General features: G+C 34.5%; 2 protein-coding genes across 12 annotated transcripts; one reads left to right on the top strand and one right to left on the bottom strand.

The window, feature by feature from the left end:
• The first annotated feature begins 132,161 nt into the window (after window positions 1–132,161).
• Window positions 132,162–230,933, top strand: Paqr3 (progestin and adipoQ receptor family member 3). Of its 10 annotated transcripts, XR_013092178.2 has the most exons (8): window positions 132,162–132,532; window positions 136,232–136,394; window positions 140,878–141,033; window positions 143,914–144,111; window positions 148,952–149,042; window positions 151,976–152,127; window positions 155,049–155,169; window positions 160,792–164,575. XR_013092178.2 is itself a non-coding variant. In XM_076864886.2 (7 exons), exons 1-6 carry the CDS (start codon window positions 132,348–132,350, stop codon window positions 152,116–152,118), a joined length of 936 nt encoding a protein of 311 aa, XP_076721001.1. In that variant the 5' UTR covers window positions 132,162–132,347; the 3' UTR covers window positions 152,119–152,127; window positions 160,792–164,575. The 10 variants fall into 10 exon arrangements, 9 of the variants coding, with proteins under 9 accessions (XP_076721001.1, XP_076721002.1, XP_076721000.1 ...); XM_076864886.2 differs by lacking the exon at window positions 155,049–155,169; XM_076864887.1 differs by lacking the exons at window positions 155,049–155,169; window positions 160,792–164,575 and adding an exon at window positions 152,677–153,250.
• Bmp2k (BMP2 inducible kinase) lies at window positions 156,473–287,911 on the bottom strand. 2 transcript variants are annotated; one of them, XM_076864882.1, is made up of 16 exons: window positions 287,550–287,911; window positions 251,724–251,842; window positions 247,400–247,505; window positions 238,451–238,593; window positions 235,977–236,098; window positions 233,594–233,675; window positions 227,533–227,665; window positions 218,675–218,778; window positions 216,980–217,059; window positions 212,770–212,930; window positions 201,337–201,533; window positions 200,216–200,314; window positions 199,379–199,560; window positions 195,609–195,766; window positions 188,561–188,671; window positions 156,473–162,254 (listed from the first exon to the last, which is right to left on the bottom strand). In XM_076864882.1, exons 1-16 carry the CDS (start codon window positions 287,713–287,715, stop codon window positions 160,822–160,824), a joined length of 3,396 nt encoding a protein of 1,131 aa, XP_076720997.1. In that variant the 5' UTR covers window positions 287,716–287,911; the 3' UTR covers window positions 156,473–160,821. The 2 variants fall into 2 exon arrangements, with proteins under 2 accessions (XP_076720997.1, XP_076720998.1); XM_076864883.1 differs by lacking the exon at window positions 188,561–188,671.
• Window positions 287,912–288,358: the final 447 nt, after the last annotated feature.

Raw genomic sequence — 288,358 nt, 5'->3', positions numbered from 1 at the left:
CAGTCAAAGCCAACAGTATTCAGAATTGGATAATTGTACTTCCTTGAACCTAAAAATGATAATACCAAAGTATATTCTGGAAAAATGCATTTTCTTTAAAATTTTTAGTATTTTTCTTTATGAGGCATAAAGATATAAAGAAAAATTTTAAAGTATATTGTATTTACATTTCTTGTTGCTTTGAAAAGCCATCGTAAAATGTCTCTAGTCAATATGATATGGTGCTGGATTATAAAATAATAAATAAGTGTATAAATGAATAAATAATGAATACTTGTGACTTACTATGTGAGAGCACACTCAATCATCAGATTATAAATTTTTATTATTAACCAAATTTTACAGATGAATAAACTGAGTCACAGAAACATTAAATAACCTTCCCTATAATATATAGCTGGTAAATAAAGCTGTTTGAATTCAAACCCAGGCTGTTTTGTTCCAAAATCCATGTTCTTAAAATAAAGGTTACAAAATAAAGATGAAGGGAGGGTGGAAGGGAAGAAGGTAGATAGGAAGGCAGACAGGAAAGCAGTTGGTTTTGAAAATTGAGATAAGGAAGGAACAAAGGAGAAACTAAATGGAGGGGAAGAAAATGAGATAAGCATCACTTTTATAACACAATGGGGAAATTTGAAAAATGCTCTTGAGGAATGAATTCAAGTCTTTTTCACAACTGGAACCAGCTTTTTAAATTTTATTTATTTTTTTGGAGGGAGAGAGGAAAAAAAGGGGTTTGAAGCCAACTGAACCCCACTATAAGCTTAGTGGTGGAAAAAGGATTGCAGATTCAGCCTGCCTGTGCCAGCTCTCAAGGCCTCCTTTCCAGGAATACATCCATCTGTCCCAGCAACTCAGATATTTCAAACACTGCTTTTCCCTGCTCTGGCTTAAGAAGATGTCAAGGAAGAAGACATCCGGAAACTTAAAATACAAGCATGGTGATGCATGGTCACTTGGCTATGGTAAAGTGCACTCAGTTTCATGCCAGGAAGTAGAGCCTGCCTTCTTGCCAGTAGCCCAGCCATTCAGCAAACAGACCACCACACAACAGAAGCAGCAGGCACAAAAACAGAAAGAATTTGTTCAGCAGAAGAGAAACTTTCTGCAAAAAGATTACACTAGACTAACACTGAGGATAGCATCAAGGTGTTTGTAATGAGAGATTGCAGATCATATTATCTGGAAACAAATATCATGTAATTCCATATAAGCACAAAGGAGAAGTCCAGAAATACAAGCATCGATATCAGTCACTGTTTTCTGGACAGAGTAGGAAAATAAGCTATCAGAAATTTTAGCATAGATGGCTGAGTGCTGTAGGTGCCAGGTTTATTCCATTTTCTTTTTATATTAGACTCCTTGGGATATGCAGCTTTGGTGCTTTAAAAAGTAGAAATAAACACTTGTGGGCCTTGAGGCCCTATGTAGAATCTTTTATATTTATCTTAGTACAGATGTTTAAAATAAAACTTTTCAATAAATTCTGACCTTCAACTTCTAGATGGGAGTGGTGTTGTTTTTATTGTGGTAAATTGATAAGAATATTGAACATAATATTAAGAATTAATGTGGTTATTATTAAGTGAATCCTCAGTATATATCTTTCAGATGTGGTACTTGTGCTTTATGTACATTAAAATGTACTTTTTTAAATATTATTTTCATTTTACTTTGAAATTTCCAAAAAATGTACATTTTTAAAATGTGAAGTTTTTCCATATTTTTTCACATTTCAATGAATATGAATATAAAATATACAACAATTTACTATTTAGATCTTCTTTACTTCTTTCAGCAGTATTTTCTACTTTTCAGTATAAATGTTTGCTTGGGCCTTTTTTTAAATTTTAATTTTTTAATTTGTTCTAATGATAGTAGAATGCATTTTGAACCATTGTATGTGCATTAGTATTAATAACAATCCTCAGGAAAGTGCCATGACACCCATTTTACAGAACAGAATGCTGAGATTTAGAGAGGTTACAGAACCAGGTAAAGGCAAAGCCAGGTTGTCTCCAGGTTCCACAGCCCTTGTTCATGAAAGATACCACCTTAAGAAATGTCATCAGATATTTGTTTTTTTGGAATTGGCTTACTTCATCACTTAGCATCATATTCTCCAACTCCATCTATTTCCCTGCAAATGCCATTAATTTGCTGATTTATAATGGAGATGTGGGGGGAACATGGGAGGAATAGATAAACTTTAGATAGGATAAAGGGGAGGGAGAGGAAGGGAGGGATTTTAGGGGTAGGAAAGATGGTGGAATGAGATGGACATCATTACCCTAATAAGTACATGTAAGAAGACACGAATGGTGTGACTCTACTTTGTGTACAACCAGAGACATGAAAAATTGTGCTCCACACGTATAATATGGATTGAATCACATTCTGCTGTCATATATAACAAATTAGAATAAATAAAAAATATATAAAAAATTAAAAATAACAGCAACAACAAAAAAGAAATGTCATCAGGCACACACCAATAATCCCAGCAGTTCAGAAGGCTGAGACAGGAGGTTCACAAATTCAAAGCCAGCCTCAGCAAAAGCAAGGTGCTAAGCAACTCAGTGAGATCCTATCTCTAAATAAAATACAAAATAGGGCTTGGGATATGGCTCAGTGGTTGAGTACTCCTGAATTCAATCCCCGGTACCCCCCCACAAAAAAAAACAAAACGTCATCAGGACAAATTATATTGTTATGTTGTATGTGTATACTAATACATAACATCAAATCCCACCATAACTATAATTCACCAATGAAAAATGAAAACAAGAAATGTCATCAGAAATATTAAAATAGCTATGCTGTGGCAGTCCTGAGGTTTACCCTGAGTACAGGCTTGATGAACCAGCACTCATTGAACCTTCAACCCCTGGAACTATTAGGAGTATGAACACAGTGTAACAATAAGAGTAGTACAAAGAGCCCTGGATAAGACTGATGAGGAGTTGGGTCTGGAGCCTATTTATTAATTCCTTTGTGCATATTCTCATACTCTCTGAATCTCAGTTTCTAATTCTCAATAGAATGGTGATAAAGAGACCTGCCTAGTTAGCCTCACCATTGAATAATTAAGCAAAATATATGAACCACTTCAGAAGTGAATTTTTTAGAATCTTTCCACATGATTGTCTCAGATTGTAACTCTGTTTTGTGCAGACTCAACAACCAAAACAAAGGTCACTGTCTTCCTTTCTCATGGATTTCACCCAAACAATACCCATAAGAAATATCTCCAAATACTAGAAATTGTCCAAAATGACCATAAGTTAGGTATAAGCCCATTCCTGGGGCAAAGACAGAAAAGGAGTTCATGATTCTTGAAATGCTTGTGCTGTGTTACTTACAAAAGCCAGAAAGGAATGACTATTAATCTAATTTCTGAATGCATGATATTGGGATTAGCAGGTGGTAAAGCAGGAATACTAAATTCTGTAGCCTTTTGACTATATTACTGTATAGAATAGAAATATCAGAAGTATCTATGAGGCATTAAAAATGCCTAGGCCTATCAAAATTCCATTTTGCCTCTTATTTCAAAATTATGCTCTTTCTTCCTAGAAAGCTGCAAAGTCAGGACCCTTACTGGATCTTTTTTTTGTATTTTTTTTTTTATTGGTTGTTCAAAATATTACAAAGCTCTTGACATATCATACTTCATACATTAGATTCAAGTGGATTATGAAATCCCATTTTTACCCTGTATACAGATTGCAGAATCACATCGGTTACACATCCACATTTTTACATAATGCCCTATTAGTAACTGTTGTATTCTGCTACCTTTCCTATCCTCTACTATCCTCCCTCCCCTCCCCTCCCCTTCCATCTTCTCTCTCTACCCCATCTACTGTAATTCATTTCCCTCCTTGTTTATTTTCCCCTTCCCCTCACAACCTCTTATTTGTAATTTTGTATAACATTGAGGGTCTCCCCCCATTTCCATGCAATTTTCCTTTTCTCTCCCTTTCCCTCCCACCTCATGTCTCTGTTTAATGTTAATCATTTCTTCCTGCTCTTTCTCCCTGCTCTGTTCTTAGTTGCTCTCATTATATCAAAGAAGACATTTGGTATTTGTTTTTTAGGGATTGGCTAGCTTCACTAAGCATAATCTGCTCCAGTGCCATCCATTTCCCTGCAAATTCCATGATTTTGTCATTTTTTAGTGCTGCGTAATACTCCATGGTGTATAAATGCCACATTTTTTTTTATCCATTCATCTATTGAAGGGTATCTGGATTGGTTCCACAGTCTAGCAATTGTGAATTGTGCTGCTATGAACATCGATGTGGCAGTATCTCTGTAGTACGCTCTTTTAAGGTCTTCAGGGAATAGTCCAAGAAGGGCAATGGCTGGGTCAAATGGTGGTTCCATTCCCAGCTTTCCCAGGAATCTCCATACTGCTTTCCAAATTGGCAGCACCAGTTTGCAGTCCCACCAGCAATGTACGAGAGTACCCTTTTCCCCACATCCTCGCCAGCACTTGTTGTTATTTGACTTCAGAATGGCTGCCAATCTTACTGGAGTGAGATGGTATCTTAGGGTGGTTTTGATTTGCATTTCTCTGACTGCTAGAGATGGTGAGCATTTTTTCATGTACTTGTTGATTGATTGTATGTCCTCCTCTGAGAAGTGTCTGTTCAGGTCCTTGGCCCATTTGTTGATTGAGTTATTTGTTATCTTATTGTCTAATTTTTTGAGTTCTTTATATATTCTGGATATTAGGGCTCTATCTGAAGTGTGAGGAGTAAATATTTGTTCCCATGATGTAGGCTCCCTATTTACCTCTCTTATTGTTTCTCTTGCTGAGAAAAAACTTTTCAGTTTAAGTAAGTCCCATTTGTTGATTCTTATTATTAACTCTTGTGCTATGGGTGTCCTATTAAGGAATTTGGAGCCTGACCCCACAATATTTAGATGGGAGCCAACTTTTTCTTCTATCAGACGCAGAGTCTCTGATTTGATATCTAGCTCCTTGATCCACTTTGAGTTAACTTTTGTGCATGGCGAGAGGAGGGGATTCAGTTTCATTTTGGTGCATATGGATTTCCAGTTTTCCCAACACCATTTGTTGAAGATGCTATCCTTCCTCCATTGCATGCTTTTAGCTCCTTTATTAAATATAAGATAGTTGTAGCTTTGTGGATTAGTCTCTGTGTCCTCTATTCTGTACCATTGGTCCACCCTCCTGTTTTGGTACCAGTACCATGCTGTTTTTGTTACTATTGCTCTGTAATATAGTTTGAAATCTGGTATCGCTATACCACCTGATTCACATTTCCTGCTTAGAATTGCTTTTGCTATTCTGGGTCTTTTATTTTTCCATATGAATTTCTTATTATTTTTATATCCTTTGCAACTATTTTAAAAGCAGTGCTAAAATTCTCAGATCTCTATCAATATGATTTGAATTTTCAAGGATTTAACTTTTTGAATTAAAGCTTCTTCTGAAAATCTGATAAAAGTCATGAACCCTGTCCCCAGACAAAGCCCCTCACCCCCATTATACGCTCAAGTCTATAACAGAGGTTTCAGATCTAAATCCAATCCATGAGCCCCTTAAGGGTTTACAGACCCCAAGAAAAGAACTCCCATGTGCTTGTATAGGTTAAAATATTGCAATGTCATGCTAGGCCAAAGAGTAATGTGGGAATTTAAATCCATTTCCCATACTACTCACCACTCCATGTAGTATTCTCCCAGAGGCCTGTTGTTTTCTAACTTATGCAAAGGTGCCAAATCGCCAACATTGGGTATGTTGGGTTCAGCTCACATGAGTTCTCAGCCTGAGTCCATTGTGTGCATCTTATTTCAATTCTATGTTCAAAGCCAGCCTTAGCAAAAGCAAGGTGCTAACCAACTCAGTGAGACCCTGTAAATAAAATACAAAATAGGGCTGGGGATGTGGCTAAAAAAATAAATAAAATGTAAAATAGGGCTGAGGATGTGGCTCAGTGGTTGAGTACTCCTGAATTCAATCCCAGGTACCCCGGTGACAAACAATATGGTAGCTTGAAATCAACCATGGTAGGGCTATTTACACTACAGAAATTCACAAATGGGTCACCCGCATCAAAAGAACCAATCACTACAGATTTACCAGTATACTACTACATGTGGATTAGTAGAGACTCTGAAAACTACTATCCTACCTAATGATAAATTTTAAATAAAAGGGAGAAAACAATTTTTAAACCAACACCCCAATTTCCTTTCAGCTTGTCCTAATTGCCTTTAGATCAAGGACACATGAGCCCTGGCTTGTTTTGAGCACAGATTTAACAGTTAACAGATGCTACAGAAGGTATGCAGAGGGGCTGCTAGAAAAATTGGTTCTCATTCAATCCCAGACGGGTTTTAAGATAGCATTCAGAGCTATATAAACCTATGTTTTAAAGCAGCTGCGGCGCTGATAGCAGCAACTGCCACATGAACCATTAAGAAAACAAAACAAATGATGGTTGCATATAATTTTTAAGATAGGGATTAAGAGGAAGAACTATGGAGGGCAATAAATCTAAAGACCCATCACTCCTTAAGATGGCAAGGAAGAAAAATCCTGCCCATAGAGATATAAATCGTTGTGGGCTGATGTCAGGTGTCTTCGAAGGTTTTTTGAAGAACTGCACTTTACAACTGAACTCTGTCTGGAGCTAAGACATTCTCTTAGCAAGGTGGGGAAAAGTCAAGTCAAACGATTGATTCCATTTTTGAATTACAGAGGGCTATTGATTTTTCATTAAGGTTCCTGTGTTACTCTCAAAAGCAGGTACAGAAGGGGGAAAGTAATTCATTGATCAGAGCGGAGGGCCATGTTCATTTATTGGCTTTCTGCCACATCCCATTATTTCTGGTTCTAAATGTATATTGAAGTTAGTTTATTTTCATCATTGTCTCCTGTCATCAGAAATGTCTCCCAGCAACTATTAGTTTAAACACCCTTTTCTCACAATGGTAATGAGTGATAATATCCACTATAATCCTGGATTTATGGTATTATTCATTGAATTACACTATGGCCCCTCACAAGGCTCTGGTTAAATGTCTGTCAAACTTCCATAATCTAAAAGACACTTAATGGTTTGAGGATTTTTTAAAAAAATATATTTTAACTAAAATAGGACAATAGTGATTTTTACTATAGTTTTATTTGTTAAAAAATAAAATAAAACTTTCCTGAAGGGTTCATGTTTTTGTTCTGTCAATACTAATAACTTCAAGGAGTACAGGAAAGCCACCCAAACCAGGCATCATATATCTACACCAATCCACTGGATACCAACCTAGAAAACCATTAAACACATCCAGAATAAATCATTTCCACTGAGCATCCTGATTTCATTTGCAGAAACAATCTTCAATTAGCCTATGTCTTTTGAAATATTTCCTTAGTTATAGATGAACACAATACCTTTTTATTTTTATTTTTTATGTGGTGCTGAGGATCGAACCTAGGGCCTTACACATGCAGGGCAGGCACTCTACCACTGAGCTATAACCTCAGTCCCAGCCTATGTCTTGATTCACAATCAAATCTTTGTTTTAGCAAACTGAGATCCTGAAAAACTGAATGGTTCAGGACAAAGGGAAACAGTGGAGACCAGGACCCAGTTCCTGGGGTTCCCAGTCACTCTTTGTCCCCCAATTCCACAGACTAATAATCTACCATATCATTATTATGATATTTATAATATATAAAATACATTATTGACTTTCATATCAAGTCCTGAAAATTCTGCTACAGATTCCATCTCCAGATAAGAACTTATTTCCCACTAAATTCTGCTTCATGGCTAGGTAGCCTAATCAGTTGCCCACATTACATAATACAAGTACCTATTTGCCTCCTAAGAGTTCCCAGTCCAATCATGAGCCCGATGGACCCCATGAACATCAACTCTTCCAAAATAATTTTTCCAACATCCCATGAGAGTTGGGATGAATTCTCCCATTGTATAGATGATTCAGCCAATACTACACAGTAAATAATTTGCAGAGCCTGGTCTCAGATTCAGACCTTCTCACAGAGAAGGGCTCTTTTTACTACACTACAGCTCCCTCTGGTGATGAAATTAACAGTGGGAACCATCAAAAACAACTATGGGTAAAGAAAAAAAAAGAAAAGAACTATGTGAAAGTTGCATACCAGTAAATTGAGCTAGCAAATATGATAGAAAAAAAAAATATCATTAAGAATGGTAACCAAAAATATGAAATGTCTAGATGAGGTTGAAAAAATGCGTTTAATTTATCTAAATAAAAATAAACAACCTTAGTGAAAAATGTAGAATAAGATTTAATTAAATGAAGAACAAAATATGCTTTCAATGTATGAATTGTTTCCAGTGGGATAATTTGGAAAAAGGATGATTATTATATAATTCCCCCATATGAGAAGACAACACAAACAAACACAAACATATTTTGAAAAAAAAATAATGATGGGTCACTCACTCTATCAAATATCAAATGGAATTTAAAACTTTAGTATTTAAAACAAGTTGAGAACCTGTGCAAAAATCAATAGACTGATCAATGGAACTAGTCAGATGGCCATAAAACACAATGTAACATGTATATTAAAGAAAATGTAAACTAATTGAAGGGGAAATTATTATATATTTGAAAGTATCAAATTCATCCAATTTCATTTGAATACTCAGTTTATAAAGTACATTAAAATTCATTTCAGATGAATTCAAGAGATAAATATTTGGATTCCTTTAATGCTAGAACACAGGAATAAAAATAGAGATAAATATTTAAATTAAAGAACAATTTTATCAATATAAAACCAGTGATAAATCAGCATGGAAGAAAGATTTTGCTACACCAAAATGTAAAATTTCTATTCAAAAACATCACAAACTACAATAATTGGAGCTGCAAATATCACATACTTGCAAAATAAAGTTCTACATCATTAGCATTAAAAATATCAACTAAAATAGCATCAGGATGACATTTTTATCTACTGATTGATAAAATTATTTTAGATGTAAAAATTAAGGTTCCAGTGAGATGGATGCTATTACAATAGTGATGGGGGAATAAACTAGTAAACTCTCTGAAAAGAAATATACCATTGTGTTTCTAAAGCCTTTTATATATTGAGAAATTATATTTCAAAAATTTTGCCTATGGAATTGACCAGAAGTACTTTCAAATAAGAATTTGTACAGAATTATTATTTTTTTGCTTTGTCACTATTTTTTATATTAAGCAAAAATGGAAGTATCCTAAACAAAAATAGAAAATATTTTAATTGGGTACAACCATATGATAAACTAACCCAGAGACAAAAACATCATGTTTTTAAGGAAATTTAAATAAGGTAGAGAAATGCTTGTGTATAAAAAGAGAAAAATAATGTGGGTCCTAACTTGTAACAATAGAAATGGCAATGGCAATGAGGAAACAGATGAAGGCGGAAACAATTTAAGATTTTTAAAGGTATAAATTAAATTGTTATGGTTTAAATATGTCTCCCAAAGCTCATATGTGAGACAATGAAAGAAGGTTCAGAGATGAAACAATTAGATGAGAGAGCTATAACCCAAACAGTGGATTAATCTACTGATATAGATTAACTGGGTAGTAACTGAAGACAAGCAGGGTATGGCTGGAGGAGGTATGTTACTGGGGAGCATGTCTTTGGAGTTTACATTTCGTCCATGGTGAGTGGCACAATTTGTCTCTCAGCTTCCTGTTGCCCTATCTTGAACTGCTTTCCTCTGCCACACCCTTCCACCATGATGTTTTGCCTCCCTTTGGGCCCAGAGCTATGGAGTAAGCCGACCATGGATTGAACCTCTGAAACCATGAGCCAAAATAAATTCTTTTTTCTCCTCGGTATTGCTCAACAGGTCTTTGATCACAGCAATGCAAAAGCTAACTAAAACAAATTTAAAAGCTTTTGCACAGCAAAGGAAACAATCAACAGAGTGAATTAATGGCCTTCAAAATGGGAGAAAATCTCTGTCAGAGAATTATGGGACAGAAGATTAATATCCAGAGTGAATAAAGAACTCAAAAAAATTAACACCAAAAAAGCAAGTAATCCAATCAATAAATGGGCAAATAAACTAAATAAATACTTCTCAAAAAAAGTTCAACATCTTTAGCCATCAGGGAAATGTAAATAAAAACTACACTGAGTTCATCTCACAACAAGCAGAATAGCCATTATCAAGAAAACAAAAAATATCAAATGCTGGAAAGAATATGGGGAAAAGGAACTCTTACACACTATAAATGAAAATGTAAATTGGCATACCCATCATGGAAATCAATATGGATTACCTCAAAAAAAACATTAAAAATATAACTTCTATCTGATCTAGTTATATGACTCCTTGAGTATATATCTGAAGGAATCCAAGTTGCATACAATAGAAATATCTTCATGCCCATGTTTATTGCAGCATTATTCACAAGAGCCAAGTATGGAATCAGTCTAGATGTCCATCAGTGGATGAATCGATAGAGAAAATGTGGCATATATGAACAATAGAGTATTTTATTCAGCTATAAAGAAAAATGAAATCATGTCATTCTCAGGAAAATGGATGGAACTCTATCATGTTCAGTGAAATAAGCCAGACTCAAAAAGACAAATATTACAAGTTTTCTCTCATATGTTGTATCTAGATGGGGAAAGGTGACATAAAAGCAGAAGGGAGACTAATAGGGAAGAAGAGGACTGTGGTGGTAAGAGGGATGTAGAAGAGTGTAACAGGGAGAATGAGTGTGATCAGAGAACATTATATGTATATATGAAAATATCACAAAGAAACCTATTTGTTATGATTTGGATGTAAAGTGTCCCCCAAACGCTCACATGTAGACAATGCATGAAGGTTCAGAGGAGAAATGATTGGGTTTTAAGAGTCTTAACCCAATCAGTGAATTAATAACCTGATAGGGATTAACTGAGTGGTAATTCAAGTTGTAGTGTGTGGCTAAAGGAGACAGAAATTAGGGCATGGCTTTGGTGTATATACTTGTATCTGACAAGTGGAGACTCTCGCTCTCTGCTTCCCGATCATCTGAGTTGGTTCCCTCTGCCACATTTCCAGCCATGATGTTCTGCCTCACCCCAAGCCCGGAGGAATAGAGCTGGCCTATGGACTGAGACCTCTGAAACCATGAGTCCCTGAATAAACCTTTTCTCCTCTGTAATTGTGCTGGTCAGATCCTTCAGTCCCAGCAGAAAAAAAAAACTGACTAGAATACTATTATTTTGTACAATTAATGTTCAGTAAAAAATTTCAAAAAATTCTAAAAGATTTAAAGTATAATAAACCCAATCACCAAAAATATATATAGCAAAAGAATGATTCAAGGATTATTCCTAGGATACTGTTCAGGTGTCTTGAGAAGTGGGGGAAAACATGAAATTCATGTGAAAAGTTTAAAGACTGACCTGTCTCAAATTTAAACATTAGTATTCTGCTTTATGCCCAGTTTTAAAAGTTCCATTGAGTTTTTGCCCTCATATACTTTAGATATGGGAAAATCTCACTGTCTTGCCTCTTTCAGACATCACAGATCATGTAGTCTATTCATAGTTAAATTATGCTCAATGTCAGATTGCACTACATAGACACTTGATGGCAGGAAGATATCAAACTTTAGGAAGCATGAAGAATACACAAAAGATAGTTAACCCTCTATTGTACAGAAGCACTCAACGGAATAGTAGGAGATATAACTATGTGAGAGACTATGTCATCAGCTCTTGCCACCACAGGTTTTGAGAGTATGAGAAATAGCCTCAGAAGAAATAACTCTTTTTATATTCTCCATAAAATAATTAAGCAAAACAGCTATTAGCATTAATAAGAATTAAAAGTAAAATTTATCAGGGCTAATACTCAGATTGTATAATCCATGTGCGTTTAATGAAAACTGACTCTAGAGAGTGTGTGACAGTTGTATACAATATTCATGTTCATAAAATTCTTACAAAGTGCTTCTAAGTTATAATTAGCTTCAACTTAACCATACTGCATAAATTTTACACTTATTACCCAGCAATAATATTAGTCTTCCTTTACCAGAAGAACATTTGTAGGACAGATCATTGTTTCTTTCCACAAACTACATGATATTTGGTTCCCTTAATTAAGGTTTAAACAAATTCCATGAAAAATCAGTTCTTTGGTATTCACATAGTGTTCCTTAAGAAAGTAGAATGGCTCTAATTTTAAGGCAGCAAAACTTTGTGACATGAATTACAGCATGAATTTTTATTTCCTTGAGATTTAGGACACCTTTAAATGCCCAATCTATTTTCATGAACAAGACATTTAATTTATCTGAGATTCAGTTCCATATCTATAATTTTGGAGAAAAATAACTTACAAGGGTTACTGTAAGGCCTAGAGATATTGATTGTAAAATATCATCACTAAGATAAAATTCTACTATTCTGTGTATTTTCTATTATCTCATTTAACCCTCGAAACAATCCTGTTCTTTCTATTTTAAAAATTAGGCAACTAAGGCACAAAGAAGTTAACTTGGCCAAGTTCACTTGGCAACAGAACTGGAATTCAAAATGAGAATTCTGACCAGGTCGTTAGTCATCACACCAATCTACTTCATATGAGCATACCTGTAGTGGAAACTATTAGAAATAGTAACAATTTCCAAGTGTAGTGGAGCACATTCATAATTTCAGGAATTCAAGGAGCTAAGGCTGGAGGATCTCAAGTTCAAGGCCAGTCTTAGCAATTCAGTATTACTCTAAGCAACCTAGTAAGACCTTATCTCAAAATAAAACTAAAAAGAGATGGAGAAGTAAAGAGCCCCTGGACTTAAGCCCCAGTAACAAAAATAAATAAATAAATAAATAAATGAAACAATTCTTATCTTTGTAGTTGTTATGACTCGCATCAAAAATACTGTTTAATAAAACTCTGCACCAGTTCATGTTTTTACAAGTCACACTGTTTTGTATTTATTTCAACACAGATAAAACTAAAATATCATAAGAATGTACAAATGTTAAAAAAAAATAACTCCCTGAATGTTTAAAAGTCTTAAAAATATAAATCCAGAAGCTATTGCACCTTACAGTTCAAGGTAAAAAAGAATGGCTGATGTAAATTGTGTCAGTACACCATCAACATAAACCATCAGGGCATCATATATTACTGAGCAACCTCCACTCTGAACATATATCTTGGTACAAGCAATACTTTTGACACCAATCACTTCCCGAGATAAAATATAGTTTGCAGGAGAATAATTTCTACACCACATAAAATGGCACCCTCCCACAAAAGAAACAATCATTTTTGTACCAAAAAAAAAATATGTTCACAGTATAGAGTAATATAGTCACCAAACACAAAATAAATGCAATTCTGTACTTCCCCTCAAATTGCTATATTTAGTTTCATTTTCCAACATAAATATTAGTTTCTTATTCCCATCAGAAAGTGAATAATGAGAATCGGTCAGTTCTCAAACCTTGGTAACTATATATTTCCCCTGTGCTTTTTTTTCCTTGAGATTTAGTGAAATTTTTTTTTGGTCAACCATTCTAAACAATAAAATGATTCTGCTTATCAGCAACAAATAAATTATTTCAATATAGAGTACCTCTCCCTTTTTTCCCATTGTTCTTATCTAAACACCTGGCATAAACAGTGGGTATCTACTATTTGCTATTCTATCTAAAAAGTTTTTTCATTACCAGTGCATTTAACCCATTGTATGACCAACATCAAAGCTGACATGTTTTCATCTGGTACTGCATAACACTTAGCCTGTGGCACATTTCAGACTTCTAAGAACACCTCAAACCATAAAGGCACATATTATTATCATCCAACTATAATCAAGAAAAAATATGTGATGGTAAAGAATTAGACCTGGTTTTAAGAAATAGGAAATTCTGGTTCTAGGGCTATAGATTAGTGGTAGATCACTTGCCTGGAATGCAAGACCTGGGTTTGATCCCCAGCACCAGTTTTTTTTTTTTAAAGGAATGCTTATTGCATATTTTAAAATATTGATATGGTTCCTGTCAGATCAGTCGGGGCAGGCAATGGCCAAAGGAGGCAGATTTAAAAGGGCCGCTGAACAGGCTTTATTGAGATATCACTCCTGGGCGGAACTTGATCAGACCCACAGAGGGGTCAGGGGAAGGGTCTGAGGAGAAACCGTGTGGAAGCTCGACTGGACTGGACTTTTATGGGGCTTACAGCAGGAAGGGAAGAGCTTGGGACAGGAAAAGGTGTTTTTAGAGTCCCTTGCCCCCTTGGAGTTGGTCAGGGGAGTTGGCTGAACTCCAGAATTGGCCAGGGGGTCCTGCTGATTGACAGGCGTTAGTCAGGAGATCTGGCTGATAGACAGGCATTTCCGCTGGCATCTGATTGATGTTCTTTTCCTGTGCGGGCTGCTTTGTTCTAAGCTGCCACTAAGTCGCCATCAAGTCACCACCGACCTAACAGTTCCTTCAAAGTTAAAAAATTCCATGAGAATTATGGCTTTTAGTGTTCTCTTTTTTAAATTTCCCTAAAATTGGGAGAATAGTAACTCATCCTGAAGCAGTACAACTTCAGTGAAATGAATCAAGTCTGGCCTCCTTTGGCCATTGCCTGCCCCGACTGATCTGACAGGAACCACATCAATATTTTAAAATATGCAATAAGCATTCCTTTTTAAAAAAAAAAAAAAAACTGGTGCTGGGGATCAAACCCAGGTCTTGCATTCCAGGCAAGTGATCTACCACTAATCTATAGCCCTAGAACCAAATTTGTCATAGATTTTTTTAACTTTATAGTAATTTAGAGGATATAGGCTCTAATTTTAGAAGCCAAACTACAAGTAACCATTTGGTTTCATCAGTCTTTTCCTCCACTGAACTTTAAAATGAAAACATGAGTTTTATTATTTCCATAGCTCTCTCATCCTAAGAACATATGGATAGATGAAGCCAAATTTATTCAGCACTAAACATAAACTCTGACCACTCTGACCAGATCAGTTACTATGATTTTTGTTAGCAATCACAACTATTATTTGATGTCAATGAATTTTAAGAGAAGTATGCAGTCAGAAAAAAAATGAGATACTTTTTAAAATCTTCATCAAAATTAGAAATTGTTCTTAGCCTCAATCCTTTAGGCTTTGTCTAGAAAGAACTCACATTGAGTCACAATTTTCTCAGAAAAAGAGAGTTTAAAACATTAAAGCACTAAATTATTTCACAATCCAGACAGAGGAAAAGAATGAATTGGAAAAAAGGCTGATTATATACATTCAGATATTCTAGAAGAAAACAATGGCAAAGTCTGGCTTTATGACTAATTTATGATGTATACATATTTGAAATAACTACTCTCTCAAATAACTTTTAAGCTAAGCCCTTGGATCACAACACTTATATAATAATTTGACTGGTCTTTGTCCTTGTTTCTGGAATTGAGACTATAAATCCTTGGAATTTCCCAAAAGAAGTGTCTTTTTATTCATGAGCCCCTAGGATCACACCTGAGTTTAAGCTAATGAAGTTATTCATGGTAGACCCCTATATAGCTTCAAGATGTGGGCTGATGATGTAATTAGAAAGCTGAGGCTTTGACCCATCTGACATCAGCCCAACCTCCTCACCTCCCTCAGGAGGGAAAGAAGACTGGAGATTCTGTTAAATTCTGTGGGTCATTATTCAGTCCTGGCTATATAATGAAACTTCCATAAAAACTCTGTTCATCAAAGCTTGAAGAAACTTCTTGGATGTCAATACATCAATCTTCCAGCCATTGGATGCACAATAATCCCATGGGGAAAAGGCAAGGAAGTTCTGACTTTGGGACCCTCCCAGACTTTGTCCTTTATGTCTCTTCATTTGGCTAGCCCTGATTTGTATCCTTGAAAATGGAAGACTAACTATAATTATTGTGAGTTCTTGAGTTCTACAAATTATAGTGAATTATTGAACCCAAGAGAGAGTTGTAGGAACCCTTTATATTTGTAGCCATTTGTCAAGAGTGTAGGTGACCTAGAATCCTCAAATTTTAAACTGATGTTTCAAATGAGTGCATTCTTGTTGGAAACCATGTCCTTAAACCTGTGGAGTCAGATGCTAACTTTGGTGGTTAGCACTAGAATTGTATTACAATACACCATCACTGGGAGAGTCTCTACATTTTTCATCTGTTTGTATTTTTCACCTTCAACTATTTTAAGAAACATTCAAGGACAGTTTGTTGACTGTCATAGCTACATAATTGAATTATGTCAGAAGGAGAATGAAAATCTATTCTCCAAGGTTCTTCTCCTACCCTTACCACATATGATAAGATTGTCCATGTTTCTGTCTAGATCCAGTTTACTTTTAATGCAAAAACATATATTGGTAATACTCCATTATAACCTTTCAAGACATCAAGTTTGATACTTGCCTTTAAAGAAAATTGTATCAATGCCCCCAAAGAAATCTGGGAAAAACAGAGTTTCCAGCTTTACATTTCATAAATACTGACAAGGATGTCTGCTTACTAGCTTAAAAAAAATCTCGTCTTTTGTATTACCTAGAATTCCTTGACTATTCCCACTTGACCTCAGATTTGTAGACATTTTTGCTTCTTTATTTCATTTTTAACTCTGTAATATTACCCTGAAATTTTATATTTGTATCAATAGATGAATTCTAAATTTAAGTTGAATTTATAAACTACAGTCCTTTATACTTTATGTAATGGCTTTATACAGGAGATCCATAATACAAACAAGAATGTAAGCAAGAAGAATGCTTTCATAACTTATCCAGTTTTGTTTTGATTTATCTTATGATTTTCCAATTATTTGTATTTTTAAAAGCAAAAGTGTACTTAAGGCTAAGATTATGGCGCAATAATTGTTACACTGAATTATTACACAAAATTATCTACTTTATCCCCAAATATGGTAAATTCTGAACTTTTTTTTTTCCATTAGAAATTACTCTAAGGTGAGGGGAAGATGGCGGCAAACGGAGTGCAGCACCACCGTGTACTGCGTCACTGAGCAGGAAAAAGTCAAGGTAGAATGGCTAAAAGCTAGCTTGTTAGGAATTTCCAGCAAAATTGGGGTGCTCCGAAACCTAGAGGAAGGATTTCCATCGCATAAGGACCAGCTACTGGGGCTCAAACGCGAGAGATTTGTCCGCACGGAGGGTCATGCTGCGTATGCAGCAAATCGCCCCGCAGCCAGAGTCTGCAGCGCTCACTGGGAAATGACGATAACAACGAAAAGATACAGCGCTACAGATTCTGCAGGCTCCCGCCACCTGTGCAAATACTGTACTCAGAGCTGAATTCTGGGCTTGAGACGGGGAAGGAAGCCATCCAATTCGGTTCTCCACATCGGTCAGACCACAGAGGAAGCCAGCGGCCACCATCTTGGAGAGCTGACGTCATCATCTCTGTTTCTTGACTGATCGCAGCTCTTTCAGCTATAGAACAGTGGGGAAAACTTAAGGGCCCCTCCCAGCTCTCCTGTGAGCGCCATAGCCAGACCAAGGGAATCAGGAGTGGCGTGGGAGCCGCGGTGGTGGCGCGGGAGCCGCGGGACCTCGGCGGCGCGGGACTCCCAGCTACCACTCCCACCAGTGCTGACAACTGAGGTCTCTTGCACCAGATATGGGGGCGTGGCTACCAGAAGGGAGGCAAATTCGCTGGGAGTTCTCAGCCCCAAGCTCTACAAACTTAGGGTCTGAGGGAGGCAAACACGGAGAGTGTGCCCAGGCACTAATGAAAACAGGGCTCCCAGGAGCAGCAGACCTGGCGTGTAGCCAGTATTGTGGTGAGAGTCACAGGTGAGCAGGGCCTGGCTGGAGGAAACACAAGAGAAGGCCCTAGACACTCAGGATTGGAGACCCGCCCAGTCTGGGAGGAAGAGCTGCTGCACAGTGACTGGTTCCCACCTATTGAGAGGAGAAGCTTGACCCAGTGGGCACAGCTCCACCTACTAGAAGAGAAGTAAATCGAACTCTATGACTGCATTTATTATTACTATTATTATTATTGTTGTTGTTGTTGTTTTAATTTGGGTTTTTTTTTCTCTTTTCTTTCATTTTCATTTTGTTTTTTGTGGTTGCTGTTCTTTAATTTTTTTTTATGTTATGTTTTTAATTTTTTTTAACCCTTTTAAATTTTTATGATTATTATTATTTTTTTAAATTTTAACTTTCATTTTTTTATTATCATTATTATCTTTTAAAAAAAAACTTCTTTCTTCCCCTATCTTCTATTTTTTTTGTCTTTTCATCTCTTTACAATTTTCTTATTCCCCCTTTCTTGAGTTCTACCCGCCTACCCTCATTCTCTTTAGTGACCACTTCCCTTCCCTTCTAATATCTTTCCTCCCAAGCATCAAATAAACTTATAAGAGTCAACAGTAACTCAGCAATCAAACAGAACAAGAAGTAACATGAGCAGCATAAAAAAGCAAGGAAGAAAGGGAGTACAAACAATGAAGGACAGCCTAAATATTCAGGAGGACCTAGAGTCACCAGAAAAATGGTCATATAAAGAACTCAAGGAACACCTTAGACAGATGGAATGGAACCTTAAAGAGGATACGAGACAGCAAATTCAAACAGTGAAAGAACACATTGAAAATGAATTACAAAAACAGATAAGAGAAGAAGTAAAGCATCTTTATCAGGAGATAGAGGTTATTAAAAAAAATAAAACAATAATTCTAGAAATGAAGGAAATGATAAACCAAATTAGAAACTCAATTGAGAGTATTACTAACAGAGTGGAGCAAGTAGAAGGCAGAAGGTCAGATAATGAAGACAAAATATATCCTCTTGAAAAGAGTCTAGCCAACTCAGAAAGGCTAATAGAAAATCACGAGAAAAACATCCAAGAGATATGGGATAACATTAAAAAACCAAACATACGAGTCATCGGGATAGAGGAAGGTACAGAGAATCGAACCAAGGGAATGAATAACCTTCTGAATGAAATAATAACAGAAAACTTTCCAGAAATAAAAAAGGAAACGGATATACAAATTGTAGATGCATACAGAACACCGAGCACACAAAATCACAGTAGACCAACGCCAAGACACATTGTTATGAAGATAGCCAATATACAGAACAAAGAGAAAATATTAAAAGCTACAAGAGAAAGGAGGCAGATTACATTCAGGGGAAAACCAATAAGGTTAACAACAGATTTTTCATCACAGACGCTGAAAGCGAGAAGATCCTGGAATAACATATTTCAAACACTGAAAGACAATGGATGCCAACCAAGAATTCTGTATCCAGCAAAATTAAGCTTCAGGTACGATAACGAAATAAAAATCTTTCATGATAAACAAAAGCTAAAAGAATTTGCAGCCAGAAAACCAGCATTGCAAAGTGTCTTGAGCAAAACACGACACGAGGAAGAAATGAAAAACAACAACCAAAACCATCAGTGGGAAGAGCCTCGGTAACGACAGAGGACAGCGGGGAAAGCTAATCATGGAGAAACAATCTAAATTTAAAAAAAAAAAGATAAATAATTAAACATGGCTGGCAGTACAAACCATATATCAATAGTAACTCTAAACGTTAATGGCTTAAACTCACCAATAAAGCGACATAGGCTGGTAACATGGATTAAAAAAACAAATCCAACAATATGTTCCCTCCAGGAGACACATATGATTGGAAAAGACATACACAGGCTGAAGGTGAAAGGGTGGGAAAAAATATACCACGCACACGGTCCTCGGAAGCAAGCAGGGGTGGCCATCCTCATATCAAATAAAATTGACTTCAAGACTAAGTTAATCAAAAGGGATAAGGAAGGACATTATATACTGTCAAAAGGAACCATTCACCAACAAGACATAACAATTATCAATATTCATGCACCAAATAATGGTGCTGCAACGTTCATAAAACAAATTCTTCTCAAGTTCAAGAATCAAATAGACCACCACATAATAATTATGGGTGACTTCAACACACCTCTCTCACCATTGGACAAATCCTCCAAACAAAAGTTGAATAAAGAGACTATAGAGCTCAATATCACAATCAATGACCTAGACTTAAGTGACATATATAGAATATATCAACCATCATCAAGTGGATATACTTTTTTCTCAGCAGCACATGGATCCTTCTCAAAAATAGACCATATATTATGCCATAGGGCAACACTCAGTAAATATAAAGGGCTGGAGATAATACCATGTATTTTATCTGATCATAATGGAATGAAACTGGAAATCAATGATAAAAGAAGGAAGGAAAAATCCAACATCACATGGAAAATGAACAATATGTTACTGAATGATCAATGGGTTACAGAAGACATAAAGGAGGAAATCAAAAAATTCTTAGAGATAAATGAAAATACAGATACAACATATAGGAATCTATGGGACAAAATGAAAGCCGTTTTAAGAGGGAAATTCATCGCCTGGAGGTCATTCCTCAAAAAAAGGAAAAACCAACAAATAAATGAGCTCACACTTCATCTCAAAGCCCTAGAAAAGGAAGAACAAAACAACAGCAAATGTAGCAGAAGGCAAGAAATAATTAAAATCAGAGCGGAAATCAACGAAATTGAAACAAAAGAAACTATTGAAAAAATTGACAAAACTAAAAGTTGGTTCTTCGAAAAAATAAATAAGATCGACAGACCCTTATCCATGCTAACGAAGAGAAGAAGAGAGAGAACTCAAATTACTAACATACGGGATGAAAAAGGCAAGATCACAAGAGATGCTACAGAAATACAGAAGACAATTAGAAATTATTTTGAAAACCTATATTCCAGTAAAATAGAAGAGTGAAGACATCGATAAATTTTTTAAATCCTATGATTTGCCCAGACTGAGTCAGGAGGATACACACAATTTAAACAGACCAATATCAATGGATGAGATTGAAGAAGCAATCAAAAGACTACCAACCAAGAAAAGCCCAGGACCGGATGGGTATACAGCGGAGTTTTACAAAACCTTTAAAGAAGAATTAATACCAATACTTTTCAAATTATTTCAGCAAGTGGAAAAAGAGGGAGCTTTGCCAAATTCATTCTATGAGGCCAACATCACCCTGATTCCGAAACCAGACAAAGACACCTCAAAGAAAGAAAACTACAACCAATATCTCTGATGAATCTAGATGCAAAAATCCTCAATAAAATTCTGGCGAATCGGATACAAAGGCACATCAAAAAAATTGTGCACCATGATCAAGTAGGATTCATCCCTGGGATGCAAGGATGGTTCAATATACAGAAATCAATAAATGTTATTCACCACATAAATAGACTTAAAGATAGGAATCATATGATCATCTCGATAGACGCAGAAAAAGCATTCGACAAAGTACAGCATCCCGTTATGTTCAAAACATTAGAAAAACTAGGGATAACAGGAACTTTCCTCGACATTGTGAAAGCTATCTATGCTAAGCCTCAGGCTAGCATCATTCTGAATGGAGAAAAATTGAAGACATTCCCTCTAAAATCAGGAACAAGACAGGGATGCCCTCTATCACCACTTCTATTCAATATAGTTCACGAAACACTGGCCAGAACAATTAGACAGATGAAAGAAATTAAAGGCATAAAAATAGGAAAAGAAGAACTTAAATTATCACTGTTTGCGGATGACATTATTCTATACCTAGAAGACCCAAATGGGTCTACAAAAAAACTACTAGAACTAATAAATGAATTCAGCAAAGTGGCAGGATATAAAATCAACACGCATAAATCAAAGGCATTTCTGTATATCAGCGACAAAACTTCTGAATCGGAAATGAGGAAAAATACTCCATTCACAATATCCTCAAAAAAAATAAAATACTTGGGAATCAACCTAACAAAAGAGGTGAAAGACTTATACAATGAAAACTACAGAACCCTAAAGAGAGAGATAGAAGAAGATCTTAGAAGATGGAAAAATATACCCTGTTCATGGATAGGCAGAACTAACATCATCAAAATGGCGATATTACCAAAAGTTCTCTATAGATTTAATGCAATGCCAATCAAAATCCCAACGGCATTTCTTGTAGAAATAGAGAAAGCAATCAGGAAATTCATATGGAAAAATAAAAGACCCAGAATAGCAAAAGCAATTCTAAGCAGGAAGTGTGAATCAGGCGGTATATCGATACCAGATTTCAAACTATATTACAGAGCAATTGTAACAAAAACAGCGTGGTACTGGTACCAAAACAGGAGGGTGGACCACTGGTACAGAATACAGGACACAGAAACCAATCCACAAAGCTACAACTATCTTATATTTGATAAAGGAGCTAAAAGCATGCAATGGAGGAAGGATAGCATCTTCAACAAATGGTGTTGGGAAAACTGGAAATCCATATGCACCAAAATGAAACTGAATCCCCTCCTCTCGCCATGCACAAAAGTTAACTCAAAGTGGATCAAGGAATTAGATATCAAATCAGAGACTCTGCGTCTGATAGAAGAAAAAGTTGGCTCCAATCTACATATTGTGGGGTCGGGCTCCAAATTCCTTAATAGGACACCCATAGCACAAGAGTTAATAACAAGAATCAACAAATGGGACTTACTTTAACTAAAAAGTTTTTTCTCAGCAAGAGAAACAATAAGAGAGGTAAATAGGGAGCCTACATCATGGGAACAAATTTTTACTCCTCACACTTCAGATAAAACTCTAATATCCAGAGTATACAAAGAACTCAAAAAATTAGACAATAATATAACAAATAACCCAATCAACAAATGGGCCAAGGACCTGAACAGACACTTCTCAGAGAAGGACATACAATCAATCAACAAGTACATGAAAAAATGCTCACCATCTTTAGCAGTCAGAGAAATGCAAATCAAAACCACCCTAAGATACCATCTCACTCCAGTAAGATTGGCAGCCATTCTGAAGTCAAACAACAACAAGTGCTGGCGAGGATGTGGGGAAAAGGGTTCACTTGTACATTGTTGGTGGGACTGCAAACTGGTGCAGCCAATTTGGAAAGCAGTATGGAGATTCCTGGGAAAGCTGGGAATGGAACCACCATTTGACCCAGCCATTGCCCTTCTTGGACTATTCCCTGAAGACCTTAAAAGAGCATACTACAGAGATACTGCCACATCGATGTTCATAGCAGCACAATTCATAATTGTTAGACTGTGGAACCAACCCAGATGCCCTTCAATAGATGAGTGGATAAAAAAAATGTGGCATTTATACACCATGGAGTATTACGCAGCACTAAAAAATAACAAAATCATGGAATTTGCAGGAAAATGGATGGCATTAGAGCAGATTATGCCTAGTGAAGCTAGCCAATCCCTAAAAAACAAATACCAAATGTCTTCTTTGATATAATGAGAGCAACTAAGAACAGAGCAGGGAGGAAGAGCAGGAAGAAAAGATCAACATTAATCAGAGACATGAGGTGGGAGGGAAAGGGAGAGAAAAGGGAAATTGCATGGAAATGGAGGGAGACCCTCAATGTTATACAAAATTACATATAAGAAGTTGTGAGGGGAAGGGGAAAATAAACAAGGAGGGAAATGAATTACAGTAGATGGGGTAGAGAGAGAAGATGGGAGGGGAGGGGAGGGGAGGGGGGATAGTAGAGGATAGGAAAGGTAGCAGAATACAACAGATACTAATAGGGCATTATGTAAAAATGTGGATGTGTAACCGACGTGATTCTGCAATCTGTATTTGGCGTAAAAATGGGAGTTCATAATCCACTTGAATCTAATATATGTAATACGAGATGTCAAGAGCTTTGTAATATTTTGAACAACCAATAAAAAAAAGAAATTACTCTAATTTATTGCCATGTGTTACTTTTAATTAAAAGTTTTCTGCATTTCTGTTTTTGACTATTTGTGATGTGCTTATTTTCAGGTAAAAAAGGCATACATAAATGTCCTTTATTTGGTAAGAGAATCAGAATTGTAAAAATGAAAGAAATTCAGAAACAAACAAAAGGAAATGAAGTTATTTACTCAAAGTCACATCATTAGTGAGGCTAGAAGGACTAGAATCTAGAATTTTTGTTACATAACATGGAGCCAGTTCTGTTCCATCAATGCTGCTTCCATCATTGGCTACTGTAGTTAATGATTCCAAGGTATGTTTAGAAGAAAAAAGCTACAGGAAACAAATATCTTAGGGACATAGTAAGCAATGAAATCTTGCCTTATGAAATATTTTGTTTTGACCATTTCAAATAACCATGATGTGGAAACAAATGTCAAGTATAACTTAATGATAAGACTTGCCACATCTTTATATCATAACATTTAAAAAATGTATAAAGACTCCCACCAAGTTATCAATAATGAAAGGTTATATTAGGGAATAGAAAACAACTTGGATGTTTTTCTTGTGTATCTTGTATGGTTTGAATTTTTCATAATGCCTATCTTAACTTTATAATTATATTAATTTTGAAACTCAAACAATAGACTTCTATTGATATTTTAAAACTTTTATAAAATTAGCAGGGCATGATGGTGCATACCTACAATCCCAGCAACTCTGGAAGCTGAGGCAGAAGGACCAAACGTTCAAAGCCAACAACTGAGCAAGGCACTAAGCAACTTAATGAGAACTTGTATCTTAAAAAATGGGCTAGGGATGTGGCTCAGTGGCCCTGAGTTCAACCCTGGGTACTAAAAACTTTTTAAAATTGTTTTTTATGGAGAAATTTCTAATATCTGGCTGGATTTAATTTTGTGCAATAATAAAGAACAATTAACTTTTTAAAAAACTCTCTTCTTCAGGCATAGTGTGTTTATTTCTGGGACACAGTTAACACCCCCAAAATGGACACCTCAGGGGTCAAAGGCATAAGCATATTGCCTTCTGTAACCAAAAGCACTGAAAACATACCACTAAAAGCTATAAAACCATAAAGCAACATATAGGTGATTGATTCAGAGTGAAGTTCACTAAAAACAACAGGAAGGGGCTTCGAAATTAAATAAGACAATCTTCAACATAGCTCAACAACCTAATCTATATTTCTAAAGATGTTTCCAAAAAACATGAGAATATAAACACAATAGTGTAGATTAGTTTACAGATAAATCTGTAATAGTATACAAGAGAACCTAAACACAATTTAAAAGGCCACTCATAGTTCCAAACAATCTGTGCCACATTTTTTGAAGATTTAACTACTTTTTCAAAAGGAAAAAAGTATCAAAACAGAATAATTGTAGCATATATGTAAAATGCATACTTTTAAAAAATTAACATGTCTAGCAGAATAACAAATGAGATACAATTTCACAAGATAATAACAGTGATTTAAAGACACAATGTAAATTTTAAGGTCTGGTAATGATATAAAAGGCTAAGGTTTTGTGATGAACACCCATCAATACTGCCAGCATCTCTCTACAAATGTAAATAAACTGATCTTGAAAAGTTTAAATTGCAGTCATTCGTGAATGTGAGGTCTGAGTTCAAAGTGTCCCACCCTACTGTGATTGGTTTGGGGCTAAATTTACCTTTTCAAAGTTACAATGAAACCCTACAGCAAATTCCTTTTGGTGTCCCTGCCAGAGAGAGAATCACCACCTTTAGATTAACTGGGTGAATCAGAAATATTTTAATATCTCTGCTCTCAGATAAACAGAGTTAATATGTCTTTCTAGCAACAAAAATGCTTGAGGACCATACAGTAATACTTGAAATTTAATCTCCATTTCATAAGTCTATTCTTTCTGGTCTAAAAATTGATTAATTTTAATATTCAAATACCCAGGACAATCATTCTGACACAATGGTATCAGAATCAAATAATTTCAGCCATCGTGAACCCTGTCAAAGATGAAAGAGATTCAACCTAGATTATTTAGGTAAAAGAGTGACTAAATATACAGATACAAAGAAGGAAGAAGGAAGAAAAAGAGTGAGAAGGAGATACCAAAACAGTGATTAGTGTACTTGAGTGATACAGGTTATCAAACTGAATAATTCATGCCTAAATCCATAGATCCTCCATAGCAGGAGGCTTCAAAAACCCACATTGGATATGGGCGGTGTGATTTGGTAGAGAATGTGATTGATTTAATGTCAGAATATCTATGTCTAAGTAGCTGTGTGACCTAAAATGAGTCACTTAACCTTGACCTCAGTTTCATTTTTAAAATAAAGACTTATTATCTTCATATTTCCTTCAAAATCTAATATAGTGTGACTTTATTTCTCTCTTTGCTGTATAATCAAATCAATGGACAGAAAAGACCTCACTGATCATCAAATTAATAAGGATAAAATGAAATTGAAGGCTTAAAAGCTCCTTAAAATGTATTACATGTTGTATAAATGTTACTATTATTATCTCCATTATTAATATGAAATATTCAGTCTAAAACTTTTAAAATAAAAAGAGCTACAGACAAAGTTTTCAAAATGTCTGATATCAAGGCCATGTATCTATTTAAGCAAGTATCAAATTTGAAATACATCTTTTGCAAATCTCTACTTAGGGTTATTTTGAAGTCCATAAAAGATAATAGATCATTTATGCTCATGCTTATCTTTTCAATTTGATTGCAAGGATCTTGAAAATAGAGATCTCATGCACCTATGTATTCATAAAACAACTAGCATGTAAGAAATTATGGATGATGATTACTTATTATTTTAGTCAGCTTTTGCATTTCTGTGACCAAAATCCCTGACAAGAACAACTTAGAGGAGGGAAAGTTTATCTGAGGCTCATGGTTTCAAAGGTCTCAGTCTATAGATGGCTGACTCCATTTTTCTGGATCTAAGGGGAAGCAGAACATCACGGGTGAAAGGCCCACCAGCTCATAGTGCAGTCAGGAAATGGAGTGAGGAGATGAACCCTTCCAGGGCATGCCCCAGTGACCTACCTCCTGTAGCTACACCCCACCTGCCTATAGTTACCACCCAGTTCATTCAAGTAGGATGGACTGATAAGGTTACAACTCTTATAATCTAATCATTTCACCTCTGAATATTCCTGCATTAATAGGAACTTTTGGGAGACACATCATATTCAAACCATAACACTTATAAGCCATAAAGAAATATGTAACTCTATATTCTTTGCAAACTTTAAGGGGCTATACACACTACCTTGTAAACTATAATAAGCAAGAAGGGAAGGAATAGGTAGATATTCAATAGTGTTGGTTGAGTTTAAACTGTTGGAACAAAAAAACTGGGTAAGAAAGTTGTGCAGAACTAAGGTGCCATCTGTACAACAATAAGCCTACTAAGGAGCCCCTCTGAGAGTACAATGCATATTAATTTACCAAAGGGATCTAGAGGGGATAATCCTGATCTTAATAATAATTTAAAGATAATTCTGCAAGAAAAAAATATGTTTGTGAAAATGGAAAAAGTAAGAGATATATTGTACAAGATGGCTAAACAATAGTGGTTCTCTAGTTCTAAGAGATGCCTACAAGTAAAACAACCTAAAAATAATTCATCTATTGTAAGGGTCCGGTGAACGATGGAGGAAGAGACCACCAAGAGACCATCTCATCCAATAGCAAAAGGGGTTTATTGAAGATCCAGCTAGCTGGGGCTCCGTGCTCACTCAACAAGGGAGAGCGGCCAAGAGCCCCGAGCAGGGGTTAAGCAGTGCTTAAGTACACTTTTTGGGGAGGGCGGGGACTTTACATACATCACAGTCCCCTTTAACAAATCACCATATACCGCGGGAAAATCAAACAACAATTCTCAATCATGATTAGTACATTCATTGGCGGGAACAGGTCGGGCGGGGGTGATAGGTCAGTCATAAAGTGGGGTGCACATTCAAACTGATTGGTTTAGGCCCTGAGATGCCTACGTGCTAAGCTGCACAGGGTCCCAGGTTGTTAAACAACTAGGTGGTCAGGGGAGATTATCTAATGGGCAGTCCCGGAAATTGTCCTAACAGCTATAGGAATTTCAGGCTTTGGGTGTAGCATAGGAACTTAACAATACCTGGTCCTTTACATTTTAGCTCAGGCTTTGCAGCTTAGAAACTTTACCCTTTCACTATGAGCTTTAACATTACACAATCTTGCTTTTTATAAGTATTACAATGATGTAAGTCTAAATTCTTTGGCTCACTATCAAAATAAAATTCAAACAAAAGCTAAAATGACAACAAAATTAAGCGTTCTAAAAGTTAAACAAAATTTTTTGAGTTACACAGTCTCTAATATACTCCTTTCAACAATCTCTCATTAGATAATTTAGTTATCAATCTCCATCCACAACATTTTATTCACTACAAATTTAAATTTCCTCCTACAATATTCATGTAAATTCTTATGAGTCTTTTAATTGACAGCAGTCATCGTTTGTTTTTTTTTCTTCCTATAATTTTTAATTCTTAGTCTTGCTACTATTTTGAAAGAGAAAAAGAAAATACAAAAGTAAGTTACTCTAACATACTACTGAAAATAATTCAGTATCAAAATTCAATCCACTTGATACTTTAACAATAATTCTAATATTTTCCTACTTGCTTTACTGTTGTTCAAAGCAACTTGCTAACAAAATGTCTGTTACAGTTAGACACAGTAAGTTAGCCTGTCATTAGGAGGTATAGGACCTTACTAGGCTTAATTGGGAATGCCTGCCTTTGATCTGTTTCCTAGATGGGAGACAGCAATGTGCATTAGGGGAGAAGTTGAAAATGTCAACTGGTAGAATGCACACAAGGCCTGTGTAATGGCAATCAATTCATCATCAACCACTTTTCCATGATGACTTCGTCAACTGTTTGTTCATTAGTTTCTCATGCACAAACACTGCAGACAGATACCAAATCATAATAAATGTCAGCTACTACAGGATAGGAGGAACAATGCAAATAAGACAATCCAAATAAAAAAAAAGAAATTTTAAAAAATGTAAAAATTTTAAAATCTCAACTTCTGTTTGGGATTAAGACTTAGATTCCACATGCCTCGAATATAATTTCAAAAATTTATTAACAATTTTCTGCAGTAATTTATTACTACTAATACTACTCAGCTGGTGCACCATGTATTAATGCTATTTATCCCTATCTCTCCATCATCACATTTACAGATACTCCACTGAAAGAAACTCAAAACAAATGGAAATAGTATTTCTAAAACCATTGGATTTAGAAAGTGTACACCTTAAAATTATGACAGTTATAAACTGGTTTGAAGGGATTATTTTTATTGGGAAAACTCCCCAAAATGGATTTAGCATAGGGTCTAACTTGAAATGCATTTTAAATTTCAATTTTTTGAAAACATATTTACTACTACTATTAAGACCTATATTGCTAAAATTCATAAATTAGTTAAATTATTTGCATGTTTAATCTCACCATTGTTCTAGCCCAGGTCCTACCCACTATATCAGAGCAACACAGTCCACTAGATGAAGTATGAAACATGTAACCTTAGAAGTTTTAAGGAGCTTTGTTTATGCAGTAAATCTAAAGGAGAAAGGGATATTGTTACTGTGCACTTATGCTCACAAATGTTAACTGACACACATGTAATGTATATTTTTAAACTTGCCAAAATCAAGAATTCTCAGGTCTCTCCTCTAGGAGGAAAGAGAAAATTATGTATTGTTTTAATATACAAATTATCCTAAACTTCATTTAATCATGGAATGTTATTTTTACCATCCCCTATTAGCACCCACCAACAACAAACTAACCCAGATATTACTCTTTCTGTGGTGAATAATCAGAAATAAAAGTGATATATCCTAAATTCCAGAACAGAAATTAAAAAGAAGCCCAAAGGACATGAATTGTACAAAAATCCTAAATGTCTTACTGGTGGCCACACTTAACTAAGCTCTGAAAATCACAGGTATATTTCATTCCCATACATCTGGGGTGAGGGAACTGAAGAAACAGGGTATATATTTCCTCAAGGAGAAAAAAAAGAATTATATTATTATCTAAGACTGAGAGAAAAGGTACTCATCTCATCCATGATAGTGTTGTTTCTATGATTTAAAATTACAACTGTCACCTTTTGCAGCAACTGATCTACCAAACTCAAAACATAATTCATCTTCCTACTTTTTTAGCAAGTTTCCTCCTTCTAATGATGAAACCTAAAATATATATTTCTCAGAGTCATTTCAACATACATATTCCATCTCCCATATATTGTAGGTGACTACATAAATCAAGTAACCTAAAGCAAAAGCTGAATCTCAACTCGACTGAACAGTCATTAAATACAGTAGGTTCAAAGCACAAATTGGAGGATAAAAGACCTTAGTTCCAAGTATGCCTCAGCCTTTCACTGTGTGAACTTAGACAAATTACTTAACTACTTTGAGACTCAGTTTTTTTATATATAATCATTGGAATAAAAAAATTATGTATGAAAGTCTTTAGCATTTGACTTTCCAGAAGAAAGTATTCCTGTCCACTATAGAAGTCTTTGCATCAGTTTGATTTGTCATAATTCTGTTATTTTTCTTATATTTATACTTACATATGGAAATTCATATTTAATTCTACTTTTTCTTCTCCCTTTCACTCATCTACTTCTTTTTCTTCTCTTCTTTGGTATTTCTCCCACCCACTTCCAAATCTTTCTTTCCCAGGTGAAAGTATACAAAACAATATAGTGACAATGAGGGAAGTTGGTAGAAAAATATTCAGAATTTTTAAAAAGAGGCCAACTAATTCTCCATTATACTTCCTCTCACCTACCACACCTATTCATGCACATTGACACTTATTTAGCACTTGACCTTACATCATTCAAAGGATTCTGAATGGCATAAGACTGCTAATAGCAACACTGGCCTATATACAAAATGACCAAATCTAAGTCACTAATTTTACATCTCTAGCCATCCTCAGTCTTAAAACATTGACTCTACTACTGAAAAAGGCTAAAGTTTAGGGCCCCTCTAAATTTAAAAGCAACTTCCTTATGCTGAGAGTAAAGGTTGACAAGGTAGCAACTCACTGGCCAAGAAAGCTGAGTGTGAAGACTATACACTCCCCAGGACAGTCTAGCATGGATTAACAAATATGCATATGTTTATTTCCCTGCTTTTTGTCTCATTTTGCCACCTTTTCTCTTTTAAAAGCCTTCCTGCCCCACTACCTTCTGAAGATGCAATGTTTTGAACAAAAAGTTTCTTCTATCTTTATTCAAGGCTGGCTTTGAATGAAATCTATTTTCTGGAGCAAGGAACTGTGTAACCTAGCCACCTCACACACCCTCCTTGACCAGCAACATTGCTGTCTGCTGACACCAACTTTTAGCAATAAAACCTTCTCAAAATGATACAACTCAATGAGAAAAATTACTTTTCCGCTACTATGTGAGCTAAATCATTTCTGATTACACAAAGTATTAACATAAATATTCAAGAAATTATGTCCCTGGACCTCTATACATTTCACATCAAAACACAGTACATGAAAGACAGTGAAAGTTTGACTGTGGTTTCTCACAATGTGGGAGAAGAATCATTTCAACATACATATTCCATAATATATAGTCACATAAACACATAAATAAAATTATTTCAGTATTTCATTCTGAAATAATTTCTACTTTGGTGTATAAAACATATGTGTTTGCATGCATGCATCTTCTAAAATATTTAGGATAAAATAAAATTTTTTATTTGAATATTATAATCAGAATTTTATCATGAACATATTCTGTCTAATAATAAGAAAATAATTTACTTCCTAAAATTCATCTGAACTAATTTTTATTAATTTAGAGAAATATTCTTCAAAAACATAGAGATATAAGTAATCTGATCAATTTAATCTGTTGATATAAATTTCTAATACACAAAAATTTTTCTAAGTGTAAACCACTGAAACAGGGAGAATGGGGATAATTGTTTTGATCACCTCTTCACTTTGCCTGTCAGAAGCACAGCTGATATCTTAAAATAACCATAGAAAACTTCATCTACTATGTTCTAGATAATACTAGCAGATTACTATTTTTTTCTTGAAAGGCACATGAAAGATACATAGAAGTATCTATAATAAAATCTATGATAAAAAACTAATAAATTTGATATTACATTTCTGTCCATAGAGTACATTCAACAACAACAATGATAACATCACACTGTGAGGACAAATTGAAGACTTTATTTAACACTTATGGTGCCCTTTATTCTCTTTCCTATTTGGTAGACACAATATGACTCTATTTCCAACTCCATTTGCTATATTGAGCAACTCTCTTTAGCTCTTCCACCTCTCTGATTTGTAATGGATAAAATAACATCTCCACATATATCTCAAAATTTCATTCGCAATTCACTTTGAAAAAAATATACTAACTAAAGGGGCATAAGAGTTTTAACTGTCTTGATTACTCAACAAGAACATATTGTGAGAGCATATATCTAGTAAAAACCAAATATAAAATCGGCAAACTCACGTTTCCTTAGACAAAGAAACACATTTTATTTCCTGTAGTAATTTTACAATGTTACTCTCTTCTTTAATTTCTTTTGCATTTTGATAAACACTCAATCACCATCAGAATAGATAATAGAAAATGTATGTATAAGGCATACTGCTTCTGTTCTTCTTAATCTTTCTTATACCTTTGTTTCTTCTACCAAATAATAAATTACATTTTGTATGCAATATACTTTTTTAGACACTCACATGGTACGTGAAATATAAGAAGGGCTCAACAAAAGTTTTGCTTATTCATTCATCAAATATTTATTGAGCAACTATTATGCAGCATCCCCTGAGCAAGGCACCAGGAATATAGCAGCCAAAGGTATAGACTAGGTCTTTTTTCTTTTAGAATTAACAGTCTAAAAGAGGAGACTTAAAGCAAATATTTGACATTCACTTATCAAATATTCATTGAACTCCTATAATTCTAAAACAAATAATTACCTAAGTATTTTTGTATTTACAATTGTAATCATTGTTCTGAATAAAGTAAACAAGGTATCATAAATTCACATGTGTATTACCTTTAATTATCACAGCAGGTCTTTATGAATCCAATCAAGAAATATTTACTGAACTTTTACAAATCTAAGAGGTTTCATAGAAATCCTAACTGATTCTCTGCCTAAGATACCCCTTTTCCTCCACGTGTGTATGTTCTTTACCACCTTCCTAGTCTCCATGACTGCTGCTTCTATGGCCCATTTTTTGGTAATGAAATTGATTCCACAATAATAAAAACAAATTCAGATATACAAGTCAGGTAACAAAACCTTGTTTTTTAAGACTACTACTAAATTTTTGGCTAATTATCAGGGGTGTATATGACAGAAAGTATTTTAATGCCTGCTATATTTCCTATTGGAACCTCTTCTAAACCAAAGGGCAAAGCGAGAAATTGTCTTCAACATAAGAGAGGGAAATGAGAAAAATAAAATTATCTCCAGTATTTATTTTAACAGACTGCTTGGGATGCTAACACACCCGGCTTTGAGATATATCTAGTTTAATGAGGGAGAGGGTGGACCAAGGGCAGGGCCCTACAGATATAAAATATGATTCCAAAGAGAGCTGAACTGCTTCTAATAAAGCCTTTCTATTAATAACCCTTTCCGGATTTGATGGATCACATCAGTAGGACAAATAAAAAGATGTTCTTGTGAATAGAGGGTGGTGGTTCTTCTTTCCCAAGATTCAAAACCAAGGGAACTGGCCTACCTTACTGCCTCTCCCAACCCATTTACAAGTGGGAAAGGAGCCTCAGGGCCTCGGAAGCAATTAAAGCTGGTCTGCTGTCTCAGGAGGGGAGGTCTGCATGTAAAAGCCTGCAGCTATGGCAAATCCCTTCCACCAGCCAAATACTGGCAATAGGGCTGAGCTAGGACTTTCCCTGCTAGAGGACAAAATCACAAATGCAAAGTGTAGAAAAATTTGAGCCCTGCCCTCTTGGTTCACACAGCCTAGCCTCCAGGCTCCATTTCAAACCCTCACTCCCCCAAAAGTATTAAACAGGAAGAATCAAGCATTGAGATAAGCCCACCATTGAGTGTGCATCAAGATGGGATAGAAGGGTATGTCGTTTCTTTGAGCTCATCTCACATGCAGCCAGCTGAATATAAATTTCCCTCTATCTCATCAAGCTCTCACTGTTTGGCCTCCTCTGACTGATATTGGCTCATCATACTTAATCTAGGGTGAAATTTCCTCGTCTGAGCTAAATTACTCGCAGCCATCAAGGGAAGCGATATTTATTTTTCGTGGGGCTAATGACCTGTCCCCCAGACCCACCCACTGATGGTTATTTACTGGGGCCCAGATGCTTGAGCTCAAAATGAGTGCTAATGTCAGCAGGTGCCATCCCTCATTCAGCTCAGTGATTGAATTGGAGCGATCCCATTGACATTGACTCTGTGACTTTTAAGGCCATTACCCTCAGCCAGAGATGAACCTCTCATCATGGCGATGACAGTGACAGCTGATTAGCGACAAATTACAAGCAGGAAGGTGCAGAGGCTTTATTGGGCAGGGCAGGACCAGTAGGAAGGGTGAGATATGTTGGGAGAAAGAGCAGGAGGAAGAGATAGAGACCTGGGAAAGAAGGGAGGAAACAGAGGGAAAGCATCACACATTCCATCTCCTTTCAGTGTTTTATCAATTCTTAAATATGACCCCTGTAGGTGTTTATGTTTTATATCTATTTATTATATTTAAGCACTCAGAGATTCATGTATCTAAAGGCACTCATAGCTCAACACATAAACTTTGAATAGGCAGAACTCATATATAGTAAATTTAGGCTGTAAAAGCAACATAACATTTTAGAAAATAATAATCCATAGACTTTTAAGGCACAGATCTTTGATTAAACAAAGCAAATAATTTCTGTCTTTTGTATCTGAAATTTCACTGACCAAAAAGTATTACAAAACTTATTTTTGAAATGTTGTATAGCCAGTTTGTTTAAGTATAGTGTCATGTGCATTGGTGCCTAAAGAACATGAATGCAAAGTTCTAAATATTATCTTCAACCAAAGCTTATTTGTAGAAAGCAATTCAATTCCTCAAACTGTCTATTCAGTAGACTTTAAATCAAAGCATTTTTGAATTTTTAGCTTAAACATAAGAATCATTTTTCTTATTATCATTAAATTATTTCCTGATACTTTTAAATTGGGAGTTTTCTTTGTTCTCTGCTGTGGGGTGTGGATTGGCTTGGGGTGACTTTCAGTTGTTCTCATAATTAAAAATCCTAATATGCAGTGTCAAAATTTAACTAAGAATTATAGGAAACTTGAGATTTGGGAAAACTTGAAAACTCTACAAACAACACTGACACTGATTTTTGAGGCCTGGACACTTGTTACTAAGTAGCAGTTAGACAAATATTCCACTATAAAGAACACACAGAATGAAACTTCACAGCAGCAGCAGCAGCACTTACACAGCATGAGAACCTGGCCCTCTGCCTTGTTCCCAGACATGTGGCAGTTGACCAAACAGTGACAAAGGCAATGGACAGTCTGTAGAGAAATCCACCAGCACCCACTCACCAGTGCAATACAAAATATTATGAAAAAAATCAAGGAAAAAATTAGACCACCCTGCCCATGCATCTATCTTTATAATAAATCTTCCTCTTTCAACTCTCCTTTTCTCCACAACTCTTATACTCCTTGATTTAATACTTTCTTAGAAATAATAATTCCCTCGTTTGCTTGCTTGCTTGCTTTCTTCCTTCCTTCCTTTCTTTCACTGAGCCACATCCTAAGCCCTTTAAAATTTTGTATTTTGAGACAGGGTCTCACTAAATTGCTTAGGACCTCACTAAGTTGTTAGGACTAGCCTTGAACTTGTGATCCTCCTGCTTCAGCTTCCAAATTGCTGGGATTACAGGTGTACACCACTGCGCCTGGAAATTACTTAGAAGTACCTTCCAGTAGCTGGGGACCACTCGAAACTTATCTGGTAGCAAATATGACAAAAAAATTGTCAAAATGCAACAAAATATTACACATCTTACTACATACTATCATGCATGGTTGAAGTTAAGTAAGCCATTTACACAACTGTGAAAAGGGTATGGGTATGCTGGAGATGGCCCCTTCCAGCAGCAGGAAGTGGTTATGCACATCTTTTCCCAGCTCTGTTATCAATTAGGTCAGACTAGAAGCTTGAAATAGGCCAACAAAGGGTTTTTGTTTTGTTTTGTTTCTTCCCAGCCAGCCTATTGTTTAACATTTAGCAGGACACAACTGCATATAATGCTGTCTGTTTAGAAACACAATTGAATGTGGGACAAAGGCAGCCTTTGGAGGATTGAGGAGGGGAAGTAGAGAGAAATATAGCCTTGCTCTCTGCTTTTTTATCTTCTTCCTGATAAATCTTCATTGTGAATTTCCATGGCAGATGTGCTTTTATTATGACTGATATTGTAAAAGAAGCATACTTTATGACTAAGAAATATTATATAATCAACCATGTTGGAATTAATAATAAATACTTAATAATCATTATCTTATAATGAAATATAAAATTCATTTTCAGCATTTTTAGTTTGTGTCGTATTTGAAAGAGGCCTTTCCTACTGAAATGGGAATGTTTGATGTATTCAACCTCAGCTATCACTAGGTTATAAAAGAAACTTAGAGCCACTGACCTTTTTGGGGTTTTTTTTGTTTTTTTTTTTTTAATTAATTTTTATTGTAGGTTGTTCAAAACATTACATAGTTCTTGATATATCATATTTCACACTTTGATTCAAGTGGGATATGAGCTCCCATTTTTACCCCATATACAGATTGCAGAATCACATCAGTTGCACAACCATTGATTTACATATTGCCATTCGCCACTGACCTTTTTGAAACTAAATGAATTAAAATTGGAAATCTTTTGTTCCTAGTAAACCACAGAAAACATTTAAGCTACAGAAATGGATAATAACTTTTCATTATTAAAGACTCAAAATGATCTTGTCCCTCCATATACATGTGTTCTCTATCTTAACCATGCTCATGATTTCAACTGCCAAATGCATGTTGAAGACTACATAAACCCCTTTCTAGCCATGCCCACATGCTTACCGGACAAGTCTATTTGCTTAAACCATAGGCATCTCCCACTCAGAATGAACCAATCTAAACTCATAGTTATCAGAATCCCCTAGATGTTTGATTCTCCTCTCATCATCTCTCTCTCTCAGCAAATGGCCAGACCACCCACCCTATGCTCAAGCACTATCCAAAAAGTCATTGCTAATGACTTTTTAACCTTCATCCTCTACTTCCACATACAATGAACAATGGAATCTTGCTGATCTTTCCTTCTAAATGTTCCTTTAGCCCCCCATTTCCAAATTCAAGAGCTACTACCCTAATTCAAAGCCTATCATGTTTCAACCTGATTATTCTACAACCTGCCACTCTTTGCTAGCCTATGAACTCCTAGTTTAGTACTCTACTAAGCAGCCATGACAATGTCAACAGAAAAAAAACCTGATGAGGTCACTCTCACTTAAAATCTTTCAGTGGCTTCCAAAACTCTTAACATGAGATGTAAACTCTAGAGGATCTGATGCCTGCTTTCTTCTCCACATTCAACTCCCAACATTCTTCATCTCATGCTATGATCCAATCATATTGGAAATCCTTCATAATTTCATATGCCTTGATTTCCCTTGCTGTTGTGTTTTCAAGTATGTTACTGGGAATATTCTTACTCCTCTCCCAAAACTTTGCTGATTCTTACTCATGTAGCAAATCCAAGATTAGCTATCACCATGGAGGCTTCCCTTGACTTCTCAAGAGTAACTAATTGGATGTCCCTTCTTGATATTTCTGTTAGGTCCATTCTCTTCTCCAAAACAGAGTGGGATCAGAGGCGGATATTAGAACCAGGGAAAGACTAAAAGTACTGCCCCCACTATATTCTGATTACTAATCTCCCTTCTTTTCTCATTGGCATACAAATCTTTTTTCATTATTATATCCTCTATTCTTCACAAGTACTGTGAATATAATAATAAATATTCATCAATTGCCTAGTTAGCAAAATGGACTAAAATTAATAGTAAGTCCTTATACCTAGGAGACGGTTATTAGATCCCACATTGAAAGGGCTGTGTCTTCAAAGATAGAGTAGGTCCCAGATTTTAAAAGCCTTCTTGTGCCCTTTTCCTCCCCAAATCTTCCTCTTTGTGTATTCCTGCTGTCTTTTAACTTCATGTGATCTTTTCCCTTACATTTATTGATGTATATTTGCATTTATTCTCTGTCAGACTCGCCAAAAGAGTCTAACCTGCTTACACCCAAACACATTCTCCCTGATTCGAATCCAGATATCTCTGCCTTACCTTGACTACTTCTGCTTATGCATGACATCAACACATAAGCATCTACTGGGCATTTTTCTCCAAAAGACTTTTTTTTATAAATCAAATACCAAAAGACCATTTGAGAGTAATTCTTTCCTGAACACAGAATCACATAGATATCTTGAACATTTAATATATAAGAGTTTACTGCCTAAATACTCTTCCCTTAATCCCTCTGAATTATATTTCTCTCCTAGGAAGACACACGCAAAGAGACTAAGTTCTGAGGAACCAAAATCACCAGTTCACGCTTATAACCAAGGTAACTTGAAGCATAAATCCAAGAATATGAGTAAGGTAAAATACTTCATAGGAAAGCCAAAGTGTGAAGAAAGAAAAGTAGAAATCAGAGGATCACCAAATCAGAGAAGAATCAGAGGTGATTATAAAACCAGGGAAAGATAAAAGCAAGTAAAAAGAATCAGGAGGAAGGCAAAGGCAGCTTTAAAGCAGTGCACTAGAGTGTGTATTTGCATAAGTCACCAGGAAACACTGCAAGTGAGTTAGTCTAGCCCAAAGAGACAGATGTAGAGATCAAGTGCATGAGAAATTGTGTGACATTAATGAATACTCATTAGCAAGCAATGTGACCCTAGGCAAGCTACTCTTTCTCTCTAAACCTCATTCTCTTCACCTAAAAAATGGAACCAATGAACTCAAACCCAATAGATTGTGTAAGAGCTGAAAGAACATACCTAAAATACTTATGTCATCACCAGTATATATTAGGTGTTTGATTGATAACAGTGATTATATTACTGATTATATTACTATTATTATTTAGTTTGAAATTCACTAAGAAACTGGCCCAGGTTATACATATATAGTGTATCTCTCCATGTTCTAACATAGCATTAACTACTTATTTATCACAAGAATCTCTAGGTCTGTATACCCTTGGGCTTGATATATCAGTAATATAATCACCATGTCCTCCTTTCTTAGCTCAAAATTAATAAAGAAATACAAAATTCAGACAGATGGAGATCAAAATGTCAATTGTATTACTGGTAAAGTTGGGCTGGAGATATGGGTGAAGTTTGCAGCCATGAAATTGACTGACACTCCCTCCCCTGAATCAGACCCATGCACCTGGGCACCAGCATCTGGACAAACTCAGAGCCGTGCTGCCAAGTTCATGACTGTGAAGAAGGGTGAGCTAGATTACACTCCCTGTGCAGGCCTGGGAGAGACCTTCAGGCTAGGCTCTCCTGCTTCATCAATGGGAGACAGAGGCTTGTATTATTCCTCTGATCAAGTTCCTTCCTAGGGACAAAAAGGAGTGGGAAGAAATGTCTCACTCAAGATGGCTGTAGTCACTATGTCCTCAAAATGCTTGGTTCAGATCCTACCTCAGAATATACATTTTTTTTCAGTCTACAAAAGTCCATGGGTTTATGAACTTCATTAACCCAAATTTGCTTTCTTGAAAGGAAGCACTATTAAGTTGTTTACTTGTATACCTTAATGTGAAACACAAAAGACAGTGACATTTCCCCCATGTCTTTGCATACCCTTTTCTCCTCAAAGTGCTCCTCTCTACTCTTCTTGCACATGAGCTTAGCCCCTAACAGTTGCTATCTAGCCCTCTTAATAAGATTCAAATTTCCTAACAATGGCTGTTCATCCTAGAACAATTTCTACATCCTCTTTTAATGATCTTCAATCAAGTATTCCAGAAACTGGCTGAACTTCTGCCAGTCCCCTGACACTACAGTATTATACATTCCATATCTTCCTCTAAGTTAAAATGCTCCTTTAGTACCTTCAATCTCAGTATTCTCAAATAAAGGCTTGGCATAATGGTGTCTGGTTATTTTTCTACCTCATTGGTATTCTCTGTGGGATCATTTTACCAAATTCATAGGCTCAAACTGACCCATGTTGCAATATCATAGTAATGCAGCTTAAACAACTATAATATGTTAATCTATTAAACCAATGCATCTTAGAAAGCAAAAAATACTAGCACTGAAAGGGGCTACTGCCTTACAAGTAAACTGAGTCTCCTTAAATGGTCCTCATGATCTGAAGCACTTCACTATCTATTCAATTACTATCTTCTCAGCAAATTCAGTTTAATCTACCAAACACAATATGATTTTAAGCTTGACATGGCAAAATTATGTATGTTAGAAGATGCAAAAAATACAAAACTCAGGACTGACAAATAAAACTATCAGCTTACTTCATCAAATTAACATTGTTCATTTACCCATAATACTTGTCCCTTTAAGTTAGTCACAACATTACTTGATAACAACCCAGTAAAAATCAAATGGTAGAAATTAACAGTGGTGTTGTGATGTTTCAGATGATCACATAGCCAACCTGTCCCTGAGTCTGAGTCCAGCCTGCTGAAAGTTAAAGCAGTAGTATTATCAGAGAATGAGGAAAGAGAATGAGTCTATGACCCCATGAGGAGCCCATTCACCATGGTAGGTTAGTGAGACTGAATACCTGAACAACATAGTATTCTCCTCACCATTCTGACTGGTCAATTTGGATGACATATTTTGGGCATTTCTGCTGATTCCATGACTGCAATTTGTACACCGTCCACAAATCCCCATCTGCAGCTACAGATGGTCCACAATTTTTTTCCAGTGTTTATAACAGCTCTTGAGGTGGGGGTGGGAAGAATGAAGGTTTTTCAGCCAAGCTGCCCTAGTCAGGTGAGTGTTCAGTTCCGTTGAACTACAGCACATCCAAACAAATTTACAGAGCAATGCTTACTCAAAGCTGGCAAACCATGTCTCAAGAACTATGCTGCAGATAAACATAAACACTACTTAGCAGAAAATTATCTTTGGTTCACTGCATATTACTAATCTTTAAAAATTGTTAAATGAGAAGATGTTTTTTCTTTTAGAATAACTTACATTTTCAGTTATGACTTGGGCCCCAAACCGCTGTGCTGTCAAATCAGTAGCCACTAGCTACTGTAACTAACATTATAATATCGGAAATTCAGTTCCTCCATCACTCCAGAGACACATAAAATGCTCAGGAGCCACATGTGGCTAGTAGCTACCATATTGGATGACAAAAATAGGATAGTTGTACTATCACAGAAATTATCCTCAAGGAAAATTGCCAACAGTGGATATTTTGCCACAATTTTTGTTGTCTCTTAATACCTTTTAAATTGCACAATTCTTTTATTTCTTCCCTATCCTATAAACATCCTAAATTATGACTTGTTTTAACAAAAGAATCAATGGTTCCTTTTCAGTAGGCACCACAGTGACCCTCAAAATGTACAAATCTATAGCAACCTATTACCTCTGAAAAATTAAGCAAATAAATACCAAATTTAATTTCTTATTTCCTCTGCATAATTGAGATAAAATACAAACTTAGGACCAATGAATTTGCTCCATTCATGTTCTCTACTGTCTGACCAATTCATACTTGTTCCAGCTAATAGGGAAAGATTTCTTGATCTACTTTACTTAATGAATAGAAAATTCAGCAGAATGCTAAGCAGTCCCTGTTCTAACCCTCACAACAGCTCTAGAAGAGGTGTATTGTTTTAATCATATCCACATCTTCATTTTACTCATGAGAAAATTAATGCTTAGAGAGATTAATCAATTAACTTGTCAATTAACAGGTCTCTCTGACAACATTTTTTTTTTTTTTTACTGTAACCACTACACTGGACCTCCTCTTGCTGAGTTAGGTGCCTTATGAAAGCTCTTGAGAACTTGCCCAAAGAACCAGCAAGTATACCTGTACTAGAATCCTTAACTCTTCTATGTGTTTATGATACAAGTAATAAACATGCTCTAATAGCTACAGCAAACACTGGCTCCAAAACCTTATACTTTTAACTATACCTGGAATCATGAGTAAGAAACAGAAGCATCCTGTTAATCCAGGGAAATCTTTAGTTTCTCATGTGCAAATGACAATAGTTCACATTCATAGACACAAACAAAAAAGTTTAGCAAACAATGTTTATAGCTTTTTTCTTTGGTTGATGGTTGTTTCCTGTACTCTTATTATTAAATATTGAAATGTTAAGAAGGACTAACTCCTTTTAAAAAATGACCAAAAGTAAAGTTTTCCATTCCTATATCAAAATTTAATTGTGTGGTTTTTCATGAGAAACCTGACTCCCATTGCTATCTTTAACCTAATATCCTTTTTGAAAAAAATGTTATGTTTCCTGTTATATGCCAGTTGGCTACTATCTTCTATAGCTGAGGCAGTTGCATTTTAGCAGTCAAAGAGGCATAAAGAGATTGGAAAACACACTGTATTTCTTAAAATGAAAGGAGTTGTGGTCTCTGTGCATTCAAGAAAAAGGTACATAAGTAAACCTTCTCTTGAAAAGATGTAGGGAAAAGACAGTACAATGAATTGTACATAACTTTTCATGTTCCTATATGAATATATGACTAGTGTAACTCCACATCATGGACAACCACTCAATGGGATCTTAATTAGAATGTTATACTCAATGTATGTACATATGTCAAAAAACACTCTACTGTCATGTATATATAAAAAGAACAAATAAATAAATAATTTTAAAAGAAAAGATATAGGGATGATATCACACACACACACAAAAAGAGTTGGTATAGGCTAGTGGAAATCTTCAAATAAGAAAATCTATGAACCTAATTCTAGTGATTAGGCTTGAACTAATCTTCACATAAAAATGATACTTTCATTATTGCTTATGTCATTACCCCCACTTCAAAACTATTTTAAACACTAATACACAGGGCAGCCTTGTATGATTGTATGTGTCGTATACTGCCAGATCTATTCAAATGACCAAACTCATATATTTTTATTTTACTTGAATAATAATTTGACCTTTAAAATGCCAGAATATGATAACTTTTCATCAAATTATAATAAAAATTTTGAAGAAAGTGTACCTTTTAAAATGTATTCGAAGTTGCCAGAGAAGCTAGTTGGTGATTGTTTTTCAATAACCCTATATGAAGAAGAACTTTAAAAATAAAAAGATGCATCTGTCAACATTAAAATTGAATGTTTCTTCAACTTTTAACTGAAAAAAAAGCCATATTTAATGACACATCTTTGCGAGTCAAGCTATAAAAACTATAAACTATGAAAGTGTTCATATGTTCATTCACTTGTTCACCCAACAGTTATTGGTTAGAAGTCTGTTTTGTGCCTGGCAGCATGCTTGCTAGGTAATAATGATTTAATAAAAATTAAAAATTTAGGTGGACTTAAGTTAACTCACAAATGTAAAACAGTGCCCAATAAAAATTTCAGCAATATTTTTTTTTGTGGAATGAAACAAGTTTATACAAAAATTGATATTTTTTAAAAAATAAAATAATAAACATACAAGAATAACTACAAAACCAATGATAGAGGAAGTATTAGAGGGAGAAGATATAGAATGCTAAACATACTATAAAATAATCAATAAGTTTCTGGCATATGAATAATTAGACAACAAAAATAAACCAGTCCAAAAATTGACTTAAATATATGAGAACATTAACTATCTCATCATCTTGAGTCATAAGAGTAAAATATTTTTTAAAATTATTATTTGGTACTATCAGATATCTGTTTGAGAAAAATAAAAGATTTTAAAAATCTCTATCTCAAACAATACAAAAAAATAGACTTAAATGAACTAGAGATCTAAACACAAAAATATGAAACTCACACAGATACTAGAAGAAAGCATGTGGGAAAATGTCTTATAACTATAGCTTGAAGTACAGATTCAGTAAAATAAAATATTAATAAATTTAATTACACACAATTTTAAGAACATACCATAAGTAAAATCAAAATACAAACAATAAAAGTTTACTGTGAACATTATTTCAACTTATTTGGAAACTTTTACAAATGAGAAAATTTTCAAAAATATGACTCCCTAAGACATGAAAGAAATTAAATTTGTGGCTAAAAAATTATCATCTCCCTATTCCAGCCTACACACTTAAAACAATATTCTCAGGTTTTACAGGGAAATAAATGTACACCAAAAGAACAAGAATTATTTAATCCAAATGTTTAAAATCTCTAGAAAAGAACAGAAAAATAAGAAATGTTCATTAATTACTTTATGAAGCTAATATAATCTAGAAAGTCTTACAAGGGACTATGTAAGAAAGAAAAATTGAGGGCTAATTTCACTTATATTGTGAGGTCATCATGTGTATGGAGAAACGTAAATATCCTAGCTAAATATTAGCAAACATTAATTAATGTGTATGAATTTTAAAAAATATTTATGTTATTTACCACACTAATAAATTAATGGAGAAAACTGATGTCAATGGATACATGAAAACATTTACTTTAAAGTTTGAAATATTTCTACATTTAATTAATTTGTCCCTGTGTTAGATTAAATATTATGAAAACGTTAATTCTCTACAAACTAATTCATAATCAATATAATTTTTTGTTAAAATCTTTTTTCTGTTTCTTCATAGATTTATTGAGATATAACTGATATATAACAGGCCACGTTAATATATATAATTTGATGATTTTGAATATCCACATACACCCATGATATACATCCTCACCATAATTAAGTTCATACATATATCAACCACCTCCAAAAATTTGTTTCCCTTTACAAGTTTTTTTGTGGTAAGAGCATTTATCATGAGATCTACCTTCTTAGCAAATACTTGAGTTCACCATACAATATTATTAACTACGAGCCCTATGTTATACAGCATTTCTTTATAATTTATTCATCATGCACATCCGTAACTTTATACCTATTGAACAACTCTCCAAAAATGCAATACCCTGAAAAAGTGAGATATAAGTATTTTATAAATGATATAATGAATGAATGAAGTAAAATTGAGAATCATTTATTCAATGTGAGCAAGATTAATGGAGTGAGTACCTACTAAATAAAATTCTTGGTATGAAAGAAAAACTACTTTTGAATTCCAGTTTCACCATGTGCTGTATGAATTTGAACTAGTTAATCATTCTGTTAAAATTTTGAAAGGGCTGGGGTTGGGGCTCAGTGGTAGAGTGCTTGCTTTGCATGCATGAGGCACGGGTTGGATCCTCAGTACCACATAAAATAAATAAGTAAAGGTATTGTGTTAATCTACAACTAAAAAACAAAACAAAAAAATTGAAAGGTTTTTTAAATTTTATTTGTTCTGTTTAGATATAAATGACAGTAGAGTGTATTCTGACATGTTTTACACAGATGGAATATAACATAGGATCCCATTCTTGTGGTTATATGTGATATGGAGTTTCACTGGTTGTGTATTCATGTGTGAACATAGGAAAAGTATGTCCAATTCATCTTACTGTCTTTCCTATTCCTATTACCCCTCTCTTCCCTTCATTCCCCTTTGTCTAAACCACTAAACTTCTATTTTTACCTCTACCACCCTTATTATGTGCTATCATCCGCATATCAGAGAGAACATCAGCCTTTAGTTTGGGGGGATTAGTTTATTTCACTTAGCATAATAGTCTTCAGTTCCATCTATCTACCAGAAAATGCAATAATTTCATTCTAATTTATGGCTGAGTAATATTCCACTGGGTATATATACCACATTTGCTTTATCCATTCATTTGTTGAAGGGCACCCAGGTTGGTTCCATAGCTTAGCTATTTTGATTTAAGCTGCTATGAACATTGATGTAGTTGCATCACTGTAGTATACTGATTTTAAGTCTTTGGGGTATATGCCAAGAAGTGGGATAACTGAGTAAAATGGTGGTTCTATTCCAAGTTTTCTGAGGAATCTCCAGACTGCTTTTCAGAATGGTTGCACCCATTTGCAGTTCCACCAGCAATGAGTGCACCCTTCTTCCCACATCCTTGCCAACATTTATTGTTACTTGTTTTCTTGATAATTGCCATTCTGACTAGTGAGATGAAATATCAGTGTAGACTTAATTTGCATTTCTCTAATTGCTAGAGAAGTTGAACATTTTTTCATACATTCTTGACCAATTGTATTTGTTCTTCTTTAAAGTTCAGTTCCTTTGCCCATTTATTGGTTGGATTATTGTTTTGTTTTTTGCTTTTTTTGGTGCTATTTCTTGACTTCTTTGTAAAATCTAGAGATTAATGCTCTATCTCTCTAAGGTGCAGGTGACAAAGATTTTTCTCCCATTCTGTAGTCTCTCTTTATGGTCTTGATTGTTTGCTGTGAAGAAGCTTTTTAGTTTGATACAATCCCATTTATTAATTCTTGATTTTATTTCTTGTGTTTTAGGAGTCTTATTGAAAAAGTCGGTTCCTAAGCCAACATGATGGAGAGTTGAGCTTAATTTTTCTTCTAGTTCAAGGTCTCTGGTCTAATGCCTAGGTCGTTGATCCACATTGAATTGAGTTTTGTGCAGGGTAAGAGATAGCTACACATGGATTTCCAGTTTACCCAGCACTATTTGTTGAAGAGGCTATCTCTTCTCCAATGTATGTTTATGGCACCTTTGTCTAGTATGAGATAACTGGATTTATGTGGGTTTGTTTCTATGTTTTCTATTTTGTTCCATTAGTCTTCATATCTGTTTTGGTGCCAATATGTGATTGACATAGTTCTATAATTAGAAGACTCAAAAAATTCCACCAGAAAACTTCTAAAACTCATGAACAAATTTAGTAAATTAGCAGGATATAAAATTAACACCCATAAATCTATTGTGTTCTTATACACCAATGATGGATCAGCTAAAAGAGAAATTAGAAATACTATCCCATTCACAATATCCCCCCGACCTCACCCCACCCCAAAAAAACTTGGGAATCAGTCTAACAAAAGAGGTGAAAGACCTCTACAATGAAAACTGCAGAACACTAAAGAAGGAAATTGAAGAAGAACTTAGAAGATGGAAAAAAAATCTCCTATGTTCATGGTTAGGTAGGATTAATGTTGTCAAAATGATCATACTACCCAAAGCACTATACAGATGTAACACAATTCCTATAAAAATTCCAATGATGTACTTCATAGAAATAGAAAAAGCAGTCATGAAATTCATTTGGAAAAATAATGGGCACAGAATAGCCAAACCAATTCTTAGTGAGAAAAGTGAAACAGGGAGCATCAGAATACCAGACCTTAAATTCTACTACATAGCTATAGTAAAAAAGAAAAAATGGCATGGTATTGACAAGGTATTTTAACAAGCTTTATAAACTGGTCAAAAAGCAAATGGTAGAGCAATGGGCAGGGAGGTGCTTTTACATTCAATGATGATTAATACCTAGTCTTTTTTTAATTAACTGAATAAATTAGAAAAAATAGACAAAATATAATTTTGTTCTACTTGAAAGCATTGGAGAACTGACAGAAGAGAGAAGAATTATTTGGCTCATAATTGGGAATGGATATGCCAGAAAACAACAGCTCAAGAGGTTGTTTTTTTCCCTAGAAGCATTTGCCATACACATAGGGAATAATTGAGAGGCTGAATAGAGTTGAACAGACTTCTGGGACTAAGAAATGACACTGTAATCTAAAGACAACCAAGAGGAGATAACCTATGAAAATTCTCTTATTTGAGTAACCTAAAGATACACAAAGCATCACTGCATATTTGATTATGAATTGTATTCAAGTACTCAAGACTGAGAATATCCTATGTGCCTAAGAAAAGCAAACAAATTCCTCTGTAAGTGTATTTACCTAGAAATGTTCACAGTTGAAATGAGTTCTAGAATTTGCTTCAAAATGATGGAGATTCCTCAGAAAACTTGGAATGGAACCACCATTTCACCCATTTATCCCACTCCTTGGTCTATACACAAAGGACTTAAAATCAGCATATAATAGTCACAGGCACATCAATGTTTATAGCAGCTCAAATCACAATAGCTAAACTATGGAACCAACCTAGATGCCCTTCAACAGATGAATTGATAAAGAAAACGTGATATACACACACACACACACACACACACACACACACACACACACACACAATGCAATATTGTTCAATCTTAAAGATTAATGAAATTATGGAATTTACCAATAAATGGATGGATGGAACTGGAGAATATCATGCTATGTGAAATAAGTCAATCGCCCAAAACCAAAGTCCAAATGTTCTCTCTGATATGCAGATGCTGATCCATAGTGGGGGGAGGGGGAGAATGAAGTAACTTCAGATTGTGCAGAGGGACATGAGGGAGTAGTGGGGCTGTGGAGATGGAAAGGACGGTAAAATGAGACAGATATTATTACCCTACATATATGTATGATTACACTATTGGTGTGTCTCTGTACCATTCACAGCCAGATGAATAAAAATTTGTGCTCCATTTGGGTATAATGGGTAAAAAAAAAAACATTCTATTGTCATGTATAACCAATTAGAATAAATTTAAAAAAAACAGAAGGGAGACCAAGAGAATAGAAGGAGATCAGAGGAGGGTGGGGAGGGTAAGGGGAGATACTGGAGAATGGAATTGATCAAATTATACTGTTTTATTGTGTACACATATGAATATATTATAACAAATCCCACTGTTATGTATAATTATAATGCACCAATAGAAAGGGGAAAAAGTGTGAATACATAAAAAAGTAAAAGTTAAAGTTAAAAAAAAAAGTAAAAGTATGACAAACTGCATTGGAATAATAAACTCAAATTCAGGACAGTAGTTACCTTTGGGATTAAGAGAAAATTCTAAAGAGGAGAATCATTCAGGTATTTGCAGTACTGCTTTAAAATAGATGATAGTTACAAGCATATTTATTAAATCATTATTTTGATATAAGTTGAACAATTCATCATTGATTTTATTTAAGAGGGGGAGGCCAGACCATGAATAATTTGAGGCTTAGAGGTGTCACATTTACACCATGATTTAGGAAGATTCAGGGACAGCAAAAAGTGGAATACATCAGAGAGAAAGGAAAAAGCTATAATTTGAAACATCTAGAACTCAGATGACAAGGGCCTTCCCTAGGACTTGGGGAGTGACAAAAAGTCAAAAGACATTTAGTGGTGTCTGAACTTTTACCTGGTATCCCTGTGCCCTCTTACATGTAAAAGAACATTTAAAGGAAAACTTAGCCAAGGAGACATTGGATAAACTCTGTGTGCCAAAATCCAACATCACATGTCTCATATCACTTAAGAAAGTTCTTTAAAGGAACACTTACAAATATAAATCTTCTCTCATCCTTCTAACCCTGAAAACTTCAAGTTTTAGACTATGCCCTTTTTATTTAAGGTGACAAATATGTTGAGTTTTAATACTGCAATGCATGACTTTTTATTCTATCGTGCCCATAATATTTATTTATTTTAGATACAACCAGTTGGCAGTGACTTCTGTTCTCAGCATGGCTGACAAAAATTAAGAGTTCATGCAGTGTATGTCTCTCCCACCCAGACTAGTCTCCAGCATTCCTGCTGTTACTTTTGAATTTTGATCTATCAAGAAAATTGTCTGGGTCTTTGTTTTCTCCATATCTAGAGAGTACAGATGCATAAATAGTTACAATTACTTTTGTCAACCAGTCTCTGTTGACAATGAAAAATAGGCTAAATTTTATGAGATTTTTACAGTTTGCTTTTGGAATAAAAAAACATGCTTTTAGTTATGTGAAATAAAAGATTTTGTTATTTATTTTTTAACCTATTTTGTTTTAAAAACTGAAATAAGTGATAGCAGAGTCAAGAGTTCACCTCTATACTTTCCATTATACCAAACTGCTTGTAGCATACCTGGATTTCAACAAAGCAACTGACAAAATATCTCATTATATGTTTATGGCAAAAAAAAAAAATCTGTGCATTTGATTAGCCAGTTCAGGTAAGAAGATTACTAAAATGCTGAGTAAGATTGGCAACTAGTGAAAGGATAGTACCTTGAAAGGCAGATTGATCTCTAATGACTGCATTAATCCACACCTAACTGTTACAGCCCTGCATTATACAATGTATAGCCTCTGGTGCCTCAAATCAGGACATCAATGGTGTGCTGGATCTAGTGAGTATAAGAAATTAGAATGAATTGCTTCACAGATGAGAGAATCAGAATCCAGCATACTCTCTACTGCCTGCAGTGATTGCCAGGAATAAAAACAAACACATTTAACTATAAAACATGCACCATGCCCTCTGTGCTCAATGTTGAGGAAAACCTTGACCTTGTAGCTGGGATTTCCTTACCAATAGCAAATGCATTCATTAGTGTATTTTGGAAGGAGAAACTAAACATGAGTTTAGTTTGAACCTCCCCTTCAGACCAATGTGAGACTCTGAAGTTGCAGTTAGGGAAAAGGAAACAGACTCGCATCCTGCAAGATAAGTGCCTCTTCACCAGCATCTACTCAGCGAGGGCTCACAACTCTCATAAATCTATATTTTGTTTCAAGAGAAAGTGAAGATTAGTAATGTGCCCAAAACCACTTATAACCACCAATAACAAGCAGTGAAGTCAAATTCACCCAGGTCTATCTGCTGCAGAAACTCTTACCATCTTCTACCTCATTACCTCACACAAAAAGTATAACGTCCCAGCTTTTCCAGTTTAGCCAGAAAGTCCAGTCCTACTCTTAGGTCCTCAAACAATTCCTACTTCCTACAACAATTCTGATTTTTAAATAAGTCTTCTAACTGCCAGACATTTCTGGAATGTTCCCAGGAAGCATTTTGTCATCATATTTCTTCATAGTAACTAATATAAATATCTAGTACTAACTTCAAAATATATACTGGAATAATTTTAAATGTATTAGGGAAGAGGGCTTGCTAGGTAAAGGAAATATTGTGTAAAGCAAATAATTCTTCAGTGACTTTATAAAATTAAACACTTAAATGATGAATTTCCCTTCATTAGAACATATCAATTTTGTAACTATTTTCTATCACAGAACCACTTTTTAACATTGATTTGAAAAGCTGAAGAGTGGTTACACTTTTTAATATTTCAAATAAAATACAAGGTTGGACATGAACTAGATGCTTGAAAGGTCACAGCCAGCAAAAAAATCTATTTATTAATTGCTTAATTTTGCAAGCAGTTGACAGTTGTCAAAACATTTTAGCATTCATTCTCTCGTTGAATCCTGACAACAGCCCTCACTGGTTTGAGGGCAGCTATTATCTCTCTGTTCTTGATAAGGAAACATTCTTCTATAATGTGAACTGTTCTACAATATGGCTTAAGAGGCAGAGTTGAGTAGCCTAGAGTGCACGTGTTGAAATGTGTCTCCTGAAATCCAGGTCTACACTATGACAGTCCTCCCTGTAGCAGTTGTGAAACTGTGGTTTTACCAGCATGTAGTGCTTATACTCGACTTACATACTAAGATTAGAAAGTCAATAATCAATATTGCTAGGAATTTTCTCTAGATCAAAATTAAAAATAATAATGGGTGTAAGGTAGTGATCCTCAGCAAGAATAATATGCCACCAACAGGATTTGTATAAACATGCAGCACTGCCAAGGACAAAATAATTTGTATCACCTGCACATGCCATGGCACCAAGCCTCCACCCCACTCATAAAAACACACCTATAGTTGGTTCTATAGGCAAGGCTCAGTATGTATCTTCATCAAAATGCAGTTTCAGGCCATTCCATACAGAGACAGGAAGAAGTAAAGAGCAATAGACACCTGGGGCATGACAAAAGAAAGTAAGAAACATTTGAGAAATCCACTGCTCTGAGTAATACAGAGAGTGACTTGGGCGTCAGCACATACAGAAAATTCAATATTGTCTTCTTCTATGACCCTAAAAGCTACTGAGTAGATGATAAAATGAACAATCAGGGTTCAGGGAATTTTCCAGTTAGGACAAAATATATAGAGGCCTGGATTGTGATTATGACCCTGTTTATGGATCTCATTGTATGAAGAAAGCTATTTTTTCTTAAACAATCCTTCAACTTGAATGTAGTTTATTATAAATAGGTAGAAAATAAACTTATTGGACTTTGAGAATGGTAATGAACCAAATAGTAAATGAAAAATAAGAAGTCAGGTTAAAGGTATATGGAAGATAACACTGTTATTGTGATTCATATTCAAACAGCTACCTATTTTTGCAATGGCTTATATCTAAAATTCAAATGCACATTATCATTTTTAAGAAAAATTTTGTTAGTTATCAATGGGCCTTTATTCATTTATTTGTTTATATGTAGTGCTGAGAATCAAACCCAGTGCCTCACACATGCTAGGCAAGCGCGCTACCACTGAGCCACAACCTCAGCCCCACATTATCATTTTTAAGTGTTTTAAACACATTCCCCAGCAATCCTGTGAAATAGCAGGCATTTGAGGAACTTTTTAAATTGAATACTATATATATAATAAATTGAATTATGCATCCAGAAAAGTGCTAAGATCATAAGAGTACATACAGCTTGAGAATTGTCACATAGTGAACACACCTGTGTAAATTGTGCCAGATCAAGAAAGAAAATATGGTCAACAGCTCACAACACCCCACTGACACCTCTTTCATGCCTTCTTCCCTAACAATAATTATAATTCTGACTTATCCCAGGACAACTTTGCTTAGGCACAGATTTTCAATTTTCATCCTGAGGATTAAGAAATTAGGGTGCAGAAAGCTGCTATGATCTCTCCATAGTTAAACAATTCTCCAGTCTTTCAGACCCAGTTCTCCTCGTTCTCAGCCCTATGCCCTATATTCTCCAACACACTTACATTTTCCTTTTCCTTTTCTTGGATAACGAAGAGAATTTTTTATCTTATTTGCTGTTCATGTCCATTTAATATTAAAGGCAGCTAAATGATCAACCTGAATATTAATGCCCAAATATGACTCTTTACAAGGATATTCTATTCCTATTGTTGCCTGTCTACCCTTTGTGATACTGCAAAAATCAAAGGTGTTAACAATTTTCAGTCCTCATGTCACACAGCTAAATAATTATATCCAATTCATCTTTGAAATGCAACATATTGCTATTTTTTTGAATTCCAGTGAAATAGCTGCAATGTTATTTAAATGAAAGAAACTTCCATACAAATACCTACAGTGTAATTCTGATAACTAATGATAATGAAGTTAGTAGTCTCTATAAAGAAATTGTAAGGGCTGGGGATGTATCTCAGTGGTATAACACTTCCATAGCATGTGTAAGGCTCTGTATTCAATTTCCAGCCCCACCCCCCCCCCAAAAAAAAAAAGAAAAGATGAAGAAATACAGAGAAAAAAGAAGTTGTGTGTTTCTTCAAAAAAGTTAATGCAAATGAATTTTCCACCTCTCTTCAATTTTCTCTAATTAGTTGACATTTAAGTAAGTTTATGTTATTCTCCACTTTCTCTTTAACTTTGGGAAAAAACAGTTTGTCATTAACTACTGAATTTTCAAAGTTATCACCTTACAATTCCAGATATCACCTATAGAATAAGTGTAGTTGAAAAAATTGCTATGAAAAACAAACAAAAAATAATGTAGAGCAATTCCAATTCTGACTTTGGTATTTTTGCCCAAAGATAAGAATTTAAGTAAGGAATGATTTTTAAAAAAGAAAAAAGAAATGGTGACTTTTCTGCCAACACATTTCACACAGCTGCAGATAACTAGCCTACAATAGTTTAAGACTATCAAGATATGCAGAAAAAAATCTTATTCTTAAAAGTGGGGAAGCAAAAGATTCAATATCTTTGTTAATGTCAGCATTTGAAAGCAACTAGAAAATAAAAAAGTAAAACAACTTCTAAATGAGGTAATGTAGAAATACCATTCTTACTATTGCACTGAATTATTCAAAAATATAATGAAATTCCAGGAAACATCAGATGCTGCAGGTACATGAAGATAATTTTGTTTTTATAACCAATTTCAGGCAGATAAATACTAGAATCCTTTCCAATTTCTCCCCTATGAAACTGAAGTGTCACTAAGATTTACAGCCCCCTCAAGTTCCCTTTTCAGAGGAACATTCATTTACATAAACAGATAATCCTAGATAAAAATTTCCATTAGACAAAGGTGAAATGGATCAATTTTCTCTGCCAAGACAAATCTTAAATCTTGAACAGATAGGGTCATTATTACACCAGCCCCATTTCAGAAATAATGTATTTTTTAAAAATCAGCCGATAGCAGCCATTTCCAGCTTTCCAATTATCTTTAAGAAAAGCTTATTCTGTGGACAATAAAGCACATTACTGCACAATATGATACAGTCCATAAAGATCACAATGTTTTATGAAAGGTTAAAGAAAGCTCAGCACATTTAGGGGAATGTCATAACCTGCAAAGTCTTTCAAGACTTAGCTGAAGCCGAGGGCATGCTGTGCAAAATAGTATGTGAAGCAATTCAGTCTTCCTCTTTCAGTATCAAAACAGTAAAGGAGAAAGCATATGCCAGGATGATTCTATTGTGAATCCTGGGATTCCTGCAGATAAGATGTGAGAAGAAATCAAATCAAAAGAAACACCTCCCCTCCTTTTGAAACCAACCAAATTCATTCATATGAGAGTTCCATGTTGACAACAAGGCAACTCTATTTTCTTGGTATCCAGTAGCCCACTTTCTTGTTTTCTCTTCAAGCAACTTTTCCATGCTGTTTCATCAATATTAAAAAACTATAGAGAATTAAGAAAAAAGGTCTCAGTTCACCCCCCACTCCCAGTTCTTTGTAAAATATTCTAGTAGTTTTAAATGAGCAAGGGATGTGGGCAGTGATACTCACTGTTATAATTAAGTAAAGGAAGTCAAAAACTCTTGAATGCCTGATGTAAAGTAGTTTCAATATAAAATTATGGAGACTTAAAGAGCACCCCATATCTTCTGTACCAGCCAATAACTGCATGAAATATTTTTAGAGGCTATAGCTCCCTGATCAAATTAAAACAGGCATAATTCACTCTGCATGATTCCATAATCGCCTGGAAAATAGTTGAAGTTAAAAAAAAAAAAACTTTGAAGAAGCTTAAGCTAGGCACTGATACTATTTCACTGATAGTTACCCAGGAATGGAGAAAATACCTCTGAATCATCCAAAGAAGAGAAATGTTACACACAAAAAAAAGAAAAAAAAAACTTGGTTTTTAAATAAAATTCAGTTTCTTTATATCAAGCACAGTCTTCTAGATCATGTAACTAGATTGTTTGGGAAATAAATTACCCTTGACATAATCATAATCTAATCAGATACTTATGCTGTATTTGAATATTTTATTTAGAGGAAACTCAGGAAAGGCTGAATCAAATACACTCAGCTTACTCTTCTAATAGAATAGATCACTTAAGAGAAGTGAGAAGTGAAGAGAAGAGGAGCAATTACTCTATTACATATTTCTGAAAGGCCAAAGTTCCTATGTGATGGGCCAAAATACCAATGGAGAAAGATTGTGGTCTCTCAGTTGTCATTTGGATTATAGAGATTTACAGGTCAAAAAAAAAAAAAAAACAGATGAGATTGGATTGCATGGTTCTAAGGCTATGCCAGTTAGATTAGATATGGAGACGGAAATCTCTGCTGCTTATTAAACATTCTCATACAGCACTATAAAAAAGGAAACGAAAACACCAGTATTTCCCCTTTTAAACAGTTGTACATCCTGAGCTGTTTGCTAATGTTATTCCTTCCTTGTTTCCTTTCACCTGCCCAAAAGAAAGGAGCATCAGGAGAAAGTTTAAGAGAAATTTTCCTTCAACATTCATTTAACTGGTGTATGCAGGTGAGCAAAATACTTGGTAGGAACAGAATAAAAGTTTTCAGTCATATAATCAGCGGGGAACACCTAGATAAGTACTTGGCAATGGAAGATAAGATTCAGGGGGCCAGGCTGTGCTCTGATGAGGAGAAAAATGTGTTCTGTGTACTGAGGGAAAAATAGTCAGGGGAAGAGGGAACTGGTAAAGCCAGGGAATGGCAGAAGGCTGTAAGGTATGTAACATGACTATCCAGAGCCTTCCAAATTTTTAACTAAAATTCACAACAAATTCACCAAATGTCTGACATGAATGAATTTCACATAGAAACAAGTAAAGTCCCAAAACAATAAATTGAAATGCGAACAGTGAAGTCACTTGGCAAAGGTAAGAACAGAACATAAGTCAATGAAATCAGAATTCTTCAGGAAACTTAGAACTCTAAAGAGCAGTAGGATTCAAGATTGGAAGTAATACTACTTTGCTGTCAAGGTTAGGGAGGTCCCAGGTTTCAGTCTGGAACAAGTTTTCTAACCCATTTTTTGTTTTGCAAGAAATTTTTATACAAGTCAGTAAAGGGAACATGAATAAGGAACTTGTAGTATTGCTTTAACAAGCACACTTTTCTGAGTGTAAGTACACCTTAAATGTCATTTTAACTTTTTTATGTGCATGTAAATAGCTATTATTTCAGTTGCTGGAATATTAGTCATAACATCTAATGATGTGGAGATTGTTGCCTTATAAAACTCACAGCTGGGTAGCTACATGGCTCAAGGCAAAAACCTATTTTAAAATCCATTGCTTTAGGAGGAGAATGTTTATTAAAACATATATCTATTAAAAATATATGATGCATCATTGGGCATTCTCTGTGTTGCAGTGCCCAACACAGTTTTTCCAACAAAGCTTTTTTGAGTTGATACCTGAAAACCTGGCAAGGTCCACAGCCTTATAATTTACCAGTCCATCAAAAAAATAAATAAATTCCAATAACCAGAAAGTAAATCACCAAAGGTGCCTGCACAGCAGCCCATAAACTCATGTTTACACAGGCTCCAGGGGGTAGATGTTGCTGTCAGTCAAATATTTCTAAGCTTGTAGGGAAGAGAATGTTCAAAAAGGAATAAATGCTTGATCTTCTTGTAACAGAAGCTAAATGAATAAATAATAAAGATACAGTAGGTGGGGCTGATAATTGTAAAATATAGAATTAAGACTGGAAAAAAGGAAAGACTAGCAACTGGAATTACAAGGGCTGAATAAACATGTAGAAAGACTGTGAATTTCACATTATTAAGCTAGAATTTAACTTTAGTACCTCTCATATTATTTAAAGGATAGAAGGAGAAGGATAAAAATTGATTACTTAATATTTGGTCTTGACCTAGTAGAAGATCCATAAACATGTTCCACTGAATCCAGGTCCTTTAATTGTGTTTATTTTTCTTTTTGACAACCAACTTTGCACGATCATTTTGCCTTAGTAGTCTTTCAATCAGGGTAAGCAAAGGCACAGATGAAAAAAATTAAAGAGGATGAATAAAACAAGGCAGTAAGGACATACTTTTCAACAAGAATAAAATATGAGGTTTAAAATAGGCTTATCTTTGACTTTCAACTATTCCGATTCTCTGTTCACCACCATAATTGGAATATAGATGAAAAAAAAAAAAAGGTCAATGCTGGAGACTGACATAATTAAGCAAATAACTTTTGTTAAACCAATGGCACAGAACCTCTTAATCTCTCTTTCTGAAATCCATCTGGGAGCTCTGTTTGATGCTGATCTCACATGGCCATTCCTCTTTCTACACTTTTCAGTGGCCTTTAGCGATTAAAAAAAAACATGAGTGTACCTCCTAGCTCTCTGCTTCAGGACTGAGGCACTCTTTTCTCCAGCTGCCCAGGTGTGCTAACTGCCACTTGTTCACAGCTGAATTCCTCCTGGGGAATTACCCTCAACAGAAAGCAGCTGACTCACTCCATATTAAGCAACTCCTCTGAGGCAGCCCCCTATCTAGTACCTGGGTCCATGCTGAAATACAAAGGTTCAGTTCCTTTGCCTCAATTCAGCATATCTCTGAAGGGCTTTTTAAGCTTCAGAAAACTTCATGTGGGATCAGCCTGACTGCATCACATTTCAACTTCTCCTTCTGCCCAATCCTGCTTTCCAAACAGGTGTTTTTCTGGAAAACTCCAATAAATTTCCTGCATGGAAATATCTAGCTCAGAGTTCACCCCTAAGAATAAGACCTACAAGAACAAAACTAGACTGAAACCTAAGAGGAAAAGCCTCATTGAGAACCAACCATGGACAGTTTTTGTGCATGGCCCCTACCTATTGTTCCATCTAGGAGACACCCAGTTGCTTACAGTCACCTATCTTTATCAAGAATTAGAAATTAAATTGATACTTATAGAAAACTAAGAATGGAGAAAGGAAAAATGGAATAATTCAGTGAAACAGCAAATGGTTCAACACTATCTCATTCAATACTCAATGGCTTTCCTGAGGCAATCTTGGCCATATTCTTGGAGCCAAAAAAAGGTAATAGAGCTGAAATTGCATAATTCATATGTATTCCCAACAGGAAATAGACCAATTCTAACAAATTTCCACCTCCATAAGTCAGTAACCCCCTTGAATGAACCTATCTTCTGTGTCCCACCTGGAACCTCTCAGTGACTGGAAATTCCAAAGCTTTCTTATTTCAAAGTATTGCACAGTCCAGATTACCATGACACTCACCATGTGTCTTTTCTCCAGCTACCAGGTTGTAATAGCTAAAGCTTTTCTCCCATCCTTAGTGTTCACTCAGATTTGTTTGTTTGGGAGAAGAATAAATGTTCAAAATGTAGAGTTTCTATTTGGTAGCCATGGTATTAATTTCCTATTAGTGCTATACCAAATTATTACATAGTGACTTAAGAATATGTAAACTTAAGATCTTAAAATGTTGTGGTTCAAAAATCTGAAATGTGCCTTACAGGCTAAAATCAAGATGTTGTCAGGACTGTGTACTTTCTAGAGGGTCTAGGGAAGATTCCATTTCCATACTTTCCTAGATTCTAGAGACTTTCCACATTCACTGGCTCATGACTCCACCTTCCCTCATTAAATCCAGCAGTGTGATCTTCAAACATCTCTTACCTGTCACGATTTTCTTACTCTGACTTTTCTGTCTTCCTTCTGTAAGAATTTGTGAGTATAGTAGAACCACTGCATACTCCAGGATAATCTCCCCATCTAAAATCCCTTAATGTAATCACAGCAGCAAGATTCCCTTTGTCATGTAAATTAATTCATAGTTTCCAAGCATTAAACATGGACGTGTTTGAGATGACCATTTTCAACCTACCTTACATAGCTATTCATTTTTTCTAAGGAAATGAAAAATAATTATCTAAATTCTCCAGGAGAATTAGTTCTAAAGTTCAGGTCACACAGTCCCACATCATAAATACTGGTTCAGGCTCTTCCCCCCAGTGCTACAGCTGCATAATCAAACATCATTGTGCTAACAGAAACTCATCCATTCAGTGGCCTGGATTCTGCTAACTCAGCTGGGAGCCAACCCATTTAGTGAAGCTGTATTTGTGGAAATCCTTTTCCAGGTTTGCAGGGTTAGAGAGTTAAGATTACAGTATGCTTTTGAACATGGGGGAAAAAACAACTTTGTGGCTAAAAGTACAGTAAAATAATCTTCATGCAAATTTCAAAAATCAAGGCAAATAAAGTTGTAAAATTTGATCATTTACAGGGCTCTTAAGGAACCTATTTGATGAATTCTTTCTCAGTGAAAAAAACTAAGGAGCAGTAAGATTGTCAAGCTCACCAGTCCTTACTTTCTGTTGCAGGGCTTATAAGAAGAAAAGGCATTAAGAAAGAAAGAAAAGAACAAAGGGATGAAGGGAAGAAAAAAATTAAAATGATTTGGTCATCCATCTTATACTAGATTTACATAAGTCACTTTGCTGCATATTATATTTTATATCATCCTTAAAAATACTATACCCTTGAGTGATATGGAGATATTAGCCTAATTTTTTTTAACACCAAGAAAACAAAGTTCAAAGAGGCCTGGTATATAAGTTCAGACCCCTGATAGAGTCAGCTCTTGATTAACAAGGATAAAGGTAAAAAGGGCTAAAAATCATGTATAATCAAAAACCCTGATTAAAATAAAACTAATGTAAAACTTAGTGCCAAATAAATTTATATAAACACATTTTCTTGTAATTTTATCTAATATTTAGGAACACATTTACCACTCTACAGATGTCCAAAAGTGTAAAAATAACCCTAGTGCAACTCATTAGGAACATTAAACACCACATGTGTCACTTGATGAGAAACTGTTAAAAGCTTGCTAATAAATAGTCTCATTTCTATTTGCTCCCTAGTTAATCTCTTATTTTTAAATGTTAGAACAGAACTAAGTTAGGCAGAGTAGTTGTCTCAGTGTTTCAGTCTTCCTTTTCTCTTTCTCACGTAGTTCAACCTATAGTTATAGTTCTTGAATCCACAACCCTCCTAATTCCTCTTTGAAGGCTTAGGGATGGATCCCAGAACTAATCTGATTGTCAAGGTAGAGTGGTCGGATGGGTACTGGTCAGCTATGATCAATGAAAGCCTTCAGATATCTGGATGTTTGCATTTATTTAAGATGATTTTTATATTTTTTGCACTCAAAATGCACATTCAATTAATTCATAAAACAGAAAATATAAGCCCAACTAACTGGGCAATAACCATACCTAAAAAGCTAGGATGTGACTTTAGCTTTCCAGGATTCCCATGACTCTTACGTTTATTGTTCACACAGGACAGACAGAAATGTGTGTTCAAAAGCTGGCTTAAAGCCATATGCAGACCTAGCATTGCTTTGAAATATACTATAAAATAGGACCCTGAAAGTTGTACCTGAAGTGAATTTTCATTAAAATAATCACAACTTGACATTAATTTGAAAACAGTTACACAGATGTGTTCCACAAGTCCCCAAAATAAATCTTCTCCAGCCTATCATATAGGTGTGCTATTAGCGCGCGCGCGCACACACACACACACACACACACACACACACACATCTAGCTGGCTTTTTTCATCACTTCATCAGGCAAATCTATACAAACCCTCTAAATGGCTGGTGCGATGGCACATACTTGTAATCCCAGTGGCTTGGGAGGCTGAGGCAGGAGGATCTCAAGTTCAAAGCCAACCTCAGTGAAAGCAATGCACTAAGCAACTCAGTGAGACCCTGTCTTTAAATAAAATACAAAATAGGGCTGGGGATGTGGCTCAGTGGTTGAGTGCCCCTGAGTTCAATCCCCAGTATCACCGCACCCCCCCAAAAAAAAACCTTCCAAATTAGGCTTAATCTTCTTTATCCTCTCATCTCTGCAGTTCTTACCACTGTTGTAAACTGAATAATCGTTTATTAACAGCATAAAATAATGTTTATTCGGGTTTTGTATTCTGGAGCCAATCTTCCTAAGTTCAATTATCAGCTGTGTCATTAGTTGTGATATTTTAAGCAAGTTTATTGACCATTGGTGAAATAATATATGTAAAGCATTTGAGAAAATGTTTGGCATGTGAAAAGTTGTATACAAATATTTTCTATTACAGTAGTCACCCCCTTTTTGTTTTGTTTGTTTGGAGGGAGGGAGGGAGGGGGTACTGGAGACTAAACTCAGTACATCCCCAGCCCTATTTTTGTATTTTTTTTATTTAGAGACAGGGTCTCACTGAGTTGCTTAGTAGTTCACTTTTACTAAAGCTGGCTTTGAACTCACAATCCTCCTGCCTAAGTCTCCAGAGCTGCTGGAATTATAGGCACACGCCACCTTATCCACCTCACCCTTTTCTGTTTCAGTTACCTGCAGTCAACTGCAATCTAAAAATACTAGTTAGAAAGTTCCACAAATAAACAATTCATAACTTTTGAATTGAATGACATTCTGAACAATGTGATAAAATTTTGTGGCATCCTACCTGGGGCAGAACAGAATTACACTCTTGTCCAGCATATCCACAATGTATATGCTACTGGTCCATTAGCCACTTAGTAGTAATCTTAGTTATGAGATTGTCATAGTATCACAGAGCCTCTACTAAAATAACATATGAAAGTATTCTTAAAATATTTGAATTCATGATAGTTAAGGCCCAAACTGTGTTCAAGTAATCTCTATTTCACCTAAGTACCCTAAAACACAAGAGAAGTGATGCAAAGGAGATACCAGAGCATAAAATATGAAAATACAGATTAACTATGGTACTATGTTACAACACTTCAGGGTATACAGGAAAAAAACATAATCTATACATATAGGTTTCATTACTTTTCACAGTTTCAGGCAACTATTGGAGGTCACAATAAGGAGAAACTACCATATTTCAATCTTTACACTTCTGAAAAAAACTCAACAAACTTTAAAAATTATAGCTTATCAAAATTTATAAAATCAGATCCAATTTTTTCTCTAAAATATCTTTCATTGGCTCAACAACTATTTATTTAATCCCTGGTAGGTATTAGTAGATGATTTACTAGGCAATGAGGATAAAATAATAATCAAATGTAAGATGTGAATTTTGCACACATAAAGCTAAAAGTACACTTTATAAAGTGGACAAAGCAGGTTGAAAGAAGTAGTTTATACAAGGCTACAAACACAGCAAAAATAAAACTTTGATTAATATCTTCTCTTCTGACTTTAGTACAATATTTGCTTTCAAAATTTTATATTGAAATTTAGAAATGGAGATGACTGTTTACACCTAATACAAAGGGGAAAGCCAGATAATCAACAAAATCATAGCTTTTTTAACCCTTCAAGAGAGTTGAAAGTATAAATAAAATGAAACTGACCTCAAATCTACATAGGTATGATCTTGCTCTAGGAGAGAGGAGACCAATGCACACATCTTGCTGGTCAAGTGGTAAAAAATAGAACATACCAGAGAAGGGAAAAGAAGAAACTTCTTGAATCTTAAAGCATGATTTGTACCTGTGTGCAGACTGACTTGACATTTTGGAGTTCCAAGGAAACTGATCCACATAGTGAGGTTATATCCAAATGTCAACCCATCACTATAGGCCTTCACCACACTGAAGATTAAGGGCAAGTAAGGAAGTCTGAGAGCGATATCCCTGAAGCATGTGAGGACACCCCTAAGTGCAAGGCAACATCCCAATGAAGACTGGAATCAGAGCAGAAAAGATGAATGAAATCTGTCTGTAAAAGTCTGGTCCTTTATCTAGGGCATTAATTGCAACTGAAGCCTGAAGTAGGACAGGAAGACAGAGAGGAATTCCTCAAGGCACTGTAAACTTTCGTTAAATGCAAGGCATTGTATACCAAAAGCTGAAAGCAGAGCATTAGCAAGAAGACAGACCTCAGTAGAAAAGGTAGACAACATGCAGGAATAGTCAAAGGATTTCAGAAGAAAAGAAGACTATAAAAAGGAACTTGAGTGAACTGTCAAAAATGAAAAATACAGTATAAGCAATGAAGGATGCATGTTATGAGTGTAAGAGAATACTATTAGAAACAGAAAAAATAAGTAGCAAACTTGAAGCCACATCAGTTATCCAAACTGGAACTAAAAGGAAAAAGAAAAGTGGAAAATTGGAACATAGTTCATGGACTGTTGAACAATATTAAACAGTTTGAAACACATTTTTTATAATTGATTTTATTTTTTTTAATACACGACAGCGGAATGCATTATAAATCTTATTACACATATAGAGTTTAATTTTTCATATCTTTGTATATAAAGTATGTTCATGCCAATTCATGCCTTTACACATGTACTTTGTGGGGGTTTTTGCATTGCAATTCTTATTACACATATATACCACAATTTTTCATATCTCTGTTTGTATATAAAGTATGTTGACACCCAATTCAAACCTTCATACATGTACTTTGGATAATGATGTCCATCACATTCCACCATCCTTGCTAATCCGCTGCCCCCTCTTTTTCCCTCCCACCCCTCTTCACTATCTAGAATTTATCTAATCCTCCCATGCTCCTCCTCCCTATCCCACTATGAGTCAGCCTCATTATATCAGAGAAAACATTCCGCATTTGTTTTTGGGGGGATTGGCTAATTTTACTTAGCATTATCTTCTCCAACACCATCCATTTACCTGTAAATGCCATGATTTTATTCTCTTTTAATGCTGAGTAAAATTCCATTGTGTATATATGCCACATTTTTTTAATCCATTCATCCACTGCAGGGCATCTAGGTTGGCTCCACAGTTTAGCTATTGTGAATTGTGCTGCTATAAACATTGATGTGGCTGTGTCCCTGTAGTATGCTGTTTTTAACTCCTTTGGGTATAGTCCAAGGAGAGAGAGAGATAGCTGGGTCAAATGGTGGTTCCATTCCCAGATTTCCAAGGAATCTCCATACTGTTTTCCATACCGACTACACCAATTTTCAGTCCCACCAGCAATGTATGAGTGTACCTTTTTCCCCACATCCTCGCCAACACTTACTGTTATTTGTCTTCATAATAGCTGCCATTTTGACTGGAGCCAGATGATATAGTTTTGATTTGCATTTCTCTGATTGCTAGAGATGATGAACATTTTTTCATATATTTGTTTATTGATTGTATATCCTCTTCTGAGAAGTGTCTGTTCAGGTCCTTGGCCTATTTATTGCTTGGGTTATTTGTTTTTTTCAGTGCTTAGCTTTTTGAGTTCTTTATATTCCCCAAAGATTAGTGCTCTATCTGATTTGTGAGGGGTAAAAATTTGCTCCCAGGATATAGGCATTCTGTTTACCTCACAGATTGTTTCTCTTGCTGAGAAGAAACTTTTTAGTTTGATTCCATCCCATTTATTGATTCTTGGTTTTAATTCTTACACTATAGGAGTCTTATTAAGGAAGTTGGGGCCTAATCCCACATAATGAAGATTAGGACCTACTTTTTCTTCTATTAGATGCAGAGTCTCTGGTTTAATCCCTGGGTCCTTGATCCATTTTGAGTTAAGTTTTGTGCATGGTGAGAGATAGGGGTTTAATTTCATTTTGTTGCATATGGATTTCCAGTTTTCCCAGCACCATTTGTTGAAGATACTATCTTTTCTCCGGTGCATGTTTTTGGCACCTTTGTCTAATATAAGATAATTGTAATTTTGTTGGTTAGTCTTTGTATCCTCTATTCTGTACCAAAATTGGTCTACCAATCTGTTTTGGTGCCGATACCATGGTGTTTTTGTTACTATTGCTATGTTGTATAGTTTAAGGTCTGGTATAGCGATGCCATCTGCTTCACTCTTCCTGCTAAGGATTGCTTTAGCTATTCTGGGTCTCTTATTTTTCCAGATAATTGCCTCCTTGATAAATAGAAAGTGGATCAGAAGAAATATAAAAAGATATGATGGTCAAGAGTTTCAAAACTTGTTCAAAAAAAAAAAAAAGAAACTTCAACCCTCAGAATCAGGAATTGTAATAACCCCAAATGAAAATAAACACACACACACACACACACACACACACACACATAAAATAAAAAGAAAAAAAGAAAGAAAGAAACTAAAAAAATAGCAATATACACCTTAGTCAAACTTCTGAGAGCCAAAGATGGCACAAAAATATTAAAAGCAGTCAGAGAAAGCAGAAACATTATGTGTAAGGAAACAATGATGCTATGGTTTGGATATAAGGTGTCCCCTAAAAGCTCCTGTGTTAAGGGAACATTCAGAAATAAAATGATTGGTTTGTGAGAGCTGTAACCATCCAGACTGACTGCATGGTAACTGTAGGAAGGTGGGGCATGGCTGGAGAGATGGATCACTGGGATTGTTCCCTAAAAGGGTTCATCTTCCCTCTGGCCCCTTCCCCCTCTTTCTCTGCATCCTGGCAGCTGTGAGGGGAGCAGCTTTCCTCTCCCATTATTTCCTGCCATGAAATTCTGACTCACCTTGGGCCCATGGACCCAGCCCAGAATGAATGGAACCTCTGAAACTTTCCCTCTTGTAAGTTGTTCTTGTTGGATATTTTGGTCATAGCAACAAAAGCTGACACAAACAATAAGAAATATGTCTGATTTCACATGAGAGACAATGAAAGCTAGCCAAAAATGGAATGACATCTTTAAAGAGCTAAAAGAAACAACATGTTCCTCTACAATTTATACAAAATTAAAGATAGATTCTAAATAGAATTGTAGGGATTCAACATGAAGGTGGATGTTGGTAAGCTTGAACTGATGTTCCAGAAAGCTGACTCTGATCTGGATTACATTGTGTATAGGCTGGAATATAAAATCAAGACCAATCATCCTGATTCCTCAAGCCAGAAAATATCAGTTACAGTCTTAAAGAAATTGTCAGCATTAAAGTCTCACTATCAAACTTTATATGCATGTTTTAAGCCAGTTGGTTTGGGCAGAAAAAGATTACAAGCCACATTTATGCTACTTTGAATGAGACTGTGACCATAATAAGAAGACTACAAAGGTAAACAGATCTGGATCTGTCACCACTCATTGAAAACTATGACAAAGAAAGTAAAATCTCACATGCTAGACTTACCAAGAAATGGAGTAGCAAAAGGGAACTTTAATGAAGAAATCAGGGTTGCAGTTGATCTAGAGGTGGTAAAGAAGAAGGAGGTTGGGCTTAGTGAAAGGATAGTGATATCTTTGATGTCTTTAATATGTGTGGAAAATGAAAATATAACGACAGATATTATTTGTATAAAATTTAGCCAAAAGAATGGAATGGGAAAAAGGGATTTAAATATATATAATGCAAATTTATATATACACACACACATATATATATACAGATTATATATATATATATATAACACACACACACCAGCACTTATTTTATAATTTTCCTAAGGAAGTCCTTTAACACTGTTTTAGACCTGTTTTCTGTTTGTATAGTTGGGATAATGTACATGCTCTGGCCTATCATAAAAGAATGTTTCTGTACATTTTAGTCCGTCAATGTGTGAATAATCATGCTTTAGAAATTAAAAAATAGGGAAAATATTTGTATTATTAAAATATATAGGTGTATAAATTCATTTTAGGAAATTTTTATTGCAGATGTGAATCATTATTGATGAGATCATTAATATATTATGTGTACTCTCTCACAAAATCTAGCTAATGTAATAAGCTGGCTTTCTTGTGATAGGCTGGCTTTTATTTATTTGTTCCTTATTCTTTCTGCATCCAAATGATGAGCAACATGAGCTTGTCTTCAGATGCTGTTTTATTTCAATTGCCCCTTTGTTCTCTTTCAGCCTATATTTGTAATTGTTTTTTCTCTTTACAACTCTAGGGATTGAACCCAGGGCCTTGCACATCCTAGGCAAGTGCTCTACCACTACATCCCTAGCTACATTGCTAGCCCTGTAATTGTTCATTCTATACAAAAGAAAGCCAGGTGCAGTTGTGCATGCCTATAATTCTAACTGCTCAGGAGGCTGAGACAGGAGGATTCCAAGTTCAAGGCCAGCCTGGGCAACAAAGCAAGACCTTTTCTATAAATAAATAGATAGATCGATCGATAAATAGATAAATAAATAGATGTATATGAGATCTACATTGGAGCACATGTCTGCTACTAGTAAATTTTGTATGTGTGAGCCCATTTCCCTACTTATATTTAAATAACTACGGGCAATAAGGTAATTGTCCAAAATAGGGACAGGGCTGGAAAAGTAGCTCAGTGGTAGAATGCTTGCCTAGCATGTTGAAGGACCTGGATTCAATCAGCAACACTGAAAATTTTTAAAAAATAAAAAACCCAAAATACGGTCAAACAAAGAAAAATGTGGGACATAGTCCAGTGGTAGAGCATGTGCCTAAGCACATGTGTGAGGCTCACAGTTCAATCTTCAATATTCAAAAAAAAAAAAAAGGAAAAGGAAAAGAAAAGAAAGAATTATAGAGCTAGTTATAACAGAAGTACACACACATCTGACAAATCTTTATAAGATTATTGAATAATCAATAAATAATTATTGTCATTGTTCTTGGAAATGCTGAAGCTATACACAGTTGGGGAGAGGAGAAGCATGTACAGCAGTTTTGCAGTTAAGATTGGGCTGAACATAAGTACAGTAGTTCTCCTCTTTAATCTGTAATTTGTGGTTTTAGGTACCTGTGGTCAATTGCAATCCAAAAATATTAAGTGGCAATTTCATAAATAAACAATTCTTAAATTTTAAATTGTAAAATACATAAATTGAATTAGAGGTATTTTTATACCATACAAAAATAAATAATACAATTTGGATCCCTCCCAAGAAAAACAGAATTTTTCTCTAATGGAACTATACAGCAATAAATATTAAAAGAAATTCTGTAACTTTGCCAAGAGATTATATTGAATAAATGCTTAATTCTACAGAACGGAATAAAAAAAAGACACAAGAAGAAATAAATGCTTGAGTAGTTGTGAAAGATTGTTTTCTAAATTCTTTACAGGATTATTGCCTGTTTAAAACAAAAATAATAATGATATACAATGGGTTTATAGCAAATGTAGAAATAAAATAATCAGCAACAAAAACACAGAGGGGCTGGTAATGTGGCTCAAGCGGTAGCACACTCGCCTGGCATGTGCGGGGCACTGGGTTCGATCCTCAGCATTACATAAAAATAAGATAAAGATGTTGTGTCCACCAAAAACTAAAAATAAATATTTTAAAAAATTCTCTCTCTCTTTCCTCTTTCTTAAAAAAAACACACAGAAGAAGGAAGAATATAATTATATTGAGTATGGTTCATACATTATTCATTAAGTGGTATGATATTATGTGAAGACAGATGACATTAAATATGCACATTATATTCTTTAGAGCAACTTCTAAAACCATTTTTTAAGGTTGTATGGCTAAAAAGTCAATGGAAATATAAAACAGAATTCTGAAAAAACACTCCAATCACTCTGAAAGAAGTAGGTAAGAGAAACAAAGAATAGAATGGGAATAACCAAAACAAATAAAATGATAAAAAAACACAACTATCCATGCATGTCAATGCCTACCTTAAATGTAAGTGAACAAAATATTTCAATAAAAAGGTAAGGGTTTTCTGATTCTATTTTTTAAATTAAAACCTAACTACACATTTAAAATAAGAAAAATATGAAGACTCAAATAGGTTGAAAGTAAAAGGATCCAAAGATATAGCATACAAACAATAAGCATAAGAAATCTATCTATATTAATATCAGACAAAGCAGATTTCAAGCTAAAGTATATACCTCAGCATAAGGAAATTTGAAAATTATAAAACAACCCATTTATTAAGAACACATAAGAATCATAAGTGAATATTCATCCAATAGAAGACTTCAAAAGTGAATGAAGCAACAACTTCAAAAGGGAAAATAGATAAATTCACATTCATTGTTCAAAACTCCACTATCTCTCCCCCCAAAATCAATAGTATATAAAAAATAAAAAGTTTAGAAAACATATAGAATATTTGGATAATGCTATCAACCCATTTGACCTAACTGAAATATATAAAGGATTATACCCAATAACAGAGATATATTCATTATTTTCAAGTGCATAAAGAGCATACACCAAACAGACAATGTTATCCCTCAAAATAGGTCCCAATCATTTTCAAAGACCCAAATAATTTAAACTATGTTATCTGGCCATGGTAGCACAAAGTTAGAAATCATATGAGAAAGAAAGAAAAAAAAGAATGAGTCATACAGTAAATATTGCAGAAAATTTCTCAATTCATTTTATGAGGCCAGAATAATTCTGAAAGAAAAACCTGACAAACCATTACAAGAAAGAAAAAATAAAGGTTAATTTCTACACGAATTAATAATTCTTTTGAAAACTGAGCCAGCAATGTTTTTTTTTAAAACTACATCATGATCAAGTAAGGTATATCTGAGAAATTCAACCTTGGTCTGACATTCAAAAAATAAATAAATACTCATCTGCTTCTGACTACAATGGATTTATCCTCCTATTATATCAAGCAACAAACCAGACAAATATATATATAAAACAATGGTTTGAAAGTCATCACAAATCAAGCAATGAAGAACGGAAAATGGTGGAAATGGAGGAAAATAAGGTAAGCCTTAGGATCAGACTAGATTATTAAAGTTCTAAGAGTTTACAATGAGAGGAACTCCAGACAGAGACCAAAAGACTCCCTGAATTGTGGAGACAGAACTGAGGATTCAGTGACATCAAGACAGCAAGAGCTTGCTACAGAATTCCAGAGAGGAGAGAGCCACACAGAAAGAAAACCTAAGAATCTATAATGGATCCCTCCTGCATAGTACTAATCAGCACAGACATGAGAAACTACCCCAGGCCAGGGAAAATTTTACTTTGTGGTAATAATATCTGGTACTTACATAGTGCTGTTAATAATAAGTACAATTAGCTATGAATATAGAATATAGGAAAAAACAAATAATTATTTTAAATAAATGATAGAAAAGTCTTTGACAAAGTCCAATGCCTATTCAAAATTTAAAATTTTCAGCAAACAAGATGGAAAAATGAACTCCCTCAATCTGAAAGAGAATCTATGAAAAGTCTACAATTGAAATCATAATTAATGGTGAAAGATAAAAAATTTTCCCACCCCAATAACTAAAACTATATATCACCACTTTTATTCTACATTGTGTTAAAGGTCCAAACCAGCCAAGCATGGTGAAGCCTATAATTCAAGGCCAGCCTTAGCATCTTAGAGAGACCCTGTCTCAAAATAAAAAAGGCTGTGGATGTAGTTCAGTGGTAAAGTGCTTGCCTAGCATTCGAAAGCTGTAAGTTCAATCCCCAGTATCACAAAGGGACAAAAAAAAGTCCAAGCTAGTGTAACAGAAAAGAAAAATAACTAAAAGACATCAACATGGAAAGAAAGAAATAAAACTCTTTTTTCCTCCCACAGGCAACATGATCATTGTATAGATAAACTTTGGAAACTCCCCGCATCCTATCATACAAACCCTACTAGAATAACTGAATTTCATAAAGTATGGGACATAAACAAAATCAGCTATATTTCATATATTAGCCACAAATATGTTATTTTATTGAAAAATAAAAATTAGAATGGAGTATCATATACACTAGCTTTTAAATAAGGCAAAAATACCTAAGGACACTTGTAAAAATTATGTAAGACCCACTACACTGAAACTATAAAAATTAAAGATTTGAATAAAGGAGAGATGTAACATGCATATGGGATTTAAAATTTCCAACATTATTGTCGTCTGTTCTCCCCAAACTGGTCTATATATCTAATGCAAACCCCTTTAAAATCCCAGCAGTCTTTTTGGAAGAAATTGAAAATTTGGTTCTAAAATTGATATGCAAAGTATCTATTTTATATCAAGTGGTATTTTAAAAGATGAAGTTGGAGGACTAACAATATTTGATAAAGCTATAAAGACAATATAGTAGTGGCTTAAGGATAAAATGGACAAATAGAATATTCTGATACATACCTACACATTTATGGTCAATTAATTATCAACTAAAATGTTATATAAATGTATCAGGAAAAGAGAATCTTGCAAATGGCAATGAAAAAAATTGGGTATCTAAGTGGGGGAAAACTAAACAACTTCTACCTCACTACATAATAAAAAATAATATGAAAATGAATCATATACCTCAACATAAATGCTGGAACCATAAAGCTTCTAGAAGAAAATTAAGCAATTCTTTCCAAATCTTAGGCTTTGTAAAGATTTCATAGAGAAGAGATACAAAAGAACTAATTATAAGCCATAAAAAGAAAAATTTGTCTTCATACTATAGTAACAAAAACAGCATGGTATTGGCATTGAAATAGGCATGAAGACCAAAGGAATACAATAAAAGACACAAAGACAAATCTATACAAATACAGTCATTTAATACTTGTCAAAGGTGCCAAAAACATATGTTAGAGAAAAGACAGACTTTTTAACAAATGGTGCTAGGAAAACTGAATATCCATGTGTAGAAGAATGAGACTAGATCCTTATCTTTCAACCTGCACAAAATTCAACTCAGAGCAAGTGAAAGACCTAGGAATTAGACCAGAAACACTAAAACTTCTAGAAGAAACATGACAATTTGTGTTGTGTTGACAACACTCCAACATATTATTACAGGCATTAACTTCCTAATAAGGCTAATAAAGCTCAAGAAATAAAACCGAGAATCATTAAGTGAGATACCAGCAAATTTAAAATATTCTGCACAGCAAAGGAAACAAGAAAGAGTATGAAGAGAGAGCCTACAGAATAGGAGAAAATATTTACCAGGTACTCTTCCAACAGGGAATTATTCAGAAAATATAAAGAACTCAAAAAACTTAACATAAAGAAATAATCCAATCAATAAATGGGCAAATGATCTAAAAAGACATTTTCCAAAAGAAGAAATACAAATGCCCAACAAGTATATGTGGAAATTTTCAACATCCTTACCAATCAGGGAAATGCAAATAAAGCTCCATTGAAATTTCATCTCACTCTAGTTAGAATGGCAATTATCGAGAATACAAATAATAAAAAACAATTCTGTTAAAGATGTAGTGTTCACTTATAGTACACTTAAACTTTGTTGGTGGGGGTGCAAATTAGTACAACCACTTTGGCAAGCAGTATGGAGATTCCTCAAAAGTCTAGCAATGGAACCATCACATGACACAGCTATCCCACTCCTCATTAGTTATCCAAAAGAACTAAAATCAGAATATTAGTGATACATAAATATTAATATTTACAGCAGTGAAATTCACAATAGCCAATCTATGACACCAGCCGAGGTATCCATCATCAGACCAATGGATAGAGAAAATTTGGTATATAAAGAAAATGAAACTGGGGCTGGAGTTGTGGCTGAGTGGTACAGCACTTGCCTAGAATATATTAGGCACTGTGTTTGATCCTCAGCATCACATATAAATAAATGAATAAAACAAAGGTCAATCAACATCTAAAAAAAAGAAAAAGAAAATATGTCATTTGCTGGTAAATGGATGAAACTGGAGAACATCATGGTAAGTGAAATAAGCCAGACTCTGAAAGTCAGGGTTAAATGTTTTCTCTCATATGCAGAAGCAAAAGGGATGGGGAGGATCTCACAAAAATAGAAAAAAAACAATAGAAAGAAATTGAGAGAGAGGCAGATAGAGAGGGTACAGGGAAGTATTAGGGAATGAAATCTACCAAATTATTCTATATCCGTATACAAATACAACACAATGAATGCTGTTTATACATATATACACATATACATATGTATATATACATATATACAAGTGTGTGTGTGTGTGTGTGTGTGTGTGTGTGTGTATACACCTTTGGGAGAATCACAGATGTTAATTAGAGCTAGAAATATTCTTCAGCCTACTTTGCATTTTACAGATAATACATCTGAAACCCAAACCCAAATACACACACACACACACACACACACACGTGTGTGTATGTAATATATATATGTATATATATATATGTATATATATATATATATATATAAAATACATATGTATATATAATGCACTAAATAATAATAGAAGGGAGAACAGTAGAATAGAGTAAGTAGATTAGAGGAGAGAGAGGGAGAGGAAAAAGAAAGGCACCAGGGAAGTAGATTGAGCAAATTATGTTATATGCATGTATGAATATGCATAATGAACCCCACTGTTATGTATAATTATAATGCACCAATAAAAATTTGAAAAATGAAGCAACTTGTCTTTTTAAATTGTATTAAAATTATACAAAGTTCATTTTCCTTCTCCAGTACTGTTAGTTCTTTGTAAATAATTGGTGGTGGTGTCAATATTGTGTGGTTTTCTGATGGTGATGGTGGTTGCAGTAGTAATAAGAGAGGTCTAGGAAGGAGTAACAATAGAATACTAGTAGAGGAGGAGAAAAAAGGAAGAAAAAAAGAAAAGGAGGAAGAACAAAAGAATCTAGTTATTCCTCAACTAAAGAACAAATATAGTAATTCTAATTTCTCATCATTACAAGCAATGCTACAACAAACAACTTTATACAATTCTCCTGTGCACACAACCTGATGTATCTTTGGAGGAGAAAAGTAGATGATCACAAAGTTTGCCCTTGGAAGTATTCATTCCTAATTAGGGAATATGAAAAAATAGACATTATTTTAAAAAGACAAGATATACCTTCCTGAATACCACTGTAACTGATCCCCTTCTTAAAGTACAATAAATTTTTGCTGTGTTTTCAAAAATACTCATATTTTAGTAAGAGACATGCAAATAATCACATAATGATGGAATAAGAATTATAGCTAGGTATACAGTCTTACCTAGGAATAAATAGTAGGAAGTTGTCTAACAAAATCAAGGGAGGTACACAAAGGGGGAAAAATGTATTTGCTGAATCTTGAAGAATTTGTAATCTGCCAAACTGAAAAACAGAAAGATAGAGGAAAGTCTTAGAAGAGGGAAGGAGAAAAACACATCATCAAAAAATCAAAAATGTGGTTGCAACTCTCGCTTCAGATGCCAAACAGACCTAGGTTCCCCATTAGCTTTGGGGAAATCACAGATGTTAATCATAGCTGAAAATATTCTTCAGTCCCCTTTGCATGTCACAGATAAAGCATCTAAAGCCCAAGCCCAGAATGAGTTTTCCAAAAGCAAAAGCGTATTAATTAAACACTCAATAATGGTATTCAAATCCATATACTCTTAGACCATCATTTTTCTATAGCAATGAGCTACCTTCATGAAGCAACAAGGATGATTCTAAAAAATGCTATCCATAAGGTTTATACAGACTATTTTCAAACAATATAAAAGATAATTTTTATCTCCCCAGCCCTATAAAATTCTGAAGTCTTGGTTTCAAATATGTTTTTATGTTAAATATGACTCTGTTAATCTAAGTTTAAAAACTGTGACCGATGTGTAGAATTATCCAGATTTACCAGGATATTATCAATAATAAAAAATTGATAAATTATTTCTGAAAAAAATGTACATATTAAACATACACTATATATATATAATAGACTACATTAGGCACTCTGGGGCATGATAGAGCACATAAGACATTGCAATTTAGCACAAGACCTACTCTAATTCATTTACATTATTACTGGTTTAACTCACTTTCTATGTGATCTTGGCCAAATGATCAAGCCTTTTAAAGCTTTGATTTCTTTTTCTTTAAAATGATACAATAATAATACACAGTTGCTGATTGTAGTGAATAGTAACTGAAATGAATTAAACAGTATATTGCTTGATAATTATCAGAGGTCACCAGTAAGAACTGGTTTACATCATTCTAATCAGGATTTTTATCATATTCATCTTGGCAGGTGACTGAGATCAAGATCTTCACTTAGATTGTCCAGAAAAAAAGGAGTCTGAGTCAAGGATTAAGTGCTGATACTTTCTTTGGGATCTAGAAACCAGGCCAGTGAAAAGTAGAAAAAACAAAAATGAGGCAAGGAAGACTGTAAATAAGTGCAAAATGCTGTGTTACACTGCTGGGCCTGCTTCCCAGTGAACCATAAAAAGACACAGCAGTTTGTCGGGGTTTTTTAACCACCCGCCCCCCTCCTGACCTGCAGGAGAGATGCTGAAAGCACAACCCCACCAGGGAGAACTGTCAAAGCAGGATCTCGTTTAATGAGAAACCATATACAGCTAACATAATGTACTGGAACCAATCAGGGTAAAGGTCAGCAGGGTGGGGAGAATTTACATCTACACCCATCCTACAGGCAGTAATGAGGGCAGAAGAGTTCTGAGCCTATCCTAGAGGTGGTCCAATTCTTCATCACAACCCATGGCAATGCCTTCTGGCTAATCGCTAGGTGCTCTCTTAGCCACATGTGGCCCCAGGACTGGGAAGTGGGTAGCAGCCAGCAAGTTAAGTTTTCTCTTTTCTGATGCAACATGTCCCATGTTCCATCATGCCCTACAGCAGTTCACTCAGCAGCAACATCTGTGTGGTCATACAGAACTTCTTTACATTTGTAATTCTATGACTGGAATCATCCATGAGAAGTAAGAAGGTAAGAGGAGTATCTGCTCTCTCTCTCTCCCAACTTCAGTTTCTCATTGATCAAAGATTGTTCCATGAATATATTGTCATACTTCTGAGTTGAATCACCTAGCTTTTCTGGCAGCTACTTTAGATACCAGATTAGATCTGAGCACAGAAGTTCATGTCTGTAATCCTAGCAACTCAGGAGGCTGAAGCAAGAGGATCACAAGTTTGATAACAGCCTAGGCAACTTAACAAGGCCCTGTCCCTGAGTTCAATCCCCAGTACCACACACACACACCCACACAAAAAAAGAACAAAAAAACTACCTGACACTATATTCAGCACTTGTGGGATTTCATTTGAGTCTAAAAAAAGTGATGGGAAGAATAATAAATTCTTTGTTGTAGCCAGCAAATCTAACTACATTGCAGTAACCACACAGTGACAGCAGGCATCACTTTTAAACCACTGACATCAAGACCTGGGAAACCAACATGCTGAGGAAATCTGAGGAAGGACATAAGATCTGGGTCAGATAAACTCTATTTCTCACATATCATATCAACCGCCTGTAAAAAGATATTTCAAATAAAGTTGTTTAGGTCAAGTTTTGCTGCAATCATAGTGAATAACAAAGAATCCATCAACTCTCAGAAGTTAAAAACAAGGACATATATTTTCTCCTCACAGTTCTACAGGTCAGCAGTGAACTGACTGGGCTCAATTAGGCTCAGCTCAACTTGTTCAAGTAGGTTCCTTGTATCTCTGATTCTGGGGCAAAAGGAACTATGGCTAACTGCAGCATGTTCTTCTCATGGCATATGGCAGGAATATAAGAGAGGCCAGTGAAAATCTGTCATACCTCTTAAAGCTCTGGTTCAGAGTAAGCATACTGTCAATTCTGTGAAAGACAGCAGCAACACAGAAAACTCAAGTTTAGAGCCACATTCTTCTTCTAAAATGCCTAGTAGGTCCCCCAGCATAACCAATCCCCATTTTTTATATGTTCGCATTACTCAAGATAGTCTTTATTTATTAATAACTAAAATAGTATGGGTATTTCTTTCAACTAAGTTGGTTTTTATAATCACATTCTGAATCCTTTTAGGTATTTATTCTTCTAGGTCATCTTCCTTGTATTGAATTTTGATTATTGAACACAACTTGAATTTTACTCCATTAACAACACCATTTGTTCCTATTAACACTCCCAGAGACAAAGAACATCTAGAGAAATATAGAACTCCCAAATAGTATGCATTCGTGAACAGGAAGTAAAAGTTCCTAAGTAATAGGGTTCTGGATACAAGAATAGTCTTTCGCTGTTCCCTAGCCTTCTTCCAAGCCCCATGTGTTTGCTTCTTTAACATGCTAAACTATTTTTTTTAACTATTGCCAGCATTGCAAAGTCAAAATAGCTGTGGAGGAACAAGCTGTTCTGCCTCATGTCTCATCAACATTCCTTGCTCAGTGTATCAAAACACAGAGAGCATACAGAGCAAATGCAACAACTCCTCAGAAAGTTCCCTTTTGGAGATTTTCTTCCTAGAGAACCATCTACAACTGCCCAATTGAAACATCAGAAGAAAGTTGGGTCTCCTACCTAAATCCAAATGAAGTCACAGCAAAAAAGTATAGATGTATAATGTCATTTGCCACTTGAAAAATAAAAATTGATTATGTAGTCTGCATGAACTAGTGACAAAATTAAAGCTTACAATTTATAAGAACCAATTTAAAATTACTAGGGAAACTTATATCCTAAATTCATTGGGGGTAAAAATAAGTTAGATCCGCTCTAAATCTCCTTAGTTAATTGGGAATAATTTTTATTTCAAACAGTAAATTTATTGCAAGTGGCCCTATGTCAAATATATAAGATGAATCCACCAAAAGAAAGCTGAGAGAAAAGGTTGATAAGATGACCAAAGCCATTTCCCTTCAGATCACAGATCAGTTAATCAAATATGATTTTTAAGATAAAAAAATCATTAGGAGAATGAGTAACCCACTTATCTTCATTTGAACACATATATAAGTGAATAAGCCACTTAATAGTCTCTGTTATTAATGATCTTATAAATAAATTAGTATCTATCCCAATAAAAGTTTCTATTTGCATAGTTAAAACAAATATTTCATTTAATACATAAACAGATCACAATTAGTCTTAGGCTAATAACTGAATTAATATTTAATAATTAATTATTACTACTATTGTAACTTAAGAGATGAATAACTATAACAATGGCCAGCAAGAACATTTGCTAGAGAAGAGTAGTGATTTTTTAGCATAACTCTGGCAAGAAGTTGCTGCCTTTCCAACAAAAGCCAAGATGATCTAAACCACCATCCCTGTCTACCACTGCTCCTACCTCCCTGCAGGGAAGTCATTCCCAAGTATTCTTTTCAAGGGGCTATATTAGAAAACTATGCATAGACATATGGGAAGATAACCACTTACTTTGCGTTCCAGCAAAGTGGTAAGAACAGATAAGAAACTATTGTAAGAATAATACAGCATGAAATATAATACTTTAAGTCTACAATGAGAGCAACTGCAGATAGAGAAATGATAATTCTGTGGGCACAGGTTACTGCTGAAACAAAATGGCCAATTTGGAGTGAATTATGATCATTGTTATTTACTACAGAACTTAAAAGAGAATGGTACAGAGCCAGGGCAGCAAAAAAGAAGTTGTGACAAGATAGACCTAAATTTGTTCACATTCTCTTCTTTCTTTAAAATGTTTCATTTATATTTTAGTAATGAAGTATTGGGAATCACCACTAAATACCTCAAACCAAGTATAATGAATGTTTTTTGAAGTTTGCTGTTTAAGTCATTATGTAAAAAATTTTTCTATTAATTAGAGCAAAAGGCTGAGCTGTGATTATAAAAACCAACCAACCAAACAACAACAACAACAACAAAAAAAAAAAAAACAGTTTGTGTTACTTCTCAGTTTTAAGGTGAATAATCCAATATGGTGGGGACATTCTGCTACATACTGCCCCTTGAAGTACCAGATTCCCTTCATCCTACTGTCCTGTCCTCTCAGGCATCATTGTCATCTACATGATTAAGCTAGATCACCAGAGATTCCACATAGAGGAAAAGGAAAAGCATGAAAAAGAGTGTGTTACTATGACAAATTTCAGAGATAATCAGCTTATAAAGAGAAAAAGTTTATTGCTCACACTCTTAGAGATTTAAGTCCATAATTGGTTGGTCCATTGCTGTGGGAACATAGCAGCACATATGGCAGGAGCACAGTAAAACTGCTTATCTCATATCCAGGAAGCCAAAGAGAAAGAGGAAGAGACTCAAGTCCCACAATCCCTTCAAGAACACATTCTCAATGACCTAAAGACCTTCCACGAGGTTTCACCTCCTAAAGACTCCACCACCTCCCAATAGCACTACATGAACCTTTGGTAGACACTTAGTATACACACTACAGCAGAGGCAAACCCACTGCCTTCAGGACTGGAATCAGAGTTTGGATACTTCAATTCTCCTTCAGTTCTACTAATGAAATGTAATCACACTCACCCAAGTGCTAGAAGTCTGGGAAATATGGTCCAGACTCATTTTTTAAGTCATTATCTTCAGGCTGAATCTTAAAGACTGCAATACCCGCAAACACGTTTGGGGGGTTCAAAAGCAGAAGAGATTTGCAACTCATTGTCCTTGGAAAGTGCTGGAAGTGTCAATAATCCAGATAAAAAACATTTTGAGAATATATCTTTATAAACCACATTATGGTATGGAAATAGCAGTATAGTTCCTAGTCACTAAAGAGTGGCCTGGAAATAATGGAGAAAAAGGAAGTCCAGAAGAGGTCATAGAAACGGGAGCAAAGGTCATCTTTGCATCAACCACCAAGGAGCACTGATGGTGGACCAAGTGAGGGACAGCTCAGGGAAGCTTGTAGTTATGTGTAGCCTTGTGATGTTAAGGATCTGACATCCTGATCCTAACATCACATCTTGCTGCTACTTATTAACACACCCCCAGAGACAAAAAAAGCATTTCTCAAACTGCATGAGCTTAATTTTCTGCCATTCCAACTCAAAAGGGAGTTTTGTATTGGTTTTCTTGGGCTATCATAACAAATTCCCATAAACTGGGTATCTTAACTGAAATTTATTCTCTCATAGTTCTGGAGGCTAGAAGTCTGAAATTAAGATGCTGGCAGGGCCCTGCTTCTCTGAAGTCTCTAGGGAAGAAACTTTCCTGGCCTCTTCTAACTTTTAGTGGTTTCCAGCAATCCTCTGTGTTCCTTGACTTGTAGATGCATCCCTCCAATTGCTGCCTCCATCTTCATTTGGCTGTCACCCCTGTGTAATGTAATCACATTTCCCATTTCTTATTAGGGTCCGCCCAAATCCAATATGACTTCATCTGAACTTGAGTAAACTGCAAAGACCTTATTTTCAAACAAAGTCATAGTCACAGATTCTAGATGATCATGAATTGGGCTGGGGACACTATTTAAACTAGTACAGGCTGTAATCAAAGTTAAGAAAGCTTTAGAAAAATGAAGTTTTATCTTTTGCTTGCTTAATAGCTTAAAGTATGTACCAATCATAGGCAATAAAGAAAAAACATTACTATAGCAGGAAAACTTGTATATTCCAGATCTTCAAATATAAACCATTTCTCTACTATGGTTCTGAGGAAGAATTAGATTTTTCTTTAAGTTATATTATAATATGTGCTAACCGTCTACTGTAAAAAAAAATTCACTAACATAAGTTTTTTTGCAAAATTTTACTAATTTGATTTAAAATAAAGATAAAATTATAAAAAAAACCTTTCTCCTCACTTGCAAGTAAAAACTTCTGTCTCAATGTGTTTTTCTTCTCTTGAAAAACTGGCCATGTATATCACAATACTAACACTAAGAGAGAGCACTGATGTTTAATTTATAACTATTTTGAGCAAGGCACTAAAAGAGATCAAGAAGAAAAAGACAATTTCACCAACAAAAAAATATGCACCCATGTAACTCAACAGGTAAGCCACAAAATAGGCCCATGCTTACAGCAATACACATTTCCTTCTGCTTATCTGTAACATTAGAACAATTACACAAAATAAAAGAAGATCAACACCACACCAAGTTGACTATGATGTTGGAAATTCTGATGAAAAGAACATAGGGCTCATTATGGTAGTCGACCTGTCTTGTTTACCTATTTTTTTCTATTTGCAGAAAAGAATAAGATACAACTAAAAAAAAAACAAAGTTGTCATTTCCCCACCAACAGGTAGACTATCCAGGCTACCCTTGGGTGTGAACTAACATTCCAGGCCACCCTGGGCTAAGAAGCACAGTAAAGCCTAGGCTGTTACACTATATTCCCACTCTGCACTACCTCCTGTATCAAAGTGTGCATACAAGATATACACTAGCACATGATATACAGAGGGGATGTGTGTGAAGCATGTTCACTCTGCACTAGTTACCAACTGGCCTGAGTGTAATGAGACAGAACATTCATACATATGGTAAGTTACAGGAAAAGGATTTCTTACTTACCAATAGGCTTCAACGGACAATAGAAGCCTAAGATTCATAAAAAACTTGAGGCTCAAAAAAGCTGTCCAGGGCAGATAAAATATCATCTGCATGTACCCCAATTACAGCCCTATTGAGGGACCCTGGAAAGCAGACTGCCTTAGGTTTTATCCCCAGTGACTACATCATATGCTAGGCTAAACTGATGAAGAAGATCCTTTTTGGAGAGAGGACTGGGCTGTTCCTGCCAGCCCCTCCTTGTCTGAGGAAGTTGCATTCCGTATATATTCTGTTTTTGAGAACTACAAGTGAGAAAGAAGATTGATACAGGACCATCTGGAGAACTGTCACACAATATGGTGGGTCAACAAATATTTTTTAATTTAATATAATATACTACGCCCTGTTTTATACAGTGGTAAAAATGGATCTCAAGAATGGCATTAAGGGGCTGGGGTTGTAGCTCAGTGGTAGAGCACTTGCCTCGCATGTGTGAGGCCCTGGGTTCGGTCCTCAGCACCACATTAAGAAAATAAATAAAAGATATTATGTTCATCTACAACTAAAAAGAAAAAAAAAGAATGGTAGTAAGGTAAGAGAAAATCAGCCAACTGAGAGGCAATCTAAGAGTCAGTGTAAAAGGCACTATTTTTGGCAGTGACTATCAGACCCTAACTAGTATCCCTATTGGGAGAGAGAGTAATAATATTAGTTGAGTTAACATTTCAGTTGAGCCCACAAAACTCTTCTAGAGTGTGTACCAATCCAATTAAGACTTTTCTTCTCCCTTTACTTCATCCCTGGTCATGTCATGTTATTCTATTGTTGTTATTATATTATATTAAATATTGATTCCAGCAATATTTAAGACAAATGAATCATTGAAAGCAGAGTTACATAAAATTTCTCAATCTTATTCACCATTTATTTTGTGTTAATCCATCAATCTGGTGGATTATTGAAAAATGTGACATACTAAATCAGTTTTTAATACACCAAGCATAACATCTAGATCAGTTATCACAGTTTAGTTGTTTGATTACCCAGATATGTCCTTAGCACACAGAATTATTTACTAAATGCTAACTTAAGATAGCCTCCTACTACTAAAAGGAAACATAATCCATGCTTCATTATTTTGTCCACTTATCTATCCAGTAAGCCAGCCAACAATACTTATTAATTACCTAATAATGACCAGACATTGTGCTAAACAATTAGAGTTGTCAAGAAGAAAGGATATCATCCACATCCTCAAGAAATTCATAATATTGAACAATGTTTTTATGCAGGAAAAAGATTAGACACATAACCCCATGCCTCAAATGTATATTTACTTATTTATAAATAATAAAATCTGTTACTATCATACTGACTTAGTATGTATAGAAAACAATGCCACAATTTTCTAACAGTATATAGCTATTCAGACATAATATATATACATTTTATATATATATTTTATATATATGTATGTATATGTGTGTGTGTATATATATATATATATATGTGTATATATATATATATATATATATATATATCAGAAAAGTGCATAGGAAAATTGAAGTTAAAAGAAATAAAGTAAAAAATAGTTCTGAGTAAGAATATGAAGGAAATAACCAGACACTTAAATAAACAGCTTCAGGAAGAGTACCAAAACAAGACACTGCCCTTTTGCCAGAGCACTGTCAATGTAAGTGTCCTAGGCACATAAGGGCTTCACTGTGGCCCCCATCTCCTGCCTACCCCAGACTACCCTGTCTCACTATTGTGATTGCAATATACAACCTCAATGTGTTGAGAAGTGAGGAGGGAATGTTAAATATTGAGGTTAAGAGAGAAAGTTTTGCTTTCCAAAATCCTTAGTTTTAATTTTGGGTGAAATTTTAAGATACTTCATGAAACTGAAGCCTACATCTAAAATAATATTACACATAAATTCTCTTTTGCTGTCATTAGTAACATAACAGTGAAAAGCCAAATTCTGCCACATTATTGGCAACAGTCCTTCTATCACTAAAAGGAATGATCTTATCATTGACAGATGCTAAGACTCAGTGATTTGAATCACACCATGTGTTGCAAATTAAAATGGCTAAAATCACAATAAAATTAATCTGGAAAAGAATAGGAGAAAAACAATTGGTAGGAGTTAAAATGCCAACATTCAAATGTAACCTGCAGATAGTGATCTTAAGAAGCTATGCAAAATCAGATATTAGTACAGTAATGAACTTGTAAATAAAGCTTTAAATGGCAAAGCATATCTATAATATATTCTGATTTTTATTAAAGAGGTAAATATAAATTTACATATAGGAAAATACATTAAAACACTATATATGAGAAAGCTGGAGTAAGGGGAACTTTTATCTTCTTAAACTTTCATTCTTCTAAATTTGAATTTTTATAAAGATATATATTATTCTTATAATAAGAAAATATATGTAACTATTTTTAACAAACAACAAATCCTATTGAAATAAATTATATTATGGTATAACAAAAAATATTGAACTATAAATCAGAAGCCTTCAGTTAAAAAAAAAAATCAATGCTGCCACTCACCAGCCATGAAATAGATGGCCATTAATATAGGTAGTGATGTCATTAATATAGGTAGTGGTGTTGATGCTAATAGTGAGTTGCGGTGATAGCAACAAAGTTCCATCGATTAATCCCAAAGACCCCTTAAATTGTCCAAATCTCCTGTTCGGGGAAAGAGGCCTGTATCGTATATATTATATACCAGCATTGCCCCCTACCCACAATGTGTTGTATTACAGTTTGCTCAGAAATGTTTTTTCCACCTGTTCTGCTGCAAAATAACTCCTCTAGGTCTGAACAACCCTGACTTCCAGTATTGCATCTACCTCTAAATAGTTGCAGGGGCCATAACAAGTCCTCTAACTCTGTGAGAACAATACAGGCACATGCATGAAAGTGAGGCTGTGTTTTCTTGCTGTCCATGTACATTGTATGGTGACTTGTAGGTAGCTTCGTGAATTTTACTTCAGCCAACAGTTAGCCAGTGCTGTTGTGTGCTAGTAGGTACTGTGACAAAAGCTGGGAATATGTACATATGATTCTACCCTCAGCATCCACAGTGTCTCAAACTTGTATATGGAAAAAGAAGTAAAATATACATATTTTCATTTTGTTCATTCATGTTCACAGATGAAGAAGCCATAATAAGTGTTATCCTCATGGAGTCCACTTATTAATATTTGGTTTATCCTTGTATACAGGAAAAGAAGTGGGAGGTAGGATTTTTAATCTTTCAGCAGTCAAGACACATTTACTGTCTCCTAGGTACTAGCATAAATTCAAAGACGACTATTCCCAAGAAGATGATAGGAAACAAAGGAACCAGAGAACAAGGCAGCTTTATGCTCTGTCACTGATTGGTCACCTCTTCCTGGAGGATTTCAGGAAATTCTCCTCTGAGGAAGGACACTGCCTTAGATCTTGCTAGGTAATGAATGGAAGAAAAAGAAAATGGCCAGGAGAGACCAGACTGGGGCAGGGGTGGAGACGAAGTTAAGCAGGAGGTCCTAATTGTGCCAGGCTTAATCCAGAAGAAACATGCCAAAATTTAGGGTTCCCTGAAGCTAACAGTGGGGACCTTATTAAAATGCACTGAAATCTGGGGATTCTTAGATCATCTTTAGCAAACTGGGAATAAACTTTAATTAATTGAGAATAAAGAATATGGGCGAGCCCTGAGGATATCTTTAAGTGGAAAGGGATAGCAGCTGGAGGCCAGGACCAAAATCAGAGTTCTAATTTGTGCTCAGGGAACTGCTGAGCTTCTGAATTGACTGTTTTTCATTGTCCTCAAACTTTAGTTAGGGTAAGAATCACTGTAATTCTTTATAAATTCTACCTAGAGTCTGGTTCTCTTGATGGGAAGAAAGATAGGACTAAGATATTGCTTTGTTTTTTTCTTAACAAAATGATTAAGAAATCACCCTCGTGATTCCAAAGCAGATGATCAACAGACCACGTACTAAAAGGCATTGCCTTAGAACTTTACAAAGGGATCTAGTAAGACAGGTAAATATTTCAGAGATCTCAGATATAAAACCCTTAATGTTTTAAATGTATACTCCAAAACTTGATGCTATCATTGGATATAACATACTGACTCACTAGTCATACAAGAGCTAAAAATATTTTTACACATTTGCCAAAAAAGCATACAGAAAGCAACACAAGCCATAAAACAGGTTTTTGTAATATCACAGGATAGTGATTGCTGTTAATTGTGCTTTACTCTTCCCTCCTATACTTTCAAGTTCCCAAAGGCCTGTACTCTCAGCAATAGCTTTGGCCACAGGATAGAAGGAAAAGTTGACATTGGTTCACGTGGAGGTAAGGCTGACGAACTTAGCCTCTGCCCAAGAACCAGTGATGTTTGACTAAACATTCAGATATTAATTTCCCCAAGCTCAGTTACCCTAAACCCCCTGAAAGAAAGAGGGGATTTGAGTTTAAAAATGGAGTAGAGGGGGCCGCTCAAGGATAGAAGAAGGGAGGAACTTTCATTCCATCTTCTGAGCTAAGATTTGCCTTTCAAAAAAGCATTCTTTATTTCAATTTTCCTAAGGAAAAGAGAACAGCAAATTGTATTCTATTATGCTAAAGACAAAGGTAAAGCTGCACAGCCATTCAAAAAGTAAGTTAACTTAATTACCACATTTTCTATTTAAAAAACTTTTAAAATAAAATATAATTTTCTAACAGGCTGGCTCATTCATTCCTAGGTAGGTCAATTCATATATAAATAATAAATTGTCTTATTTTTAAAACTATCATACACTAATCTTAAAATCACTCATTTCTCTGTCTCTCTCAGTAGAATGCTCTAACCAGGGGCTCAAGGTGTAACAATTCTGCAGGAGAAGAGTGTCATCTGCAGGAAGACTGAGTAACTACATGGTAAAATCCATAGGAATTCTCAAAAATGAAACAATTAGTTGCTGCACAGAACACTCACTCAGCAAGTTGCCTGGCACAGAATAAATTCTCAACAGATTATTACTAATGTTTGTGTGATGGTGATGATGATAGTATATTATTTTGCATTGTGTTTCTTTTTTAAGAGAGAGAGAGACAGAGAGAGAGAGAGGGGGAGGGAGGGAGAATTTTTAGTATTTATTTTTTAGTTTTTGGCGGACACAATATCTTTGTTTGTATATGGTGCTGAGGATCGAACCCGGGCTGCACACACGCCAGGCAAGCATGCTACCGCTTGAGCCACATCCCCAGCCCCTGTGTTTCTTTAAATTAAAGAAAAAACAAAAAAGTCCAAGGAAGAAAAAGCTGTTCAGATTACTTATTTTCCCATTTTTATAAGAATCTTTCCAGATGAAAATATATCTCCTTCTTAAATATTTTATAGAAAGCAATTCCACAGTCTTCCACATTCATTCCATGGCTCCACAGTCTTTAGCAGGCCAGGTTCAGTCAAACTTTGGATACCTAAATTTAGTTTGCAGAGCTCTCTTACCTCCTAAGAATCGACACCACCCTCCTTTTAGAGCACACATTCTCTGGTCTGTTCTATAAAGACTTGTTATGTACCTGCTCTGTTCCAGATGTTGTGTTATTTTGCCAGCATACATAGATGAGCCAACTTTATTTCCTATCCTTGAAGAGTTTATAGTGCTGATGTTACATGGTGCTCCTGCTTCCTATTCCCTAAGTCCCATCTCCTTTATTGGCTTCTCATTTGCTCTTCCTTATAAACAATTTATGCTGGGAACTTCCTAAAATCTTCCCCATTCCCAACAAAACTAAACTGCTTTTTCTGCATTTTGTCAGAATCACTAGATAATCTGATAACTTATTCCATGACAATTGCTAATTGATCAAATCACTAAGGTAATTTGAACAGATTTTAATACAGTCTTTCTGAAGATACAATAATAACTTATTCCTTGGTGTCAGACTGCTGGAGACAATATTTTGAATTAGGCAAGGCTCTCTAGTACAGCCCTATTTCACCCATCTGGTACCTAGTACTCCAAAGAACAGATCTAAACTTGATTTTGTTTTATGCCACTTTTAAAATGTATTTACTAATTGGTTGGACATATATTCAATTATCTTCCACTACAAAGTAGCTCCTTCCCCCGCCCCCTTTCAGAACTGGAGATTGAACCCTGGGCCTAGTAAATGCTAAGCCAATACTCTACGATTGAGAATTCCTATGCCTAGCAGCTCCTTTAAATTCCTGATAAATATGTCTCTTCTCACATTCTTTTCTCTGACACAAACAGGTGCTCTATAATAATCCAAAACATCATTGAAAATACAAGATTACGTCAACTGAATTTTTCATACATTATGCATATTTCCTGAATTTTACATAACCAACAGCCAAAAGATAAAGCCACCACTGCTCTTTCTTAATTTTATAACATCAAATCAAATATAAGATAATTAGTAAGCTAACTATCCCTGCTTGTTTAACTGGTGACCTCTCCAAGTAGTTTTTGACCTGTGCTCTTGGCTATTCTACAAATTGGTGTTTGTTTAGGATTCTGAGCTCTGCAGGTGGTGGTCCTGTTTCTGACAGCATTTCATTATTAAAAATATGGGATGGGGTTGTGCTCAGTGGCAGAGCGCTTGCCTCACATGTGTGAGGGACTGGGTTCAATCCTCAGCACCACATAAAAATGAATAAACAAAATAAAGATATTGTGTCCATGTGTAACTAAAAAATTTTTTTAAATAAAAAAATACATCAGCCCATATAAAGAAGCACAACTCCTTCATTTACTTGAACGAAATTGTAGTGGATATATATTCATTAACAAGAAATAAGAAGATAGATTTTGTGTCCCAAAATCTCAACATTTTCAGTGTGATAAACGTTGTTTTATATTAACGTCTAACTATAATTTTAAGAAGGCCCATTTGGCAGATGGCACCACCTGTCCTTGAATGTTTTGATCTGACTGGTATTTTTAAACTTGTTCTCTCAATTCTCCTGGATAAGAATTGTAACAACTCACTACAAACTTAAATACCATTTATAAATAAGCTCTGGTAATTTATTCCTCAGGAAATTAAAAATGCCATTGATGAAAGTAATTGAATATTATGATATGCCAGATACTTTGTATACATTATTTCATTGGACTATGATGGTAGCCCTGTCACGTCATTTAGGTTGTTCAGGATGATCCCCAAGTAACAGATGAGAAAATGAAGGCAAAGAGAAAACTCAGAATGCCAGCAAGTGATGTTTAGATTCAGTGTCACATCCATCTAGGTGTAAAGCATATTGCACCCTCCATGATATTGGAAGACCCTTGTTGTAAGGGCTAAAGTCAAAAGAAAGGCTTAGTATTAGAACAGGATAATTCCATCAGAACATAATGGAGCACCATAAAAATATAAAAGTATCTTAAAAGGGCTTGTGGTTATATATTTAATGTAAACTACTGATTATCAAACTATGTTTATCATTTGTAGAGGAGTTTAACTTAATTTTCAAAGTGTAGGCATTTGAATATTAAATATTATAGTGCAATGTTTGTATATCATTTATAATGAATCAGATCATCTCATTATTGCTATAAAAATTTTGGACTAAAAACCCCTAACTCTTGGAGTAATAAATAAGCTTATCATATTTAAATTGTATTAATTAAATAATTTCTCCTTTGAAGCAAGTTTTGGTTTATTTAGAATATTATTTTTCTGTACTAAAGGAGTGGCATAAAATCAGTAAAAACTGTTATTTTATCCTAATTTTCAATCTAAAGATTTTTTTATTATTCTTATTATTATTATTTTTATTTATATGTGATAGCAGAATGCATTACAATTCTTATTACACATATAGAGCACAATTTTTTATATCTCCGGTTGTATACAAAGTATATTCACAACAATTTGAGTCTTCATACCTGTACTTTGGATAATAATGATCATCACATTCCACCATCATTAATAACCCCATACCCCCTCCCTTCCCCTGCAACCTTTCAGCTCTATTCCTCCCATGCTCCCTCTCCCTATCCCACTATGAATCAGCCTCCTTATATCAAAGAAAACATTCAGTATTTGTTTTTTGGGGATTGACTAACTTCACTTAGCATTATCTTCTCTAACTCCATCCATTTACCTGCAAATGCCTTGATTTTATTCTATTTTATTGCTGAGTAATATTCCATTGTGTATTCATGCCACATTTTTTTTTTATCTATTCATCTATTAAAGGGCATCTAGCTTGGTTCCACAGTTTAGCTATTGTGAATTGTTCTGCTATAAACATTGATGTGGCTGTGTCCCTATAGTATGCTGTTTTTAAGTCCTTTGGGTATAGACCAGGAGAGGAATAACTGGGTTAAATGGTGGTTCCATTCCAAATTTTCCAAGAAATCTCCATACTGCTTTCCATATTGGCTGCATCAATTTGCAGTCCCACCAGCAGTGTATGAGTGTACCTTTTTCCCCACATCCTCGCCAACACTTATTGTTGTTTGTCTTCATAATAGCTGCCGTTCTGACTGGAGTGAGATGATATCTTAGAGTAGTTTTGATTTGCATTTATCTAATTACTAAAGATGATGAACATTTTTTCATATATTTGTTGTTCAATTGTATATCATCTTCTGAGAAGTGTCTGTTCAGGTTCTTGATTGGGTTGTTTGTTTCTTTGGTGCTTAGCTTTTTGAGTTCTTTATATACCCTAGAGATTAGTGCTCTATCTGATGTGTGAGGGGTAAAAATTTGCTCCCAGGATGTAGGCTCTCTGTTCACCTTACAGATTGCTTCTTTTTCTGAGAAGAAACTTTTTCTGGGCTGGGGATGTGGCTCAAGTGGAAGCGCGCTCACCTGGCATGCGTGCGGCCCAGGTTCGATACTCAGCACCACATACAAACAAAGATATTGTGTCTGCCGAAAACTGAAAAATAAATATTAAAAAAAAAAGAAAAGAAACTTTTTCATTTGAGTCTATCCCATTTATTGACTCTTGATTTTAATTCTTGTGCCACAGGAGTCTTATTAAGGAAGTTGGGGCCTAATCCCACATGATGGAGAATAGGGCCTACTTTTTCTTCTATTAAACTCAGGGTCTCTGGTTGTATTCCTAAATCCTTGATCCATTTTGAGTTGAGTTTTGTGCATAGTGAGAGATGGGGTTTAATTTCATTTTGTTGCATACAGATTTCCAGTTTTCCCAGCACCATTTATTGAAGAGGCTATCTTTTCTCCAATGCATGTTCTTGGCAACTTTGTCTAACATAAGATAATTGTAGTTTTGTGGGTTAGTATCTGTGACTCTATTCTGTACCATTGGTCTACCAGTCTGTTTTGGTGCTGATACCATGCTGTTTTTGTTACTATTGCTCTGTAGTGTAGTTTAAGTTCTGGTATAGTATTGCTACCTGGTTCACTCTTCCTACTAAGGATTACTTTAGCTATTCTGGGTCTCTTATTTTTCCAGATGAATTTCATGATTGCTTTTTCTATTTCTATGAGGAATGTCATTGGAAATTTTATTGGAATTGCATTGAATATGTATAGTTTTTTTGGAAGTATGGTCATTTGGATAATATTAATTCTGCCTATCCAAAAGCAAGGTAGATCTTTCCATCTTCTAAAGTCTTTGATTTCTTTCTTTAGGGTTCATTATATAGATCTTTCATTTCTTTTGTTAAGTTGATTCCCAAGTTTTTTTTTGTTTGTTTTGTTTTGTTTTTTTTGAGGCAATTGAAAATGGGGTCGGGTCGTTTTCCTCATTTCCCTTTCTGAGGATTTGTCACTGATACACAGAAATGCATTTGATTTATGGGTGTTGATTTTATATCCTGCTACTTTGCTGAATTCATTTACTAGTTCTAGAAGTTTTCTGGTGGAACTTTTAGGGTCTTCTAGGTATAGAATCATATCATCAAGCAAATAGTGCCAATTTGAGTTCTTCTTTTTCTATGTGAATCCCTTTAATTTCTTTCATCTGACTAATTGCTCTGGCCACTGTTTCAAGAACTATGATAAATAGAAGTGGTGAAAGAGGGCATCCCTGTCTTGTTCCAGTTTTTAGAGGGAATTCCTTAAATTTTTCTCCATTTAGAATGATGTTGGCCTGGGGCTTAGCATACATAGCCTTTCTGATGTTGAGATATGTTCCAGTTATCCCTAGTTTTTCTAGTGTTTTGAACATAAAGAGGTGCTATATTTTTTCAAATGCTTTTTCTGTGTCTATTGAGATAATCATATGATTCTTATCTTTAAGTCTATTGATGTGATGAATTACATTTATTGATTTCCATATGTTGAAACAACCTTGCATTACTGGAATGAATCCCACTTGATTGTGGTGCATGATCTTTTTGATATGTTGCCAGAATTTTATTGAGAATTTTTGCATCTATGTTCATTAGAGATATTGGTCTGAAGTTTTTTTTTCAATATGTCTTTGCCCAGTTTTGGAATCAGAGTGATACTGGCCTCATTTATAGAATGAGTTTGGAACTGCTGCCTCTTTTTCTATTTCCTGAAATAAATTGAAGAGTATTGGTATTAGTTCTTTAAAGGTCTTGTAGAACTCAGGTGTGTATCTGTCCAGTCCTGGGCTTTTCTTGGTTGGTAGACTTTTTATGGCGTCTGCTATTTTGTCACATGAAATTGATTTAAATTGTTTATATCATCCTGATTCAATTTGGGCAAATTATATGTCTCTAGAAATTTGTTGATGCCTTTGATAACTTCTATTTTATTGGAGTACAAGTTTTTAAAATAATTTCTAATTATCTTCTGTATTTTTGTAGTGTCTGTTGTGATATTTCCTTTTTCATCACATATGTTTGTGATTTGAGTTTTCTCTCTCCTTCTCTTCATTAGCATGGCTAAGGGTCTGTCAATTTTATTTATTTTTTCAAAGAAGCAACTTTTTGTTCCATCAATTTTTCAATTGTTTCTTTTGTTTCAATTTCATTGATTTCAGCTCTGATTTTAATTATTTCCTGTCTTCTGGTGTTGATTTGTTCTTTTTTTTTCTAGGGCTTTGAGATGTAATATTAAGTCATTTATTTGTTGATTTTTTCTTCTTTTAAGGAATAAATTCCATGCAATGAACTTTCCTCTTAGAACTGATTTCATAGTGTCCCAGAGATTTCAATATATTGTATCTGTGTTCTCGTTCACCTTTAAAAAATTTTTAATCTCCTCCTTGATGTCTTCTGTAACACATTGTTCATTCAGTGGCATATTACTTAGTCTCCAGGTGTTAGAGTGAATTTTATTTCTTATTTTATCATTGATTTCTAATTTCATTCCATTATGATCTGATAAAATGCAGGGCAGTATCTCTACTTTTCTATATTTGCTAAGAATTGCTTTGTAGCATAGTATACAGTCTATTTTACCGAAGGATCCATGTACTGCTGAGAAAAAGTACATTCTCTTGTTGAAGGATGAAATGTTCTTATATGTCAGTTAAGTCTGTAATTGATTGTATTATTGAGATCTATAGTTTCTTTGTTCAGCTTTTCTTTGGAAGATCTATCTAGTGATGAAAGAGGTGTGTTAAAGTCATCCAATTATTGTGTTGTGGTCTATTTGACTCTTCAGCTTGAGAAGAGTTTGTTTGATGAACGTAAATGCTCCATTGGTTGGGGCATATATATTTATAATTGTTAAGTCTTGTTGGTGTATGGTTCCCTTGAGCAGTATGTAGTGTCCTTTTTTTAAATCCTTTTTGGTCGACTTTAGTTTAAGTCTGCTTTATTTGATATGAGAATGGAAACCCCTGCTTGCTTCCTCAGTCCATGTGAGTGGTATGATTTTTACCGACCCTTCACCTTCAGTCTGTGGATGTCTTTTTATATGAGGTGACTCTCTTGGAGGCAGCATATTGTGGGGTCTTTTTTCTTTTAATCCAATCTGCTAGTCTATGTCTTTTGATTGGTGAGTTTAGACCATTAATATTCAGGGTTATTATTAAGACATGATTTGTATTTCCAGACATTTTTGTTTATTTTTGGTATTTAACATGACTTGGTTTCTCCTCTGATTAGATTTTCCTGTAGTGTAATCCCTCCCTTTGCTGATTTTCATCATTGTTTTTCATTTCCTCTTCTTGGAATATTTTGCTGATGATGTTCTTTAGAGCAGGCTTTCTTTCTTTCTTTCTTTCTTTCTTTCTTTCTTTCTTTTCAGATATAAGTATAAATTGCATTTTATTTATTTTTTTTAATTTATTTTTGCATTACAATTCTTTTTTATTATTTTTTTAATTTATTTATTTTTAATTAGTTACACATGCCAGTACAATGATGTTGACATTTCATACATTTGAATCAAATGGGGTATAATTTCTCATTTTTCTGATTGTATAGGTTGCAGAATCACATTGGTCATACAGTCACCTATATACATACAGTAATAATAATGTCTATTTTATTCTTCTGCGCTTCCTATCCCCCTTCCCCTCCCCTCCCTACCTTCACTTCTCTCTACCCAATCTAATGTGGCACAATTCATTTTTTTTTCTCCTCACAACATCATACATGTATTCTGTATAACGATGAGGGTCTCCTTCCATCTTCCGTGCAATTCCCCTTCTCCCTCCTTTTCCCTCCCACCTCTATTCCGTATTTAGTGGTAATCTTCTTCTCATGCTCTTCCTCTCTATCCCATTTTGAGTCACCCCCCTTATATCAAAGAAGACATTTGGCATTTATTTTTTAGGGATTGGCTACCTTCACTTAGCATAATCTGCTCTAATGCCATCCATTTCCCTGCAAATGCCATGATCTTGTTATTTTTTAGTGCTTAGTAATATTCCATTGTGTATAAATGCCATATTTTTTATCAGTTCATCTATTGAAGGGCATCTAGGTTGGTTCCACAGTCTAGCTATTGTGAATTTTGCTGCTATAAACATTGATGTGGCTGTGTCCCTATAGTATGCTCTTTTTAGGTCTTTTGGGTATAGTCTGAGAAGGGGAATAGCTGGGTCAAATGATGGTTTCATTCCTGTTTTCCAAGGAATCTCCATACTGCTTTCCAAATTGACTGCACCAATTTGCAGTCCCACCAGCAATGTATGAGTGTACCTTTTTCCCCACATCCTTGCCAGCACTTGTTGTTGTTTGACTTCATAATGGCTGCCATTCTTACTGGAGTGAGATGGTATCTTAGAGTAATTTTAACTTGCATTTCTCTGATTGCTAGAGATGGTGAGAATTTTTTCATGTATTTGTTGATTGATTGTATATCCTCTTCTGTGAAGTGTCTGTTCAGGTCCTTGGCCCATTTGTTGATTGGGTTATTTATTTTGTTGTTGTTTAACTATTTAAGTTCTTTGTATACTCTAGAGATTAGAGCTCTATCTGATGTGTGAGGGGTAAAAATTTGTTCCCAGGATGTAGGTTCCCTGTTCACCTCACATATTATTTCTCTTGCTGAGAAAAAAACTTTTTAGTTTGAATTCGTCCCATTTGTTGATTCTTGGTTTTAACTCTTGTGCTATGGGTGTCTTATTAAGGAATTTGGGGCCTGCCCCCATGTGATGGAGATTAGGGCCAACTTTTTCTTCTATTAGACACAAAGTCTCTGGTTTGATTCCTAGCTCCTTGATCCATTTTGAGTTAACTTTTGTGCATGGTGAGAGAAAGGGATTCAATTTCATTTTGTTGCATATGGATTTCCAGTTCTCCTAGCACCATTTGTTGAAGATGCTATCCTTTCTCCATTGCATTCTTTTAGCACTTTTGTCTAATATAAGGTAGATCTAATTTTGTAGATTGGTCTCTGTGTCCTCTATTCTGTACCATTGGTCTACCCGCCTGTTTTGGTGCCAGTACCATGCTGTTGTTGTTACTATTGCTCTGTATTATAGTTTAAAATCTGGTATTGTAATACCCCCTGTTTCACTCTTCCTGCTTATTTGGGTCTCTTGGGTCTCTTCCTGGGTCTCTTATTTTTCCAGATGAATTTCATGATTGCTTTTTCTATTTCTGCAAGGAATGTCATTAGGATTTTGATCAGAATTGCATTGAATCTGTAAAGTGTTTTTTGTAATAAGGCTATTTTAATAATATTAATTCTGCCTATCCATGAGCAAGGTATATCCTTCCATCTTCTAAGGTCTTCTTCTATTTCTCTCCTTAGGGTTCTGTAGTTTTCATTGTGTAGATCTTTTACCTCTTTTGTTAGATTGATTCCCAGGTATTTTATTTTTTGTTTTTTGAGGATATTGTGAATGGGGTAGTTGTCCTCATTTCCATTTCTGAGGATTTGCCACTGATATACAGGAATGCCTTTGATTTATGGGTGTTGATTTTATATCCTGACACTTTGCTGAACTTCTAGTTCTAGAAGTTTCTTGGTAGAACCTTTTAGGTCTGCTAGGTATAGGATCATGTCATCAGCAAATAGTGCTAATTTAAGTTCTTCTTTTCCTATATTTATGCCTTTAATTTCTTTCATCTGTCTAATTGCTCTGGCTAGTGTTTCAAGAACTATTTTGAATAGAAGTGGTGAGAGAGGGCATCCCTGTCGTGTTCCAGATTTTAGAGGGAATACCTTCAATTTTTCTCCATTTAGAAAGATGCTGGCCTGAGGCTTAACATATATAGCTTTTACAATGTTGAGGTAAGTTCCTGTTATCCCTAGTTTTTCTAGTGTTTTGAACATAAAGGGATGCTGTATTTTGCCGAATGCTTTTTCTGCATCTATCGAGATGATCATGTGGTTCTTATCTTTAAGTCTATTGATGTGGTGAATTACATTTATTGATTTCCATATATTGAACCAGTCTTGCATTCTGGGGATGAATCCCACTTGGTTATAGTGCACGATCTTTTTGATATGTTTTTGTATCCGATATGCCAAAATTTTATTGAGGATTTTTGCATCTATATTCATTAGAGATATTGGTCTGAAGTTTTCTTTCTTTGAAGTGTCTTTGTCTGGTTTTGAAATCAGAGTGATATTGGCCTCGTAGAATGAATTTGGAAGTACTCCCTCTTTTTCTATTTTCTGAAATAGATTGAAGAGTATTGGTATTAGTTCTTCTTTAAAGGTCTTGTAAAACTTTGCTGTATATCTGTCTGGTCCTGGGCTTTTCTTGGTTGGTAGTCTTTTGATGGCTTCTTCTATTTCCTCACTTGATATTGGTCTATTTAAGTTGTGTATATCCTCCTGACTCAATCTGGGCAGATCATATAACTTAAGGAATTTATTGATGACTTCACTATCTTCTATTTTATTAGAGTATAAAATTTCAAAATAATTTCTAATTATCTTCTGTATTTCTGAAGTGTCTGTTGTGATGTTGCCTTTTTCATCCCGTAAGCTAGTAATTTGGGTTCTCTCTCTTCTTCTCTTCGTTAGCATGGCTAATGATCTATCAATCTTATTTATTTTTTCAAAGAACCAACTTTTAGTTTTGTCAATTTTTTCAATTGTTTCTTTTGTTTCGATTTCATTGATTTCAGCTCTGATTTTAATTATTTCTTGACTTCTACTGCATTTGCTGCTAAATTTGTTCTTTTTCTAGGGCTTTGAGATGTAGTGTGAGGTCATTTATTTGTTGGCTTTTTCTTCTTTTAAGGAATGAACTCCATGAAATGAATTTTCCTCTTAGAACTGTTTTCACAGTGTCCCAGAGATTATGATATGTTGTGTCTGAGTTTTCATTTACCTCTAAGAATTTTTTAATTTCCTTTTTGATGTCGTCTATAACCCGTTGTTCATTCATTAGTGTATTTTTCATTCTCCATGTGATGTAGGAATTTTTATTCCTTATTTTATCATTGATTTCCAATTTCATTCCATTATAATCAGATAACATGCATGGTAGTATCTCTACTCCTTTGTATTTGCTAAGAGTTGCCCTGTGACATAATATATGGTCTATTTTTGAGAAGGATCCATGTGCTGCTGAGAAAAAAGTGTATCCACTTAATTTTGGGTGCTTTATTCTATATATGTCAATTAAGTCTAAGTTATTAATTGTATGATTGAGTTCTCTAGTTTCTTTATTCAACTTTTGTTTGGAAGATCTGTCCAGCGGTGAGAGAGGTGTGTTAAAATCTCCCATGATTATTGTGTTGTGGTCTATTTGACCCTTGAACTTGAGAAGAGTTTGGTTGATGAACGTAGCTGCACCATTATTTGGGGCATATATATTAATGATTGTTATGTCTTATTGGTGTATGGTTCCCTTAATGTAAGTGTCCTTATTTATCCCTTTTGATTAGCTTTGGCTTGAAGTCTATTTTATTTGATATGAGTATGGACACCCCTGCTTGCTTCTGAGGTCTATGTGAGTGGTATGATTTTTCCCAACCTTTCACTTTCAGTCTGTGTATGTCTTTTCCTATCAGATGAGTCTCTTGTATGCAGCACATTGTTGGATAATTTCTTTTTATTCCAGTCTACTAGCCTATGTCTTTTGATTGGTGAGTTTAAGCCATTAACATTTAGGGTTACTATTGAGATATGGTTTGTACTTCCAGCCATATTTCTTTATTTTTGTTATTTAACATGATTTGTTTTTCCTCTTTGATTAGTTTTTCCTTTACTGTACTACCTCCCACTGTTGGTTTTCATTGTTATTTTTCATTTCCTCTTCATGTAATGTTTTGCCAAGGATGTTCTGAAGCGCCGGTTTTCTAGCTGCAAATTCTTTTAACTTTTGTTTATCATGGAAGGTTTTTATTTCATCTTCAATCCTGAAGCTTAATTTCACTGAATACAAGATTCTTGGTTGGAACCCATTATCTTTCAGCGTTTGAAATATGTTGTTCCAGGATCTTCTAGCTTTCAGAGTCTGGGTTGAAAGATCAGCCATTAACCTGATTGGTTTACCCCTAAATGTAATCTACTTCCTTTCTCTTGTGGCTTTTAAGATTCTCTCCTTATTCTGTATGTTGGGCATCTTCATTATAATGTGTCTTGGTGTGGATCTCTTGTGATTTTGCACATTCAGCGTCCTGTGGGCTTCTAGGATTTGGATTTCTGTTTCATTCTTCAATTCTGGGAAGTTTTCTAATATTATTTCATTGAACAGATTGCTCATTCCTTTGGTTTGGACCTCAATACCTTCCTGTATCCCAGTAATCTTAAATTTGGTCTCTTTATGTTATCCCATATTTCTTGGATGTTCTGCTCATGGTTTCTGCTGCCTAAGTTCTTTTCAAGTTGATATACTTTGTCTTTGTTATCTGAAGTTCTATCTTCTAAGTGTTCTACTCTGCTGGTAATACTCTCATTTGAGTTTCTAATTTGGTTTATTATTTCCTTCATTTCCAGGATTTCTGTTTTTGTTTTTTTTTTATAAACTCTATCTCCCTGTAGAGTTGATCTTTTGTTTCTTGAATTTGTTTATGTAATTCATTGTCAAAGTGATCTTTCATTGTCTGAATTTGCTGTCTAATGTCTTCCTTGAGACTCCAAATCATCTGAGGCTTGTATATTCTGAACTCTTTATCTGGAATCCCATCTGCTGTAGATATTACTCTTCTAATGTTGAATTGACCTGCATTGTTTGTGGTCCTTTCTTTCCTTGTCTTTTCTTACTGCTCACGTTTCTTTGAAGCTTTGTGAAACTGTTGTGTTAATGATTTTTCCCCATATATTATATTGCTCCTGTATAGTTCCAAATCTCTCTTTTGTGGAGAAAGACAATGTTAACAGTTCCCAATATCAATAGTACATCATCTAAGCACAAGTTTTCATTATTAATACATTTATAGTTAGACTCTATGTCTACAGATGTTGGCTTCAATTATTATTTAAAAATATAGTCATTAGTTTCATAAAAGGCATACCATTTCTGGTGGCATATAGAGAACTGAATATCCAATGTAAGATGTTATGTTTAGGGGAAAAGGAGTGAGGGTATGGGGTTAATCTAATTTAGCAACTTTGGAGGGGAATTCTGACCAATAGACAGGTAATTTACAGAAGAATGTATAAATTCAAACCCTATCTGTATTGAGAAAATTACCCTACATATAAATAGTAAAAGTTAGGGGGTTGAAAGTGGGATAGAGGGAGTAAGAAGGGGAAAAAAATAACAAGGAAGGAAAGAGAAAAAAGAGAGAGGGAAAAAGAAAATAAGAAAAAAAGGGGGGTAGATGGGGCATATGCAATTCCTCTATATTATATTATTCTGGTGATTCAGTTGTTAAAGTCCTATTTCATGCAAAGTTCTTGGTTTCACATATGTTGAGTTGAGGTTGTGAGGACCAGAGGGGTAAGGGTAGAGGAGAATGGATGAATGGATGAGAAGAGAGAAAGAAGAAAAGAAAGCAAAAAAAAAAAAAAAAAAAAAAAAAAAAAAACCTCTCATAACTCTTTTCTTTTCTTCCAGTAGGTGTTGTCTATTCCTAGCTTGAGTTTCTGCATTCAGGGTGGTTCAGGTGTGAGAGGACTTGAGCTTCCACCTATACCCTCCCTGCTCTTAGTCTCTGAGATGGAAACCAGGTGCCTGTACAGTTGTTGTTTTGCGTTGATAGCTACACCCCCGCAAAAGCTTCTGGGAAAAATTTTGAGTTATCTCAGCTAAGGGTGGGGGAGTTGGAAACCAGGTACCTGATCAGCTGCAGAACTGTGCTGGTAGCCATGCCCACCGGTTGATGGGTTTTAAGGGTTGATGGGATTTTCCAATATGGGTTCTGTCTGTTTCCCTCATAAGGTGTTTGGTGAGGTGGGGGGGTGCTGGGGAGACCTTGTGTTTGTCCAGAGCTCGGTCTGGTGACCCGCATGCAAAGCGGGTCTGTGCCTCCTTGGTCTGCACCCAAGCTGCCCGCCCCGTGCCGGCTGGGCTCCTCCTCAGGTCTGACACTCGGTCCACGCCAGCTGGCATTACAATTCTTAATACACCATTATACCATAATTTATCATATCTCTGATTATATATGTTGACACCAAATTCACATCCTCATACATGTATTCTGTATAGTGATGAGGGTCTCTTTAGTGCAAGCTTTCTAGTTGTAAATTCTTTTAACTTTTGTTTATCATGAAAGGTTTTTATTTCATCATCAAATTTAAAGCTTAGTTTTGCTGTATGTAAGATTCTTGGTTGGCATCCATTTTCTTTTAGCGCTTGGTATATGTTGTTCCACGATCTCCTGGCTTTGAGGGTCTGGGTTGAAAAATCTGCTGAGATATGAATTGGTCTCCCCCTCTATGTGATCTGATTCCTCTCTCTTGTAGCTTTAAAAATTCAATCCTTATTCTGTATGCTAGGCATTTTCATTATAAAGTAGATTGGTGTAGATATGTTGTAATTTTGTACATTTGGTATCCTGTAAGCCTATTGTATTTGGTTTTCCCATTCATTCTTCATGCTTGGAAAATTTTCTGATATTATCTCATTGAAGAGATTGTGCATTCCTTTGGTTTGAAACTCTGTCTTCCTCCCTCCCAATAACTCTTAGATTTGTTCTTTTGATGCTATTCCATAATTCTGGGATGTTCTTCTCATGGTTTCTAACTATCTTCAATATGTGATCAACTTTATTTTCCAGATTATATACTTTATCTTCATTATCTGATGTTCTTTCTTCCAAGTGATCTAGTCTGTTGGGTATGCTTTCTATTGAGTTTTTTATTTGATTTATTGTATCCTTCATTTCAAGGATTTCTGACTGGGGTTTTTTTTTTCAGAGTCTCTATCTCTCTTTTGAAGTCATCTTTTGCTACCTGTATTTGCTCTGTTATCTCTTTGTTGGAGTGATCAGTTTTTGCATGTATTTGCTCATTTAGGTCATTCTTTAATTCACAGATCATTTTAATTATAAACCTTCTGAACTCCTTTTCTGACATTTCATCAACTTCACTGTCCATGGGTTCTGTTATTATAGTATCCTGGTTTGTTTGGGGCACTTTCCTCCCTTGTTTTTTCATGTTGTCTATGTGTCCTTTCTTGCAGTGTGGATCTGAGATATTACAGTTTCTTCCCTATATTCTTGTAGTACCAGTAGAGATTGTCTGTATCTCACCTTGATGTTGGGCTTCCAGACCCTGCTGGTGTCCCTCAATGAATGCTATTGCATCCTGGATCTGGGTCCTGTGCAAGTTGGTGTGCGTGGATTTGGGCCTCTGGGTTTGACCTCCCGTGGTAACTGTTCAATCTAAAGATATTAATGTGACACTATTTTCTCAGTTGCTCTTTGAAATTTTAGTATAAAATTGTTAGGAAGTCCTTATAAAACTAAATATGTACCTACCATAAGACCATGACCCAACAAACACATTTTGGCACATTCATCACATAGAAGTGAGAAATTATGTTTTCACAAAGACATATACACTAGTGTTTATGGTTGTTATATTTGTAATATCCCAAACTTAGAAACAACCCAGATGTCCTTCAACAGGTCAATGGTTGAACAAACTGTGGTACATCCTAGAATACTAATCAGTAATAAAAAAAAAGCAAAATACTGATAAATACAACATATTGGATGAATCTCCAAGAAATTATCCTCAGTAGAAAAAAAAAGAAGCCAATCACAAAAGGATCCATATTATATGAATATATATAACCCCCTCAAAATGATAAAATTATAGAAATGGAGGAAAAAATGTGATATCAAATGCTAAGGAGGGAGTAGGGCAAGAAGAGGTGATTATGGGTTAAAAGGGCAACATAAGAAGTTCTTAAGGTTTGGGGCATTCCTAACACCATAACTGTATCAGTATCAATATAATGGCTATAACACTATACTATAGTTTTTCAAGATGTTATGACTAGTGGGTACTGGGTAAGGAGTACAGAGATCCTTCCCTCTATTATGTCTTATAACTGCCTCTGAGTCTATTTAATCATAAGAGATTTGAAATTAAATCACTAATGATATTAAATCTTGTAAATTCCTACAAAAAGCCTGTAGTCACACAGGTGTGAGGAAAAGTACTGAAGCTATGGCTGGGATGTGGGGTTATGGAAAGCTTAGGGAAAACAGAAATTTGAAGGAATAATAGAAGTTAAAGGATTAGCAGGAATTGCCCTAGCAAAGAAAGGAAAGGAAAGAATGGAGAGAGAAGAAGAAGAAACATATACAAAGGCAAGGATATTGCAAATAGTATGGTGTGTTCAGGAATAGTATGGCAACATCATACTAGCATATGGTTATATGCTTGACACGTAACAGAGATAAAAGTGACAAATCTCATCTTAATGCTAAGACAGGATCTAGTTCTTGAAGGAAGGCTTATTTTTTTTAAAGAACTTCTAGTGTATACAATAGGGTATAGGCAGAGATTGCAGTTTCATTTGCTTCTTTGTCTATTTGTTTATAGCAACAAATAAAATTTAGTTTTAAAAAGCATAGAGGTGAACACTGAATCATGACTTGAAAGTGAGGACCAGAAGCAGCTAAAGTGAGATATGACAATGATTTAAACTAAACCAGTAACAAAAGGAATAGAGGAAAGGGAATAGATTTGAGAAACTTAACAGAGAAAAAATCCAACAATATATAATAATTGGTTGAATATGAGAGACATGGGTGAAGACCCTAGGAAAGAAATGCAAATAAGCAGAACTACAATGTTGCTCCTCTGCTTAGAGTAAACATCACTAAACAACAACAATAACAATTTTTACATCTCTAATTAACTCTCCTTGGAGTAAAAATATATTGTAATTTATTTTCCACCTCTTAAATAACACCCAAATTTCTGGATAAATAGCAAAACAGGAATTGAACATTTTTTATCTTGTTTGATTTGATGTGTTCCCAAGTTTGAATGTCATGGGAGACATCCAAATGGAAATAGCTAGTAGAAACTAGACATTCAGGTATATATCTCAGGAGGAAAATTTCAAAGCCATACACATATTTAAGTCATAGGGGTCAAAGATATTACAGTCTCAATACAGTGTATAAAGGGGAAAGAAAAAAATAGTCAGGAGCAGAACCCTTAGGAACATGGAGGTTGATGAGATAGCCAAAAGAAGAGGTGACCACAAAAGAGACTAAGACAGTAGGTTAAGAAAAATAAGAAAATCAGGAGAGCATGGTTACTGAATCCAATGAAGGAAAGGAAAATAGGTCAGGAAATAAATGCTGCTGATAAGTCACTAATATAAACACTAAAAAGTACCGATTGAGGAGGACTCAGAGAAGATGGAAACAATGGAAACATCACAGATTCTGGGTCTTCCTGAATCCTCATACAAAGAGCTAAAGAGTAAAACACAATATGCATGAACCAAATAAAAAAAATCACACAAACTAAATAGTCTGATATCCCTAAAAACAAACAAACTAGATAGTATGATATCCCTAAAATTCCAAAAATGTGAGCATGGGGGAAGGGGGAAATACAGATGTTAACTGTGTACTTTTCATCTTATATGTGCACAGGAAAACAACAGAGCATCTGACAGAACTGAAAAAAAAAGTATTTCGATATAGCGAACAGGTATCTACTAGAAATCTACAGGACAAATGCAGAGCCACAACTGAAATTGTAAGGGTTTTTGTCCAACCTGATAGTCATTGAGTAGAAGGAATCTAGGGTAGGAAATCAGGAACCTGGGGTACTCTTGTCTCTGTGAATTCTCAAAAATGAACTCCAAGACTTACCAGGATAGAGCACAATCCCATGATAAGGAGAAACTACTGTGAATTAAATAAAGTAGGTCAGAGCGATAGAGACATGGGAAAGAAGGTGCAGATGAGTGTGCAAAAGAACTGAGTCAGGAACTCTCAGAAAGGAACTTGTAATTTTTTTGTAATACTAAAACAGTAACAGAGGAAGTTCTGAGAAGTTAGGAAAGCTATATAAGTTAAATGCCTTCTAAAGTTTAGGGAAAATAAATCTGCATAAAAATGAATTAAAAACTATAGAGGTCAAATCCCAATGGTAATTCGAAAGAGAAGAACAGGCAGAGTAGCATTCCTATACAACATGAAGGCATACAAAAAAATACATTCTCAAATATAGATCAGGAGTTTTTCAGGATGGCAGAATAGAGGAAGTCACTTTCCTGGCTGCTCTAGGGCATGAAACAAAACAAAGAATATATGAAACTTCTCAACAACATGGTGAAAATAGGCAGGGGGACTTTACTGGGAATTAATACTGGACATTCAAAGCAGATCAGGGACTCAAGAGGTTGGATATAATAAAATAAGGAAGAAATTCCCAGGGCCAGTGCCACTGCTGCCAGCAGCAGTGCCAGACAGAGCAGTTCCCCTATGAGCAAAGTGGAGGGATAAGGAAATTAAAGAAGTTCACATTTTTAGGAGGCTTGGGACATGTCTGGGTACAGAGAAATCAGAGATCAAAGAACTGAAAGGCATGCAGGAAAGAAGCCACATCTCTCCCTGCTGCCCACAGAGGACATAGGAAGGAAGCATTTTGTAGCCACAGCACAGGAGTCAGTAGCTGGGGGACTGATTCCTGGCAAACCTGAGCTTGGTCCAAAATAGAGTACTGGCAAACCCACATTGCATGACATGGAGTGTGCCTAAGTGACTAGCAGAAAATCAAACGTGCAGAGGGGTCTACACAGAGGAATAGATTGTGGAGACCTATGTAGCTCTCCCCCAACCCTCCAAACCTGCCACTTTCGGAACTGGCTTGGAGACCCAGCCAGGAATTCAAAAGGGCAGAGGCAGGAGAGATTGAGTTTGGAGACTGACCCGACAGACCAGGAAACATGGGATCCACAGGTTACAAAGTAGACTAAATATTCATTCCTCCACTGCAGGAGGGGAACCCAGGGGTGATCCCTGGGGAATAGTCTCCAGCATGAACCAGCAACTGCTGAGTTTTGGAGGTGCACTAACTTAAAATTTTCAGATCAATCACCATTCAATAAAGAACCTACAGCCTACCTGAGCCTAAAACCTGCCTCAGAAGCTCCACCAAAGAGATTTTCTCTCATGGAATATTCCAGTGACCCCACCCTGAGAATGAAGCAGACATCATACTGTAGCCCATCCAACACTGATGAGAATATTTTGAGCTCCAATAGAAACAATTCTTTAACTTTTCATGGAGACTTTTTTTCTTTTTATCTTTCTTTTTTCCTTTGTAGGTTTAATTGTGATCTGAATGGTTCATTGACACTTATACATATTCATATTTCTTTCTTTTTTCTCATTTCTAGCATTTTTTGAAGGCAGTTGTTTTTCATGGATCAGTGCTTTGAAGACTAGAATCTTTGATCAGTATATTTTGATTTTGTTTTGTATACTCTTATTTTTATTAAATTTTCAGTTTACATATTTTTTCCTCTCACTTAACTGTTTCCCTTGCTTTCCTCACTTTTCTTCTGCTAACAACCAATCTCTTGTTCTCTCTTTCACTCTTCCTTTAATTATTTATTTCAATCTTTGCTCTTTCTCCCTCATAATCATCACTTCCTGCATCATTTTTGTGCTCTCTCTACCATTTGAAATTGTAAACACTTTTGCAAATTGTTTTTACTGTGAGCAATAACTGATCTCATCATTTCTCTTTATTGTGACAATTAATATTATAGATTTCATAGCAGGGACTATTTGGCTTAATGCAGTACACTGTTTGCATTGGTTGTTCTTATTACTTGTCTGGTTGTTGTTATTATTTGTCTCCCCCTAAATGGTGAGGTACTGAAGACTATAATTTCACAGGGTAGAAACTCTATTACACCAGATCCATACTGTTAGATAGGTATACACATAAACAACATGAAAAATCAAGGGAACAAATCACCTGAAACAAACCAAAATATTTCAATAATAGAATGCCCTCAAATCTCACTGGAAAAAAATTTCAGAAATGTATTTAGAATGCACACAAGTTAAAATGATCTACAAGGTAAAGGATGATGTAAGGAGTAAAATAAGAAAGAAAATACAAGAAGTGAAAAAATCACTTCAAGAAAGAGATGGAGATTCTGAAAAAAAAAATCAAGCAGAAATCATCAAAATGAAGAAGACAGGGCTGGGGATGTGGCTCAAGTGGTAGCGCACTCGCCTGGTGTGCGTGCGGCCCGGGTTCAATCCTCAGCACCACATACAAAGATGTTGTGTCCGCCGAGAACTAAAAAATAAATATTAAAAAAAATTCTCTCTCTCTCTCTCTCTCTCTCTCTCTCTCTCTCTCTCTCTCTCACACACACACACACACACACACACACACACACTCTCTCTCTCTAAAAAAAAAAAAAGTGAAGAAGACAATAACCAAATTAAAAATTCAGTGGAAAGCATTCCCAACAGACTAGATCACTTGGAAGACATAGTTTCAGGCAATAAAACCAAAATATATAATCTTAAAAATAAAGTTGTCCATGAAGAAATGATGTTAAGAGACCATGAACAGAACTTCCAAGAAATATGGAATAATATGAAGAGGTCAAATTAAAGATTTATTGGGATAGATGAAGGCTTGGAGATACAAACCAAAGGAATACACAATCTTTTCAAATAAATATCAGAAAATTTCCCTAGCCTTAAAAATAAAATTTGAATTTCCATTTTATTATGGAAAACCAAACACAGTAGGCTTATAGGACTCCAAATATACAAAATTACAATAGACCCATACCAAGAAATGTTATTATGGAAATGCCTAACATACAGAATAAGCATAGAATTTTAAAGGCTGCCAGAGGAAAGTGACAAGCCACATTTAGGGGGGAACCAATCCAAATTTCAACTGATTTCTCAACCAGGACCCTCAAAGCTAGGAGATCTTCCAATAATATATACCAAGCTCTGAAAGAAAATGATGTCAGACAAGAATAATATACTCAGCAGAACTAAGTTTTAGAATAGGCAATAAAATAAAAACCTTCCATGACAAACTAAAATAAAAGAATTCACAACTAGAAAGTCTGAACTATAAAACATACTCAGTAAAATATTTCTTGAAGAAAAAATGAAAAATAAAATTGAAAACCACCAAAAAGGAGAAACTATACAAGAAGGATAGTCAATCAAAGGAGAAACTAAATTCAAATTAAAAACCAAAAATAAATCAAAATGACAGAGAATAAAAGTCATTTCTCAATAATAACATTGAATGTAAATGACCTAAACTCATCAATGAAAAGACACAGAATGGAAGATTGTATTAAAAAACAAGACCCAACTATCTCCAGGAGACTCACCTCATAGGCATAGACATCCACAGACTGAAGGTAAAAGTACAAGGAAAATAACATCATTCACAAGGCTCTTGTAAACAAGAAGGGGTTTCTATCCTGATATGAAATAAAGTGAACTTCCAACCAAAGTTATTAGAAGGGACAAATGAGGACATTTCATATTGCTTAAGGGACTTATACATCAACAAGATATAACAGTTATAAGTATTCATGCCCCAAACAATGGAGCATTTATGGGCATCAGACAAATCATTCTCAATTTCAAGAATCAAATATACCAGAACATAATATTATTGGGTAACTTTAATACACCTCTCTCATCAATGGATAGATCCTCCAAACCAAAATAAATATATAACCTATAGAACTAAAAAATACAATTAACAATTTAGACTTAATAGACATGTATAGAATATTTTATCCATCAATAACTGAATATGCTTTCGTCTCAGCAGCACACAGATCATTTTACAAAATAGACCATATCTTGGGACGCAAAGCAATGCTTAGCAAATAAAAAAAACAATAGAGATAATATCTTGCATTCTATCAGATCATAATGGACTAAAATTAGAAACCAATGATAAAATTATTAAAATAGAAGGTATTCTGAAAACTGGAGACTAAATAATATTGTATTAAATGCCAATGGGTAGCTGAAGAAATCAGGGGTAAAATTTAAAAAAAAAAATACTTATACTTATCCCACCATGCTTCCCACCACACCAGAGAGGAACACCACAATGTGGTTCCCAATTCACAACTTGTGGCTCTACCCAAATGCCTCCATCTTGGGACATTGCAGCCATGGCCATAGCTCTTCCCACATGGTAATCTCCACCATGGGACATTGGACAGGGTCAGGAGGCAGCTGCCCATTGCAGCACTGCACATCACACTGCAGCATCACTGAATAGGCCACCAAATGCCATTGTACAGCCCATCTTCCACCTTGGGATGCCTCCACTGCCATCTTGGGTTACCTCCTCTGCTGCCTCTGCCATCTTTAGTTGGGGCAGCTTCCACCTTGGGACACTGAGTGGGGCCTGAAAGCCCAACATCAAGGTACCTACAGGATTGATACTACTGCTACCATCAACTAGGGATATGGCTGCTTCCATCTAGGGACAACAATCAGGACCTGGAAAACTGTCACCAAGGTCCCTTGTGGGCCTGTTTGTACCAGAGGTATCTCTGTTAGGTGTGCTAACAGACATCATCCTGTTGCATGGAGTTTCATCTTTCTCTTTTTTTTTTTCATGCTAACAGCCAACTTCTTTTGATTACCCTTTCACTAGACCTATAATCTAATACCTCTATATTCTCACATCCTACCTCATGACAATCACATTCTACCTCACTCTGTCCACCATGAGAAACTGTAAACACTTATGCAAACCTACTGACTATGTGGTAGAAGAAAACTGTTATCACTTCTGTTTAGAGTGACAAAACTGTAAATGTCAAAATAGAAGCTAATTGATTTATGGCTACATATTCATTGCACTAGGTGCCATAAACATTGATATCCCCCTTCAATGAAATAATATCAGAAAATTTCCCAAACATGAAGAATGAATTGGAAAATAAAATACAAGAGGCTTACAGACACCAAATGTACAAAATTACAATAGATATACACCAAGACACATTATAATGAAAATGCATAGTACAGAATAAGGATAGAATTTTAAAGGCCACAGAGAGAGGAATCAGATTTATGTATATGGGAAGACAAATTCATATCTCAGCAGATTTTTCAACCTAAACCCTCAAAGCCAGGAGATCCTGGAACAATATATACCAAACTCTAAAAAAAAATGGATGCCAACTAAGAATATTATAATCCAGCAAAATCAAGCTTCAGATTGATGATTAAATAAAAACTTTCCATAATAAACAAAAGTTAAAAGAATTTACAGCAAGAAAGCCTGCACTGCACAACATTCTTGGCAAAATATTCCATGAGGAGGAAATGAAAAACAACAATGAAAATCTTCAAAGGGAGGAACTCCACTAAAAGAAAGGCCAATCAAAGGAGAAACCAAGGCAAATGAAAAATAAAAATTAAACCAAAATGACAGGGAATACAAACCACATCTCAACAATAACCCTGAACGTCAATGGCCTAAACTCATCAAATAAAAGACACAGACTGGCAGATTAGACTTTCTTAAAAGACCCAACAAGAGACTCATCTCACAGGAAAAGACATCCACAGACTGAAGGAGAAAGGATGGGGGAAAATATCATTCACATGGATCACATAAACAAGCAGGGGTTTCCATCCTCATATCAGATAAAGTGGAATTCAAGCCAAAGTTAGTGAAAAGGGATAAAGAAGGTCATTTCATGTTACTTAAGGGAATTATACATCAACAAGATATAACAATCATAAATATCTATACCCCAATCAATGGGGCATCTATGTATATCAAACAAACCCTTTTCAACTTCAAGAATAAAATAGACCATAACACAGTATTACTGGGTGACTTTAACACACCTCTTTCATCACTGGATAGATCTTCCAAACAAAAACCAAACAAAGAAACTATAGAATTAAATAAAATAATCAATAATTTAGACTTAACAGACATATACAGAATACTATAATCAGCAACAAATTAATACAATTTTTTTTTCTCAGCAGCACATGGATCCTTCTCCAAAATAGACCATATGTTATGCCACAAAGCAAGTCTTAGCAAATACAAAACAACAGAGAGCCTACCCTGCATTCTATCTGACCATAATGGAATGAAATTAGAAATCAATGATAAAATAAAAATTAGAAGCTACTCCAACACTAAATAATACATTGTTGAATGATGTATGGATAACAGAAGACTATGGGAGGAGATAAAAAAAAATTCTTAGAGGTAAATGAGAACTCCAATACAACATATAAATATCTCTGAGTCACTATCAAGGCAGTTCTAATAGTAAGTTCATTGCATTAAGGTCATTGATTAAAAACAAAAAAATTCAACAAATAAACAACCTGACATTATCTCAAAGCCCTAGAAAAACAAGAACAAACCAATACCAAAAGAAGTAGAAGATAGGAAATAATTAAAATTAGGACTGAAATCAATGAAATTGAAACAAAAAAAAATTTAAAAATTGACAAAACAAAAAACTGGTTCTTTAAAAAAAATAAATAAAATTGACAAACCCTTAGCTACCCTAATGAAAAGAAGGAGAAAACTCAAATTACTAATTCGTGATGAAAAAGAAAATATCATGACAAACACTGTTTAAATACATAAGATAATTAGAAACTATTTTGAAAATGTATACTCCAGCCAAATAGTAAACCTCAAAGACCCCTGCAAATTTCTAGAGGCATATGGCCTACCCAAACTGAACCAGGAAGACATACACAACTCAAATAGATCAATTTCAAGCAATAAAACAGAAGATGCCATCAAAAGCCTACCAACCAAGAAAAAGCCAGGATAACACAGATTCTTAGCCAAGTTCTACAAGACCTACAAAGAAGAATTAATACCATTACTCTTCATATTATTCCATGAAATAGAAAAGGAGGGAACCCTTCCAAACTGATTCTACGAGGCTAGTATCACCCTGATACAAAACCAGATAGAGATACGTGAAAGAAAGAAAATTTCAGACCAATATCCTCAATGAACAGAGACTCAAAAATTCTCAATAAAATTTTAAGAAATCACATACAAAAACATATTTTAAAAATTGTGCACCATGATTGCATGGGGTTCATTCCAGGGATGCAAGTTTGGCTCAATATATGGAAATCAATAAATGTAATCCATCATATCAACAGACTTAAAGATATCATATGATTATTTCAATTGATGCAGAGAAAACATTAACAAAGTACAAAACCTTTTTATGTTCAAAACACTAGAAAAACTAGGGAAAGTAGGAACATATCTCAACATTGTAAAAGCTATCTATACTAAACCCAAGGCCAACATCATTGTAAATGGAGAAAAATTGGAAGCATTCCCTGGAATGGAACTGGAACAAGACAGGAATTGCCCTCTTTCACCACTTCTATTCAACATAGTTCTTGAAATGCTAGCCAGAGCAATTAGACAGATGAAAGAAATTAACCAGATACAAATAGGAAAAGAAGAACCCAACTATAATTATTTGCCAATTGTATAATTCTATACTTAGAGGATCTAAAAATTTCACCAGAAAACTTCTAGAATTAATAAATAAATTAAGCAAAGTAGCAGGATATAAAATCAGTACCCATAAATCAAATGCATTTCCATACATCAGTGATGAATCCTCTGAAAGAGAAATTAGGAAAACCACCCATTCACAATAGCCTCAAAAAAATAAAAATAAAAAATAAAACACTTGGGAATCAATCTAACAAGAGAGGTGAAAGACCTCGACAATAAAAACTACAGAACACTAAATAAAGAAATTGAAGAAGACCTTAAAAGATGGAAAGATTCCCCATGCTCTTGGATAGGCAGAATTGATATTGTCAAAATGGCATACTACCCAAAGTGCTCTACAATTTCAATGTGATTCCTATTAAAATCCCAACATCATTCCTTATAGAAATAGAAAAAGCAATCATGAAATTCATTTGGAAGAATAAGAGACCCCAAATAGCCAAAGCAATCCTTAGCAAGAAGAATGAAGCTGGAGGCTTCACAATACCAGACCTTAAACCATACTACAAAGCTATAGTAACAAAGACTTCATGGTATTGGCACCAAAATAGACATGTAGACCAATGGTACAAAATAGAAGATACAGAGACAAACCCACATAAATATTGTTATCTCATACTAGACAAAGGCACCAAAAACATACATTGGAGAAAAGATAGACTCTTCAAATAGTGCTAGGAAAACTGGAAATCCATATGCAGTAAAATTAAACTAAACCCCAATATCTCACCATAAATTAAACTAAAATAAACTAAAATTAAACTAAACCCCAATCACTCAACTAAAAGTGGACCAAGGACCTAGATAATGGACCAGATACCCTACACTTAATAGAAGAAAAAAATAGGTCAAAATTTTCATCATGTTGGATTAGGCCCTGACTTCCTTAACAAGACTCCTAAAGCACAAGAAATAAAATCAAGAATCAATAAATAGGATGAATTCAAACTAAAAAGCTTCTTCTCAGCAAAAGAAACAATTAAGTGAAGATAGATCCTACATTTTGGGAGCATATTTTTGACAGTCACACATCAGAGAGAGCACTAATGTCCAGGATATACAAAGAACTCAAAAAAACTTAACACCTAAAAACAAACAACCCAATCAATAAAAGGGCTAAGGAGCTGAACAGACACTTCTCAGAAGAAGAAACACAATTGATCAACAAATATATGAAAACACCTTCAACATCTCTAGTAATTAAAAAATGCAAATCAAAACTACTCTAAGATTTCATCTCACACCAGTCAGAATGGCACTTATCAATAATACAGGCAACAATAATTAGTGGTGAGGATATGGGTGGAAAGGCTCACTCATACATTGCTTGTGGGACTGCAAATTGGTGCAACCACTCCAGAAGAAGTATGTAGATTCCTTAGAAAACTTGGAAAGGAACCACCATTTGACCCAGCTACCTCACTCCTTGGTTGATACCCTAAAGACTTAAAAACAGCATGCTATAGTAATGCAGCCACATCAATGTTTATAAAAGCACAATTCACAATTGCTAAACTGTGGAAGCAACCTAGATGCCCTTCAATAGATGAATGGATAAAGAAACTGTGGTACATATACACAATGGAATATTACTTAGCATTAAAAGAGAATAAAATTATGTCGTTTGAAGGTAAACAGATGGAGTTGGAGAATATCATGCTAGGCAAAATAAGCCAATCTCACAAAAAAAAAAAAATAGAGGCTGAATGTTTTGTCTGATAAGTAGATGCTAATCCATAGGGGAAGGCATGGGATAAATGGAGGAACTTTGGATGGGGCAAAGGGGAGGGAGGAAGGGAAAAAAGGGTAGGAAAGATTGGGGAATGAAATGTACATCAATACACTAAGTACATGTATGATTACATAAATGATGTGACTCTACTTCATGCACAACCAGAGAAGTGAAAAATTCTTCTCCATTTGTGTACAATGAATCAAAGAGCTTTCTATCATCATGATTAGAATGAATGAATGAATAAATAAATAAATAAAACTAGGCCCATAGAGGCCACATAGGATAGGTGACAAGAAGTGGGCTGTAAGGACGGGGCTGTCAGGGCTCAGCTTGACATGTCTAAAGCCCTCTTGAATTATAAGCACAATGAACATCCCAAATAACTCTGATCAGTTTTCCCAGCATAGTGTCTCAATATAGTATAAATCAACAAAATAATTGGAGTGGAAAAAATACTGTGGTACATATACACAATGCAATATTATTTAGCATTAAAAATCAATGTCTCTTGGACACTATATAAAGGTGATTCTAAGAGAAAAGTTCATTGCATTAAGCTCATTCATGAAAAGAATAGAAATTCATCAAATTAATCACCTACCATTACATCTCACAGTTCTAGAAAAAGAAGAACAAAACAATAGCAAAAGGAAAAACCACCAAAGAACACAGGAAATAATTAAAATCAGAGCCAACACCAAAGAAATTGAAATTTTAAAAATCAATTAAAAAATTCAACAAAACAAAAAGTTGGTTCTTTGAAAAAAAAATAAATAAAATCAATAAATCCTCAATGAAGCTAACCAAGGGAAAGGGGAAAAACTCAAATTAATAAAATTCATGATGAAAAAGGAAATATCACCATGAACACTACAGAAATCAGAAAATAATTAGAAATTATTTTGAAAATTTACACTCCAATAAAATAGAAAATCTTGAAGACATTAACAAATTTCTAGGGACATATGACCTACCCAAGTTGAATCATGAGGATATACACAATTTAAACAGATAAATTTCAAGGAATGAAATTTAAAATTCCATTAAAAGCCTACCAGCAAAGAAAAGCCTAGGACCAGACAAATTCTCAGTGGGTTCTACCAGACCTTCAAAGAAGAACTAACGCCAATTCTCCTTAAGTTATTCCATGAAATAGAAAAGGAGGGAATCCTTCTAAACTAATTCTATGAAGTTAGCATCACCTTGCTACCAAAACCAGACAAAGCTACATCAAAAAAGAAAACTTTAGACCAATATTCCTGGTGAATATAGATGCCAAAATTCTTAACAAAGTACTGGCAAATTACATAGAAAAAACATATGAAAGACATATTGTACCATGATTAAACAGGGTTCTTCCCAGGGAGGCAAGGTTTGTTCAACATATGGAAATCAAAAAATGTAATTCACTGGGGCTGGGATTGTGGCTCAGCAGTAGAGCACTCACCTCGCATGTTCAAGGTCCTGGGTTCCATCCTTAGCACCACATAAAAATAGATAAATAAAATAAAGGTATTTTATCCACTATAACTAAAAAATAAAATATTTTTTAAAACCCTGACTTTAAAAAAATGTAATTCACCACTTCAACAGACTTAAAGACAAGAATCACATTATTATCAAAATAGATGCTGAGAAAACATTTGACAAAATATAGCATCCATTCACGTTTCAAGCACCAGAAAAATTAGGGATAAGAGAAACATACCTCAACAATGAAAGAGCTATATATGTTAAACCCAAGGCAAACATCATTCTAAAAAGAGAAAAACTGAAAGCATTCCCTCTGAAAACTGGAACTAGACAGGGATGCCCTTTTTCACCACTTCTATTCAATATGGTCCTCGAAACTCTAGGCAGAACAAATAGGCAAAAGAAAGAAATTAAAGGGATATAAAAGGGGAAAAAAGAGTTAAAATTATCCTTATCTGCTGATGACATGATTCCTTATACAGAAGACCCACAAAACTCAACCAGAAAACTTCTAGAACCCATAAATGAATTCAGCAAAGAAGCAAGATATACAATTAACACCCATAAATCAATTTCCTTCATCAGTTCCAATGATGAATGAGCTGAAAGAGAAATTTGGAAAATTATCCCATTCACAATAGCCTCAAAAAATATTAAAATACTTGGGAATCAACCTAACAAAAGAAGTGAGAGTCCTATATACTGCAAAGTACAGAACACTAAAGAAAGAAATTGAAGAAGACCTAAGAAGATAGAAAGATCTCCCATGTTCTTTGATAGGCAGAGTTAATATTGTCAAATGGCCATAGTACCAAAAGTGCTACAAATTTAATTAAATACAAATTTATGCAATTCCTATTAAAATGTAAATGAAGTTCTTCATAAAATAGGAAGATCAGTCATAAAATTCATTTGGAAAAACAAGAGACCCTGAATAGCCAAAGCAATCCTTGGCAAGAAAATGGAAGCGGGAAGCATTACAATACCAGACCCTAAACTATACTAAAGAGCAATAGTGGAAAAAAAACAACAACAACAACAACATGATATTGGCACCAAAATAGACATGTAGACCAATGGTACAGAATAGAAGACACAGAAACAAACCCACATAAATACAATTGTCTCACTCTAGACAAAGGCGCCATAAACATACATTGAAGAAAAGATAGCCTCTTCAACAAATAGGGCTGAGAAAACTGGAAATCCATATGTAGCAGAATAAAATTAAACCTCTATCTCTCACCTTGCACAAAACTTAACTCAATGTGGGTCAAGGACTTAGGCATTAGACCAGAGACCCTGAACCTACAAAAAGACAAATTAGACCCAACTCTCCATAATGTTGGCTTAGGAACTGAATTCCTCAACAAGACTCCTAAAGTGCAAGAAATAAAATTAAGAATCAATAAGTGGGATGATATTAAACTAAAAATCTTCTTCACAGCAAAGAAAACAATCAAGAACATAAAAAGAGAGCTTACAGAATAAGAGAAATTCTTTAGTACCAGTACCAGTCATTAATTTCCAGGAAAAACAAATCACCCAAACAACAAATGGTCAAAGTAACTGAACAAATACTTCACAGAAGAAGAAATACAAATGGTGAAAAAAAATGAAGAAACATTCAACATCTCTAGCAATTAGAGAAATGCAAATTAAAACTACACTGAGATTTCATCTCACTTCAGGCACAATGGCAATTATCAAGAAAACAAGTAACAATAAATATAGGTGAGGATGTGGGAAGAAGGGATCATTCATACAGTACTGGTGGGACTAAAAATTGGTGCAACCACTCTGGAAAACAGTATGGAGATTCCTCAGAAAACTTGGAATGGAACCACCATTTCACTCAGTTATCCCATTCCTTAGCATATACCCAAAGGACTTAAAATCAGCATACTACAGTGATACAGCCACATCGATGTTTATAGCAGCTCAATTCACAATAGCTAAGCTATGAAACCAACCTAGGTGCCCTTCAACAAATAAATGGATAAAGAAAATGTGGTATATACCCAAAAGAATATTACTCAGCCATAAAGGAAAATGAAATTATGGCATTTTCTGGTGAATGGATGGAAATAGAGACTATTATGCTAAGTAAAATAAGCCAGTCCCCCAAAACCAAAGGCCAATGTTCTCTCTGATATGCGATGGTAACACACAATAATGCAAGTAGAAGAATAGAAGTCATTGGATTAGACAGGGAAATGAAGGGCAGGAGGGAGTACGGGAAGGATTGACAGAAGAATGAATCCAACATAACTTTGCTATGTTCATATATGAATACAAGACCACTGTAACTCCACATCATGTACAACCACAATAATGGGATCCTAATTAGAATAAGTTATACTCCATGCATGTACAATATGTCAAAATATACTCTACTGTCATGTATATCTAAAAAAATAAATAATTTAAAATGAAAAAATGGTAACAAAGAAAATATAATGATGTGACAGAAACACAATAGATATTCCCCTTCCAAAAAAGAAAAAGAAATTAGAATTATAGAAGTGCCCAGTACTGAGCAAGTTCTAAAACCAGCAGGGCAAATTTCTATAGATTTCAAGGCTTTATTATTATTCTTTACAGCTTGATGTTCTATCATGGGCTCCTGTGGAGTCTCTGTGGCACCTTCGGTTCAACCCTTGGAGTCATTCTTCCTTTTTCTTGAAAGATAATACGTATTTGCTACCAACTAGCTCTGTCAGACCATTTCATTCCTGTAGAATCCAAGAAGTCCAAGAGCTTTCCTTCATTTCCTGTTACCTCTGACCCCTTCAGTTCAAGTGGTCGGTGTTTCTACTATATAATATTCTCAAATCTTTGTGCCTTCTGTATATATCATAAAGATCTATGCCACTATACAAGAGGGTTCTCCACAGAGCTTTCCTGGATAGCCCTGTTTCTAATTCTGGCATCTACTGAGATGGCTGACTTTAATCTATGAGTCACATGTGGAGTCTCATAAGCAAAAAGTTTTCTAGTCACACCTTGACCCTCTCCCAAGAATATACTTTTCTAACAGTGACTTTCCTAGTTTCAGCATTCTTTCTGATCTGAATAGTTTGGGAATTTCCTAAATAATCAAGTGCTTGTTCCTTTTTGCTTAACAATTCTTTAACAATTCTTTGTCTAATTTACTTTTCTACTTCCCATTTTACTATAAGCAGCAAGGGACACTGACTACACCTTCAACATTTTGTCTGAAAAATCAACTAAATATCCACTTTTGTTTCTTGTTATGTTTTGAATGTGGAATGTCTCCCCAAAAAGCAACAGAAGCTTTCTCTCCTATGTTCTTCATATCTTGAGTCCTCGGCAGAATCCCTTTTAATATCCATATTTCTATTCTGCAACTTGTACACTCAGAAAAATGAGAAAATATATCCCATCTGATCAAATGTATGATATGTCAAGATGTTGTACCATCATGTGTAACTAATCAAAACAAATTTTAAAAAAAGAAAAAAAATCCATATTTCTATTAATCATCTCTTCAAGGCAATACAGGATTTTTCTATCATGCTCTTCAAAACACTTCTACCCATGACCCAATTCCAAAGCTACTTTCATAGTTTTAGATATTTGGGTTAAAGAAGAACCCTTCTTCCCAGGATCAAAATCTATGTTTCCCAGGGCTGCCATAACAAAGTATCACAGAAATATCCTTTTTTGCCGCAGTCTGGCTGGGCACAATTCAGGAGCCACTTGTCAAAAGAAACTAACTTTATTTTTAGAACCACACAAGATAAACAAAACAGCTCCTCAGGAAAAAACCCTCAGAGCCCAACTGCCACCACCGGCTTCCCACAAGCCACACACCCCAACAACCTCTTCCTCCCACAATCCTCCTGCTCTTGAGGCCGATTGGCTGGGTCGCATGGGCGGAGCCAAAAAAGTTCCCCAATGAGCAGCTCCGTGGTCTGAAAGGGCAGGGAAACAGCCCAATGAGCATCACCGCAGAGGAGCCAATCAGCTAGATGTTGCTGGGGCTGCTGTGAGCCAATCATCAGCTGGTAGTCTGAAAGGGCAGGGAAACAGCTCAATGAGCATCTCCACAGAGGAGCCAATCAGCTAGGTGTTGCTGGGGCCGCTGTGAGCCAATCATCAGCTGGCAGTCTGAAAGTTTGCTGCAGCCCCTTCGGCTGTGGCTCTCAACATCTCCCCCTCTCTGTTTAAACAAGAAGCATGTGGCTTAGGGACCGTGTCTGCCTTAGGTTGTCCAATAGTACATATGGTCCTTACCCATTATTGGATGAGCTGACCTCAAGGCGTCAGCCTCCTGTCTTAGGTTGGTACCATAGTAATTGGATCTTACCCGTCATTGACTACCAGTCCAGTATACAGCCACACCTGTGTAGAGGTCTTCGTACCAGCGGGGGGGTGAGGTTCTTTGCCTCACCTCTGTTGGCCCCCAAATTTTAGCTGAACGATCATGACAAACAGAAGGGAGGAAGATACACCAAGCCAGCTGACGGCTCCTTTTGGAAAAATTGTACCACCGATGACACCATCAGCATAAATACCCCAACACTACCAGAAGTTGCTGCACCAACAGATAGTTCACAATGCATACAAGTGAGTTCACAATGCATATAAGTGATACATAGTCCAGGCAAGTTCTGCAAGCAGTTCAGTGATGGCTATTGCAGAAGCTGTAGATTGGTTTTATCTTTGTCTTCATGCACTGGGATGAAGATAGGAATTCTGGCAATAATGGCTAAAGAAAAATTATATAACATTCCAGAAGGCACTAAAAGAAAACAATTTTCTTAACAATTTACATTGTCTTCACTGAAGATAGGAATTTTGGCAATAATGGCTAAAGAAAAAATTATGTAACGTTCCAGAAGGCATTAAAAGAAAACAATTTTCTTAACAATTTACATTGTCTTCACCAGCACTGGGATGAAGATAGGAATTTTGGCAATAATGGCTAAAGAAAAAATTATGTAACGTTCCAGAAGGCAATAAAAGAAAACAATTTTCTTAACAATTTACATTATCTTTAAGAGAATTATTAAATATAATGAAAAGGAAAGGTGAAAGTAAACAAACAGATCTGTTAACCTCCTTTTTTGTTCACATTTTAAAACAATCTTCAACAGCTGTTTACCCAATTTAAATTAAACCATTTAAATCACGTGAATAAAAAAAAATTATTTGGATCCATTTTTTCATGAGCACTCATCATATATGACATGTGGACATACGTACATTGAAACACAAAACACAAGTGTGCACACATAATACATACAACACATAACATAATAGTAAAGGCCTTATAACTTTTTACAGGTGAAATCTCCATTGCAATGTTTAAAAACTCTATAGTCAAAAAATAGAACTGATCAGCAAAACATTAACCTAGGTCTGTATAAGCTCAAAAAAAAAAATATATGGGAAAGGGCAATAATAAAATAGATATTGAAAAAAGCATTCTGGTTCTGTCGCAGATGTAAGAATAACCAAACTGGAGTTCTGAATATCACATCTTCTTTTTGGTCTGTAGAAATCGCTATAGTTAATCTGTCTGGAATCCAAATCAGCTGCTGTTCTCCCTGTGGAAACACATAAACAGACCCCCGACTCCAGACAATTACTGGGTCAGGACCTTTCCATTGTCCTGTTAGAATATCCTTCCAAAGTACCTTGGGCTTATATACATTTTTTGGACACATATGCCTTTCCGCAGCACTAAGCCCTGATGAATCCAAATTTAAAAAGTTTAGAGTAAAAAGGGTTATTTTAAGTTTATCTTTGGGGAATATATACCCCTTCCCAATTCCTTCTTTTTGCTTTAATAAGTACATTTTAATAGTTTGATGAGCTCTTTCAACTATGCCTTGTCCCTGTGGATTGTTTGGGATTCCTGTTATATGAGTAATGCCAAATGATGAGCAAAATTGTTTAAAAGAGGTAGAAGTATAACCAGGGGCATTATCTGTTTTAAACTGTTTTGGAACGCCCACAGTGGCAAAATTTTGTAAGCAATGAGCTATAACATCTTTAGTTTTTTCTCCGGCATGAAGGGAGCCCATCAAAAATCCAGAAGAAGTATCAAGAGGTATCTGGTTTTCTTAGTCCAAAACCTTCAATTCAGACAAAGGTAGAGGAAGGAGAAGACATATTGATTCAAGTAAATGAGGAGGTCTCTCAAGTTAGTCAGAAAGAGGAAAAGATTCAAGTAAAAGAGAAGGTCTTTCGAGCTAATCAGACAGAGAAAGAAAGTTTAGAGCAGAAAAAGCCATCAGGGGGAAAGTTACAAAAGGAGACTGCTACTAAAACCTTTCTATCACCAGAGGGCTTAAGTGTCCAACCAACAGCACCACCTCTACAGGAGACTGCTACTAACACCTTTCTATCACCAGAGGACGTAAGTGTCCAACTGACAAGGCCACCTTCATATGCTGAGAGGCCCCCAACCCCCGCAGTGGATAGTTCAGATCCTGAGACAGGATCTCAAGTATTAACATGCCCTGTATTTGAGGTAGGAGGGCAGCGAATTTACCATACTTTAAATTTCAAAACAGTGAAGCAGCTAAAAGAGGCTGTAACAACCTATGGTCCTCAAGCACCCTTCACTGTAAGCTTGGTCGAATCCATTACCAACTTGAACATGACGCCAGCAGATTGGGCTAATATGTATAAAACTGTGCTAAATGGAGGACAATACCTGTTATGGAAGGTTGCCAATGAGGAATTTTGCAAGGAGACGGCTAGGCGAAATGCAGCAGCTGGTTATCCTCAGAGAAATCTAGATATGTTGTTAGGAAAGGGACCTTATGAAGATCAGCAGCAACAAATTGCATATGATCCTGGTGTATATTTACAAATTGCTGTAGATGCAGTTAAGGCATGGAAGACTTTACAAGGACATGGAGGTTTACAAGGTCAATTATCTAAGATAATACAAGGAACTAATGAATCTTATGCTGAATTTGTAGATAGGCTTATTCAAACAGCTACCAGAGTTTTTGGGAATACAGAACAAGCAATGCCATTAATAAAACAACTGGCTTATGACCAAGCGAATCGTTGGTGCAGAGATATCATTAGACCATGGAAACATGAAGATTTAAACACATATATTAAATTATGTAGAGACATTAATGAACAAGAGCAAGTCATGGCAGCTGCAGTAAAACAGGCTTTAGATGCCAGAGACATTAATGAACAAGGGAAAATTGTGGCAGCTGCAGTAAAACAGGCTTTAGATGCCAGAGACATTAATGAACAAGGGCAAATTGTGGCAGCTGCAGTAAAACGGGCTTTAGATTCCAGGCCAAGAACATGCTACAATTGTGAACAAACAGGACATTTTAAAAGGAATTGCCCCATAGGAGGAGGGTTTAACAAAACTAGGTATCAAAGGAGTAGAATACCGGGTATTTGCCCACGATGCCATAGAGGGAGACATTGGGCTAATGAATGCCATTCTCAAACCACCATAGAGGGTACTCCATTATCAAAAAACGAACAAGGACCAAGTGTTTATCCACGATATCGTGGAGAAAGGCATTGGGCTCCATTGCCAAAAAATGGACAGGGGGGCCCAATGCTCCGGGGCCCAAAACCACAAATATACGGAGCACTGGAGGAACCCAGCAACCCTATCAGGGTAGTGCCCAGGACACATTGTCCATCAGATCCCTCATCAGACAAACCAGAGGGAGCGCAGGGTTGGACATCTGCGCCTCCGCCAGATCAGTACTAACTCCAGAGATGGGAGTTCAAATCATTCCCACAGGGGTGAAAGGACCTCTTCCCAAAGGAACAGTAGGCTTATTATTGGGACGCAGCTCTTCTACTCTAAAAGGACTTATGATAAGTCCTGGGGTAATTGATTCCGATTATGAAGGTGAAATAAAAATTATAGCCAGTTCTCCAAATGGTATATCAGTAATTTCACCAGGAGATAGAATAGCACAGTTACTAATAATACCAAGCCTACATGATAAATTTTCCAGTCGTGCTATAGAAAGAGGTTCCAAGGGATTAGGCTCCACAGGTGTAGATTGGGCTATGCTGTCTTTAAATTTAGATTCTCGCCCCATGCTAAAACTAAATATTCAAGGACATGAATTTAATGGGCTACTGGATACAGGTGCAGACCTTAGCATCATCTCTCTTCAAGAATGGCCAAAACATTGGCCATTACAACAAGCCACTCAAACGCTTCGAGGCCTAGGAGTGGCGACTAATCCCCATAGAAGTGCAATGGTATTAGATTGGAAGGATCCTGAAGGATGTGAAGGAACTATACAGCCATATGTATTGGATCATCTTCCTATAAATTTATGGGGACGAGATGTCCTAGATCAATTAGGTTTGACATTAACAAATAACATCAACCAAAATGCACCCACTATTATGACTAGACAAGGTTTTAGGAAAGGAAAAAGATTAGGAAAACAAGAACAAGGTATAGCAGCACCAATACAAATAGATCAAGGAACAGACAGACATGGGTTGGATTTTCAGAAAGGGCCACTGAGACAATAAAAATTACTTGGAAATCAGAAAGACCAGTATGGGTTCCTCAGTGGCCCCTGACTAAAGAAAAGATACTAGCAGCCCATGATCTGGTCAAACAACAATTAGCAGAAGGACATATACAACCTTCTGTATCTCCCCATAATACTCCCATTTTTGTCATCAAAAAGAAATCTGGTAAATGGAGATTATTGCAAGATTTAAGAGCCATTAATAATGAGATGGTTATTATGGGACCTGCTCAGTCGGGGATTCCTCAATTGTCTGCTTTGCCAAAAACTTGGTATGTTTTAGTTATAGATATTAAAGATTGTTTTTTTTCAATTCCAATTCATCCTGAGGATAGTCCACGTTTTGCATTTACTATCCCTGCACTGAATCATGAAGGTCCTGATCAGAGATATGAATGGAAAGTACTCCCTCAAGGGATGGCTAACAGCCCAACTATGTGTCAAATTTATGTTAACAAAGCAATCCAGCCACTTAGAAATCAAAATCCTGAACTACAAATATTTCACTATATGGATGATGTATTATTAGCACACAAAGCTAAAAACACATTGCTAGACTGTTATGCCACACTTACAAACTTATTAAAAAATTATAATCTAGAGATAGCAATAGATAAAGTACAATTAAATTTTCCAATTAATTATTTAGGAGTTCTATTATCCTCAACCATGGTCCGTCCACCAAAAATTCAAATACGAGTAGATCAACTCAAATCACTTAATGACTTTCAAAAGTTATTAGGAGACATAAATTGGATAAGGCCTTATCTAGGTATACCAACAGGAGAGTTGGGACCTTTATTTGATATCCTAAAAGGTCCATCAGATCCAAATTCACCCCGAATGTTAACGCCTGAAGCAAGAAAGGCATTAAAAATCATTGAAACATATATGGAAAATATGCATTTGGATAGAATTGATATAAGTTTGCCTTTATTATTTATTGTACTACCAACAAAAAATATTCCTACAGGAGTATTTTGGCAAGAAGGCCCATTATTATGGATACATTTATCTTATTCTCCTAACACTATTCTTACTAGGTATCCTGAGGCTGTAGGACAATTAATACTCAAAGGAATAAAAGCAGCAAAGGGAGTGTTTGGAATTTCTCCCAATAAAATTATTACTCCATATACTATGAATCAAATTGATGAGTTAGCTAATGAGTTAAATACTTGGGCAATAATCATGTGCAAATCTAATGTTTCATTTGATAACCACTTACCATCTAATCCTTTATTGTCTTTTTGGTCATCGCATCCTGTAATTTTTCCAAAAATGACAAGAAAAACACCTATCAGGAATGCTCCAAATATATTCACTGATGGATCAAATAATGGTACAGCAGCAATAGTTACACCTGATCAAACTTTTACATTTTTAGTACCCAAACAATCAGCTCAAAAGGTAGAGCTTAAGGCAGTATTACAGGCTTTTGTGATGTTTAAAAATTCTGTATTTAATTTATTTTCCGATAGTCAGTATATAGTTAATGCTATAGTATCCCTTGAAGATGCTGGTAGGATTTCCCCTTCCTCTACTATTTTCTTTTTGCTTTCCACTATACAAAGTCTAATCTGGGACAGAAAAGATCCATTCTTTATAGGACATATCAGGGCACATACAGGATTGCCTGGAGCCCTTAGTTTGGGCAATGATTTAGCAGATAAAACTACACATGACATACATATTTTCTCTACACTAGAAGAAGCTATAAATTTTCATAAAAAGTTCCATGTCAATGCTAATACTTTACAAAAGCGTTTTAAAATAACTAAGGAACAAGCTAGACAAATAATAAAACAATGTCAAAATTGTGTGACCTTTTTACCACAAGTTAATCTTGGAGTCAATCCTAAAGGATTGATACCTAACCATATTTGGCAGATGGACGTCACACACTTGCCAGAATTTGGAAAATTAAAATATTTGCATGTTACAGTTGATACTTCTTCTGGATTTTTGATGGGCTCCCTTCATGCCAGAGAAAAAACTAAAGATGTTATAGCTCATTGCTTACAAAATTTTGCCACTGTGGGCGTTCCAAAACAGTTAAAAACAGATAATGCCGCAGTCTGGCTGGGCACAATTCAGGAGCCACTTGTCAAAAGAAACTAACTTTATTTTTAGAACCACACAAGATAAACAAAACAGCTCCTCAGGAAAAAACCCTCAGAGCCCAACTGCCACCACCGGCTTCCCACAAGCCACACACCCCAACAACCTCTTCCTCCCACAATCCTCCTGCTCTTGAGGCCGACTGGCTGGGTCGCATGGGCGGAGCCAAAAAAGTTCCCCAATGAGCAGCTCCGTGGTCTGAAAGGGCAGGGAAACAGCCCAATGAGCATCACCGCAGAGGAGCCAATCAGCTAGATGTTGCTGGGGCTGCTGTGAGCCAATCATCAACTGGTAGTCTGAAAGGGCAGGGAAACAGCTCAATGAGCATCTCCACCGAGGAGCCAATCAGCTAGGTGTTGCTGGGGCCGCTGTGAGCCAATCATCAGCTGGCAGTCTGAAAGTTTGCTGCAGCCCCTTCGGCTGTGGCTCTCAACACTTTTTCAAAGTTCTGGAAGTCAAAAGCTCTGAATCTGTGAGGCAGGCACACTCACTCTGAAGGATCCTGGGGAAATTCTTCTTTGCCTCTTCCAGTTTATAGTGGTTTTTTGAGTTCCTTGGCTTATAATAGCATAAATCTATCCTTTGTCTCTAACTCCATATGGCATTCTTCTGAGTCTGCATGTCTCAAACATCTCTCTCCCTTCTCCTGTAAGAATATCAGTCATTGTATTTTAGGCTTTCCCTAAATCCAGAATAATCTCAAGATATAAACATAATTAGATATATCTTGGATAATTATTATATGTTGTATAATTATATATATTTGGATATATCTGTGTGGGGGGGGTTTACAGTTCACCCCACTTTAAGGGTTTTCTGGGAAAATGATTCATTCCAAATCTGGAGCAGTAAATGTATACAATAAGCATCTTAAGACACTGGATGGAAGGCAGCTATCAAAGAGTACTAAAGTCACGTCAAAACAAGTCAGGCTCATACTGACCAAAAAAGGGACAAATTGAGCATCAATGAAGAAAGATACTGCAATCAATTGGAAACTATCAAATATCTTTAAATTCACAAGTTCATAGCAAATTATTAAAATTGAATTAATTACCATATGTCCCCCAAAAGTTCATGTGTGAGTAAATGCAAGAATTTTCAAAAGTGAAATGATTAGATTATGAGAGATATGACCTAATTGATGAATTAATCTCCGATATAGATTAACTGGGTAGTAATTTTAAGCAGGTAGGGTGTGGCTAGAGGAAGTAGTTTACTAAGGGTACTTTGGGAAAGGTCCCTCTACTTCCTAGTTGGAATGCCCTGAGCTGCCTTCCTCCAACTCACCCTTCTACCATGAAGTTCTGCCTTACAACAGGCTCAGAGGTACAGAGTAAGCTGACCATGGACTGAACCTCTGAAACTATGAGGTCTCTGAAACCATGACCCCAAATAAACTTTTCCTTCTCTACATTGTTCTTGTTGGTATTCTGGTCACAACAATAAAAACACTTAACTAAAACAGTTACCTTCTGAAGATGACAGGGAATTAACTTACTGTCTTGAAAACTCAGTAAGGAAAATGAAATAATCAAGTTGCTGCTTGCTCTTTCGATATAAACTGTACTATGTGGTAACCAAATGATAAATGAGGTATTGTCTTATAAAAATTATTTAAACTAACAACTTGAAACAAAATGATAGAATTTTGTTATCGTTATTTCATAGTTACCATGAATTAATGGATCTGAACATGTAATGTCAATGGCTATAACATCAGGAAAGAAAAAAAAAACTTATATGCCTCCAAATGAAGATTTCTCAAACTCGTTTTGCCAGAGTGATCAAAAAGGGGTCTGATGAAACTTTTGGGTCCCATTGCCAATTTATAGGAAATATACAGGACACTTTGAATTGCATCATGATTCTGCAAACAGAATCTGAAATATAGAAAACTACTGGTTCTTTTACAAATAAATTCTAAGAAATGACAGGAATGAGAATCTATAAACAAAAAATAATTTAAAATACATATCATTTTTTAAAAAAAAATAGGCAAGAGTATGTCTAGGATACATATTTGAAAAACAAAACCATCAAAAACCTGAGGGAATGGTTATTATAAAACTTAGAACAATGATTATTTTTAGAGGAAGTGTGACATGAAGGGAATCTTGGGTGGCCGACAAAGTTCTATTTTGTTGTGGTTTATTTGTGCCTTATTTTCATTTTACAATTAAGTATTTTTGGAAATCATCCATTGAGTTTACATATTGTCAAAAGAAATTTCAATAAAGTTCTAAGAACAGAAGATTTCCCTGAGATGAAAGGTGCAGAGGGTAGTCAGAAATGGAAACAACAAAGGTAGACTACTATTTCTACAAGTATGGATGAGAATGGAAGGAAACTGATCTACAGTTTTAGAATGACGTAGGGCCAAAAGAAAGGTTTTCTCTTTTCTTTCTGTTTGTTTGCTTTAAAATGGAGTTTAAACATGTCTATGTGCCACTAGAAAAGAAAAAACTAGAGCAAGGTTGGAGGTACATCCTAGACAAAGATAACTGACAGAGCTAAGTGAGGAAACTAAAGAGAACATGATGCAAAAATTGCTAGCAGAAATGACCTGAAGCTAAGGTAGTCATTTCTACTGAAATAGGAGAAAAGGAAAAAAAAAAAAAAAACACTGTCTTCCTTTCCCTACTTCTAATTTTGAACTCCAGGAGATAAATGTCAGTATGCTCATTGTCTTTGGAACAATAACAGCAAATAAAACTTATATCCAGACCAAAAAAAAAAAAAAAAAAAAGAATGAGCTTTAATTTGGGGTGAGCTTAGAAGTAGAGAGCTAATAGCAGAAAAACGAGGAAGTTCCCCCTCTCCAACCTCTATTTTCTCTGTTAAATGGGAAGGAGATGATCTGCCTAATGTAGGTAGAAGGTGGGGAATATAAGATATCAGGTAAACTTTTAAAATATCCAGGTGATGTGGAAGGTTCCAGAGGACTGTAAATTGAATTTGTAGAGATATCAACCCATACCATTTTGTCATTTTCTTTATCAACCTGGGTGTAGAATTAAAGAAATAATAGTTAAATTTATTAACTGTTTGCTTGTTTTTTTTTTTTTCCTAATAAATCTATCTAAGCAGAGGAGTTGAAATCATTGACAAGGAACTGGTTGAGGTAACAAGGAAAGAAGCAAAGTGGTGGGTAACTAATAAAATGGGACCAAGGAAGGAAATGACTCCAAGATTTTTACATAATGCTCTATTAGTAACTGTTGTATTCTGCTACCTTTCCTATCCTCTACTATCCCCCCTCCCCTCCCATCTTCTCTCTCTACCCCAACTACTGTAATTCATTTCTCTCCTTGTTTTTTTTCCCATTCCCCTCACAGCCTCTTATATGTAATTTTTTATAACAATGAGGGTCTCCTTCCATTTCCATGCAATTTCCCTTTTCTCTCCCTTTCCCTCCCACCTCATGTCTCTGTTTAATGTTAATCTTTTCCTCCTGCTCTTCCTCCCTGCTCTGTTCTTAGTTGCTCTCATTATCAAAGAAGACATTTGGCATTTGTCTTTTAGGGATTGGCTAGCTTCACTTAGCATAATCTGCTCTATTTTATCCCTATTTTATCGATAAGAAAACTTAGATTAAGTAACCTGCACAAGGATACATTAAGCTAGCAAATGACTAAATAGAAATTCAAACTCAGATAGTATAGCTTCAAAGCTCAAAATCTTAACCACTAAGCCATAATGCTTCTCAAAAATTAACAAATATCATTAACATGATAATAAATAAATAATAAATATCATGAATGGTTATTTTATGCTATTGGGGATTCAGAACACAATACCCAAAATACATTGCTGTGGCATGCTGAGTTCTTTGAATTGCAAAAACTAAGTAGTCCCCCAAACAAGATCTCTCCTGTCTTCCTTTTTCCTTCTCCCATTCTCCTCATTTGGGTCATAGAAACTAGAATTTCTTCCCACTGAGGCAGGTAATAGAAGCCAGAATTCCTCTAAAACAGGCCATAAAACTTAGAAAGGTCACTTCCTGATCTTCCCTTTTCTGTGTGAAACATGATCATAAAGGAATTCTCTGACCTACCCTACCTAAAAATATGTCACAACTCCCCCATTCCAGAAAATTCCTGCCCTATACCCAAAGACCAAGAATAATCTGAGGTCTTGCTGGGTTCCCAACTCAATGTATTGAGAACCAGATCATGTCCCTTTTTCCCAATGATGTTTCTTTACAACTAGCCACTCTTTTTTTAAATATCAGACTTAGCATAAAAATACAGTTATTCCTGAATCTTTAGGAGTTCAACTATGTGACTTCCCTATTGCATAAAACTTTGGTAAATAAATTTGCTATGCTTTTCTCTTGTTAATCTCTTTTTTAAAAAACACGGTTGTCAGCCATAAACTTTGCAATGGATGAGGAAAAGATACTTCTATTTTTCCTTTATAATGCCAAACAATGGGATAAGGGCTTAACATACAAATCATATTCCCCCTGCTGCCATTACGGTTAAACATTTGTATTACAATTTCTAGCCAAAAACAAAGTTATAATTTTTCCTCTAAAGACCTGCAATCGCTGTGCCCTGCAGGCTTTTAATGTTTTACCTTTATTATCATTCACTTACATAGATTTTCTTATTTCATTGTGATTTCTTCAGTCCACATACTTGGTATACTATTTCAATTAAAAATTTCTCCTGTTTCTAGTTTAATTCTATTGTGGTCATGAGGTAGGAGAGAAGACAAGGACAGGAAGAAAGAAGACATGTGGGACAAAAACAAGAGTGGTCATTATTTAAAGTCCACTTTCACATGCTTTAAAGTCTCCATTTAAAGTCCACTTCTCCATACTTTGATCAGAAACAACACTAATTAAATCAATTATTAGACCTTATCCACAGGTCTATAAATAACCTCTCTCCTGACCTGGACCCAAAAGACAAACAGATCCAAGAATACTTTTACTCAACAAATTGACTTCTCTGCAATTTATATTCAGGATTTGATTACTCATCTACATAACATTCTTACAATCAAATTCTCAATGTTACACCAATGTAGTACTTTCTAAATTCACAAAGCCCCTTAATGGGGAAATCAATAGATTTTTCATAAAGAAAAATTAAAGGAAAATAAGCCCTAATAGGTAATGATTAACATGTTGAATTGTTAGGTAGCAGGTAGACATGATTACTGGGTCAGGGGTTTAAGAAAATACTTGGTACAGAGCAAATAGGTTAATCAAAAATAGCCCTGACTCACTGCTGCTGCAAGATCTGACAAGATAACTATTTCAGTACTCTTGCCTTATCTCAGCCCTAAAAACTACTCCTCTTACAACCATAGGAAGATAGATAAATTCAGGGGTTAACAACCGAAGGACAAGGATATGGTTGCTCAAAAGGACCTAATGGTTACAATATCCAAGAGCCTATGGAAACAACATAGACCAGAGATTACCAGACTTGGAAAAGCAGGATGATTAAGAACAGAGCCCACTACCCATAAATTCTGTAAAACCAGTTCCAATTAAAACTTGTCAGGCCAAGATGACCAAGAGTTGCCCTCAAGGTGGTTGTTAGCTTATGTCTGTCAGTCCAGAGCCCAGGGGTGATAACTTGGGTAGGATCTGCCAACAATCTCCCTCCTACCCCAATAAAAGCTGGGACACAAAGTGGATCCTCTCTGAAAGGACCCAGTCTCTCCCTTGAGTGTCATTTCTCCCTACTTCCTTTCCCCTAATAAACTTTACTATACTGTCCTGCTTGAAATCCTCTCATGCAAGGGCACAAGAGCCAAGAACACAACTGCTATCTCCGGTAAGATCTTATCTCAGGTATGACCTTCCTTATCTGAAAAATCAAAGTCACCAACACATGACTAAAATTACCTTCTTATGTCTCTATACTATAGGTATTACATATATAAATATGCCTTGCTAAGGTGAAACTGGTTCGTTCCTCTCCAATGCCCTCTCAGAGGCTGTACTTGTTGCTTTCTCTCAATAAAACCAATCTGTGCCTCCCTTCAACCGAACTTTAAGGACCTCAAGAACCTTTAGGGTTCCCTTTGGGAACGTCTTTCCTGACAGAGAACACACTCGGAGTGGTGTCCGTGAAAGTGTTGTGGCTGGTTTGGGTTCCTATTACATGTGCATCAAGTTTCCTCTATCTCCAACTACTCAGTACTGGTAGTAGTTTAGAAAACCTCAACGGTGCCGTGTGTGTGTGTGTGTGTGTGTGTGTGTGTGTGTGTGTGTGTGAGCGCGCGCGTGTTTTTCAAGGCATAAACCAGCCAGGGGTGAATCAAGTGTAGTTATTATTTTTCTGTTACCTCTTTTTCCCTTGATACTCAAAATATAGCTACTACTGCTTCTAATTAAAAACAGAAAATGAAGAAAACTACTAGTATTCCCTTCAGCACGGCGCTTCCACCTCCCCTCACCTGCGGGGGAAGAGCCAGCGCACCGCCCCAACGCGGAGCTCGCCGGCGCCGGAGCGCAACCCGTGGGCCACCAGGCCGAGGGGCGGGGCCGCGCGGCGTGTTGACGTCAGAGAGGGCCGCGACGCCGGCGGGTCCGCGGCGCTGATTGCGGCGGCTGGTCTGTGAGCCGAGCCGGGCCTGGGCAAGTGGCGGCGCCTTAGGACCTCGCGCGCGGTCCGCGGGCTCCGGGGCGGGGGCTCCAGCGGCGAAGCCCCCTCCCCGGGGAGGCGGGGCCTGGGCGAGCCCCCGAGGCACGAGCGGCGGCGGCCGGGAACCATGCATCAGAAGCTGCTGAAGAGCGCACATTACATCGAGCTGGGCAGCTACCAGTACTGGCCGGTCCTGGTGCCCCGCGGTATTCGCCTCTACACCTTCGAGCAGATCCCGGTGTCGCTCAAGGACAACCCGTATATCACCGACGGCTACCGGGCCTACCTGCCCTCCAGGCTGTGTATCAAAAGGTACAGTCTGACCCCCTCCTCTCACCTACACCCTTTTTGTTTAGTCTCTTCGCCGCTTTCCGGCTTTGCTCCGTGCCCAGCATTTCTTCGCCTCCCCATTCTGTCATCTCTTTTCTGTCGGGATATTTTATACAAGGAGTAATGATAGTAACAGTGATCATAATTGCCAACTCTCTGTGGCGCTTCGCTGTTTACAGAGTGCTTTTACATCCTTGATTTCATTTGGTGCTCATTGGGATACATGTTGGAATCCACCACACTGACAATGGCTACGCCGTTATTTGCCCTATGTATACCTAAGCTTTGTTTCACTTTAGAGTAGCCCTGTGGAAATTCAGATGGTTTGAGGCCAGCTAAAATACTTGTATAATAGGAAACAAGTTCACATTGCCATACATATATATTTAGAAAGCCCTAATTCCATTAAGCAAACACTTATGGAACCCCTGCTAGAAACTAGGCACTGTAGCAGATCCTTGAGAAAACAGGAGATGTGGCTCTTGTTCTTACCAGGCTACTAAGGTCTAGTCTGGGTTACATACATTAAAGAGATAATTACACTATTACATAACAGCCATTGTGGAAAATGCTGTATAGGAAAAGCACTGTAGCAAAGAGAGCTCTAATGGGGCTCCAGTAGAGGACCTTAGAAGCATTTCTAAGAAAGCAGTTTGTCATTCCAAACCTTTAAAATCAGTCTCCCTTGAAAGCCTGAAAAGAATCTGAAAAATTGCTGTTCTAGTTTTTAGAATACCTTTCTGTCAAAATTCTCTGTGTGTACTAAAATATAGAATCCCAACTGTAGTTACAGATGAGCTCCAGATCATTGTAGTGGCAAACCCCAGTGCTGGAATGTGGGCTCTTGAACAGCTCAAGCAGCTACCACAGTTTGATTCTTGATCTTTCCAGCATGGTCATTCTCCATCCTTATTTCCTTTTGTCCTGCCTTGAAAGTGTTTTTTGTGACTCACAGTCACAAGGTGACATCATTGTCCAGCCCTATAGCTTGAATGGATGGCTAACAGGACTTCATATTGTGAATCCTAATTATTATTTCACTTCTCAGTGCCTCCTGTACATGAGTGATTACATGAGAAATTAGAGCTGAACCCTGCTTAGGATGTGGAGTTCTATGAAGATAGGGCAGGCAGTGAGCTGTCTTAAAACATTTTAAACCCATCTGGCATTTGTCCTCAGTATTTTGATGTTTAGAACCCAAATCTCATGGAGGGGAAATGAAGTATAAAACATTAGATCTTGTGCTGTTGAGTCAGAAAAACTTGAGTGTCTCAAACCGACAATTAATAGCTGTGGGACTTTGTGCAAAAGGTAAAATCACTTTGCCTTATTTTCTCTACTTGTAAAATGAGGGTAATAAAAATATCTGATTTAGGGGGTAGTAGAAATTAGATGTGATTATATATGTAAAATGCTACACAGGGTCTGGTACCTAGGAAGCACTCAGTAGATGGTGATATTGTCATCTGTGATTTTGAACAGATAAAGGTAATGAAGATGATTATTGATTTTGAAGTAGAGTATGGGGGTGCTTAATTTTTCATGTAATAATAGTAGATCCTCTATTGGGGATATTCTTCTAAATGTTCTTCCCACCAGCTTGATCTTTTCCAGGTTTATCCTTTGTCCTCTTTTCTTTCAGCTTTCAAGAGTGACCAGGACATATTTTGGATATAAGAAGAGGTTTTATATATCCTAACAGTTCTGCTAATATTCTTTTAGTTGGGAGGAACATGGAAAAACCGTGTCTAGTTAATCGAGGTATACTGGGTTTTACAAAATAAAAAATTCTTAAGAAAAAAGCAGAGTGTAGTATTGATTATCAAAACAGTACTGTAAATTAGATGTTTTCTAAATCATTCCTTCATTCCCTCCCCAAGTAGTCTTTAAAGTAGATGCTGTTCTAGATAAAATCTAAGAATAAAGTTTCACTTTATTCTTGATGATCATTTGATAGTTTGAGACCTTGCAGTGCTTATCACTTATAACAATGGAAAAGTTAAGAAGAGCCGTGGTAACTGTTGCAAATTCAGTAAGAGTGATACATTAATGCTTACTAATAAGAATTTCTGGACCAGTGACCATCAAGACCTCACTTAAGCAGAAAGATAATATTTTGCTAGAGCAATGCAAAGAATATTTTAATCTTTAGTCATTATATCACCTCCCTGTAAATCAGATGAGTCTTGTCTATATCTGAAGAACCATTTCATGAAACTAAGGAAGGAACTAGAAGGAAGTTGCAGCAGCCTGTAATCCAGTTCCTTTGTTTCATAGATGAAGAAACTGAAGCCCAGAAATTTTAAAGTGACTTGTTCATGATTGCAGAGCTAATTTGTGGCTGGGATGGGAAGGAAACAATGAGCCTTTTGACTTCTGTAGGAAGGGTACCTTTTCCACCATCATGTACCTAAAACCAGACAGTTGTCAAGACATTTTCAAAGAACACAAATAGTATGCATATTTTGAGTAAACTCCTATTGTTCCTGAAAAGGATAAATACATGTTATCTGGAAACTAGTCTGGTTTCAAAACATCTATAGCAGAGTTGTTCCAGCAACTTCTTCAGGAACCTTTCCAATGGCTCAGTTTGTATTTATTCTGCTTCTCTAGGTCTATTTAACTTTGTATTTGTATTTAATGAGTATTTAGAAAGGTTTTGTTGTTGTTGTTGTTTTGTTGCAGTTTTTTTTTGTTTTGTTTTGTTTTGTTTTTTTTTTGGTGCTGGGGATTAAACCCAGGGCTTTGTGCATATGAGGCAAGCACTCTACCAACTGAGCTACATCCCCAGCCCTTAAAAAGGTATTTTAAATTTGTGTCTAACGTAATACTAAGCAGCTTTTCAGATACTGTTCTTTTTAAAAATTTTTATTTTATTTAGTTATACATGACAGTAGAAAGTATTTTGACACATCAAACATAGATGGAGTATAACTTCTCATTTTTGTGGTGGTGCATGGTGTGTAGTTACACTGGTCATGTATTCATATATGAACATAGGAAAGTTATGTCTGATTCATTCTACTGTCTTTCCTAATCCATCTCCCTCCCTTCCATTTATTCATTCTCCTTTTGTCTAATCTGCTGAACTTCTTCTCTCCACCCTCCCTTATTGTGAGTTAGTATCTGCATATCAAAGAACATTCAGTCTTTGGTTTTCAGATACTGATTATTGAAAGTCAGTGTTCTAGCTAAATTTTGAGTAAACTCCTAAACTAACAATAGGAGTTTACTCAAAATATTTGTGTTCTTTGAAAATGTTTTATCTGCAAACTCATATATATAGACATTAGTGAATGATGGGAGCAAGGCACTCTGCTTAGAAAAAATGGTGTCTTATAGATGAATGGAGAAATGTATGGTACAGGCTGTCAGGGAGCTGATAGGCTGAGGAATTTACATGTGAATCACTGTAATGGAAGGAAATTGTAACTATGATAATAGAGTTAAGCACCAAAATCAAACAAACAAACAAAAACTGTTAAGATGCTAGGGTTGGTGGAAATTTGGAAAAACTTAAAGACTAATTAAATGACATATCAAATTTTAAATGGTACAGATAGGGTTAAGGCCTTAAAGTAGCAATTATTAGGTAACTCCCCCAAATTTTCCCTGACCTTTGAGTGCTGACAGTTAAGTGAGCCAGTATGAATCTGAGCTGCATGTTTGTTTACTTTCCAGTTTGTTTATTTTATCTAATGAGACGGTAAACATCTGGAGTCATTTGCTGGGTTTCTTTCTCTTCTTCACCCTGGGAATATATGATATGACGTCTGTGTTACCTTCGGCAAGTGCATCCAGAGAAGATTTTGTAATTTGTTCTATTTGTCTTTTCTGCTTCCAGGTAAGTCATTTCACAAACACTGTTACTTATGAAGAGAACTTTCATCAGGCAGGCTTATGCATGTGGCTCACCACTTGCTTTGAAGAGCTCCCAAAATGGCAAATGGGTCAGCTTATTTTCTTTCATAAAATGAACACCAAAAAAGCCTGTTATTATCATGTATTTGTATGTTATGGGAGTATATTTGAAATTCACTGTTTCAAAGATTGAAAAAAAATTGTTTCTCTCCTCTTTATCATTTTAGACATCTCTGCTATAAGATTACGAATGTCTTATTGTACTCTTACTATCAGATTGAGTGGATCACTAATGTCAACTCAAAACTTGTTTGGGAAAATTTCTTAACTTTTTCGTATTTGTAATATACCTGTGATTTTTCATACCTTTACTTTTCATTCTGCTTTTATTTTACTGTCTTGTTTTTCTGATATTGGTCTTATGTTCTGTTGCTTTAATTTTAATTTCCTTTGATCCTTTTATACTTGCCTGGTTTCAGATACTTTCAGTTTCTGTTCCTCTCTGCCTCTCATATTAATTCCATTGCACTTGCATTTGTTTTCAAGGATTTATAAAAATGCCTTTAAAAATTACATTCAGCAGATTTTTCAAACAGATCATTTTAAAGCAGGAAACAAATATGGGCTATAGTCCTGTTGGCATTTTAAATTTTTAAAAAATACAGAGAATACCAAAAAACATGAAAATTTAAAAAAAAAAAAATCATCCCCTTTCATCCTGACAAAAGCAGACAGGACTTTCCACAGTTAACCTGTTGCTGCTATTTGAGAGGTGAATCTGTAAGTCAACTGTCCGAATGTTTTATAGCATGTCATTATATTCCAGACTTCATCATCAGAAATACTCCCCCTTTTTTTCTAATTGCAGTTTCTAGAACAAATTTCTTTGAGGAAAAAAGTACTCATTATTTCTGTATGATTAAAAATCAATTTTTAAAAAATATTTTTTAAATTATACTCTTTCTGAGGTTTAGTTTTTGTCCTGATTAGATTCAAAATACCTCTGGGGATCCATTTCCAGTTTCATAATGGAAATGAGTCAATTTCTTTATAGTTAACATTTTAAAATTTAAGTTAACATAATTAAGGTGCTCTTAATGATTATAAATAAGTATAAACTGGTTTGTAATCTACAGTTAGTTGTATAAATATCATCTACTTTGAGAATCCCTTGTGTTTCCCTCTACTCCAGGCCTGTCCTTTATCACTTCACCACCTTCCACACCTGATATTAGTTAAGAGAATACATATTAATTTCCATTTTGGCCCGAGAAAACAATATATTGTAAAACTAAAAGGGTTAAATAACTGTAACAACTGCCCAAGAAAAGATAGACTAAAAGTATTATAGTAACTTGCCTAGGATTATTCAGATGGAAATCAGTAAAATCGTGTTCTAACTGCTACTGCATATATCTATTACATGGTGTACCCCCTGCTTAAGAAAAATGAACACATCTTCCCTACAATAAGAGCACTTTTTTTTTAATTATAAAATTTTAATTAACTTGTTCACCCGAGTTTTTTGGATTCATTGGATCAGCAGGCAGCACAGTAAACCATAAATCTGTTCATGAATATTGACTTACATTTAATTTTTAAAAGACATGACTTTTTTTTTCTCACCTCTATTCACTCTTTTTGTTCAGTGCTTTCTTCCCAACCAGATTTGTAGAGTACATTTTGAATAGTAGAATGTAATTCAGGATTTGGAAGCTTTCTACAGATACTTTTATTTTGGAGAAGAGTGGAATCTGAGAATGCCTTTCCCCAAATTCAGTTCACTTATATTCAGTTCAACAAATATTTGTTGAATGCCTCCTTTGTACTTCTGGGCCCTATACTAGGTAGTGGTGATGCAATGCTGAGCAGAGAACCAACATGTTATAAGACCATGGCACTCATGTAGAAGGAGTGCAGAAAGAAAGTAAGGCAGGGCATTAAGCAGAATAAATACTATGTAAAAGCCCAAAAGCAAGAGACAGTTTAGCACTTCCTGGGCTTGCAGATGTTAGTCTTTATGTTTGAATCTTGGAAGAATCAAAAAAGGTAAGGGTAGGAAAGATGTGCAGGAAGAAGCCAGATCATGAGGTACTTTGTTATCAAGCCAATGAGCTTAGATGTACTGCCCCCACTGTCAGTAGCCTAGTATAGGCTCTTATTCCCAGGGTTATTTCTGTAATCTCCCACCTCAACCTATCTAGTCCTCATCTTGTAAGGGGGCACTTAAAATCTTCAATAGTATTATTGAACACTATAATTGTATGCCTTTGGTATCCCATAGAAACTTTCCGTGATAACTGAAACATACCCACTTTGCCAAATTTTTTTTCATTTTTTAAAGGAACTTTTAACAATAACATATTCCTTTTTAAATAGGGCACATTAAACATTGGCTAACTTTTTAAAAACTTGTGATATCTATTAACATTACTTCCCTCCCCCTTTGATGCATAGTTTTCCTCTTTTACTTTCTTTGCGACAATTGAATGAGCTTTATTATTGTTTCTTTTTTTTCCTATATGTATATATTTACGTAGAAATTCAAGCAAACAAAAAAGCCTGTGGAAGAAAGTAAAAGTCACACTTGACATTTTGGTTAAAATTCATCCATACATTTGTGTATGCATTTCTACCTGACAACTACCTACTGCTCATCTACATGTCTACCTAATTCCATGCCTAGATTATCTCTGCTTCCTGATTTGTATCCAATTCTTGTATCATTCTACACTATGACAATGAGATTTTTCCCTATCAATGAGAATACACACCACAAGCCTAATCTTAGAAAACTGTCAGCCTTTAAAGTTATGTTTAATTGGGATAGTAAACTCTGCTTGGTAACTTAGTAGCCAAAAAACCATAGACCAGTAAGGATTTTAGACAGTAGATGAAGAATTGAAATTGTGACTGAGTATAATGTTTATTGTTCCATTTTCTCCATACACATCCCCATTGACTTAGTATAGGCTCTTTTGTTATTGGTCTCTGAGGTAACCTCTCCCCTTTGCCTGTCTAATCTACACCATGTAAGAGGGAACATATAAAATTTTCTAAAGTATCACCTGTTCCATAATTTTGAAGTTGAAACTCCTTGATGTGTAGGACTTGTCATAATCATGAATGAATAAAGACAGGACATTCTTTAATGGTTCTGTATTTTTCATTGTTATTTTTCTTTGTGGACCCCCAATAAACCTGTGCATGTCTTCTTGTATGTTCCTGATGAGTATCAGCTGAACTCTAGCTTCTACAGGGGTGATAGTTCTTCTGTAATTCACCTTTCCTCCCTCTTGTACCACCCCACGATGCACAGATACACTCACAAACACCCTCCTCAATTTTCTAATTATGGTTTGCTGACTTTTCCTATGTAACTTCTTATAGTACTACTTCTTTACTTGTTTCTAAAAAATCTTTTCAAGAATAGAGTTTTTATCTTTATAATCAGCAAGCCATGATTTATTATATTTGGGGACAATAAAGCCATGTTTACCTTAGAATTTAAAAGTAAACTTTATACAGTGCATCTTTTATGCCCATGAAGTTTTAAGTAAAAAAAAAAAAGCAAGTTGCAGAACAGAACATATAGTGTGAGTCCATTTGATTAATTTTTAAAAGTGTATATTTATCTTGTATTTGCAGGCTTTTTTCCCTTTTGGGGGATGGGAGGGTAGTTGTTGGGTATTGATCTAAGGACCTTGAGCATGCTAGGCAAGTGCTTTAAAACTGAGCTACATCCCCAGGCTGCAGACTTCTATTCACAGTTTTTGGGCATATATATTGAAAATAAGTGGAAGGATACATAACAAATGTTATCAGTGTCTACCTTTGGGGAATAAATTGAGTGGGAAGGGCTTATATTTTTTACATTGTACAGTTCTATATTCTTTGATTTTCTTAAGGACACGTATTCCTTCTTTAAACTCATTCTTTAAACTTATTCATAGATCAAAATACCCTCATGTGATATTTTTAAAAACATTTGTACTGTGTAATTTCCCTACTTCTGTTTATAATTCTTATATAAAAAGTTGTTTTTATATAAAATAGCTATCATTTTAAATTTCCTTTTTTTGTGATTCTTATCCCCATTTTACACATGAGGGAATTGGGGTTTAGAGAAAAGACATGTCTTGCCCTACTGTAATCACAGAACTAGAATCCAAGGCAGGATGTATTTGACTTGAAAGCCTACACTGTCTTAAAAGCCTGCACTTTTGGGAGGGGGCGAGGGTACAAGGGATTGAACCCAGGGGTGTGTTACCACTGAGTTACACAGCTACATATCCAGCTCCTTTCATTTTTTATTTTGAGACAGGGTTTCACTAAATTGCTTAGGGCCTTGCTAAGTTGATAAAGCTGAAAGCCTGTATCCTTAACCAATTCCCTGAATATCATGCATGAATTACTTTAGTTTATTTTTGTTTCATTTTGTTAAGATTTCTTTTTATTTTCCATAGGTCTGTATGCTTTGCTCTGTGGGATATCATCTTTTTTCTTGCCATCGGTCAGAAAAAACCTGTCGAAGATGGATGGCATTAGATTATGCAGGAATTTCTATTGGAATACTGGGCTGCTATGTCTCAGGAGTATTTTATGCATTTTATTGTAATAATGTAAGTAGCTTTCACATTCTACTTTTCATGTGGGTCTCAGGTTTTCTTGCAGTGGTTCCTTTGAATTTCTGAATAAGTAACTATTTACAGAATAAACAAAAGAGTCTTGTGTAGGCATAAACTTATTTTTCAAAAGGCACCTGTGATCTCTAACATCTATTACTAGTTCCACACTTATTTCACTCCTTTTCCACTGGAAAAATATATATTTGAAGTTATCTCTGAAGCTTACTGTAGACATTGAATTATTAATTATATTCATATGGGTTACTTATATATGCACATTGCATATCTTTAATTTTTGTGTTTATAGAATTGAAGTTAAATAAAGTTAGCTTTTGATAAAATAATGAAGTTGGTTACCACTTTCCATTTCCCTTCATACTTTATTTCTCATTCACTGAAAAAAAAGAAAAGATATATCTGTGCATGTCTTGATGCATGTTCTTCTATAAGAAATATGTTTTCCTTTCCTCAGTCCTCTATTGCATAGTAGACCTAAAAACAGACCCCATGTGTTGTGAGGGTCTTTAACAACTATAAGATATGTCTGTTCCAAGTTCTGGATCAACTCTGCTTTCTGTCCCTAAGGTCCTAAAACTCAGTTTTGTCTTGTGCAAAGAAACATTTGCAAAACTGTTCAGATAGTATAGCACCTATCCTAAAAATGTTGCCAAGCCAAACCTTAAAAGAATATAACCTCTAACTCGTCACCTGCCCAAAGGCAAACTGAGCCATGAGCTCACCATATCTCAAACTCTCCCATTCAGAAAGTCTCTACTGACTCTACTCTTTTTCCTCTCTTGTTCCTATGATATTCTTTGATTTTTTTTTCTTTTGTCCTTTTTGTTACCTGCTTTTCAGCAGAAGATTACACTTCTCTCTCAAGAGCAATATGTTTACAGGGTAGTTTTAGTCCTTTTTCACAAGGAATAGAGGCTGGCCTTCCCAAGGCACCCTCCACGCATGATGCTCTAAGCTGTGGCTTATTGAGAAAGATTGGCTGCAGGACAGAATTCCTCTTACTCTTTGGGATTCTTAAATCTGTATGATGGCAGAGCAAACTATCAACATATTTAGTATATAAAACTAGTAAAGGGAAAAGTCATATATTAGGTTTGAATAAAAGAGCATTAATAATTGCATCCATTTAAACACATTTAAACATGAGCCACAGGCTAGGAATGTAGCTCAATGCACAAATCTCCCTGGGTTTGATCCCCAGCACCAAATAAAATAAAATAAAAAATCTTTAAATGTGAGCTTTTTGTTTTTTAGGCCTAATGATTTTGGGAGATAAGCATATAATTAAATATATATATTCAATTAACCTTGCAAATTGATTTGATTTTAGTAGTAAACTCTGTTCATATCTGCCCAGTTTTCATAACTTAATTATTTTGCATGAAACTGTATACCTTAAAAGAGAGGAAGCATGCTGATACTAAGAGCTTGTAAATGTAATCATTCATCATTTTAATTGTTTGCTTATCTCATTCTATATTTCTCTGAAACTGTTTTCTATTGACTTCCTAAACATTAAAGTGGGACACATCAGAAAAGCTAGAAAAAGAGAGCTACTAGAGCTAACACAGTCCATGATCATATAAAGGAAAAATTGCTTCTTCTCTCTGGTTTCTTATCGTTTCCAAATACTCAGTTGCTTTAGTGGCTCTTTACCTTTTAAGGAACACAGGCTGCTTTCAGAATGAGACAGAAAACTATGGACCAACAATCCAGGAGAAGGTGTATTTGGGAACACATCTAAAGAAACAATCCAAAATTGTGAATCAGGAGGTGTATAACCCTACAGAGATCCCTGGAGCCAAGTTAAAAGCTCACATCCTATATGTTGCTAGCTTTTTGAATTTCACTTCCAGCTTTCAATGTTCACTTAAATACTTAAATATTCCATAAACCTTTCAAACTTAATGTATTTTAAAGTGAACCTATTTTCATGTTCCTCATCATATATGCCCCAAACCTGGAACATTTTTGTTCATTTCCTTTATCAATGGAAGCCACTGTTGGCCTTTCAGGATACAAAGGGTGGAGCCTTCCACAGCTACTCTCTCACATATCCAGTTAGCCATTAAGACCTTAAGTGTATTTCAGAAATGCTTCCTCAGCCTGCTGCTCCCATCTTCATTCTTCAACAGAATTCATTTCTTTTTGAATAAACCTCTAATGTCTGTTTAGAAGGCTCCCTATCATTTCTTTGTTTTCTACACTCATGTCATTCGAAAAATGACCCTGTCATCCCATTCTTAAAGAACTCTGCTATTCCTGATTGACATGATAAAGCCCAAAATCTGTAGCCTGACTTTGCTGCCTTTCAGCCTCCTCCAAATTTCCCTGCTGCACTTGCTGCTCCTTTTCTTTGAAAGCTGCTCCTTCCCACATAATATTAGTTTAGATGTTGCCTCCATTGTGAAGCATTTTTATCCCAGGTAACATTGCTCTCTCTTCACTGGTTCTACAACTTTGTTTGAAACTCAGTTATAATATTTATCATTGAATTATGATCATTTGTTTACATTTGCCCCTCCCAGAATCTATGTGCTCATCCACTGGGAGAGTCTGTGTCGTGGTCTGCTACATTTTTATAGGACTTCTAACCATGCCTAGCGTGGTAATAGGTACTCAGGAAAATGCTTTTGTAGGAATAAATGCAGTCTCAGTAGCTCACTTGAGAATTTGATTTGTCATCCTACGAAACAATAGTTGTTTGGTATATGCATTTTTTTAAGAAAGATAAATAATCCTGTTTGGAATTGAAAATACCAAGTAGTTTGGAATGTGTTAAATATAAGCCAAAATTACTCTTTGCCTTCACTATTGTTAACAGCAGAATTAAAATTTGATTTTGTTTCATTTCAGTACTGGCGTCAAGTATACTTGATCACAGTGCTTGCCATGATTCTGGCAGTGTTCTTTGCTCAGATTCATCCCAATTACCTCACACAGCAATGGCAGAGGCTCCGTTCTATCATCTTTTGTTCTGTTTCGGGATATGGAGTAATCCCTACTCTTCACTGGGTTTGGCTCAATGGAGGAATTGGAGCTCCTATTGTACAGGTACGTTAAGTGTCATCAGTATTTGTCCTCATTTTTTTAATTTTCAATTTTATTTTGGGTAAAGTAATATAATCAGTGTGGGTGACTTTGTGTCATTTGAGAGCATATTTTTAATTATATGCTGACACCATAATTTTCACTGCTATATAAATAAGCATACCATTCAAAAGCATATATAAAGTCTGATTAGTACTTTTTTTCCTGAATGTCTATGAAGTAACACATTCTTATTTCTCTTTCTCTTACCTTTAGTGTATGAAATATCCAAGTCCTTATCTGTGGAGGACTTCAAAGTTTCTAGCTTTGTCTGCTGGATCAGTGATAATGCCAGTGATAACCAAAGTATAGAAGCAGGAACACTTGATATTTTTGGTGGGGGAAAGAGGAGTTAGAAAGGATTTTTTTTTGTTGAACCTGTTGAATTTGAGGTATCTATAGGAAATGAAGGTAGACACAGGGTCTGGAATTTAGGCCAAGTTTGAGACTAGGGGTAAAGATTTGGAAATTATCATCGTATTGGTTGCTGGAGTCAAAGAAGCATATTCAACTCATCAAGGGCAATATTTTGCAAAATAAAAGAAGAGCTATTGATATCAGGTATTATAGAATATAGTTAATATGCATTAGAAAGAACCTCAGTGAAAACTCAACATTCTTGAGATTATGATTAGAAATAAGACTTACATCCTTAGAGATACATATAAAATTGCCAAGTATGTGCTACGGAATAAAACCGAAATTTTCTTACATGAGTACATATACCAAGAAAGCTGGCAGAATGCTGGGAACAGTAGTGGACACCTACAATCCCAGCCAGCTGGAGGTGGGGATGAGGCAGGAGGATCACAAGTTAAAGGCCAACCTCACAACTTAGTGAAATCCTCAGCAATGTAACAAGACCCAGTCTCAAAATAAAAAAAATAAAAAGGATGTAACAGTGTTAAAGTACTGCTGGATTCAATCCCCAATACCAAAAGGAAAAAAAAAAGAAAAAAGAAAATGAAGCTGGCAGAAATCATGTATATTTTTTGCATTGAGGCCTTTAGTCTGGAATGTGGGATTTTAAAAGCAGGCTTTTTTAAAAAGGAATCCATTATTAGTAAGAATCATGCATTAATAGAAGAGGAAAAACTATTAGTAGTAGGCTTACATTCACTTACATGAAGTTGGCAACAGTGTGGTGGGAAGCACTTGGATATACACTGAAAACAACGAATATTCTATGACAGTGAATCAGTGATTTAATCTGGTTCATTTGAGGACAAGGGTCATGCTTTCTTCATAAGATTAGGAAACTGTAAGAACAGTGAGATAGTAATGATGAGGGATGTAAATGATCCTCTCTGTGGGAAAACATTTTCTGAGAGTTTTTTTTTTTTTTTTAAGAGAGAGTGAGAAAGGGAGAGAGAGAGAGAATTTTAATATTTATTTTTTAGTTATCGGCGGACACAACATCTTTGTTTGTATGTGGTGCTGAGGATCGAACCCGGGCTGCACGCATGCCAGGCAAGCGTGCTACCGCTTGTGCCACATCCCCAGCCCCTTCTGAGAGTTTTGATACCCTAAAAATAAGAAAATAGAATAGGAAGCTGCCACTGTAAATTTAGTTCCAACAAATGGATAACTTTTGTTAATACAGAAGTAATTAAAATTTGGATGTGGTGAACACATCCTTTTAAGCTTATAATAATAATAATAAGACAAGACCTATTAATTCAATGGATATTAAAGAAATGTAGGGAAAAAATGAGAAATTTTTTCATGTTTAAAAGTTTAAAATTGAAATATGAAATAGGAAGACAATGGTTATTAAAGATGAATTCTAATATGATCATGGATCATTCCAGTGAGAAAACAAAGGGAAACTTTCAGAAAATTCTCTAATAAGCTTTAATATTTAAAAGCTGTAGAGGTTGTTACAAAAGGTGAAAAGTTCCAGAAGGGATAATCCTAAGAGGTGGGGTGAAGTTGTATTTTCTAGAAAGTCTTGAGAAATCTGAGGTTAATTAATCTGAGGAATCTGGTAATTCTCATGTATGTATTTGAATTAGGAAGAGAGATAACTTGTTTTTATTTCTCAAATGGATTTTTGATAAGTTTGTTTTATAATCAGAATTAAGATCAGTATGTATAAGATATAGCTGGCTATTTTCTCAAGGCCAGGAAAACTTATTTTATATTTGTTCTTTTTAGCAATATATGACAGTAGAATGTATTTTGATATATTATGCATGCATGGAGTATAACTTATTCTAATTAGGATCTCATTATTGTGGTTATACATGATGTGGAGTTACAGTGGTCTTGTATTCACATATGAACATAGCAAAGTTATGTTGGATTCATTCTACTGTCAATCCTATTCGCATACTCTCTCCTGCCCTTAATTTCCCTAATTCAATGACTTCTCTTCTCCCCCCACATTATTGTGTGTTAACCTTCTGCATATCAGAGAGAACAATGGGCCTTTGGTTTGGGGGGATTGGCTTATTTCACTTAGTGTAATAGTCTCCATTTCCATCCATTCACTAGCAAATGCCATAATTTCATTCTTCTTTATGGCTGAGTAAAATTCCCTTGGGTATATATACCACATTTTCTTTATCTATTCATCTGCTGAAGGGTACCTAGGTTGGTTTCATAGCTTAGCTATTGTGAATTGAGCTGCTATAAACATTGATGTTGCTGCATCACTGTAGTGTGCTGATTTTAAGTCCTTTGGGGTATATGCCAAAGAGTGGGATAACTGGGTCAAATGGTGGTTCCATTCCAAGTTTTCTGAGGAATCTCCATACTGCTTTCCAGAGTGGTTGCACCAATTTGCAATCCCACCAGCAATGTATGAGTGAACCTTTCCTTCCACATCCTCACCTACATTTATTGTTACTTGTTTTTTTGATAATTGCCATTGTGCCTGGAGTGAGATGAAATCTCAGTGTAGTTTTAATTTGCATTTCTCTAATTGCTAGAGAAGAATGTTGAACATTTCTTCTTCTTTTTTTTTTGATCATTCGTATTTATTTTTCTGTGAAGTGCCTGCTTAATTTCTTTGCCCATTTATTGATTGGATCATTTGGTTTTTTGTTTTGGTTTTTTTGTTGTTGTTTGTTTTGTTGTTAAGTTTTTTGAGTTCTTTATATATCTTTGAGATTAATGCTCTATTTGAGGGGCAGGTAGCAAAGCTTCTCTCCCATTCTGTAGGCTCTGTCTTCATGGTCTTGATTGTTTTCTTTGCGTGAAGAAACTTTTTAGTTTGATACAATTACATTTATTGATTCTTGGTTTTACTTCTTGCACTTTAGGAGTCTTGTTGAAGAATTCAGTTCCTAAGCCAAAATGATGGAGAGTTGGGCCTACATTTTCTTCTCATAGGTACAGGGTCTCTGGTCTAATGCCTAGATCCTTGATCCATATTGAGTTGAGTTTTGTGCAGGGTGAGCTAGGGGTTCAGTTTCATTTTGCCTACATATGGATTTCCAGTTTTCCCAGCACTATCTGTTGAAGAGGCTCTTTTTTTCCTCTAATGTGTGTTTATGTGCCTTTGTCTAGCATGAGATAATATTTTTGTGGGTTTATCTCTGTGTCTTCTGTTCCATTGGGCTTCATGTCTGTTTTGGCAATACTATGCTGTTTTTGTTACTATAGCTCTATAGTATAATTTAAGATCTGGTATTATGGTACATCCTGCTTCATTTTCTCAGTAAGGATTGCTTTGGCTATTCTGGGCCTCTAGTTTTTCCAAATGAATTTTGTGACTGCTCTTTCTATTTCTATGAAGAACATCATTGGAATTTTAATAGGGATTGCATTACATCAGTATAGCACTTTTGATATGGCCATTTTGACAATATTAATTCTGCTTATCAAAGAACATGGGAGAGCTGTTCATCTTCTAAGGTCTTCAATTTCTTTCTTTAATGTTCTGTACTTTTCATTGTAGAGGTCTCATTTCTTTTGTTAGATTGAGTTCCAAGTATTTTTTTTTTTTTTTTTGAGCTGTTGTGAATGGGATGGTTCTCCTTATTTCTCTTTCAGCTAATTCATCATGGGTGATTAGTAAGGCAATTGATTTATTAGTGTTAATTATATATCCTGCTTCTTTGCCAAATTCATTTATGAGTTCTGGAAATTTTCTGGTGGAGTTTTTATTTTGGGGGGGTGGTCTTTTAAATACAGAATCATGTCATCAGCAGATAGGGATAGTTTGAACTCTTCTTTCCCTATTTGTATCCCTTTAATTTCTTCCTTTTGCCTAATTGCTCTGGCTAGAGTTTCAAGGACTGTGCTGAATAGAAGTAGTGAAAGAGGACAACCTGTCTTGTTCCAGTTCTTAGAGGAATGCTTTCAATTTTTCTCCAGGAAAACTTTTCTAATAGAGCATCAGCAGTAAGATAGAGTGCTTGATATCCAAGAGAGAACCATTTTTTTTTTCTGTGATATAGGAAGATTTTTGTCTTGGACCAAGCTGTGTAGATCATTTCTGATTATAAGTCACTAGTCAGTAGTCTCTTGGCTTACTCATTATAAGCCAAGAGACTACTCCATTCCCATATGTATCCAACCCAGATGCATACATTTTAGAGGATTCAGACACACTAGGACCTTCAGCAGCATAAAGCCCTCACTCTTTTAGTAGCCTAACCTTTAGGGCATCCACTGTGCTCCATTTCTGTGGACTTCTTCCTGAAGAATGAAAATCAGGCTTATTATTGGAGATTTACTATAGAACAATTCAGATTGAACAGTCTTAAATTCTACCATCATATTCATAATAAATTGAGACTTCAGTAAAGTAGAAAGATCTGTGGAAAAAAAAAAAAAAACATGTTTTACTTTTCAGGATTTTGCTCCTCGTGTAATTGTGATGTATGTGATTGCTCTTCTTGCTTTCCTATTCTACATCTCCAAAGTTCCAGAGCGGTACTTTCCAGGTGGGTGTTCTTTCACAGAGGTTTTGCAGCTTTATTCTTAAGTATAAGCTTTAAGTAAATGCTTCACAGAATCAAAACTTAGATTTATTTTTCAGCATTTTTGATTATAGGGTAATTCTATTCCTTAATGTTATATAAAGCCCTACCTTTCAAAGGGCTTTCACATGCTCTTTCTCAGAGTATGAGTTGAATCCAATAAGTGGTGAGGGTCATAAAACAATAGTCCCCCCTTATCTGTGATTTTACTTTCTGCTTCCTATTACCCAGAGCTAAGAAGAATAATAAAATTGATGAGTCTGTTTGTCCCCAAGATAGTTATAAGCCAGTCACTTAAGAAAAGGATAATTTTCTACATTATTCAGTTCAAAGAAAAGTGTTTCTGATGGAAAATAACAGAGAGGATACTGGGTGGAGTGATTATTCTCCAAAATATGTATTTGTTTTGACACTCTATCTCTGGAGTCAGATTGCCTGGAAATACTATATCAGCTGCATGAGCCAAATAACTTAAACTTTTGCAGCTCTAGTTTCCTTATATGAAACACAGGGATAATACTTATTTGGGGTTCTTGTCAGGATTAGATGAGAAAATGAACATAAAACAGCACAGTTCCTAACATGTCGTAAGCCCTCAATAAATGCTAGCAATTAGTATAATGATATCACTCAACTTGGTCTTCAAAGTGAGATATGTAGTTTAATGAAAGGCAAAATGATGCGAATCCAGGTAAGCCTTAGCTTGACTCAAGAACAACTTTTATGTAGTACATAGTGTTTTCTTTTTCTTTTTTAATTTGGAAGACAGAAAACAAGGATTTGTTTAAATCCAAACTGCAAACTCAGTGCTCCTTCTTCCTAGGTTAGGAATCTCTTCCACAGTGAATTAAAGACAGGAAGGAGAAAATATGAAAAACCCTGGAATAGAGAATGAATCCACCACAGATTCTCAGGCATTCCTCTGTACTTGATTTTTCACCCTGAGGTTTGAATAGGAATGGGAATACTAAGAGCCTGAGTGTGTACACATCAGGCTGTGGGAACATTACTAGGATATGCTCCTGAATTGAAGATCAACTATCTTCCAGGCAGGGCCAAAATTTTCCTCAGAAAACAGATTCTGGTAAAATATAAATTTTTTATAACTTTGTTAATGATTCTTTTAAAAATTCTGTTCCTGATCACAGACAAGTAGAAGATCGAGCCATAAATTTTTTTTACAGTATGTGATTGTGGCTGTAGTTTTTTAGATCTTAAAATATCAATGTCCAGGTTTTAGAATTGTCTAATATAGAAAACCTACAAAAGATCAAATGTTCTGTAACTTAACTTTTATCCAAGATGAGCTTGATATAAAATGTGCCCCTTGAAGTTGAATGTGTGGTTTAGTGCAGGTACGTGAAAGCAGTAGAGATATGAAGACCATAAACACTACAGGCTTTCCAGGTGAAAGTGATAGTCTCAGGGATAAGTACCTTCTTTCATGTATGAGAGAACTGTGGGGAAGTGTAGGTGGTGAATAATGGGATATTAAAAAAAAATTAAGCCTAAAAATTTAAATTCAGCTCACATTAAATTTTTAAAATACATAAACACCACAGTGGTATTTGATGGACCCAAGGATGTCCAAGGTATCATGAATGGAATTGAATAGATCCCTTGTACTACTGTTTACTCTTACAAGATAACCAGTTTTCTTTTCAAATTCTCTGTATTTGCTTTTTTGTTGTTGTTGTTGTTGTTTTGTTTGTTTGTTTGTTTCTTTGGTACTGGGGATTGAACCCAGGAGTACTTTACCACTGAGTCACATCCCCAGCCATTTTTATTTTTTATTTTGAGTCAGGTTCTCACTAAGTTGCTTGGGCTGAATTTGGTTTTTAAAACTGAATCTGTAAGCTTCTTTAGGAGTCAAGAAGTCGGTGCCCTACCCCACCCCAAAAAAAAAGAAAAGAAAAAAAAAAAGCCAAGAACCTATATAGAAAGAATCCTGTTGACTTACACTTTAATATTAATGTTCTGCACTAATTATTATTCTTGGTAAGACAAAAACAAGAAGAGGTTGGAGAATAGTTACATTACACGACCATAGACTCACTAAGAGAAAGTTTACGCTTGTTTTTATAGCTGTTCTTCTGTTTTACACCAGGAAAGATCAAGAAGCTTTCCACATTTTAATTATTAATCTCCATGGAATTTAATATTTAGCCATAAAGAGAAATTAAATTGTTTTCTGAAATTGTAAACTAATCAACCTTAGTTAATTAACCCATTACTACCACAGAATTTTGCACATTATTCCATTAGAGTATTAAGATTCGGGACTGAGGTTTCTCCTTGCATACATGCATAAAATAAAGAAGTGCTTCTAGCAGGTTCATATCTAAACACAATAGTGCATTTCCTAGCAGGTTCTTATCTAAACACAACAGTGCATTTCCTACTCACAGATTCATACCTAAATTACTCGCCGATTTGTAACCCTCATTTCTTCAGGTTTTTGGGTTTTTTTTTTTTCCCATTACACCAGATAGGAATTGAGACACGGGAGGCAAAAGGTCAAATTCCTGAAAATTACAAGTTAGATTTTTAAAAATACATTGTGAATATCATTTCTAAAAATTACTTGTGTTCTTGATAAAACCTTAAAATTAGACCCAAATATGTGTTCATCCTTAAAAAAAAAAAAAAAAAAAAAAACTTGGATCAGCAGGCACTAAGCCATATTTCCAAGCCTGAAGATTAGAAAATTCTTTTTTTTAAATATTTTTTTAGTTGTCAGTTATTTATTTTTATGTGGTACTGAGAATCAAACCCAATGCCTCACACATGCTAGGCAAGCACTCTACCACTGAGCCACAACCCAGCCCCAGAAACTTATTTTCTTTTAATATCAAAATAGTACAATCAGTATTAATTTCTTTCTACCTTCCTTCTAGGACAACTAAACTACCTCGGATCTAGCCACCAAATATGGCATATCCTTGCAGTAGTGATGTTATATTGGTGGCATCAGTCAACAGTATATGTCATGCAGTACAGACATAGCAAGCCTTGTCCTGACTATGTTTCACATTTGTGAAGAATTCAGGTATGGCCACCTGGTGAATTCAGTTGTTAAGCAATATAAAATGGGGATTTGTATACCCCCACTATTTTTAAGGTTCCCATTCATCTTTTTCTTTTTCTTCTTGTTTAAGGTATCATTGGTAATGCTTTATAAAAATGGAAAAATATACCTAGGGATCTGTAGTAATAACTGCTTTGTAGACCCTTAAAACTACTAATTTGCTGCTTATATAGAAAATGAGAATTAGTTGGCGATCATAACAAATAATCTGAATGGTAACAATGAATGTGAAACTATTGTAGAAATAGGATTCAGTTTACTTGACACCAGCTTAATTTCCTTAGGAAGGGCTCATCTCCATTTGAAATGGAGTCATCCTGTGTGATTACTTTAATAGAAGATATTTTCGATATTTTTGTTAAATCATCAAATTTAAGTGCCTAATCAAGGTGAGGTTTGTTACAGCCTATGTTTAATACAAGCTAAGATAGTGATTTTGAGTAATCATAGCCTTTAAATACATGGTTTGTGAAAATCTGGCACTTAAAATATTATTTCCTTTAGCCACAGGTTCTCTCCTTAGAAACATTAAGAATTTTCAGTTCGTCAGAACAAGAGTTCTTCTTTAGGGGAGGTATTAAGAAGAGGAAATGAACATGCAATGTTTCTTTTTATCACAGAAGAATCACATTAGAAACTAAGGACATGATTAAGCAACAAATTCCATGATCTAATAATCAAATCATTACTCAAGCCTTTTAATTCCAGAGTTTATTTAATTCCATATCATAATTGAATTCTTGCAAGTGGATTATAGAAGATTTTGATCCCAAAATTCTAAAAGAAATTTGATGATGAGGACTCCCAGCTATATGGGTGCTACTTTCAAGGCCATAAGATTTACATGGCCCTGATTTGACCCTGAACTGAACCTTAAGCCTTAGAATAAAGTGATGCTGATGCCCCAGTTGATGAGGACTGTGCTTTAGTCTTCAGCTTATGCATAAGTTAACATTGCATTGATAAAATGTTTATATTCACCATCTAAAATGTGATTCTGCAATTTGTATTTGGGGTAAAAATGGAAAAGCATAACTCACATGAATCAAATGTATGAAAGATGAAAAAAAAATAAAAATAAAAATTAAAAAAAATTTAAAAAAAATAAAATTTGGACTTGAAGCTGGATGCAGCAGTGCATGTCTGTAATCCCAACAACTCGAGAGAGGCTGACGCAGGTGGATCACAAGTTTGAGACCAACCTAAGCAATTTAGCAAGGTCCTAAGCAACTTAGTGAGACCTGTATCAAAATAAAAAATAAAAAGAACAGGGGATATAGATATAGCTCACTGGTAGAGTGCCCCTGGGTTCAATCCCCAAAACCAGAAAAATTAAAAATGAATACAATTTGGACTTGAAGCATTAAATTTGTCATTGTTTATACTTAAAAAAATGGTTTTACTAATACAGTTGTTGCCGTTTGTTCATTGATCATTTCATATGCATAAATTAAATCTCTTAAATCAGACATTCATAAAAAATTGTTGTTAGACTATAAATTATTACCAACATTTCTTAATGAGTTGACAAACTGTTTTAAATATTGGTATGTTTTCAAGATAGAACTGACTGGATATCTAGAAAAATGTTCATTGATGTTGAATCTTATTCCCAATATGCCTTTTGTACATTCAGTATTAGAAAAGTTACTTTAATGTGCCTCAGTTTATCCATCTGTAAAATGTTGTTCCTTTCCAGTGTAGTGATTTTGGAATATACATTTTCCATGTTGGTATCTCAGCAAGGAGAATTTTCTTCTAGTGGGCCCAGTAAGGGCATGTGATATCATACTCATTATTATGGTGGAATGCTATTTTGAAAATGGCTATAGTATCTCATAGACCACAGTGTGATTTATATACTAAGTAATAGGAGATTTTGGTGTAAATAGGACATATTTCCCCTAAAACATCCTTTATTGGCTTACATAATACTACTGCTTCTAAATTGACATTTCATCCAAATGAAGTACACTAAGTAGTTATCATCAAGTTAAAAATGAGGGGAAAGTCCAGTTATTTTAGGTGTGGAATCATTTTTTTCCAATAAAATATTCTAAAAAATAGCCTTTTAAGTTTAATTTTTAAAAAAATTCCCATCTTACATAGTGTATGAATTATGTAATACTTGCCACCCAAATTAATACATTAAAAAAGAGCATATTTTGTTTTTAAATGATTATTTCTTTGAATTTAAAGGGCATACAGGTCTATAGGAAGAATTATTCCTTATTAATACTTAAGTGTTTTCTGAAAATGTTAAATATTGTAAGAAAGCTATCCTCTGATTTTTATCTTTACTATGATGTATTAATTGTAAAGGAATATTCACATGAATGTGGGTTGCTGTCAACTATAAATACTTATGTATGTCAGCATTTACTGACCACCTACTATGTGCACAGTACTACTGGTAAAATGTTTTAAGACACTGTTAACATTAAAGAATATTTAAAAGTTGCCTAGAAATCTGAGCCTTGTAATAATGTATATATAAGTTATTTTTTGTTATTAGTTAATTAGAAGTATAATTTCCAGCTACAATACTAAAAAAGACTACTTTTAATTTTTACCTATGTGTAAATTATAAAAGCTCTTTATCTACAGACTTTACAAGTATATTTTAAAATTATTTTTAGCTTTTTTTTAAGTTATCATAGCAATTTTTATAGTTTAGTTAACTCATTTAAGAAAGTTATCTTTATAAAGCTATTTTCAAATAGCAAGATAGTACCGGTTTATTTTTGTTTATTACTCTGAGTGCAATTCCGTAAGCTGCATGGTAAAATATGTATTATGTAAATAAACTGGGTTTACTAAATATATTAAGTGCTGCTTGTCATTCTTTTTAATACATAACAGCTTTAAAAATCATATTTTAGAATCAGGAATGAAGAATCAGGGAATATCTTGTCACATCACATGGCATCCCACCTGGACAGAGTGTACGATTTGAAGATTGTGATTGACTGGCATAAAGCTGTACAGCTCTCCATTTGGCAGGTACCTACTAGAGATATACTTTGCCCTGTACTAACCGTCAAGGGGCAAAGCTTGCATTTCTACATTCCTGCCAGTTGCTGAATAGGTCCATATCCACCCCAAATCATCATTCTTAGTAATTCCATTCCTACCAAAGAAGTGTGTAAAGAATCAGCTCAGCTATTAGAAGAGAGGCAGAAGTATCTTTTATCTGCATTATCACAATAATCATGTTTATACTGAAGAGAGGTATGGATGTTCTTGAGTACTGAGCTCCCCTGAAACTTGATACCATACTTCTGTACAGTAGTAAGGTAATGATCAAGAATTGAAACTACCTTAAAAGAACACTTTTTGAAGGGAGATAGAAATAGTATGGCCCACTTATGAAAAGTGAACCTCTGTATACTCACGTGCCTGAAACGAAGAGCCACAAAAGCCTTCATCTTGCTCTACAAATGTAGGATTAAACACTACCTAGCATACATGTGCTCTCAGTTGTGCCAGCCATGTTTTTAACATGTAACAAATACAATTTCAAGAGTTCAAACTTTTAATATGAGAATATTAACTACATATGAAGCTTAAGCTCGGCTTCCTGAAAAAGGAAGTATTCAAACCAAACAGTTCAAGTTGCACCATAAGGGGTTAACTATAACAATTTGAACAGTGATACATACAAACTTTTTAATATAACTTTCTCTTCATTTGTGATACTATGGTGTTTTGCACTATTCATTAAGAAGATACAAAAGCCCTTATTTTCCCACATAACTTGAAATGAATGTTACTACTTCAAAAAAAAAAAAAAGTACGAAGTAAGATGAATCTTGGTTTTGGTTGAGAAACTTGTCATAAGCCACCAATCTAGACTCCAGTTTGGGGGATATTACATTATAATACCACAACCTTGACACCAAGCCTTAGTTCATCAACCCCATGTTTTCCTCATTAATGTTCCAAAACTGCTTTTCTGACATAGTCAAAGACCAAAATATTAAAAAGATTTTTAACAATTATATATATTAGCAGGCTTTTAATAGTTTTTTAAAAAGTAGAAATAATGTAAAAACTATGCCAAACAAGTTATCCTAAAGGTATTTTCAAGGTCTCATGTTTCTGCCGTACCATCATCAGTATAAGTGTCAGTAAGTGATTAAAATAATGGTGCTATATTCTTTTTATTGTAAAAAATTTAGGTCAAATGTATTTTCTTACTTAAATCCTAAAGGCTCCTTAAGAACAGTCTTATTTTTATATTATTTTGCTGGTACACAATAGATGTTTAAAGGTCCATGGTATAAATGAAAGAACTCAATAGAAATTTATATCCAATATTTTAATAAGACAATAATGAAAAACTCCAAAGTCACTGATTATAAAGAATAGGTAATCCATTTTTAATTTATTGCATTTAAAGAAAGCAGATTATTAAAAGAGGTATGATAAATACAGTAAGAAAATAACTTCAAATTTCAAACAAAACAAAGTGTATCAGGGACAGAATACAAGAATAAGCAATATAAAGGCAATAAAGTCATAATATGTTAGTGCTTAATTAGATATGGGAGGGGGGATAACCAATCCTGTCTCACAAGTTTCCCAGCTACATTTGAGGACTGAGTTATTTTAGCAAGTATGTTTTACAACTATTAGAAATACAATAATGATGTAATCCGTTTTTTTAAAGGTTAAAGTTATTTGCTTAGTGGTACATAAAAGGCTTCAGAAAATTCAAGTTTAACAAAAAATGGAAGTGTAATCAAAGAAAGTGCACTTAAAGCTGTTTGCCAGCAATTAAAAAAAGTAGCTTCTATACTGCTATTAGATGACTTCTTGATCACAAAAGAGCATAGTAATAAAAACAATTCTTTCAAAAGTAGCACTATAAATTTTAAAATAAAACAAAACCCCAAGTGACCCTTTGCATTTTCACTTACTTTATTCTTTTAGTGGCTTTTGTAAACCTTCAGTAGGAGTGAATGTTCTTTTAGCTATGATTGTGGTTGCAATTCCATTTTTTAAAAATTCACATTAACTCCACAGTAGAGAGATGTGATGTTCATGCATGTGTATATAATTATATCTTAATATATAAAACACCACTGAGTATAAAAGTTCTCAAATAATTATTGTTATTCTCACAGTAGATATGTCATCTCATCCTCACAGTAGACTGTCTATTCAATAATTGGACCTAAAATGATAAGAGTAGTTTTGCTAAAAAGAAAAAAATGAAAAATTCACTGCACATTCTGTATATAAACAAATGTACCCAAACTCCTCAGAACTAGTGATTAAATACACTTGTACCTTCTGACAGTGCTTATGTGAAGTACCAGAACTTAAAACTCAGCAGAAGAGCTGAGTAGTAAGAAACTGTTCTGATGAACACCAACAAAGAAGAGTGGATTCCAACTTAGTATGTTCCACCAGCAAAAAGAAAATAGTCTATCATTGTTACACAGTAAACAGGGTAGGACTGAAAGGTGCATGTATCTGCAAATCTAGATAATGTTATAACTATGCCCAAATACACATACCCAAGGATGGCAAATGAGTGTTACCACTTCTGAATAAATATTCTAATCAGTTACATTTCATTTAGCCTGCAACTTCCCTTCCTCCACCTATTTTATATATATAAATATATATGTATATTTATGTGTAAATATACATATTTATATATATATACCAGTTTTTCTGTTTTAGCAGATACATTCTTCAATGTCATAAAAACTGATCTTTTTAAAACTAACATTTTATTGAAGTGATATTAAAATAATTAGGCAAATGGTCCACTTTTAAAAAGATGATTCAGAATCAACAAGCACTGTTAAAGCTGTTAGGAAACAACTTTGGCCTAAGAATTTTGCTAGCTTCTTGTGTTACTTCCCTTAGTGTGATGTTCAAGTATAGCAGGTTTAGAGTTATAACTACTTTGCATCCTTAGAAGCACAAGGCACACCCAAATAGTAATAGGATTATACTTTTCTTTTAACTTCCTTAAATCAGAACTGGATCACCCCATAATAGAACCAAACTTTTACTGACTGCTGTGTGCCAGGTACTATGTTAAGTGCTATCATGTGCCTTGGGAATTTAATTCTTATCAGGGAATTAACCTGGGCATCAGTTGATTATGGTGGGGAAGATGATCAATGAAAATGGAAAGTATGAATCTCTGCTCCTTGGAAAAATGCCTCTTACTTCAACACAAAGGAATTTTCCCATTTTTATTCCATTGGATTCCCCAATCGAATCCTAATTTTTTTCCTCCTACCTACCATCTCAAAAGAGGACAGTCACCAAACTATGCTATAATAAACAAGAATGTAAATATTTTAAGCCAGGGCAGAGTTGTTTCCTTGGAAATCTGTCCAACATTATAAGCCAAAGGGTCTCATACTGTCTGAATCATTTACATTATTCAGTGTACTGAAGAGCAAAATAAAACTATGTATTTTATGTTTACATCTTAAGGAGACCATATTAGTTTACTACCCTTCTAAAAGATGAGCTAATGAGGACCAAGAGATGGAAGACTAAATAGTCAGAGAACATATTGTGAACACATTATCCAACAGATTTCCTTTTTTTAAAAAAATCTTGATACAAACCTATTGTAGCTCATGAATTTACTCTTCACTTTTAAAAGAAAGTATCACTTGAATCTATTTTGTAGTTTAAAAGAACATCTACTTGCACATATGCATTAGCAGTATTAATCAACCTGAGAATCAGAAAAAAAAAGGTGCAAACATAATATTTGCCTTTGGCACAAGGATAAGTAATTGGTACAGTCCAGCTCTAGAAGCACAACTGTAAATAGTAATGTAATGCCTGGTCTACCTCTGCTACATTGTGATTCACATATTGCTTCCACATTCACCAATTTCTATCCAATTTAGCATGTAGAAAGCAATAAAAAATGTGGATTAGTTACATATGCTTTGCTTCATTCCAAGTTCAGAACTGTGAAAACAGGCAACTAATTTACCCTAGCGGGGCACTATAATTAAGATAGTCTTTTAAGATTACTCATAAAATTACTCATAAAACACACTTTAATTGGATGCAAAGAGCAACCAAAGAAAGTGCTAGCTGATGAATTTCCATTCCTTTTCATAATTGTTCTAGAAACTTACAAATGTTAATCTGAGAGGGAAGAGTTAATTATAACTTAAAGCTTAGACAGATAGTCACATTAATTCATATGTCATTATTATCATTAAACATGATTTCTACAAAATCTCAAGTTTCTAATTAGGATTTATGGTGTAGAAAAAAGGCAATTTGGTAGCTGGGCTCTTTTCACGAGAGACACAATCAGCTAGCAGAATTAAGATGCTAGTCCCTCATCATCTAATACCTTATATCCATATTAAGATCTGGTGTGTTAGTGCAGAGGTACTTGTAGCAGGATGCACAAGTCCTGCCTATAAGGCTTTGAGGGTGTCATTGTTCTGTGCACTTTATTAAAATTACTCCACTGTCTTAACCTAAGTAAAATAACTGTTGCTCATGACTTGGGGAATATTGATGAAGGTGGTAATTTAACAAAGTACATTATGAAATACAACATGATTTTACATTGTAAACATCTTAAAAATTCAGGGGTTCAGCCACATTTGTTTTTCCTGAAATAAAATTTCTATATAACCCTGTCCTCATTCCCAGTTTTTTTGTATTTTTGTTTGTTTGTTTTTCAATTATCCGTTTCCTTAGGGACATGATAAAAGTTTTTGGCAAGAAGCCATTTGAAAACAATAGTGTTTCTAAAGTATTCAATGTTTTTTTGTTCTTACATAACATTCATGTCTTCTACATTTTTCAAATGCCAGATATGTCTCTTTACAGTTTTGCTCTAGGTTTCAATTAGATACTCCATAGTTCTAAAATTTCTTAATTGACAAATAAAAATTATATATATTTATCATGTACATGTTTCAAAATTTGTATACACTGTAGAAGAGCTAAATTGAACTAATTAACATACATTATTTCACATAATTATCATAAGATATCCCATATTAATGGCACTTATTTTTTAAAATAAACAGTCTTAGGCACAATAGTCAGTTTCTTCTGGCTCTGCTTTGTAGAGAAGTGTGTATGAACTAAGTCTCTACACTCTCCAGATAAGATCCTCCTAATTCTTAAGGAGAGCTAGATTGCTTGTTTATTTTCTGTGTGAAAATTAGAAGAGACCATAAAATTCATAAACACAATCAATGTATGTACAAAGGAGCCTAGTTTTAAATGCTGGATCTGGAATGAGCCTGGGATATGCACATAAGTGACACTGTGATGTCAAAAATAATGATATAGCTTTACTGTCCCTTCTCAGTGTCTACACACCTGGAATGGAAAGGTGCCATGTGCTTTCATTGGAAATACCACACTTTGCATTTCCATACTGTGATGTCAGTAGCAGAAACGCTTGGGTGTAGCTTTCAATTTAGCTCCCTTTTCTGCTTTGAAGAGGCATCAAGTTACTACCCTGTAGAGATACTTCCTTTTTCTATTTGGTTTATTTAAAAATCACCTATCCTCACTGACCTGTAAGAATGAATGATATAAAGAACTATACAAATAAATTTTCTTCAAATTCATAAAACTATTCATACTTTTTTGAAACAGGAATAAATGCCAAGAATCCATCAGAAGTATCTACTGTTTAGAAGGAAATGGAGCAGCACCAAATGGGTCTAATTCAACTGGTTGGGACTGTTGGGACTGATGTGGCGGGATGCTTTGCACCACAAGTTCTGTAAAGGGCACTGCACCAAAGTCATCCATTTTCAACGCATCTGCACTATGGAACGACCCATGTAGTGAATTCTGTCTTGGCCGCCCAGGCAGGACAGTATTGTGATCAGCACGGATGTCACTCAGGCCCTGATGTGGCTGGTGCCATGATAGGTCTGGAGGATGGAAGGGCTTGGCACCAAAGGGATCCAACAGATTCTCCTCTGGTTGTAGGACATTCCCTCTGTCTTTCCCATCAGTCAGTGCAACACTGATGTTCTCCTTGGAGTCTGAGATGGTTAAAAATTCATTGCTGCTTTGAGAGTCTCTGCGACCCACTTTCTTGTGCCTGCGAGCCCTCTCTGGAGTACGGTAGGTAGGCTTCAATGTCTTCTTCACGCTAGTTGGTGTGCCGTGATGCCGCTTCCCATTACTTTTGGACATATCCTGCTTTGTGCGCCTCTGGCGAGAGGACAGTTTCTGTAAGCTGCGCTGTTTGACTTTTTGCTGCTGACTTCCAGTTATCTCCTCAAAGGGCACATGCCCAAAAAGGTCCTCCTTACTTTCGCTTTTACTTGTTGATGTGGGAAAAGGCTGAAAAGGAGTGGAGCCAAATATATCTACATTTTTGGGACAACCAGGAAGAGCATGTGCCTCAGACCCCACTACAGGGCAGTCCTGGACATTCACCTTCTTGCTGAAGGGTGCTTTAGTGAAGACATCAAATTCCTCTTGCTCTAGTCCCACAGTAGGAAACATCTGTCGAGAAAGGTTCTTTTCATTCTCTCCTTGCTGGGGCTGTTGAGCATGCACTGCGAAGAAGGGAACAGCACCAAATACATCAAATTCCTGTTTGGGAGTCTCCCTCCCAACATCAGAGCATACATGGGTTAGGGTGAGGAGTGCTGCATTAGGATCTTGGGTTGGTCCACTGCCAGATTTGTCTCTGTAGACAGGGCTCACGCTGCTGTACTTTGCTTTGGCCTGCTCATACTCAGAATCAGAGCTGTGTTTCTCTTCTTCTTCCTCATCTTCAGAATCCATGAGGAGGGGCCTGTGACCCAGATTTTCTGGTTCAGTATCATCATCATTAAAATCTCCTTGTTCTCCAGGAACTTCTTCATCGTCTTGCTCTTCCTCTTCACTGCTCTTAGGAGAAGGGGGATCTGACTCAAAATCACTTTCAGAGTCATCATTCCCCTTTTGTACATGACCCCGTACTGATAAATTCTCTGAGGTTTTCTTTCCAACCCGCTGATCTTTAGATACTGGACTTGCTTTTCCATTTTTGATAGGGTTTCTGGTGCTATTTTCTTGATTCATGGATGGATATTCACCTTTCTTTTCAGGAGAACCTGCAGGTTCAAATAAAAAATATTATAGCCTTCCTGTACATTTCAAACTCCATTTTCATGAAGCATATAATCCCTCATACCAATTACCTCAGAGGAAAAAATAATGTTGTCAAGTCTTGGTCACTGTCCTCAGCTACATGATTAGGTCCTTATTGTAGTTATACATATTTGTCTCTGGTCTCTATGTCACAGACCCTCACTGATAGCTAAGTTTTACTTATAGCACCCAGACTAAGACCCTGAAGATAAAAAAGCAAAAAAGTTTTTTCTCACTACCACTGATGTAAGATTAGTCACCAAACAACATTGTGTTTATATTTCAACTTTTTTGTTTTCTCATAGAAATCAATACACTTCTATAGGCATGGATACCTTGTCTGTTTAGTTATGTTTCACTAATTTTTTTCAAATCAGCATTTTGACTTTTACATATCAATTTTGTTTTTTGCCATACTGAGGATTGAACCTAGGGACACTCTACCACTGGGCTATATCCCCAACCCTTTTTGAGACAGGGTCTCACTAAGTTGGCCAGGCTGGCCTTGAACTTGCATTCCTCCTGTCTCAGACTCCCAAGTCACTGAGATTACAGGTGTGCACTACTGAACCTGGTTTAAATCAGTATCTTCTGAGTTAACTTAGCGTGAGTGCATCCTTCATAGCCTAATCAAAGCTAAGGACCAAAATGTATCAAAAATGCTCTTAACCTTTAATTACAGTATCCATTGTACTAGACATTCCATTAAAGGCTATCTTTAAAACAACTGTAAACTATCAGTAGGCTAACTATCAGTGATAGGCAATTAAATTTCACCAAATATAGAGCTTTAAAATCTATTTTGTATTTAGAAAAGAAATGTAGTTTATTAGTATACATGAAAATATACTACCTTCCCAATACACTGGTATACTGAATTGATTTTACCAGAGGTAGCAGTCAATTTGATTTAGTCATACATACTCATCCCTTCCCTTCAGGACCAAATATTTTCAAAACAATTAGATGGGGCTGGGAGTACAGTCTGTCATCACAAGAATGGGTTAGCTTGTGATGGAGGAGGGACCATTACTTCGTCATCATTAACATGGTGATCTCTGGCATATGGTACCTCTGGGTTTTCTTCTCCTTTTTTAAAGTCAGCACTATCATCTTCCTACAACTGTGTAAGCCTTGTCTTTCATTAACATCTGCTTAAAATATGTGTCTTCCCTAGAGTTCAATCCTTGGATGTGTTTCTCCCTCTGTGGCTTCTCTCTGGGGTTTTAACTACTTGTATGCTGACTACAAAATATACTAATAGCTTTTGGCTGAGTTGTATTTTTCTAACCCAGATCTTACTCATGAGTTACAGATGCAGATCTCTAGTAAGTACCATGAATACCTACCTATCAGAATATGTATCCTACCATTACCCTCAAACTCAAACATTTCAAAAGGGACCATCTTTTTTGTTAAGGTATTCTTCACCAGCAGGTTCCCTTTAGTGGACAGCACTTCCATGTACGTCGGTTCCTCAGACCAGAAGAAATCTGGAAATCATCTCCCCTCTTCCTACCAGTGTGTACATAGGTTCCTCAGACCAGAAGAAATCTGAAAATCAACTCCCCTCTTCCTACCAGTGTGTGCCTGTGGTTTTTAAATCTCCTGAATTTCCCTTTCCTCCCTCTTCCACTTGTCTATTCACTCCCTCATTATTTCTTATCTAGAAACTAAGCCTCTAAACTTGCTTCTTTGCCATGATTTTCATAGTTCTCAAATGGCTCCTTTACCTTGTCACCATAATAATTTTTTTTTTTCTGAAAAACAAATCCCATGGCTCTTTGCTTAAAATCTTCTAGTGGCTGTTTGAAGTGGAACCCTTAGCATAATGCAGGGTTCTCTATTTAGGTTCTGTTTTGCCAAATCAATAGTCTCACACCCTGTGTTTCCCATGTTATTCTTTATTACAGCCTACTCAAACTCAGGAACCAAATGGCTATCCACCCTCTTAGGAATATAATATACTTGTGAAATAACCTGTAATACTCTCCTATCTTAACATCTTGTTCCCACTGCACTTTAATATGAATATTCTACCACTGCCTCATGAAGGTGGCTATGTTTCAAGACCCAGCCCAAATCATAGCCCTTCAGAGCCACCCCTTAAAAAAATACCATTTTGTATTTGGTGTGCCTGAAGAAACCTAGTACAAGCCTTAATTGTAATATCTACTCCACTGAACTGCAAATGTATTCATCTCTACCCTAGCACTGACTGAATCAATATGTATTAAAATGAAGCACTGACTACTGTGAGTTCAACTATATTCAGAATATAATAAAAGAAGTTACAAGAAATATAAGGAATAAACTCTACATCTGTGGATATTTTCAGCTCAGAATTCAGTCACTTGCATTTTCTTATTTCATTCAGTGCTTTGAAATGATAAAGTAGGGAGGATGGGTGCATAAGTCTACCAATGGGCAGTCAGTGAAGGACTGCACAATGAGAAGGAGCCAGCTATGCAAAGGATAAGCTGGAATCTGCTCCAGATAAAGAGTAATGACACGTTGGTGGGACTATAAATGGGCTGGTGTGGTTGAAGCACAGTGAGCAAGGAGGACACTATACAAAATGAAGTAGGAAAGAATGGAAAAGAACAGAATTGTGTAGGTCCCTGTAAGCCATGAATAAGACTATTAAAAGCTTTAAAATGTGTGTCAGGATGAGAATTATATTCCAAAAAGATGACTTATGTAGAAAAGTAAAATGAAGTGGAAAAGGTGTGTGTGTGTGTGTGTGTGTGTGTGTGTGTGTGTGTGTGTGTGTGTGGAGGAGGCATCAGGGAAAAGAAAACTTCAGTAATTCCAGTTAGAGATTATGTTAGCTTTGATGACAATAGCAGAAGGGTAGATAAAAGTGGAATACATCTACTGTCGTGTATAACTAATTAGAACAAAATTTTTTAAAATAACAAAATATACATTCTACTGTCATGTATAACTAAAAAAAGTGGAAGAGTCAGATTGAAGAGAAAAATTCAGGAAAGATGGCAATACCATTAACATACAAAGAGTAAGTAAGAAATAAGTTGAGCTGGGGATATATATCATTATATCATATATAATGATATATAACTTGGTGAATGAGTGCTCGCCTAACATGGGCTTGCCCTGGGTACAATCCCCAGCATTGAAAAAAAATTTTTTTTTTTTCCTAAAGAAGCTGGGAAGTAGAGATAATAAAAATTTCATTTTGGACACATTAAGCTTGATGATGTGTTAATCATTTGACATGCAGTTAAGGATAAAGCAGATATCCACGGCTTGAGCACGTTTAGTGTTTAGTTAAAGAAATTAGATTTGGGTATTATCACCGTGTAGATAGAGTCACAGACTAAAGGACATCACCTAAAAAGAAAAGAAGGCAAAACTGAGCCCCAGGGTGCAAAACATTCAGAAGTCAGTAGAAGAGGAAATTGCAAAGTGAATTGACAAGTACCAGTCTAAGAGGACTAAGCCCATGCAAGTGCAATGTCATGGAAGCCAATAGAGAAGACAGTTTCCAGGAGAGATGAGAGACAACAGAGCCAGAGGTGCAAATAGCTACACTAAACTGCAAACAGAATGTGGCCATTGATCTACTCATCTTTAGAGGTTTATTGGCAACCTTGACCTTGGTAGTGTTAGTAAAGACTGAGTGGGAGACAAGATTATGGAAAATTCCATCAGGTTATACTTAAATAGAAATATAACCTGCCAATTCCTTAAAATCAGTTAAGAGCTATATGCTACCTTTTATCCTAACAGAGTACGACCAAATCAAATACATTCTCAAGTTTGACTATTCTCCCATACAGCATACTTCTGATATTAAAAAACAAAAATTACTTTTAGATTGAGTAGAATTTATTTTCATGGATTATTAACTCAAAATATGTATAGTTCCAGGAAACTCCCAGTCATCACTCATGGACTATTTCTGCTAAGATACATTTTATCATACTACCTCAAGCTACTGAATAGCTTAGTAACCTGCTATGCACAACCCTCACCTTTGTTCATGGACACCTCCAGTAACATCACAATGTTTCCTAATATACATTTCAAAGAATGCTATTCCTGTAATAAGAAGCAAACAATTCTGTGGTCTCAGGCAACCAAGTCTATGGAATGATGCACTCAATATTCTGCTTCCACCCCACTCACCTGGAATATGCTTGTTAGAGGTCCTAATGATAATGAACCCCACACAGAAGAATCTTTAATTTTTATAAAACTAGCTTTTCCCAAATTTTCTTCTCTGTGCTTTTATTTACAGGTAACACCTGTTAACCTTTATAAACAATGATGTACCCAAGCACTTTGGAGAAATGCTTCTCTGGGAGATTTTCCATTTCTAGGGAACTTAATTTTATTCCTAAAGATCTTCTGGAACATTTAACGCAGTACAGATATTCCACTTTGCAGAGTGTCCTTCAATTCACCTTTACTTTATTATTTTTATAGTTCAATTATAGTCTTCTTAAAATATACTGTTTCCATTACCCAACTAGCCATCTCTTCTTTCCAGAACACACCTGCTGCACTCTTATTCTGACTGCACTGTTATCTTCTCAACATTACATGAATAGAGATAAAAATATTTGTTGTGAAGTGCCATGCAGATACATTTTTGTAACTGTCAGTGTGGATATAAATTTGTGAGGTCTTTTTACTTACCATTTTTTTAAACATATCTTTCCAATGAAAACATTGCCCATTATTCTGATCGGAGCATAATAAAATATTGTATATAACACTTTTAAATATTTATCACTACATTGTTTCTAGTTTTACTGCATTTAAAATAGAACCATGACACTTGTGCACCTTTTTTTTTTCTTAAGGAAAAAAACTCTCCATTTTAGCACTTTGATTTTATCCATTTATTGTTATTTCCTTCTTATGAATAATACACATAAGGAGTATGCATATATATGTGTAGTATAAAAATAACTCAATAACAATCCTGCCAAAATCACAGCTATTCTAACCTTTCCTCATGCATGCAACGGAATAATAATAGGTTTTATTTCATATTGCTGTTGTAAAGAAAAGACTAAAAACAGTGCATGACACACTGTAAGCACCTTATTATCATCATCCTCTCCAGGGAAAAGCCAAATTCAATTATTTCATCCACCACATTCAATAATCTTCTAGTAACTTTTCAGGGCTTAATTAATCTAAATGAGAGGAAAATGGGGAGGAGGGATAAGAGAAGAAGCAACTCTTATCAATAATTCAAGAGAAGCTCAGGTCCACTTTAGAAATGACCAGAAACAAAGTATGCTAACAAATGTATATCCACACCCAAGGATATATTTTTGATCCTGGAAATTATATCTCTGATTTTTAAATAGCCACATTAGAGAGCACAGTATAAGAAATGAAAAAGAACTAATTTTAAAAAGAGCAAGAAAACACACAGTGATGGCATCTTTGTGATTTCAGAATAGGTCCCTAAAAAGTATAGGCAACTGATTGATGTAGACAGAATAGTTTTATTTATTATCATCTTCACTTCATAAAACTAAAATATTCATCTAAATTCCTTTGTCTCCCATATTCTCATAGTCCATTACTCTCTACTTCTTCAAATTTTTACTCCTTCATAAACTTTGTAGTCAAGAGCAATAATAAGGCTCTCTGAAAACATACTTATAACAACTTTAGTGGTAAGCACCATTAAACCAGATTGAAGTCTATGTTGTCAGATCTCTCTAGTACCTCCTGTTAAAAGAAGATTAAAAAGAAGATTCTGACCTGCCAGAATAATCCTAGATAAGTTTACATTCTGCAGTAAAAGCAATCTATCTAAGCATCCCCTCTTCGTTGTGAAGCTAAAAGACCCAAGAAAGAAATGGGAATTATACAAAGAAAAAAAAAATTGTGGGCTGGGGATGTAGCTCAAGTGGTAGCGCGCTCGCCTGGCATGCGCGGGGCGCTGGGTTCAATCCTCAGCACCACATAAAAAAAATAAAATAAAGATGTTGTGTCCACCGAAAACTAAAAAATATTAAAAATTCTCTCTCTTTAAAAAAAAATTGTGTCAATATACAGGCATTCCTCAGTATCTGAAGGGAATTGTTATAGGACCTTTCCCAGATATCAAAATCCTCTTTATGCTCAAATCCCTTAAATAAAATGAAGTAGCATTTGCATATAAGCCACTTCATCCTCCTGTATACCTTAAATCATCTCTAGATGACTTATAATAACACAACATAAATGCTATGTAAAAAGTTGTTTATAACAACTGTATTGTTTAAGGAATGATGTCAAGAAAAAAATCTGAACATGTTCAATTCAAGTGAACTAGTTTTTAATATTTCTGATCCACAGTTGGTTGAATCCAAGGATGTAGAAGGTCAACTGTATTTTAAGGCTTTTAATCCTGATCTATAGACACAAAAGATGGTCAAAGTGAGTATTACAAGTTAGAAAGTTGGTTTTAGCCATACAATGTATATAGTACTTTAAAATATGGGCCCTAGCAAAATCCATTTATTTTCCTAAACATAGTCCTGTAATTAAAAAAAAAAGTCAATTATTCCCATTATTTGCTTCTAAAGACAGACTGCTTCTTCTCAGTTGTTAGATTAAATAATATATAATTGATCTACTATGAAATTTAATCAGGATTATCTCACTGCCAAAGTTAATTTCTCAAAAGTATAGCCCTAAATATGTTGTTTTTTAATTCAATATATCATAAATCCTAATAATACAAATCTCAGTAAATGTGGAGATTATAACAAAAAAATGGGTGTTTTTCAAGAGAGTGGAAGGGAAGCTATCATACTTAAAATAAGCACTAGGAATGTGTACTTACAGCATAAACAAATGTTTAGAATGTGGATCTTATCTCAGTTACATCTTTTCTTTATTAATTCATTTTGGTAACACACTGTAAAATTTCCTATGTTGACCCATTAATTTTTATCTGTGGCTTTAAGTAGAGAATGTCTCTTTCCTTAAACGAAATATAGTAGAATAATGGGGATGGGGTTGTGGTTTAGAGGCAGAGCACTCACCTAGCACATGGGACATGCTGGGTTTGATAGCACCACATAAATATAAATAAATAAAATAAAGGTATATTAAAAAAAGAAATATAGTAGAATGATATTTTGATGGGGTGACTTCTACTCAAGTCAATGTTCTTCATTTTGTGCCATAAAACTACAACCTAAAAATTTCTTCGCAAGAAGCTAAGATACTAAATGAAGTGACAATGAAGTATTTATTAATTCATTCAGTTATTTAATATGCAAATGGTATGAAAAAATCTATGTGATCATTTATCAGCAAATCTTTAAAAAAGGGTTAATCAACTGAGAGCTATTATTTCACTGTTCCCCAAAGAATAACAAACAAGAAGACCATCAAGTCAAAACATATTACATATTTTTTGTGTGAAAAAACTCAAAATAGTGAATACATTAATATATTCCATGTATATATAAGAAAAGCATATGTAAGAAAAGTATGGGATAAAACTTTAAGGCATGTACTAGGGATATTTGTTTCTATTTTTAAATAAGAAAAACATTTTCAAAGATTCAGTATTGTGAATTAAGAATACTAAATGTTCAGAGCCTACATTTGTAAAATGACACACTTTCAAAACTGGAAGAAACTTCGAAGATTATATAATGAATAATGGTCTAAACCATTTCAAAATGAACTGAAACTTTCACCTGAGGGGAGATATCTAACTACCAGAAGCACTTGGACCAGAATGCAGGTCTTAACTTCGGTTTAGAGATCTTTGGATTCTTTACTTCTATTGGACTCCATTATCTGAAATAATAGCAATTCTAGTCTTTTGAAGTTGGTTTTGATGGCTGGAAACAGCTAAAGTTCGTTCAAAGCCAAAGACTGAATGAAAATTAAAGCAAGTGACTAAGATAAGCAATGCAGATTTAAGAAAATTATTAAGAATAGCAAAGGTAGGTTATGAAGTCTAAAATTCTATTTAAGTTAGAAACTCTCAAAGAAATTCCAAGTACTATAAAAAATATTAGAGTAAGTATCACTGAAGTAAATGTCAAGAGGATCAGTACTTATTTATACATATAAATTCTGATGATTAAAATCATTCTTATTGTTTTACTTTATTTTATATATAGAACAGCAAAACAGTCAATCAAAGCTATGTTTCAATAATCAAGCAATCTCAGAAAAAAATAAGCTAAACAAGTGAGACAACCAATTAGCCATTTGGCAACTATTTAAAAATATATATCATATTTCCCTTCTTTCATCAGTAGAGAATACAAAATGAAAATGCCCTTTGATGACCTGTATTATTTGGAATCATGCCTTATTTAGTGTTTGACTCTCTTCATCTGTAAAGTGGGATAACAATAAACATCTGCCTCACAAATTTGTAGCAGGAATTAAAGTGAAAATACATGTAAAGTAGTAGTACCTTGTAGATACTCATTAAAGGGTCATTATGGTTATTGCTACTATACGATACCAATTATATTATCAGTTTTTAGTTACTCATGGAGTACCTAACTATATACTTCTAATGGTACTAAGAAATGAGACCAGATGGATTAGGAAGTAACACTGTCAAGTGTATAAATGTAGTGCCAACAGCTTTTCATATACTATCTCTCAACTCCCCAATATTAGGTTCCCACATTTGAGTGAAAATGCTCTGTGAGGTATGCTACAATCTTGCTCAGAGTTCTTCTCTTCCATCTTAATAACTACAGCTTCAATTTTTTCCCTCTTGTTTTCCATGTTGGATCACTGTTATGACTTCCTACCAAATCAAAGATATACATAGTTACCACCCAAATCTCAGTTCTTGACTTTTTCTACTTTTTTCTTTTGGATAATCTTAATCCTATTTCATTGCTTCAACTGTATTTTTAAAGCATAAAACAAGAAGGTATTTCTATACATTTAGTCCAATCTCTCTGAATACACAAGAAATTTAAAGCGGATCAAGTTTAAGGCCATATAACAAAGTCATTGGGATTTCTCTTGCTGCTGACACTAGCTTCAAATTCTTATCTATAAATTCAAGAATTAACCTAACACTAGGATATTTAACATAGCTTATCATCAACCCTTTACAAAATACAACCATAAATTTGTCATATATATATATATATATATATATATATATATATATATATATATATATATATATCCTTTTTACAAACCCGTACCTGACAAGTAAAAAATTCCAACAGGACAAACAATGTATTGTTTCCATTTTACCAAATAGTACTCTGTAGTATGGTATACTTGAAAATGTTTTATAATGCATAAGGTTACATTGTAGAAATATAATAAAGTTTTTATTTAAAAACAAAAAATAATACTCAACTTTACAAGATCCACAGAAGAAAAACATCCAAATAAGCCTTAGTTTCCTCTCCTATAAAATAGGGACAATATTGTAACTTACCTGAAAGAATTCAAAATTATAACAGTCATTCTTATTTGGTGAAATTTTATTAAATATTGGTGGAGGTATATGTGAGAGAGACAAAGATTAGATTACTCAAGTATAGTTTAATAATGAATTCATTCATTGAGATACTGAATGGCATTCAAAGATAAATGAGATAGTACCTAACTTCAAGAAGCTTATCCTTCATTTCAACAGATTCTTAAAATGATTATGTTCACTTATGCCCTCAGAATCCCATTATTAATCCTGATTCTACTGATTTGGAAAATGAGTGATCAAGGTAAAAACAAGGCAGTTCTGAAAAACGAGTTTACCTCATCAAATGGATCTAAGACATAAATTTACCCATTTTATGTTTGTGAGTTTTCCAAAAAGAAAATTTCCAAGTGTTCAAATTTCAAAGATCAAAACAGGGCTCAAACTCAAAAGCCAAATTTTTAGTCAATACTTAAAATGATATTTCTCTGAGTAGGTTTTTATGTATTTGTTATAGTATTCTTTTAAATAAATACTTCATAAGAAAAGTGAGATTCTAGTTAATCCCACACTGAACCTTCAAAAATACTATATCAAAATATGTAGAAAACACAAAGTGAGAGGAGAGAAGCATATATTACATCATACTGTCCTCATCACCCACTCTTCTAATCAGGTTTCCATGTACAGTAGAGGGCAATTTTCTTTTAGTTATAAAACAGGTGGTACACTTTTAATCTCGTACAAAGCTTCCAGAAAAAAAAAAAAACAGAAAATTTGTTTTGATGTTCTTTTCTTTGCTATCAGATTATAGAGGATCAATGGCTTGAAACTGCTATTGTAATTACATGCCTTCTGTTGTCTCATCACTGAGGGTAAAAAGGAGGGTTGTAAGATTCTAAAGCGTACTTTGAATTGGTAGCATACTGCCAACCATCATTTCCCTGCAGTTTACCATGGTAGGCCCAAGGATTAGTGGATTAAGATTAGGTTTTATCAAAGTCTGTACAATTTCTCTAAAGACACAGTAGGTGACAGGGTTTATAAAAGAAGAGAATCATGGTAGTTGTAAACACAGCTTCCCTCCACCAGTCTAAAAATGCCATAAAACTAACATCTCTATTATGTTATGAATAATTGTAGATTTATTTTAGTTGTAGATGAGACAATATCTTTATTTATTTTTTCTATGTGGTATTGAGGATAGAATCCAGTGCCTCACACATATGAGTGAGGTAAGCGCTCAACCACTGAGCACAATCACAGCTCCATATTATTGTAGATTTTCATCTCAAATAGTTATTTAATGCTTTTGTTTTCCTACTATTCATAGAACAAGTCACCAATCTGAGTCTCAGTTTTCACTGTATCTTTACACTAGAATTCAATATTCAGTAACTATTACTGCCAACATCCTAAAATAGAAAAATTCTTGATATTTAAGAATTATATACTAGAATATAAAGGAATAAACTATATACCTCCTCATGGCTTAATGGTCCAGCATTTGAACCCAAATCTAATTAAACTTAAGCCAAATTGAAAATGAAATATAAGAAATCTAAAATTTTGATGACTTAATATGGCCTACATGTCAACAGAAAACTCTCTAAGGGCAATTTTAGAATTTCATAAAGCCTTTTTATGTTTCTGAGATTGTGGGTGTTTTTTAAAATTGAATAGTATGCACTATAATATAATTCATAGAGCCACATATCCTATGTTGGTATACAAACTAACTATAATGCAATGCCCTGGTGAGAAGGAAGGAAGTGCGGTTTCCTGGCAGAGAACAAATACCATGCTTTTGATATGGTGTTTATTGGGTATACTATAGTATACTTCAGTAAAAACAGGAATGACCATATTAAACAACAGCCTCACAAACAGGTTGTACATTTAAAAAGTTTGAAGTAGCTAAGAAAATACTAGTTTATCCCAAAAACTCTTCACTACTTGTGACTAAACAGCAAGTGCTCTACTTATTTAACACTAACATTTCAGAATTTGGTAGTAAACTGTAAAAATACTCTTAATAATAATACCAATAATAGTAGCCAAAATGGCAACCAAAATTTACTGAAGAGGTGTGTGCTTTGTAAAACATCCTCAATAATTCCATCAAGTAGCTAGCTAGTATTATCCCCAATTTAAGATAAAGAAACTCTAGAAGTTGGAATATACCCAATAATCAAATGGTTAATCTATGACAGAACTAAGATTTGAGCCCAGGGTTTTATAATCCCAAAGTCAATGGTCTTTCTGACAAACTACATAAGGTTAGCAATCTGAGACAAAAGGTAAATATAATTCCATGATAATAAAACTATCGATTTATGGAATAAGATATTACATTTGCATATAGAATCAAACAGGTCCTTGATATAATTATTTGATTTTTGTACACATAGATAATTTTTAAATCTAAAGTTTTTTTTTTCCATAAAGAAATGTTTAAAAATAAGAGAAGTGAGATTAGTTCATTTTAATACGTGGTCTACCAAAATGTTATCTTCAGCTAATGTTCCTAAAAAAGTCTGAAAGTGATATGGTAAACTAAGGCAACAAACAAATCAGAAGATGGTCCTATGTTGCCAAACCAAGGTAGGCCTATTGAGTGTACCAAGTGGGGTGTCCAGGAAGCTCCTAAAGAGATGAAAGATAATGCATGCTACAAGAAGGTGTGCTGGACTCTAAATGGTACAGGACCCAGAACCAGTGACATAAGGAGCAGCCCCTCCTCTGAGGAGGCCCCATACTTATGCTATTCCATTAGCTCAGAACACCTTTTCTCCCATTTTTCATCTGGAAAATTCGTATCTTTCATATTTCAAGCATCATACATATGCTTATTATCAACACCTTAACACCTCCATCATCATTGCTATCCTCCCATACCAGTGTCAGAGGCTCCTTGTGTTTGTTCTTCTACAGTAGAAATTTTTATATTTTTATCTCTTTGGGGGCTTTAAATTGGAAACAACACCGCAGAAAGATTTCTGCTCAAGTGCCACCTAACACTGAATGGGAAAGAAGGCTAACTTTTCGCATTGATTTAAAGTACTTATTGTAACATTATCAATTTAAATCAATGGGAAAAGTTAGCCTTCTTTCCCATTTCATTTCCTCTATAGATTTTTCAAAGGGAGATTAAAATCCCAGTGTTCAGCAGGCTCAGCTATTCTTAGTCTCCTTGATCTTCTATATCATCATTCTTCTGTATCATTATTTCCCAACTCTTATACATGTACTCTTTCTGTTTGGTGTTCAGCCAGCCATTTTTCTTTGCTGATATATGGTCATAAGCCCTTATTAGGAAAATCTCAACATCAATTATGATGACCCAGACCCCAAATTACAGGATCCTCCTTGATGCCAAACACTTAAACTTTTAAGTGTTCACATAAGTCACTTACAATTGTATCTCTGTTTATAACCTCTGATCTATCCAGATTTTCTACTCCCTTATCCCACAATCATTATGTTACAATAGGTACTTTATGATAAGAAGCCAACATTACAGTAGGTACTTTGGCTTCTTATTCAAGTGCTTATCATCATCCCCAATGGCCTCATTGCCTTCCCTATTCAGACCCATCTCATTCTACACATGACTTCATCTTGTCTTTCCAGCATCCTTTTCTCCTTCCACATTGCTTCTGCTGATCACATACAATTTTATAATACTTGCCTCTTCTTCTAAACTAACTGCAACCAACCAACAGAAATTATACAGTGAAGGAGACTGACATCCCTGTACCCCAGTTAACAGCAAGCTAGACTGAAACCACAACTAAATCCACAACAGCTGCCTCATACCCACATATTCCAAACTATCTGACTTCTCAAGCCACTGGCCCTGCCATTTTTTTTTTATCTCAGCAGACAACCTTGCCCCATACTTCACAGAAAAAGTAAAGCCACTGAGCATTATTTCTTCTTAATTTCCAATCACAAACCTTTATAACTATATCCAGTCTCAAGAAGAGAAACTGTCATATCTTGGTAGACACTGATCCTTCCATCTATGCTATTATTGCCATCTCCTTTAGGGCAGTTTTGGGGCTTGGGGGTCTTTTTCTTTCTTTTTGTAATTTTTTATAATACTATTCTTTCTTTTTTCCTTTATCTTCAGTCTTTATATATAAAATCTTTCCCTTAATCCTTACCTATCTTTCTCTATTAGTACAGCCGGATGCCTGCAAAGAATAACACACCATTAATATCTTAATGTCTTCATCACCCATTCATTTGTCAATCCACTACAATCAGGATTCCAATTACATTATTTTGACCAATATGAAATAATTACTAAATGCTAACTTTAATGGATCGCTTCCAGTCATCTTATTCTCATGAGCATTTTCCAAGGCATGGTTAATCCCCTCTCCCCTTTCCTCAGCTCTCTTCTACTTCTCTTGTCTCTATGGTCCTTTCCCCACCCCATCTCCTCTGTTTTGCCCCTTAAGTGTCATAGGATTACCCTGAATTCACTTCTCAGCATTTTACTCTCTTTGCTCTCTGATGTAAATCTGCCTCTCTGGCCAAGATTTCCGATTTGAAGGCAAGTTCCTTGTGCCTAAATGCCTACTAATAATATTTCAGTGCTGCCGCAGCACACCCACCAAAACTCAAACACAATCTATGTGAAACTGAACACTTTCCCTTAACCTACTTTATGTTCTCCCTTTCTAGAAAAGAACATCACCAATTTCATTAAATCAAAATCCTGATAATCACTTTAGGTTTCTTTCTTTCCCTCAATGCCTCTTGTTCCTTCCCATATGATATTAAATGCTATAGATTCTTGCCTCTGTAACATCTCTCAGGCCATTATTTTTTTTAATTATATAAAAAAAACATAAATAAATATTTTTAAAAAGAAAATTTTATATAGAATGACCCTAAATTCCAAATAAATATTTACATGTGAAGGTAAATTAAAGGTAGTATGGGAACACATCAGAATGTGAATACTATTTATGTCTGTGTAAAGAAATTATACATCAATTTTTTTCTTTTTTATGTTTTGCTCTACTTTCAATTATCTACTGTTCTTTTTTTTTTTTGGCGGGGGGGGGGGGGCGGGCACAGGGGGGCATGCCCAACCATTAAGCCATATCCCCAGACCTATTTTGTATTTTATTTAGAGACAGGATCCCTCACTGAGTTGCTTAGCACCTTGCTTTTTGCTGAGGCTGGCTTTGAATTCGAGAGCCTCCTGCCTCAGCCTTCTGAGCCACTGGGATTACAGTCATGCATCACCATGCCTGGCAATCTGCTATTCTTTTACTATAATACTTATAATCAAAACCTAAAACTTTTTTTAAGTAAATCAAATCACATACCCTTAGGACTGCTATATTTTATGAGTTGATAAATCCATAATAAGCACTGGAGATCCAATGCATGTTTTCTGCACTTTAACAAGTCTTTAAAAAAAATTTAGCCACTAATTAAAATGATCTGTGATAAAGAAACAAGTTTACTTCTTATTTTCATTATTAATTTCCAATTCACATTGTCCAAGTGATTCAACACACACAAAGTTAATTTCTTACTTGCTGTTAATTTCTGGAGTAATTTTGCTATAGTCCACACTGAGGAGTACTCAAGTCTTCCCAGCTCTGATTTCAGTCATCTAGTTTATATTCTACTATGTATTCTTTCTAGAATGCATATCTAATCAAATTCCTTTCCTGTTTAAAGTCCTCCCATCTGTCTTACCATCTTCGTATCATAGCCCCTGCCTGCTTCTATGGTTTAATTTTCCCCCCTCACCTAATGCTGTCATCCTCAAATGCATGCAGTTCCCTGAACATACTAAATGTCTCTGACCTTTGCTCACAACTATTTTCTCTATTTGAATACCCTGCACTATTTTTTCCTGCAAGTTCACTCAAAGGTATTCTTTTCTCAACATTTACAATAAATAACACCTTTTCCACAAAGCTTTCCTCATTTCCCAATCACAATTTAGCCAAAACAAGACCCCTATCTCCTTTGTGTGCCCACTGAGTATACATCTATCATAGCACCTTCAACATTTAATTGCACATGGTTTTCATGTCCATCTCTACCTAAATAAACTTTGAGCCTTGACAGGCAAATACTTTAATCTTTATTATAATCCTTTTTAGATTTTTAAGCAAAACCATAAGTAGTAATAGCTTCTAAATTATTAACTTCTGAGACTACACCCACATTAACCAAGGCTGGGAAATTGGAAAGTAGAAGAAATAAGAGGCACCAATGCAAATGCAAATTAAAACAGAAGTTTATCTGTACATGGCTGAGCACTTAGTGTGAAAATGCTATGAAAACAAGGCACTAAGTGGAAAGAAAAATAATCAAAAGTTTTAAATACACTAGTCTTAAATAAAAGTATAAAATTTATGAGTTGGAGGCACAGCTCATTGGTAGAGTGCTTATCTAGCAGTTGCAAGTCCTGTAAGATTATGTCAATTAGTGATGATCTAGCCATATTAGTGTATGAACACTGTGAAATTTGAAATCATCTTATATTTCTTGGGACACATTTTCTATTTAAGTAACTGTAACTCTGCTAAAATGGTGATAATAAGATTAAGAGTGTTTTGTTCTATATTATTCAAAGTTTCATGATATTTTTTCATTTTACTTGCATTTTTCTATCTTTTCATTTAAAAATTTCATTTAAAATTTTAATTCAATTATAGCATATTTTGTATACTACTATATAATATTCCTTACTATTACTAAAATAAGCTGCATCAAATTTCATCTCAAAACAGGTCATAATTTAATAATTTGTCTAATACTGGGTGATTTGTATGATTAAATTTACTTCTACAACTAATGCTATATTTAACATTTCTATAGCTGCCTTTTCCCAAAAAACTTTAAATTTCTTTAGAATAAGTTCCCAGAAATAAAGTTTTTTTAAAAACTCAAAGAACATAAACATTTTATTCTTAAACAGTTTTCCAAAAAGTTGTATGATCAGCAAAATATCAGCATAGTAATTTCATTCCATATTTTAAGCATTATATATTTTTCCTGCAAGTCACTCACATGTATTCAAGAATTCATGTACACATATATTCATAAATATACACAAACATGTGTATATATACATGTATGTGTATACATATATATATTTAAAAATAATACTATATGATTTTAACACAGTTCATTTGTACATTTTCTCCCCCCCAAAAAACAATTTATTTAAAACAAAATACTTAAAACAATATATTTGAGGGAAATATCAAAATTCTAAAATTAAACACTGTAAGTAAATATGCATTTTCAAATGTTGTACTGAGTATATAAATTGATGTTTTGATTCTGTAGGAATATCCAGCAATTAATGAATTTTGCAAATGCTCATTATTCCTTAAGGAATAATGTTATGTGTCAAATACTAATATATGGGACTATTTAGTAAAAAATTATTCAAAATATTGTCAACTTCTGTTGAATTTGCAGAAAGTAGAAAAGACATAATGTGATCAAATACAGTGTAACCAAATATTATGAATTAGAAATTAGAAAATCCTGTACAATTAAAAAGATTTGTAAAAATCAAGTACACATATCACCTGTCTGAAAATGCAAAGTAATAGTTTTTAAGATGTTAGGATCTCACTGTACTGTATTCAGCATATTTAATAGAAAACAAGACAAAAATAAACATTTCTTAAACTACTGTTGTCAGACATTTTTCATGCTTCAAAAAATACTTTTCTTATTAATCATTGTAAAACCCTATAAGTGAGCCAGGGTTGTGGCTCAGTGGTAGAGCGCTTGCAGAGCATGTGTGAGGCACTGGATTCAATCCCAGCACCACATAAAAATAAACAAAATAAAGTTATTGTGTCCATATACAACTAAAAAAATATTTTTTAAAAAACCCTATAAATCATGTGTTACATACTATTATTATGCTCATTTTATATGAGAAAATGATTCAGAGAGGTCATTTGCCTTGGTCACACAATTAGTAAGAAATGAAGCTTAAACTTAACTCACATAATCTTGGCTTCATAGCTGGATAATTTTTAAATATTTAAGTATAATTAAATGTCACTTCTAATTCTGACTTTTTCAATACACATTCTTTGAGTACTGTACCAGAATACAGACATTTGTACACAAAACTGCCAAAGTTTAGTTTGATCATTAGCTCTCCATACCCAATATTCTATCTCTGGTAATGACACCTAGATCATCAGTTGTGAGGAAATGAATGGCATTTATAATATTCACTGCAAAGAACATTAGGTTCTAACTCAAAAGGCAAAATGGGAAAAATTAAATGCATACTATGATTGCAACTAATTAAAATGTTTTTATATAAAAATTATAATATACTTGACAATAATATTATGGTGTTTTGCTCTAAAAATTATTTTCCAATGGTGTTAGATGTTTAAAGACAAATCTGAGATAAATCTCCAATATCCTTCGTGAATTAAACTTCCTTTTAAAAACTGAAAACACTATATATATATATTTTGTTGTTGTTGTTTGTTTGGTTTGGTTTGGTTTTTGTTTTTTTTAAACTACATCATGGTCAAGTAGAATGGATCTAAGAAATTCAAGAGTGTATCTAAGACTAGGCATTCCCCTAATCTGATCTTCCTCCACTTCTGCATCACATTTTGTCTTTAAAATGCCTGGGGAACACTGAATGTAATAAGCAAACTACTTTACAACTTTTAAGTCTTAGTTTACATGCCACCTTCTTGGGGAAGTAAGGATCAGCATCTATACTTAAAGTGAAAGTCAAAGAATAAAAGATGAGTAAAATCATGACAAAGATGTACAAAAGTTATCCTTTGAGAAATAAAAATATACTGAATCCAAGAAATAAATGCTATGTCTGATAAGAAATAATTTTGATAATACAAAATTAAGGGAATTTCTAAGATGCAAATATAAAAGACAAAGAGATGGAGAACAGGGAAAAAATTTAATTAAAGGATCAATCCACAAAGCACCATATCCTAATAATAGGATTTACCAAAAAAAGGAAGAAAGAAAGAAGTATGGTAGGGAAAAAAGAGTAGGAAAGAATAAAAGAAAATTACCAAAAGATATAAGGCAAGAAAACGTAAGTTTCCAGATTGAAAAGGTCCACAAGGCTCCAAGCACAATGAATAGAAAAAGACACGTATTAAGGTAAAATACCTTGAATATTCACAGCAAGTTAATAATTGCTTAAAAAGGTTAAGAAAGGAAAGAGAAGAAAAACAATAACTAAATAAAAACCCAGTACAGGTCACCTACAAAGATTAATGATAAGAATGGCATTGGATTTCAAAGTGGCACTAAGAGAAGGCAGAATACAATAAAGCAGTGCCGCTAGAATTCAGAGAGAAAAGTTTGACCTAAAACTATTTTCCTAATCATTTGACTGGTCTAGTGTCAGTTTTAAGAGGAAAAAAGAGAGATTTTTAGGTATCAAAGTTTAATAAAATTTGTTCTACCATGAATACTTTCTCAAGAAATGATCAAAAGAGTTGCTCTACAAAGAACAGAGGAGATACAGGAATTTCCAGAAGACCAAGGGGTAAAGTTAAAGAACATACTAGGATTACAGTTGCATTGCAGGACCAAAAAGTAATCAGTTCAGACTGCACAGTTCCAGAAGAGATATAATCAGATTAAAATGAAAATGATAGCCACCTTAATCTGGAAAGAAATTTGCACTTCCAAATGCAGATTAATCAATGCAGGATATATTAAAAAGGCTGTAGCTCAGTGGTAGAGCACCTGCCTTACATTTGTGAGGCACTGGGTTCGATCTTCAGCACCACATAAAAATAAATACATTGTGTCCATCTACAACTAAAAAAATGTTTTTGAAAAAACTAAGCAAAGAGAATTCATAGTAATTATAAACACAGAAATCAACTCCAGGAGAAACAAAACCTTACAGAGGAAAGGCAATGTGCATGGCACACTGGACCTCTGTGATGACAAATACTTACATATTCAAAGAATGCATATGTTGAATACTGATTCACCTAAAAACTGTGCTGGAAGAATGGGAGGAAAAGGATACCCATATATGCAGTCATGCATCACTTAAAAACTGTAAGAAACTAGGATATGTTCTGAAAAATGCATCATTAGTCCACTTAATGTGAACATCAGTGAGCTGATAGAAACTAAGATAGCTACAGCATCAGTAGGCAATGTAATTGTGTGTGTGTGTCCACATGTGCAAACACACTAAAGACCCAACCCAAGGCCACAGGCATGCTAAACACACACTACCACTGAGCTACACACCCACCTCCTAGATATATAATCTTAATTATAATCATATGCAGTTGTGATCATATATATGGTCCTTTATTGACCAAATATCATTATGTGCCACACGACTGTATGTCATGATTAGTATATTTGTGTGACAGGGGCCAGCAGTACAATTAATCTAAATCCTCATTACCCATAACAAGAAGTTTGTAGGTATTATCTAAAATTGTGGTGGAAGGAAAGAAGGAAAAAAAATCACCTCTTAGGAAGAGGTATTTAACAGGGAAGAGTATCAAAAGGAAGCAATCATAGCTTTTTTTTTTTTCATAATAAGCCTAGTTTATATCTGACTTTAAAACACACACACACACACACATATTATTTTAATAAAAATGAAGTTTCAATTAAAAATTATTTGAGGGTTGGGAATACAACTTATTGGTAGAATACTTTCCTAGCATGTGTAAGGCCCAGGTTCCATTCCCAGAACCACACATACATTCAAAAAAAAAAAAAAAAAAAAAAAAAACCCACACAAAAAAACACTCCTCAGACCAAGCAATAATGGCACCTGTCATCCTGGCTACTAGGGACAGTAAGGTGGGAAAATTACTTGAAACCAGCCTGGGCAACACAGCAAGACTTCATCCAAAAACCAAAACAAAACAAGACTAGGGACATAGCTCAATGATAGCACACTTTCCTAGCATGTGCTATTATCCTGGGTTTAACTGCCAGTATCACAAAGAAAGTTATTTTGTAAAATAATGATAAATTGAAAAAAGACAAAATATAAGCTAATCTATTACAATATCAAAGTTAAGATTTAAAATTCTAACAGGGATGAATCCTACTTGATCATGATGCACGATTTTTTGATATGTTTCTGTATCCAATTTGCCAGAATTTTATTGAGGATTTTTGCATCTATGTTCATTAGTGATATTGGTCTATAGTTTTCTTTCTTTGAAGTGTCTTTGTCTGGTTTAGGAATCAGGGTGATGTTGGCCTCGTAGAATGAATTTGGAAGTTCTCCCTCTTTTCCTATTTCCTGAAATAGCATAAAAAGTATTGGTATTAGTTCTTCTTTAAAGGTTTTGTAAAACTCTGCTGTATACCCATCTGGTCCTGGGCTTTTCTTAGTTGGTAGTCTTTTGATGGCTTCTTCTATTTCCTCAATTGATATTGGTCTGTTTAGGTTGTGTATATCCTCCTGACTCAATCTGGGCAGATCATATGACTTAAGAAATTTATCGATGTCTTCACTATCTATTTTATTGGAGTATAAGGATTCAAAATAATTTCTAATTATCTTCTGTATTTCTGAAGTGTCTGTTGTGATATTGCGTTTTTCATCCCGTATGCTAGTAATTTGAGTTCTCTCTTCTTCTCTTCCTTAGCATGGCTAAGGGTCTATCGATCTTATTTATTTTTTCAAAGAACCAACTTTTAGTTTTGTCAATTTTTTCAATTGTTTCTTTTGTTTCAATTTCATTGATTTCAGCTCTGATTTTAATTATTTCTTGCCTTCTACTACTTTTGCTGTTGTTTTGCTCTTCTTTTTCTAGGGTTTTAAGATGAAGTGTGAGATCATTTATTTGTTGGTTTTTTCTTTTTTTAAGGAATGAACTCCAAGCAATGAATTTTCCTCTTAGAACTGCTTTCATTGTGTCCCATAGATTCCGATATGCTGTGTCTGTGTTTTCATTTATCTCTAAGAATTTTTTAATTTCCTCCTTGATGTCTTCTGTAACCCATTGATCATTCAGTAACCTATTGTTCATTCTCCAAGTGATGCATGATTTTTCTTTCCTTCTTTTATCGTTGATTTCCAGATTCATTCCATTATGATCAGATAGGATGCATGGTATCATCTCTACTCCTTTATAATTTCTAAGAGTTGCCCTGTGACATAATATATGATCTATTCATCCCTGGGATGCAAGGCTGGTTCAATATACGAAAATCAATAAAATGCTATTCACAAAACATCAATAGACTTACAGATAAGAACCATATGATTATATCGATAGATGAAGAAAAAGCATTCAACAAAGTACAGCATCCCTTTATGTTCAAAACTCTAGAAAAACTAGGGATAACAGGAACATACCTCAATATTGTAAAAGCTATCTATGCTAAGCCTCAGGCTAGCATCATTCTGAATGGAGAAAAATTGAAGGCATTCCCTCTAAAATATGGAACAAGACAGAGATGCCCTCTATCACCACTTCTGTTCAACATAGTTCTTGAAACACTGGCCAGAGCAATTAGACAGATAAAGAAATTAAAGGCATAAAAATAGGAAAAGAAGAACTTAAATTATCACTATTTGTGGATGACATGATTCTATACCTAGCAGACCCAAAAGGGTCTACAAAGAAACTACTAGAGCTAATAAATGAATTCAGCAAAGTGGCAGGATATAAAATCAGCATGCATAAATCAAAGGCATTCCTGTATATCAGTGACAAATCTTCTGAAATGGAAATGAGGACAACCACCCCATTCACAATATCCTCAAAAAAAAAAAAATACTTGGGAATCAACCTAACAAAAGAGGTGACAGACTTATATAATGAAAACTAAAGAACCCTAAAGAGAGAAATAGAAGAAGATCTTAGAAGATGTAAAAATATACCCTGTTCATGGATAGGCAGAACTAACATCATCAAAATGGCAATATTACCAAAAGTTCTCTATAGGTTTAATGCAATGCCAATCAAAATCCCAACGGCATTTCTTGTAGAAATAGATGAAGCAATCATGAAATTCATATGGAAAAATAAATGACCCAGAATAGCAAAAACAATTCCAAGTAGGAAAGGTGAATCAGGCGGTATAGGGATACCAGACTTCAAACTATACAACAGAGCAATAATAACAAAAACAGCATGGTATTGGTACCAAAACAGGAGGGTGGACCAATGGTACAGAACAGAGGACACAGAGACCAATCCACAAAATTAGAACTATCTTATATTTGATAAAGGGGCTAAAAGCATGCAATGGAGGAAGGATAGCATCTTCAACAAATGGTGCTGGGAAAACTGGAAATCCATATGCAACAAAATGAAATTGAATCCCTTTCTCTCACCATACACAAAAGTTAACTCAAAATGGATCAAGGAGCTTGATATCAAATCAGAGACTCTGCGTCTGATAGAAGAAAAAGTTGGCTCCGATTTACATATTGTGGGGTCGGGCTCCAAATTCCTTAATAGGATATCCATAGCACAAGATTTAATAACAAGAATCAACAAATGGGACTTACTCAAACTGAAAAGTTTTTTCTCAGCAAGAGAAACAATAAGAGAGATAAATAGGGAGCTTACATCCTGGGAACAAATTTTTACTCCTCACACTTCAGATAGAGCCCTAAGATCCAGAGTATACAAAGAACTCAAAAAAATTAAACAATAAGAAAAAAAATAACCCAATTAACAAATGGGCCAAGGACCTGAACAGACACTTCTCAGAGGAGGACATACAATCAATAAGTACATGAAAAAATGCTCACCATCTCTAGCAGTCAGAGAAATGCAAATCAAAACCACCCTAAGATACCATCTCACTCCAGTAAGATTGGCAGCCATTAGGAAGTCAAACAACAACAAGTGCTGGCGAGGATGTGGGGAAAAGGGTACACTTGTACATTGCTGGTGGGACTGCAAATTGGTGCGGGCAATTTGGAAAGCAGTATGGAGATTCCTGGGAAAGCTGGGAATAGAACCACCATTTGACCTAGCTATTCCCCTTCTTGGTCTATTTTCTAAAGACCTAAAAAGAGCATACTACAGGCATACTGCTACATCGATGTTCATAGCAGCACAATTCACAATAGCTAGACTGTGGAACCAACCTAGATGCCCTTCAATAGATGAATGGATAAAAAAAAAAATGTGGCATTTATACACAATGGAGTATTACTCTGCACTAAAAAATGACAAAATCGTGGAATTTGCAGGGAAATGGATGGCATTAGAGCAGATTATACTAAGTGAAGCTAGCCAATCCCTAAAAAACAAATGTCAATTGTCTTCTTTGATATAAGGAGAACAACTAAGAACAGAGCAGGGGGGAAGAGCATGAGAAAAAGATTAACATTAAACAGGGACGAGAGGTGGGAGGGAAAGGGAGAGAGAAGGGAAATTGCATGGAAATGGAAGGAGACCCTCATTGTTATACAAAATTACATATAAGATGAAGTGAGTAGAAAGGGAAAAAAAACAAGGGGGAGAAATGAATTACAGTAGATGGGGTAGAGATAGAAGATGGGAGGGGAGGGGAGGGGAGGGGAGGGGAGGGGGGATAGTAGAGGATAGGAAAGCCAGCAGAACACATCAGACACTAGTATGGCAGTATGTAAAACAGTGGATGTGTAACCGATGTGATTCTGCAATCTGTATGCGGGGTAAAAATGGGAGTTCATAACCTACTCGAATCAAATGTATGAAATATGATATGTCAAGAACTATGTAATGTTTTGAACAACCAATAATAAAAATTTTAAAAAATTAAAAAATTAAAAAATAAAATAAAATTCTAACAGAGGGCTGGAATGTAGCTCAGTGGTAGTATATCTGCTTAGCATAAGCAAGGGCCTGAGTTCAATTCCCAGTAGCACAAAAAAAGAAAAAGAATATCCTAACAGAATTTTTTTAAATAAAAAGAGCAGAACAATGGTACTTCCCAAATACATATTAACATTGGACTTAAAACTTGCTAAATTCTTATAGCATTCTGCTGTACGATAAAATTCATTTTATTCTCAAGTAACACCCTCTATATGGTGCACTTAAAATTGTTTAGTAATTGTCTACTCTCAAATTCAAGTAAGATGACATCATACACACTTAATTCTGTATTGTATATATAACACATATGTAGCGACTTCTTGTCTTTATCTCTCCTATGTCCGAGAAATCTCCAGATGCTTTTTAGTCTCACAACGTTAGGTAGAGTATATTTTCATTAGCTAGAATTCATTTTTCTTTTTCCTTAAAGTTTATGAGAAAGGGGCTGGGGTTGTGGCTCAGTGGCAGAGCGCTTGCCTTGCACATGTGAGGCACTGGGTTTGATTCTCAGTACCACATAAAAATAAACAAACAAAAAATATTGTGTTCCATTTATAATTTTAAAAATTTTTTAAATATTTTTTTAAAAAGCTTCTGAGGACAATTTTTGTTTCAGTAGATTTAATTAATTTTACTCCTAAAGGATGATGAATGCCCCAATATTTTATTTCTATCTAAAATTACAAATGATAAATCATAAATGTGTGTGTGTGTGTGTGTATACAAAATAAAGTAGTTGTACAGCTACATGAAAAGCTGAAGAAGATAATGCACTTCTTTAGAGTATGGAAAGGAGTTAGTCCGGAAACTGCTTTAGGGACACACATAAGTATCTCGAATCATTGAATACTAGGCTTTTGAAAGTTGATAAAAGATTATTTTAAGACATTATAATTAAAGAAAAAAATAATACTTTTGTCACCTAGGATAATAGGGGTGTAAGGAAGCACATTTATGCAAATTAAATTAATGCACACAGATATTTTCCAAGTTAAGGATGTCGAGTCATCCATGAAAGAGACACATTGAAGGCAGCAAGCAGAAAATGAAAAGAATATGGACTACTTTCAAAAATGGCAAAGAGAAAAACAGAATGTGAAAGCAGTTAGAAACAATCTTGCTTACTGTATCATATAGTCTAGATAACCAAATCTGAATGCTGACAAGCTACATGTATCCATAAGAAATCCTAAATACACAATTCACACCTTGACTTTACATTCTTAAGTTTTCCTTTTGCTACCGTTCTTGCAAGTATTTTTAAAATAGTAGTAAGATGTTACTATATAATTTACTTGAGTGAGAAATAAAAGAACAAAACCAAAGAAAATGGCTGAACACGTTAAACTAAACCTTCAGCTTCTGTCAAACAATAATTTCTTCCAATATCATTCCCTTTACCAGGACTTGAAACCAATTTTCTCCACTATTGCCATTCAGACACAAAAATTAATTTACTCCAAAGTAGAATTTTATTCCGTCCTATTATATTCCAACTGTTAACTGGGTAAATACTTTGAAAGTATTACTACAAATATTTTTAAAGAGTGCATAATATCAATACTTAAATTCTGGATTGAAATCAAAAGCAGAGATGTTAGAAGAAAAGAGTAGCTAAACCAAAATGATTTTGACAAATACAAAATCATTAATACTTTTTTAAATGTAACTACAAAAGTACACATAAACTAGAAAAATGCCATATTCTTATGCAAAAATATAAAAATATTTTTATATCTTAAATATATAAAAGGGAGATATTTTCATGCATAGCTTGTTTTTTTTTTAGCAGTACCCACAAAAAAGGTAAAAAGAAATAATTAAGTTTCTGTTATGTAAATAAGTATTTTTTTATATTGGCAAAGGCACAACTGAATAATTCAATGGGACAAACATCAGGAAGACCAAGATGGGTAAGGGTTAAAATAATCTATTTTCTATAACCAATACCTGATTCTTACTTCCACTTTCTATTAATAAGGTTTTGTTATTCTTGTGTGTATTTTTTAATGACAGTAATGTTACATATGTAACTTGCCTGAGTGAGAAATGAAAGGAACAGAACCAAAAGGATCTTCTGGAGGATGGTTATGTGGAGCAGAAAGTGGTTCTACATTCTTATCTGAGGATGCTCTCTCCTCGAGCCTATCTGTAAAAATAAGACGAAACAAAACAAAAAAAAATAAAACAAAACAAAAATGGTCTTTAAATTAAAAGTGATATACTTCTGTATAAATAAAAGCAAAAATCAAAGTAACAGCTTTTTGGAAAATATTAGATTCAGAGTTCCATTATTCTAAGTATTAAAATGTAGTCCTGAATTTAATACATATTTGTTGCTACAAAAGCAAATTTCACAATATAATCAGTGCTAGGTTACACTAAATACAATTAACCTAATAGGTTAGTTAGGTTCAGTTAAATATTACTTGATGACAATTTATAACATATTAAATCTAAATTTGAACCCTACTTATTAAAGAAAACTTTCTCCAAATAAATATGGGAAAAAACATCACAAATGATCATTCATCATAAAAATAGGAAATCCTATTTCTTGATAGCAATAAAGTAATTCCCTATATTTTATTACTCATTTCTCATTTGTTTTACTATCAAATCATTTACCCACACACATAACATGGAGATGCAAAAACACAGATAAGAAGTTTATTTATTCATTCAACAAATATTTGAGCATCTAATATGTGCCAAGCACTGTTCCAGGCAATTGGTACATAACATAAAACAAAGACCCTGTCTTCATGTAGTTTATGTTGGTGTGAAAAAAATTAACAAGCAATGAGACAATAAATATATGTAGTATGCTTAAAATGAATAAAGTTATAAAGAAAAATGTAGTTCAGAATAAAAGGAATTAAAGAAGTGGGCATTAATAACTAGACTGATTCTAATAGTTATTTAGGTAAGAAATGTCTTATAGGCTAAGGAGTGAATACCTGGGGAAAGAACACATAGGAAGAATTGGAGCTAAAACAAACTCAAAGGCAGAAGCAGGCTTGGCCTGTTTGAGGAAGAGCTGTTACGTTTTCATTCCCTAGAAATGATTATCTTTTCGCAGCTCTCAAACTTTCCACATAGCAGATCCTTATATCAATTAGAAACTTCCAGACTTTTGTAGGATATCTCTTTCCTCTGATTCTTAGCAATCAAAATTATATTACTTGAGACTTACTCAGGTAGATATTTTGGCATTTCTGGGACTAGACCTTTGGTCCATATCCTTCAATGAAGTCCAATTCATATTTAGGTTGGCCTAATTTCAAAAATTCTTTGTGTAATTATTTTGGTTTCAATAGAATCCTAAAGGACTACAGAGTGTGGAAGGGGAATCCAAACAGATATGAAACTCCTTAAAATAACTTGTACTTTAGAGAGAAGCAGAAAGTACCAAGGTAAAGCAGTATCCCCTATAATAATACTTCTGAAACGTAATGTGCATTGCAATCATCCGGGGATTTGTTAAAATGCAGCTTTTGGTTCCACAGGTATAGAGTGCATTCTGAGATTTTGCACCTCAACAAGTTCCAAGGTAGTATTGATATCACTGGTCCAAGGAGTATACTCTTGACAAAGCAAGACCCTGGAGCACATCATTATTCTGAATTTATTAATTACTCCTAAGGACAACTAGTTGCCTTTAGGACAGTGGATACAATTGCCAGCTTTTACAGCAAAGAAAAACTCTGCAACATCCACATGGCACTATGGATTTAAATTTTTATTTAAAATTTTGTTGAAGCCCTAATGTTTTGTTGAGGTGTGAGGCACTGATAAAGAGTTGCTGAATACATCTGACAATTGAATGCAGAACAAACAAAACTTCCTAAACTGCTACTCTTCAATTCCAATACTGAAATGGATAACAGAGAAATATTAGGCATTAATTTTAAAGATATTAACCATATATTCAATTTAGGAAACCCGTAACAAATGTTCATTGAACCATTGACTTTGCTGTCAAAAATAACTATTAAAGAGAAGGTAGTCTCATAGCTCTTTCTGAAAAAGGTTGGAGAATAATTTATATAATGAAGGGTTCCTCACCTATTGTGAGATGCCACAATTAGACTTTAAGGACCATCCTATGATTCACAGTGATTACCTATGGATACCCATGTTTTTTTTGTTTTTTTTTAAGTTAGGCCCTGAATGTACTTACAGAGTAACTGTGTATCAGGGAATTATGCCTTGTATCAGAATTCTCCTAGACTCCCCATTCTTCTCCATCTCCCAGATTCTAGTATCTAAAACTAAGGACAAAGGAAATAGGGAGTGGGAAAACACAAATGGGGGAGACTAACTCAAAATGATAGCAATAGCATAGCAATAGCATAGCAATATCCAAGAGCCCTCTAAAAAGCAAGATTAAGAGTATTAGGTATTTATTTAAATCTAAATTAGGACCAGACTTCAACCCTAAACCATCTACATCATGATTTGAAGACTGCTACATAAAATGCAATTACTAACCATACCCACAACCTAATGAGTCAGATAAATTATAAGTAGGAACGTGGGAATCTGCATTTTAACACAGTCACCAAATTTATAAACCACTACTATACCAATAGTTTCCAGGTTATAAAACTGCAAAATTACTAAGGCTCTTTGAATATTTATGCATTTGGTATATTATTTCCATCAAACTTTGGTAAGTTCATGGTAAATATACAAATAGTATCATGCAGTTAAGACAAGAGTACAAACATTATCACATAGGGATAAACTAATTTTTATATAGAAGTCACCACAAATAAAAAATATGGAAGACATGGTTCTATGAAAAGTTCATTTATCCAATTATTTTAAAACCAAAATCAAAATAAATTTATAATAAAATAAATCATGTTCTTAGTGTTCCACAAAACAGAATCACTTTTAATGGAATTTTTTTTTAATCATTTAAGGTTTCTAAAATTTACATGACAATCTGAGACCCAGAACAAAAAATACAAATACACATATTAATTTTTAACAATCAATTATCTATAAATAAAAAATAAAAGGGTTATATAAAGCTACTTTTCAAATACAGTCACCTCTAAAATGTATTTAACTATCATTTTTAAATGATTAGTTTTCTTTAACATAGATCAAAGTTTGAGTTCAATTTGGCCAATATAAGAAACTTACCTCCTTCTGCCTTCCAAAAAAAAGTTTTGGTGAATTCAGTTTATTTTTAAGAATTTTAATTGATACAGATGGAAAAAATATAGGACTTAAAACTCCTAAAAGCAAAGTATATTCTAAATATCACCATAAAATTAAAATAATCTAAAAAATGAATTGTGCTGCCTATATGGATAATGTCCTACAGGGCCCAAAGGTCAATGAATAAGATTTTTTAAAAGAGCAGTCTCAATGTAATACTAATATTCTAATATACCTGAAAAGTTGTGTGAGAGTTAATGTTTTACAAGAAACTAATTATAGACTCACAAATTTTACTCTGTGGCTTCATAGATAAAACATATTCAGAAGTACTGAAAAGCAATCACAGCATTTAGCATCTTCTATTCTTCCTTTCAGTTAGTTTTATGAAATTTTAAATAAAAACAAATAAATCAACCAAAAAATGTTTCATTAAGTATTATCCTTAACATTTACACCTACACAACTATGTGAACAAGTGCAAGTTGAAATTTCCCAAAACACCTGTATTTTGTTTAATTACTGCTTAATATGTTAAATACTATGACAATTAGGTTTCTGAAGTTTGCATACCAAATCCAGACATTTTGGTACAAAAAACAGAAGCTTAAATTTTTTTTAATTATTTATTTGTTTATTTACTTCACGCTAAAGATTGAACCCAGGGGCACTTAATCACTGAGCCACATCCCCAGCCCTTTTTTGTATATATTTTATTTGGAGAAAGGGTGTCATTAAGTTGCTTAGGGCCTCACTAAATTGCTGAGGATGGCTTTGAACTTGTGATCCTCCTACCTCAGCCTCTCAAGCCACAGGGATTACAGGCATGTGCCACAGCACCCAGCTTAAATTTTTAATAAATATTGAGACAAGCTTTATTACTAAAGCTTAATCTTGATTTAATGTATTGCTCTTAAGAATCAGTAAAGCTTCTGAACCATAAATAACATTCATTTACACTGAAAGTAAAAGACTAGTTTCTTTCATGTTAAATCCCTTTGCCTCCTATACAGAATCAATTGTTTTTCTGAAAGTCACTAAAAAGAATTGTTACCAATTGCTAATATTTTAGAATTTTCAAAATATTAATATGTTCTTAAAATTACCTTCTTGATAATACCTCAATAAAATACTTCCTAGACAGCATGTCCTTTGTCTTTCATTAAGGAAATAACCCCAAATTTGAAAGTATTATTCTGACTGGTTGCTTTGCAACCATTACATCATTACATGGGCAATGCCTGTACTTTAAGGACCATATAAAGATTTCCAGCCTCTCAATTCAAAGCATTTCATAAACAAAAAATAAACTAATTTAGAATAATATTGGAAAATTATTAACAAATTAATATTTATACCAAGGAAAAAAGGTACAAACGTCCTATTTGGCATTTCAAATACATCAATAATGTATTTATTCATTTTTGAAAAGGTTGTTAGGGACAGAAGAAACCAACCAATAATGACAAACATCAAGTTTCACTGCAGTTACCCTTGCAGTGAAATTCTTAAGGTTCTAGAAGAGGCCATTTGCCTATCAGTATAATTTAAGCCCTATCAAAAAGATGAAATATTAGACACATGACAGCTTCTATTTAAAAAGACACTTAAGATGACTACGACTGAATATTAAAATCATAAGCGGAAATGTTTCAATACTATATTCTATACATTACTGATTTCTTAATAAATTTTATAAAAGATGTTTCTCCTTCTTTGGACCCCCAAAGAGAAAAGTAGATTTTTTTCTGTTTCCTTGCTGTCACTGTCCCTTTTGTTGTTGACATGTCTGTCCACAAATCCCTTGTCTACTTTGATTTTTAAGTGACCAACTAAGAAACTTAATAATTTAGATATAATTTTTAAACGCCAGTTTAAAGTCAAAAAACCTGTAAGTCAGAGCCTAAAGAAATATACAGAAGGCAAGGAAAGGGAAAGTGGCATTTATCAACTTATCAAAGAGAGCCCAGACTCTTTTTAAGACATTATTTCATTTAATTCTTCTGACAACCCTGAGTGAAGTACCGTTAAGTGAAACTGATACCTGGCTATGTGATTTTACTGAGTTTCCTACTAGTAAATACATTGTCAGGTATTAGAATTTGTATTTTCTGGTATAAATGTGCTGAATTAAATAAGTACAAAGGCCTGTAGCAGTGATTTCTGTAGATTAGGTACCACTGAGATATTTTTCCAAATGGCAGAGGTTATTCCAAGTCTGACCTGCAAAAAAAGTTCCTCCTGAACTTTCAATTGGAACCTAATGTCTTTCTACAGTTAATACTGCAATAAAATTTGAACTGTCTTTGGTATACATATGTGCACAAGCACACACACGTATTACCTGATCTTCAAATTTAAAAATAAACAACTAGTTCAAAAATTTAAAGTTAAACCCAATTTTTTATGAAAAAACACATATAGGTATATTCATATACCATTCCTGCCTATGCTAAACAAAAGTTAGGTGTCATTACAAATTCTCAGGAGCATAGAACAGCATACTCTGTAAGGTAAAAAATGAGAATTTTTTCCTATTCTATTATTTTAAAAGGGGGTTTATTCACCCAAGGAGTAGCAAATACTGATTTAGCAAGACCTTATTAGAACACATCAAAATTAAAACCTTTTGCTTTAAAAAAAAAAATCCTATACATTATAATAATTGGGCTACTCTCTATCATCTCTCCAAAAGAGATACTTTATTTCCTTTTTTAAAACCTTGTTTGGGGGGTCACTCAACACAAATTCTAGGAAAAATACCAAACAAAAAGTTGTGGTTTAAAAAGATTTTTTTTTTAATGATGTAAGATTGGTTTTACCCAAGTTAACAAACCCTTGATAAGGCCTCAGAACTCATTTATATATCTACATTTAATCATCAATTAAATTTCCATTATATATTACCAATATGTAAAATACAAATTTAAATCCTAAACAACTATTATTACATGAATGCAAGGCATTTATAAAGTGTACATAAAATATATACTAATTTGGAACAAAGCATTTCAATCTATTAAATTTATTCATAACACCAGTTACCTAAATAATATAGAAACTAGGAACTGGGAACAATTTCAACCTTTTCACATACAAAAAGGAAAACATACTTGTGTGTGTGCAGTGCACACACATAATGCACAAGCCTCAGAAATCTGAAAATTATCTGCATCCTCCAGAAGTGAGTTTTTTGTTCCTGTTTTGCAAACCTGAAAACATCCTACAACTTTCTTCCCCGCCAAAAAAAATGTGTGTGTGAGTGTGTGTGTGTGTGTGTGTGTGTAGGGTGAAGCTTCACATATATATTAGGTAGTTTAAGAAAAGGCAATGATTTCAAGTAAAAACATTGAGATATCTGATTTACAGTGAAAAAAATTTATTTAACTTTTGCCATATCAGGACAACAAAGCAGCCCTTTTATGTCACCACTCATTAAAAGGGCATTACAAAACATTAACATAATGTAGTAACTAGCCCATTTTTTCTTTCAGGCATTTTCAAAGGGCATCTCAGACCCACAATATTTTCTATTAAGTGTGCGAAAAAACAGAGCTCCAAAATGATTAGTAAGGCAAGATACTAATGTCTCCCTTTTTATTTCAACATTAAATTTCCATCTTTTGGAGTTGTTCTGAATTTAACATTCACAGTTATGCAGTTTTTTAAAGTGTTAATATCAGCATACTTTCAACAATCTTGGGTTTTGAATAGCTACTATAAAGCAATAAATCCCTAATGTGCATAACATAGTTTGATAGTGTATATGAAAGAAGATGGCCTGAATTTTGCCCTCAAATGCACAAAAAGAATTTAATGTACACCACCTCAAAACAGTCTTTGGCCTTGCTGAGAAATTATGGAGCTGTTACTTTACTGTGAAGCAAAATAAGCCTTCAAGTGTCCCTTACTTGATCTTAGAAGGTCAAATTCTCTGTCCAACAGTTCCTCTTCTGTTAACTTGGAGAAATTATCCTCTCCAAAAGGATTCCACCCTGACATATCAGGTGGGTTACTGATGTTCTTCTGATTTGTAAAATTTGCAACTGCCTCTTTCTCAGCAACTGGCCTATTATAATAATTGAGAGAGGAAAAGAAAGAAAATGAGAATTTAAAAAATTTCACATTGCCCCAGTTTGTATTTTATAAATGCTTAGAAAACCATACAATTTTATTGCAGTTGAGATGGCAGGTTAAGGGTATGGGATCTGAAACATCTCTATAAGGCAGACTAGTTCCATAATCCATAAGGCACAATAGCTCTATAATCACCTACAAAAGGTATATAAGGTATTCCTTAACCCCTCTATGCTTCAGCTTCCTCATCTATTGGAAAGGAGTGACAGTATCTACTTCAAAGCATTTCTGAAGAAATTAAATGATTTAATACACGTATAAAGAGAACAGAGTCTGGTAAAGAAAACCAAGCAGTCAATAAATGAATTATTATTCTTATAGTGAACAAGTTGGAAAATGACCATACCAAGCAGTATCACTCCAAAATTACTTCATAATAACTGTACAGTGATCATGTCCTGGTTATGTCGAAACACCACAATAATTTCACTACAAACAAAAGATGACTTTTAGGATTGCCTTACTAATAAATTAGCTAAAGTTGAAAGAAAATTACTGTAAATATGTAATTATTCATGGTGTTTAAGGTACCTAAAGTCTGGGGCTGGGGATATGGCTTTTTGGTAGCTTGCTTAGCATATACAAGGCCCTGAGTTCAATACTTAGATTGCAAATATCAGTCAAACAATCATTAAATACAAAACGATCGAGTCAGGAGCCTAAGACCACTGATTCTATGCAATTTGCCAGATAGGCCTCTTGGTTTTTAAGGGAAAATGTAAGTCTAAAGACTTCTTAAGAATCCCTGGGTACCTCTCCCTCAACCAGCCTGGAAATACAGCACAGGAATGAGGCAATTTAACAAAGCTATCAAATTCCTTACATAATTCAGATCTAAACCCTTTAATACTGACAATAGAGAGAAAAACTCTATGCTTAAACAATATCTCCATTTTGCAAGCCTCGACTCATCCCTTTGAATTTACTTTCCCTTTGGCAGCTCAATGTCCTTGCCACCATATAGGTCCTAGAAGGTAAAAGTCAGCAAAAGACATCCACTTAATCCCTTAGTCCAAGCCCCCTCAGAATATTTGTGCCAAGAAGAGAATATTTAAACAATTATTGAAGGCTAGAGGATAAGAAAAGAAAATAAACTATAAGTACACTTGCTTAGTAAACAGAATCTAGATATTGCCAAGGCCTAAAAATCTGCCTCCATGTGACAAAATTCCATCTTTTTTCCAAAACTGTTTTCAAAGACTTTAAGAGTCCTTAACACAGGTCAGAGAAAGGGATATTCAAAGAACAACATTTTCCCTCCTATAAATTTCTTTCAGAGCTTTTTGACTTCCTATTTGAATCACTCCTCCAATTCCTATGATGAATCCTGGCAGACTGTACTCAATAGGGTATGTTACCTTAACCTACAGCTTACCTACAGTTCAAAGACACATTAAACTATGTCTACCAGCACTGGGAATATAGATTATTGGTAGAGTCTAGCATGCCCAAGGTCCTGGGTTCAGTCCCCAAGAAAAAATAAAAACAATCACACACACCCAAACACACACATGTTCTCTGATATTCCTCCCTACAAGGATAAAATCTAATTCTGCTCTTTGTTTTTTTCCTAGTCTAATTACAATTTTTACTTTTCCAAATAGCACTTTTATTAATATTATAAATAATAAAATCATGTAACACTAAGTAGAAGTACTAAAATGTAAATTATGAAATGCAAGTAATAATTTAATAAATTTCCAAAAATGATATACCTGGAAATAAGTTCCCAGTAATAAGAATGGAATAATTTTTCTTATTAAAAATAGGATAGGGATTAATGGGCTATAGTATGCCTGAGGCCCTTGGTTCAATCTCCAGTACCAATAAATAAATAAATGGATATTGTGCTCTGTATTCCTTAAGATACTGATGAAAGTAATGTATCAATTACATGACTGCTTTTTTTTAACTTTTGGTGTTAACTAGCATCAAAATATTAATTAATCTAGTGAAATTAGTTGGAAAGTAAAAAGATATTAAGCTGAATTCCCTACTTTAATCTTATCTAATACTGCTCATGGAATCATAGTTATAATATGTATTTTTCCCTAATTTTTGTTTAATTACTAAAATTTTTAAAACTTGGTTTATCACCAAAATCGTCTTGCATACCCAAGGTTGGGAAACACTGGATTCAGTAACTTCAAATGCATATAGGACTTATTTTATTCCCTCTCCAATGGAGCTGTGTACTACTGGATGGGAACATGGTGCAGGAAAGGGCTGATTATTTAACAGGTAGAAACAATTATGTACTATAGTCACTAGAGCTTAGGAATATAGAACTTCCTATAGGAAGCTACATTTGTTTGGTGCCTCAGTGTTCCTTCATCGATATTATTATACTACTTGATATCAGGTTAATTTTGAGTATAACATCTTCTCTAGCAATTTTAAAAGAGCTCTGTAAGCAGATGTTCCTGCTTATCAGTGGAAGGTGACAACAGTTTGTCTCTAAATATTATCTCAGAATGATTTTCCCCTTCTCCCCAAATCTAAAATTCCTCCTCTTCTACTGTGTTAATTTATCTTTGGTATGAATATCAAATAATATTTCAATAAGTTAAAATAAACATCCTCTACATATACATTATCTTACATCTTATAATTGCTCTATTATATTAACTATCATATTAACTAATATAATTGCCCTATTATATTAGTTATCTGTCTCTACATGGTAAATTACACAAAACTTAATAGTTTAAAACAACAACAAACATTTATTATCTTATACCCTTTCTTCCAGTGAGAAATGTAGGAGTGATTTAGCTGAAAGGCTGTTATGACTGAGTCTGCATTGGCTGGTGCTGAATGATCTGTTTACAGGATGGCTCACTAACCTGACTTTGTACAGGAGGCCTCAGTCCCCTGCCACAATGATTCTAATTAATACAATAGCTTTGTCAGTATCTTAAACTATACAATATCAAGCAGAATATCCTATTTTTAATATGGAAAAGTGTTCCATTCTTATCATCACTATGGGGGGACTAATTATGCAAATTTATTAGATTACTACTTGTATTTCATAGATTATATTTTATTGATTCTAATTAGTTTAGAATATCATAGCATATGCTTTAATTTTACTATTTACAATGCAATTAATTTATTCAAGAAAAAAATGCTTTGTGAGAAAGAAAAACCTATAACTAGAGTAAGCTAATGACAAATAATGATTTGTACATTTAAGTTCTGCTCTCGACTTAAGACAAATTTGTCCTATTTCATATACTCCAGTTTATTTTAGGAAAGCACTTCATTAAATTCATTTTTCCCCTTTCCTTCCCTATTTCCCCCCTAATCAATAATTTATCACTATTGCTTTTTTCTTTCTCTCTCTCTCTTATCTCATACATACACAGAAGTTGGGAGTTGTTCTATAGCAAACTGTGTACTTTCACACTCTTTTGAGATACACACAGTACAATTATGTTACCAATGTTACTGCTTCTCATGCCCAATTCCCAGTTTATGCTTGTGGAGACCTTTTCCCAGCCAATGTTTTAAATCCTGCATTCACTAGAAAAATACTTGCCTAGCACTATAAGAGGAGTCCATTATGGTTCCAACCTGAGCTGGAAGTGATGAAGTGTAGGAAACTAAGGCTGGTGAAAACTCTTGAGGGGAGGCAAGATATTCAGGTGATGCCTGCTGTTGGGATTGCTGATGTTGAGCTAGCATCTGCTGCTGCAAGAAAGTCTGCTGATACTGCTGCATCTGAAACAAGAATGATATTACATAAATCAATGCTCAAGTCAATAAAGTACAATCAGCATTGTTTTTGTTTACTATCCTTCTTTCTTTTTACTTTGGTGACAAAACCAGAAATCTAGAAAATAATGAATTTTATTTGAAGAAACAGCTCTCTTACCAGAAAACTACAGCAGGAGGAATTTTACCTATTTAAGAATTTGTGAATCTAAGCTCACTTGGCCAGATTCAAAAATTCTCCCTTAAATATTTTAAGAAAAAGACAAGAGAGTGTCTTAGTCAGTAGAATGCTGGTGCTGTAAAAAGTCAAACTATTGTCTGAATCAAATGTTCTTTCCCTTTGAATTTCATTTTTATTCAACTTACACTTACAGAATGAAAGAGACACGTGGCAAAGATCACGTAAAAGATCATTTCCCTTAAACTATAAGAGAAGTATGTTGTCTGTCAATAACAATGTGCCATACTCTTGGGAGCCACAGTTCAAAATAGTTTATGACTACTTGAGAACATACACCTGTCTTCAATAAAATACATGTCAATTAAATAACTTGAACTGATTGTGGATTATTAAATTCTGAGTAACCCCATTCACACTGTGAATTCCAACATTATAATGCATATCCAGAAAGAAATCTCTAGAAATTATGTAACACTTTACCATTGTAGGATACTGTGATGCAGGAGGTTGCGGCTGATACACTGAATGCATTAAAAATTGTTGCTGGAGTAAATGCTGTTGATGCATTGCATGCTGATACTATAAGATAAAAATAAATAAATAATCAATATTATCCATGCATTTTTTATGCCAGAGTCCTTTACTTAAATATTCATTTTACCATATCAGTAGTCTAAGCTCCAGTACAAAATAGCTGTAGAGTGACTATAATTTACATATGCTTATTAGAATTGGTTTTAAAATTGTCAACAAAATACAACAGAGATTCAACTAAAACCATATGCAGCATAATTTAAGGATGCTTGCAAGAATGCTAATGCTAAACATTTTTATCATCTTTCCCAGTTGACAAATTCCCCTGAAGTGACTTGTGACCAGGACCCATTACAGAAAATCCCCACTCTTCTCCACCTCCTCTTCAGTAGTGTCTTCGGCTATCCCATAACACCATTTACTTACTACCCTCCACTCTGGCTATATCAATCATAATTAGAGAAAAGTGACGCCCATGAAAAATGTCATGAATGTAACTGGATCAAAAAATAGTTTAGGAAATCAAAGTGATATTGGTAATAGTAGTTCAATTTAAAAGTTTAATGAAACAAGAAATCTATTGGTTCTGATGAGATGAAAGACATTTTTTTCCTTACGTCCTTTCAATTCTAAATGCTTCCTCTTACCCCTATACCAACCTCGTCTCAAAAAAAAAAAGGAAGAAAGAAAAGAAAAAAAAAAGAATTTAAAAATCTAATACAATGGTACTTTTGGAAAGAACAATAACACATTGTCTACAATAGTCTGTGAACTCAAAACAAGACCTCAGATAATATTCATCACCAATCACAATGCTTATTCCTGAATACTAACTGAACATTCTCTGCTTCATTAGGCCATGATGCAACCTGTTTTAATAAGGTATCCTTAAGTAGCTCATCAAATGCAAATTAACTACATATTCTTGAATAATCATGAAATTAAAGAACATGTTTACTTGAATCTAGTTCAAGATGCCCATAATACGAAAAAGCAATTCAATGATTTTTCAACTGCTACATGATTTCACAATTCTACTTCCAGATCTAAACTAGTAAAAGAACTACCTGCTGCATATAAGCATCCTGAAGTAGCTGATGTTGCTGTTGCTGCTGGTGAGGGTGATGATGCTGTAAATGAAGTTGCTGTAATCTCCAATCTCCCTGTTGTAGTTGTTGAAGTACTCTATGCTGCTGTGGAGGAGGATGCTGTGGGGGCCCCTGACCCAATAAGATTTCAGGGTCATTTCCAGGTCTCAGTGATCCTATGATAGATTTCCAAAACTTACATTTACAAACTAATAATTTTCAATAAATGGCTATATTTCAATAATTATTTAACTAAGGCAATTATATTCTTATTTAAGAGAAACTTCCATATGCACTTTGTCTGACAGAATTATTTCCTGGAACTTTAAGAGCCCAGGAAACTTGATTTAATCAACCACAACCCAAATGATTTAGAATGTTACAAACATTTTTGTGTTTTAAGTTTCATCTGTCCATGAACACACCAAGAAAAAGTTTATTCTACATATCTCAAAATATCATGTACTATTATGACTATGTTCCCTTGCCAATAGAATTCTATCAGTTCAGAATGTCATTTTACACCAATTGAAATTCATTTCCTTCAAACTTGAAGTCAAACATTGAATGTAAATGGCTTGAACTCATCAATCAAAAGAAAAAGACTGGCAGACTATATAAAAGAACAAGATCCAACAATATGCTGTCTCCAAGAGACTCACCTCATAAGCAAAGATATCCATAGATTGAAGATAAAAGGATAGGAAAAAATATATCATTTACATGGATCTCATTAACAAGCAGAGGTTTCTATCCTCATATCAGATACAGTGAACTTCAAGCCAAAGTTAATCCAAAGGGACAAATAAGGGCATTTCATATGTATAAGGGAATTACACATCAACAAGATATAACAATCATAAATATTTATGTCCCAAACCAAAGAGCATCTATCTACATACATTAAACAAACCCTGCTCAATTTCAGAATCAAATAGACCACAACACAGTAACACTGAGTGACTTTAACACAACTCTCTCTCCACTGGATAGATTCACCAAACAAAAACAAATTTAAAAAGCTATAGAACTAAAAAATACAATCAATAATTTAGACTTATCAGATACATACAGAATATTTCATCTATCAATAACCGAATACACTTTCTTCTCAGCAGCACACGGATCCTTCTCTAAAATAAACCATATCTTGGGCCACAAAGCAATTTTCAGCAAATACAGGAGAGAGAGGGGAGGAGGGGAGGGAGGGAGAAATCTTGCATTCTATCAGACCATAATGGAACGAAATTAGAAATCAATGATAAAATAAAAAATAGAAGCTACTCTAATACCTGGAGACTAAATAATATGCTATTAAGTGACCAATAGATAGCTGAAGAAATCAGGAATGATATAAAAAAATACTTAGAGATAAATGAGAAAAGCAACACAACATTTCAAAATCTTTGGGACATTATAAATGTGATTTTAAGAGGAAAGTTTGCATTGCACTCATTCATTAAAAGAATACAAAGTCACCAAATAAATAACATCTCTAGAAAGGGAATAAATCAACACCAAGAGCAGTAGAAGAGAGGAAATAATTAAAATCCGAGGCAAAATCAATGAAACTGAAACAAATAAAAAAAAATCAACAAAACGCTGGTTCTTTGAAAACATAAATAAAATTCATAAACCTTTAGCCAAGCTAACAAAGAGAAAAAGAATAAAACTCAAATTAATACATTTTTAAAAAGTGATAAAAAGGAAACATTACCGCAGACACTACTGAAATACAGACAATAATCTGAACTATTTTGAAAATTTATACTCCATTCAAATAGAAAATCTTGAAGACATCAATAAGTTTCCACAAAAATATGACCCACCCAAATTCAATTAGGAGAGCATAGAAAATTTAAATAGGTAAATTACAAGCAATGAAACTGAAAATACCATCAAAAGCATACCAATAAGAAAAGCCCAGGACTAGACCTTCCAAGAAAAACTAACAACAATCCTCCTCCAATTATTTCTTAAAATAGAAAAGGAGGGAACCCTTCCAAAGCATCATCCTGATACCAAAACCAGACAAAATACATCAAGGATAGAAAACTTCAGAACAATATCCCTGATGAATACAGATGCAAAAATTCTTAATAAAATGCTGGCAAATCACATACAAAACATTAAATAGACAGTGCACCATGATGAAGTGAGGTTCATCCCAGGGATGCAAGGTTGGTTCAATATATGGAAATCAATAAACATAATTCATCACATCAATACACTTAACGACAAGAATCACATGATTTTTCTCAATATATGCAGAAATACAGAATCCATTTATGTTCAAAACAGTAAAAAAACTAGTGAGTAATATGAAGATACGTCAACATTCTAAAAACTATATATATTAAACCCAAGGCCAACATCATTCAAAATGGAGAAAAATTTAAAGCATCTGCTCAACACAGTCCTTGAAACCCTAGCCAGAGCAAGTAGGCAAAAGAAAGAAATTAAAGGGGTACAAATAGGAAAAGAAGAGTTCAAACTACCCCTATTTGCCAATGACATGATTCTATATTTAGCAGACCAAAAAATTCCACCAGAAAACTTTCAGAACTCAATAATGAATTCAGCTAAGTAGTAGGATATACAATTACTACCTATAAGTCAATTGTGTTCCTATGCATCAGCAATGAATCAGCTGAAAGAGAAATTAGAAAAACTATTCCATTCACATTAGCCTCAAAAAAAATCATAAAATTCTCGGGAATAAATCTAACAAAAGAGGTAAAATACCTCTACAATGAAAACTACAAAACACTAAAGAAAGAAATTGAAAAAGACCTTGAAGATAAAGAGATCTCCCACATTCATGGATAGGCACAATTCATATTGTCAAATGGCCCTACTATCAAAAGCACTATGCTGATTTAATGCAATGCCTATTAAAATTTCAATGATGTTCTTCATAGAAGTAGAAAACACAGTCGTAAAATTCATTTGGAAAAACAAGAGGCCCAGAATAGCCAAAGCAATCCTTAGCAAGAAAAGTAAAGCAGGAAGCATCACAATACCACATCTTCAATTATACTATGGATCCAAAGTAAGAAAAACAGCATAGTATTGGCACCAAAACAGACATGAAAGAATAGAAAACACAAAGACAAACCCACATTGAAAAATGATCCTATACTAGACAAAGGTGCCATAAACATACACTGGAGGAAAGATAGCCTCTTCAACACATGGTGCTGGGAAAACTAGAAATCCATATGTAGCACAAAACTCAACTCAATGTGGATCAAGAACCTAGATGTTAGACCAGAGATCTGAACCCACTAGAAGAAAAAGTAGGCCCAACTCTCCATCATACCAGTTTGGGAACCAAATTCCTCAATAAGACTCCTAAAGCACAAGAAGTGAAAGTGAGAATCAATAAATGAGATGGTATCAAACTAAAAACCTTCTTCATTACAAAGGAAACAATCAAGAATATGAAGGGAGACCCTACAGAATGGGAGAAAAATCTTGCCACCTGCACTTCATATAGAGCATTAATCTCTTGGATATATAATGAACTCAAAAACATTGAAAAAAATAAAATAAAATAACCCAACCAATAAATGGGCAAAGGAACTGAACAGGCACTTCCCAGAAGAAGAAATATGAATGTTCAACAATATGAAAAAATGTTCAACATCTCTAGCAATTAGAGAAATGCATATTAGAAGTATACTGTGATTCTATATCATTCCAGTCAGAAGGGCAATTATCAAAAACCCAAGTAACAATAAATGTTGGCAAGGATGTTGGGAAAAAGGTTCACTCATGCATTGGTAGTGAGACTGAGAATTGGTGCAACTACTCTGGAAAGCAGTAATGGGAATTCCTCAGAAAACTTGGACTGGAACCACCATTTGACCCAGTTATCCCACTCTTTGGCATATACACAAAAGACTTAAAACCAGCATACTACAGTGATGCAGCCAAATCAATGTTTATAGCAGCTCAATTCACAATAGCTAAGCTATGGAACCAACCTAGGTACCCTTCAGCAGATGAATAGATAAAGAAAATGTGGAATACACAATGGAATATTACTCAACAATAAAGAAGAATGGAATTATGATATTTGCAAGTGAATGGATGGAACTGGGCACTATTGTGCTAAATAAAATAAGCAATCAAAAAAACCAAGGCCAAATGTTTTCTCTGACATGCAGATGCTAACACTTAGTAAGTCAGGTAAGGGACCAACAGAAGTTCACTGAATTAGACAAAGGAAAATTCATTGCCATGGGCACCCTCACCAAAGGCTTAAAAAGCAATGGGTCCATTCAAACATGAACCAGAACCTCTAAAACTACAAGTCATAACAAACCCTTTCTCTTATTAATTTAGTTATCTCAGGTATTTTGTTATGGTGAGGGAAGCCTGACTAAAATAACTGTTCAATTCCAAGCCAGAAAAAGGTAGAGTACAAAGAGAGAAGGATTCTTTTTCATCAGTTAATATATTCAAACTTCCTCGGGCCTAAGTTCAGAACCTCCATGAAAAGAGCTTTCTATTTCTAATTCTTCTAATTTTAAGAAAAATTCAGGTCTATGTTTTTCTTGAAAATATTTATAAAAATTTAAGGAAGAAAATGAAGATGACAATTACATACCATCCAGACCAAATTACCATTGATCTTTTAAATGTTATTTCTTTCCAATGGAAAGAGAATTAAAAGTTACACTCCTAAACTATACATTCATTTTTCAGAGCTGTGAAGTCCAGCTGGAGAAGGCTCATATGGGAGTCCAATCATAAACCAAGGATCTTCATGTAAGGACTGTGAGATCACTTCTCACCTCACAAACTGACTTTTCTTTAGTATCATCAGGCAGCAGAAAGCCCTTGATCCTCCATCCAAAGTCACAGAGCAACAGAAAATCCACAAACAACATTACAATTTTACATGAAAACAACTGTTTCTTCAAGTACATCATAATCATTCACACTATAATTCCCCATTTTGCAAATGATGAAACAAAGACTCAAATAAGTTAAGTGAATCTGCTAACAAATCAAATAAAAATAAAGACAGAGAAACTCTGAATATACAATTAAAATTGATCTAATATATAATTTATCAAGACACAGATCACACATTCTCTACAAAGACAGATATTATCTATACATAATCTGAAGCAGGCATATGGTCACCAAACTCAAAAGTGGTAGTTAATTCATTTTCAAAGGCAAAATTCATTCTTCTCTCCAACTCTATTCCTATCTCCCACAAAACACAGGCTACATAACAGTTGTCAAGGTCTTATTTTGACCACTGATTCAGCCTAGTACCTAAGAGATAGTAGGTCTTCATTATATAATGATCTCTTGATTTAATCATTAAACACAGGCCAAGATCTTGGCTACAAAGCAATAAACCCAAGATAAAATAAACACAGTCTTGCCTACAGAGCAATAAACTTTAACCACAAATATTATTCCTACTGAAAAATTAACAACTGCCCCTGGAATAACTTAAAGATCAAGAGAAATTCCTATCTGAATTTTTTTAATTTTTTAAAGAGATGACAATACAACATAGCAAAATCTATAAAACAAAACACTGACAGTACTCAAGAAAAAAAAATTAGCCTTAAATGTATACACAAAAACAAGAAAACTGAAAAATAAAATAACCAAATGAAAATAAGTTCAAGAATGTAGAAGGATTGAATTAATGACAAGGTATAAAATAATAAAAAAAAAGAAACCACAACATGAAATTAATAAATAAAACCAAAAGCTAGTCATTGGCTCTTTGAAAAGACCAACAGGGCTGGGGACGTAGATAAGTGTTAGAGCACTTACCTAGCCTGTGCAAAGCCCTGTGCATCCCCAGTACCAAAAAGAAAAGAAAGAAAAGGTAAGAAAGGAAGAAAAGAAATGATTAATAAAAAGAGGTAAAGCTCAAATAAATATTAGAAGTGAGGGAATCAACATACTACAGACTTAAAGTAATTAAAAGACATCATAAAATTGCTATCTATAATTTTATCTAAATTTGAAACTCTAAATAAATTGGACAATTTAAATATATGTAAATTATAGCAAATGGTGAAAAATTATAGTAAATCAATGAAAATTAAATGAACTGAAAATGTGATCAAAATTTTACCTCTAGGTACAGAGAATGTAGCTCAGTGGTATAGCACTTGCAAGGCATGTGCAAGGCCCCGAGTTCAATCGTCAGCACCACAAAAATAATTTAAAAGTAAAATAAATTCTAGCTTTTTAAACAGTAACAATTCATTTAAATTCAGTCAGTTCTAACACATTTTGAAGAAACAATACCTCTTTTTCAGAAAATCATTTAAAAACATAAAGGAAAGGATCCAACACAAGGCCAACAGTTTACCCAAAGAATAAAAGTATGGTTTATCCCATTTAGGCAAAAAGGCTTTACTATCCAAAAATGTAATAACATAATAAATAACACATCAAAGGAGAAAATAATACCATTTATCAACAGATATTGGAGGGGAGAAAAGCACTTCATTCCTAACTCTAAAAAAAAAAAAAAATTATAAGCTAGGAATAAAGAAAAACTTCATCTACCAGACTTTGAAAATAAATAAATAACAGAAACATAGGGAAGACATAAAACCTGGAGCATTCTTATTAAAAGAGAATGACAAGAATGTAAACTATCAACATTGCTGTTTAATATTAAGGGAATTTAATTTATCCAGTGCTATAAGATAAAAGAAAACAGTAAATGTATAAATAATCATAAGAAAAAGGCAAATCATTATCAAAAAGGGATTCTCCCTCTCAAAAAAATTCAAGATAAGCAACTAAAATCTATTAGAATTAATAAAAGAATTAGTAACATGGATGAGTATAATGATCAAAAATTAAAAAGTGAATTTCCTCCAAATTCAGTATGTCATTGGATTTAAATAATATTTAAAAATTATATTTTGTAATTTGAGAGGCTTTCTTTAAAATTCATACAGAAGAAATTTTAGAGAAGAATGTTAGTCTACTTGTCTGATTAGATTTATCAAAACTAGAAAGTTGTGGAAGAGGCATTAAAAAAACAATTCAAAGATACAGTGTTGAGAGCCCTGTATGAACTATGGATATTGTTTGAGCCATTAAGGCAGGAAAGCTGTTTTTCTAGGAACTCCTGGATGAAATTACCCAGATCACACTGGTGCCCTGCTTTAGCTTAGAGCACTAGAATCAAAGGGCGAAACCTCCCAATGGGCGTAGTCTACCAAGCACCAAACAACCTGTTGACTGCAAGATCCCTGCCACACTGAAACCTTATAAAGAATTGGGGCCTTTTTCAGTTGTTCAGTTCCAGTTCCTATCAGGGCTGGAAGACTCATCAGGTGCCCCCATTTTAAATCTAATTTCTGGTTCTGTCTTCATTTCTTGCTGATTATTTCAGACTTTTTATTTTCCCAGATGGCTTGTACCTCCAAGCAGGATTCTATTCTACCGGGGTGCTGGTTACACTGATAGTACAGTATAGAGGGTAAAGAAACAATATGGAAAGTTAGATTATGATGAATGTGGCATTTCAAATCAGGAGAGAAAGAAAGAATATACAATACTGTACTAATTAATAAATGGCACTACAGAAAACTGAAAAAAAAAAAACTCAACTTAATCCTTTCTCCATGCTATACCCTAAAATAAATTCCAGGAAGACTGAAAAGCTAACTGCAGAAAACAAACACCACTATTAAAAAAAAAGTATCAGCACTTAAAAAAAAATGGAAAAAATTTCTTTGAAATACATTACAAAATGCAGAAAAATGAAAAGTGTAAAACTGACCTTGTAAAATTTTGTTTTTCCTATGTCTCAATGTATATTCACAAGTCTAAAGACGAATGGTAAAAATGGAAGAAAAGATTTATAATGTATTTGGCAAAAAGTCAAAGACTTGATGTTCAGAATAAAAATAAATATTCAGATCAATAAAAAGAAAACAATCTCATGGAAAATTGGAACAGTTAATTCATAGAAGAAAAACATGAACAGATGAATGTGTACTATAAATCAGGAATATTAAAATACAATAAAAATGTTTTACCTACCAATAAGACAACATTTTAAAAAACTTCTATCATTAAGCATTGGCAAGAATAGGAATGAGACTGACACTGTTGATATCAGTGTAAATTTCTGGAGTTTTTGGATGGCAATTTAGAAGTATGTAAACAAAATTAAAAAAAAAACTTCCTAATACCTTCCTTAGAGAAATGTCCTAATGTCATTAAAGAATGGGATGTAAGGATATTCACTGCAACACTATTAGTAACAGAAAATATAGGAAATAACATAAACGGTTATACAAGCCATCGTATATTCATGGTATAAAATATCACATACCTATTAAGAATTACTTGGTAATTCTTTATGCCATGATGAGCTAAGAAGCTTTCCAAAATATATTAAGAAGAAAAAAATCAACTTGCCAGAGAAATGTATATGGTATGAATTCACTGAAGTCAATGACAACATAAATTACTTGAATCAATATATATCACATAAGAATATAAGAGAATGCACACTGAACTACTTCTGGTTAGCTCTGGGAAGAAAAAAAGGAGACTTATATAATATAATGGCAATTATCAAGAAAACAGGCAAGGGTATGAGTGAAAACACTGATACATTGTTGCAGGACTGCAAATTAATGTAAACACTCTGGAAAGTGGTATGGAGATTCCTCAAAATTAGTAGGAAAAGAATTACCATAAGACCCAGCTATCCCACTCCTTGGCATTTACTCAAAAGAACTAAAGTCAACATACTAACTATAGTGATACAGCCACATCGATGTTTATAGCAGCCAAGTTAAGGAATCAGTCCATATTCACAAGAGCCAAATTAAGGAATCAATCCAGATTCCCTTGAATAAATGAATATTGATCAAGAGAATGTGGTATAGTATACACAATGGAGTTTTCCTCAGCCATAAAGAATGAATTAATTGCATTTGCTGATAAACAGATGGAAATGGAGGACATCATACTAAGTGAAATAAGTTACATTTCAGAAAATCACAAGCCAAATGTTTCCTCTAATAAGTGGAAACCAGAGCTAAAGAAGGTGAGGGGGGAAGAAATAATATCATAGATACATAGGGAAGATCAGTGGGGTAGAAGGGAGAACAAGAGGGAAGGAGGAAGGATGGGAAAGCAAAGGAAATATGCAATGAATTTGATAAAATCATGTTATATGAATACACAAATGTACCAAAGGGAATTTCCTCTTTGTGTGTGTGTATGTGTGTGTGTGTGTGTGTATATATATATATATATATATATGTATGTATATATATATATACACACACACACACACACACACACACACATACACACACACACCCCCACACACACATATAAAATAAACTAATAAATAAAGGAACAAAGGAAGATCAGTAGAGTAGAAAAAAATAGAAGAAGGACGGGAAGAAAAATGGGGGGAATGGAGACTGAAATCAAATTCCTTGCATTTATGTTTTTGTCAAAATGAAACCAACTATTATGTACAACTATATGCTCTAAGTTTTAAAAAGGAGAATTATATTTTCCTCTGAATATTTCTGTATTATTTGCTTATTTTAAGAGAAAACATACTTTTTTACTTTGTTTTCTTATATGTGTTTCTTTCTATATGATTTCCAGAGGAGGAGGAAATGTTAAAAAGAAGCATATATGGGAGGGGAAAAAGTATAATTTTTCCAACTTAAGCTGGAAGCAAATATAAGAGAAATGTAGCTCCTTATATCAGGAACAGGCCTGGCCCTCACAGCTGGGTCTTGTGCTTACATGTTGGTTTATTTCATAAAACACTTAACATCAGATAAGGTTACTACTCTGTGTCTAGGAAAGATCAAGACACAAAACCACTCTATATTCATATCTGAACACAAACAGAATCATGAACTTTGTCCAAACCACAAAAATAACCCAAGGCCCCTCTATCTTGCCTCATTTGACTGCTACTCTGTAACCAATTGAGGTTTTAGTTTCTCTCCTTCAGGATAAGATTTGATACCTAAACCATATCATGCCCAGGCTTCTGGATAGAATCCAAAGATGTCCCACTTCCTTAACTCCTCCCCAAAATTATCCAAAACAAGTCCAAATTCTGAAAATGTTTTTTCAATCGCTACCTCACGGTTCCCCGTAATTTGTAAGAAAGAAATCTAACTTGTTCAAGCACAAATGTGTTTCTAGATGGCCTTTTGCCAGGGAACTCTGATTTGTGATAAATAAAACTAATAAGGTCTCCAAACCAAAACAGTAGGGAAAAGATCAATGAATGCTTATTGAGACAGAATTTTTCTACATAACATACACCTTCTATAACTCCTCAGAATAGGAACAATAGTTGCTGTCCTCATTTTACACAAGAGAACAACAGTGAGGCTAAGAAATGGTGAAATGTGAATGAACATTTCTTCCCTTTCCCATTACCTTCCCTTTCCCATAGAACACTACTCTAATTGGTGTACCTGATTACCAAATAAATATGTAGCAATATGCCAGGTAATATAAAAATAAACATTATCTTCCCTCGCCATATATTTGACTTAATAGTAATAAGAGTGTCTAATGATTAATATTTCTTAAGGGCATATTCTGTACCAGGCATTACATTAACCAGTCATTTAAGCCTTCTAATAATCCTATAAGTACTAGTATTTTTATAAGATATATTACAAAAGAAAAATGAGAGAAATAAGACTCAACATAGATTCATTCAAAATGCAAGCTCTGAAACATTGAGAGTATTCTAAATGAAAACATTTAACATTTAAAAACAAAACACAAGCTTGTTATAAAATGAAAGTGTAAACTGGAGTTATCTTTGAGATAAGTCTTCATTATACCCCCAGACCCTTGAGAGATTAAGATTAAATGTATTTCATCAGTCAGGAATATTTCCTTAGTGAGAACAACTGTTTTAAGTACCACACTACCAAAATACTTAGGAGATGTTTTAGATTAGAAAACAATTCTCAAAATCAAACTAAAATACCAGTTCTTATGTTGCAATGTGCACATGGTTCCTTCACCAAGGCTCTAGATTCAAAGCAAAGAAAGATACATAGCTTTCAAAGACCAGAGATTCAACCACCTCCTTTCCAATACAACACAGAACTCCCTATACTCTTGAACTTTATTATCAATGCCAAACCTATCTCTAGGGATAAGAGTTTGTATTAGAATCAAGGAAAATTTTGAGCTTTTCATATTATACTTTTACATTGCCAGTAACTTTTCTTTGCCTTCAGAAAACCTTAAGAAAAATAACTGAGTCTATTAGATATCAGCACAAAGTTTTTTTGAAGTATTATTATCTACTTTTTTACTGGTAATTTATGTCTCTTGAAAATCAAACCATCTAAGGTTTATTTCCATTGACTATGAAAGCTGCATTACCTTTTGGTCTGTGGTTACCAAATTCACCAGGAGCAGGGACTTTAACAGGGGTTGCTGAACTTTGAATGGTCAGTACACTGGGAGTGGTAGTAGTAGAGTTGGCCTTTGGTCTTTGTCTTGGTGCAATTGAGGTTTCTGTTGGTCCAATGGTATCTGTTATTCTAAAATAGAAGAACACATTTTATTACAAATATTGGGCTTATTTCTTAATATTTTTTTCTGTAAAGTATCTACTTCAATAGATGCATTTAATTATTACAGATGATCATGTCAGTCCTCTTGGCTTCTTCCTAAATCTTACTCCCAAAGACTACATTTTTAGTGAAGACAGGAAAGTAAATAAAGTAAAGAAAATAGTACACATCAAGGTCTGCACTTGAAACTGGCGGAAAGCGTATACTCCCAAAGATTACTGTCAAGGAGATGAAATGAGATTGAAAGGAAAACAAAACAGAAACCTTCTTATAATGTTTTTGACAAAATCACGAGCCAACTCTTTGAAGAGAAACAAGAAATAATCTTCCCTAGCCTGGACTCAAGGCATAAGAAAGAAAAGACTACACCCTAGAGCATATAAAACAAAAGAAGCCAACACTTTCAACAGGTAGAGACCCTGCTCACATTCAACTTCTTTAATCTTCAAGTTTGCTTTACTTATAACTCTAAATGGAAACTATATAAAACTTTTGCTTCTAGGAGTTAGTTTAGGAGTTCAGATGCGGGTGGACAAGAGGTAAGCACAAATTTGAAAACAAGAGACAATAGATATGAGAAGACAGAAATTTGCTTTTTTTTTCTTGAAAAAGTCAAGTAAAATCTTTATTTATATGATTATCAACTTTGCTTTCTAAAAATTCAGTATAAAAACTCAAAAACTTTTTAATAAGGCCAGATAGTCTCTTTCCAACAGGATTTTCCATAAAATATCTGTACTAAATTCTTTACCACGTTTTAAGTAATTTAATACTTAAAAATTCTAACTACACATGAAAGCACAGAGTTACTGCAGTTGAAGAAACCCAATCTACAACTGCACAAGTTACAGCTACTTCCTAATATCTCTACATACCACAAGAGGGAGCCCTGTTAACAGCTATCTTTCCAAGAGCAAAGAAAATAAAACTGAATCAAAAATTTGGAAAACTATAGAAATGTATTATATTTGTGCTATCTTCTAAAAATAACACTTAGTTTAATTAGAAGGGATGGGTATGATACGTGTCATATGAAAACTGAACCAAGGTAATAAAAGATCATTTTTACATATAATCAATTATGTCATTTTTATAATGAAATACTTATGAGTTCAAATTATGGGATTTAACACTAAAATCAATCTTACGCTCCCTAATCTCAAGAAATTTGGGGAAAATACATAATCTTTCTGTCTAACTCTCCATTTATTTCTGAAGTGAGTAATGTAGACCAAACTTGAGTTTGCCATATTCCTGATCCAAACCACTCTTTAGAGAGGCATAACACAAATAAAGCATGGTAGAACCTCTGAAAAGCTTATTAATAGTCTGAATTATTTCTACAATCTAATGTCTCACAATTTATTTTTTCAATATACTATTGTACTTGACCAATATTCAGCAAAACACTTAGAAAGGTATGTTATATGTTGGTGAAAATACAACAAAATATAAGACAGTGAAAGTGATCAATGCCAAAATAGTACTGCCAAGAGTTGCATAAAGGATAATTCCACCTTTAATTTGACTAAAAATGACTTCAAGTAGGAATTAGAGATTAAATTTTTAAAATAAATTTTATTTTATCAAACTCTGAAAAAGAAATTGCATTCTGTGTGAATAGGAAGAAAATGCCAAAACAAATTAGTCAAAATGAAGACACACAAAAAAAGAAAGTAATTACTGCACTGCCCCTGCTACACTGACTCACTTGTACTATTACAACAGTCACAGTGCTTTTTCCTCTGCTTCCCTTCTTTTCTTTCTTCCTCACTATCACCTGAACAATCTTCCAAAAGCAGACTCTCTTTCCTGCTTCAATGTTTCCATCTGCCGAGAGAGGAAGCATTTCCATCTTTGAGGTATACATGTCATATGACTTTTATATGTTTAGCAGTCCCAAGAGCACATGCCAAGTTTGGGGAGGCAGAAGGGAGCTTCTGAGAAGTAAAGCAAAGAGGGTCACAGACTAAAGACAGGGCAGATGGCTACTAACACCTATAAAAGCTTATTTAAACATTCTTTTCCCTGGGCTGGGAATGTAGTTCATTGTTGGAGCACTTGCCTAGCATTTAAAACCTCAGCAAAAATAAAATTAAGATTCCTCTCCCCCAAAATATGACGTTTACGTGAAAAAAATCTAAATTTTAATATTAAGCTTTGTATACTTTAGATTTTAAGTTTTTCATTAAGAGTAAATTTATCTTAATGACCAATAAGCACCAATGAACCTTATATTTTGATATGTATAATGAACAGATTCACCATACTATAAATAAAATAAATGATATATAGACATAAAAATATATTTTAATGGATTACCATGTTACGTTTCAATATGTGTATACATTGGATAATGTTTAAAACAGGTTAAATACTGCACATTTTAATGGCATTATTTCATTTGCTTGTAATATAGCTATAACTTTTATGTCATAACGAAAAGATATTCAAATCATCACTCTTCATTTGACTCGTTTCTTTAAAAATTTGTACCTACCTTCCTAAGGATTTAATTATTGATATTTTCTTAATTTAATTATTAATAAATTTTTAAAGTGACAATAAAATCCTACTGACCAGTCTTAATTCATAATTACCACTCAACTATAACAATGGCTGCTCATTAAAGCTACATTATAGATAAGACAGACTGGTGGTCATACTGGATTTCTATGAATTAGCTATATTCATTCTTTCATCTCCCTCCAGAGAATATTTTGAAATTCAAATGAGTGAATATATTTTTAGGGTGCCATATTTTTTTAAAAAAAGCCATTCATGAATGATACTTTGACATTTCTAAGTAACAAATCACAACCCATCTTACAACCAAGTGCCAAACAACAGAGTTGACTGGAGGATGGAAGGCCAAAATCCAAAATTCTCAGCCATGACATATAAACAAAGTTGCTTATGACTGACATTTACCTACCAATGCATTCATTCCCCACCACTCCTGAATCTGTTCTCTTATTCTCCATCCTTGTAGTATCATAAGAGCCATTCTTCTAGCCTCAATTATCTGTTTTATTTGCACTCTCACCCCTTCAGGTGACTGACTACTCATTCTTCAAGGAAAGGCCCACCCCCAGGGAAAGCATTCCTTTCGTGCTCTTTTTCTCCCAGCTCCCAGTCTTTCCCTTCCTCCCTACTCTCAGAATGTTCTGCTATCCATCAGTTTACAACTAACTGTTTACAATTAGAAATTCTTGGAAATAAAAACTGCTTATTTTTCTTTACATTTCCAATATCTATGCCTTTTATGTAAAGGATATTTAACAAATATATTTTTGTATTTTATGTCAAATAATTTAACTAAGTGAGAACAATACAAAAAGCTATGACTAAGAAAACTCCCCAAATGCAATATTATACCCCTCTGATAACCTAAGAGATAGTCCTGCTTATTAACTTTTAAGTTAAAATAAAAAGCAGAAAAAATATCATCACTAATAGTTTCAGCTCTTAATCTACACAATATATTTTAAACTTATAAATGCAGTAAACAATTTAAAAATACATTTCAAAACATAATACTTTAACAGTCTTACAACATGTAAACAGTTTAACCACCCACTATAAATTCTACAAAATACATATATTTTCTAGTTGCCTATAAATTTTATATTTAAGTATTTTAAAAAGCATATTAGCTACAAACTTGAAACATAAAAGGTCCTAAATTAGGGCTGCCATGTTATGAAGATAATGATCTCACCACCCATCCCCCGCAAAAAAGACCCACTGTAGCATCATCAGTTAAAAATTCACAAATTTATTAATGAGAGTGGACAGTTGAGGTAAGAGTGATATCAAATCCTGAATATAATATTTTAAATCTTATTTTGTATTTGTATCTACACCATATGCAATAAGTAACACGCCCTTTTTTTTTTTTTTGTGGGAGGATGACATTTAATCAATGACATTTGCTAAAATTTAAAAAAGAACTGTAGCTTCCCCCACCCCCACCAAAATGCCTTTTTTATTTCAGCAAACATAGTTTTGCCTACCTGGCTTTTGTTTGGCTTTTTCTAGCAGCTGCTTCACTAGCGGTCAATGGTTCAGGAAGAGCTGAAGGAACAGAAGAGTTCTTGAAAGAAAAAAACAAAAACAAAAATTTTCATATTGGTTTTTAATTCTAACAAGTTTGTTTTTTAAGCTATGGACACATTATCGAACTTATGCTGTTTGTGAGGGCTGGGATGTAGCTTAGTGGTGGAGCACTTGCCTATCAGCTAAGGCCCTGGATTTAATCCCCAGTATCTCAAAAACAAAACAAAACAATACAAAATACTTTGTATGAGATACCATTTATTTTCACGTCCCAAGTTATCCACATTATATTTCCCAGACATAATCTGCAAATATCACTACATGTTATACAAATGTCATTTGGGTAAAAATAAAGATTATACTACAAAGATTATAAATCAAAGATTATTTTGTACTTCAGAAAAAGAAGTATATAGGGGAAGGGAGAGGGCATGGAGTAATTAATGATGGTTGAATGTGATGGTCATTATTATTCAAAGTGCATGTATGAAGACACGAATTGGTGTGAATACACTATGTATACAACCAGAGATATGAAAAGTTGTGCTCTATATATGTAATAAGAATTATAATGCATTCCACTGTTATATATAAATAAAAAATTTTAAAAAAAAGAAAAAGAAGTAAATAAGTGTAAAAAAGTGTTTACAAATACTACAGATAATTTTCATGACACTCAGCATAAGATCTAGAAAATGAAGACAGAAGGCTTCACTAGTGTTTACGCCCCATGTTTGGATCATATCAGAAATCAGTAAATATTAGATGAATGGAGAGCTAAAAATCCATAGTAAAATTTCAAATAAAACTATTTTCTTTATTGAATGTTAGAACTGCATGATTTCAGCTTCAACATAGAAAACATTATGTTTTATACATTAAGGGCCTTAAAAAACAAAAAAGGAAAGGTACCACATTCCTTCCTTTTTCTTCATAGGTAGATTAAATTATACATAAGGGAAACATGTACAAGCAAATCAGGCCAGAATGTTCTTTATAAAGTTGAAAACAGCTTAAAATCAGTAACAACTAGCAACCTTATTAAAATTACCAGAGACTTGTCATACATCATTTATCTGAAGTTAATGTAGTGTGCACATAGTGAATAAAACTTCAAACGATATGCACTATTTCCATATAAGCTCTTTCCATGGACTCAGCACTAGGTTTTACATTAGTTGTAATCTTTGTAATTACTATCTTGCTTTACAGACGGAAAAAAAATGTACATTAGGTAATCTCCCCAAAAAAACAACAGAATTGAATTCAGGTCTCTCCATTTACCATGCATCTACTTTTCACAACCAACTTTCCCAAATTTTTGTCTTTAAGAGAGCACTTAGTGTCTGTTTATTAAATGGTTAAGCTTAAACAACTTGATAAAAGAAGTCTGTGCTATGTCAGACAAATGTCATTGTGTTCCCTTGAAAATGCAAAATATCCTCTTGAGTTTGCTGCAGTTCTCCAGGAAACCTCAGGACATAGTTTCAGAAATGTGGCTTTATACAAAAACTATACTCACAAACACAGTAGCAGATCACTTGTCATAAAACAAGTACTCAAAGTGTATACACACACATACATAAACACACGTATCTCCACACATGATAAAATGTATTTTCAATTCATATCCTACTTCAGAAACTACTTACATTGATATTAGAGATCGGACAATCCTTTTTGGCAAATTTAAATGCAAAATAGGACACTTGAAATATATCAGGTCTATGCTCTGGATCTGGTTCAAGCATGAACCCTGTAAGAATATATCAAAATGTTAAATTTTACTGAATATAGATGATACTTAGGGGCATATTATAAGTATAATTCTGTTCCATTCGAAGAACAGGGATGATTCTAGCAATCTTTGTTAATGTTTATAAGAAACAGACAGATTGCTATTTTACATGTGAACTTAAAAACATTATTCCAAACTAAAAGATAGATTAGAGAAGTCATTGAACAATTATTTACCAGAAGTATGAATGACATACATGATCATTCTGTTGAGAAAGTAACACACAATTAACATTGGAGAATTATTCAAGATAAATTCCAGGGACATGGAGGTAAAGGGAAGATGAGGCTTTCAAAATAATCCCACTTGAAATAATTCTCATTATTAGCTAAAATTCCTCTACCTTGAAATAATCCTAAATCATTGAGAAAGGTTACATTGTGTACATTTAAGAAAGTAGTACAAGGTTGACACTATAGTTTTCCAAAAACATGCTTTTTATATATTATAACAATGATCACTAGAGTTCTGTACTTAAACATGCTATCTATATCATGTTCAGAAATATGAACAGAGTCTTATGGTTTTATCACAAACAAATTTTATAGTAACTTTAGGCAATGTTTGAAATATCAGAGACCTTTTCTCTAAAATGGTCACTATCTCTTGTCCATTTCTTGAATTAATTTTAATTCCAAATTTCACAATAAGGTTGACATTTTTATTCAATTCTATAACTGAAAAATTCATATTTTATTAAGACATTTTTACAACTAAACCTGTTTCATTAAATAATTCTCAGTTTTTAGAATGTTTAGATCATTTTTAAGTATTTAAAATGTAAAACTTAAGGCATTTAGATATTTTGAAACATGTTAATAATGTATAAAGAGATCTAGGTATATAAATCACTTAAATAACAACTTACAATAATTAAATTTTCCCTTTTAATATAATATTTTCAACAAAAATTATAGTGTATCTCCAACATGATACACCTATTTCAGCTAAACAAAAACACACAGTTGTATGGCAAGTGACAATGAACTCAAAGCTTGAAAATTTATTTCAGAAATTTTGAGGCTGGTCTAAAAAATACAAAAGCTGTGCTTGCTTCAGCAGTATATATACTAAAATTGGAACAATACAGAGAATGTTAGCATGGAGAGGGGGGGAGAGAGAGAAAGAGAGGGAGAGAGAGAGGGAGAGGGAGAGAGAGAGAGGGAGAGAGAGAGGGGGAGAGAGAGAGGGGGAGAGAGGGAGAGAGAGGGAGAGAGAGAGGGAGAGAGGGGGGAGACAGAGAGAGAGGGAGAGAGAGAGGGGGAGAGAGGGAGAGAGAGAGGGGGAGAGAGGGAGAGAGAGAGAGGGAGAGAGAGGGGGAGAGAGAGAGGGAGAGAGAGGGGGAGAGAGAGGGGGAGAGAGAGGGAGACAGAAGGAGAGAGAGAGAGGGAGAGAGAGGGGGAGAGAGAGGGGGAGAAAGAGAAAGAGAGAGAGGGGAGGGAGAGAGGGGGGAGGGGGAGAGAGAGAGAGGGAGAGAGAGGGAGAGAGAGGGCGGGAGGGGGGAGAGAGAAAGAGGGAGGGAGGGGGAGAGAGAGAGAGAGAGGGAGAGGGAGAGGGAGAGGGAGGGAGGGAGGGAGAGAGAGAGAGAGAGAGAGAGAGAGAGAGAGAGATTGAGATTGAGATTAAAACTCATGTTTTGATGTGGGAATACACATCTGCTTGAGCCACTTTTGTTTAACTATACTGATCCCATTTATGTGACATAAATTCAATTCAAAAGGTCATGTGTAGTATCTAATGAATTAAGACAGAAAATACTAGGGTACATTAGTGTGCCAAGTACAAGCAACATTTCATGAAACTTGATTCAGCTCACTTGTTTTCTTACATTGGATCAGTCAAAAAAGTTTGAAACCACAAAACTTTGAGTTTAGGACTATGAGTTCTCTCTACTATTATAACTCATTTCCCTACAGAAAATATAATGACTTGTGTAATTACACTACAAAAAAAGAATTAAATGCTTGTATGTGTTAATCTCTGATACTCCTTCTTTCACATGAGGATATTCTCAGAACATACATGCTCTCTTCTAAATTATGTTTTGAAAGTGCCTTGCCTCTATGGAAGAATCTGTGTCTTTATAGCATTGCCTATGACTGAGTGCAGGTAAATCTAGGGGTTGGGTGCAGAACAAGCCCATCTGGCTTTAGATACAGATTTTTTTCCCTGCAATCTACTTTAATCAATCCAGGTTGAAACTCATTATCTGAAATGCTTGGAAGCAGTGTTTCTGATTTTTCAGTTTTTGTATTTTAGAATATTTACATACATACCAGGAACCATCTCAGGAATGGGACCCAAGTCTAAACACAAAAATTCTCCTGTGTTTCATAAAGAATGTGTGTGTGTGTGTGTGTGTGTGTGTGTGTGTCTCCTTAAGAAAATTTTATACTTTTACAAAACCTGCATTTTGACTGCAACTGGTGACATGAGTTGGTATGGAATTTACCACAGTGACACCAAGTCAAATCTTTCAGATTTTGGATTTTCAAAAAAGGGATATTCAACCTGTACTAAAGTTGACAGTTTTAGCTGATGAAATCCTGTGCCTATCTCTGATTTGATTCTAAACTCAAAATTATGAGCTTGGTATGTGGCACACAATTTTAATTTCAGTAGCTTGGGAAGCTGAGGCAGAAGGATCACAAGTTCAAAGCCAGCCTCAGCAACTTAGCAAGGCCCAAAGCAACTTAGTGAGACCCTGTTTTAAAATTTAAAAAAAATAAATAGGGCTGGGATTTTGCTCAGTAGTTAAGAACCCCTGGGGGTTCACTTCCCAGTACAATAAATAAAAGTATGAAAAGACTAATAATCATTCCTGCAACACCCAGGTAAAATAGCTACATTTTTATCTCTAAATATTTTTAAGTTGAGTAGTGCTAGCCATTTTTAAAAAAAAAATAAGCTATCACTTCGTATTTAAATATAATTTCTTGAACTCTTTCAAGAGAAATATAAAATGTACCACTAGATCAACGAATGATATAATCTAAAAATGCAGATATATAAGCTCTAATCTAGCTAAACAATGGGGCATATCTATCAAGAGTGAGAGCTTCAATTTTCAAATACTTTGTCCAAAACTGTTTTCTTTCATAATAATTAAACCTTAAGTCTAGTGTTTTATGAACTCCTATTTGATGGCAATTAAACCATATCATTTACAAGAAATATATTTACAAAGAAGGAATGCATTAACAAACATATATGCTCAGTTTATCCAAAAGCAAAACTGGATTACATTTAAAAATAAAACAAAAATAGCAGAGAATGTAGAAAATACCTTGTTTACTCAACTTAAAATGATCGTGTAAATCATTACAAGACCAATTACCACAGACTCTATTACCAATATAAAATCGACTTTCTAAAAACTTGGCTACATAGATATGAAATAGTTCTCTGTTCATCTTAATATTGTGATTCTTTCTATTGACATAAACACTACTAATACAACACAAAACAGTCTTAGCATTGACCGTAATATATGATTAAACCACCACAATATTTCCCACTGATATTGTCATACATATCCTATTAAAAAACACTTATCTGCAGCAAATGAATTATGTTTATACTAATATTGCATAGGAAAGTACAACATCCCTGTGCATTCCAATAAAAACAGCAGCTAAAGGAACTGCTGCTGCTGTAGCAGCAGCCAAGCTATGTTTTAATCAAGGATCCAAGCCAAAGATGAAGTAGTTACCATTCAAGTTACATGAAGCAATGGATCCATGCCTAGTTCTGATCAAAGATAAACCAGCATCTCTAGTCCAACAGCTCAACAAATTTAAAGGAAAAATACTTTGGTTATAAGTCTCAAAAGCACTTTCCTGCTTAAAAGTTTTTGAATTTTTTCCTTCCATAAGGGCACTTTTCCCTAACCCACAGTTTCTTATTATACTGACTATAATTTATCTGAAAAGAAAAACACCCAGTCTATTCTTTTTAAATTTTTCTGAAAAACATATACTCTGCAACTATAAAAATATAACTATTTTGCAGCTATAAATATTTTTAGCATTAACTTACTATATTTATCTGTTAACCTATGGAGATTATTATAGAAACTCATGTATATGTGATCTACATAACTTATTTTATATACTACTGAAATGAGACTATGTTTAACAGCTGATAATAAATACATCTGATCATAAACAAGACACTAAGTGGTACTACAAATAATTCCAAGACAGTACATTTGGGATAGTATTGGTAGCTGTCCCTTAGACATTATTGATCAAAACCCTTCCTCTACAACTCCCCAAGTAGTAATCCTAGTGCCAATGATTGAAAACCTTATCTTTATTTTTCAAGTACATTAAAATGTCTTTTTGTTTTTAAATAATATAGGAAAATGGATGAGGGTATATATGAAACAAGATTGGCCATGATTTGATAAATCACTGAAGCTGAATGACAGGTAAAATGAAGACTTATTGCACTGTCCTATCAATACTTGTTTATATATTTTAAATTCCCATAATAAATTTAAGCATGTGAAAACTAGCAAAATCCTGGTATCCCACAAAATAGGTACTAAAATAAATACAACCCCAATAGATGTACAGCTAAAAGCTAAAATAAAAAATCACAAAGCAAATGGGGGAAATAAATTGACCAAATTATGTTATGTGCATGTACAAATACATAACAACAAATCCCACAATATTTATAATTATAGTGGCCAATAGAAAAGAGAAAAAAGAAACTATAAAGCAGTAAGTGAGCAGACCCAAAAGCAAGACAAAGTTTCTCCCTGATGTTCATTATAAATCACTACATCATTGCATAAAATGAAGAGGTGAGAAAAATAATTTTAACAGTTATATTTTAACAGTATATTCTGGAATGCATGACAATTTATACTAAACCTTTGGTAGATTCACCATTAACCCACAATATTCACTGATGATGGTTTTATTAAAGGCTATATTTTACTAATTACTTACACATACTAAGAAGCACTTTTCATAATTCATTTAATTTTCACAATAATTCTAAGACATACATATTTTTAATACACTCATTTTAGAAAAAGGAGACTGAGATAAATGGAGATGTCCAATATTCCATACCAAATAAGTGACAGAGGAGATGCAAATTGAGGCTATTTGGTTCTACAAGCCTTCCTCTTAATCTTCACAATGTATTCTTTAACCATCTTACAACAGAGGAGCTAAAAGAAATATAAGGCAGCCAGCCTTCTGTTCACCCTTCAAAACTAGTCAGTAATCCTCTGAGTTGTGCTTTTCATTCTCCTCTAAATGTTCTCTAAGTTCTTTTCAATTCTTGAATCCAGAAATGGAAAGTACTTCTCACCCCTCAATGCAATCCCATTATTTATCTATCTATTGGGAAAGTCAACATAACCTAAGGAAAAACCACTATAAATAATTGATTGACTCTGCTACTTTTAAGAAAAAAAAGTCTGCTAGGAAATTAAGTTAAATTAGGCTTTATGGACCACAGGTAACAAGAATAACGCCTTTAGCCAGATTACTGCCTAGATTATATCAAAAGTATATTCAAAAGCCTACATGGGTGGGGTTGTGGCTCTGCAATAGAGTGTTTTCCTCACATGTGTGAGGCACTGGGTTCAATTCTCAACACTGCATATAAATAAATGAATAAAATAAAGATCCAGCAACAACTAAAAAAAATATATCTTAAAAGAATAATAATAAGAAGAAGAAGCCTATGTAACCACAAACCATAAGTTTTAACCAAGATTTGTCATGGCTATTTCATTCTGAAAAATGTTGAATCATATAAAATTAGATCTATCACTAATACTAAAAGGTTATATGTCTTCTTATGCTTTCTCTTAATGTGTGAGAACAATTATATTACATGACTAGACATTAGACAATTAACAGTTTTACTTGCAGAAACTCTGGGCACAGCTATGCAATATTCTTGGATTTCTGAATGCATAGCTAATGGCATATTATAAACACAAAGATTACTAAATAGGATGGTGGGAGATAGGCAAAGCTACATGAGAAAGAAGTAAAAAAACAGAATTACAAATAGCTCAAGTATTTTCTAAAAAAGACTATACTGTAGATAACTATATAGAGGTTTTAAAAATCTCTACAAAGCTTTTATTACTCAAGAAAATATTTTCAAAATAAAATCCCATTAACAGGAGGTAATATATTGGGATATTATTATTCCAGATTGACTTGGATGCTTTCATTTTATTCAACCCTTTTCACTTTGGGCACAAATTTGTACTAGAAATGATAAAAACTAAAATCTGCATACTTACTGATAATGAAGTATCTGATACAAAGTATCAATTAACTAAATTCCAATTACAGCCCAAAATTATCAATAGTATTTATCTTGTTCACCTTCCCATTACATAAGCACATACCCACACACATATATATGGGGAGGGGGCAAATATGCTATAATAAGATTTTAGTAATAAATTATGTATCAGTGTATAAATTGCCAGTCTCATATAATTTTATTCTATGGGAACATTCAGAGATTCCCATAAACATCTTAAATTCAACTATTACTAAAATATAATGGCTAAAACTATTTACAAAAAAGTAAATAGTCAGGGCACGCAATAATTAAATTCCTCAAATGCTTTTGATGCTTTAAACTTTGGACAAAAAGTAAAAAAGTAACTAGATGAGATAGGGAAGGTCAAGGATCCAATGTTTATTTAAATGTATTCTAAAGGTATGTTTTACTCTAAAAGAATGTTTTATAAAAGACATTCACGTTTTGCAAAATGGCATGCCAAAAACAGGACTCATGGGAAAAACAATTGGGGTGGGCTATTTAAAAACTACTTAACTCTGACACTAAAGGGCTGTCAAAAACTATTAAATGGTACCCATGAAGGTAATTTGTAATGCACAGACAAGTACTCAACTTGGTTGGAGGCTGCCTCAAGCATATAAAGCACAACAAAACAATGCTGACAGGTGCTCAACCAATGAACATAAAAGTAAAGCCTTGAGGCTATTAAGTAGGTGGTCATTCAGATGTAGAGAGTCACATAAAACAAAGATAGAATTCTATGGGGGAAAAAAACCCAAGTATAAGCACTCATATTTAATGTTCTCCAAACAGAGCAAAAATATTCATGCCAGCAATGCAGCCACCAAGCTTTAGCTATTTCCTTTCCTCTGAAAGTTAAACTTCCTTTCTCACTCCATTATTCTGGTTCCCTTTGCCTAGAAAAAACATTTCATGTGACATAAAGTAATTTTTGTATTAAACTGACATAATTCTCCAATTTCCAACACATATAAAAATGATCACATTACAGAAATGAACGACTATGTTTTAAATACATTTGCAAAGTTAGACTAGAGTTTTTCTTATGTTCCTTTTTCTTCTAAACTTTTTTTTTTTTTTTTTAACTCCCTGGTACTGAGGACTGAACCCAGGGTACTTTGTCACTGAACTATATAACACCTCTCTTTTATTTTTTGTTTTAACACAGGGTCTTATTAAATTGTTAAAGACTGGGCTTTAACACTCAATCCTCCTGTCTTGGTTTCGCAAGTACTTGGGATCACAGGTATGCCACCACATCAGGCTACTCTTTCCTTCTTGAATTATAATAACATCTGTCAATCATTTATCATTAGTAACAAATATTATTTGCAGTTTATCATTTAACTCTATGCTGGTGTTCATGAATCTGATAATGTGGATTAGTGTTTTATAGTTCCTAAGGGATTGATTACCTGGTATACTAGTTGCAAATTCTAATCTTATAAATAAATTTCCTACCTATTTTTATAAGAATATTTGGGTTTTTTTTTTTATACATAAGTCTTTGGCATAAAATTTTAGCTTTAAAAATTAGGTATAGATCCAGCTTTATTTTTTATCCAAAAATGGCTAACAAATTTCTCTATTCCTACATATTTTTTTTTCACTGAATTGAACTCTATCTGCATCACGCAAACATCAAATATGTTTAAATAGATCTTTTTTTCTCTGCCACTGAGCTAGAGGCTACAATAGGGGTATTTAAAATACAGAAATGCTAAAACACTTTAAATCAGTGAGAACAGGTGCTGTTTAAATTTTGCTGGTTCCTAATATATTTTAATATTTGATTGATGGTTCCCCCCCTTACAGTATCCTTTCCCAAATTTTTACCATGTACATATATTAAATGTTAAAAAACAATATCTATCTAAAGGGAAGGAAAAAAAATCTTAAAAGCAGCTAGAAAAAAAAACTGAAGTTTTCTTTTGGAATGGAAGGTCTGCACCTTTCTGATATTCCTTGGTTGCTTTGTATTTACCTATACATTAATAAAGTATAGGTATTTATAAAAGGTGGCAAAATAAACTACAATCTAAAATTAGTAATGTTTTCAATTAAAGAATTAATAGCTCTGGATAACTGATTTCAAAAGTATAGAAACTAAACAAATGTAAGTGCTCCCCAAAATTCCAGTTGCCTTAATCATATAATTTCTGCTGTATGCTACTAAAACCTTACCTATGGGCTTAAAAATATATCCTCATATTAATCAATAGTTACACTGCTTTCATTCCTATAAAAGTCATATTAACATATTTTAGGTACTTTTTCTTTATTACAGTTTCACAAAATTAAAACACATGAAATTAAAAGGCAAGGTTTAAGCAAAAGTATGTAAATAACAGGATACTAAAAAAAATAATTTTTTCACATATTTTTCCAAGTACTTACTTATTAAGCAATGTATATTGTGGGAATATCGAGAATTATCTGGGATGGTAAAGCTGCCATCACAGATAGCAACCTGACTATCACCAAAAGGAAGAGTGAAGAAACAAAGTTTATATAGTAAACATCCCAGGGCCTGCAAAAAAAAGAAGCATGAACATTATCACAGCTCAATTATCAACCATAAAATATTAAAACAGCTCAAAACCAAATATTGAATGTTATTTAAAAAATAAAAACTCTAATGTTTCCATATTGAATCAATCTTTCCACAAATTATTGCTTAAACAAGTTAATGCATTCGACTTTTTTAAAAGACATTTAACTTAATCATCTCCATGTTTTTCTTTTACACCTGTGACAAATTGGTTAAACTGCTCTAGATCATGAATGATATAACTAAAATTTGACGTGGCCGATTCCTTTTTTGGGAAAAAAACAAACATTTTTAATATTAAATCTACTGTTTCTTCCACAAGGAAAAAAATATATATAACTATAACTATAACCAAGAAAGTAAGCACAAAGCTCTAACAGAAACTTTTTTTTAAATTCACTATAAAACAGAATTTTAAATCTTAGGATTCCAAATAATGTTAGCCACTGCAAACTTAACAGTCATCAATTAATTTTATTGATTATTTACTAGGTACCTATGTCATTATTTCATACTATAGAAATTAGATCTCTATTTCTGTGTAGTTTATTGAATCTTATACCAATTATATTTGCAATATTAAAAACAAATGATTATGCCTGCATAGCTTGCAAGATTTCACAAATATCACCAGACCAACGAATCTATTTACTGACAATAAAGGCAAAATTAAAACACAAATTGTGTCTAGAACAGCAGCTCCTCTCAAACCCGAGAAATATTTTAAAAAGAAAAAAAGATTTCTGGCTCCAAAAATCATAACTATCATAAAAATTGTCACCTCCAAGCCTTAAGAATGAAAGGGGCATTTCCAATTCTAAGCTAATTGTATAAGTCTGGCCTTATATCTATAAAGTAGCAAATAAGATTCCCTTTGTTGGATTTCCCCCCATATATTTACCTAAAAAAGCACAAACTAAGCAACAAGTATACAAATTATTATAACTGCTATGAAGATGGCATTATATAAAAACACCTTTTGAGTTTAACAATATTAATTTATAAAACATTTTCACTATACCAACAGTATTCTAATGAAAAAAGGTTAAAAGCTCTAGAAATTTCAATATACTGGTTCCAACATATTTTAGGCCACAAAGCAATTCTTACCAAATACAAAAAAAAAAAAAAAATTAACATAATTCCTTGCATCTTAACAGATCACAATGGAATAAATTAGAAATCAATACAACAAAACTAAAAATTAAAAAACTCTTTAGACTCAAATAAGAATAGTGATAAAACATATGACACTATGAAGGCAATTCCAAGAGGAAAGTTTATAGCTATGAGTACCTACTTAAGAAAATGTGAACCTACTGATATATCTCAAAGTCCCTTAAAAGAGAAGAACCAATTCCAAAACTATAAAAGGAAATAATTAAATCAAAGGCAAATCAATCAACCTGAGAATAAAAAAACAAGACAAAGCATCAATGAAACAAAGAATTGGTTCTTTGAAAATAAGATTGATAAGCCCTTAGCCAAACTAACCAAAACATAAGAGAAAAAAAACAAAATTAATAAAATTAGAAATAAAAAAGGAAAACACCACAGACCTCACAGAAATCCAGAGGATCATTGAAAACCTAGAAGAAATGGATATTTTTCTAGATGAATACAATCTGCCAAAACTAAATCAAGAGGACATAGAAAACCTAAACAGACCAATAACTCATAATGAGATAGAGCAGTAATAAAAACCCTTCCAACAAGCCAAAGTCCAGGACCAGACAGATTCTCAGCAGAATTCTACAAAACCTTTAAAGAAGAACTAATGTCAATACTCCTCAAATTATTCCATGAAATAGAAAGGGATGGAACACTTCCACATTCATTCTATGAAGCCAGTATCTTACTCATATCAAAACCAGATAAGGACACATCAAGGACAGAAAACTACAGAACAATATCCCCGATGAACTTAGATGCAAAAATACTTAATGTTACTAAATCATGTTCAACAACATATTAAGATTGTACACCATGATCAAGTTGGTTTTATTCCAAAGATGTAAGGATGGTTTAATCTACGCTAATCAATAAATATAATAAGTTTAATGCAAAGGCCTTTAATAAAATTTAGCACCCATTCATGACAAACACACTGAAGAGAAACTAGGGATTGAAGAAATCTACCTCAACATTATAAAGCTTATATAAATGCCCACCATAAATGCCCAAAGTCAACCTCATAGTAAATGGGAAAAAACTGAAAGTATTTACTTTAAAATCTCTGACAATACAAAGATATCCACTCTCATCACTCCTATTTAATATACTGCTAAAAATTCTAGCCAGAACAATTAGGCAAGAGAAGGAAAAAAGAGACCCCTAAAGATCAGGAAATAATATCAAGAGTTAATAAATGGGATGACATCAAGTTAAATACCTTCTGCACAGCAATGAAAACAATTAGGAATGTGAAGAGAGAACCTACAGAATGGGAGAAAATCTTTGCTAACTATTCTTCTGACAGAGTACTAATATCTAGAATATATTAAAAAAACTCAAAAAAGTTTAACACCAAAAACTATCAAATAATCCAATTAAGACAAATTAATTTTTTTTCTTCCCAAAAGAATAAATACTAATGGCAATTACATGAAAAAATGTTCAATATCAGTAGCAATTAAGAAAAACCAAATCAAAACTATACTGAGATTTATCTCACACCAGTCAGAATGGCAGTTATCAAGAATTATACAATATGGAGCTGGGGTTATAGCTCAGAGGTAGAGCTCTTGCCTCATACTTGTAAGGTACTGGGTTCAATCCTCAGCACCACATTAAATAAATAAATAAATAAAGATATTGTGTTCATATTAAAAAAGAATTATACAAATAATAATAAAGACTAGAAAGGATGTAAAGAAAAAATAAATACTTTTACACTGTTGGTGGGATTTTACTAACAACCACTATGGAAATCAATTTGGCAGTTCCTCAAAAGACTAAGCATGGAACCACCATACGACCCAACTATACCACTTCTAGGTATTTATCCTAAAGAATTAAAGTCATCATACCACAGTGATACATGCATATCCATGTTTACAGCAACAGTGTTAATTCACAATAGCCAACTATGGAACCAGTCTAGGTGTCCATTAATGGAAGAATGAATAAAGAATATGTGGTATACATATACAATGGAGTTTTGTTTAGTCACAATAAAAAATGAAATTATGTCACTTCATTTGCAGGAAAATGAATGGAACTACAGACCATTATGTTAAGTGAAATAAGTCAAACTCAAAACATGAAGGTTCATGTGTCTTTTCTCATATGTGGAAGCTAAAGAGGAAAAAGGAAAAGAAAAATAGAGATGGATCTCATGAAAATCAACGGGAAATCAGTAAAAAAAAAAAAGGGACTAAAGGATGACAGGTGGGAAGGGAGGGGGAAGTGTTAATGAGTGATATTAGCCAAATTTCATTGTTATACTGTGTGCATGTATTAATATGTAACAACAAATCCCATCATTATGTACAACTATAATGCACCAATAAAAAACGTGGAAAAAAAGAAATTTCAACATATTGGTTCAAAACATTACTGAGTTATTGTATGACTAACAAAACTATAAAGATTTCTAAACAGAAAAAATTAGTTCAATATACTTAAAGAAGATTTATTTTGGTTTTTTATTTATCCATAAGGTGGACAGTTTAAAAAGTACATAGAAAACCAAAAATAAGACTTCCTTAATAGCACTAAAAAAGAAAATAGTATTAAGGGGTAGAATCTGCATTAAATTATATCTTCTTTCCACTGTCCAGATGATGGTCAAGACAAAGGAGATCTATACTTCAGAGAGTTTTATCATGTCAATAAAATCTTCAGCAATTCTCACGTATATTAGAACACACATTGCTGAGAATACCAGATACCTTGGCAATGCTAGTATAATTTACAAATGTGAACCTGAACACTCGCTTTGTAAAGCATGAACACAATGAGGTATTCTAACTGTTTGACACCAAAGATATTTCCATTTCTTTCCAATTAATACAATGAGAATTATAAAAGAAAAGGGAGGGAACAAGAAACCTAATTTTGAAGGCAGACCACCATCTTCAGTTTCTATATTAATAGGTACATGAAGGATCTCTAACTGAATTTTCTAACACTTAATAAAATCAGCATTCAAGATTTCAAAATAAAAATAACCTATAATGAAAACTTCCAAGGAAAATTTTTTTTTGCAAAATACGACATGCTAAGTTAATACTTCAACCTGACATTTTAATTATCTCAGTCAGCACTATCCTGAAGTAGTATAAAAAATATAATTCTTAACCGATATAAATTGAATATTTTTTTTACACCTAAATACTATTTCACACCTAATTAAATATTTTTACACCTAAAATGTAGCATATTTCAGTTCAACCTGAGCTAAGTAAGGTAACCATAAAAAAAGTCATCATGGAAATTAAAATTCTAAATTTTTCAATCATATGACCATAGATACTATTTTCTTATTATTTTTCATATTTGTTTTTTATTTGTATATGTATTAAGTCTTAACAAAAAAGTGTATTAAAAATTAAAAATGTGTATTAAAAATGTGCATTGTCTTAACAAAAAAATAAGTAACCACAAAACAAGGATTCCTCCTTCGTGTCAAAATACTGGATAATAATTGTGTGCTAGGAGAACAATATTTTTGTTTTAATAACCAAGAATGGCTTCAATATAGGAGTTATGATGCCTATTGTTTAACTGCTGTCAAAATACTTTTTTCAGATAACGTGAAATTGAATAGTCACAAAAGTATGCTAAAAAAATGAGTACACCAATCACCTCTTATAATATTTTCATTATATAAATTAAGATTCAATTTAATTTACTTTCTACCTTATACATAAACCTCAATTTTAATATAAGCCATCCAATGAGCCAAATGTTAATCCTAGGGAAAGCAAATCAAATTTGAATTATATATGCCAGTATACTATTACATTAACTAAACAGAACTTACTTGCAATTTTACTTGAATTTTATGATATATATATATCATAAAATTCAACAATCACAAGAGTTAACTGTTTAGTGAGAATGTATATGTTACATAAACAAATTAAAAGATATCAATGATTTTTTTATTACCTTCTAATAATACCTAACCCTTAAGATTTTGCTTGGTACTCGAATCCCAATAGGAAGAGAACAGGGAAGAAAAATTCAGAAGATAATTTTGATTTCGCACATTAAAATTGACTACTTTATGAACATGTTTTAAAAACAAATTAAATCTGACCTTTTTCATAACTCCTAGAACTACTTCAAAGAATTATATTCCTCTATTCCCAACAGGCTCCTTAGAAGTAAATATGACCAAATAATCATTAAGTTTCAGTGAATGAACATTTAAAATAAAGTTTAAATTCTAAAGAGATGTTGCAATTCTAATATAAAGTTCAACTATGAAAAACAAAATCTTTCTCAATAATGAATGTAATCTAGACACCTATGCCAATAATAATTTCAATATCGTAAAAGGGGATGTTTAGAATTAGAGAAAAAAAGTTTCTCATATCAGCTTCCATTAAAAGGATCCTAAAGTAACCTGAAAAATTATTTTGTCATTACTTAAGAGTTATTTTCAGCTTTTCTGTAATATGACCAACTAAAATTTCCACTCAATCGGAAAAAAGTGTTTACTATGGTAAACAGATACATTATATGTAAGTTCTTTGTTTTTTTATATATAAGTTTTCCATCTGAGGATTCAGAAGATCAAAGAGTTCTAGTATTTTTCTTCTCCTGAGTAAGAAACTCTCTTGTATACCAGTTTTGTCTGCTCTTAGGTAATGCCTTTTTGGAGGCAACAGGAAAATAGTCAATTAAAATCAAATTTTATATATGGTTAGACCAAATTTCAGTCTTTCTTCACCTTACCCAGATATCAGCCTTGGTAGTGATAGGTTTCCCTCCATAAAGGTTGATCATTTCAGGGGCTCTGTATGACAGAGTCGTATACCTGGCAGTAAACAAATAAAATGAAATGGAGATATTAAAAATAATAATGATGCATTGTTTCTCTATAAGATACTACAAAAAACCTTTGAAGTTCAGTAACATTATATAGAAATGATACTATTTATTAAAGTTTATTAAAAACCCATTAAAGATTAAACAATATAAAGCATCTAAAGACTTTTCATTCAACAAGTACAAATCTCCAAAAAGCCTAATTTATTTTATTATAAAAATCTTAATGATGTTGGAAATAGAAATAATTTCTCTTGAATTTATGTGAAATAATACAATTTGACTATAATAGTATCCATATCTGGCATATTAAAAGTAAAACTTCTATCCTCTTAAAAACTTACTTTATATATTTAAGGAGTTGTTTATATGAATGCTAATATAATTCCTTACATATGTAGTAAATGTTCAAGTGTTTTATAAAAATTGTTTTAAAAGTAATCTAGTTGTCATAATTCTAAATACACACATTATGTATACTTCTAATACCAACTGCCACATGTTTACAAATATAAAAACCCCAAATCCACTGTGAACAGATTACTTGAATGAAATATCATTCGAGCCTAGGATTAACATTAAGGAAATAAGAAAGGCAGACCCTGTAATCCCAGGGGCTAAGGAGACTGAAGCAGGAGGATCTAGAGTTCAAAGCTAGCCTTAGCAAAAGCGAGGCGCTAAGCAACTCAGTGAGCTGTCTCTAAAAAAAATACAAAATAGGGCTGGGGGATATGGCTCAGTGGTTCAGTGCCCTTAATGCCCGTGAGTTCAATCCCCAGTACTATATATATGTGTGTGTGTGCGTGTGTATATGTATGTGTATATGTATGTGTGTGTGTGTGTGTGTGTGTGTGTGTGTGTGTGTGTGTGTATATATATATATATATATATATATATATATATATATATATTTCAAATCTCATGGCAGAATTATCAGAATATGGACTTCCTATATCATGACAAGATTCACTTTGAGCGTTTATATATTTTATTTTAGAAGTATCTTAAAACTCTACCATATTAGTTTTTCCATATTACCCTGATTGGTCAGATAGTCTGAATGATAGTACCACAGAGGAATGACCTATGAAACCAGAATATGAACTGAATAACAGCAGATATGTTGTTCATTACTACACCCCAGCACCAAGAACAGTGTTGGCCCTGAATAAATGAATAATTAACTGAATGAATTGAAGACCTAATATATCCTCAACTAAGTCCAAAACATGAGAACATCAAATGAGCTTTCCATTCATCACAAAATTTGAATCAGTCAGCAAAATTCAGGTAAACCTAAACTATACCTCAAAATGTAAAAGCAAGAAATAAAATATCCAACAGGCAGTAAACTACACTGAGATTTCATCTCACTCCAGTCAGAATGGTAATTATCAAGAATATAAGCAATAATGAGTATTGGTGAGGATGTGGGGAAAAAAGGTACACTCATACATTGCAGGTGGCACTGCAAACTGGTGCAACCACTCTGGAAAGCAATATGGAATTCCTTAGAAAATGTGGAATGGAACCACCATTTGACCCAGTTATCCCACTCCTCAATCTATCCCCAAAGGGCTTAAAATCAGTATACTATAGTGATGCAGCCATATCAATGTTCACAGCAGCTCAATTCACAATAGCTAACCTGTGGGACCAACCTAGGTACCCTTCAACAGACAAATGGATAAAGAAACTGTGTACGTATACACAATGGAATATTCCTCAGCATTAAAAGAAAATAAAATTATGGCATTTGCAGGTAAATAAATGGAATTCGAGAATATCATGCTAAGCTAAGTAAGCCAATCCCAAAAAACCAAAGGCCAAATGTTCTCTCTGTTAAGTAGACATACTATGCTGACCCAGAAGCAGGAAGGGGTAGGGGCGGGCAGCTTGGGGGAAAATGGAGGAACTTTGATTGGGCAAAGGGGAGGTAGGGAAGGGGAAGGGGCATGGGAAGGAGATGGTAGAATGAGATGAACATCATTACCCTAGCAATACGTATGACTGCACACATGTGGTGTGACTCTACATAGTGTACAACTAGAGAAATGAAGAGTTGTGCTCCAATTGTGTACAATGAATTGAAATGCATTCTGCTGCATATATAACTAATTAAAGAAGAAATAATAATTTTAATATACCAATAATTATTTTTTAAATTAAAAAAATATTTTTGAAGAAATCTATAAATGAAAGATCTACAGTTTGCATTAATATAACTGGTCACAGACTCAAGTTAACCAAAATTGACATGAGACAAAATATAATGAGGATAAATACTTACTTTTTAATTTCTTCTTCTACTACATTAACTCCATCCTTTTGAGGATTAAGAAATTTATTTGTGGCACTGCCAAAGTCACAAAGTACGTAATTTCCACCATCATTTAACAAAATATTTTCTACCTTAATAAAAGAAAATCAATAATTAGTATTTTCAAAGTCAAAATTATCTTTTTTCAAGCCTTTCATAATGGAGGATCTATATCATTCATTTACACACACACACACACACACACACACACGTATATATAGAGACGTGGGACATAAGATACTTCAAATTATCTGGACAAATGAACCAGAACAAAATATACTTTACTATTTCTATTACTTCTTTTATTAAGAACAATTAATTACTTTCTCCACCCCAGGATAGTTTGTGTAGGGGTCAAGAAACCCTTAGTCTGCCTTTAACTGTACCTCAATTTTTCTTCTGTTCTTTTAAAAATTCAGCCTATCTATAGACAAGCAGATGAAAAACACTTAAGTTCTACCTCTAATTAACTCCTACAGGTTTAGTATCCCTTATATAAAATGACTAAGAGTGGAAGAGTCTCAGATTTTGTATTGTGGAGGTGGGGATATTTGCATATGTATAATAAGATACCTTAGGGATGGGACTCAGATCTAAGAACAAAATTCATTTATGTTTCATCTTACACATATAGTCTGACTATAACTTTATACAATATTTTCAATGAGCCTGAATTTTGACTGCAGTATACCAAATGTGGTGAGGTATATGATTTTCCACTTGGGGCATCATGTTAACACTCCAAAAATTTCAGACTGTGAAGCATTTCAAGTTTTGGATTTTCTGAACAGGAATGCTCAACTTGCAGTACTGTTTTTACTTAAAATATTACACTGAAAAACACAAACCTGACTTTGTACCTTAACTGGGAGATCAGAAATGTATTAACTAAAATAATGTCTCCTGAATTTTAAATCAAGACTCAACTAAAACTATAAGTTTTGTACACAAAAAGATAATGAGTTATGACAGCACCAAAAAAAAAAAAAACCACACCAAATTACTAGAGGATATATTAAATTTACATATTCAAAAGAACTGAGATGAGCTATACTAATTATCCAGATTAAGGGACAGAAGTCTGAAATAATACATTTCAATTCTGCTTTGAATTACCTTCTATTACCATAAGTATTTTTTGGATGATGCTTTCATGATTAACAACCTATATTTTAAGTTACATCTTCTATTCTCTTTTATCTTAAGAGCATTTTATAATCATCTTTTATAAAATTCTGTATAATCAGAATCAGGATTCATTCACTCATTAAACAGTTGATAAGACTCTGCTATGTACCAGACACTGTTTTAAATGCACAGTTTCACCACTGAGAAGAAAAAAACAAAAAGCTCTAACTTCACGGAGCTACATTCTAGCAGGAGAAGATAGACAATAAATAATAAGCATAACTCATAAGCAAATTACACAAAATCTTATAAAGTATAATTGCTAATAAAAGGCAGAACAGATAGTAAGAGCCTTAGACTTCAATTATAAACAAAGCGACTCAGCACATAACTCACTGAGCTGATGTGAGCATACTTGAATGAGGGGAAAGGGTAACCATAGGAATATATAAGCATGAAACACTTCAGGAAGTTTTTGTATTTTGCAATGCTAGGGATAGAACCCAGGGCCTCTCATCTGCTAGGCAATCATTCTACAATTGAGCTACATATCTAACTCAGGAACCTGAGTGATATTCATAATCTTTGTGTCTGTCATCAAAGATGACACTTATGGTTCTAAATGACATGTCTAACGATCATCTATCTAAATGATATCTCCAGGAATGTTCATTTCCCTTGGAGAATTATTTTTTCAATTTAACAAGGGAGTACCAAATATAAGGGGTCAAGAGTCCAAGAGGAGGTAAAATGAAGTGACCTCAAGGACAATCACCACAAATCACAGTAAATCATAGAAAACAATAGTAAATTACAAATAAATGGGAAAAGAGATGTATTTATAGTCTACTCTTGAAAACACCCTGAGGCTTAATATAGAATATAGAAAATAAGAGGAATACTGAACTAAAAGAGAACAGTATGGAGGGACACTCAGTGTATGTCAGTGACATTCATGTTTTTGTTCAAATGAAACCTTTTAAAGGAGGCTACTCTGAGAATAGGAGATGCAGAATAGGAGCATGTGTATCTCAATTTCAAATCTACTGCTGGGTCCTTGACTTGACCTCAGGAAATGTGTAAGGAGACAGAGAGACCAATCTCAGTACTAGTAATAAAACCTTGTTTAGGGCTGGGGATATAGCTCAGAAGTAGAGCACTTGCCTAGCACAGATAAGGCAGGCCCTAGGTTCCATCCCCAGCACTGCAAAAGAAAATGTGAAGGGGGCGGGGGGCTAGTTTAGTTGAGGACAGTCCAAGAACATTTTAACTCCAAAGTCTAGAACAGATTACTCTTAGTATTTTAAAATTCTTACCTTCAGATCCCGGTGAATTATTGGAGTCTTACACTGATGCAACCTTGCAACAGCTTCACAGGTATCACAGAATATCTGTAACACTTCTGGTTCTGTAAAACCTGTCTGCAGTTTCTTATTCATCTGATTCACTACCTGCCCGGCTAAGCAAAAAAGTCATTTTCATATTTTTTAATAAATGAAATCTACCACAAACAAAAAAATTAAATGCCTTTATGATCTCAGGTAATGAGAAATTGGCTTTTTCATAATTCTCATGTAAGAATGCTTGTTATATCATATTGTATTGATTTAATTACATTTTTTGTATTTTACAACTCAAAGATCAGAACATATTATGATAGATGATATCCAATAATAATATTGCCCATTTTTTAATATCTTAACATCACTGAAATTGCAGTTTTCTTTATAATTGATGACATATTTGATGTGAAGCAGAAGTTATTCAATACTGTGCTACTTACTGCGTAAACTGTGGTAAATAAAAAATAAGGTTTATATTATTATTATGGAATTTACAATTCAAAGGTAGAAATAAATAATTATACAAATACATAATCATTTATATATAATAAAAACAAGAAAATTTAAGATAAAAAAACTATTTTAATTGGTGAAGGAGGATGGGAAGAAGAGGGTATCAGGCTCCTCTAAGAAGTAATATTATGTCAAGACCTAACAACTATTAGGAATTAATGAGGCAGAGATTAAGGAGAATGCTACACTAGTGATAGTAAACTGTATATAAAAGCACCTCAGATTTGGGAAAGAGCTTTGAAGACTATAAATAACTTTAAAAAAAAAAAAAAGTCAAAGCTCACACGGTCTAAGAAGCAGAGAGAGTGGGAAGAGGAGAGTGATAAGGCAGACAAGGAATAGACAGATTGTGTATTTTATCTTAACAATCCAAGAAATTTCCTGATCTGACTTTTTAAAAGATTTACTTGATTATGGGGTAGAGGAATCAAAAGAGAAGAAATGGAGAAATGAACTAAGACACTTAATCTGTAATGCAGGATAAAAAATTAACAGGTCTAAGGAAATGACTAAAATCAAACAGCCATACATATACCATTGAGCCTTGAGAAAATTATTATATAATATACTATGATAATTGATAGTAACCACCATTATGTTTTAAGAATAGAAAAAATATGATTCATAAAGAAGTATTTTATAAAAATCAAATTTGGGAATTTAAAAAAGTATAAAGCTTATATTAACTTGAAACTTTTTTTTTTAATAAGTTTGAATGCTGGATACTCTACAATCTGTAAAAAGCAACAAGTATATTTGTTGCTTTTGTTATTACTATCTAAACAGCAATCTCTTGTCTTTATCTTTTCTTTTGAAATTTTAAAACAGAAAAAAAAAAATTTACTTATGAATCCCTGGAGTGGGGATATAGATCCGTGGTAGCATTCTTGCCTAGCATGGTTAGAACCCCAGCCTGACAAAGGGGGTGGAGGGGGTGTGGGGGAGGGGGGGAACCCCTGACTTTTCAGAAAACTCAGGGATAATTTGTTCAGGTTATCTCAGAAGATTGAGAGACACCTAAGTGGGCAGCAACTTCCTTTACTCCCTTGTTCAGCAGTTTCCTTGGCAGATGTCTATTGTTAAACTAGGGAAAGTCTGTTTTAACTAAAAATTAAACCAGAAGAAAAATGTGTTCTTGATATTCATACACAAACTTGAAATATTACTTCACAGGTAAAGAAATCATAACCTTGAACTCATTCCACCTCTTATAGTGTTATAATATGCAGTATAATTGTAAACAAATGTTAATTCCCTTTCTTCTCAACAGAGATCTTTCAAGTAGAAATCCTTAATCACAAAAACCAAGTCCCCAATAATAACTAAAACTGTATATGAGTTAAGTTTCAAATGTAGAAATTTTTTTTACTCAAAATCAGAGTTTTGTGAAAATTAAGTAACAGATGAAAAACAGTAAAAAAAAAAAGATCAGATTTGGAAATCAAGGATTACACATTGAAGGTCTGTGCATGTAGATCTCAAGTCTATCCAGATTTTCCAAATAGTACTATCTCCTAAACAAAAGATGTTACATTCTGCTGAACTTAATAAGAAAATCAAGATTTTTCTAACCTCTTAGTTAAAGTTGTCCAATAACCTTTATGTCTGAGTGCAATTATTATCACTTAATTTAAAAACCTCAAGTAAAACCTATTACTCCATTTAAATTTTAATGCCTTTCTTATGAAATTATTTATTTTTAACAGTAGTAAATTGCATTACTGTACTCAAATCTTCAACCTTCCCTTTTTCAATAATCTTTGCCCTGTAATTCGTTGCTCCTCCCAGTAAAATAGGCAGAGAACATTTCTTGCTCTTTGATTAAGGCTCAGTCATGTGATTTACTTCTGCCAAGAGAAAAAAGTAGAAGTAGCAATATACCTAGTCCCAAGCATAGGCCTTAAGAGGACTCATGTGCTTCTGCATACACTCTTATGTTTCTACCATCTCTATGAGGAAATCAATAGCTTGCTAGTGCCAGAAAGAGGATGAGAGACATGTGAAGCAAAGCTACTTCAACTTATCCCAGATTGCCACCTGGCATGTGAGCAAGCCCAGCTGAAATCAGCAGCGCCACCCACCACATTCAATCCAAAACAGCTGGCCCACAGATAGATAAGCAATAATAAATGACTATTTTATGCTATTGAGTTTGGAGATACTTTGTTATTAAGCAAAACCTAGCAGATGTATAATTGATAGGAACTTAGAACTCCTAAAAATAGAAATTTTTAAATTCATAAATTTTCATAATTTATTTATAAATTATTCATAAAACAATAGAAATGTTTTTAAAAGGCCAATACAGATTTCTAGAAGTCTGGATATCAGAAAATTGGCAAATTAAGCAGTAGCAAACTATAAATTTGCAGAGACAAAAAATTATTACACTTCATAAGAAATTATTTTAAACAATGGATACCTGAAAACTTATAAGGGTATATTGGTTATATAACACAGTCTTCTACTACCTATATAGTTTTATTCCAACATAATCAAAACCAATATACCCCACTATTTATATTACATTGGTTCCCTTACAAAGGTGCCTTCATTCTTAACATACAACTGACTTTTATAAAGGAAGAGAAGATTATTCATCCTCAGCTCCTCCAAATGACTTCTCCCCCATGGGAAAAAAAGGAACTTATCTAATTGATTAATCTGAAAAAAGGAACAGAGCATACTCAGTTCAGGCTTCTGGATCCTTCTCCCAAAATAAAACTGCCCATTCAGATGGTACATTCTGATCTGTACTACATGTAGTATACTAACTTAGCCAGTGAAATATTTGGGGGGAAAAAAAAAAAAAAACTTCTTGCATAAAAAAGAAAGCATAGTTAACAATAGAAAATTTTCAGAAAAAAATTAAAATTAAAGGAAAAGAGAAAATTTTTTTCACTTTTTTTATGATACTGGGGATTGAACCCAAGGGGTGCTCTACCACTGAGCTACATCACCAGCTGTCCAGGCTGGCCTCAAACTTGTGAGCTCAGCTTCTCAGTTTCTGAGATTGGAGACATGAAGAAAAAATATATATTTTTAACAACTAAAATTTAGGGGACTGGGTATGTGGCTCAGTGGCAGAAGCATTTGCCTAGCATGCAGGAGGCCATGTGTTCAATCTCTAGCACTATGCCCTCCCCGCAAAAAATTAAAATTTGTTTCTACAGAAATCAAAAGATTTGCATCTCAAATAAGAGCAAGGTATATTTTAACAAAAGAACATTGAAAGATCAAGAAAGGATTCTTAGAAATTAAAATGGCAAAAATACAAAATTCTATAGAAGAACTCAAAGCTACATTAAGGAATGCTTCCAACAAAAGTAAAATTTTTAAAAAGAAATAAAATGAGGATGAAAAGAAAATCAAAAGAATAATTTATAAAGACAGACATCTTTAAAAATTAACAGTCCAGAAACAGAACAGAAAAAAATGAGAGAAAAAAGTGTCCCACAAAAAGGGGGGCTACCAAAAATACCCAAATGAAGGAACATAAATTGTGAAATTTCAATATGCTGAAGATAAAGGAAAGTTTCTAACTAAAAGTGTCTTTGGAGAAAAGAGGTCACATTAAAAAAAAATTAAGGAATCACAATAACATCAGACCTCCCAATAGCAATACTGAGAAAAAATAATAATGTCATCCCCGTTTTGCATTAATATTATTTCTAAGCTACAATCTTTTAGGCAGACAAATTGGCAACCAAATATGAATGCAGAATATTGATATTTTTATATATTTTAGGTTTCAAAAATGTTTCCTCCCAAATTCATTTATCAGAAAGCTACCGAAAAATATACTCTTCCAAAAGAGGGAGTAAACAAAGGGGAGGCATAAGTAGCAGAGAATTTAAGAAAAGAAAGTCAAGGGGAATTCCCAGAATGACAACTAAATACTGTTTAAAATTAAGTAGGTGGCCAGGTGTGGTGGTGCACACCTGTAATCCCAGTGGCTCAGGAGGCTGAGGCAGGAGGATCAAGAGTTCAAAGCCAGCCTCAGCAACTTAGTGAGGCTCTAAGCAAATTAGTGAGACCCTGCCTTAAAATAGAAAAGACTGAGGATGTGACCCAGTGGTTAAGCACTCCTGGGTTCAATCCTTCACCCCCCACACCAAAATAAATAAATAAATAAAATTTTTTAGATAAATATATATGTATATGTATGAACTGAAGTCTCCCCAAAGCAGGTTTTGAAGGGAAGGAAAAAGCAAAACTGACATAAGTATTGAAATATTTAAACATACTTCATAATGATTTGTACTTCTATTAAAGAATGTGGGGTAAAATACTAATATATTTGAAGAAACCAGACAAGTGAAAAATGAGGTAATTATTAACTCCAGGAAAAACAAGCTGTACAAGAAAGGAAATGTAATTATACACTATTGCATGTCATCCATAAATGGCAAACAAAATAATTAAAATACTTATTTAGGCCATGAACTAAGCATAGACTACCCTAGGAGTAAATCCTCATCTTGAAAACAATATCTAAATCATAAATTAGAAACAGCACTAACAAGCATTCTGCGGGACAGAGTGGAAGGATACCAGGGATTGAACTCAGGAACACTCAACCACTGAGCCACATCCCCAGCCTAATTTTGTATTTCAACAGAGACAGGGTCTCACTGAGTTGCTTAGCACCTCCATGTCTTGGTCTTGATCCTCCTGTCTCAGCCTCCCAAACCATTGGAATCACAGGTGTGCACTACCACACCCAGCTTAACAAGCATTCTTTTAAGAACAACCCACCCCACAACCCCCCTGCCCAGAATCACATACTACTCTTGATTTTCTAAGTTCCTTCTCTTTTTTACTTTCAGAATTTCACTAAAACTACTGGTTCTCACTTGCATAATATAGTGCAAATATAAAAGAAACTATGAGAAGAAACATCTCCTTTATTTTAAAGTCACTGCATCTGAGGAGAGGGATGGGGAAGAAAGCTGCTGAATTAGCCATAGTTTAACAGAACTATTTGATTTTTTAAACCATATACATAAATTACTTTGATAAAACTTTAAAATTCATATAAAATATAGCCTGCTGATTCAAACATCAGATAAATATTCTTGTTTAATTCCCTCTTTAAAATGCTTCCTGGACTAGGGGTGTGACTCAGTGTAGAGCACTTGCCTAGCATGCTGAGTTCAATGCCCACCACAATAAAAAAAAAAAAGAAAAAAAAAGTCCTCCAGGTGACAATAAAACTCAAGTGGGTTTATAATTATTTCTGATTCAATTACATTAAATTGTAAGTACAGATAGAGCAAAATGGCAGCTAAGTGAGACTCTCCAATAATCCTTTCCCCATAAACACACCAATTTGCACCCATATTCACACATCATAAACCACCTTCACAAAAGCTAAGGAAGCCAGGTGAGAGACTGCAGTGCCTGGTTTTAGTATAACAAAAAGAAAAGATATGCTGGAAAAAGCAGGAAGGAAAGAGTTGCTGGGGTCATCCATCCCCAGACTGGAGACAGGTGCTTTCTGCTTGAAGGAATTGAAGGAATGAAGTCCAGGCCTTGGAGTCAAAACTGAGAACCAGGCCTACCACAGAGAAACCTATTGCTGGATGAGAACAATGACCCCAACCACCTTTGGGGTCATTGTTCAATATCCAAGGACTGAATCACTGGAACTGCTTTAAGCCAGGTGACTGATTTCTTCCTCTATCCCTCATCCAAGTTAAGCAACAAGATAGGAAGCAAGACTCCATTTATTTGGAGACATTACCAAATTCATTCCATGAAGCCAGTATCACCCTGATACCAAAACCAAAGACACATCAAGGAAAGAAAACCTCAGGCCAATATCTTTGATGAATATAGATGCAAAAATTCTTAATAAAATATTTCCAAATGACATGCAAAAAAAATTAAAAGATAGTGAACCACAATCAAGTGGGTTTCACCTCAGGGACGTAAGGCTGGTCCAACATACAAAAATAAATAAATGCAATTCACCACATAAATAGAGTTAAGAACAACAATCACATGATTACTTCAATAGATGCAGAAAAAGCACTGACAAAGTAGAGCACCCATTCATATTTAATACACTAGAGAAACCGGGAATACAAGAAACTTACTTCAACACTGTACAGGCTAAACAGGACAATCCCAAGGCCAACATCAAACTGAACAAAGAAAAACTGAAAGCATTTCCTCTAAAAACAGGAACAAGACAAGAATGCCCACTCTCAACACTCCCATTCATCATAGTTTTAAAACTGTAGCCAAAGCAATCAGAAAAGAGAAGGAAATTAAAGGAACACAAACAAAAGAGAAGAGTTCAAATTATCTCTGTTTCCTGACAACATGATCCTACAATTAAAAGATACCAAAAACTACACTAGAAGACTTCTAGAACAGAAAAATAAATTTAAAGTGCAGGATACAAGATCAGCATACATAAATCAATCAGTTTTCTATACTCCAATAATGAATCTGCTGAAAAATGAAATTAGAAAAACTATCCCCTTCATAAATGAACTCAAAAAAATTAACATACTTGGGAATTAAAATAATAAAGGGGCTCTGCAATGAAAACTATAGAACACTAAAAGAAGAAACTCAAGAAGACCTTACAAAAGGGAAAGACCTCCCATGTTCTTAGATAAAAAGAAAAACATTGTCAAAATGGCCACACTACTAGAAGCATTATATAGATTCAATGTAATCTCCATTAAAATACCAATGACATTCTTCACAGAACTAGAAAGAGAAGTTCTAAAATTCATTTGGAAAAATAAGAGACCCAGACCAGTCAAAGCAATCCTGAGCAAAAAGAGCAATGCTAGAAGCATCTCAATACAGGACTTCAAATTATACTACAGTACTACAGTAACAAAAACAGCATAGTAATGGCACCAAAACAGACATGAAAAACACTGGAATAAAACTGAAGACACAGAAACAAACACACATAAATACAGGTATCTGACCCAAGACAAAGGTGCCAAAAATATAAGCTGGAGAAAAGACAGACTTTTTAACAAATAGTGCTGAGAAAACTAGAAACCCATAAGTAGAAAAATGAAACTTGACCACTATATCTCTCACTCTGCACAAATGTCAACTCAAAATAGATCAAAGACCTAGAAATTAGACCAGCAACTCTATACGCCAAATACTCAAACATGTTGGTACAGGAACTTACATCCTTACCAAGCCTCCTAAAGTGCAACAAATAAAACAAAAAAAAATCAAAATTTGGGATGGCACCTAATTAAAAAGCTTCTGTAGGGCTGGGGATGTGGCTCAAGCGGTAGCGCGCTCGCCTGGCATGCGTGCGGCCCGGGTTCGATCCTCAGCACCACATACAAACAAAGATGTTGTGTCCGCCGAAAACTGAAAAATAAATATTAAAAATTCTCTCTCTCTCCCCCCCTCTCTCTCTCACTCTCTCTTTACAAAAAAATAAATAAATAAATAATAAATAAATAAATAAATAAATAAATAAAAAGCTTCTGTACATCAAAAGAAACAAAAGTGTGAAGAGAGAGCCTACAGAACGAGAGAACATCTTTGCCACTTGCTCCACAGATAGGGCATTAATATCCAGAATATATAAAGAACTCAAAAAACTTAACATCAAAAAAGTAATAATAATCCAACTAATAACTGGGCAAAAGAATTAAACAGACAGTTCTCAAAAGAAAAAATACAAATAGCAACAAATATATGAAAAAAAATGATCAACAACTTTAGCAATTAGGGAAATGCAAATAAAAACTGCATTAATATTTCATCTCACTCCAGTCAGAATGGCAATTAACAAGAATACAAATAACAGTACGTACTGATAAGGATGTGGGGAAACAGGTACACTCATAATTATTGGTGGGAGTGCAACTACCCTGGAAAGCAATACAGAGATTCCTCAGAAAACTAGAAATGGAATCACCATATGACCCAGCTATCACACTCCTCAGTATAATCCAAAAGATCTAAAAATAGCATACTATAGGGATATAGCCACACTGATGTTTATAGCAGCACAATTCACAATAGACAAACTATAGAACCAACCTAAGTGCTCTTCAACAGATAAACAAATAAAGAAAATGTAGTATATATACACAATGGATTATTAGCCATAAAGAAGAATGAAATTATAGCATTTGCCAATAGATAGTATGATAGTTTTCAGTTTCATCTAAGTAAAATAAGATAGACCCAAAAAGTCAAAGGTCAAATGTTTTCTTTGATATGCAGAACTTAATCGAAAATAAGAAAAAATGGGGGGGGGGGCGGGGGCAGTTTCCATCAAAATAGAAGATGCAATAATAAATGTCCATGCTCAGATACAAGCTGTCCTGGGAGAAACCAAGATACCTAGTAATTCATACAAGAGGAATTTTTTTTAGTATAATATAAATGCAGACAGATACTTACCTCGACAATATTCCATCAGAATAAGTACTTCCCATACATTATCGCTAATTGAATTAACAGCACAGTCCAAATAGCCCACAATATTTTTATGACCAGAGAGCTCTTTCTGTAAAAAAGAAACAAACCTTTTAAATTGGAAAATGTCCACATGTATATTAAACCAGTATCATTAGCAATAGTCTGAAGCCTAAATTAACATATTTAATGATTTTCTAAAGGTAAAAATAATGCATAAGTATGAAATCTTTCAAACAGCCAAAAGCTTCTATGGTTTGATGCAAATTTTACTTGTATGAGACTGTCATTTCATTAAAAAAAAAATCAACAAATACTTATTTTTAATTTCTATCAGGAAAGCTTCCAAAGTAGTAATAGCATTATTATTACAATATAGTATTATTATTACAATAAGGTTTTGGGGAACTCAAGAATAAAATATCCAAACTGTTACTTAATTTATTTTTAACTAAAAAAAACAATAATTAAGTTCTAATATTAATGAAATACTCTCATTTGTTTGCCTGCAACATACTGAAACATATGGGTATATACATTTATTACATGTACTTTTAACTAAATAACTTAAAAACTGAACTAAGGTACAAAAAGTTGTGAAAAGTACCCAAAGGTTAAAGATAACACCAATAACACAATAACGTAATTTTTAAAAATAACAACAAAATGGTATATCTGGATTCTCTACTCCTAGTGCAAGGTAATCATCTGCATACAATGATTTTAAAACAGGGCTGGGGATGTAGCTCAGTTGTAGAATGCTTGCCTATCATGCATAAGGCCCTGGGTTCCATCCTCAGCATCACAAAACAAAAACAACTACCCTCATCACCCTTCCAAAAATCTAAGCAAGTCTATTTAGAAACTAAAATCCAATAATGAAGAATACCATTTTAAATGAATTTACAACCACTGTCATTAATAATAAGCTATGCAATATAATGTAATTAATAATAAATTATGCAATGTAATTTCAGATAAGGGGTAGTGGTCACAAAATATGTGTTATCATTTAGATATGAGAAAGCTCATGTGTGAGACAACACAAGTTAGAGGTGAAATGACTGAGTTATCAGGTTTAACCTAATCAATGCATTAGTCTTCTCACAGAGACTAAGTGGGTATGTATGCAGGTAGGGTGTGGCTATATAAGGTGGGTTACTGAAGATGTACCTTAGAGGTATATATTTTGTCCTTGTTGAGTGGAACTCTCTCCACTTCTGTGTTTCCAATGTCCCGAGCTGCTTTCCTCAGCCACCCCTGTCATAACATCCTGTCTTACCTCAGCCCTAAGGATATGGAGTCACCCATCTATGGACTGAGACCTCTGAAACCATGAGCCTCAAAATAAACGTTTCCTCCTTAAAATTATTCTTGTCAGGTCTTTAAATCACAACAATGAAAAAGCTGACTAAAACAACATATAAATAACGTATAAATATGTAATACAGAATAATAAATACTTATAAATAGTAATATACAGAGAAATGGGTCATCAAAAAAATTTGGAAGATCACCATTCCAAAGAGCTAATCTCTCTTAAAATACATTCTTCAAAGGCATAGAATTATAAAAAGACTAGTGAAAGGATGAATTATGCCACAATAGTACAATATCTGGCCACAAGTTAGAGAATTTGGTTTAGGCTTCACCATTATCTTGGAATTAATCCTTTTCACCCTTTTGAAATATCTTTACCTGAAAAAAAAAAAAATTGTGGCCAGGCACAGTAGCACACGCCTGCAATCCCAGTGGCTCAGGAGACATAAATATGAGGCAGGAGGATCGAGAGTTCAAATCCAGCCTCAGCAACTTAGCAAGGAATTGAGCAACTCTGGAAGACCTTGTCTCTAGATTAAATATTTAAAAAGTGTTGGGGATGTGGCTCAGTAGTTAAGTGCCCCTGGGTTCAATCCCCAGTACCAAAAAAAAAAAAAAAAAAAAAAAAAAAAGCCCCAAAGCCTAATCATGACTAATCAAGCTTAGGAAGAAAGACAAGAAAAGCCAAATTCAAAAGTCATATTATATAAATGCACTATTTTCAGATAAAATGTATGTTAGTAAAGATGTTGATACAAAAAAAAAAAATCCCTCCTAGGAATGAGAGGAGTTATAACTCAGTGATGGAGCTTTTCCTTTTCCCTAACATGTATGAGGCCCTGGGTTTGATCCCCAGCATGAAAAAAAGAAAAAAGAAATTCCCCTCTTTAGTGTTGAACAAGTACACTGACACTGACATTAATAAAATATACTGGCCAGAAATGGTGGTGCACGCCTGTAATCCCAGCCTCTTGGGAGGCTGAGGCAAGAGGATTGCAAATTCAAAGCCTCAGCAACTTAGCAAGGTACTCAGCAACTCAGTGAGACCCTGTCTCTAAATAAAAATTTTTGTGTGTGTGTGTGGGGGGGGGGGGGGGGGGACACACACACACACACAAAAAAAAAGACACAGCTTGGCAGTTCCTCAAAAAGTTAAACACATAATTGAGTATAATGGCACATGCCCATGATCCCAACTACTCAGGAGAGCAAGGAAGGAAGATTGTGAGTTTGAGGCCAGCCTGGGCAACTCAGAGACCCTGTCTCAAAAGAAAATAAAAAGGACTGAAGATATAGCTCAGTGACAGAGCATGCTTACCTACCATGCATGAGGCCCTGTGTTCCAAGCCCTGAGTTCAATCCCCAGTACCATACACACAAAAAAAGTTAAATACAGAATTACCATACAACCATGTATTCCAGTCCTACATGTATATAATACAAAATACCAAAACTACCTACTCAAACAAATCAATGTTTACACATATTCCTAATATTCACAATAAATAAGACCAGCCTAAATGTCCATCAAATTATTTTTAAAAATCCATCAATAGATAAATGGATAAACAAATTGTGGCATATATATATACAATGGACTATTATTTGGCAAAAAAAAAAAAAAAAGAAATGAAATACTAATACACACTACAATGGCAGAAACCTCAAAAACATTATGCTAAGTGAAAGGAAGACACAGAAGATCACACATTGTAAACTCCCATTTATAGAAAATTTAAAGAACAAATAAATCCATAGATTCACAAACAAAAGGGTATTTGTCAGAAATGGAGGAAAGGGAGAATGGGAGCAATTACTCAATGGTAGGGAGTTTCCTTCTGGGATACTGGAAAGGTTTGGGGATGAGATAGAAGCAATAGTTGTACAATACTGTGAATGTACTAAATGCCACTGAAATGTTCACTTACATTATGTGAATTTCACCTCAAGACAAAAATATACACATACACATACACATACACATACACATAAAAGCAACTGATAAACAACAGAGGAAGAGAAGTAAGAAAAAGAATAAGCAGTCATCCAGAGCACTGAGAATAAGCAATGCTGGAAAATAAATTTTTATAATTATTTTTAACTATAAAGTTAACTAAGGGTCATTGAAGTTTTTAATGGCCTATTAATTTTTACTTTTCCTAATACTTAAAAAAAAATCATAAAGTACAGAGTTCTCAAGAAAATCAACTTTACAGCATATTTTTAAAATGAAAAGCAAAATTAATTATTGTTTACGAATATAAATAAATACATTAAATGTTTAAAACATGATGGGAATGTTAAATAACAAATTCAAAACAGTGGTTCTTTTTGGATGAGAATAGTACAAGACTACAGATGGGGAGGAATACAGAGAAGGCTCCAACAGTATCTGCAAAGTTTTATTTCTTAAAATGGATGATGGTGCTTATTACATAATTATCTAAATTTTTCTATCCCCAAAATATTCCCTAAGTAAAATTAATATAAGAAAAAAGAAACAAGAATAGTTTGGCTATTGAACCTATAGTAGAGAACAGAGGAAAGAAGAGGGAATGAGGCTGGCTGTATTTAGCTTTAAGTATGGCTATATTGAATGAACTATAAATTCCCAGATAATTTTCAGATTTAATGATCTTCAAAAGTTTTCTAAATTCACATAAACTAATAAGCACTTTTCCTAAAAAGCTTATGAACAACACAATATAAAACATAAAAGAAAATACACTTAATTAAGCCAAGCATGGTAGTGCATGCCTATAATCCCAGCTACTCTGAAGGCAGACACAGGAAAATCTCAAGTTCGAGGCCAGGCTGTGTAACCAAGCAAGACGCTGTCTCAAAATAAAAGATAAAAAGGGCTGGAGATGTAGCTCAGTGGTAGTGTGTGTTTACCTTAAATGCACAAAGACCTAGGTTTAAACTCTAGGAAAGGAAGGAAGGAAGGATGGACCCAAAATTTCTAAAACAAAATTACTTTTTTACTTACCATAATTGTAATTTCCCTTTTACAAATGTTGAGGTCTGGCATGTTATTGACATACATTCTCTTCAATGCACATCGAACTCCACCATTAGTACGCACCAGAAAAACTGTGGAGAATCCACCTAAGAAGAGCAATTACAAATTAATTTAAAGAATCAGAAACCACTGTCAAAATAATGTAGTAGCATTTTGGACCTTCATATCAGAGGAAAATAAACAAGTACTGTACCCAAGACAAAAATAAGTATAGTAAGAGCTAAACAACTAGAAGCAAACCACTGGGTCCCTGCGTTCATCACAAAGTAGCACTTATGGGATTAACATGCTTCTCAAATGAACCTACTTTTCTTTAAAAAGCCAATATACTGAAATTTTACTTTCTGCACAGGAATACCTGATATTAGTATATCTAAAACTGTCACAATATAACTACATTCTGGCATATGCTAGTGATTGTCTACCCATCAGTCTACCCCCTATTGTGATGACAAAGCACTAACAGTTTGATATGTTAAATGATATTAGACATCATGAAGATCACATAGTTGGGCTGCTCTTTCAACTCTAAGACAACCATGGAAATTTCATTTCTTCTTATCAGTCTACCCCCTATTGTGATGACAAAGCACTAACAGTTTGATATGTTAAATGATATGAGACATCATGGAGATCACATAGTTGGCTCCCTCCTTCAATTCTAAGACAATCATAGAAATCTCATTTCTTCTTATCAGTAATTGATTTAGGAACAGGTATGCAACCAATTCTGACTAATGTGACATAAAGACATAAAGTAAAGCCTGCTGTGATTACAAGAAAAGATTTTCCACCCAGTTAAAAGAAATTGATGGGAAGGGCCCTGCTCTCCTTTCCTGCTTTTAGATTTTGTTGTGAAAGAGTGTTTTGCTTAGACATAACACAGCCAAAGTGTGGCCATGATCATCAGAATGATGATCCCCACTACACTAAATGCTGGGTTACTGAATTAGCCAACCTTCTTCTAGAACTCCTGTAAGATAGCAAATGTCATTATTTATGCCACAGATATTTGGATATTCTATTCATACCTAAAAAAAGCATCATATATGAAACACACAAAATTAGAATAAGTATTTTAAAGAAAAAAAATACTTCAGTGATACTTTAACAAAGAATTTCACCTAAGATTTTTTTTTTAAATTGTCCTGGGGCTGAGGTTGTGGCTCAGTGGTACAGCACTTGCCTAGCACACATGAGGCACTGGGGTTCGAACCCTAACAGCATATTAAAAAATAAAATAAAATAAATAAAGGTATTGTGTCCTTCTACAACTAAACATATTAGAAAAGAAAAAAACTTGTCCTGGCATAGAACATTCTATAGCTTAATTATAATTTTTTTTAAAATGATGAGTCACTTTTCTTAATCTGACAGTCTTTATAAAGCAGCATTCTCAACAATAAGTCACCTGTAATCCAATTTGACACAAAGCAAAGAAAAGTGAACTATTAGGGATAAACAATAGGGAAAAAGATCTACTAGGAGTCTCCAAAATCACTATAAATTCATTCCAGATATTCCATACTCTATAACTGCAGTTACAAGAAACTGTACAATTCCCATTTGTAAATCTTATTTCCATGTATGTAACAGAGATGAAATTAACCACTTTACAAGGCAGTTACCAGAAAGAGCATATGATGATAATGTTGGAAAAAAGGTAGTTCTGGTCAAAGTTCTACAGTGCAAGGCATTACTTTAAATTACTTCATTTAAGGGGTTGTGGCTCAGCTGTAGAGCACTTGCCTAGCACATGCAAGGCACTGGGTTTGATACTCAGCAACACATGAAACTAAAATAAATAAAACAAAGGTATTGTATCCAACTACAACTAAAAAACAAAATATTTGGGGCTGGGATTATGGCTAAGCGGTAGAGTGCTCACCTAGCACGTGCAAGGCCCTGGGTTCGATCCTCAGCACCACCCCAAAAACAATAAATAAAATAAAGGTATTGTGTCCAACTACAACTAAAAATAAATATTTACAAAAATATATTGTTTAAAAAGTGCTTCATTTAGCATTGATTTCATATTTAAACATCAAAAAAAAAATCTAAAAGTAAAAGACCTACTAATGAAAAGCCACTTAAATTATTACTCAAGTTTTATTTGGTTACAAAAATTAAGGACAATGCTGAAAGAATATATAGAGATAAGGAGTTGGTGTGAATATAGGTCAAGATAAATCATTTAAATAGCCTTTGTTTTGAGACATTTATCTACCAGAGCAAAGTTACCTGTATCAATAACATAATGCTAACCAAACATAAGCTAATATCAGAACTGCCTGGCATGACAGAATGTGAATTTAGTTTTTTAATAGGTTTCATGTTTGAATCAGCAGGTATAATAAAGCTTTGGAATATGTATTGCTAAATATTCTCCTACTTGTCATACTGTTCTACTTTTTTGTTTGTTTTAAATAGCTTAAAAAGTGGAAAGCAGGTTTGCCCAGATGATTCTGATGCACAAATTTATATGGCCACTAAAGCAGAGAAATAGTTCCTAGAGGAACCATGGATCCCATATACCTATTCTTATCCATCCATAGATCATTGTGATTTTATCCCTGTGAATTAGGGAAACGAGGAAAGAGTATTAACTAGGTTTTCTTCATAAAAATCATCCCTAAAGTGAATATTTTCCAATTCCACTAATCCTTATTTAGAGACCTAGTCAAATATTAAGTTTCCAGAACAAAAGTAATGCTTACCAACTTTAAAATATGACTTATGCCTAAACATTATAAATAGTGATCTTCCTGCTTTGAGAATGAAATTGGATAATTTATTTGTATTTTCCAAAACACCATATTTTTCAGAATTTCCTGATTATTAGCTAGTATTATTTCTGGTTGAAGACTGCACTTAGTGGAAAGTAAGTAGTTAACCCATTAAAGGAATCCAAGATAAGATTTTTGATCCGGATTTTTTGTCTGTTTCTTGCCATTACCAATAAAGTTGCATTAAATACTTTTATACCTGTATTCTTAAGGGTAGGTGCTTTTGTTCCTATAAAAGAGATTCTTAAGATAAGTCAGTAAAAGGAAAAACAAAAACATATTTGATACTGCTAGAATATGAACTAAAAGGTTGTTGCAGCTTCCACCAGCAACATAAAAAAGAGCCAATTTTCTTTTACCTTCATCGGAAATTGCCATTTTAAATTTTGCCAATCTGATAGGAAAAGTCTCTCATATTGTTATTTCTATCTGCATTTCTCTGACTACCAATGGAAATTGAGCATCTTTACCTCAGTTTGCTGGGCATTTATATTTCCGCTTCTATGACTTAACTTCATATCCTTGGTCCCTTTTACTAACAATTATCTTTTTCTTTCAATTGGTAGGAGAGTATTAGAAATCTTAGTCAACATATAATAAGTACAAATATTTTCTCCTGGTCTTTAATTTCTCCTGGTCTATTATTTGTTCAATTGGCTTAAGGATAATGTCATTTACAAGTCAAAAATCACATGTAATATTTCTAGAAATATACGGTACAAGGGGTGTATGTTTATCTAGTAAGTTGCGTATTCGAGTTGGAGGTTGAGGAACTAGAGATTCAAGCCAAGGGATGTTCTACCACTGAGCTATATCACAAGCCATTTTATTTTTTATTTTGAGACAGTGTCTCATTAATTTGACCAAGATGACCTCAAACTTATGATTCTCCTATCTCAGCCCCCCCCTCCATATCACTGGGATTACATGTGTGTGCCACCACATGTGGCTTCATAGGTAATTTTTTAAAGAAATGTATGGGGAAGACAACCTTGGAGAGCTGAGCATAAGAAAAAAAGAAAAAAAATTAAAATGGTATAGAATCTCCTTTAAAGAAATGAGAAAATTATGATCAGATATCAAGAAGATGAAGACAGACATAACAAGCAAAACTGCTACAGAGTAAAACACATCATTAAAAAAATTCACAAAAGTCAACAGATTTCCAATTAAGATATGGTAGTCATACGTTAGCATTTACCTCCACACCTTTCAAACAATAACTAAAAGGACTTTTAAAGGCACAAATCTTATGGTCAAAGACAATGAAAGAATCAAGATATAAACAAATTTGTGGAAGACGGAAAATTTTATGGACACATTTTAACAGAAAAACCAACTAAGGAGCTGATTCCAGCAGGCAAGGAACAAAGGTGGGCAGGAAGCAATCTTATTCTAATGGCATAAAGTTGGAACCATTAAATAATTAGGAATCCTTTGAGAGGAGGGGTAGCAATGAAAAAATAAGATTGACTTAAGATCTTCATAGAGGCTTCAAGATTCCCCACCTCCTTCCTCACAGCCAGGTGAACACTTGCTCATGGGCAGAATTAATTAAATCAGCAGTATATGTGGGATATTGTGCATCATTTTTAAAGCATGGAGATAGAAAAGGGGAGAAGAAGGAAGGTACAGTCCTAAAAAACAAAAGAATTAGGTAAAAATCTAAATACTGAAAGAAAATGCACCACACCTCAACCCAAGTCTATTGTTCCAACTACAGGAACATGCAGCTAGGGATTCAGGGCGAATCACAAAAGAAGATAATAGAGAATTTCTCTTCTGGGAAACTGAATGGAAAAAAAATATATAGACTGAAATATGGGAGTCATAGTTAACAAATAGCTTTCTGTTTCACCATACCAAAGTAAAGCCTCAAATCAAGAAACCTCACAATTTGTCAGATTGCTTCCAATCATCACTCTGAAAGTTTATTCTTTAAAAAGAACAGACATAAAATGATGATTAGATATTCATAGAATGCCTCTAACGTGACAAGAGATGAAAAACAAACAGAAAAATAGAACTTGGAAGAGGTGCTGGGAGCCAACGAAATCATCTAAAAAAACCTATATTCTTAGAGCTGATGAAAGATATGTAGTCATGAAATACAAGCAAGGGTCCTACAAAGGAGATATTCAGAGAAAAAGAAATGACTTCCACAACTTGTAAGAAATTAAAAGTAAAAATTTCAACAGAGAAGCTAGAAGATAAAAATAAGAAGGTCTTTCAAAAATTTTCCAGAGGATAAAATAAAAAGAAGAGAGGAATATTAATGACCAATCCAGCAGAGCCTGTTGTAAAACAAAAGAAGGTCTAGGGGGGAAAAAATGAAAGAAATATATCGAAGGTATAAACACACATAATTTGTAATACATGGGTTTCCATATGTAAAGGGTTCACTAAGTAAATATTCAGTACATTGAACAAAACTGAAGATCCACATCAAGGCTCAAAATTTTAGAAGGCTCAGGAAAAGGAAGGAAGGAAGGAAGGGAGAGAGGAAAAAGAAATCCCAAAAACTACCAGAAAGAAAGAATGATTGTAAATTTGCCTTAGTTAGGAATGATTTTAGACCTACATCCATATTCTATCACCTTACAAAGCAGAATACATGTGTAAGCATGATTAAGCTAATACTATTTTAAATTGACATTATATATTGATGACATAATTTTACTAAATACTTCCTTCTCTAATTAAAATTATGCCAAGAATTTCTAAAACAGCTTTAAATGCTTGCATTTCCACAGTCATCATAAAACAATCATTGCAAAATAATTATATAATAATATTAACAATGCCAGTAAGCAACAGTAAAACCATTCAAAAGATACTCTAGAATCCACATCCTACTACAGAATGGCTTTTTAGAAATTCCATATACTATATAGTAAGGAAGACTGAATATTCCAATAATCAATTTAAAGAAGGGATCAGCAAGAGAAATAGAACAAAATCTGGTCCTTTATGTTAATAATAGATATCATGAGATTGGAGATTTTGAAGCAGTAAGCCCTGCTAGGCATATAGTAGTACTCCCATATTCACAGTTTCACTTTCCATAGCTTCATTTTGTGGTCCAAAATATTAAATAGAAACTTTCAGAAATAAACAATTCATAAGTTTTAAACTGCAACTAAGTAGTGTGACAAAATCTCATACTGTCCTATTTCATCCAACCCTGGATGTGACTTGTTCCTTTTTCCAGCACATACACCTAGTAGTCAGCTTGGTAATCAGAAAACAATGGTGGAGGTATCTCAGAGCTAGTGTTTAAGTACTAGTAAGTTAACTTAATAATGGCCTCAAAGAACAAGAGTAATGATGCAAAGGAGGCATCAGGGCATAAAACATGGAAGGCAGATGAACTCTGCTACTATGTGGCAATGAAACAAGGCATATAAGAAAAAAACTGTATATATAGGGTTTTATACTAGCATTAGTTTCAGGCATATACTAGAGATCCTGTAATACATCCCCCTTTAATAAGGAGGGACTAATAAACAGAAGACAGAGGACAGAGTAATGCCCAGTAAGTTAGTAGGCACACAACATTGTTTGTTCAATGGATCAATCAATGAAAGATTTTTTTTCAATTAAATATTTTTAAAATGCTGTTAATTTTTTTCTTAGAATCCAGAATGGGAAGGAGAAAGCAAGTTCTCTGCAGTACTACAAGACATTAAATACTAACTTCACTAATATTAATTTTGTGACCATAATCAAATTAATATCTGAGTTCTGGCTTCCTCATATATTCAGCAGAAATAATAAGATCTCCTCATAGGACTATTCTAAAGAATAAATGTGAATATGTATTGTAATTACTATCCTGCTGCTATTCTGCTTCAACACATGAAGGCGGGATTTAGACTACATATACTAAAGAATATAAATAATGAAAACAAACATGTGGCTTGATAAACAAACTAGTACAAATACAGTGATATTTAAAGAGACTATTTACTTCTCAAACATGTCCAGTCATTTGAGAATATATATATAATTCATACCCAAAAATCAGCTTTATAAAATAATATTTCATTTTAAAGATTTAAAAGTTCAAGGCAGCTAAAGACTAAAATAATTTTTAAACACAAGAACACATTTCTATGCTTTTTTTTTAAATTCTGTGTCTAATAGCAATTCACTAAAGCCTTTCAAAATAATGTCTAAATGAACATCGTCAATGTTCAGTTTAGACAAATAACCTAATAGTTGATTATGTGTATTAAAAACACTATGAATGCATTGAGTCTATTATCAAAGAAAAAAATACATATCTTCGTTCCAGTCCCTGATACAGAATTCTTAAAAACATTTAAAATGCCCTGATATGCACATGCCACTGCTAATGAGGTGATTCATCACAGAGCCTCTATATAGATTCAGAATGAAGGCTGGTTTGCCAGAAAAAAACAACTAGAGGTTAGATTAAATGACTGAGAACTTTCAGGCCAATCCTTCCAAACTCTGAGGATGGGAAAGGAACTACAGATCACATGGTCAATGATTTAATCAGTCATGCCTATGTAATAGAGCCTAAATATGAACTCTGAATAAGGAGGTTCAGAGAGTTTCCTGGTTGGTTTACATGCTGATGTAATGGGAGAGTGGTACACCCTGATCCCACCGTGACAAAAGCATCTGAGCTTCTCAAACTTCCAGTTGTGCTATGTACCTGCATACTCTGTATCTTTTATAATAACATGGTAATTAAGTGTAGCACTTTCCCAAGTACTGAATAAGTCATTCTAATTATCAAACCTGGAAGAGTCATGGAAACCCCCAAATTTGTAGTCAAGCCAGTGACCCCTTTTACATGCAGCTGGTATCTGATATAACAACAGTGTTGTGGGTCTGCACCCCTGAACCTGTTGTATGTGTTCTATAGGTAGTTTCAGAATTGAATGGTATCAGAGAATTCTTGTTGGAACACTTCTTACTTACACAAAAGTAGAAGTTGTATCTTATTTTTTGTTTAGATATATGTGCTAAAGCCAACAATTGGGAAACTTTAAATTTACCCAATATTCAAAACAAACTCATAGGGTCCCAAAAGGCCCTAAAAGTCAGTACCAGATATTTTAGAACATACAATATTGAATATGTACTTGGTAAATATTTATTCATACAAATATACTTCCTTCACATTGCACATAACTTCTTAAAATTCACACACCTTCGTGTCCATACCATATAGCATGCTTGGTATTGCTTACTAACAGCTCTTTTCCACTCAGTGTTAAGAAATTGAGGACAGCTGAGCATGGTGGTACATACTTATAATTCTGATAATTGGGGATGCTGAAGTAGCATAGCAAATTTAAGGACCACCTGGACAACACAGCAAGACCCTGTCTCAAAAGATAAAAAGGGCTGGGGATGTGGCTCAGCAGTAAAGTGAGTTCAATCCTCAGTACAAGAACAATGAGGAGGAGGAGGAGAAAAAGAACAACAGCAATAACTACTTCTGGAAGGCCTCACACAACAGTAAATGCACAATGAATAATCAATGTGCTCAGAACACAACTGGTAAATCATCTTTGAATTAAACAAACTATGCTTCCTACAATGAAGGAAAAAAATGAGGGAATTTTCTGAATGTCTTCTTAAAACACATTTCTTTGATATAACCTAATTGTAAGTTCCCCATATATTACAAGAAATTAACTTAGTCAAGCATACTTTGCATTCAACAAATTTCTTTCAGCTTCTAATCAGTATTTTCCAGAGAATAAAAATCTAACTTGGAAGAAAAAAAAAGTAAAAAAAATAGAAAAGAAAAAATTATATACCATTAGTTTCCTGCAACCAGGTTTCTCAATTCATTTTGTTGCCCAACTAATTGAGGGACACTGTTTACAAAAATGACAAAGTCTATTATGAGACTGGAGGGAAAAAAATCTAAATTAAGGAACACAAATAAGCAATGAGGAGTAGGATATTTAAAAATTGATCCACCAATTTTTAATGTTTTGTTAACATGTAACAAAATTCTGGGCAAAGGTTGATGGAAAATAGTATATTTATATCATGCCCAAATATCAAAAGGAAATATATCCCTTTTATAAGGGATGGAGTTGGTGGTCAAACATTGAGACAACTTGACATGTTTCCTGAAACAAAATAAAAAACATACTTATTAAGTATCCTTGCCATAAACCAAACTTCCAGCTACAGAAAACTCAGGGGCCAGAATAATAAGGAAAATAACAAAAAAACAAAAACAATCAAGACAAAGCTAGAAGTAAAACAATAAATAAGACAACTAGTTAAACATAGATTTAAAAATTAAGGGTAGCCAGGCACAGTGGCGCACACCTGTAATCCCAGCAGCTAAGGAAGCTGAGGCAAGAGGATCACAAGTTCAAAGCCAGCCTCAGCAAAAGCAAGGTGCTAAGCAACTCAGTGAAACCCTCAGTGAAATTCAAAATAAGGCTGGGGATGTGGCTCAGTGGTCGTGTGCTCCTGAGTTCAATCCCTGGTACCAAACACATTAAGGGTAGAGGGATACCCTAGATTTTAAGACATTATAATCAAATGCAATGGATAATCTTTAATACTAGCATGAAAGAAACAATTTCCTGTTGGTAGAGAACTTCCTGAAATTAAGTTATAGAAAATCATGTTATCTTACATGATTTTATTAATATTTAATAGGAATTACACACATATGCAACCTAAACATGTACATATTATCCTATATAACCACATTACCTCTGTCCCACCTAATAAACAATTATTCTAATGCAGTCCTCATTCAAACTTACTTATATATCACAAAAATGTATGCAGGAAACATGGTGGAATGTCATTAGTTGTTGTATCTGGGTGATGGGCACAAGGTTATTACTACTCTTTCAACTTTTCTGTATACTTTTGAAATTTTTCGTAGTAAAATTGGAAGAAAAAGAACATAAGATATGGTATGTTTTTCCCCAGGTGTTTCCTTTCTGGCCATACAACCTTACTACCACCACTAAGAATTCTTTCTTTCTTAAGATTTCTGCCTCTACTCATAGACTCAAAACTTCCCCCAAAGGAACCATAAGTCTCTTGCAGCAGAAAATGTTTATGGTTTCCTGGAGACCTACAGTGCCAACATCCCTACACACAAGTGCTGCATGTTTATAAAAGATTAGGCCATTAGTGGTGTTTATTCCTATCAAGTTTGCTTTCCTAGGGAGTAGAAGAAAAGAGAAGGGAAAAATAAAACTGCACATGGTCTTTCCACCCCACCCTTCCCTTTTAAGCTAAAGGAACATCCATTTAATGACAATTTCATTCATTTGACAAATATGTATTAAATGATCATAATGTGCCAAGCACTGATCTAGGTGGTAGGAATAAAACTACAAGCAGATCAGAGAATTGCCTTTCTGAGTTTACATTCTAGAGTGACTAAAATAAAACAAGTATAATATGCACTGCATAGAAGATAGTGAAAGTCCTGAAAAGAAAAAAACTAAAGCAGGGATGAATGGTACCCTGAAAAATTGTGTTAGGGGAGTTGTGGAGAAGGATGAAATATTTAATCTAGGTGCATGAGATGACTTTCAGTAAACATGGGAAGAAAGTGAGGGGACTAACAATGTAGATAAGGCAAATGCATTCAAGGTAAAGGGAAAAGAAAATGTAAAGGCCCTAAGTAGGAGAATAGCTAACATGTATGAGAAACAAAAGGACTAGAAATCCTGAAGCAGAATGAACAAGGTCAAGTGAAATAGGCCAGGGAACCTAATCATGCAGGACCTTAATATGGATGAGGGTAAAGACTTTGACTTTTGCTCCAAGTGAGATGGAAAGCTGCTGGAGGATTCTGAGCAGAGGAGTGACATGACAGGACTCAGATTTTAATATGACCGCTGTGTAGAGAAAAGAATAAGACATATCAGAAGCAGAGAAACCTACTGCAATAATTTTTTTGGCAGATGACAGGGATTTTGATTAAGGCTCTGTGAATTAGTGAGAAATAAAGAATTCAAGATACAGTTTAAAGATAGAGTAACCAGATTTCTTGACAGACTGGATATGAAATGTATGAAAAAAACAAGAGTCAAAAATGACTTTAAAGGTTTTTGAACTCAAAGGGCTAGGGATATAGCTCAATGGTAAAGCACTTGCCTAGCATGCATGAAATCCTGGGTTCAATCCATAGATCACAGGGTGGGGGTGAGAAAAGAAAAAAACTGGGTGTGGTGGTACACAACTATAATCCCAGTATCTGAGGCAGAAGGATCATCTATTCAAAGCCAGCCTGGGCAACTTAGCAAAATTCTGTCTCAAAATGAAATTTAAAAGGGCTAGGGATATAGCTCCATGTTTTCCTATCATATACAAGGCCTTACATTCAATCCCCAGTACGGCCCCTAAATTTTTTTTTTAAGTTTTTTTACACTAACAGTAAAAGTTATTAACTAAAATGAAGACTGTACTGGAAGACAATTTTACATCGTTTCCTGAATTTCTACATATCTTGCACACAGAGGCATGACTGCCTGTGTGGAACTCTATTTTCAAGATTGTCTACACAGCGAACAGCTTTAGAAGGCAGATTTGTTTACTTCTCAAACAGGCAATACCTTGTTTTTTTGTGCTTCACTTTACTATGCTTTGCAGATACTGAGTTTTTCACTAATTGAAGGTCTGCTGCAAGCCTGCATTAAGCAAGTCTATCAGCTCCAGTTTTCCATTAGCTCAGAAGATCATTAGCATTTTTTAGCAATAAAGCATTTTTCAACTAGGACATGCACAGGTTTTAGACATAAAACTGTTATTACACACAACATACTACAGTATACTATGAACATACTTTTTTATCTACTAAGAAATCAAAACATGTGTGACTTGTTTCATTGTGTAGTCTAAAATTAGACATGCAATATCTCCAAAATATGCCTAGTAATGTCTCAGACAGACTTACTGCCTATTATGAAAGATTCTGATTCCCTAAACTCAGGGTTCCTCTCATACAATGCAACCCATGCATATGCAGGCATCCCTGGCCCTTTCCCATAATCCTATAAGAACTGAAGCTCTGGAAAATGAAGCTATTGCTGATACTCTGACTATACCTACTGCTGTGAGTAATAAAGTCCTATACCTCACATCATCTGCCAACATCCATAAAACTGGCAGGCTAACTAGGTAGGGTAAAATCTCAAACTCTTAACAGTTCTTGGCAGACAACAAAAAAGATTCAGGGCAGAGTATTAGGAGTACATTTTTATACATGTTAAATTAGAGATGATTATTGAACATCCAATTGGAAATCGAAAACTCCACATGTAAAGTTCATAAAAGAGATCAAGGCAAAGGATATATATTTAGAAACTTTCCTAATTCATAGTTACTACATCTATATTATTTTATAGCCAGGGGAGAAGAATAATTGTATTGCTGCATCCCCTCCAAAAAAAAAAAAATCCCATTTTTTAAAAAGTCATGATTTAATAATAAAATATCATTACATTTGTTACCAGGAATGTTATAAAACAAATATCCTTTAATAACTTCTTGGTAAATATGCAAACTAACAAAAACCTTTGCACCACAATCATAACTCAAGATAATATGTATCAAGAGCCTTAAAAATATTCATATGCTTTTATGTGGGGATTTTAAAGAATTCTAACATAAAGAAATTATTAAGATTACATTAGTCTGTTTTCTGCTGCTATATCAAGAAAACCAAGGTTTGGTAGTTATAAAAAGGTTTATTTAGCTCACATTTCTGAAGGACCAAGAATGTGATGCTAGTTTCTGCTCAGCTCTGGTGAGGGCTACCCTGGCTACATCACAATGAAGCAGATGGCAGAAGCATGTGCCAAGAAAGAGAGATCACATGGCAGGAAAAGAAAATGAGGAATTTAGGAGTCAGACTAGGTCTTTTTATCACAGCCCGCTCTTGTGGGAACTAACTCATTAACTCATTCTTCAAGACCAGCACTAGTCACTTCCAAGGGCGATACCCCAATAACCTAATTCCCTGTCACTGAGCCCCAACAAGGATGTACCACCTCTTAATACCACTACTTCGGGGGCCAAACCATGTCAAAACCGAAGAAAAGATGTTGAAACCTTTATTTCTATCAACATGCAAATGACTAGGTAACTATGTCACATAGGATGTAATATTGAATAGGCATTTACAAAGCTTATGAAAATGCTAATACAACTGTAAACGCATAAGAGGTAAATATTATCTTGCTTGGTTTTAGGCACAGCTGGAATCAGGACATCAAATTTCTGTCTTTCAGACAATAAAATTTCTTATTTGGTAAACTAATTTGAGATAGGTTCCTTTCACCTGGAGTCATGAGAGTTCTAAACAAACATCAAGAAAAATAACCCCTGAATGGCCTTGGAAACTGGCCATTATTTCCATAGATTATTTCCATAGGAATGCAAATATCATGTCTTTCTCACTGAAAACTACACATACAGAATTATTTCCAAATAGGAATTTAGAAGGAAAAAAAAGTCAGCATTTAGCGCTGATACTCCTATATGAGATAACAATGACATGAAATGAATTAATACTAGTTTCCTATAATGTTTAATACCACTTCAATTTACAGCTCACCTGAAAAAAAAACTGGTTATTTGTAAATGCAGATATTATATGCTTACAGACTCTAATATTAATATTCTGTTTAAAATTAACTAGTCTTACATCTAAATTCTCATCTTAATTAATGTGTACATATATGAAATTCTAGTAAAACAATCTGTTCACTTGAAAATATCTAGCAATACATAGAACCATACCTTTAGTATTAAATTAATAATAAAATATTAATAAATATTAAATTATTTTTACTAATAATTACACACTGCACAATTAGCAGAAAGTAGATGTCAAAGACACAACTGCCACAAAATACTCACTCAAATGTTTACTATCTTACTCTCTCTAGACTTCAGTTTCCTCATTTATAAACTTATGTTTTTAACACTGCAAATAATCTCCAGGGATTCAACTTTTAAGAAACAGATAAGTATTCTTAAGTATCCCACAATCCAGCAGGAAATATGAATAAGCAAATGAAATATCATTAACAGGTACCATGGAAAAGTTATAAGACTTGGGGCTAGGGTTATGGCTCAGTGGTGGAGCACTTTGCCTAGCATGTGTGAGGCACTGGGTTTGATTCCCAGCATCACATAAAAAAAATACTAATAAAGGTATTGTCCATTAACAACTGAAAAAAAATGTTAAAAGAAAGTTATAAAAACAAAAAACAAGTTATTAAAAAGTTATAAAAACAAAGACTGTAGCTATTAAACACTGACTTATAAACAAAAAGCTTAATCCATTTGTGGATTAAAAGAAAGTAAAGGGGGCTGGGGTTGTAGCTCAGTGGTAGAGTACTTAACTAGCATGTCTGAAGCACTGGGTTCAATCTATAGCACACATAAAAATAAAATAAAGCTATTGTGTCCATCTACAATTTTATAAAGTAATTATAGATATAAAATCCTGGGCAATAACATAAGTCATAAGAATATTATCATATTCTCTCAGGAGGAGAAAATGGTCCTACACCACACATCATCTGCCAACATGAGTTAGAATATTCTAAGGTTCTTATATTTTGTAAGGTATACAAATATTAACTTTAGTCTTACTGCATTAACCACTGGGAGGTGGCAGAAAAAAATGTATGTGATAAATATTATCTCATTAAAATTAATGGAAAGCAAAAATGAAACAAAGGAAATAAAAACTTAAGTAATCCAAAATGAAGCAAGGAAAGAGTTTAAAAGATAATTAGTAAGCATTATTGAAAAGTCAAGGACAGAATCAGGAGACAAATTAGAATAAATTTGTCAATACTAAGAAAAAGTCTCAAAAAAAAGGATATATGAAGATCATTAAGAAGGGAATGGGGGGGCTGGGATTGTAGCTCAGAGGTAGAGCACTCGCCTACCATGCATGAGGCACTGGGTTCAATCCTCAGCACCAAATAAACATAAAATAAAGACATTGTTTTTAAAAAAAAAAAAAGAAGAAGAAGAAGAAGAAAAAGAAGGGAATGGGAATAGGTAAAAGAACTTTTGCCTTATTTATACAGTTTATTTTTTAATGAAAAATTATTTCTTTATTGTTTATGACATTAATACATATGTATTAATGTACAGCTACTTGGATTATTTAAGCTATAGATAATAAAAGTAATTCACAGAAAGGAGATGGTAGATGAATCTCCAGTCTCTCTCCTGGGTGCCAGGCACCTCCCTTTCAAACAAGAAAGATAAGTTACTGTGGTGAGGAATTCAGGTTTTCAAAAGTATTTTCACAAAGGCAAGGAAGTCTGGACTATAGAGATAGGAAACTTGGAGAACTTGAGGTTTCTGAATACATCCATCATATGAAAAGATGAACAGCAAGAAATGCTCAAGGAAAGGAAGAAGAGTTCCTTGAGCATTATGAAATGTGCTAAACTCCATCTTAAAATATTTCAGACAACTATTAGGTAAAAAATAAGAAAATGTTTTTAAAAGTTCTGAAATACATTAAAAGGTTAACTCAATTTAAAAAAATGTATTCATCCTCCAAAAACTTCTCTATGAATACAGTTTTAGCATTTATTATATTTAGGTACCTCTTGTAGGTAAATAAGGCAATTCAATCTAAAATTAAAATATGCATTGAGCTTGCCATTTTTAAATGTTTAATTTGTAATACAAATTCTACTTTTATTAGATAAAACAGGTCTTTTTCCAAGTTTTGAATACAACTGTAGTTTAAGCCATTTAATTAAAAATTATTAAAATGAGCCCAGCATGGTGGCACATATCTGTAATCATAGTGGCTCAGGAGGCTGACACGGGAGGATTGAGAGTTTGAAGCTAGCCTCACCAACAGTGAGGCACTAAGCAACTCAGTGACACCCTGTCTCTAAATAAAACACAAAACAGGGCTGGGGATGTGGCTCAGTGGTCGAGTGCCCCTAATGCCCCTGAGTTCAATCCCCAGTGTCCAAATAAATAAATAAAATGATCGTGGAAAAATAAAAATGCAACACCCATGTTTTAGAATACCTGGAAACTAAACTAACCTGACACTAAACACAACTTCCATACAACTACATTCCAGTATCCAGTACATTAAAGTAGAATTAAAATTACATGGCAATCTAAGGTTAGCAAACAAAAGCCACTATAATCTGTACTACTGAATGTATATGAAGAGGTTAGGAAATAGTAATTTTCCATCATCCACTCAAAATAAGAGTAAACATTTGTGTTTTTGTTTTTTAAGACACAGAAGTAGATCAATAGAGTAGAGCAAGCAGATCAAGAAAAGGGATGAGGGAAATGAAAGGAAATGTACTGGGATTTGTGATGGATCAATTTATGTTATATGCACATACAAACATAGCATAATGAATTCAATTACTCTGTATAATGTACCAATAAAAAATAAAACAAAATTTTTAAAAATCACAGAAAATAGAGTGTGCTCTATGGAATATATCAAATCCTCCTGGCACTATCCTTTATCACTATACTAGCCCTAACATGTCTATGCTTATGCATGCACTTTAACAATCTCAAGTGTGCCAAGTAAACACAGTGCCTTCTGTAATTACTTCAGAAGAGGGAGGAGAGGACTACTGAGGAAAGTTAGAGCAGAGCTAAAGTATCAGCAGAGACCCACTGTTACTTCAAGGCCTGATACAAACCCTTGGCTCAGAAAACAGAAACCTAGTTATACATTCCGTATAAGCCCAAAGAAAGGCACACTCTACAATGTTTCAAATAAAAATTATCTTGGTTTTCCTGAACACAAACAAGACTTTGAAACTGAAAATTAGTTTTTATAATTCCTTCCTATGAGAACTCATGTTCATATCCTAATTTATTAGGGCTGTCAGGAGGAGTAGAGCATATCCCTCCTAACAACTTTCACCATTCCCTTGCTTAACATTCCACTAAATCTGTATTTATCCTTCTAATGGAAAACCATCTAGTATTATATTTGCTTTCTAACAACTTGACCAATTCACTGGATAAATGAAAAAGTCTGCTTTCATCTTGAGTTGTCATGGATTGACTTCCAAAACCACCAGACTATTTTGAGGGCTTGGGGTAGGGGAGTGGGGAGTAGCAAATCACCTTGGCACACCTGTAAACCATTTGTGGCATTCCAGTGTTACCAAAGTACATCAGCAGAGATCTGATCAAACTCTTGTGATATTCAGAGATAAGTTCAGACACAGCCTTACAAGCACTTTATGTACTTTAATAGAAAAGCCAGTTGTACTGATAAACTCGTACATAAAACTCCTCACACATATACATATCCAACATTTAAATCAGCACCAGAATCTCCACTAATGAAACAAGTATTTGTATACAGGTTAGAAACAAATGCTTTTCACTTCCAATATTTTCATGCTAATTATACTTAAAGTCACTGTGAAAAATACGTAAGTTATAAGAACACAAACCCTGAATATAATTTTTAAATCATAAGCATTACATGAAATCAAAGAGTCACTTACAGAAAGTTTATATACTCTATAGGATTTTCCTGAAGAAAGAACCTATTTAATTTTCATGAGATTCTCAAAGAAATACACAATCCCCCAAAGTTTTTAGTACCTTTATTGCAACATACAACAAAAAGTTGAGACTTCTTCTAATGCTCATTTTTTTCAACAAATTTTAATGTCTGTGTTAGCCTCTGGAACACATTTTAAGTAGGATACCATATGTTTGAATTTATGGCCTATTTGGGGACAAAAACAAAAGTAAGTTATTATGATACATTGTGATGAACTCTATAGGCAACCATACTAACATACAAAAGACTGTAACGAAATAATTATGCTTGGAATAAACTCAATCTAGTATCGTCTCCTAAACAGACCCTGAAATCTCATTTTAGGAATTCTTTCTTAATAAGATCTGACCACATAAGTCAAGAATCTATTATATCCACAGCATCATGAACCTACTCAAACTAAACATGAAACCATTTAAATTCACATCAATCCCAATTCAGTGGTGTAATTATATAATGCCCCTTACATAAGGATAAACAGTAAGCAAGAATACCATAATTTTAGTATGTTTACCACTTTAAAATATTTTCAAACTTTATGAGTGTTCAAGTTTTTAAAATTCATTCATTTGATCAGGCTCCCAATTTCACAGTGTATTGTGTTCCAACAGCCTATAAGACTGCTTTTGGAATTCAGAATATTTTCCCACAGAAACAATCTCACATGTGATAATTAGGTTCTCAAAAGTCAACTTGCAGTTTAGTACCAATAGAGCTATAAATATCTAAAGTCTTTCTATAAAAACATTTCTATGGGAACATTCATTCAGGTTTCAACTTGAGAATCAAAAAATTCATCTCACTACAGCCCCACCCACCCCACCAATTTTTGTCTACCCTATCACACTGAAAAAAATGATGCCTCCAGCAACAACCAAGAAACTACAAACAGCTCACCTACCCCCTTGAGAACATAATGAAAACTACAAGCCCTCTCCCAAGAAAACCAAATATGGATGTCTATGAACTACAGGTTAATAACTCCAATTACAAAGTATAGGGTCCACACAATAAAGTGTACACTACAGATCAGCATTGTACTATGTCCACCATAATATGGGCTATGTATTAAATTCTACATTTTCTAGTAGCTACACTGAAAAGGCAAACAAGTAAATTTTAATAACATGTCTTAGTTTAAAATATCCAAAAAACTATCATTTCAACATAGAATTTATGGGGAGCTGCCACATAGGAAATGTGGAGATGTGGCAAGCCAGCCATGGGCTGTATGTGTGTGAACTATGAGCATTGAGCACACAAAGTGAACTGAACTGACATTGCCCCTGTTTGGGCGGGCCTTGCTCTGGTCTTTCACTTGCTCTGGCATGATCCCTACACAGCTCATGAGATGGGCATGGCCTCCCTAGATGTCAATCTGCTGACAGCTGACATCAGGATACTAGACTCAACCCCCTGAAACCTAATCCCTTGCCTCATTTGATTGGCTTCTCCCCAATAAAAGAGTTCAGCACACATGCTCGCTCGCTCTTTTTCCACAGACCCTTAAGGTCAGAGGAGCCATCACAGGACCCAAAGAAAAAGGTATTTCTCTGTCTCTGTGTGATTATTTCATGCAGCCCAGTTCATCTGGAATGACTCTGCCAGTTCACTTGGAGTAACCCTGAGTGCTTAGTCGTGGAATAAGACAATAATTAATACGATAAAAATATTAGGGGCTAGGGGTATGCTCAATGATAGCAAGCTTAGCAAACCTGAGACCCCAAGTTCAATCCCCAGCACCATAAATAAGTATATTTAGGTGTATGGGGAAGGGGGGTCTTTTGCATTCTTTTCTCATATTAAAGCTTTGAAATCATATGTACATTTTGTGCATACTATACATCTCAACTTAGACTGACCACATTTTAAGTGCTAGATAGTCATATACAGCTACCAACTACTATATTAGACAGTTTTACCATACTACACAGAATAAACCAAGAGATTTTCAAGTCCTTCGATCTCAGGATTCCTTTACATTCATAAAAATTATTGAAGACCCAGATGGATTTTATTTACACAGTTTATCAATCCACACTTACTATATCAGAAACAAAAACTGAGACATTTATTGTCTTTATTAATTCATTTAAACTAATATTCATAAGGTGTCATAAAAAAACTACTTTTTTCCAAAACAAAAATTGATACATAAGAATAGCACTGTTTTTTACATTTCTGCAAAGTTTTTTTAATATTTAACCTAATAGAAAACTTACACCTACTTCTGAATAAGTCTTTATTACATTATTTTGGTCAAAGTTTCTGAAGAAAATTCAACCTCACACAGATATGTAGAAGAAAAGGTGAAAGTTATCTTAATAGTCTCTTCAGATAACTACAGATATTCTTTTTTTTTTTTCCTGTAACAAAACATGTCAATTAGTAGTTTCTTAAAGGTTTGTTGCAATATGGAATATACACTCACATTGCTGAAATTTTGGGGGATGTAGCCCAGTGGTACAGTGCTTGCCTATCATGTTCCAGGGCCTGGGTTCAATACCCAGTACAAAAGGGGCTGGGAGCAGCTTATGTGTATTTCCCATTTCTACATAATGCTACATGAGATATAAGAAAGATATAAATGGTCAATAAGGACATGAAAAGATGCTCAAAACCACCAATTACTTGGAAATACTCATCAAATCCATGAGATACCTCTTCATATTCATTAGAAAGGGTACTACTAGGAAAAAAATAGAAAACAGAAAATTGATGACTATTGGTAAGACAAGGATGTGAAGACATTGGAACCCATGTGCGCTGCTGGTGGGAACATATAATGTATAGTCACTGTGAAAAACACTATGGCAGTTCTTCAGAAAAAAATTAAACAGGGTGTGGTGGCACATGCCTATAATCCCAACTGTGCAGGAGGATACCAAGTTCAAGGCCAGTCTGAACAACTCAGCAAGACCTTGTCTCAAAACAAAAAAAGGGGGGCTGTAGAATGTAGCTCAGTAGTGGAGGTTTAATCCCCAGTATAAAAAAGAGAGAGAGAGAGAGAGGGGGAGAAAAGAAAGGAAGGAAAGAAGGAAGGAAGGAGGGAATTTTGAAAAAGAATAATCATATATATGACCCAGTAATTCCACTTCAGGATATATAACAAAAGAAAAATGAAAGCAAGGATTCAACGTATTTTGTAAACCCATGTTCACAGCAGAATTATTCACAGCATTCAAAAGGTAGAAACAATCCAAATGTCCATCAATAGATGAACAGATAACTGAATTACAATGCTACATATATATACATATATATAAATATTTTTCAGTCTTAAAATGGAATGATATGATACAAACTACAATATAACAAAAGAAAAATGAAAGCAAGGATTCAACATATTTTGTAAACCCATGTTCACAGGAGAATTATTCACAGCATTCAAAAGGTAGAAACAATCCAAATGTCCATCAATAGATGAACAGATAACTGAATTACAATGCTACATATATATACATATATATAAATATTTTTCAGTCTTAAAATGGAATGATATGATACAAACTACAACAGGAATGAACCTTGAAGACATTACACTAAATAAGTCATGTACAAAAAAAAAAAAATATATTGCCCGCTATTTCTATAAGGTATCTAAAATAGTCCTATTCAGAGACAGAAGGTTGACTAGTGGTCATCAGGGGTTGGGGGGAAGGAGAAATGGGAAGTTAGTGTTTAATAAGCACAGAGTTTCAGTTTAAGATGATGAATAATTTTTGAATCTGGACACTGATGAAGGTGGCACAACAATATGAATGTACTTAATGCCATAATGCCACTTAAAAATGACTAAATGGTAAATTGTATATTATGTATAATTTAACATCAATTGCAATTCTTAAAAAAAGATGTGTACTGAAGGTTTACTGAAATATTTTACTGCTTTATCAAGGTCATTCTTAAGGAAATGGTCTTTGTTTTTTAACTGAGTGTGTATGTTAGTAAGAATACAATAACTACTAGTACAGTTTAGTGCCAACTGCCTTGATTTGTGTTAAAGTGTTAGCAATACAAATGGCAATCATGTGTCAGATTATGAAAATTATGTTTAACTGGTGGAACCTCTCAAAGGGTCTTAGAAATCTCTCTCCCTTTACAGAACACTCTTAAAGAGTCATTAATGAAATCCATTCTTTCAGAAAAGTCAATGAAGGAAGGAAAGATCACCTAACAGTTTATTTATGTTTGTAACTAAGTACAGAACTAAGGAACTAGGAGAAAATTCAGATTGATAAAAAAAGGAATAAGGGAAAAGGTGACCAGATGGACAGCTGTAAAGTTGGATATTAGATGGTAGATGAGAGGAGAGAAAATTTGTTACACTGATTTACCAAAAACAAAAAAACTCTCTTCACTTAAAAAAAATACAGACTGGACAAATTCTTCTTGAAAGAATTATGATAATTCCATAGATTGAAAAAATATTAGAAAGATTATCTTTAAATTAAATTTTTAAATCATAAATTATGCACCTCTATTTTAACATTGTACTGGCATGTGTCAGAAGTATCATAGAAGTAATGTCATGTTAAGTTACTTGTTCCCTTTTTTTTTCCCCCTCTTCTATAAAGAGTTTTGCTATGCTGCCCAGGCTGGCCTCAAATCCTCAAACTCCTGGGAGGATTCAAGGGATTTTCCCACTTCGGCCTCCCAAGCATCTGTGACTAAAAGGTTCACAGAAAGCGATGTCATGTTATTTTTAGGAAAATTATTTTATGATGTCATAAGAATTTATTTCACTGAAAAGACTTGAATGTTTAATATTCCAGGTTTAAAAAGTGCTGTGATTTAGTAAAATAAATTTGAAATGCTATTGTCTTTTTATTCTAAACAAATGTAGTACAAACATCAAACAAAATGCAAAAAATAAACAGTATTACAGCCCATCAGACTCCATGTCTTAAAATTCCTAAAACCTTGAACTTGAAACAAAAGAAAGTATGGGATAAGAACCCTGTTGTTTCTCTTCCTCTTTTCCCTTTCCTTCCTCAGTACAACAGGTCCTAAATACTACTACACTAGATTAAACTGAAGCTATAGTAATGTACTTTTATGCTACTTACTTTACGGCTCACAAATATATTATTACACTTAGTACTAGACCTGTGTAGACTGAGGCAACACACTAAGGAAACTGGAATTTTAAAACTTTATTGATTCTAACTGAGTGAAGTGGCATAGGCCTGTAATATCAGTGAGACAGAACAGGAGAATCTCAAGTTCAAGGCCAATCTGGGCAATTTAGAGAGACTTTGTCTCAAAATAGAAAAAAAAAAAAAAAAAAGAAGAAGAAGAAGAAGAAAAGAGGACTGAAATACAGCTTAGTGGTAGACTGCCCCTGGGTTCAATTTCTAGAACCACTGCACAATCATCACCATCACCATCATATCTTAACTCAAAAACTATAGTACATGATTTGATGGACTCAGAGTACCCTAGTCCCTTATATCTACTCCAAATCCCATCTCAATCAAAAGCCTGTATGTGTACAGAAGTCAATTTAAAAGGCAATATAGATAGATAGATAGATAGATAGTAATATTATAATATATGTTATTATAATCTAATATAGACACATATGTGTGTGAATATATATATACATATATATTAGATTGCTAGATCAAAATCATAAGACTCAAGTTCTACTCTCTACAACCAACATTAACAGTATGACTTGGTTTCATACCTTACTTTCCACCTTTCCATAGTTAGATGAAGGAACTAAAATTGAATAATCACTACTGTGGAAGATTTGATGAAGTACTAGCATTTTAAAAGAAAGACTGTTAGTCCAACAATCCAAGTTTCAGTTAACATATTTAGGTTATTTTCTGAAGGATGCTGAGAAATTCTACACTTAATTCAGGTCCGGTACACCACCACCACCCCACTCCGATTCCTATAGTCTTCCAAAGAGAAAAAAAAAAAAAAATAGAATTGACCTCACAGTAACCATAATGGCCTCCCACAACTTTTAAAAACACCTGTAGCATTTATTAAGAAAAATGGCCCCTACTCTAGAGGCAAGAACAAATTTAAATCTTGAATCTGTAAATAGGAGATTCTCCTACTAAAAATTTATGGAACGTATGTAACACCCACTTTGAACACTGAGGATTCATATACATCTTATAAGCTCATTTCCACACTCCCTTTGGATATACAGAATATCATGCACAATAACATATTTTAAAAAATAAAAACAATGGACTTGTACCATTTCTAAAGAAAAACAATAAAATCCATAATACCTCCTCTTAAATGGATTAGAAATAAAAAACAATTATCAATATGAGTTGATATTCTGAAGAGTTTCTCCTCTGGAGTATATACACAATACTCTGCTAAAAGATTTTGAAAAATTACTAAACATTTACCAATCCAGTTGACCTAGTTTAATTCTAATTTCAGCCCATCAGCTATAACACACACACACACACACACACACACACACACACACACACACACACCCCTTTAAGATATTCCTATTACCATACACACATTTAACTATCTTACAAATTTCTGTTACTGATCACAGAAAGATACCATCAAATCTATGCACATCTGAGCATATATACACACATACCGTACTTCTGAAAAAATAACTCAAAGCATGTGTTCTACTGATATGAGTCAGTAGCATCAGATTTTTTTCTATACAAAGAATACACCATTGACATTCAGTAGGAGAGATTCTGTGATACAGACCAGAAAAAAAAAAAAAAATGGGTCACAGCCAGTAATGCTTAATTAATTCTACTTCCTAGAAAAATGGTCCTGAGAAGATTCATTAAGTAAAATATTTTGGTAGTTTTGCTTTAATTCATTTTAGTTCAAATATCTTACTGATTTCAGCATGAATCGTAAAATCAACACTGTAACTACTGATAATCTTACTCTCAAGAAAATAGTTTAATATGTAAAAAGCTCCTACCAGCTCTAACAATAATTCAACCACCAAAAATTAAGTAAAATAAGTAATGATAGCATTTAGGCAAGAGAAATGGTGTGCTGGAACCCTTTTTTCCAGGGAATCAAGAAAGGAATGAATAGAAGAATATCAGGTGATGACTAGCTATTAACAATACTGAAAGTCTTGGTTCACTACCTTCTAACTTTTGTGACAAGCTTACACATTTCCTAATCTAAAAGCAAACTCAATGCCTCTCTACCTATAAAATAAGTAGCTCCGGTTTCACACAAACCAGTTAGAGGGGACCCCAAATTAACTTCCCTCAAATTCTTAAAGAGATGAATTTACATTCTTCCTAATCCCTCACCCCTTTCAGATATTCATCATCCCATTAAGTGTTGGTACTGCCACTCAACAGAAAGCCATATGCAGCTGACCATTCCCAAAACAGTTTCTTTTTTTCTTTTCTTCTTGTTTGGTACTGGGGATTTTACTCAGAGGCACTCAACCACTGAGCCACATCCCCAGCTCTATTTTGTTTAGAGACAGGTTCTCAACTGAGTTGCTTAGCACCTTGCTTTTGCTGAGGCTGGCTTTGAACTCACAATTCTCCTGTCTCAGCCTCCCAAGCCACTGGGATTCCGGCCCAAAATAGTGTCTTTCTTAAGGTCAGTTATCCAGAGCAACATTTTAGATCTACCCAGTTCCTCTCTATCCTACAGAAGTGGCTTTCTTTGGTGAAGTGATAATATTAGCTCAAGGGAACTCAAGCAAGTACATTTTGAGAGCTATACCTAATAAGAAGTACAATGCAGTACCCATGAAACAAATACATGTAATCATAACAAATAAAAAAGGCCACAAACCCAACATTAAATCTGGTGCTATTTTTTTCATCCATTGTACTACTGCACCTAATTATCAAATATCTCCTTATTTTAGTTTCTATAAAAAGACAAAATTAAGAGTTCAATCCCTAACACCACAAAATACACACACCCAACCCAAACATCAATTCCTAAACATCAACTGGATAGCTGAATATGTCAAAATGTAGTTGCTGTTCAATTGTTTTACAGTAATATTTAACAGGCCCTCTGACCGTTTTTTAATTCCAAAACTTAATCTCTTAGGAATGTACTGAATACCTACCACGAGTAACAGCACTGCAAGAGATAAAAGATGATTACAAACCAAGGAATAAAGGGACTAAATTTTAAAGTAAACTTCACATTCTACTGGAATAAAAACAAAGCTGTGTAACATACCAGCTATGAGTAACAGCTGCTACAGAGGGCATTCAAAGATAACACTCATCTGGTTGCTGAGTTTCATGGACAAACAAAGATTGTAAGAAAGTAACTGTATTTTAAATGTATCCTCTAAGACCCAATTTTAATAGAATGGGGGAGGCAGGTGTCTCCATGCTAAACAAAAGTAACAACATAAGCCAAAAATTAAGAATGAGAAAGTGTCTTAGTTTGTTCTGACTCTATTTTAAAAAGCCACAAATTGGGTGACATGTAGACAACAAATTTATTTCTTACAGTTCTGGAGGCTAGGAAGTCCAAAATAAAAAAGCTGGCAGATTTAGTGTCTAGTGAGGACCCATCTCCTCATAGACCTCTTCTCGCTGTGATTTCACATGGCTGAAGGGGTAAAACGTGTCTCTATGGGATCTCTTTTACAAGGGCATAAATTCCATTCATGAGGATTCACTGTCTCTTGACCTAATCACCTCCCAAAGGCCTTACTTCCTAATACTATCACCATAGGGGTTAGGATTTCAATATATGAATGGGGGGGTCACAAATACTCACACCATACGCAGAAATACGTATGAGAAGCACAGGAATTATCAAGTGCAATATTATACATATGAAATAAAAGTGATATTAAAGTTAATAGCGTGTGGACTGAAATCACACTGCAGAAAGTCTTGAATCCCAGTGTCATGGCTAAGCAAATACGACAGAGATATGAGCAGAAGTCCATTTCAGAAAGAATAAACTGGAAGGGACATAAAAACTGGTTTGGCAAGGAAACAGGCTGAAAGCACAGTCTGAATGTTAATGTAATTCTCTAAAAGAGACATTAAGGACCCAAATGAGGGTTGACAGCACCGGAAACAAAAAGTGACAAAACTTCACACATATCATGGGTAAAAACTTTCTATCCATAAACTCAGAGAAAGTATTATCATAACTCTCCTTCATAAATTATTTTCAAATAAAAACTTGAAAAACAAATTTTTTTTTATTCCTGATAGCTTCCAAAATACATATATTATAAATGAGTCATTTGGAGAACAAAATCATAAAATAAGTAATTTAGGTGGCATAATTTCTGAAACTAAATCATTTTCTGAAATGCCACATAATTTTATACAAGCTACTATTCCTTGATCTCAAAGAGCACCATAGCAACTTTTGAAAATATTTTTTCTCATTAATTAAGGAATAGTTTATATTGAAGGGCTGAGGATATACCTCAGTTGGTAGAATGCTTCCCTTGCATGAACAAGGCCCCGGGTTCAATCCCCAGTACCCCCCCCCAAAAAAAAGTTCACATTGTACAATAAAAAATACACTGCTAATCCACTGTGAACTCAAATGTATGATAATCAAATATAATCTTTTCATTATGATCTTAATTCTAAAATGGTTCATTGCTACCTTTCCCTATCCCATGATTTTCTCTTATCAAAAGGAGCAATAAAAAGTAGTTACAAAGTAGGTCAAGGTGGCTGATAACATTGTTAAGCTTTCTATATCAATACTCCTTCCAGCAAAGTAAGAAGGTTTAAAATCTCCAAATACGATTATGGGGCTGGGGTTGTGGCTCAGTGGTAGAGCGCTCGCCTAGCACGTGCGAAGAGGCCATGGGTTCAAATCTCAGCACCACATAAAAATAAATAAATAAAATAAAGTTATTAAAAAATATATGATTATAGATTTGTCTTTCTAGTTTCATTAATTTTTACTTCATGTATTTTGAAATTGTTATTAGGGACAAACATATTCAGGATTGTTATGCTTTCTTGAAGAAGTTACCCTATTATGGTTATGAAATGTTCCCCTTTAACTCTGAAAATACTTTTTCTTGAAATTTATTTTATAATAATAGCTGAAGTTCAGGTTTCTCATGCTTATTTTCCCCATCTTTTGATTTTAACTTATTGGTGTATTAATATTTAAAGTGTAACATATGTATAGACCATATAGTTATTACTTGCTTTTTACATGTTGAACATGTATACCTTTTAATTATAGTATCTAGTTCACTTATACTTAAATTAATTACTGATATTGTTGAGGAAAAAAAGAACACCTGACATGAAGGTCAGTGTAAAATTGGGTAAATGATAGGTTTGATGATGTAGCATTTCTGGAAAACAGGTTGAATAGTCCTGCTGTCAGGCTCACAGAAAAAATAGTTGGAACACTTTGGTTGCAATTGTTCATTCTCTCATTTATCACATGGTACACAGTAATAGATTTATCTTATTGTTTGTAAATTTTTATTTTACAAATAAAAATTCTGTCATCTATTAAAAATAAAAAGGAGCTATTATAGACAAAATCATAGAACGCTAAAATGGAAAAATGTGCTACAAATTCATTTTTAACTACATTTTTTTTTCCTTGAAGAAACAGGTCAAAATATCACAATGTGAGGTAAGGGTAGAACAGGGACTAGCAGCTGCCCTGACTCCAAGTTTTGCCCTTTTGTTCTCCTAATAGTTGCCTCCAAGAAGGCACTGTTTCAAAGATAATAAAAAATGTTACAATAGGCAAACCAGTAATAACAATCATTTCATATTTTAAAATAATATGCATTGCAAAATGCCTCTCTAAAGACTATATCCCAAACTATTTTCCTAATGCTACTGGAATTCATCAAGACTAGGTGGGATAAACCAAAAATTTCAACTATTAGCAAACATGTGCTGACTGATCTCATTCATAAAGAGAATACAGAGAATTTCCAATTAGCTAAGTACCCAATCATTTAGAACAGCCTGTCACTAAACACTCAACTTCCCAAATCAGTCCCCCTTAAAATAGTGGATAGGTAAATGGTTCACCAGAAATATAGGAAATATAATGAAGAAATAAACAACCTCAACACTTTGGAGACAAAAATTTATGTCCAGACAACTAAATAAAATATGGCAACTTTGAAATCACTATTTAGGACTCTTAATTCCAACTTGAGGCTTTAATCATTGGATAGCCACCAAATGTACTGTGAGAGATACATACATAAATACATACATACATGGAGTCTACACCTCAAATTTTGACCAAAAAAAAAAGATGGGAAATGGAAGAAAACCGAAATAATATACAAGCTTAGTTAAGAACATTACAGAAGATTCAGAATCAATCCTACCTTCTAGCATGATGCCCAATATTAACATCAAGGATCTTTCCTATTACTCCCTCCTACAGACTACTAGGTGGAAGATAGTAATAAATTCATTAATAAATGAATAATTCATTTTCATTATTTTTAAAATAAAGACATAAACTTTTCAATCTGCTAAGCCTGAAAATGTCAATATTAGTGACAGTTAACTACAGCTAAAAATAAAGAAATTTGACACAATGAAATTTAGTATCTTTATTGGAAATACATAATTTCCACTAAGTTTTTGAAATGCTGAAAATTGGAAATAATTGCTTCAGTGATAGTGTTTGTCCTTGAATAAAACTGCCACCTCTAAAGAAATCAGTGTTCAATCAAAAATTACATTCTAGGGGCTGGGGTTGTGGCTCAGTGGGACAGCGCTTGCCTAGTCTGCGTGAGGCACTGAGTTCGATCCCCAGCACCACATATGAACAGATAAAATAAAGGTATTGTGTCCACCTACAACTAAAAAATAAATGTTAAACAAATGTTTTAAAAAATTACATTCTAGAAATTAATCCTACAATGAGAATATAAACAACCAAATATTCTATGTAGTGTCCTTTACTACAAATCACTTTCATTTCATGTGACAGCATATGCTGCTATGAAAGTCAAAATTCCATATAGCTGATTAATACCTGAAATCTATATATAATTAAATATTAAAAGTTATTTAATTAAAAGTTTAGATTGTATACAAATGTAAATCTGGTATGTATTCAGATAAATGTGATACCCAATCTAAAAGCAAGTTATTACAATTTCAGAACCAGATTTCATTGAAAGCTTATAACCAAATCTGAATCTAAAGTTCAGCTGTATTTACTGAGAGATCTGAAATGCACTATTAGGTATTGTCACACATTTCCTTCTTTACCTTCATAATATATATTGACTCTATGTCTCAGAGGAGGAAATAATGTGTTCTAAGAGTTTACTTCAACAACAAAAAATTGCAATGGCAGGAATTAAGGACAGGAGTGATATAGAATCAAAAAGCTCTCCATGCAAAAAGTCTGTCAAAAGTCAAAGGCAGAATGTAAAATAATGTGATAATACTTTCCTTTTTTCACTCAGTTACCTCTGTAGAATGAAGAAAAATATACTGTCAATAGAGTAAGATAACAAGAGGACATTTAGATTATTCCTTTGGATTGGTTTTTTGTTGTTGTTGTTGTTATTTGTTTTGGTTTGGGGTTTTTTCCTTTGTTTTTGTTGCTGCTGCTGTTTTGTGAGTGTATGTGTGTTACTGGGGATCAAACCCATGGTCCTGTACACATTAGGGAGGTGCTCTACTCTTGAGCTACACCCCAGCCCCTTTTATAGTAATAGTGTATATTTTGAAGTTGCCAAGGCTGACCTTGAACTTGAAATGCTCCTGCCTCTGCCTCCCAAATACCTGGTATTTACTGGCATATGCCACCATGCTGGGTTATTCTTTCTTCACCTTATTTAAAGGAAGCAACTGAAATGACACTTTGTCCTAACTGCTTTTGGGCATCACCAAAATTGAAAATTTACAGTCCCTTGGCCTAAATTTAAGACCTTTGGTGATCCAATAAAGAGCCCTCCACTGGTACTTTTCAATTTGCAAATTAGGTCTTAAATTCTATTGAAGCACACTGGTAACTTTAAAAAATCACACATTATTTCCTTTGAGAAGCATTTGACTAACCGTATGTAGTAAGACAATTAGTAAACTCAATTAAAACAGAGTCTGTCTAGCCTCAAAAAGTTTATTTACCGAGAGGTAAAAAGGAATAATTAACCACTTTCATGTTTCTAAGTGCTTGCATAATTGTATCTCAAAACAAAAGATTAAATGTGATAAGAGGGGAAAAGGCAAATAGCTACAAGTGTCCACAGGAAGAAGGAAGTGATCATAACTGGAGTTAGGGAGCAAGAGTTACAGAGGCAGAAGCAGACAGGCAACTATGAGATTTAGAGATGGAATAACAGGAAGTAGAAATAAAGAGACTGGAGTAGAATATTCATCTAGCAAACAACCAGAGGCAAGAAGGTCTGAGCATGGATAACTGCGAATGCCAGGCCAAAAAATGTGATCCAATAAGATGACTTCTCAGCAACACAACTGTTCACTCCCTCTACTTCTTGAAATAGTCTTAGTTTCCAGGCATCAGATCCTCATACCTCTCTGGTAGCTCTTTCTTAGGTCTTCTGCTCTAATCAGTAGTTTTCAAGGTGTGATTCTGGGATCAGCAGCATCAGCACCACTGAGAAAGCTGGCAGAAATGCAAATGCTGGGCCTTCCCCAGACAAAATCAAACTTTGGAAGTCAGGCTCAACATTCTGGGTTTTATCAGATCCTCCGAAGGATTCTGATGAACACTAAATGTTGAGACCAACACTCTACAGGAGATCTTCAGTGAGCACCTTCTCATTTTACACTGTCTCCCTACATCCATCCTCTCCCTGGTCTTTAAATAACAGCCAAATACTCACAAATTGAAGTACCTATCTCTAAACCCAGCCTTCATTGCTGAGCTTCATCCCCTATACCCAAGTTCCAATTTGACGTTTCTTCCCAGATGTCTCAATTAAACATGGACTACTAGATAGTCTCCCAACACCCCCCACCACCACCAAATCTGTTCATTGCTTATCTCAGCAAATAGTACCTCCATCCAAGAACTGCATAAGCAAGTCATTCTTGACACTTCCTACTAATGCACCAATGTCCAAGCCACCTCCAGCATTTCATCCCCATTTCAACCACTTTCCATCTAGCAATCAGTATGACCATATGAAAATATAAATTGCATGTCACTGTCCCAATTTAAATTCTTCAATATCTTCCCATTGCAATTTAGGTAAAACCTAAACTCAAATAGCATACAAAATCCCTGACCCAGGTCACCTCTTCAACATTATCTTGGGTCTCTATTCTTCTTGATTCACTCATTGTAGTCCACAGCTCTGAGAATATTTCAGTTCCTGAAATACTTCTTCACAAAAGAGTTTTTCCTTTTCACCATAAGCTCCAAACCACCCTTACCTTCAAATCTCAAAACTTTTGTCTAACTCCTCTCATCCTTCAGGTTTCTGCAAAATGTTGAAAAAAGTTTGAGTTCCTAATCTAAATTGAATTAGTTGTTCTCTCATAAAACCCTAATTTCTCTTCAATTTTAACTACATTAACTGAATGATTTTTATTTGCTTGGTTTTTCCCACACTAGACTATAAGATTCATAAGGCCACTATATAAGTAGCACCTAGCAGTGCATGGTACATATAAGGAAAGAGTTGTGGGTTAATAACGATTGTTGAGATTTCTGTAAAATCTTTCCCTCTGTCCTCTCTTGGGAGCATTAATTTAGAGATTACTGAGTAGCCACAGATGATTTTTGCAAATAAGATATCATACTTACATCTATCATTTTCTTCTGATTTCTATAGCAAAATCAGATGTTATATTTTACTACCTTCCTGTAAAATTAACAATGAGAATTGGTTAATCTTTAGCTTATATTTACTCACTCTAAACAGTTAACTAAGTTTTAGAGGCTCCAACTACTGACAGAACCAATAACCCCCATGATCACATTAGTAAGTCCTACCCTCCTCACCATATTCACAGTACCATTCCTATCCAAGCCTTATAACCTCACTATTAGATTATCTCTACCAGTTATCATTGGTCTCTCAGTCTTGACATTTTATTTTATTTAAGTCTATTTGTGCCAAGAATATTTAGGGGAAAAAAATGTACCCTACACAAATACTGACTCCTTTCCATTATCATTAAGGCCTTCTTATGGTGATACATATGAACAAGCCAATCCCATGTCTTAATTAAAACCTGAAGGTTACATGCAATTACATATGCTTGACAATTTGACTATTTCAAGCTAAAAGTGACATACAATTCTAATTCATTTCTAAAGCCCAAAGTTGGAGTTTGCTCAAAATAGATTCCTGAAACTAAAACTATGAAAATGTCTATATCAGTCCTCTAAACTCTGAGCAAGAACTAAAAAGGTACAAATTTCAGCATTTTCAAATATACAGTATATATGCTTGACTAGGAAGACAATATGATAGAAAATACATATTTTGGAGAGGAAACCACCCCAATATTTTAGCTATAACAAAATGAGTATGCCCCTAAAATCAGCTTTTTTAAATTATACGTATAATAGATATGTGTATACACATATGTATAATAATAGTTAAACATCACAATGGGGATTCCATGTTTGCAAATCCCCCTACTTGATAAAATTTGTTTTAATGCCCATTATTCACAGCACTCTCCTGGTCATTTACAGACATGTGCACAATGGTAAAAAACTGGAGTCTCCTGACTTGCTTGTTCTTACTTCAACTCTCATATTGTAAAGAAGTGTCCTTTTCATGGTTAATTTAGTATCATGTTTTTCTCATTTTTTGCTTTTTATTGATGATTTCACTATTGCAAGTGGTCCTAAGCAAAGGGCTAAAATAATGTCTACTGGGATGTCCTCAATAGAGAAAATACTTGTTAATCATCCTCATTTAAGCATGAATTACAGCACTACTGGCAATGATTTCAATACTAATGAATCAATAACATATATTAAATAAGATGTCTTTAAACAGAAACTCACATAAGGCAAGGTTTTATACTGATCAGTTGAAAACAATATTATTAACAAAGGCTTACCAGATCATAACCCTGTTATTTTCCCATAAAAGTAATAACTCACTATTCACTAATGCAGTGTTCATAGTAACTTCTGGAACATAACTAATTATGTATATATACAGAGAGAGAGAGAGAGAGAGATTGATTGATTTACTGAGAAGACACTGCAAAAGTCATTCTGAATAAGCTTCCTATGTTTGCAGTAGCATAATGACATATCGGGGCATGGCATCTACTATGTCCTAGTCCTGTTTAAACAACATTGACCCAAAGCAAAAAATGTAAAATCTACCAAGTTTGTATTTTGGTCTGTCTTAGCTTCTACTACCTTTTCCACTCAGTGGTATACTTCTCCCCCAGTCAGGTACTCTAAACTATAATGCTTTTTTTGCAAACACTTGGCCCAATTGACAAAAACCAGTCAACTGCTTATTAATCATGCTTAAATGTGAACCAGACTTGTGCTTAAATATCTAACTCATGGCCTTACTTGTTTGGAATGGAGAGGAGATATTAAGCATGTGAAGTAAGAACAAACCCATCCGGATCAAAAGTAAACTGAATATTCATAATTTCAGTTGGATGTGGCTAGAGAGATAAGAAATACACAAGGGAAAAAAGCCTAAGCCTTGGCTCTCTTTTAGGGAAGACTTAATGCAGGATCCCAGGAGCTGAGGTGTGAGCTGGGGAAGTTCCTCTTCCAAAATGGTATCTTTAACCCTTGCTTCCCTCTAGCATTTGATTACTCATTTTTCAAAATGAGTAATGACAAATTTATAATAAAATTCAGTGGAACACTCTTAACAATGACATTAGTGCTTGAAAAGGTTTTTGTTTGTTTTTGTAGGTAAATGAAACTCTCCTTTTGAAAGTCATTTTTGTTTTCATTTTTCAAAACTACATATTTTAATTGAAAATGGGACAGGATATGCTTAGAGCAGTGATAAAAGTTACAAACAGAAACGTCAATACTTTCTACATACTAAATAAAAGAACTGTCTGGGATTTAGTGAGGAAGTGACTGTAACAATACTCAAGCTACATTTTAATTAAATATTAAAACAACTCAAAGACAGAAGTATGACACTGAGTTCATGGCCATGTGTTCTTAAATTGGGATGTAAATCCCAATCTAAACCAACACCTGAAATTCATGTGTAATAAAAAGCTAGGAAATTTTACAGCATAGTAAATATATCAAAACCAGTCACTATATACTTATTCTTTAGAGAAGCTAAGGATACTCCTCCTACCACCTCTTCAAGACTCGGCTTGGTTTATTATTTTTAGCAATGACTTACAAAATAATGACATTCACCCCTGAATAATTCCATATTTCTTTCTGCCTAGAATATTTTATAGATAAAAATCTTAAGTGTTTTCTCTTGCACTAATATACTCTTGTTTATGGCATATCAAAAAATAGAAGTGAAATCTCAATCTCCTGTTTTCAAACTACATCAAGGTCTAACTCTAGTAAGTCTCCCAGAACCAAAACTACTCTTTCAGATTTCTTTTCTCTTAATCTTAGAACTTAAAAGGGCCATTTACTGACAGAAATTATTTCTTATGAATTTTTAAGCATTTATTTTGTAGTATCATTTTGCAATTAAAAGTTCAAGGTCACAAAGCATGCAATAAAAAAGAGAAAGTATTTTCTACAAGCCATTTATACCAGAAATACAAAACTAGATTTCTTTTTTTAAAACAGTGTAAACTTTTTCTATAACTAGACTTCTACCTTTGTCCTAACTAGTTATAGATAATGAAGGATTCACCATAAAACTCCAAGAGTGAAAATTAACCTACCAAAAAAGTCACACTGGGAGGGCAGGAAAAGTACCTTGCCCAATGTAGAAGATTCTAAAGAACAAAGATAACAGGCTTCAAGTTAACCTGCTCCCCAAAGCCACCTCTTAACTAAATTTGGGACAGAGTATCAACAGACACTGTATGTGTGTATAGTTTTTCAACTAATGACTGAGCAGAAGCAAATCCCAGGCTCAACCAGGGGCTGCAGGGTCCTGTGCCCTGCGTCGCGGGTGGAAGCTCCAATGAAGAGGCCAACGCATGACACCCGCCTGAGCCACAGCTGGCAAAGCAGAGCCTCAATCCTGCGCGATCTGACCCTCAATGAGTCACTGGCCCAATCATGACACCACATCATTTGCTAGGACGTCTTGTATTTATTTCCTCACATCAAGAAAAACAGAAAACGATTTAAACTAGTAATGAAAGAACGGCGCCCTAATCAGAGCTGCCAGCGGCTTTTCTCGCCGTTCTTAAGAACGAAAGCCCGAGTTACTCTCTAGGAGCCCTCTTGGCCCAGCAGAAGAGACAGAACAGGGAAGAAGAGTGTGGGTCGAGAGGGTGAGGACCCGGGAAGCCACCGCCACGCCCCAGCCCTCCCTCACCTGCCTGCCCGAGCCTTCCCGGGCGCCCGTACCTTCGGCCAGCGACTCCTCCAGGGTGACCTGGTAGCGGCCGACTGAGAACACCCGGACACCCACGGACGAGCCGCCAGAGCCGCAGCCGGCCCCGGCCGCCCCGCCACCCGCTGCTCCGCCGCCGCCGCTTCCCTCCGACTTGGGCATCCGAGAGAACTTCTTCATGGTCCCGCCGGCGCGCTGGAGGGCACCGGGAAAGCGCAAGGGCGAGCGAGAGGGTGAGTCCCCGGCCCGGGCGCGCCGGGCGTCCGCGAGGGGTCGCCGCCCTTCGCCCGTCCGAGCGTCCGAGCGTGCTGCGGGCCGCCAAGCCTCACATTCCGCGCGCCGCGAGCGCACAGCTCCGGCCCGCCGCCCGCTCCGCGGCTCCGCTGCAGCTGCTCGGCTCCCGCAGAGGGCGGTGGGGAGGGCGGAGACAGGGCGGGGCACAGGGGGGCGGGCCCGAGCGCTGGGGCGAGGAGGACGCCTCCGCGAACGCCCCGGGCGCCTCCGCCGCCTCACGGAATGCCCGAGCGCGAGCCCGGGAGGAGGGAGCGAAGGAGGGAGGGAGAGGGAAGGGGCGGGGCGGCCGGCCGCTCAGGGCAGTGGGCTGGACCGCGTTGCTGCACACCCTTAGGACCGCAGCCTGCCGCGCTGCCGCCGCCCAGCCCGACCCGTCCCGCCCGCCACTCGCAGCCGTTGGTGGCACAGCGCTGCTGACAACCGCTCACAGAGCCCGGGCGCCCCGCGCAGGCGCGCTACCGCGCCGCCGGAAGTGACGGTTCCGGCTCTTGTCACGTGGAGGAGGAACCGGGGACGTGATTGTGGGGGT

The sequence above is a fragment of the Callospermophilus lateralis genome, chromosome 8 (assembly GCF_048772815.1).
Source record: "Callospermophilus lateralis isolate mCalLat2 chromosome 8, mCalLat2.hap1, whole genome shotgun sequence".
Taxonomy (NCBI): domain Eukaryota; kingdom Metazoa; phylum Chordata; class Mammalia; order Rodentia; family Sciuridae; genus Callospermophilus; species Callospermophilus lateralis.
The sequence above is the reverse complement of the archived record's forward strand: the minus strand, read 5'-3'. Positions and strand labels throughout refer to the sequence as shown.

Excerpts from the sequence above, each read along its gene's own strand:
- Paqr3 (XM_076864886.2), top strand. The coding sequence starts at position 132,348 with ATGCATCAGAAGCTGCTGAAGAGCGCACATTACATCGAGCTGGGCAGC. Across the intron at positions 136,395-140,877 it reads TTTGTCTTTTCTGCTTCCAG|GTCTGTATGCTTTGCTCTGT; the intron begins GTAAGTCATTTC and ends TATTTTCCATAG. Across the intron at positions 149,043-151,975 it reads TCCAGAGCGGTACTTTCCAG|GACAACTAAACTACCTCGGA; the intron begins GTGGGTGTTCTT and ends CCTTCCTTCTAG.
- Bmp2k (XM_076864882.1), bottom strand. The coding sequence starts at position 287,715 with ATGAAGAAGTTCTCTCGGATGCCCAAGTCGGAGGGAAGCGGCGGCGGC. Across the intron at positions 247,506-251,723 it reads AAAGGGAAATTACAATTATG|AAAGAGCTCTCTGGTCATAA; the intron begins GTAAGTAAAAAA and ends TCTTTTTTACAG. Across the intron at positions 188,672-195,608 it reads ATTTGACCTTCTAAGATCAA|ATAGGCTCGAGGAGAGAGCA; the intron begins GTAAGGGACACT and ends TTATTTTTACAG.